At 39.2% G+C, this 288358-nt stretch overlaps 1 protein-coding gene across 1 annotated transcript; it reads left to right on the top strand.

Moving 5' to 3' along the window:
* Window positions 1-68307: 68307 nt before the first annotated feature.
* On the top strand, window positions 68308-245969 carry CCDC66 (coiled-coil domain containing 66). Its single transcript, XM_053720735.1, has 19 exons — window positions 68308-68465; window positions 78147-78211; window positions 78349-78374; window positions 78485-78920; window positions 94939-95077; window positions 113792-113895; window positions 118014-118141; window positions 122331-122507; window positions 124708-124839; window positions 150417-150643; window positions 159785-159869; window positions 171648-171809; window positions 180382-180526; window positions 180832-180975; window positions 182429-182934; window positions 183749-183786; window positions 184009-184292; window positions 200378-200505; window positions 245599-245969. Exons 1-19 carry the CDS (start codon window positions 68428-68430, stop codon window positions 245650-245652), a joined length of 3018 nt encoding a protein of 1005 aa, XP_053576710.1. The 5' UTR covers window positions 68308-68427; the 3' UTR covers window positions 245653-245969.
* Window positions 245970-288358: the final 42389 nt, after the last annotated feature.

Genomic DNA, 288358 nt, shown 5'->3' with positions numbered 1-288358 from the left:
CTATCTCTCCTACCCTCAAAGCCCCAAAGAAAGCAACCACAAACGCCGCCCTAAACAAAGCAACCTCATACTCATCCGCGCACACCTCCGGAAGCACTGTCAATAACGCCCCTAGCCGCTGTATTGTAATGGGCTCACGCCATTCTGCTGACTTAGCCTCAATCCTACCCCAACCTTTCATTACCTGCCTAACCAGGAAGGCATTCGTCCCGTCCTGGATACCCTTCCACTTAGCAAAGAAGGACAAAGCAGCTAACCTCCCTTGCATGGATCCTTTCCTGCAGCCACCCTCCTTCAAGCACACCATCCACTCAAGCAACAAAGTTGGCAATCCGGATTCCACTGGAACACCCTTACCCCTGAGGAAGACTTCCCATTCTGCCCGCCTGAACCATCGAAGTCAGCACGTCCCACCTTCCGCCACCTGCCAAAGAAAGGAAGGACAAGGAGTACCAACCTTCGCCGCCCCTGGTGCCAATTACCTGAATGCATCCCATTGGCTCCACGACAACACGTCTGCCAATACATTATTGACCCCAGGCACATGCCTCACCGTAAAGTCAATGTTGTGCTGCAGGCACCGCAGCACTAACCAACGAAGGTAGCGTACCACAATAGGGGAAGAGGCTGAAAGATTGTTGATAGCAAACACGACGCTCATATTATCGCACCAGAATATTACATTCTGGTTTGCCAATTGCCGCCCCCATAACTTGATGGCAACAACAATAGGGAACAACTCCAGGAGCGTAAGGTTCCTGGTCCATCCCCTCTCAATCCAGGCCCCAGGCCACTCCTCAGCACTCCAGGCGCCGTTGAAGTAAGCCCCGTAACCCCCTGCTCCTGCCGCATCCATGAACAGATGCAGAGCCTGGCTGGAAGTCCTTACTTGTCTCCACAACAGGACCCCATTGAAATCCTCCAGGAACAACTCCCAGATTCTCAGGTCCTCCTTCATATCTGGAGACACCGCACACGACTTGCGACTCCCGCTGCCTCCCTTTAGTGGGCCCTCCAACCTCCTGTTGAACACCCTGCCCATCGGGATATCTTTGCAAGCGAAATTAAGCAGACCCAGTAATGACTGCAACTCCTTTATCGAGAGCCGGTCAGCCGCCGCGGCCGAAGAAACCGCGGCTAGCATACGCACCACCTTATCCTCTGGCAACCTGCACTGCCTTGCTAAAGTATCGATCTCGATACCCAGGAATGTCAGGCAAGTGCATGGCCTCTGGGTCTTGTCTTCTGCCAATGGGACCCCAAAATGCGCAAATAGAGCTCTCATCACCGACATGAGCCGCGCACATTCCGCCGACCCAGCTCTGCCGATCAGCAGAAAAGCATCCAAATAATGGGCTATAAGCCCACCCCGCGTTCCGAAAAAACAGCCCAGTGCAGGAATGTACTGAACATCTCGAAAAACGTGCATGAGACCGAGCAACCCATTGGGAGACAATGATCTACATAGTAAGCACCCTCGAACCAACACCCCATCAACCGAAAGGATGCCGGATGAATAGGCAACAAGCGCAAAGCTGACTCAATGTCGAGCTTTGCCAAGAGTGCTCTGACCCCAGCCTGTTGGACCAAAACCATAGCTTGGTCAAACGACTGATATAAAACTGAGCTAACCTCCAGGTTGATAGCATCATTAACCGAATTACCTTTCGGGTATGATAAGTGCTAGATCAACCGGAATTTCCCTGCTTCCTTCTTCGGCCCCACCCCCAGCGGGGAAACCACCAAACCCTCAATGGGGGGCTCCAGAAAGGGGCCCACCATTCGCCCCAAACTCAGTTCTTTGCCCAGTTTATCCCTCACTATGTCAGGGTAGTCATATGCCGACTTGAGGTTCCGATTCTGACGTGCCCCGATCACCGGTCCCACCACCGGAATAAGGAAACCCTCGCGAAGCCCAGACAGGAGCAGCTCCCCCGCACGCCTGTCCGGGTAGGCCCTGAGCCATGGCTCAAGGGCAGCCAGCTTCAACGGCGTTGGTGCCCTTCGCCCCAGCAGCCCCTCTGCCGGCCCCGTGGCCCCCCATCTCTTTCCGTCTCGCGCATTTGGTCCCCGGGTGACCCGCTCCGCAGTATAGGCAAGAGTGTCAAAAGGAGCAGTTCGCTCCTCGGTCACACTTCCCATCGTTGAACTTCCAACATTCCCGTCCTTTTCTCTTGACTCCTCCCATCTGCCTACTCCCCCCCGCCCTTACGCCTAAAGGGGGGGAAGGGGAGCACTCCGAACCCAAGCGCTGCCATAAATGCACATCCGTGGTGCCAAATGTCAGCAAAGGGTTCCCCACCATCTTCCTCCTATAGTCCGCGTCATAAGACCGCCACTCCCCTTCCTTATACGTTTTATGAACAAACTTAATCGTTTCCATGTATTTCAACACGTCGACCCTCAATTCTGGCTTCGCCTCCACCAGGCAGGACGCCAAAACCCTAAAGCACGTGCGCCACTCATCCATTGTCTCCGGTCTCTTAACCTTTTTAGGGCCCGAGCCGTCCTCGCTTCGCTCCTTGGCCTTATGGGCCTCGAGCGACAAATCGAAAATGTGCACATATTTGCCATCCCTAATTTTCTTGATCGTCTTAGCCTTAAGGTGCGAATGCAATGAGTGCACATTGCAGGGGTAAGCATCCCCTTGCAGTGCCACTTTCCTGTCTGCCACCGCCAAGCTCACAGCCCCTGACCCTACCTACTGACCATCACCCCCTGAGGCCCCAATCTGCACTCCCCCACCCGGAGCTAGCCTTGATTCCTGCCTCTGTTGCCCAGCTACCAACCTACGAAGATACTTCAACACCCATTTTTTGAGGTTTAGATACTGGCCCTAAGGAGTCGTCGCTCTCAGAGCCAGTATCACTAGATGACCCACCCGCACCCTCCCCCAGCTCCCCACACAATGCAATCTCACCTGCTCCTGACGCTGTAGGGGGAAGAGCCTCCTGGCCTGCTCTGGTCCTCTGAGGCACCTCTCGTCTAGCCTCCTGGCATACTGCCACTACCGCATCCCCGCTCACCTGTGGAAACAAAACAAAGCCGGGAGTACCGGGGATCGCAGAACGGGCACCACCCCCACCCCCCCTGCTACAGAACTAACTTGCTGACTACCCCCCGTGATCCCAACACTCAACTGCCCCCTCCTGCCACCCCCTTCGCTCCCACATGCTGCCCCTTGTCCAACTACCCTCCCGCTACCTACCATACCCGCATGACCTGGCTCCAAACCCCCTGCACCAACCGGTGCTGGATGCTGTGGCTGCCCTGCGTTAGAGGATGCCGATTGCCCCCCTTGGGCCAAAATCGAGGCCAACCTAAAAATCTCCCCCATGACGTCTTGCTGTCCTCTCCCCAGAGGCTCATGCCCATCTTGCAGCCCCTCCCCAAAGGCTCATGCCCCCCGACCACCAGATTACCTCCCCCCGCCGGACGTGTCCCCGGTCCGACACTTCCCCTCATACTCAGCACCTCTGTGAGTGCCCGGCCTCCCCCACCTCATTGCCCCGCACTAACAAACCCCCCATTGTCAAAACCAACAGGGCCAACAGAAGCCCCAGCATGTGGCTCCAACCACCCAGTGCCTGCGCCCAATTGTCTGCCCCCATGCGCCCCAACAAGGGTCTCCATTTGCCAAGTGCCTGCCCTTCCATGTCCGCCTACCGCCGCAGCCTGCCCGGTGATGCCCCTCCCGGATCCCCGGCCCCCCGACTCACCTCCAGCGCCGCCATGAGTCGACTGCTCTCCGCCGTGCCCAAATCCGGAAATGACATCACACGCGTGACGCCTGGAAGTGACGTCACGACCGCGACTACCGGAAGTGACGTCACCCCTGCCCACCACCGACCGGAAGACTCCGCCCGACAAGGAAGCGCCGCCCGCCACTCCTGCCAGGAACACCCGCCGGGCCCCCGCGAACGATGCTGGACTGCTCCCCGCCCGACGCGATGCTTGGGCCCGCTCCCGCCGAAAGGGCCTGCCGCCCGCGCCGCCTCTGGGACAGGTAAGTTAGGTAAGTACCCGTCCAAGGAGGAGGCCGCAGACCCACCGGTACCACCAACGAATGAGGGGGCACCATGTGGGCCGCGATCCACGCCGCCCAAAGAAACCGGGGTAGGGGAGGGACCCACTAGGCCACCAGGCGCGTCCACACGGTGTAGGCCCAAAGGCCCCCCGCTCAATTCTAAGCCCTCCCGCTCCCGGGCGACTAGCGCCCCCGCAGGCCCCAAAACGGGCCCGCCGGACTGCCCACGGCCCTGCATCACGCACCCCTGATCCGAGACTTCCTGCCCCGACGCCACTACAGGCCCTAAACTAGGCCCGCCGGCCCGCCCCCCACCCTGGGTAACATGCCCAGCCCTAAACACCTCCGGGAGGCCGATTGAGCCATCCGGGGCCCCCTCCTCCCCCCCCCCCATCGACTCCAACACCCCCAGAAACCAGCCCTGAATCTGACAGACCCTCCCCTTGGGACATAGGGAAGAGGGAGGGGGAGGAGGACGTACCAGAGGGCTCCCCTGAATCCCGGGAAAGGTTGAGGCCTACCCCCTGGGAAGGACTAGGGCCTACCTCCTCACTGCCTAAACTACCACCTCTCCCCCTAACAGATACTCGCCGTGACACTGGCGAAGACTCCCTCATCCGCTTTGGAGGAACCGACTGACGCCTAGGCCGCACCATCTTGCACCCAGAAAAAAACCTTTCTCCAGCAGTTGCAGACAAGAAAGAGGAAGTGTTCCAGCATCCATGCACTTTTATAACAGGTAAGAGTCCCCACCCCGCACATTGCAACAATTGTTGCAAACTCACACACTGCACAGCTTCACATTCCAGTCAGGCAGCATAACCCTTAAGACGTTACATGCACAAATATGCCTTCCACTACCATTACTGAGATATGCAAAATGTACATTTCTCTGTTTGTGCTATTGGCAAAACTTTAAAACTATTCCAGTATGTGAGTAGGAGGACACTGCACAGAAAGTGTTAACTCAGAGCACATTGCCATTAATGAGATACCTTATTATTTGCTGCTCTTAAATAGGGAGTGGAATTATATATATATATATATATATATATATATATATATATATATATATATATATATATATATATATATATATATATATATATATATATATACAGTATGTAACATGGAAGTCATGGTGCAGTTTATGTGTGTAAAACCCAACAGGAGTACACTGGCATGATTTATATTAAGATCCATTGTGTATTTATTAATCATAAAATATTCAGAAATATTAATAATTAATGTAAATAGTTATTATAGCTGTTCTTAAAAATAAAAAAAATTGAATATGTATATTTTCCATTAACTATAATAAACATTAATATGTTTTAAATTTTTTATATTTAATATATACAAAGCACCTTAAGATAACTAATTCTTCATGGGTGCGCTAACCTGACTGTGTGTTAGACCGACAGCGTGAAACCCAAAATGCGTTATGCATTTTTTACATAGCAATGTCCTTCACAGAGAACATGTTTATTTTTTATTTTGAAATAGATATTTCTCTAAACAGATGATGATGTTAATGTAAAATGTATATATTTAAAATCTATACATCTATATGAATGTATATACAGGTATAGGTATATATAAAAGAATAACATTCCCTGTATGTGAAGAACATTGGAATGTGAAATATTAATAACTCCTCTCGAGTATAGCGCTGTGGGTTTAATATGGTGTCGGGTTAGCGTGCAATGATAAGAGTTAGTTTTGTTTTTTTTCTTCTGCGCTCTTCATTAAAGTTTATGGGAAAGGGCAAATTTGCCCCTTTACAAGTACACATTAAAATAACTCTCCACTTGTAATCTAGCCCTATGTGATTAATGTGGTTGCAATATCCCAAGTCCTTAATTTATAGCACGTCAGGTTTCGCTCGTTTGCAAAATATGTACTTTCGACTTGTAATATGAGTGCTAACCCACATGCGCAAAAACGTTATTTCTAGTGCAGTTATCGCTCGTGCGAAAGTGCTAAATAGCACACCACTTGTAATATAGCCTATTGTCTTTTCATGTATATTTGAGACAGTTTTGTGATCTTGCCCATGTTGCTAATGCTGTATAACATCGGGGTTCAAAATTTCAAGTCCTAAACTACTAGCCAGGACAAAATGTCACTCGCCACATCTAATCCCACCCACACCCACTACTTCACCTCCTCTTTGCATATGTTTAGCCATTGTGAAACATTTTGTAATACTGTTTTTATTTTTTACCATAGCAAAATAAATAATGCTACATACAGTAATAAATGAACAAAAATAAGTTCATAGCAGTAAGAAATATCAACTAGAGGTTCTGGGGAAGACAACAGCTGGATATAAAAAGTACGTTGTTGAGAATGCGGAGAGTGCTAACAGTCATGGAAGGTCATAGCAGACCTGGAGAATTTTTAAATATAATTATCATCCCTCCCTTCTTGCTCTTAACTATCTTTCTCGACTCCCTCCTCTCTTCAATCTCTCTTTTAACCCTCTCCCTTCTCTCTCAGGCCATATCTTCTCTTTACCCACTTTCTTTCCCCTCTGTCATATCTTTTCACTCTTTTCTTCTCCATTCTCTCTTAACTCTACCTTCTTTTCCACTTTCACTTTTCTCTCCACTTTCTCTCTCTCTCTGCCCCGTTTACACTCCCAGGGCTTGATTTATCAAGCTAGGGCGGACAGGGGTGCACATATTCGCCCCTGTCTGCCCCAGCTCGCCTGGGGCAGGTAGCAATCCGCTGCCAGAATTCAGCATTGCACACGAGCGCTATTTTGCGCTCGCATGCAACACCGCACTCTGCCCGCTCACAGCCAATCACACGCAGGCAGGAGCTTTCAATCTCCCCGGTCGGTGGAGAGCTAGAGAAGAGTCTAGAGAGCAGCGGTCTGATGACTGCTGCTTGATAAATACTGACTGCAGGTTCTGTTACCAGAACCTGCAGTCGTAGGGGGGGGGGGGCCATTGGCTTGATAAATTGAGCCCTATAGGAGAATATAAATGATGCTATAGGAGAATATAAATGATGCTATAGGAGAATATAAATGATGCTATAGGAGACTATAAATGATGCATTTGTTTCTAGGAGAATTAATGAGGAGAACTATATGAAATACAACTTAAAAAAAAAAAGGATCTAATTTAACCCTATTTTTGGAGAACATGTTCTCCAAAGGGAATGGGAACAGAGTAGGAGAATTTTACAGTCAAATTTGTCCAGTTTTAGGCGCATTATTTTTCATGTGAACTGTTAGAAGAAAATATAGGAGAATATCAATGATAAATTGAGCCCTTAGAAGTATCAGTATAAGCACTAATTCGTTTACAGCCCTAGACGAATAACATACGCTTGTACTTTCATAGATATATAATATCCCTTTAGATAATAATTTTAGCAGATAGCACAAAATGTGTGTTTGTCAGTGCTGCAATAGGAATGTACGTTGTGCAAATAAAGTGTGCCAACTACAGTGTGCCAACTTTGCTACTAACAACATGCCACCAAACTTAAGACTCAACATTCACTAACTTTCAATAGCCAATGGCTAGTGGGCTAGAGGAAATTTTGAGCCCAGATAACATTATTTTTTTAAATTCTTATATAGTATAATATTTGTTCATACTTCAAGGCAATCTGATATTTTATGCACCTCCCTCTAATTATGCCTGCTTCCGTTTTGGAAACTCGGTTATACTGCTCATTGTAAATATTTTAAGTTGAAAACTATGATAAAGTGTTATTAGTCACTGCAAGAGCTAGAATGAAAACTGCATACAATATAATATAAATTATTTTTGTTGTAGGTCAAAGGTTCTTTCTTTAAACCTTTTATATTTTATGAAATAAAGAGACAAGCTGCCTGTCATAATAATAATAGATTAATATTTAGGGCTTTTATGCAAAAAGAGAAGACCAAACATTGGCATATCCCAGCTGTCATTTGTCTATTCATCTGCTTGTTTCTACTGGTTTTTCTGTCCGTTACATGTCACCACTCAAAGTACTGAAATACATTCTCCAAATTGTTTTCAATTATAGTTTGCTTTTCAAAGAAATGTTTCAACAACAAAGAATACGTTGAGAAAATTAGACATTACTTACAGTTATGTTAAATGAGTACAGAAAAAGAAAACTATAGATAGTAGCAGAATGTAGTGAAATTATTAGTTAGACCATGAATGGTTTTAGAACAATGCAGATTAGCAGATATATACATGGGAAATCTGTTTAAATGGAATGACAGTGGGCCAGATTATATGTGGTGCACTAATTTTTTTATCACTTATGAGAGCTAACTCCTCTCAAGGTAAAAAATTAACACTGTCGGGTTAGCGCTGGTATCATAAGTTGTAAGTAAAAAATTAGCATGACAGCACGATATGATGCTGGCTACCTGGAACCCCACTCCTCAGCGACCCTTATAACATGTAAATCTCACAAACAGACCTAACACCTATGTAATTAAGATCATTTACCTGCTAAGAGACACGTGTTTTTTTTTTCTCTACCCCTCCCCCTCCTCCCCCTCTCTTACTCTCTCCTTACTACTCTTTCTTCTCCTTATAAACATACTACTACTCTCTTCTTCTCCCGGTGCATGCAAAAAGTATATATTTGAATTTTTTCTTTGTTTACAAACAAACAATGAGGTTTGTATAGATGTTTGTTAAAAAATATGTTGAAAAACCAAGCTTTGCCCAATAGAGATCACTGAACTAGTATCCAGGCTACTCACCCAATATGTACCCAGGCATGCCCCGGGACCCCAAAGACCTCTTAGAGGGGAATATCTTCACGTCAAGCTTAAGATATGGACATTATCATTTCGTACAAAGAAGGACTTTATCAATATCCTATACGGGTACTAGCTTCCCTTAAATTGTATGTAACGCATATTGCTCTATTTTTGATCTGTATGTTTGAAATCGCAAAAAAGCTTGTTGAGAAAAAATAAATAAAAAAAATTAGCATGAGAGCGAAAGCCTCGCTAGCTTCAGGGCGCCGGATATCGCAACCACTCTAACTCTCTCCGTAGACTTCTATGGGGCGTGCTAAAAAAAGCCTTTTCAATTTATCTCTTGGGTGCTATCCCGAAACAGTGCTAGATCAACTGCACTAAAGCTAAAGGTGCATGAGGAGTACTGTACTTGAAATGAATATGTTCTTCACTTTGAAGAAAATGTTCCTTTTATATATATATATATATATATATATATATATATATATGCATATGTGTGTGTATGTTTAAAATATATCTCCATAGCTATATACATATATACGTAGATATATATATTTACATATATTTACATAAATTAAATGTAGGGAAATATATATTTTAAAATAAAAACATTTGTAGTATGTAAGTGTAGAACATAGCTCTAGGTGGGGAGGTTGGAGGGTAAGGGGGAATCCTTCACTGCAGAAAAAAAATAATATTGAATGTATGAATGAATGAATGAATTAATTAATTAAAAAAACTAAATGGCATTAAAACTTAAAGGGATACTAAACCCACATTTTGTCTTTTATGATTCAGATAGAGCATTCAATTTTAAGCAGGTTTCTAATTTACTCCTATTATCATTTTTTCTTCATTCTCTTGCTATCGTTATTTGAAAAAGGAGGAATCTAAGCTTAGGAGCCGGACCATTTTTGGTCCAGCACCCTAGGTAGTGCTTGCTGATTGGTGGCTACATTTAGTAATTTAAACAGTTGCTTAAAATTGCATGCTCTATCTGAATTATCAAAGAAAGAAAATGGGTTTAGTATGGCCTTAAGTTTTAATGCCATTTAGTTTTTTAAATTAATTAATTAATTAATTCATTCATTATAAAAAAAACAAAAACTGCAGTGAAGGTTCCCCCTTAACCTCCAACCTTTCTACCTAGAGCTATGTTCTACACTTACATACTACAAATGTTCTTATTTTAAAATATATATTCATATATATGCAATTTTTTCATTAATTATTATTTCTGCAGTGTAGGATCTTAGATACTTGCAGCTGTCTGTCAGTACCTATAAAATGTATTTATTATTTTTTTCTGTAGTGTAGTAGTTCCTCCACCTCCTCCCCTCCTGCGATCATTAGTTAGGGACCCCCACACCCGCACCCCAACTTTATTTCTGTAGCGTAGTGCCCCTTACCTCCCTTTCCCTTTATTTTTTATTTTCCGCAGTGTAGGGCCCTCCCTCTCGCACCTCCCTCCCCCTCTGCTACTGGACTGCCCACTCGCCTCCCGGATTCCCTCCCACACCTCCCACCAGCAGATGATAGTTACAGATGGTGACAAACACAGTGTCACCATCTATACCAATCTGGCATCTGCCTTCAAATGGAACCAGAGCACCGATCGCGATATCATTGCTGTATTTTAGTAATTGTCTTATGTAATTGAAAAGAGTTTGTGTGATAAGTTTGCTTCATACATTAAATACTAAACTAATAAAAAATATTGGTTCTAATGGTTAGTTGTACCTAGTAGCACTGACAGTTATAGTAAATGCTGGGGTAACCCCTGGGCACTAAATAAAACCTTTATATGGTACATTTAAGGTAAGATTACATGTATTTATGTGTAATTGTTGTGGTACAGAAGGGTAAGATTACATGTATTTACGTGTAATTGTTGTGGTACAGAAGGGTAAGATTACATGTATTTATGTGTAATTGTTGTGGTACATTTAGTGTAAGATTACATGTATTTATGTGTTATTGTTGTGGTACAGAAGGGTAAGATTACATCATGTATTTATGTGTTATTGTTGTGGTACATTTAGGGTAAGATTACATGTATTTATGTGTATTGTTGTGGTACAGAAGGGTAAGATTACATGTATTTATGTGTATTGTTGTGGTACAGAAGGGTAAGATTACATGTATTTATGTGTTATTGTTGTGGTACATTTAGGGTAAGTTTACATGTATTTATGTGTATTGTTGTGGTACAGAAGGGTAAGATTACATGTATTTATGTGTATTGTTGTGGTACAGAAGGGTAAGATTGCATGTATTTATGTGTAATTGTGTAAAAGAAGGGTAAGATTACATGTATTCATGTGTTACTGTTGTGGTACAGAAGGATAAGATTACATGTATTTATGTGTTACTGTTGTGGTACAGAAGGATAAGATTACATGTATTTATGTGTAATGGTGTGGCACAGACGGGTAAGATTACATGTATTTATGTGTAATTGTTCTGGTACAGAAGAGTAAGATTACATGTATTTATGTGTTATTGTTGTGGTACAGAAGGGTAAGATTACATGTATTTATGTGTAATTGTTGTGGTATGGAAGGGTAAGATTACATGTATTTATGTGTTATTGTTGTGGTACGGAAGGGTAAGATTACATGTATTTATGTGTTATTGTTGTGGTACAGAAGGGTAAGATTATATGTATTTATGTGTACTTGTTGTGGTACAGAAGGGTAAGATTACATGTATTTATGTGTAATTGTTCTGGTACAAAAGAGTAAGATTACATGTATTTATGTGTTATTGTTGTGGTACAGAAGGGTAAGATTACATGTATTTATGTGTTATTGTTGTGCTACAGAAGGGTAAGATTACATGTATTTATGTGTTATTGTTGTGGTACAGAAGGGTAAGATTACATGTATTTATATGTAATTGTTGTGGCACAGAAGGGTAAGATTACATTTATTTATGTGTAATTGTTGTGGTACATTTAGGCTAAGGTTACATGTATTTATGAGTTATTGTTGTGGTACAGAAGGGTAAGATTACATGTATTTATGTGTAATTGTTGTGGTACATTTAGGCTAAGGTTACATGTATTTATGAGTTATTGTTGTGGTACAGAAGGGTAAGATTACATGTATTTATGTGTAATTGTTGTGGTACAGAAGGGTAAGATTACATATATTTATGTGTAATTGTTGTGGTACAGAAGGGTAAGATTACATGTATTTATGTTTTATTGTTGTGGTAAAGAAGGGTAAGATTACATGTATTTATGTGTAATTGTTGTGGTACATTTAGGGTAAGAGTACATGTATTTATGTACAGTGGGGCAAAAAAGTATTTAGTCAGCCACCAATTGTGCAAGTTCTCCCACTTAAGAAGATGAGAGACGCCTGTAATTTTCATCATAGGTATACCTCAACTATGAGAGACAAAATGTGGAAACAAATCCAGACAATCACATTGTCTGATTTGGAAAGAATTTATTTGTAGATTATGGTGGAAAATAAGTATTTGGTCAATATCAAAAGTTCATCTCAATACTTTGTTATATATCCTTTGTTGGCAATGACAGAGGTCAAACGTTTTCCGTAAGTCTTCACAAGGTTGTCACACACTGTTGCTGGTATGTTGGCCCATTCCTGCATGCAGATCTCCCCTAGAGCAGTGATGTTTTGGGGCTGTCGCTGGGCAACACAGACTTTCAACTCCCTCCAAAGGTTTTCTATGGGGTTGAGATCTGGAGACTGGCTAGGCCACTCCAAGACCTTGAAATGCTTCTTACGAGGCCCTTCTTTTGTTGCCCGGGTGGTGTGTTTGGGATCATTGTCATGCTGAAAGACCCAGCCATGTTTCATCTTCAATGCCCTTGCTGATGGAAGGAGGTTTGCACTTAAAATCTCACAATACATGGCCCCATTCATTCATGTACACGGATCAGTCGTCCTGTTCCCTTTGCAAAGAAACAGCCCCAAAGCATGATGTTGCCACCCCCATGCTTCACAGTAGGTATGGTGTTCTTTGGTTGCAACTCAGCATTCTCTCTCCTCCAAACAAAACGAGTTGTGTTTCTACCAAACAGTTCTACTTTGGTTTCATCTGACCATATGACATTCTCCCAATCCGCTTCTGGATCATCCAAATGCTCTCTAGCATACTTCAGACGGGCCTGGACATGTACTTGCTTAAGCAGGGGGACACGTCTGGCACTGCAGGATCTAAGTCCCTGGTGGCGTAGTGTGTTACTGATGGTAGCCTTTGTTAGGTTGGTCCCAGTTCTCTGCAGGTCATTCGCTAGGTCCCCCCCTGTGGTTCTGGGATGTTTGCTCACCGTTCTTGTGATCATTTTGACCCCACGGGGTGAGATCTTGCGTGGAGCCCCAGATCGAGGGAGATTATCAGTGGTCTTGTATGTCTTCCATTTTCTAATTATTGCTCCCACAGCTGATTTCTTCACACCAAGCTGCTTGCCTATTGAAGATTCAGTCTTCCCAGCCTGGTGCAGGTCTACAATTTTGTTTCTGGTGTCCTTCGACAGCTCTTTGGTCTTCACCATAGTGGAGTTTGGAGTGTGACTGTTTTAGGTTGTGGACAGGTGTCTTTTATACTGATAACAAGTTCAAACAGGTAAGTAAACAGGTAATGAGTGGAGGACAGAGGAGCCTCTTAAAGAAGAAGATACAGGTCTGTGAGAGCCAGAAATCTTGCTTGTTTGTAGGTGACCAAATACTTATTTTCCACCATAATATGCAATTATGGTTATTGTTGTGGTACAGAAGGGCCAGATTACATGTATTTATGTGTTATTGTTGTGGTACAGAAGGGTAAGATTACATGTATTTATGTGTAATTGTTGTGGTACATTTAGGGTAAGATTACATGTATTTATGTGTATTGTTGTAGTACAGAAGGGTAAGATTACATGTATTTATGTGTATTGTTGTGGTACAGAAGGGTAAAATTACATGTATTTATATGTAATTGTGGTACAGAAGGGTAAGATTACATGTATTTATGTGTTACTGTTGTTGTACAGAAGGATAAGATTACATGTATTTCTGTGTAATGTTGTGGCACAGAAGGGTAAGATTACATGTATTTATGTGTAATGGTGTGGCACAGAAGGGTAAGATTACATATGTTTATGTGTAATTGTTGTGGTACGGAAGGGTAAGATTACATTTATTTATGTGTTATTGTTGTGGTACAGAAGGGTAAGATTACATGTATTTATGTGTAATTGTTGTGGTACGGAAGGGTAAGATTACATGTATTTATGTGTAATTGTTGTGGTACAGAAGGGTAAGATTATATGTATTTATGTGTAATTATTGTGGTACAAAAGGGTAAGATTACATGTATTTATGTGTAATTGTGGTACAGAAGGGTAAGATTACATGTATTTATGTGTTATTGTTGTGGTACAGAAAGGTAAGATTATATGTATTTATGTGTAATTGTTGTGGTACGGAAGGGTAAGATTACATGTATTTATGTGTAATTGTTGTGGTACAGAAGGGTAAGATTATATGTATTTATGTGTTATTGTTGTGGTACAGAAGGGTAAGATTATATGTATTTATGTGTAATTATTGTTGTACAAAAGGGTAAGATTACATGTATTTATGTGTAATTGTGGTACAGAAGGGTAAGATTACATGTATTTATGTGTAATTGTTTTGGTACGGAAGGGTAAGATTACATTTATTTATGTGTTATTGTTGTGGTACAGAAGGGTAAGATTACATGTATTTATGTGTAATTGTTGTGGTACGGAAGGGTAAGATTACATGTATTTATGTGTAATTGTTGTGGTACAGAAGGGTAAGATTATATGTATTTATGTGTAATTATTGTGGTACAAAAGGGTAAGATTACATGTATTTATGTGTAATTGTGGTACAGAAGGGTAAGATTACATGTATTTATGTGTTACTGTTGTGGTACAGAAGGGTAAGATTACATGTATTTATGTGTTACTGTTGTGGTACAGAAGGGTAAGATTATATGTATTTATGTGTTACTGTTGTGGTACAGAAGGGTAAGATTATATGTATTTATGTGTTATTGTTGTGGTACAGAAAGGTAAGATTATATGTATTTATGTGTAATTGTTGTGGTACAGAAGGGTAAGATTACATGTATTTATGTGTAATTGTTCTGGTACAGAAGGGTAAGATTACATGTATTTATGTGTTATTGTTGTGGTACAGAAGGGTAAGATTACATGTATTTATGTGTTATTGTTGTGGTACAGAAGTGTAAGATTACATGTATTTATGTGTAATTGTTGTGGTACAGAAGGGTAAGATTTTAAGTATTTATGTGTTATTGTTGTGGTACAGAAGGGTCAGATTACATGTATTTATGTGTTATTGTTGTGGTACAGAAGGGTAAGATTACATGTATTTATGTGTAATGTTATGGTACAGAAGGGTAAGATTACATGTATTTATGTGTAATTGTTGTGGTACAGAAGGGTCAGATTACATGTATTTATGTGTTATTTTTGTCGTACAGAAGGGTAAGATTACATGTATTTATGTGTAATTGTTGTGGTACAGAAGGGTAAGATTACATGTATTTATGTGTAATTGTTGTGGTACAGAAGGGTAAGATTACATGTATTTATGTGTAATTGTTGTGGTACAGAAGGGTAAGATTACATGTATTTATGTGTTATTGTTGTGGTACAGAAGGGTAAGATTACATGTATTTATGTGTAATGTTGTGGTACAGAAGGGTAAGATTACATGTATTTATGTGTTATTGTTGTGGTACAGAAGGGTAATAATATGATTATGTTCAACAGAAAAGTTTTAAATGACCTTTTTGGGCTTTTTAGATTGCAAAGAAATGGTACTTTATAGTATTCCAATCTAAGTTACCAGGGACAGATTTAAAGCTTCATAATCCTTTCCAAATTACTGTGCTCCCAAAATTAGGAATTATATCAAATAGAGGCTGGGGGATTAGCTTTCTGCATCTGGTTCTGACAACTAGAATTGCTCTCAGACCACAAACATCCTAAAAATGATTTTTCTTCTGCTTATATTTAGGACCTTCCATTACATTATAGTTAAAGGAATAGTCTAGTCAAGTTTAAACTTTTATGATTCAGATAGAGCATGCAATTTTAAGCAACTTTCAAATCTACTCCTATTATCAATTTTTCTTTGTTCTCTTGGTATCTTTATTTGAAAAGGCAGGAATGTAAGCTTGTTTATTTCATCCTATGCCTGCAACTCTCTTTTAAAGGATTACTTTCTGTTATAATTTTTAAGCTAAACAACTAACATATTAAAGTTAATAAACATTAATTAAAACCTACTGACCTATATTTTCTCCAAAACGAAGTTTCATAACGTTCTAAAAGTTATATCTTTTATTCGCCGATGATGTCACGTTATCCTGCCCACTAGTTGCAGCACCTAGGTATTGTAAACGGATTGGTACAGAGCAAAGGATACCCACGGAGTGGGTTTGGAAAATAATTAAATTTGCAGACAAGATTTCTGATATACGGTAGAGATATGTTAATGAAATGCTATTGATAAAAAGCGTATTTGGGGTAGTTAGTTAGTAACAGGCATAGAAAATATTTACTTACAGTGGCCCTTTAAGCTATTTGCTTATTTTAACCCATCAAAAGTGCTAATTAGTTGAGTTCTGCATCTTTACACTGGTTGCTTCCATCTTGGAATTTAAAGGGGCAGGAAACTCAAAATGTTTCAGATGATTCAGATCAAGAATACAATTTTAAACATTCCAATTTACGTCTATTATCTAATTTGCTTCATTTTTTAGATGTCCTTTGTTTAAGAAATAGCAATGCACATGGGTGAGCCAATCACATGAGGCATATATGGGCAGCCACCAATCAGCAGCTACTAGCCTATTTAAGTATGCTTTTATACATAGGATATCAATAGAATGAAGCAAATTAGATCATAGAAGTAAATTGGAAAGTTGTTTAAAATGGCATGTTCTTTCTACATTATGAAAATAAAACTTTAAGTATTCTTGTGTCCAGTGACAGTAGTGGTGCACATTCACAGACCAGTGATATTGTCTTTTTAACAAACCATATAAATTATGCACTTCAGTTTATGGTGCACAATACAGAACTGTACATTTTAGCAGTGGCTACATTCCTTCATATTATTTCTGAGCGCTTGTTTATATTTGTCATGTGACTTTTAAACTGTATAAAAAAACTGCAAAAAGTATTTATGTTACGTCCTGATTGCAAAAGGGTAAGTGTATTCCTGAGTCATTATTTTCCATATGTCTCTCTTAAAGGGACAGTCAAAAAAAATTAAACTTTCATGATTCAGATAGAGCACACAATTTTAAACAACATTCCAATTCCCTTCCATTATTTAAATGTGCACAATCATTTTATATGTACAGTTTTTGAGTCATCAGCTCCTACTGAGCATGTGCAAGATTCGCAGTATATAAGTATAAGCATTTTTTGATTGGCTAATGGCTGTCATATGAGGCATTAAGAAGAAAAATGTAACTAACTTTCACCTAGATTCTGAGTTTTGCGCTAAACAGGGTGCGAAACGAATGCAACAAAAGTTGCGTTATTTTACCCCCCATAGCGCTGCCATTACGAGTTTCTGAAAGCCTCCTTGTGCGTGCTATATGGTGGCATTAAGCTCCATACCGCACAAAATCCAAGGGCTGCTTTGACGTGCTCGTGCACGCTTTCCCCCATAGACATCAATGGGGAGAGAGTGTTAGAAAAAACACCTGCGGTCACGGAATGAAAATTCTCCGTAACGCAACCCCATTGATGTCTATGGGGAAAAAAAAGTTATGTTTAAACCTAACATAAACCCCAAGTCTAAACACCCCTAATCCGCCGCCCCCGACATCGCCGCCACCTAAATAAAGTTATTAACCCCTAATCTGCTGCTCCCTACATCACCGACAATAATAAAAGTTATTAACCCCTATTCCGCCGCTCCCCGACATCGCAGTCACTATAATAAAATTATTAACCCCTAAACCCACATCTCTGCCATTAAATAAAACTATTAACCCCTAAACCTCTGGCCTCCCACATCTCCACCACTAAATAAACCTATAAATGCCTAAACTGCCAGCCCCCCACATCGCAAAACACTAAATTAAACTATTAACCCCTAAACCTAACACCCCCCTAACTTTAAATTAAAATTACAATATAACTATATTTAAATAAATAAAACCTTACCTGTGAAATAAAAATAAACCTAACATTAAACTATTGTCACGGTTTTTTCCCTGTTTTGTTTGCCATGTGCTGCTGGCAGCCATTTTACTCACCTCTCTTCCTGACTATGGTGCATTGTGGGGGCTGCTGCTCATTTCCTGCACTTCCTTTTATGGCTAAACTGGTGTGCATCATCCATGTGAGACAACTAACACTAACCCCAGAAGATCTACTCACGGTTTCTGAAGTCCAGACATCCATCTTCATCCAGGCGGCGAGGTCTTGATCCAGGCGGCGAGGTCTTCATCCATCCCGGGGGCGTCTTCTATCTTCATCCCGGCGGCACATAGCTGAGCCATCCTGGAAGCCGATCCCATCCTGCGTGGAGCGTCCTCTTCATATGGTCGCCACCGTACACTGAAGTTGAATGCAAGGTAGCCGTTTCAAAATGGCGTACCTTGCATTCCTATTGGCTGATTTGATTCTTCAAATTCAAATCAACCAATAGGATGAAAGCTTATGAAATCCTATTAACTATTATGCTGAAATTGCCATTTTTTTCAGCCTTAAAAGTCGCAATGCAAAACTTGTAATCTAGGTGATTGGCATTTGTCAGAAAAAAAATCTACTACTCATTTGAAAATCAAACTAAGTGCTTTTTGCATTGTCTCTTTATTATGCATTTATTGATAATGCAATTCTATTGTGTGGTCCTTTAAACAAGTACAGGTAGCCCTCAGTTTACGCTGGGGTTAGGTTCCAGAAGGAATGGTTGTAAATCAAAACCGTTGTAAATTGAAACTCAGTTTATAATGTAAGTCAATGGGAATTGAGGGAGATAGGTTCCAGCCCCCTCTCAAAATTGTCATAAGTAACACCTAATACATTATTTTTAAAGCTTTGAAATGAAGACTTTAAATGCTAAACAGCATTATAAACCTAATAAAATAATCACACAACACAGAATATATAATTAAACTAAGTTAAATGAATAAAAACATTTGCTAAACAGCATTATAAACCTAATAAAAAAAATCACACAACACAGACTTCACTTGCATTTTTCTGCAAACAGTTCTTTCTATGCATTCCAATCTGGACTGATTTATAGACAGGAAGATTTTGTTCCTTTGAAATCTACTCAATAGCTCAGGTCTAGTTAAACTGATTAATTTCAGCTTGCTTGGCTTTGCAGCAACACAAGCGGACAGCTCCACCTACTGGTTATTTTAATAAATGCACTGCTTCTCAATGCTTTTCAATAGCAGTCACATGACTGGAAAAAATGGTTGTTATTCTGAAACGGTGTAAATTGAACCGTTGTAAAACGAGGGCCACCTGTATTCCTAAATATTATTAATCCTTTATAGCTTTGATAATAATAGTAATACAAATTAAACTTAAAAAGACATAAAAACGCAAAGAGAAAATATCTTCATGTGTTAAAGTATTTTATTATTGTACTGCAAAGGGGATAAACACAAAAAATTATCTCCAGAGCAGAAATTTACTACTGGGATCTAGCTGGACACATCTGGTGAGCCCATGACAAGGATAATATAATATGTGTGTAGCCACTAATCATCAGCTAGCTCCCACCAATGCATTGGTGCTCCTTAGCCTACCGGCTGATAACTACCAGTCCTCTATGACCAAACTAAAATATCTGCCTATCCCCTTAAAATAAACAGATGCTTCAGGTCATTTTATATGTGTGTAATATATCAGCAATTGCACAGCACTGCAGAAGCTTTGCATGCAAAGTGAATGTTTTGAAAGCGAACGTTTATTTCTTTATTGCTTTTTGCATTGTTTTGCAGATCAGTTAAATACCAATTGAAAAGCCTTTTTAGTTTGCTTATATTCTATCTTTATTTTCCTCTCTCTTTTTCTCTCTCTCTTTCTTCCTCTCTCTCTCTCTATTTCTTTCTCTCTCTCTCTCTCTCTCTCTCTCTATTTCGTTCTCTCCTCTTTCTCTCTCTCTCTCTCTCTCTCTCTCTCTCTCTCTCTCTCTCTTTCTTTCTGTCTCTCTATTTCACTCTCTCTCTCTCTTTATTTCTTTCTCTCTCTCTTTCTCTCTCTTTCTATTTCTTTATCTTTCTCTCTCTCTCTTTCTCTCTCTCTCTCCCTCTCTCTCTCTCTTTTTCTTTCTCTCTTTTTCCTTCTCCTCTCTCTCTCTCTCTCTCTCTCTCTATATATATATATATATATATATATTTCTCTTTTTCTTTCTCTCTCTCTCTCTCTCTCTTTCTCTCTCTCTCTATTTCTTTCTCTCTCTCTCAATCTCTCCTTCTCCTTCTCTCTCTCTTTTTCTCTCTGTCTCTCTCTTCCTCACTCTCTTTCTTCCTCTGTCTCTTTCTTTCTCTATTCATCACTCTCTCTCCTCTCTCCTTATATATCTTTCTATCACCATATAATTTAATCTTACTTTTTTATGATCATGTTTTATTCCACTATATATCTGTTTTTGTTGTTAAAGAACCAGTCAACACAGTAGATTTGCATAATCAACAAGTGCAAGATAACAAGACAATGCAATAGCACTTAGTCTGAACTTCAAATGAGTAGTACTAGTAGAAGTTTTTTTTACTGACAATTTTAAGTTATGTCTATTTCCACTCCCCCTGTACCATGTGACAGCCATCAGCCAAATACAAATGCATACACGTACCATATGACAGCCATTAGCCTATCACAAATGCATACACACTTATTCTTGCACATGCTCAGTAGGAGCTGGTGACTCAAAAAGTTTAAATATAAAAAAGACTGTGCACATTTAGTTAATGGAAGTAAATTGGAAAGCTGTTTAAAATGGCATGTTCTATCTGTATAATGAAAGTTTAATTTTGTTTTAGTGTCTCTTTAAGTTTATGTTTATAAATTTAGAATTAACGGAAACCCAAATTTTTTCTTTCATAATACAAATAGAGCATACCATTTTAAACAACTTTCCTATTTACTTCTGTTATCTAAATTGTTTTGTTCTTTTGGTATCCTTTGTTGAAAAGCATATCTAGGTAGGCTAGTTTTAAAATCGTATGTTCTGTATGAATCATGAGTTTTTTTTTCAGTTTAATGTCCCTTTAAAGGGATATTACACACACATGTTTTCTTTAATGATTCAGCTAGAGCAGGTTATTTTAAGCAACTTTCTAATGTACTCCTATTATCAATTTTTCTTCTATCTCTTGCTATCTTTATTTGAAAAAGCAGGAATATAAGCTTAGGAGCGGCCCTTTTTGTTCCAAATGTATCCACCAATCAGCAAGCGCTACCCAGGGTGCTGATTTAAAAAATGGTCCGGCTCCTAAGCTTACAGCCCTGCTTTTTCAAATAAAGATAACAAGAGAATGAATGTTTTATGCTTGTCATACTTTTTTGATCCCTTAGGAATTACCTGCTCCCAACCTGACCTAGGCTAATAAAGTGAAATACTAGAGAAATAAATAGCATATTTCTCTGTTCTTACTATTCAGTGACACTATATCCTTATCAAATTAAAGGGACAGTATACACCATTTTTATTTTTTAATTGCATGTAAAAGACAATACTATAAAGAATAATATGCACAGATGCTGATCTAAAAATCCAGTATAAAACCGTTTAAAAACTTACTTAGAAGCTCCCAGTTTAACACTGTTTATGAGGTTAGCTGGAACACCCACAGAAAGTGGTTCTAAAGCACAAAAAGCAGACACTCCCCCACTCCCCCTTCCTCTGCATATGAAAATACTCTTTACACAAACAGGAGCAAGCTGGAGTAGGTATACATCAGTATTCTCCTAAAACTTTGGGGCTTGGTTAGGAGTCTGAAAATCAGCGCAATGTTATTTAAAAATAAGCAAAACTATACATTTAGAAAAAAAGCTGTATAGGCTATATAAATGGATCATCTACAAAACATTTATGCAAAGAAAAATCTAGTGTATAATGTGCCTTTAACAATATCTAAGATGCTAGAATCAATGTTACATGCAATAAATCATGTGTCTGCTTACAATAGATGACACTTAGCTTTAAACACTAATACATGTCATAAGTAACACAAATGAGAATTCTGCTGCCATCTACTGGTGGACTTGTTAAATATTTTGTAAAACAGAACACTGAATGAACATACACTGCAATTACAAGATGTTCTGTCTGCAGTCTTGCAATAAATGAACAACCTAGGCGAGTGTAAATATTTTAATTCATTAAAACATTGCTTGCTGCAGTTGTTTTTCAAAAACCAAACTTCCTCATTTGGCCTATTTATAGGAGCTTATCCAGACTTGTTACTGGATACGACACAGCTACCCACTGTCATTTTGTTAGCAAAAGATCTCTGGTTTTGGTGTCCCTTACCTAACCCTAACCTGAAGCTAAGTAGGGACAGGTAGACAGCAGGGTTTAATTTGTCAAGTCTGCCTTAATCAAGAAATCACTGTGTAGAATGTTTTAAGGTGAGGGCTTGGGAATATGCCTCCTTTCTGTCTTAGATAAAGCTGATAATGAAAAAAACGAGAGTAGGAAGCGCAAAAGGAACTAATTAAAACAATCAATATAAAATATAAAAAATGTATATTTATTATACATATAAATATCTTAAAGACACGGGTTTCTCATAATAAAAGAATATAATAACAGCAAATATATTAAAATATAGTGTATATCGCCTATATGGTGAATAGTAACCACTTGAAATATTAATGATCTAATTTGTAGCAATTTTCAAATAGTTGCAGAAATGTGTATCGCATCAATCAATTGTAATCCAATATGAGGTTTGAAAAGTTTACCTAGGTTTTGACTTTAATAAAAGTGTAGCAAGTGACAAAATGAGAATTACATCAGTTGAGGATTACTGTGCCAACTTATATCTGGCTTTTTCTCTTATTTATGAAATTGAAGTATAAAGTACCTACGATTAGCTCTTCGCTTGAGCGCAATTGACGTTAAAAGGACAGTCTACTCAATAATTTGTATTGTTTAAAAAGATAGTTATTCCCTTTATTACCCATTCCCCAGTTTGCATAACCAACACGATTATATAAATACACTTTTTACCTCTGTGATTACCTTGTATCTAACCTCTGCAGACTGTCCCCTTAGTTTAGTTCTTTTGACAGACTTGATTTTTAGCCAATCAGTGCTTACTCATAAATAGTTCCACAGGAGTGAGCACAGTTTTTATCAATAGTATCTATATAGCTGTGAAAATCTGTCAAAATGCATTGAGATAAGAGGCGGCCTTCAAGGGTTTAGACGTTAGCATATGAACCTACCTAGGTTTAGCTTTCAACAAAGAATACCAAAAGAACAAAGCAAATTTGCTGATAAAAGTAAATTGGAAAGTTGTTTAAAGTTGCATGCCCTATCTGAATCACAAAAGTTTGATTTTGAATAGACTGTCTCTTTAACGCTAGTTGGGATAGCATTTCCTCAGAGCTCTGATTAACTTTTTCGCAAAACAAAAAAGTGTCACAAAACACATCAAAAATACATTTAAAAGTACAGTTACACTCATAATAATACTATCTGATAAAAAAACAAAATTTATGCTTACCTGATACATTTGTTTCTTTCCGGATATGGTGAGTCCATGGCTTGAGGAATTACTATTGGGAATATCACTCCTGGCCAGCAGGAGGAGTCAAAGACACAGTTAAACTGCTAAGTATCACTTCCTTAGACCACAGCCCCCAGTTATTCGACCAAAGGGAAATGGAGAAAAAGGATTAACACAAGGTGTAGAGGTACCTGAGGTTATAGTCAAAAGAACAACTGTCTTAAAATAAAGGGTGGGGCCGTGGACTCACCATATCCGGAAAGAAATACATTTATCAGGTAAGCATGAATTTTGTTTTTCTTTCCTAAGATATGGTGAGTCCACGGCTTGAGTAATTACTGTTGTGAACCAATACCCAAGCTAGAGGACACAGATAAATAGGGAGGGACAACACAGGCAGTCATAAACAGAAGGCACCACCACTTGAAGAACTTTTCTCCCAAAAGAAGCCTCAACTGAGACAAAAGTATCTAATTTGTAAAATTTGTAAAAAGTATGTAGAGAAGACCAAGTTGCAGCCTTGCAAATTTCTTCCACAGAAGCTTCATTTTTGAAAGCCCAAGAAGAGGCAACAGCTCTTGTGGAATGAGCCGTAATTCTCTCTCATTCTGTCCAGCAGTCTCATAAGCCAAACGAATTATACTTTGTAACCAAAAAGAAAGAGTAGCAGCAGTAGCTTTCTGACCTTTACGTTTCCCAGAGAAACAGACAGGGCAGAGGACTGGTGAAAATCCTTAGTCGCCTGTAAGCACGTACAACATCCAAATACTGTAACAAACGTTCTTTGGAAGAAGAAGGATTAGGACACAGAGAGGGAACAACAATTTCCTGATTGATATTTCTATTAGAAACAACCTTAGGAAGTCAACCTAACTTACGCCTAGATTTAGAGTTCTGCGTTAGCCGTCCAAACCAGCGTTAGGGGGTCCTAACGCTGGTTTTGGCCACCCGCTGGTATTTAGAGTCAGTCAGGAAAGGGTCTAACGCTCACTTTCCAGCCGCGACTTTTCCATACCGCAGATCCCCTTACGTCAATTGCGTATCCTAGCTTTTCAATGGGATCTTTCTAACACTGGTATTTAGAGTCTTGGCTGAAGTGAGCGTTAGAACTCTAACAACAAAACTCCAGCCGCAGAAAAAAGTCAGGAGTTAAGAGCTTTATGGGCTAACGCCGGTTTATAAAGCTCCTAACTACTGTGCTCTAAAGTACACTAACACCCACAAACTACCTATTTACCCCTAAACCGAGGTCCCCCCACATCGCCGCCACTATAATAAAAATTTAACCCCTAATCTGCCGAACGCACACCGCCTCAACCTACATTATCCCTATGTACCCTTAATCTGGTGCCCCTAACATCGCCGACCCCTATATTATATTTATTACCCCCTAATCTGCCCCCCCAACGTCGCCGCTACCTACCTACACTTCTTAACCCCTAATCTGCCGACCGGACCTCGCCGCCACTATAATAAATGTATTAACCCCTAAACCGCCTCACTCCTGCCTCAAAAACCCTATAATAAATAGTATTAACCCCTAATCTGCCCTCCCTAACATCGCCGACACCTAACTTCAAGTATTAACCCCTAATCTGCCGACCGGACTTCACCGCTACTCTAATAAATGTATTAACCCCTAAAGCTAAGTCTAACCCTAACCCTAACACCCCCCTAAGTTAAATATAATTTTTATCTAACAAAATAAATTAACTCTTATTAAATAAATTAATCCTATTTAAAGCTAAATACTTACCTGTAAAATAAACCCTAGTATAGCTACAATATAACGAATAATTATATTGTAGCTATTTTAGGATTTATATTTATTTTACAGGCAACTTTGTATTTATTTTAACTAGGTACAATAGCTATTAAATAGTTAATAACTATTTAATAGCTACCTAGTTAAAATAATTACAAAATTATCTGTAAAATAAATCCTAACCTAAGTTACAATTAAACCTAACACTACACTATCAATAAATAAATTAACTAAACTATCTACAATTATCTATAATTAAATCAACTAAACTAAATTACAAAAAAAACAAACACTAAATTACAAAAAATAAAAAAAGATTACAAGAATTTTAAACTAATTACACCTACTCTAAGCCCCCTAAAAAAATAACAAAGCCCCCCAAAATAAAAAAAATGCCCTACCCTATTCTAAAATAAAAAGTTAACAGCTCTTTTACCTTACCAGCCCTTAAAAGGGCCTTTTGCGGGGCATGCCCCAAAGAAAACAGCTCTTTTGCATTTAAATAAACATACAATACCCCCCCAACATTACAACCCACCACCCACATACCCCTAATCTAACCCAAACACCTCTTAAAAAACCTAACACTAAGCCCCTGAAGATCTCCCTACCTTATCTTCACCACGCCGGGTATCACCGATCCGTCCAGAAGAGGGTCCGAAGTCTTCATCCTATCCGGCAAGAAGAGGTCCAGAAGAGGGTCCGAAGTCTTCATCCTATCCGGCAAGAAGAGGACATCCGGACCGGTAGACATGTTCATCCAGGCGGTGTCTTCTATCTTCATCCATCCGGCGCGGAGCGGGACCATCTTGAAGCAGCCGACGCGGATCCATCCTCTTCTTCCGGCGACTCCCGACGAATGACGGTTCCTTTAAGTGACGTCATCCAAGATGGCGTCCCTCAAATTCCGATTGGCTGATAGGATTCTATCAGCCAATCGGAATTAAGGTTGGAAAAATCTGATTGGCTGATTGAATCAGCCAATCAGATTCAAGTTCAATCCGATTGGCTGATCCAATAAGCCAATCAGATTGAGCTCGCATTCTTTTGGCTGATCGGAACAGCCAATAGAATGCGAGCTCAATCTGATTGGCTGATTGGATCAGCCAATCGGATTGAACTTGAATCTGATTAGCTGATTCAATCAGCCAATCAGATTTTTCCAACCTTAATTCCGATTGGCTGATTGAATCCTATCAGCCAATCGGAATTTGAGGGACGCCATCTTGGATGACGTCACTTAAAGGAACCTTCATTCGTCGGGAGTCGCCGGAAGAAGAGGATGGATCCGCGTCGGCTGCTTCAAGATGGTCCAGCTCCGCGCCGGATGGATGAAGATAGAAGACGCCGCCTGGATGAACATGTCTACCGGTCCGGATGTCCTCTTCTTGCCGGATAGGATGAAGACTTCGGACCCTCTTCTGGACCTCTTCTTGCCGGATAGGATGAAGACTTTGGACCCTCTTCTGGACGGATCGGTGATACCCGGCGTGGTGAAGATAAGGTAGGGAGATCTTCAGGGGCTTAGTGTTAGGTTATTTAAGGGGTGTTTGGGTTAGATTAGGGGTATGTGGGTGGTGGGTTGTAATGTTGGGGGGGTATTGTATGTTTATTTAAATGCAAAAGAGCTGTTTTCTTTGGGGCATGCCCCGCAAAAGGCCCTTTTAAGGGCTGGTAAGGTAAAAGAGCTGTTAACTTTTTATTTTAGAATAGGGTAGGGCATTTTTTTATTTTGGGGGGGCTTATTTATTTTTTTAGGTGGCTTAGAGTAGGTGTAATTAGTTTAAAATTCTTGTAATCTTTTTTTATTTTTTGTAATTTAGTGGGTTTTTTTTTGTAATTTAGTTTAGTTGATTTAATTGTAGATAATTGTAGATAGTTTAGTTAATTAATTTATTGATAGTGTAGTGTTAGGTTTAATTGTAACTTAGGTTAGGATTTATCTTACAGGTAATTTTGTAATTATTTTAACTAGGTAGCTATTAAATAGTTATTAACTATTTAATAGCTATTGTACCTAGTTAAAATAAATACAAAGTTGCCTGTAAAATAAATAGAAATCCTAAAATAGCTACAATATAATTATTCGTTATATTGTAGCTATATTAGGGTTTATTTTACAGATTAGGGGTTAATACTATTTATTATAGGGTTTTTGAGGCGGGAGTGAGGCGGTTTAGGGGTTAATACATTTATTATAGTGGCGGCGAGGTCCGGTCGGCAGATTAGGGGTTAAGAAGTGTAGTTAGGTAGCGGCGACGTTGGGGGGCAGATTAGGGGGTAATAAATATAATATAGGGGTCGGCGATGTTAGGGGCAGCAGATTAGGGGTACATAGGGATAATGTAGGTTGCGGCGGTGTACGGAGCGGCAGATTAGGGGTTAATAATAAAATGCAGGGGTCAGCGATAGCGGGGGCGGCAGATTAGAGGTTAATAAGTGTAAGGTTAGGGGTGTTTAGACTCGGGGTACATGTTAGGGTGTTAGGTGCAGACTTAGGAAGTGTTTCCCCATAGGAAACAATGGGGCTGCGTTAGGAGCTGAACGCTGCTTTTTTGCAGGTGTTAGGTTTTTTTTCAGCTCAAACTGCCCCATTGTTTCCTATGGGGATATCGTGCATGAGCACGTTTTTGAAGCTGGCCGCGTCCGTAAGCAACGCTGGTATTTAGAGTTGCAGTGGCGGTAAATTATGCTCTACGCTCCCTTTTTGGAGCCTAACGCAGCCCTTCAGAGAACTCTAAATACCAGCGTTATTTAAAAGGTGCGGGGGAAAAAAGACACGCGTAGCTAACGCACCCCTTCTAACGCAAAACTCTAAATCTAGGTGAGAGTACGAAGAACCGCCTTATCAGCATAAAAAATAAGATAGGGGGAATCACACTGCAGAGCTGAGAGTTCCAAGACTCTTTGACCAGAAGAGATAGCAACAAGAAACAAAACCTTCCAAGATAACAACTTAATGTCTATGGAATGCAATGGCTCAAACAGAGCCAGCTGTAAAACTTGAAAAACAAGGTTAAGGCTCCAAGGAGGAGCAACAGACTTAAAGACAGGCCTGATTTTGACCAAGGCCTGACAAAAAGATTGCACATCTGGCACATCCACCAAACGTTTATGTAGTAAAACTGATAAAGCAGAAATCTGACCCTTCAAGGTACTGATTGACAATCCCTTCTCCAGGCCTTCCTGAAGGAAAGATACAATTCTAGGAATTCTAATTCTACTCCAAGACTAGCCCTTGGATTCACACCAATAAAGATATTTATGCCATATCTTATGGTAAATCTTTCTAGTAACAGGCTAGCGAGCCTGAATCATGGTCTCAATGACCGACTAAGAAAAACCACGCTTAGACAGAATTAAGCATTCAATCTCCAAGCAGTCAGCTTCAGAGAAACAAGATTTGGATAAAGGAAGGGACCCTGAATCAGGAGGTCCTTCCTCAGAGGTAGTCTCCAAGGTGGTAGAGATGACATCTCTACTAGGTCTGCAAACCAGATCCTGCGAGGCCATGCACGGGCTATTAAAATCACCAACACCCTCTCCTGTTTGATATGAGCAATGACTTGTGGAAGGAGAGCAAACGGAGGAAACAGGTATGCCAACCTGAAAACCCAAGGAACCGCCAGAGCATCTATCAGAATGGCCTGTGGATCTCTTGACCTTGAACCGTACCTTGGAAGCTTGGCGTTCTAAAGGGACACCATCAGCTCTAACTCTGGCACCCCCCATTTGAGGACTAAGCTGGAAAACACCTCCGGATGGAGTTCCCACTCCCCGGGATGAAAAGTCTGTCTGCTCAGAAAATCCGCTTCTCAGTTGTCTATTCCTGGAATGTGGATGGCAGATAGACAGCAGTTGTGGGTCTCTGCCCACTGAAGAATCTGAGCAACCTCCTTCATGGCTAAGGAACTCCGAGTTCCTCCCTGGTGATTGATGTAAGCCACAGAGTTGATGTTGTCTGACTGGAACCTGATCAACTGGGCTGAGGACAACTGAGGCCAAGCCAATAGAGTATTGTAAATCACCCTCAACTCCAAGATGTTCATGGGAAGAGCAGACTCCTCCAGAGTCCAAAGGCCCTAAGCTTTTAAAGAGTTCCAGACTGTTCCCCAGCCCAGCAGGCTGGCGTCCGTGGTCACTATCACCCAGGAAGGTCTCCCAAAGCATGTGCCCTGAGACAGATGTTCCTGATAAATCCACCACGGGTGTCATGCACTGTCTCTTTAAGTCTTGTTGATTACTAGAAGCCTCTGCCTTAAAAAGAGGCAGGGTTTCCTTTCCAAATTGCTTGGAAATTTGTTCCTGACAGATCCTGGCCGTTGCTTGTGAATTGTAAAGCGTTTCTCAAGCTACTTCTTCTGCCTACTATAACTTAAGATTTTTTGACCTATTCTTCTTTTTTTAAGAAGATTTTGCCTTCTTAAGTTTTTTCAGCATAACCCCTTTTCAGCAGGAATTATCGCTGTACATTGAACTCAAATCTCAGCTGGGTGAATCGTACAAGAAGCTGATGTCAGAGCCTCGTTCCTATACCGGAGCCGCTCTTCCCTGTGATCCTTCTACAAACTCAGTCAAGATTTTCTCAGCTCCACGCTCCCTTCCTCCGCAACTACATTAGTTCCTGTCAGCCTCAGGAATCGTTATGCAAGTCGGTTCATCTCCGATACTTTGAATCTCATCAAACCAATTAAGCGCTATCTCCTTGCAGGTAACAGCTGTTAACCTATTCCTGGAAGTATGTAAGTGTCATTACTTGTGACTGCATGTTAAACAACCTTTGATTGACTGTTCATTATTTGCCTCATCAAATATATGACTCCAATTCTTAAGATATTCAGCATAAGCTTTCGATACTAATAATCATATCATCATGTAATAATGGATGTTTGGTATTAATTACTTGGAATCCTTGATAACAATTTTTACTCTCTCTGAATCATCCTGGGTTAACCTAATATATACCTTAAATTACCGGTATATTTTGTATGAGTTACTAATAATGTATACATTTTCAGAATAAACTAGATCCTAAGGAATATTTAGTTTCACTCTTTGGGTTAGTTGTCTGAATATTGAATTGCAACCTGTAGTTAGTAACAATTAAAGTAATGAATCTGTGGTTCGAAAGTGGCCCCATTTACTGTTGGGAAGGCTCGTAACTGCATTGGCAAATAGTATGTTTATTGTTTGTTTTAATTAATGTTCTATAATTTTGATATGTACAATTGACACTGTCTTATTAATTCTTTCTATATTGACTGCATTGACAAATGTTGTTTGTATGCCGTAAATTGAACTTCAATAAAAAGTAAATAAAAAAAAAAAGTAATGAATCTGTTGCGCTACAAATGCTACAAATCATCAGAATTGTATTAAACCTGCTGGTAATCTTTCTACATATAGATTCTATTCACAGAATCCTGACAACGGGAGAGAATCCCTTGATGACTGATCTAACTCTATTCTCTGAGATAGATCTGCATGGTCGCCATTCCATTGTCTGAGCATGCACAACTGGAGAGCTCTCAAATGGAATCGAGCAAAAGGAATGATGTCCATGGAAGCCACCATCAGACAGATTACCTCCATACATTGAGCCACTGAAGGATGAGCAGTAGCCTGAAGAGAGAGGCAAGAGTAAATTATTTTGTTTTTCCTGACCTCTGTCAGAAAAATCTTCATCAATAGAGAATCTATTATGGTCCCCAAGAACACTACTCTTGTAGCAGGGGAAAGGGAGCTTTTTTCCAGATTCACATTACATCCTTGGGAACGAAGAAAAGACAACAATATTTCTGTGGGAGATTTTGCTTGTTGAAAAGATGGAGCCTGAACCAATATGTCATCCAGGTAGGGTGCCACAGCAATTCCACGAGTATAGATCATTGCCAAAAGAGCCCCCAGAACCTTTGAAATAATTCTGGGAGCTGTGGCTAGACCAAATGGAAGGGCCACGAACTGGAAATGTTTGTCCAGAAAGGCATATCTCAGGAATCTGCGATTGTCCCTGTGAATAGGAACATGAAGGTACGCATCCTTTAGGTTGTCATGAACTGACCGTCTTGTACTAAAGGAAGAATGGAGCGTACAGTCTCCAACTTGTGGGGTGGAACTTTGAGAAACTTGTTTAGACACGTCAAGTCTAGAATGGGACGGAAAGTTCCCTCTTTTTTGGGAACCACAAATAGGTTGTAGTAGAACCCGAGACCCTGTTTCTGCATTGGAACTGGAACTATCATTTCCAAGGAGGAAAGATGTTGTATATATTTCAAGAACGCCTCTCTCTTTATCTGGTCTGCAGATAATCTTGAGAGAAGGAATCTGCCTTTGGGAGGAAAAGACTTGAATTCCAATTTGTAACCCTGGGATATTATGTCCACAGTCCAGGGATCTGGGATATCTTGTATTCAGGCTTGAGAAAACTGAGAAAGTCTGCCCCCCACCTGATACGATCCCGGATTTGGGGCAAACCCTTCATGCTGATTTGGAATCAGCCGCAGGTTTCTTTGATTGTTTCCCCTTGTTCCAAGACTGATTTGGTTTCCAAGAGGACTTGGATTGTTCCTGCTTGGAAGAAGAAGGGGAAGGCTTTCTTCTGAAGTTACGAAAGGAAGGAAAATTACTCTGACGTCCTTTATGCCTATTCGTCTTATCTTGAGGAAGAAAAGACCTTTTTTCCACACATAATATCAGAGATAATTTCTGCCAAGCTGGGTCCAAACAAGGTTTTGCCCTTGTAAGGAATCACCAGAAGCTTGACTTTAGAGGAAACGTCCGCAGACCAGGATTTCAACCATAACGACGTGTGTGCTAGGACAGCAAAACTAGATGTTTTAACTCCTAGTCTAATAACCTGTAAAATGGCATCTGCAATAAAGGAATTGGCCAATTTAAGAGCTTTAATCATATCTTGAATTTCATTCAAGGAAGTCTCTACTTAAAGAGAATCAGACAAGGCGTCGAACCAATAAGATGCCGCACTAGTCACGGTGGCAATACACACTGCAGGTTGCCATTGGAGACCTTGATGAACATATATCTTTTTCAAATAAGCCTCCAGCTTCTTGTCCTTTGGATCCTTAAAAGAGCAGCTATCCTCAATAGGAATAGTGGTTCTCTTAGCCAGAGTCAAAATGGCCGCTTCAACATTGGATACAGTATACCAAGGGTCTTTAATGGAGTCCTTGACAGGAAACATTTTTTTAAAAAGGGGTGATGGGGAAATAGACACCCCTAGTTTTTCCCATTCCTGTAAGATAATCTCCCTAGCACGGCCCGGCACAGGAAAACCTCCGAAGTGGAAGTGTCATCAAAGAAACTATAAAGTTTACTAGATGTCTTAGGAGTGACAACGACAGGGGTATCGGAGTCATCTCAAGTAGCTAAAACCTCCTTTAACAATACACAAAAGTGTTCAAGTTTAAATCTGAAGGATACGACCTCAGTCTTAGAAGAAGGAATTATACTGTACGTATCTGAGATTTCACCCTCAGAAAGTCCCGATGTATCTTCCTCATCAGATTTATGAGAAAGGGCAACTTGGGAAGCAGAACTGAGGACAGGCACCTTACTTTCTGAATTTCTAGATTTCCTGTTGTGTTTTGCCTGCAATCTGGGAATGGCAGCTAATGCCGCAGATACCGCTGAAGATACCTAGGCAGCAATTTCTGCTTTTAAATAAACTCCACTAGGAGTTATAGAGGAACCGCAGGGCACTGCATGTGATGCTATTGATGCTTGGGACATAGCAGGAGAAAGCTGAGGTATTATTTTAACAGCATCATCCTGAGAGACATTAGGCTCAAAAATGTTACCTTTATTTTGCAAGGTTTTCTTGACACATGAAGAACAAAATTGCATAGGAGTGGCAATTTGTACATCTAAACATAATAAGCATGAATTTATGAGAGCAGGCTCTTGCTCCATATCAGACATGTTGTGAAACAGTAAATAAGCTTGTACAGAGAAGTTTCAAAGATTTTAATATTCAATTAAAATAAGCCAAGGAAAAAATACACTTTACATTTTTTTTTTTTTTTATTTAAATCTTTTTATTGAGGGTTATGCATCACAACAAGGATTACAACATAAATGTTCAGCATTTTCACTTACATATAAACAATATTTCGTTACATCTGTATAGTGAAGATATACATTAGGGGTCACACAAGGTATCCAAGATGGGCATATCAGAGATAAATAAAATATCAGGTACATAAACCTCTTTTTCTGTTATTATGAACAAACCTAAATATAGGGACTAGGGTAATACTCTAGTCCCATGCATAGACTCAAGTTTTTAGTGACTATAACAAGTCAGCTCAGAAATGTTTGTCAATACACTTCTACTAGCAACCATAATGCGCATTCCCAGGCGGGGGAGGTCTCCTCTGAGGGGTCAGAGACTAGGAAGAAATACAGGCTAGGGCAAAGAGTAGGTGACATATTTTAGGAGGGGAGGGGGGGGGAGGGAAGAGTTAGCGAGAGGGGGAGAGATGGACATAATTTGGAATTAGGTACGTTACTGGGAGTGGTCAAGCACTTTAACATAACACCTTGTTTAGCTATGGTTTCCCTGGTAATTGAACCAAGGCTCCCAAATTTGCCAGTATAGGTCTTCTTTTTCCATATTGAAATAGAAGTTTTGTTCCATTTTGGCATACACCTGCATTATAGATGTAACCGCTGCGATATCTGGAGGTAGGACCTGTTTCCAGGCCCTTGCTATTGCCAGTTTCGTGGCTGCTAGAACAAAAATGATCAGTTTAGAAACATGGGTTGGGACGTTTCTTGGGAAGATGTGCAGGAGAGCTATTGCAGGAGTAATTGGAATAGAGAGCCCGAGACTGGCACAGAGGTCCGCTATCTGATTCCAGATAGGAGCAAGTTTTGGGCAGTCCCACCATATATGTATATCAGAACCTCTCTGCATGCAGTCTCTCCAGCATAAAGGAGACGTTGTAGGAAACATCTGTGACAGTCTCGAGGGAGTGTAGTACCATTTCAGAAATAGTTTCATGTAGGCTTCTAAGGTATTTGCACAATGAACCGTCTTTTTGGTCAGCGTCATAGCGGTACGGAGGTCCCTATCTGTAAGTGGTCTGGAAAGGTCTCCCTCCCATGCCCTTAGCTGCCAGGGTCTCTCTTTGTTAGTAGACATCTGTAGGAGGTCGTAGTGAAACGATATGAGTCTGGGAGTTTTGATAGGGAGCTGCCACAATTTTTCCCAATTAGTCAGGGGTCTAGTTAGGGTCTTGGTGAATCCCCATGATGTCATAAAAGCGTAAAGTCTCGAATATTCAAAGGAGACCCATGGGGGGGGGTTCTGGGATAATTGTTCCAATTTCATGGGGAGTGAGTAGGGTGCCTGAGGAGTATAGGTGGGAAACCAGTTTCGGGTCCCACTCACTCCATTGCAGGACATGTGTGTCAGGTAGGGTTGCCAATAAGGCTGGTAGGGAATGAATGGGGGATGGATGTGGAGCGATATCACGTAGATTTCTAAGGCTATGCCACACTTTCAGATTATCTCTGACGATGATGTTTTTTAGTCCTAAATTATCAAGGTAGTGGCCGGGAATCCAGGGTAGGTCTGCTAGCTTTAAGCCCGGAGGGAGGGCTAGTGCCTCTATGCTTTTCCATCCCTGTGGCTCTCCTTTGTTTGCCCATGCCGTGATGTGAGAAAGTCTGGCTGCTTCATAGTAACCACGTACGCTAGGCATTGCAACCCCTCCTTGTTCATATTTTTTTTGGAGTATCTTCGCCGCAATTCGAGGCTTAGATTTGCCCCAGATATAGTGTTGTCCCAGAGATTGGAGTTTGTCAATTAAAGCTCTGGGGACATTGAGTGGGATACAACGAAAGTAGTACAGGATTTTAGGCAGGATCGTCATTTTGAAAGCTGCAATGCGTCCCAGCCAGGAGATCTCTTTAAGGCTCCAAGAGGAGGTGAGGTCAGTGACGTCTCTGATAAGAGCTGTATAGTTAGTAGTAATCACTATTTTCGGATCTGGACCGAGTTGCACCCCCAAATGCCGAATAGTGGTTTGTGACCATCGGAATGAGTACGATGTGTGTAAGACATCCAATTCAAATGTTGGAATGCATACTGGTAACGCCTCAGTTTTGGAGACATTAATTTTGTAGTAGCTGTGAGCCCCAAACTCAGCAATAAGATCAAACAGAGCTGGCAGTGAGCCTATTGGGTTCGTTAGGAAAAGTGTAACATCGTCCGCATATAAAGCTATCTTCACAGCCTCTCTACCAAATTGGACACCTTGTATAGTACGTGTTTGTCTAATAGCCTGAGCCAGAGGTTCAATGGCCATAGAAAAAATCAAAGGCGACAAGGGACACCCTTGCCTTGTGCCATTAGTGATATGTATGGTCGGAGAAGCAAATCCTAGACCCTTAACTACTGCAGAGGGACAAGAGTATAGGGCTTGTATTGCCGTAATCACTACATCTGGGATGCCAAAGTGGGCGAGCGTGTGCCACAAGTATTCCCATCTGACCCTGTCAAACGCTTTCTCTGCGTCCAGTGACAGGGCCAGCATGGGTAACCTCAACCGGGATGCCTCCGTGAGTATGTTCAGCGTTTTCCGGGAGTTGTCCGGGCCCTCCCTACCAAACGTGAACCCGACCTGATCCGTGTGGATCACCTTTGGGAGTAGGCTATTAAGGCGGTTAGCCCATAGTTTTGCATATAGCTTTACATCACCATTTATTAGTGAGATAGGTCTGCAACTCGTACATAACGAGGGGTCTTTGTCCGGTTTAGGGATGGGTAGGATCACAGCTTGTAGAAATTCTTTATGGAATACGCCTGTCTCTCGGGCTTCACAGAAAACCCTGAGAAGGATCTTATTTAATTCCGTCTTGAACATTTTGTAGAAGGCTCCCGGATAGCCGTCAGGCCCTGGAGCTCTGTTATTATGTGTATGTTTAATGGCCAAGTTGAGCTCGGTTGAGGAGAATGGGGCTTTGAGTGTCTCTCTATCCTCCTCTGGGAGAGTTGGTAGACCCAAATTCTGCAGGAAATCCAGCATCTTCCGTGCAGAAGACTCTGTGTCAATCATCGAGGGCTTAAGATGATATAGGTCAGAGTAGTAGGACGCAAACGTCTCCCCAATTTCTTTGGGTGAGAAGACCGAGTTAGAACCACTTTTAAGTGTCAGAATTCTAGCTGCCGCTGTTCTGCCCTTTAATTTGTGAGCAAGTAGGGTCGAGGCCTTGTTGCTTTGGCAGTACATCAGCTTCCTAAATCGAACATAGGAGTCTTTTACTCTCTGTAGTTCCCTGTCTGCCAATTGTGCTCTCAGCTCCCCAATTTGGTCAGCAAGGCGTGTAGTTGGAGATTCTTTATTCTCCTGTTCTGCAGAGCGCAGCTTAGCCATAAGAAGACCTAAGGGCAAACCTGCTTGGCGTCTTAATATTGCCTTTCTTCTAATGCATATCCCCCTTATGTATGCTTTCAAAGCGGCCCACACTGTTTGGGAGGACACATCAGGGGTTTCATTTATTCTCAAGAATTCTATAATAGAGGTTTGAAGGGAGGTTCTGAAAGTTTTATCTTGGAGCATTTGTGTCGGGAATTTCCAACTAGGCCTAGATTCCATGGTTAAATCAGTAGAGAGAGTGAACGTAAGGATGTCATGATCTGACCATGAGCAGACCTTAATATGTGACGTTAAGACTCTATTCAGAGTCCACGAGTCAGTGAAGAAATGGTCAAGTCTCGAGTATGAATTATGGGGTCTAGAAAAATATGTGTAGTCCCTGTCTTTGTGGTGGAGTGCCCTCCATATATCGTATAGATTATGTTGGGAGATACATTGTTGAAATTTATTGGCAGTAGTTATAGAGTATGGGTCAATTTTTTTCCCCTTCTGGACTTTCTTATCTAATAGAGGGTCCCATATCATATTGAAGTCGCCCCCTAGGATTGTCGTTCCCGTCTTGTATTTCTCAATTTTAGATAATATCCCTTTCAGGAATTTAGGTTGTAGTTGGTTTGGGGCATATATGTTAACGAGAGTAAATAGGATACCATTCAGTTTACAGTTAAGCAGTAGAAACCGTCCATGGTTATCTTTTTCTGCATGGATGTGTTCAAAATGTAAGGACTTATGTATGGCAATTGCTACTCCCTTTGTTTTCTCAGTATGGGAAGCTAGGACCACTATAGGATAATCAGGGGTTCTGTATGGATTCTGAGTTGACGCTAACCAGTGGGTCTCTTGAAGGAACACAACTTGTATCCTCAAAGACCTCATGGTATTGGTGAGCATGCTTCTTTTCTCTTGGGAATTTAGTCCTTTGACATTTAATGTAGCAAAAGAAATGTGATTAGTGGCTGCCGCCATCTTAAGCCTAGGAGGGGGGGGGGGGAAGCAGTAGGGGAGAAGAAAGAGGGAAGGAATCAGGTATGTAACTCACCCCGCCTGGGTCTGCGCACCCGGATGTGGTACTTGATGAGCACAAATCTCAGTATACGTATCTTTGTTACACCTGAAATATATTGAAAGAAGTAAAGAAAACCAGGAAACTTTGAACAGATGAACAGAAAACAAAACAATTAAGTATGGACAACACAATGTATTACTATAGGTTTGAACAGATCGTATTGGTATTGAGTAGGTGAGGTCTAGGTATGTTGACCAGTATGGTGAACCACTGGATCACCAAAAGGAGAAGTGTTACTAGGTAGAGAACTGACTTCTCCAGTCCCCGTAAAAGGGGATAGCACAAATAAATTTGCGTAAATGGGGGGGGGGGGTAGTGCAAGTAGACAACTTGTAAATGTGGATTGACTGTCATTGGGGGAGTATGAACAAAAAGAACAAACCAGTGTCCTTACAACAGATTAAATAACATATATCATTTCTACAAGCATAGTTACATATATTGTTAGTGCTATCAAATACACATTAGTCTCTGTTATACCCAGAGACCACTGCAAAACAACAGCAGGGAAGTACCTTAGGGAGATCGAGCAGCCTGGATAAGTTAACGGAGTGGGGAGGTCCCGTGAGTCCCAACCGAGAGGAGATGACTTAGCAAACAGAATGGGTATCTCTGGGCAAACATCCCTGTCCCCTCGAGGAGTCCTGGGTCCTCCCACTCCCTTTAAACAATGAACATCTAACCTATGATAAATATACTCAACAATATATACATTTTCATTACTTTCGGAAGTAGAAACATCAAGGTAATAGGAGCAATTTGGTGTAAAGACCAGAGCTATTTATTTCTCATTTAGCGGGCTTATGAAGCCTTGGAGTGAAATCTTGAGCACTAGCTCGGATTCTTGTGACGTGTGGGGTAACAGTATCACTGGTTTTCTGTAGTGATTGAGTTGTGTTTGTGGTGTCGGAGCGGTCTCTAGAAGCCAAGGAATCTGCTTCTGAGCGGGGTTTAGCTGAATTTAGGCCCCAGTCCTGTAACAGGTCAAACCCTTCTTTGGGGGTAAAAATTGTGTGAGTCTCACCATTCTTAGAAACTATGAGCCTTGTAGGGTATCCCCATCTATACCTGATATTCTCCGTTCTCAGAATTTGAGTAATATTTCTGAAGGATCTTCTTTTTTGTAAGGTGTAACTGGAAATGTCCGGGAATACAGAAATATGTAGGAATTTATCTGGGAGTTGAGGTTTGTTAGCCAGCTCTCTCAGTATCTTCTCTTTGTGGGTGAAGAAATGGATCCTAGCTAGGACATCCCTGGGCTTGTCTTGAGAAACAGATCTAGGTCTTGCCACTCTGTGAACCCTGTCTAATAGGAGACCAGGCGGATCTGAAGAAGGTAGTAAAATATTGCAGAACTCCAAGACATAAGACTCCAGCTCTTGGGGGCCAATTTCCTCAGATATTCCACGGAATCTTAAGTTATTCCGTCTGGAGCGATCTTCCATGTCGGCTAGTTTTAATTCCAGATCGGATATCTGTATCGCCAGGTTTTGAGAGTAAGCTTGTAGGTGGGCGTGATCCACAGCTAGGTCTTCTTGTTTACGCTCTAAAGTTTCAGTACGTTCTCCTAGTGCTCCAATTTCTCTGCGGAGCTCAGCTGTAGAACCTTTGATTTCTTTAGTCAGCGTGTCTTGAAGAAGGTTCATGCGCCTGGTTAGGACATCAACAATGTTAGCAGAGAGAGCATCTGGCATAGGGGATTGGGAGTCTATACTGCCTTCAGATTCACTACCCTCTAGTGCAGAGGTGGATTCCCTATACATTTGGGACTTCCCAGTATGATGATTCTTGAAATGATCCGCCACTGTTTTCCCAGGTGGGTGGGGCGGTTTTGGTTTTCTCTTAGAATTTTGGGACATGGTTCCAGGCCTGTTTTCTCTGTCAGACCAATGAATTTGGATCTTCGCTCCGCAGTAGAGAATATAGTAAGTAGGACAATGGTAAGAGGTACTGTACTAAAGTCCCCCTGACGTCAATCTTGGTTTAGGTGGACATTTTCAGCGAATTACTTGTTGCCAGAGTGAGAGTTGGGAACAAATCCCTGGTGAGGAGCAGCTCTTGGACAGACCTCTGCTTAGATTGACTGAGCGAGATTTTCAGTGTACACCCTCTCCGGGGGAGAATGCCCTCACTGGGCCAAGTTGGAAAAAGGAGTGGGGGTATGACCTGCTGTGTTGCGCACAGCAGGAAAGGGGTGGAGAGAGTGACAAAAAGAAAAATTGTTATAGTAGTAAGCTTCTGGTCTGTAGCTCCTAGTGGAAAGTAATGTCTCTAGGACTTTGCAATAGTGCTATATTCTATAAGCTGGGGTGCTCCGTTACACTATGAATTTGTATATAGATAAACCTTTATTTTAGTGGATCTGTATAAGCCTGTCAGGCAACACCTGTGTACAGTATTATAAAGATTATTAGCGCTGGAGGGAAATAGCTGTTAGTAAGCAGGCAATATATATATATAAGTGTAATGTCACTCAGTCTAATACAGTTAAATAAACTCTTTTCCTGTAAGAGAAAATATGGGTTAAGACACTCCACTCTGAGCCTAGGCTGCAGAGACACACAGGCTGACACAGCAGCTAGAAAACCTTGTAGTACTATTTTTATCAAAGTTCTGAATTAAGGTCAGTCTCTGAGAATATAGATTAGGTCTCCTTGTAGAGAGGTTTCACTGTAACACAGAAAATTGCAAGCTTAGAGAAGGACATAAATACCATGCAGACCTATTAATGAGCACTGTGGTCACTAAGGCAGATTAGGTAGCCCTTTAAGTATGTAATTCTAGAAAGTAAAGCTGTAGCTTATTAGGGCTCTGCTAGTATTATTCCTCTATCTTTTCCTGCTGCGGTGTTGTGGTCTGTGAATTCACAAGTAGTACAGACTAGCAGGACTTAAGCTTGGGCCTATCCTCCAGGCACCTTTATCCTAAAGCTAGTGGGATAGTGGAGTTCCTTGTGAAGGGGAAATCGTTATGCCTGTGAAAGGTTCTCACACTTTATATTAGGTGGATTTGTCTTGCAAGCTTTCTCCTATGACTCTCGGCAGGGACGAGGTAAGGCCCCAAGATGGCGCGAGTTTGCGCCCAAAAATGTCAGCGTGGCACAATTCAGATCCCAAGTCTCTTCCCGATCCTCCCGTAGTGAATTTAAGCCCCTAATGCAAGTAAGTCTGGTGATCGGGAGGGGAGTCAGGTCATGGGGGTATTTTCTTACCGCATGCGGGTACGTGAAGTCCTTCACCTGAGAGCACCGTTGTCTGCTGCTCGATCCGGAGCGGAGCCCCGACCCTCCGGATCGCAGGGTGCTAGTAGAAAGGGTGGCTGCAAGTTAGTTGATGTGAGCGGTAGTGGACTTCGGCTCCGCCTCAGCTGTTCTGGATGGCAAATATGCTCCTGTGTCCGGCTGATAAATTCACAGGTAATCCGCCGCGTCCGCGGCCTTTCTTTAAATGTGCGGTAGGGACTCAGGCTGTCCTGCTGCGCAAGAGGACCAGGTTCAGAAGGTTCACAGGGTGTCTTTGTGAGGTGCCCCGGAGCGGAGCCCCGACCCTCCGGGGACTTAAGAGCTGGAAGCACTAGTCCTCTATGGGGGCTCTGCTGCAAGCGGTCAGCGGTGTTACAGGAGTGAAGGCAGCAGGGTCCCGTATCCAATGGATTAGGTTGGTACTTTTCTAAGGTAGTCACAGCTGTAGCACAGACCCCAGCTATGTATAAGTCGATGAGGGTTTTTATGCACAATTAGCAGTCTTTTTTTCCAAGAAATAAACTATTTTATTAAGCAAAGGCCTAGGAGCTCTTGAAACATGCGTCTGTCTGCCTCAGCTGCTGGCTCAGCCCCCTACACTTTAAATTTTATCCTAAATTAGGATTGATCCCCAGCTAAAATTATGTGAGAAAAGTTAAGAAAAAACATTTAATAAACATCAAATAAACTTCTAAAATACCCCTCAGGCAACCCCACACCTCAATTACTGAGGTGCCTTACCGCTACCAATTAAGAACAGATCACCCAGAAATGGAGAAAAACAACTTTTTCCTCAGAAACGTTATGAAGTAAAGCCAGTCATGTGACAGCCCTTCGCAGTTAAGTAGCTGAAAACATGAAAAATCATATTCATGTAATATTCATATTTCAGTGTCATACTGTGTATTTACTGTAAATATTTCACATTCCAATATTCTGCACATAGCAGAATATGTTCTATGTATTTTTAAATAGATATTCCTTTATATATATATATGTATATATCTATACCTATATATAATCATATATAACATATTCTGCTATGGTGCTATGGGAAGGACATTGGAACGTGAAATATTCATATTTTCATGTTCGGTTAGCGCACCTGAGAATATGTGATCAGGTTTCCGCGCAAGTAAGGTATTTTCTTCCACTTTTTTTTCCTCCTTTGACTATGGGGAATACATTAAAGGACCAGTCAACACTGCCAGATATCACCATACACATGTGCACAAAGTTATAATAAATCTTTTGAGAGGTACCTGTGTAAAATCCACATAATAGTCTTAGAGAATGATTGTTTTAAAATTTTTCATGTTTTCCTCCTAGGTAACATGGGTGATGTTTGCAAATGAAAACTGCATATACGTATATATACAGTTTTCCTTCACTACGCATGCCCAAGTGATGTCACCTGTAAACGGGACTGCGCTTCTGTGATGGAGAAGTGCACATAAAAAGATTGTGCACTGCCTACATAGTGAGAAAAGCACATGAGTGCCTGAATACTGACTGACAACCTGCTGGTGAAGTAGTGACGCTTGAGTGTGAGGGATACTATATCCCTTTAAGCCCCCCGGTAGCCAGTAACACATACAGACCAGTTGTGTATCTCTCTCACACTGAGAAACACACACAGAGTGAGGATTTTATGGGGGTCTATCCTCCATATTTTCAGTGCCCCAGAAAGTACAGTGATGTAATCTGTAGACAGACATTATACCACTCAGTACAATTATTTAACCTCACTATAGCCTGTCAGTGTCTGACATAATTCAGTGAATTAACTCCCTTGCAGTCAGTAACATACAGAGAAGAGAGAGCGGTTTCATTTTATGCAGAGCTGGTTGCTGTTATTTAGCTCGTGTGCGTGCGGGGGGGGGGTGTTTAAAGTGTGCGCGGAAGTGTAAACAAGTGAGCGTACACACATGCGAACAATAAGAAAAACAAGCACTCATCTGATTGGCTGTAAAAGCTTGTCCATCACGATGAGAAAAAGCCTCCTCAGGACAGGGGCTGTATTGTTGCGGTGCAATAGTGGAATGCGGGGCAAATTAAAACTAAGTTTTATCAACACTTTCCATTGAAATAGTTTCATAGTATGCTTCAGGTACATTGTTTCTTAACTGTACTATGCACAGGTTCATTATTTTCCTTTTACTTTTTGCAATTATTAATTGGTCCTTTAATGCATGCACAATATTCTAAGTTCAACTTTTTGCGTGCATGGGGTTAGTACTGGTGTGAAACTTGTAACACGAGCGCTACTCAACGCATGCAAAAAGCAGAGTTAGCGTGCAAGCGGGATCATTAAATACCACTCCACTTTTAATCTGGCCCTTTAAGGGACATAAAGCAACCAATTTCACTTGGTTGTCCGAAAATCATATGAACCACGATTCTTCATCAGTTAAACGTGACTCCATCAAATATTTCTGATGTCATGCAGATGCACTTTTATCATCTGTAGATATGATTATGAAGACAAGATTTATTATTGCAATTATTTTTGTTCAGAGATGCCCCTAGGAATAAATGTTATATCAACTATACCAACACACAAGCCCATGTTTGAAAATCAGTCTGCAGTGCAAACCACAGTCTTTGGAAACATCCCTAGAATCTTTTTTTAATAACATCTATGAACCATAAAGAGGAAACATTCAAACTCTTTTTGAGTTCAAGGCAAACCTAAGCCTAGCAACACCATACATTCACTTTTAAATACACAAAAGAATGTATTGTATTTTAAGCTGTGGTGACAAATAGGATGCTTTGAAGCACATTAAATCTACTAATGCATCAGCCTAAGCAATGCATTAAAATACCTCCCACATAGTCTGCTTGTTGTCACAGAAAGATAGTAAGTAAGGACATTATAGCCTCACTGAAGAGATTGGTTATATATTAAAGGGATATGAAACTCACATTTTTTCTTTTATGATTCAGATAGAGCATTACATTTTAAGCAACTTTCTAATTATCAATTCCTCCTATTATCAATTTTTCTTTGTTCTCTTGCTATCTTTATTTGAAAAAGCAGGAATGTAAAGCTTAGGAGCCGGCCCATTTTAGGTTCAGAACTTGGATAGTGCTTGCTGATTGGTGGCTACATTTAGCCACCAATCAGCAAGCTATACCCAGGTGCTGAACCAAATATGTAGTCAAAATACATAGTCAAAGTAATCTCCAGAGCAACAATGGGACACTGTGAGCTAGCTGAACACATCTACAGAGCCAATGACAAGAGGCATATGTATGTAGCCACCAATCAGCAGCTAGCTCCCAATAGTATATTGCAGCTCCTGAGCATACCTAGGTATTATTTTCAACAAAGGATACCAAGAGAACAAAGCACATTTAATTACATTAACATACTGAAAAGTCTCATAAAATTGCATGCTCTCTTTGAACCATGAAACCCCAATTTTTTCTTTCACGATTCAGATACAGTTTTCAATTTTAAATAACTTTCTAATGCACTTCTATTTTCTTCATTCTCTTATCTTTTGTTGAACAGCAGGAATGTAAACTCAGGAGTGTGCACTTGTCAGGGGCACTATATAGCAGCAGTTTTGCAAGAATGTTATCCATTTACAAGAGCACTAGATGGCAGCACTATTTCCTGCCATATAGTGCTCCAGGTGCCTACCTAGGTATCTCTTCAACAAAGAATATCATGGGAATAAAGTAAATTTGATAATCAAAGTAAATTGGAATGCTCTGTCTGATTCACAAAAGGACATTTTGGGGTTTCATATCCCTTTAGCAAACTTAAAGGGACAGTCTACACCAGCATTGTTAATGTTTAAAAAGATAGATAATCCCTTTATTACCCATTCCCCAGTTTTGCATAACTAACACTGTTATATTAATACACTTTTTACCTCTGTGATTATCTTGTATCTTGTATCTTGTAACCACTGCAAACTGCCCCCTTATTTCAGTTCTTTTGCCAGATTTGCATTTTAGCCAATCAGTGCTGACTCCTAGGTAACTCCACGGCGTGAGCACAATGTTATCTATATGGCACACATGAAATAAAGCCCTCTAGTTGTAAAAAACCCCACAAAATCCATTCAGTTAAGAGGCGGCCTTCAAGGGCTAAGAAATTTGCATATGAGCCTCCTGTGTTTAGCTTTCAATCAAGAATACCAACGGCTAGATTTGGAGTTTTGTCGGTAACGACCCGAAAAACTAACGCCGGCTTTTTTCTGGCCGCACCATAAAAATAACTCTGGTATTGAGAGTCCACAAAAAGGCTGCGTTAGGCTCCAAAAAAGGAGCGTAGAGCATTTTTAACGCAGCTTCAACTCTCGATACCAGAGTTGCTTACGCAAGCGGCCAGCCTCAAAAACGTGCTCGTGCACGATTCCCCCATAGGAAACAATGGGGCTGTTTGAGCTGAAAAAAAACCTAACACCTGCAAAAAAGCCGCGTTCAGCTCTTAACGCAGCCCCATTGTTTGCTATGGGGAAACACTTCTACGTCTGCACCTAACACCCTAACATGTACCCCGAGTCTAAACACCCCTAGCCTTACACTTATTAACCCCTAATCTGCTGCCCCAGCTATCGCTGACCCCTGCATATTATTATTAACCCCTAATCTGCCGCTCCGTAAACCGCCGCTACTTACATTATCCCTATGTACCCCTAATCTGCTGCCCTAACATCGCCGACCCCTATATTATATTTATTAACCCCTAATCTGCCCCCCTCAACGTCGCCTCCACCTGCCTACACTTATTAACCCCTAATCTGCCGAGCGGACCTGAGCGCTACTATAATAAAGTTATTAACCCCTAATCCGCCTCACTAACCCTATAATAAATAGTATTAACCCCTAATCTGCCCTCCCTAACATCGCCGACACCTAACTTCAATAATTAACCCCTAATCTGCCGACCGGAGCTCACCGCTATTCTAATAAATGTATTAACCCCTAAAGCTAAGTCTAACCCTAACACTAACACCCCCCTAAATTAAATATAATTTAAATCTAACCAAATTAATTATCTCTTATTAAATAAATTATTCCTATGTAAAGCTAAATACTTACCTGTAAAATAAATCCTAATATAGCTACAATATAAATTATAATTATATTATAGCTATTTTAGGATTAATATTTATTTTACAGGTAACTTTGTATTTATTTTAACCAGGTACAATAGCTATTAAATAGTTAAGAACTATTTAATAGCTAAAATAGTTAAAATAATTACAAATTTACCTGTAAAAGAAATCCTAACCTAAGTTACAATTAAACCTAACACTATACTATCAATAAATTAATTAAATAAACTACCTACAATTACCTACAATTAACCTAACACTACACTATCAATAAATTAATTAAATACAATTCCTACAAATAAATACAATTAAATAAACTTGCTAAAGTACAAAAAATAAAAAAGAACTAAGTTACAAAAAATAAAAAAATATTTACAAACATAAGAAAAATATTACAACAATTTTAAACTAATTACACCTACTCTAAGCCCCCTAATAAAATAACAAAGCCCCCCAAAATAAAAAAATGCCCTACCCTATTCTAAATAACTAAAGTTCAAAGCTCTTTTACCTTACCAGCCCTGAACAGGGCCCTTTGCGGGGCATGCCCCAAGAAGTTCAGCTCTTTTGCCTGTAAAAGAAAAAATACAATACCCAAGCCCCCCAACATTACAACCCACCACCCACATACCCCTAATCTAACCCAAACCCCCCTTAAATAAACCTAACACTAAGCCCCTGAAGATCTTCCTACCTTATCTTCACCTCACCGGGTTCAACGATCTGTCCAGAAGAGCTCCTCCGATGTCCTGATCCAAGCCCAAACGAGGGGCTGAAGAGGTCCATGATCCGGATGAAGTCTTCATCCAAGCGGGAGCTGAAGAGGTCCATGATCCGGATGAAGTCTTCTATCAACGGCATCTTCAATCTTCTTTCTTCCGGATCCATCTTGCAGACCTCCGACGCGGAACATCCTGCTGGCCCGACGGACTAACGACGAATGACGGTTCCTTTAAGGGACGTCATCCGATCAGCCAATAGAATGCGAACTCAATCTGATTGGCTGATTGGATCAGCCAATCGGATTGAACTTGATTCTGATTGGCTGATTCCATCAGCCAATCAGAATATTCCTACCTTAATTCCGAATGGCTGATAGAATCCTATCAGCCAATCGGAATTCGAGGGACGCCATCTTGGATGACGTCCCTTAAAGGAACCATCATTCGTCGTTAGTCCGTCGGGCCAGCAGGATGTTCCGCGTCGGAGGTCTGCAAGATGGATCCGGAAGAAAGAAGATTGAAGATGCCGTTGATAGAAGACTTCATCCGGATCATGGACCTCTTCAGCTCCCGCTTGGATGAAGACTTCATCCGGATCATGGACCTCTTCAGCCCCCCGCTTGGGCTTGGATCAGGACATCGGAGGAGCTCTTCTGGACAGATCGTTGAACCCGGTGAGGTGAAGATAAGGTAGGAAGATCTTCAGGGGCTTAGTGTTAGGTTTATTTAAGGGGGGTTTGGGTTAGATTAGGGGTATGTGGGTGATGGGTTGTAATGTTGGGGGGCTTGGGTATTGTATTTCTTCTTTTACAGGCAAAAGAGCTGAACTTCTTGGGGCATGCCCCGCAAAGGGCCCTGTTCAGGGCTGGTAAGGTAAAAGAGCTTTGAACTTTAGTTATTTAGAATAGGGTAGGGCATTTTTTTATTTTGGGGGGCTTTGTTATTTTATTAGGGGGCTTAGAGTAGGTGTAATTAGTTTAAAATTGTTGTAATATTTTTCTTATGTTTGTAAATATTTCTTCTGTTAAGTGTGATCAGTCCACGGGTCATCATTACTTCTGGGATATTACTCCTCCCCAACAGGAAGTGCAAGAGGATTCACCCAGCAGAGCTGCATATAGCTCCTCCCCTCTACGTCACTCCCAGTCATTCTCTTGCACCCAACGACTAGATAGGATGTGTGAGAGGACTATGGTGATTATACTTAGTTTTATATCTTCAATCAAAAGTTTGTTATTTTAAAATAGCACCGGAGTGTGTTATTATCTCTCTGGCAGAGTTTGAAGAAGAATCTACCAGAGTTTTTGTTATGATTTTAGCCGGAGTAGTTCAGATCATATTGCTGTTTCTCGGCCATCTGAGGAGAGGTAAACTTCAGATCAGGGGACAGCGGGCAGATGAATCTGCATAGAGGTATGTAGCAGTTTTTATTTTCTGACAATGGAATTGATGAGAAAATCCTGCCATACCGATATAATGTCATGTATGTATACTTTACACTTCAGTATTCTGGGGAATGGTACTTCACTAGAATTACACTGTAAGAAATACATAAAGCTGTTTAATAACTAGAGATTATGTTTAACGTTTTTGCTGGAATGTAAAATCGTTTTCATTTACTGAGGTACTGAGTGAATAAATGTTTGGGCACTATTTTTCCACTTGGCAGTTGCTTAATCTGTTTTTCTGACAGTTTCTGTTCTCCCTCACTGCTGTGTGTGAGGGGGAGGGGCCGTTTTTTTGGCGCTTTTACTGCATCAAATATTTCAGTCAGCAACTCATTGTATTCCCTGCATGATCCGGTTCATCTCTACAGAGCTCAGGGGTCTTCAAACTTATTTTGAGGGAGGTAATTTCTCTCAGCAGAGCTGTGAGAATTATAGTTTGACTGAGGTAAAAAACGTTTATTCTGTAATTTGTTTCCTGCTTTCAGAATTTGTTATCTTTGCTAATGGGATTAAACCTTTGCTAAAGTTGTGTTGTTTACAAGGATTGAGGCTATAACTGTTTCAATTTATTAATTTTCAACTGTCATAGATCTTCTGTGCTTCTTAAAGGCACAGTACGTTTTAATATTATTCTAATTGAATTGTATTTCCAAGTTGCAAGTTTATTTGCTAGTGTGTTAAACATGTCTGATTCAGAGGATGATACCTGTGTCATTTGTTGCAATGCCAAAGTGGAGCCCAATAGAAATTTATGTACTAACTGTATTGATGCTACTTTAAATAAAAGTCAATCTGTACAAATTGAACAAATTTCACCAAACAACGAGGGGAGAGTTATGCCGACTAACTCGCCTCACGTGTCAGTACCTACATCTCCCGCTCAGAGGGAGGTGCGTGATATTGTAGCGCCGAGTACATCTGGGCGGCCATTACAAATCACATTACAGGATATGGCTACTGTTATGACTGAGGTTTTGGCTAAATTACCAGAACTAAGAGGTAAGCGTGATCACTCTGGGGTGAGAACAGAGTGCGCTGATAATATTAGGGCCATGTCAGACACTGCGTCACAGGTGGCAGAACATGAGGACGGAGAACTTCATTCTGTGGGTGACGGTTCTGATCCAAACAGACTGGATTCAGATATTTCAAATTTTAAATTTAAACTGGAAAACCTCCGTGTATTACTAGGGGAGGTGTTAGCGGCTCTGAATGATTGTAACACAGTTGCAATACCAGAGAAAATGTGTAGGTTGGATAAATATTTTGCGGTACCGACGAGTACTGAGGTTTTTCCTATACCTAAGAGACTTACTGAAATTGTTACTAAGGAGTGGGATAGACCCGGTGTGCCGTTCTCACCCCCTCCGATATTTAGAAAAATGTTTCCAATAGACGCCACCACAAGGGACTTATGGCAAACGGTCCCTAAGGTGGAGGGAGCAGTTTCTACCTTAGCTAAGCGTACCACTATCCCGGTGGAGGATAGCTGTGCTTTTTCAGATCCAATGGATAAAAAGTTAGAGGGTTACCTTAAGAAAATGTTTGTTCAACAAGGTTTTATATTGCAACCCCTTGCATGCATTGCGCCGATCACGGCTGCAGCGGCATTCTGGATTGAGTCTCTGGAAGAGAACATTGGTTCAGCTACTCTGGACGACATTACGGACAGGCTTAGAGTCCTTAAACTAGCTAATTCATTCATTTCGGAGGCCGTAGTACATCTTACTAAACTTACGGCGAAGAATTCAGGATTCGCCATTCAGGCACGCAGGGCGCTGTGGCTAAAATCCTGGTCAGCTGATGTTACTTCTAAGTCTAAATTGCTTAATATACCTTTCAAAGGGCAGACCTTATTCGGGCCCGGGTTGAAAGAGATTATCGCTGACATTACAGGAGGTAAAGGCCATGCCCTGCCTCAGGACAAAGCCAAAGCCAAGACTAGACAGTCTAATTTTCGTTCCTTTCGTAATTTCAAAGCTGGAGCAGCATCAACTTCCTCTGCACCAAAACAGGAGGAGCTGTTGCTCGCTACAGACAAGGCTGGAAACCTAACCAGTCCTGGAACAAGGGCAAGCAGACTAGGAAACCTGCTGCTGCCCCTAAGACAGCATGAATTGAGGGCCCCCGATCCGGGATCGGATCTAGTGGGGGGCAGACTTTCTCTCTTTGCCCAGGCTTGGGCAAGAGATGTTCAGGATCCCTGGGCGCTAGAGATAATATCTCAGGGATACCTTCTGGACTTCAAATACTCTCCTCCAAGAGAGAGATTTCATCTGTCAAGATTGTCAACAATCCAGACAAAGAAAGAGGCGTTTCTACGCTGCGTACAAGAGCTCTTGTTAATGGGAGTAATCCATCCAGTTCCACGATCGGAACAGGGACAGGGGTTTTACTCAAATCTGTTTGTGGTTCCCAAAAAAGAGGGAACTTTCAGACCAATCCTGGACTTAAAGATCCTAAACAAATTCCTAAGAGTTCCATCGTTCAAGATGGAGACTATTCGGACAATTTTACCTATGATCCAAGAGGGTCAGTACATGACCACTGTAGATTTAAAAGATACTTACCTTCACATACCGATTCACAAAGATCATTATCGGTACCTAAGGTTTGCCTTCCTAGACAGGCATTACCAGTTTGTGGCTCTTCCATTCGGATTGGCCACAGCTCCAAGAATCTTCACAAAGGTTCTGGGTGCTCTTCTGGCGGTACTAAGACCGCGGGGAATCTCGGTAGCTCCATACCTAGACGACATTCTGATACAAGCTTCAAGCTTTCAAACTGCCAAGTCTCATACAGAGTTAGTGCTGGCATTTCTAAGTTCACATGGATGGAAGGTGAACGAAAAGAAAAGTTCACTCGTTCCACTCACAAGAGTTCCCTTCCTGGGGACTCTTATAGATTCTGTAGAAATGAAGATTTACCTGACAGAGGACAGGCTAACAAGACTTCAAAGTGCTTGCCGCACCCTTCATTCCATTCAACACCCGTCAGTGGCTCAATGCATGGAGGGAATCGGCTTAATGGTAGCGGCAATGGACATAGTACCCTTTGCACGCTTACACCTCAGACCACTGCAACTGTGCATGCTAAGTCAGTGGAATGGGGATTACTCAGACTTATCCCCTTCTCTGAATCTGGATCAAGAGACCAGAAAGTCTCTTCTATGGTGGCTTTCTCGGCCACATCTGTCCAGGGGGATGCCATTCAGCAGACCAGACTGGACAATTGTAACAACAGACGCCAGCCTTCTAGGTTGGGGTGCCGTCTGGAATTCTCTGAAGGCTCAGGGACAATGGAGTCAGGAGGAGAGTCTCCTGCCAATAAACATTCTGGAATTGAGAGCAGTTCTCAATGCCCTCCTGGCTTGGCCCCAGTTGACAACTCGGGGGTTCATCAGGTTTCAGTCGGACAACATCACGACTGTAGCTTACATCAACCATCAGGGAGGGACAAGAAGCTCCCTAGCTATGATGGAAGTATCAAAGATAATTCTCTGGGCAGAGTCTCACTCTTGCCACCTGTCAGCAATCCACATCCCGGGAGTGGAGAACTGGGAGGCGGATTTCTTAAGTCGTCAGACTTTTCATCCGGGGGAGTGGGAACTTCATCCGGAGGTCTTTGCCCAAATACTTCGACGTTGGGGCAAACCAGAGATAGATCTCATGGCGTCTCGACAGAACGCCAAGCTTCCTCGTTACGGGTCCAGATCCAGGGATCCAGGAGCAGTCCTGATAGATGCTCTGACAGCACCTTGGGACTTCAGGATGGCTTACGTGTTTCCACCCTTCCCGTTGCTTCCGCGATTGATTGCCAGAATCAAACAAGAGAGAGCATCAGTGATTCTAATAGCACCTGCGTGGCCACGCAGGACTTGGTATGCAGACCTGGTGGACATGTCATCCTGTCCACCTTGGTCTCTACCTCTGAAACAGGACCTTCTGATACAGGGTCCCTTCAAACATCAAAATCTAACTTCTCTGAAGCTGACTGCTTGGAAATTGAACGCTTGATTTTGTCAAGACGTGGGTTTTCTGAGTCAGTTATTGATACCTTAATACAGGCTAGGAAACCTGTTACCAGAAAGATTTACCATAAGATATGGCGTAAATACCTATATTGGTGTGAATCCAAAGGTTACTCTTGGAGTAAGGTTAGGATTCCTAGGATATTGTCTTTTCTACAAGAAGGTTTAGAAAAGGGTTTATCTGCTAGTTCATTAAAGGGACAGATCTCAGCTCTGTCCATTCTGTTACACAAACGTCTGTCAGAAGTTCCTGACGTCCAGGCTTTTTGTCAGGCTTTGACCAGGATTAAGCCTGTGTTTAAAACTGTTGCTCCACCATGGAGTTTAAACCTTGTTCTTAATGTTTTTCAGGGCGTTCCGTTTGAACCCCTTCATTCCATTGATATAAAGTTGTTATCTTGGAAAGTTCTATTTTTAATGGCTATTTCCTCGGCTCGAAGAGTCTCTGAATTATCAGCCTTACATTGTGATTCTCCTTATTTGATTTTTCATTTGGATAAGGTAGTCCTGCGTACTAAACCTGGGTTCTTACCTAAGGTAGTTACTAACAGGAATATCAATCAAGAGATTGTTGTTCCTTCTTTATGCCCAAATCCTTCTTCAAAGAAGGAACGTCTACTGCACAACCTGGATGTAGTCCGTGCTCTAAAATTTTACTTACAGGCAACTAAGGAATTTCGACAAACGTCTTCTCTGTTTGTCATTTACTCTGGGCAGAGGAGAGGTCAAAAAGCTTCCGCTACCTCTCTTTCTTTTTGGCTTCGTAGCATAATTCGTTTAGCTTATGAGACTGCTGGACAGCAGCCTCCTGAAAGAATTACAGCTCATTCTACTAGAGCTGTGGCTTCCACTTGGGCCTTCAAGAATGAGGCCTCTGTTGAACAGATTTGCAAGGCTGCAACTTGGTCTTCGCTTCATACTTTTTCCAAATTTTACAAATTTGACACTTTTGCTTCATCGGAGGCTATTTTTGGGAGAAAGGTTCTTCAGGCAGTGGTTCCTTCTGTATAAAGAGCCTGCCTATCCCTCCCGTCATCCGTGTACTTTTGCTTTGGTATTGGTATCCCAGAAGTAATGATGACCCGTGGACTGATCACACTTAACAGAAGAAAACATAATTTATGCTTACCTGATAAATTCCTTTCTTCTGTAGTGTGATCAGTCCACGGCCCGCCCTGTTTTTAAGGCAGGTAAATATTTTTTAATTTATACTCCAGTCACCACTTCACCCTTGGCTTTTCCTTTCTCGTTGGTCCTTGGTCGAATGACTGGGAGTGACGTAGAGGGGAGGAGCTATATGCAGCTCTGCTGGGTGAATCCTCTTGCACTTCCTGTTGGGGAGTAGTAATATCCCAGAAGTAATGATGACCCGTGGACTGATCACACTACAGAAGATAGGAATTTATCAGGTAAGCATAAATTATGTTTTTTTTATTTTTTGTACTTTAGCAAGTTTATTTAATTGTATTTATTTGTAGGAATTGTATTTAATTAATTTATTGATAGTGTAGTGTTAGGTTAATTGTAGGTAATTGTAGGTAGTTTATTTAATTAATTTATTGATAGTATAGTGTTAGGTTTAATTGTAACTTAGGTTAGGATTTCTTTTACAGGTAAATTTGTAATTATTTTAACTATTTTAGCTATTAAATAGTTCTTAACTATTTAATAGCTATTGTACCTGGTTAAAATAAATACAAAGTTACCTGTAAAATAAATATTAATCCTAAAATAGCTATAATATAATTATAATTTATATTGTAGCTATATTAGGATTTATTTTACAGGTAAGTATTTAGCTTTAAATAGGAATAATTTATTTAATAAGAGATAATTAATTTTGTTAGATTTAAGTTATATTTAACTTAGGGGGGTGTTAGTGTTAGGGTTAGACTTAGCTTTAGGGGTTAATACATTTATTAGAATAGCGGTGAGCTCCGGTCGGCAGATTAGGGGTTAATAATTGAAGTTTGGTGTTGGCGATGTTAGGGAGGGCAGATTAGGGGTTAATACTATTTATTATAGGGTTAGTGAGGCGGATTAGGGGTTAATAACTTTATTATAGTAGCGCTCAGGTCCGCTCGGCAGATTAGGGGTTAATAAGTGTAGGCAGGTGGAGGCGACATTGAGGGGGGCAGATTAGGGGTTAATAAATATAATACAGAGGTCGGCGGTGTTAGGGGCAGCAGATTAGGGGTACATAAGGATAACATAGGTGGCGGTCGGCAGATTAGGGGTTAAAAAAATTTATTTGAGTGTCGGCGATGTTGGGGGGGTCTCGGTTTAGGGGTACATAGGTAGTTTATGGGTGTTAGTGTACTTTAGAGTACAGTAGTTAAGAGCTTTATGAACCGGCGTTAGCCCAGAAAGCTCTTAACTACTGACTTTTTTCCTGCAGCTGGAGTTTTGTCGTTAGATGTCTAACGCTCACTTCAGAAACTACTCTAAATACCGGAGTTAGAAAGCTCCCATTGAAAAGATAGGATACGCAATTTACGTAAGGGGATCTGCGGTATGGAAAAGTCGCGGCTGAAAAGTGAGCGTTAGACCCTATTTTGAGTGACTCCAAATACCGGCGGTAGCCTAAAACCAGCGTTAGGAGCCTCTAACGCTGGTTTTCACGGCTAACGCCAAACTCCAAATCTAGGTCCAAGAGAACAAAGCAAATTTGATGATAAAAGTAAATTGGAAAGTTATCTAAAATTACATGCCCTATCTAAATCATGGAAGTTTATTTTTTACTAGACTGTCCCTTTAACTACTAATACTAGTGTGTAATAGGAATTGTTAAATGTATGTTTGAAGGGACGGAGTACACTAATATTTTCTCCCCTTTAATGTGTTCCCAAATATCCATTTTACCAACTGGAGTGAATTAAATCGTTTACAAACAGCGAGCTGAACATGGTTACACAAAAAAGTTTAGATAAAATAAATCTCCCAGTTGGTGTCTGTGACCGAGAGGTACTAAGATGTTAATTTTCCATTGTTCTCTTTAAGGGCCTGATTATCTAAACCTCTCTACTGTGGCGATTATCTAATACGTCTTGTCGGTACCGCAAGGTCTCTCAAAAACTTTTAAAAAGGCAATATTTTTTTTTTCTTGAGAGTTGTTTTCTCACTATGTGGAGTTCTGGATGTAAAGGACAGAAACCTACATTGCAAAATAATTCTTAAAAAAGCTTCCAAAGATTTGGCTGATTGTTTCAAATTAAACCGCATTAAAGGGACATTAAACACTAAACAAATGCTAGATAGAATGATGCATTTAAAAGAAAAGATTAGTCTGAGAGTAACATGTAGATGTATTTTTTTAAAGCTTCATTAACTGTTTAAATATTGACAAATTAAGTGTAAAGTTTTAGTGTCTATAAAACAATGGGAGCCGCCATGTTGTAACTTACATCTGAAGCAATATAGAAACAAAAAAGGCGCCTCAGTGCAATATATTTCCACAATGTGAATACATTGTATAAGTGATACAATTATACTCACAAGCGGAGCAGCACCAAATGTGCTTATTGCTATGCATTTTTAGGAAACAGCCAGAACGGCTGAGAAACGCGTAGCAAATCTGTTTTTAAAAGCTGTACACAGTATTGATGCTCTACTGATTTTAAGTATTTTAATAAATTGGGTTTTATTGAAAACACTGTGTCAACCTCACACGTATGATTTGGATCGTTGGACAGCAGGTCAGCAGGGAGTAGCTGACTCCACACCTGGTGTCAGTGAGCTGTGACACTGTGTCACTGAGAGATCCCAGCAGGCTTCAATAAGCAAATTTAGTGCTGCTCCGCTTGTGAGTATAATTGTATCATTTATACACTGTATTCAACTTGTGGAAATATATTGCACTAGGAGGCGTTTTCTTTGTTTTTTTATTGCTTCAGATGTTTGTTGAAATTGTGTAAGAAGAACTGCCGTCAAGATTAGAGACATTTGTATACACATTATGATCTGATTTCATCTTGAATCAAGCAGGATTCTTTTGCTTGGACTGTGCGCCCCCTACGGAAACCCTAGTAGTAACACTTTGGGAATATCTATTACCATGTTATAACTTAGGTTACCTTCTCTGGTGTGGCGAATTAGAGACAGTTATAAATAGATCACTAGAGTGTGCAGCCAATGACTGTGTAGAATATAACAGTGTTCTGCACTTCCATTTCTAACAGGAAGTGAAAAGCTCACAATTTCAGAATGGAATTACAGGAAAAGGGGACAAAATAAATAATGAAAGTATATAGCAATTTTTTTTATATATATATATATACGACTTATATAATTTTATATTACAGTCTCAAAGTGTTTAATGTCCCTTTAAACTAACCTCTTTATGATATACACATATGTACACACAGCTAGGTTCAAAGGAAAAATGAAGAGTTAGTCACAGCATTTGGCCAAATTGCGATAGGCCACATCAAGGTCTCTTCTTTCTAAACGTGATGCAGTACCTACCTAGGCCTATCTATCATTGACAAATGCTGTAACTAAATCTGGACAGTTCATGACACGAGCAGAGCTCAGATTTATGAGCGTTAAATCCCTTGGAATCTGGGAGTGCATACATCATTGTGACTTATTGTTCTTCCAATATATTCAAGCTAGTGGATTAATTACATTTGTGTATCTTTAACCCTATGCAAGTGTCCTTGTTTTTGTGTATTTTACTACTTTCTAACATGGTTTTTACATATTATGGGTCAGATTACAAGTGGCTTACTGTTAAGCGTTTTTGCTCGCGCGCAAACACTGCGAAAAGTATTTTAACGTGCATGGGTTAGCGTGTGTATTACAAGTGGAAAGTAAAATGCTTGCGTGCGTTAGCAAACGTGCACTAACTGTAGGACTTTGGATATTGCAACAGCGCTACTTTTTTCTCCCCATAGACTTCAATGGAGAGTGCAAATAAAAAAAAACAACCTAGCACCTATTACTCCCGTGCTAACCCTAGTATTTTATACTTCATGACTGAAAGTCCCCTTTATTTGTTGCACTGGTAAATCCTAGCATTTCAAAAACACTGGGATTTACCATCACTTTAATAAAAAAAAGATTTTTCATGTTTTCAGGCATTTTGTAATGTTTGTGGGATATTTCTTTATCAGACCAATCCTGGCCAGTAGTCTTCTTATCCAGTCTTCAAAAGGAAAGATAAAGAAAAATCCCTGAACTATATTTAACAGTTTAAAAGGAATGAGGTAGAACACACAGTAGCAAATAGATAGCTCAGAGCTCCAAGAGATAAGAGGCAATGGAGTAAGCCCCACGGCAAAGCAGGAGACAGCAGCAAAAAGCCAAACCAAGACTTCAGAGCACCAGGGGGTTAAGTAATATAGGAGGTCTCTAGGCTGAGCAGGGGTCAGGAACAGATAGTCAGTCCAATCTTTCTGCATACAAAAGGGTTAAGCAAAAGTGTAGTCACTTAGACAGAGCAGGGTTCAGCAGCAGGTAGTCAGTCCAATCCTTCAGAGTGCCAAAGGGTTAAGCAAAAGAGTTGTCACTTAGACAGAGCAGGGTTCAGCAGCAGGTAGTCAGTCCAATCCTTCAGAGTGCCAAAGGGTTAAGCAAAAGAGTTGTCAGTTAGGCAGAGCAGGGTTAAGCAGCAGGTAGTCAGTTCAATCTTTCAGAGTGCCAAAGGGTTAAACAGTAGAGTAGTCAGTTAGGCAGAGCAGAGTTCAGCAGCAGGTAAACAGTCAAGTTTTTATACAGTATCCCACAAAAGTGAGTACACCCCTCACATTTTTGTAAATATTTTATTATATCTTTTCATGTAACAGCACTGAAGAAATGACACTTTGCTACAATGTAAAATAGTGAGTGTATAGCCTGCATAACAGTGTGAATTTGCTGCTCCCTCAAAATAACTCAACACACAGCCATTAATGTCTAAACCGTGAGTACTCCCCTAACTGGAAATGTCAAAATTGGGCCCAATTAGCCATTTTCCCTCCCCGGTGTCATGTGACTCATTAGTGTTAAAAGGTCTCAGGTGTGAATGGGAAACAGGTGTGTTAGATTTGGGGTTATCGCTCTCACACTCCCTCATACTGGTCACTGGAAGTTCAACATGCCACCTCATGGCAAAGAACTCTCTGAGTGCACATGCTCAGCACCATATCCAGAGGTTGTCTTTGGAAAATAGATGTATGAGTGCTATCTTGCCTAAAGTCAAGCATGGTGGTGGGAATGTCATAGTCTGGGCCTCCATGAGTGCTCCCGGCACTGGGGAAATACAGTTTATTGAGGGAACCATGAATGCCAACATGTAATGTGACATACTGAAGCAGAGGATGATCCCTTCCTTTCGGAGACTGGGTCACAGGGCAGTATTCCAACATGATAACGACCCCAAACACACCTCCAAGACGACCACTGCCTTGCTAAAGAAGTTGAGGGTAAAGGTGATGGACTGGCCAAGCATGTCCCCAGACCTAAACCCTGTTGAGCATCTGTGGGACATTCTCAAACAGAAGGTGGGGGAGCGCAAGGTCTCTAACATCCACCAGCTCCGTGATGTCGTCATGGAGAGTGGAAAAGGACTCCAGTGGCAACCTGTGAAGCTCTGGTGAACTCCATGCCCAAGCGGGTTAAGGCAGTGCTGGAAATAATGATGGCCACACAAAATATAGACACTTTGGCCCAATTTGGGCATTTCCACTTAGGAGTGTGCTTTTGAAGCCAACGGTTTAGACATTAATGGTTGTGTGTTGAGTTATTTTGAGTGGACATCAAATTTACACTGTTATACAGGCTGTACACTTACTACTTTAAATTGCAGCAAAGTGTCATTTCTTCAGTGTTGTCATATGAAAGGATATAATAAAATATTTACAAAAATGTGAGGTGCATACTCACTTTTGTGGGAAACTGTATATATATTGTGACAGAAAGCAAGGCCTGGTCATAAATGGAAGATATTTAAGACCAAGCATTGTACATGCTATTTCTCCTTTCAGTTAAAACCCCAGGGAGAAAGAGTGTGTATTTGATTATGCAGTTGATAAACTGTGTTCTGGGTCCCTGGGGTTTGGGATAATTGGAGAGAGGGTGGGCCATTATCCCAGACAGCTGTGAAGCTGTCCAGCAGCTAATCACAGGTGTGGCTAATTATAAGTTGTGAGGGTTTAAATAGCAGCCTCACTTAGGCCTTGGGAGAGAGTTACACAGCTACAGAAGCTGGTGTGTGTGTTTGTTACACTGTGTAAAAGACCTTTGTTCCTGTGAACTGTAAAAGGACATTATTTTTACAAAGCACTTGTTGAATGCTGTGAAGTGCTGGGACACATTTAAAAGTACTTAACTTTGCTGCAGAGGAAGGATTTCCCTCTTTTGAAAATGAACTGCCTGTTTGTTATTGCTGTAAAAAATAAAGCCTTTTAAACTACAGTGGTCTGTCCTGTGCTGCATTTGTGCCCTAGAAGACCGTGGTTAAAAGTGGTTCCTGTAACAATATTTATTTATCATCCGATTTATGATACAATTCAGAGGCATTGTAATGTAGTACAGAAAAAAAGACAAACATTTGAAATCACAAATCACAATATCTCAAGATAATCAAAAAATGAAGAGTAAATTGCTCTTTGTTAACCTTGATCAGAAATTGGATAATTTTCTTAAACGTGAAATAGAGAACATAAAAATACAAGACAACATAAAAAATAAGAAAAAAAAGACGTAAGAAAAAAAAAAACCCCTAGGATAAAATTTTCCTCTAATGTGAAGGATAGTTGTTGGATTGAATGAGTTGGAGGAAGAGAGGGGAGGCAAGCAAAGTATGCAGAATCTGTGCTTTGAAAGAGACAATATAACATTCTGAGCTTGTTATCTGTATATAGCATTGGATCTAGCTGATCTATTGCTAGTTGAAATAGCATATTTTTTTATCTTTTATCTTTCCAGGTTCTTGGAATCATTTGTCTCCCAGTTTTAAATTGCAGTATATATTAATTGTTTGTTGTGGATATGTCTCTGAGTAGCGAGAAAGAAAATATGCTTAAAGTGAATGTAAATTTAAGGTTATTACCTAAAGTCAAAAGATAGAAGTTAAAAAATGAATGAGACTTTCATTCATGAAAGCTTTAGTATATACTTATCTTCAGAGATATTTCACTAGAAACGCTATACGGAAAAGAGCTGAACCTACGGTTGTCATATTTAGCAATTCATTGACAGATGACTCATCTGCAATCAACTAATCGTTGAGTCATCTGTCAATCAATTGCTGAATATGGCGACCGGAGGTTCTTCTCTTTCCATATAACGTTTCTAATGAAATATCTCTGAAGATAAGTTTATACTAAAGATTTAATGAATGAAAGGCTCATTCATTTTTTTAACTTCTATGGTTTGACTTTAGGTAATAACGTTAAATTTACATTCACTTTAATCTCAAATTTTATTTTAGTGGGGAGAAATCTATTGAGCCAATAGGCAATTTGTAGCCAAGTTTTCTATAATTTAGGACACAGATAAAAGCTATGTAATGGGTCTGCCCCCGCGGAGCTACATCTAGGACATAGATTGTTCCCTTGAGGATTCCACTTAGTCATTTTACTCAGCATAATATATGATATATTTATTAATCTTTTGTAAGATTCTCTGAATGACACAGCTGGGGTTAATTTGAAAAAATAGCTAAACTATTTTTAAAAAGATCAAAATTTCAATCCACCACTGATGAAAAAAGATTATTCAGTTTCCCTTTAGCATCCTGAGATATAAAAAGATTATACAGTACATCATTAAGATAGAATGACTCCCTGTACGATAGTTATTAATAATTGCATCCAAGTCCCCCAGAGACCATGGATCTAACAATTTATGACAAAGAATGAAATGTCTAACTTGTAGATTGGCAAAGAATTGTTTTCTTTCCAAATTAAATTCTGATGCTAAAGTGTCAAATGTTTTCATCATCTTAGTCTGAGGATCAATTAATTGAGTGATATACTTAAGACCTTTTTGAGACCATGTTTTAAACACACGTGCTTTAAGTCCAATCTCAAAATCAGGGTTGCCCTTTATTGGGAGGTGTGTTGACACATGTTTTTTCTATATGCAGAAATTTAGAGGCTTTATTCCAAGACAGCACAACCTATACTACACTTACAGATTGAAGGAATTTAACTTAAATAGGCACAGGCTTGCGCCAAGATGGAGGCACAGGTGCGCATTGGAACATGCAGAGTGGCACTGGCGGCACAACAATCAGATGTGCCATGGCAATGGCTGGAGGAGCGGAGGTGGCAGAGTTAGGGAGCAGAGGTGGTGGTATGACACATTTGAGTGGAAAGGGCTACAAAGTATATATATATATATATATATATATATATATATATATATATATATATATATATGTGTGTATTTATGTGTTTATATATGTATATACATACATATATAAACATACTGTATAAGCACATATATATACACATACAGTATCTCACAAAAGTGAGTACACCCCTCCCATTTTTGTAAATATTTTATTATATCTTTTCATGTGACAACACTGAAGAAATTACACTTTGATACAATGTAAAGTAGTGAGTGTACAGCCTGTATAACAGTGTAAATTTGCTTTCCCCTCAAAATAACTCAACACACAGCCATTAATGTCTAAACTGTTGGCAACAAAAGTGAGTACACCCCTAAGTGGAAATGTCAAAATTGGGCCCAAAGTGTCAATATTTTGTGTGACCACCATTATTTTCCAGCACTGCCTTAACCCTCATGGACATGGAGTTCACCAGAGCTTCACAAGTTGTCGCTGGAGTCCTCTTCCACTCCTCCATGATGACATCACCGAGCTGGTGGATGTTAGAGACCTTGTGCTCCCCCACCTTCCGTTTGAGGATGCCCCACAGATGCTCAATAGGGTTTAGGTCTGGAGACATGCTTGGCCAGTCCATCACTGTTATGGTATAGCCCGGATATTGAGGGTTAATACCAGATGAAAGATGCCCTTAATACGGGAATAGCAACACACGAACCCAGTTAATACACCCGAATGGGGAAAATACACTAAATCCTTCTCTCCTGGAACATGCAAAAGAATAATCCAAAGTCGCAATTCCCCCCAAACATGAGACCAAGCTCCATCTTGAGGGTAAAACAGGAATCAGCCAGAGCTATGGGTTTATTGTTCTTAAATACACATTTTTACACATTAGTACCACCCACAGGGTTTTGTAAAACAACCAATAAACACAATACTCTCAGACACTCCCACACAAAATCCTCCCCTCTGCCTGTGATGCAGTTACCTTACACAATGGTTGATGCAGTTACCTTACCCAATGGTTGATACAATTACCTTACACAATGGTTGATGCAGTTACCTTACACAATGGTTGATACAATTACCTTACACAATGGTTGATGCAGTTACCTTACACAATGGTTGATACAATTACCTTACACAATGGTTGATGTAATTATCACAGACAGAGAAATACAGTTCAATTGCCATTGAGCCAAAGTCTTTCGTTATACAAATGGGCTACATGGCATAGCTATCTGGAGTATCACTGTTCAAATAGGGCAAGTACTGAATGACCTGGCTTTCGTGTCTTTGCAGGGGAAAAGTAAGCATTTCAACATGGGGCCATAGTCTAAAGGCAGCAGGCGGGCAACCAGGCTCCTCCAATGCACAGTGGCGAGATTGGTCTTGTCACAATCACCTTTACCCTCAGCTTCATTAGCAAGGCAGTGGTTGTCTTGGAAGTGTGTTTGGGGTCGTTATCATGTTGGAATACTGCCCTGCGGCCCAGTATCCAAATGGAGGGGATCATGCTCTGCTTCAGTATGTTACAGTACATGTTGGCATTTATAGTTCCCTCAATGAACTGTAGCTCCCAAGTGACGGCAGCACTCATGCAGGCCCAGACCATGACACTCCCACCACCATGCTTGACTGTAGGCAAGACACACTTGTCTGTGTACTCCTCACCTGGTTGCCGCCACACACACTTGACACGATCTGAACCAAATAAGTTTATCTTGGTCTCATCGGACCAGAAGACATGGTTCCAGTAATCCATGTCCTTAGTCTGCTTGTCTTCAGCAAACTGTTTGTGGGCTTTCTTGTGCATCATGTTTAGAAGAGGCTTCCTTCTGGGATGACAGCCATGCACACCAATTTGATGCAGTGTGCGGTGTATGGTCTGAGCACTGACAGGCTGACCCTCCGCCCCTTCAACCTCTGCAGCAATGCTGGCAGCACTCATACATCTATTTCCCAAAGACAACCTCTGGATATGATGCTGAGCACGTGCACTCAACTTCTTTGGTTGACCATGGCGAGACCTGTTATGACTGGAACCTGTCCTGTGAAACCCCTGTATGGTCTTGCCCACCGTGCTGCAGCTCAGTTTCTGGGTCTTGGCAATCTTCTTATAGCCTAGGCCATCTTTATGTAGAGCAACAATTATTTTTTTTAGACCCTCAGAGAGTTCTTTGCCATGAGGTGCCAGGTTCAACTTCCAGTGACCAGTATAAGTGAGCGTGAGAGCGATAACACCAAATTTAACACACCTGCTCCCCATTCACACCTGAGACCTTGTAACACTAACGAGTCACATGACACCGGGGAGGGAAAATGGCTAATTGGGCCTGTACTTACTTTTGTTGCCAACGGTTTAGACATTAATGGCTGTGTTTTGAGTTATTTTGAGGGGACAGCAAATTTACGTTGTTATACAGGCTGTACCCTCACTACTTTACATTGTAGCAAAGTGTCATCTCTTCACATGTCGTCACATGAAAAGATAAAATAAAATATTTACAAAAATGTGAGGGGTGTACTCACTTTTGTGGGATAGTGTATATACAAACATACATACACATATTTAGACATGTGTATGTATGTATGTATGTATGTATATATCCATTATATCCCTTTCCATTCAAACACCTTGTCATATACCGTATACCTTTTAACCCTTATAACTTTTTTTTAATATTTATATGATTATTTTTTTTATCAGATAGTGTATATATGAGTTTAACACTTGTTTTTAATGTATTTATGTTGTGTTTAGTGCAACTTAGAGATGTGCACTGGAATAAAAAATTGTTTTGTCTGAAATTTTCTTTTAATTAAATTTAACATTTTTATTTTAGTTGATTTATGTTCATGGTTGTATTCGTTTCAAACAAATTTAGTTTGAAATTTTTGTTTCCAAATAAAATTTTCGTTTTGAGTTACAATGCAGATTCTTGCCATTTTTATTTATCTGAAGCTGTAATCAGCTGTTAGCTTTAATTTTGTCATTGTATGTAATTCTTAAAGGAACAGGAAATGCCAAAAATGTAATTCATGATTAGCATAAAGCATACAATTTGAAACAACTTTCAAATGTACTTTTATCACATATGCTTCATTCTCTTGTTATCTTTTGCTGAAGGAACAACATTGCACTACTTAGAGCTAGCTGAAAACATCTAGTTAGCCAATCAGAAGAGACAAATGTGTGCATGCACCAATCACCAGCGTGTTCCCATTAGTGTAGGATATGTGCATATTCATTTTCAACAATGGATACCAAAAGAACAAGGCACATTTGAAAATAGCAGTGATTTTAAGTGTCTTAAAACGGCATGCTCTGTATGATTCTTGCAAGTTTAATTTTGACTTTCCTATCCCTATAAACGTATTCTTTTATTTATTCATTACATTTTTGTGCACTGCATTTTTTGTAAAACTATATAATTACTTAAAGGTACAGTAACTACTAGTATACTTATTGTACTGAATATGTCCATTCTTAAAGGGACAAGTTTTCCATTAATGATTCAGATAGAGCATGCACTTTTAAACCACTTTCCATTTTAATTATTTTATCTAATTTGCTTTTTCTTGGAGAAAATATTTGGGTTTTATAGTGAAATCTATTTTTTGTGGTGTTACTCACGCAGTGTCAGTAACACCATTTTACTGTGTCAACCATTTTACTGCGTCCTACTTTATTATTTTTATATCTCCACTTGTAATCTATGCCTTTATGTGAAATATTGTGGTTAGCCTCATATGATCTTACATTTTTTATATTTATTACCCCTATACTCACACACACTTTCAACCTCTCCTTCAGCACCGGTATATTTCCCTCATTGCTGAAATATGCACTGGTCACACCTATCCTCAAAAAACCTTCCCTTGATCCTACCTCCCCATCCAACTACCGCCCTATTTCCCTCCTCCCTCTTGCATCAAAGCTTCTCGAAAAACTAGCTTATGCACGCCTATCCCATTTCCTTACAATAAACTCCCTCCTTGACCCATTGTCAATCTGGATTTCGTCCCCATCACTCCACAGAAACAGCAATTGTTAAGGTTACCAACGACCTACTTACAGCAAAATCACAAGGCCACGTCTCTCTGCTTATGCTCCTTGATCTGTCCGCAGCCTTTGACACTGTTGACCACCCTCTCTTGCTCCAAACCCTCCAATCCTTTGGCATATGTGACACAGCCCTCTCGTGGCTCTCTTCCTACCTGTCAAACCGTACCTTTAGTGTAGCCTTCTCTGGGGCCTCCTCTGCCCCGTTACCACTTTCTGTTGGAGTACCGCAAGGCTCTGTCCTCGGTCCCCTTCTCTTCTCAATCTACACGTCATCACTAGGTTCCCTAATAAAGTCCCATGGTTTACAATATAATTTGCATGCCGATGACACCCAAATCTACTTCTCTGCACCAGACCTTTCTCCTTCCTTGCTAACCCGTGTCACTAACTGTCTTTCTCACATGTCCAACTGGATGTCCTCTCACTACCTCAAGCTAAATCTCCCCAAAACTGAGCTCCTTATTTTCCCCCCTTCTTCTAAACTCTCCACCCCAATCTCTCTATAACTGTCGACAACTCCATCATTACCCCTACCCCGCATGCCCGATGTCTCGGGTCACATTTGACTCAGATCTTTCTTTCACTCCTCACATTCAGTCTTTGGCTAAAGCCTGCCGCTTCCACCTTAAAAACATCTCTAAAATTAGACACTTCCTTACACAAGACACAACTAAGATTTTAATCCACTCTCTCATCCTCTCCCGCCTCAATTACTGCAACTCTGTCCTCTCTGAACTCCCCACCTACAGCCTAGCTCCTTTACAATCCTTAATGAATGCCTCTGCCAGACTCATCTTCCTTACAAGTCGCTCTTCATCTGCTGCACCTCTCTGCCAATCCCTTCACTGGCTTCCTCTTGCCTCTAGGATCAAACACAAAATTCTCACTCTGACATACAAAGCCCTCAACTGCACTGCTCCCCCCTATATCTCGGACCTTGTCTCCAGATACTCTCCCTCCCGTCCCCTTCGCTCTTCTCACAACCTCCTACTCTCCTCCTCTCTTGTCACCTCATCACACTCCCGTTTACAGGACTTCTCCAGACTGGCTCCCATCTTGTGGAACTCTCTGCCTCGCTCCACAAGACTCTCTTCTAGTTTTAAAAGCTTCAAGTGCTCCCTAAAGACTCTACTGTTCAGGGATGCATACAACCTACGCTAACCTTTCTTTATACCAGTTCCTCTCCTCCATTGCTATCCCCTGAACCCCCATAGCATGTAAGCTTAAGAGTCCAGCTGTTTGTTGATCACCTTCTCAAGAGCTGACTACAACAGTGCAACTCTTGGCAGGGCCCTCTACCCATTTGATCCCTATAACTGGTTTTTTGTACTCCGCCTTTGTTAATAGCGCTGCGGAATCTGTTGGTGCTCTACAAATAACCGATAATAATAATAATAATTTATTAGTGTGCATCCACATATTAACAAAAAAACCTACTGAAATATTGCCTGAATAAAATCACCATAGTATGGCCATACGATAATGATTATCGGCTAAGCAGAGTATTGACATACTATTTGACTAAGATATTATCTACCTATCGTATAACTATGTCTCGCTCTCTATCATCTTTCTACCAATTAATCAATCACCTAACTATTGCTCTCTATCATCTATCTATCATCAATATATCTATCTTTAGCTGTCTATTTATATGACTGTCTATCTATATCTCTATCAATCTATCTATTCATCTAATATTTAATCTATCTATCATCAATCTATTTATCTCTGTCTATCTGTCTATTTATCTATATCTTTCTATCTCTAGCCATATATCTCTCTATCTGTCTCTGTTTGTATATATCATCTATCATCTATCTATCTATCTATCTATCATCTATCTATCTATCTATCTATCTATCTATCTATCTATCTATCTATCTATCTATCATCTATTGCACTTTCTATTATCTATATATCATCTATCTATATCTCTATTTATCAATCTATATATCTATTGATCCAATATATATAATCTATATATCAATATATTTATCTGTCTGTCTATTTACCTATATATATCTATCTCTAGCTATAAAATATCTCTGTCCCTAGCTATATAACTTACTATTATCTATCTATCTATGATCTATCTATCTATCAATCAATCATCTATCTTACTATTATCTACATATTATTATAATTTGTCTACCCCTCATCTATCATCATCTATCATCTATCTATCTATCTATCTATCTATCTATCTATCAATCAATATTATTATCTATCATCATCCATTTAATATAATCTATCAATCTGTCTATTTTATCTAATCTATCAATCTATTTTATCTAATCTATTTAATCTATTTATTTATCTATTCTAATCTATATATATATCTATCTATCTATCTATCCTAATCTATCTATCTATATCATCTATCAATATCTATCATCTATCTATCATCTATCTATCTATCTATCTATCTATCTATCTATCTATCTATCTATCTATCTATCAATCTATCTATCTATCTATCTATCTATCTATCTATCATCTATCTATCCTAATCTAAATCTATCTAGATTCTAGGATCATCTTTTTGCAATAAGGTAAGGAAGTGATTTCCCCCCCTGCCCATAGAAAATATGGCCGCTAAAACATCACCACAGGCGATCCTCCAACTGTAATTCTTACACTCAAGTATAACGCGCCCTGATTGGTTACTGTTTTGAACACTATTGTCCTATGATCTTGCGGGTGTTTGAGCTGTGGCAGCAACCACTGTACACAGTGGGAGTCCGGGAAGCAGGATGCCTGTGGGTGACAGACGGTATATGGCACGGATAGCTTTATCCCCTCTGGTTAACAGTTCGTCTCGGTACTAAATGTCAGCGACCCTCGCAGTAGGTGCCATGAACCTGGGGTGAGTGCACGTCTCTCAGACTGCTATTTAAGTACACCCCTCTGATACTATACCAGAAATAAACATTGTATCATAGTGCGTGTTATGGTGGAACCTTGTAGCATCCCAAGGCATTAACCCATTCATACATTATTTTACTATAGAACTGGTCAGTGGCTAAATATACTCATTCCACAGTATTTTATCAGTAGGGTGGCATTGTTATGGCTTTTGTTACTGTCTCCTGTGTAATTTTACCCACGCATGAATGGTTAGAATGGATAACAGTGTTGCTAAAACAACTAATGTTTAATCATTGTTAAGATTTATATTTAGATATCTGTGTAGCAAGGTTATTATGATCTAAAGTGTATGTGATGAAGTATTTCTCAGCTCTGACCCTGAAATACCCCTAACAGGTGTTACCTGACAAGTGGGTCAGTCACAAGAACAGCCTACACAAGCATTAGTTATAGGTGGTTTCAGGGAACAGTTACACCTGGGAGTACAAGGGGCATTAAAATCTTGCCTATTACAGGTATTTTGAGGACTAGAGTTAAAGGGACACTGAACCCACATTTTTTCTTTCGTGATTCACATAGAGCATGCAACTTTCTAATTTACTCCTTTTATCATTTTTACTTAGTTCTCTTGCTATCTTTATTTGAAAAAGAAAGCATATAAGCTCTGTTTTGGTTCAGGACCCTGGACAGCCCTTGTTTATTGGTGGGTGAATTTATCCACCAATCAACAAGAACGACCCAGGTTGTTCACCAAAAATGGGCCGGCATCTAAACTTACATTCTTGCTTTTCAAATAAAGATACCAAGAGAATGAAGAAAATTTGATAATAGGCGTAAATTAGAAAGTTGCTTAAAATTGCACGCTCTATCTGAACCAGGAAAGAAAAAAAATTGGGTTCAGTGTCCCTTTTAAAGGGATATAGTTATGCAATAATATGTTTTCATTTAGTGGAGCATTTTATTATTGCACTAATGTCCCTTGATAAGTATGTTTGTTTAACCCCTGCAGAGGACTTCTGCTGTCATAACTGTGCTGGGCTTTAGCGCCGTTAGGGCGACATAGAACATCCTAGGCTTTTGGCTGTACTGAAGACGAGAATGCACATGAAAGGTAGTAAAGCAATGTGACCTTTTTCTTGCAGAGTATTTTAACCTGTTTCAATAGTGCTCCTATGCATAATATACATTGTTAAAGTTTCCTGTCCATTTAAATATTTATTCTTTAAATAGTCAAATGTTTGTAAAGGAACCTAAATATTAATATGAAATTAATTGTAGTTAATTTAATTTCAGATGTCATATGTAACATAAATGCCCTATTTGTTTTTGGAAGTATTTTAATCTGGAGCCAGCTTTTTTGAAATATTTTTATATATAAAAAACAGGGCATGGCAATGTTTTTTCAATCGTTGGAGCCGTTAAGAACTTGCTTAGGAGCCAGTAAATTGTTAATAGGAATGTTAGTAGAATTTAGGAAGTGCTGGATCAGTCTTAAAATTACAGGAACCAGGGAGCTCTTGTTACTGAGATTTGTTAAACTTTGCTGTAAACACATATAAGGAAAACTTTATAGTGCAGTATCCATCCATGGTACCTTTAAAGAGACAGTCTCCTCCAGAATTGTTATTGTTTAAAAAGATAGATAATCCCTTTTATTACCCATTCCCCAGTTTTGCACAGCCAACATTATTATATTAATACACTTTTACCTCCTGTAATTACTTTGTATCTAATCCTCTGCAGACAGCCCCCTTATTTAATTTTATTTTGACAGAGTTGCATTTAAGCCAATCGGTGCTGACTCCTAGGTAACTCCACGTGTGTAAGCACAATGTTATCTATATGACACACATGAACTAATGCCCTCTAGCTGTGAAAACTGTCAAAATGCCCTGAGATAAGAGGTGGCCTTCAAGGGCTTAGAAATTAGCATATGAGCCTAACTAGGTTTAGCTTTCAACAAAGAATACCAAGAGAACCAAGAAAATTTCATGATAAAAGTAAATTGGAAAGTTGCTTAAAATTGCATGCTTGAAAGTTTCATTTTTACTAGACTGTCCCTTTAATATTTCAGACATAGGTCTGGACATCTTTGGGATGATCATTAATAAAAACAAATTAAGGGAAAAGCGTTGTCAAAATTAATAAGCACACAAGTAAACTTCCATTTTAAATGGAAATGTTTTTACCATACCTTTTGTATTAGCAAAAACACTTATAGTAAAAGTTATCACGGCTTCTGTATCTTTTACTCTGCACAATCTACTCCACTGCCAGATCTCTAACCAGATGCTGCATTTTGTGTGGGGCATTTAGCTTCTGTAGCCATGTGCCATGGGCATCCGTGTGGCATATAAGCTAACACAGCAACAGTTACAGCTTTTACAAGAAGCAAGTTTGTTAATGCAAGTATATTGCAAAAATACTAATGTTCAAAATGTCAGATTTGACGTCCATGCCCCTTTTTTAACCTGGCCCTTCTAGTGTAGATGGATGTGGGGCTGCTCACTAGAAAGATGATAAACTGGTACTCTCTCTCCTACACCTATAATCCTATAACTGTCAGGTGATTACCAAGGACTCAATAGAAAGATGATAAACTGGTACTCTCTCTCCTACACCTATAATCCTATAACTGTCAGGTGATTACCAAGGACTCAATAGAAAGATGATAAACTGGTACTCGCTCTCCTACACCTATAATCCTATAACTGTCAGATGATTACCAATGACTCAATAGAAAGATGATAAACTGGTACTCTCTCTCCTACACCTATAATCCTATAACTGTCAGGTGATTACCAAGGACTCAATAGAAAGATGATAAACTGGTACTCTCTCTCCTACACCTATAATCCTATAACTGTCAGGTGATTACCAAGGACTCAATAGAAAGATGATAAACTGGTACTCTCTCTCCTACACCTATAATCCTATAACTGTCAGGTGATTACCAAGGACTCAATAGAAAGATGATAAACTGGTACTCTCTCTCCTACACCTATAATCCTATAACTGTCAGATGATTACCAAGGACTCAATAGAAAGATGATAAACTGGTACTCTCTCTCCTACACCTATAATCCTATAACTGTCAGGTGATTACCAAGGACTCAATAGAAAGATGATAAACTGGTACTCTCTCTCCTCACCTATAATCCTATAACTGTCAGGTGATTACCAATGACTCAATAGAAAGATGATAAACTGGTACTCTCTCTCCTACACCTATAATCCTATAACTGTCAGGTGATTACCAAGGACTCAATAGAAAGATGATAAACTGGTACTCTCTCTCCTACACCTATAATCCTATAACTGTCAGATGATTACCAAGGACTCAATAGAAAGATGATAAACTGGTACTCTCTCTCCTACACCTATAATCCTATAACTGTAAGATGATTACCAATGACTCAATAGAAAGATGATAAACTGGTACTCTCTCTCCTACACCTATAATCCTATAACTGTCAGATGATTACCAATGACTCAATAGAAAGATGATAAACTGGTACTCTCTCTCCTACACCTATAATCCTATAACTGTCAGATGATTACCAAGGACTCAATAGAAAGATGATAAACTGGTACTCTCTCTCCTACACCTATAATCCTTTAACAGGGCATATGAATAGACCGGTCCGGTCGCCAATGGCGACCTAAATTTCTTGCGGGCAAGTAAAATTTTGAAGTTACCAGCCCGAGCGGCAACCTGACATTTTAAGTGGGATATAAGAAGCAATAATAAAAAATCTCAAATTGCCTTTCAAATATGCGCATACACGGGAAAGGAGGGTAGAAAGGGGAGGTTCTTTCTGTTAAATGCATTCAAAGACCTCCCCTTATCTTCATGGCTCTTGGTCTCTTCCTTGTCAGTTGCTACTTCCCACCCCTAAGGTTGTCTGCGCGGGAAGACATCCTGCTAGAGCGGTGAGTGTTTCTTCTCTGTGTGTGTATTAATGAAGTATGGGTTAAAGTGACTATATAGTTATAGTAGGCAGCTTGCTCACGTACATTATGCCGACGTACTCCAGGGTCCTCTGCAGAACTTCAGCACAATGTACACGAGCAAGCTGCCTACTATAACAATATAGAGCACTGCACAATTTTTCTGGACGCTACTGATGCTTCAAAAACTGACTTTAGCAATTTGTAGAGAATATACCATCTCTATGCACCCAGTCAAATCTGCTAGTGCGGCACTGAGTCGTGCTAGTAGTTGAAAGGCAGTCGGGCAGAAAGGGGGGAAAAAAGTGTTTTTAACATGCTCGTTATGTCAAAGCGCTATAGGTTGAAGGGTGACAGCATTAAATATACTTAGTCAATCGTGACCCCACATATGCTGAAGTAAAAAAAAAACAGCTCAATTATCTCTTTTTTTTTACCCTTAGTAGAAAATAAGTCATGACGGTACATACAGTATTACAAAGATAGTATCCCTGTTTTTTTTGTAGCTGGTGATAGAAAAATATTTTCTAAAGTTAAAGCCTTTTTATTAATACTCAAATCCAAAGTAGTAAGCAGCTTGCAAAACATTCAAATTGGAACCTCTGTCTGCAATGCTTTGTGAGATTACAATAACACTATTTATATTGCCTTTTTAAATAATACTGTATATATACACACACTACATGCAGATACGACGCACGGGCGACTAAAGTTTCTTGCGGGCTGGTAAATTTTGTGATTTACTCGCCCGGTGGGCGAGGGAAGTTTTTGGGTATTCATAGGCCCTGCTTTAACTGTCAGATGATTACCAAGGACTCACTAGAAAGATGATAAACTGGTACTCTCTCTCCTACACCTATAATCCTATAACTGTCAGGTGATTACCAAGGACTCACTAGAAAGATGATAAACTGGTACTCTCTCTCCTACACCTATAATCCTATAACTGTCAGATGATTACCAAGGACTCACTAGAAAGATGATAAACTGGTACTCTCTCTCCTACACCTATAATCCTATAACTGTCAGGTGATTACCAAGGACTCACTAGAAAGATGATAAACTGGTACTCTCTCTCCTACACCTATAATCCTATAACTGTCAGATGATTACCAAGGACTCACTAGAAAGATGATAAACTGGTACTCTCTCTCCTACACCTATAATCCTATAACTGTAAGATGATTACCAAGGACTCAATAGAAAGATGATAAACTGGTACTCTCTCTCCTACACCTATAATCCTATAACTGTCAGATGATTACCAAGGACTCACTAGAAAGATGATAAACTGGTACTCTCTCTCCTACACCTATAATCCTATAACTGTAAAATGATTACCAAGGACTCAATAGAAAGATGATAAACTGGTACTCTCTCTCCTACACCTATAATCCTATAACTGTAAGATGATTACCAAGGACTCAATAGAAAGATGATAAACTGATACTCTCTCTCCTACACCTATAATCCTATAACTGTAAAATGATTACCAAGGACTCAATAGAAAGATGATAAACTGGTACTCTCTCTCCTACACCTATAATCCTTTAACTGTCAGGTGATTACCAAGGACTCAATAGAAAGATGATAAACTGGTACTCTCTCTCCTACACCTATAATCCTATAACTGTCAGATGATTACCAATGACTCAATAGAAAGATGATAAACTGGTACTCTCTCTCCTACACCTATAATCCTATAACTGTAAGATGATTACCAAGGACTCAATAGAAAGATGATAAACTGGTACTCTCTCTCCTACACCTATAATCCTATAACTGTCAGATGATTACCAAGGACTCAATAGAAAGATGATAAACTGGTACTCTCTCTCCTACACCTACAATCCTATAACTGTCAGATGATTACCAAGGACTCAATAGAAAGATGATAAACTGGTACTCTCTCTCCTACACCTATAATCCTATAACTGTCAGATGATTACCAAGGACTCAATAGAAAGATGATAAACTGGTACTCTCTCTCCTACACCTATAATCCTTTAACTGTCAGGTGATTACCAAGGACTCAATAGAAAGATGATAAACTGGTACTCTCTCTCCTACACCTACAATCCTATAACTGTCAGATGATTACCAAGGACTCAATAGAAAGATGATAAACTGGTACTCTCTCTCCTACACCTATAATCCTGTAACTGTAAGATGATTACCAAGGACTCAATAGAAAGATGATAAACTGGTACTCTCTCTCCTACACCTATAATCCTGTAACTGTAAGATGATTACCAAGGACTCAATAGAAAGATGATAAACTGGTACTCTCTCTCCTACACCTATAATCCTGTAACTGTAAGATGATTACCAAGGACTCAATAGAAAGATGATAAACTGGTACTCTCTCTCCTACACCTATAATCCTATAACTGTAAGATGATTACCAAGGACTCAATAGAAAGATGATAAACCGATACTCTCTCTCCTACACCTATAATCATATAACTGTCAGATGATTACCAAGGACTCAATTATCACAGGCACCTGAGTGCCCATGGCGCCCTTGACAACTACCATAATGCACTGCTCAATTTGTTGCAAAGCAACAAGCGGTTTTTAATCTCAATTTAACTCTAAATACTTAAAGGGATGGGAAACCCAAAATGTTTCTTTTATGATTCGGATAGAGCATACATTTGTAAACAAATTTCCAATTTACTTGTTAGCTGAACACATCAGTAAGCGAATGACAAGAGGCATATATGTGCAGCCACCAATCAGCAGCTAGCTCTCAGCTCATGAGCCTACCTAGGTATGCTTTTCAACAGCAAGATAACAAGACAAATTAGATCAAATCAGTAAATTGGAAAGTTGTTATTTAAAATTGTGTGCTCTATCTGAATCATGAAAGAAAACATTCACGTTACATGTCCCTTTAAGTAATCCCCATTAAAGTTTTATCTATTGGCAAATACTGGTCATAAGCATCATTCTATAATATACAGACTAATCAAAATGCACGCTTCACTTAGAGTTCATGTTTTTTTTATAGAAACCTACAACCATAGTTGTTAGATATGGTAGATAATTAAAGGGATATGAAATCCATTTTTTTTCTTTCATGATTTAGATAGAGCATGCAGTTTTAAGCAACTTTCTAATTTACTCCTATTATCAATTTTCTTTGTATCTTTATTTGAAAAGCAGGAATGAAAATTTAAGACAGACCATTTTTGGTTCAGAACCTGAGTAGTGCTTGCTGATTGCTAGCTAAATATAGCCACAAATCAGCAAGCGCTACCCAGGTGCTGAACCAAAAATGGGCCGGCTCCTAAGCTTAAATGTTTGCTTTGTCAAATAAAGATAGCAAGAGAATGAAGAAAAATTGATAATTGGAGTAAATTAAACAGCTGCTTTGTTTGTTTTTGTTTTTTTCTCTTCCAAAATGGAATGGCTTATAGTTGACCCTTTTGTGCCGGGGTTAACGTGTCTACATCGGAACAACTGTAACGATGGTAAACAAATTGAAATCTCGATATTGTGCACGTGATCACGAGATTTCAATGATGGGATCGCGTCGGGGGTGTCCTTATGATGCTAGGCACGCCCCCCAAACCGTGATACCATCAGGGAAGTGCCAGTGGCTTCAGGAAAGCCAAGCAGTTAGGACATTGTATTCTGTCCTTCGCCGCTAAAGCCCAGCAAAATTTGGATGGAATACAACACCCTAACGGCGTTAAAAGGTTAAAGTGGGAAATAAATCACAATGTAGCACATAGCCTGACATAGCACATTGTGTGGTGAATGCTTTATGCAACTGAATATGAACCAAACACTGACAAATCTTTGGCACAGAGTATGAATGATTCAGTGCTGAACGTTTTGTTTGCTCTCTTTTGTCATCTATGTGAAATGGCATTAATGGCAGTTAACGTTTCTCATTGTTTAGCAAGTAAATGAGGAAGAGTTCAGATGATGAATTGGTGACTGTGTTTATGATTCTTTTATACATCCCCATTTACAAATGCACTTAAAGGGATTGTACACCCCCAAAAAATGATTCAGATAGAACATACAATTTTAAACAACTTTCCAATTTAATTCTATTATCACATTTTCTTCATTCTCTTGTTATCCATTGCTGAAGGGACAACATTGCACTACTGACAGGAAGCTGACAATATCTATTTAGCCAATCACAAGAGACAAATGTGTGCAGGCACCAATTAGCAGCAGCTCCCACTGGTTGAACAAGGGATACTAAGAGAATGAAGCACATTTGAAAATAGAAGTGAATTTAAAAGTGTTTTAAAATTACATGCTCTATCTGAATCATGCAAGTTTAATTTTGACTTTCCTATCCCTTTAAAGGGATATGAAACTCAAAAATGTTCTTTTGTGATTCGTACAGAGCAAACAATTTTTTAAAAAGATTCCAATGTACTTCTATTATCAAATTTTGTTTGTTCTCTTGCTATTCTTTGTTGAAGAGATACCTATGTCCATATCTGGAGCACTACATGACAGGAAATAGTGCTGCTATATAGTGCTCTAGAGCTTACATGCCTTCCTTTCAACAAAAGATACCAAGAGAACGAATACATTTGACAATAGAAATCTATTAAAAAGTTGTTTAAAATAGCATGCTCCCTCTGAATCATTAAGAAAATTCTTATACTGTATAATATAGTATTACAATTATTCATTGCCTTACAAACATTCTGCATAAAACAAAAAATTTGTATTAACATATAAACATACATTTTCATTTGTTTCCCCCAAAATTTTAGATATTAAAGTCCAGGGTAGTTCTGGGACACAATTGGATAAGTTGTGTGTATATTCACCGGTTTTGCTTTTTTTGTGGTCTATCAGAGGGCAGATGTAAATGACCTACTGCAGTGATCTAGCCAATCACGTTGTAGCATGTAACTGAGTCAAACTGCAGCATACCTATGTATGCAGTATGCTCTAAATCTGGAAGGTACAATTGTTGGTAAATTGGTATGAATATTAGTGTGGTTCACTAACCCATGGTGTGCATGAGAAACTTTAAATGTTTATTATATGTCTATGTGATGTTATGTCTCATGGTGGGTGTTTGTCATAATGCTGGGGAAATGGCAAACTTGGTCTCGAAAAAGGGAAATTTTACACATGAGAATGCAGTAGAATTATGAACTTATTGCAGTGACATAAATCAGTAATCGGCTTATAAAGCAAGACAGTGATTAAATTATAAACTCATTACTTTCTTTGGGTTTAGAATAAAGCATTAATATCAACGACAAGAGTACAGGCAGTTACAGGCAGTTTCATCATTCAGTAGGACACACGCAGCAGATTTCACAGGTGCTAATGTCTGAGAATTCTCTCTAAGATGTCACCCCCCAGCAATTCTAATAATTAAAGTACAGTTTAGCAGGCTTGTCTAAATTTTTGCCAATCATAATATTTTGTAACAAACGTGTTTGTAAAAAAAGAGTTTCTCATAACAAGAAAGATTCTCACACTAGTGCCCTTCATTGGAATGCAACACCCTCCCTCTTTCTAGATAAGAACACTACCTGAGAACATAACAGCAGAGTGAAATACCAGTGTAACATTTCTTAAAGGCATATATGTATTTTTATATATGTATACATACTGTATATATGTTGTCTAAAAACAAAGTTGTATTATAAACTGCTAATACATTGCATGGAATCATGAAAAGTTTCCAATCCCTTACAGTGGGTATATACAAATATCTGCATTTATTTTTCAGAGATGGCTTAAAGCTTGAAACTCAGATTTTGGATGGAAAAACCAAACTAATTTTGGCTCCCTATGGTACGTTGTGATTATAACATGATTTTAACTTTTGTTCTTTTTTTTTTTCTTATATTTTTCAGTTGCCAATATAATTAAAGAAAACATTTTAGTTTAAGTGAATTTACATTTTTTTTTTTTTGTGTGTGCTCATACAGGAGCTCAAGCAAAAGGCATCAGACAGGTGAGCTCTTTTAATATACCTTAATTTCCTAGAAAAAGATTATTTCATTATAATCTCTCCTTATGTTATTTTTCTTTGTTTTATTTGTAATTGCATTTTTTTTTAAACAGGTTGGTAACAAAGTAAGACCCCAAAATGTTGGTTTGAAAATAAAGCAGTCAGGTCAGATTCTTCGACCAGTAGAAAGCAATACTACAAAATCCGAACAGCCAACAGCAAAACCGAGGTCTGCGAAAGAACTTGGAAATGTGCCATCTGAGAAACCAACGTCAAACGTACTTAAAGAGTTAGAAAACAAACATCATGCGCCAGTTAGCCAACAAAAAGTTCAGCCCGCAAAGCAAGATTCTGGAAAGGCCAAACCTCTTGCCAAAAAGACAACAGTGTCTTATGTTGTAAAGCAGAAGCCTACGCGGAAACATAACCTCTCTGCTGAAGAACTTCGAGAAAGCTTGGTTTGTCTGACACAAGAGCAGTTCCAGCAAATTTTGATGACCATCAACCAGGGAAACAAGCATAGCTTACAAGATCAGAAAGGTGAAAAAGGTATGAAACATTACTTGTTATTTCTTATGATGCAAATGATGTGTATATTTTTGGGATAAAAAAAAAATTCAAACATCTTGGAAGAGGAGTTATCCTTGAAACGCGTAGTTGTGTTGTGAGGAGTTGCTGTCCAATAATCCTTTCTGTGGTTTGCAGTTTGAGTCTTCACACTTCCAACTGCTGCCAAGCTGAACCTCGCCATTATACACAGTGCAAGTATTTTTTTTAATGTGTATTTCATTTGTATGTGGTTCCACGTTGGTGAAGTTTACTATTATACCAAATTAACATTGTTATTATTTTAATAAAAATTGATAGATATTTGTTTATCTGTTGTAGCGTGAAAGTTGTTGTTTTTTTTTGTTTTGTTTTTTTTAGTGCTGTTCCATCTTTCGTTGTTTTTTTTTAAAATAATTTGTCTATAGGTGTGTGTTTGTGTGTGTGTGTATATGTGTGTATATGTGTATATATATATATATATATATATATATATATATATATATATATATATATATAGTATCTTCCATAGTCCTGTTGATTGGAGTAGCCGTGTTAGTCCAGAGATTTAGATATCAAAATAACAAGAGTATTGCATTGAGCAATGATACTTTTTTTTATTGGACTAACTATACATTTATAAGTTGACAAGCTTTCGGAAGAGTTCCTTCCTTTATCAAGTCTAAGTATTGCTTTAGACTTGATAAAGGAAGGAACTCTTCCGAAAGCTTGTCAACTTATAAATGTATAGTTAGTCCAATAAAAAAAAGTATCATTGCTCAATGCAATACTCTTGTTATTTTGATATATATATATATATATATATATATAACGCACGCACACACACACACATAATGTGTGTATTTACAATAAAAAAAAAAAATCATCTATGTGAAGAACATTGGAATGTTAAATATTTTCAGTAAATACGCAGTAAAACTTGTTGTTATTATAATTATTATAATGTAGACACATACAGTATGATGTGTTTTACAGATATATGTGCCCTCACCAATCTAGAGGATCTATCTATACAAGGAGAAACTTCCAATACTCAGACATGTGGCAAAATACAACATACACTGAAGTCTCGCTCAAACTTTTATCCTTTACAAACAAGGGGTAAAAGCTTAGAGGTTTTTCATAAAAGAGTAGTGGAAGACCTTACCCTTCTTTCAAAATCTCAGACTGGTAAGGCTTCAAACTTGTCAATGAGAGAAAGAGAGGCTATTGTCACTCTCCAAAACAACCCGCACATAGTTATCCGCCAGTCGGATAAGGGTGGTAGTTTGGTTGTTCTGGATAAGAGTACATATATTGATGAAGCACTCAGACAGTTGAGCGATTCTGAAGCATATCAACTACTTCCCAAAAATCCCACTGCAAACTATAAAGATCTTCTTGTGGATCTTTTGGATGATGGTCTGGAGATGGGCATCATTGATCAGCAGACATTTGATTGCCTCACAGTAGACAGTCCAGTGATGCCCATCTTCCACCATTTTCCAAAGGTCCATAAAAGCCTGACAAATGTACAAGGTAGGCCCATAGTGGCCGGAATAGGTTCCCTTTTGGAACCACTGTCCAAATGGGTAGATGACTATCTCCAGCCTTTAGTCTCTTGTCTACCTAGTTATATACGTGACACTGCACATGCGCTATCAAAATTTGAGACCACACAGTGGGAACCACAATTTAGCTGGCTCACCATAGATGTGGTCTCACTATATTCAACAATACCCCACGAGTTTGGGATTAAGGCGGTTTCTTTCTTTTTGGAACAACATACCAATATTTCGCAGGAACACAGAAATTTTTTGATTCGAGCAATTGAATTTCTGTTGCATCATAATTTTTTCATGTTCAATGACGACTGTTATCTCCAGAGGCGTGGAACCGCGATGGGGGCTAAATTTGCCCCCTCCTATGCCAACCTCTTTATGGGGTGGTGGGAGCGGTTCCACGTCTATGGAGATAACAATATCTTTTCATCTTCAATAGTGAAATACATGCGTTTCATTGATGACCTGTTGATTATCTGGTCTTCAGGCCATTCTCAGGCACAGGCATTTGTTGAACATCTTAACACGAATAGGATAGGACTAAAGTTTACGTTTGAATGGAACAAGAAATCCATTAACTACCTTGATGTCACATTGACATTTGATAAATGTTCCAAAAAGATAAACTCTACTCTTTTTAGAAAACCGATCTCGGGCAATACCCTGTTACACGCTCGCAGCAGTCATCCTGGGCATGTGTTTAAGGGTATTGCCAAAGGTCAATTTATGCGAGCTAGACGAAACTGTACTCGTTTTGAAGATTTTCAGGGAGAGAGTCAAAGCCTTAGTGAAAGGTTTGCAGACAGACAGTATTCGAAAAAATTGGTCAAAAGATCCTATATTGAAGTTAGCCAAACGAACAGAGAGGATTTGTTTACACACAAGACAAAGACACTGACTAACAGCACTGACACTAAGACAAAACCAACATTGGTTACTACATACTCTAACCAATATTACCAAGTGTGTAACATAATAAGAAAGAATTTGCCGATTCTAAGAGGGGACACTAGACTGCGCGGCGTCATTAAAGATGGATGTAACTTTGTTTACAAAAAGAATCTGACGCTGGGCAACCTTTTAGCCCCTAGTATGCTTAAGAAGGAAAAAAGAAATCACTCTTGGCTACACTTCAATGGTACCTACAAATGTGGAAAAAGGTCGTGCAAATCTTGTGACCACATATATGTATCTAACACCTTTACTTCAGCCACAACTATGGAAGTTTTTGAAACAAAAGGATGTGTTAAGTGTGGTAACAAATATGTGGTATACTTGATAGAATGCACCCAGTGTGTCCGCCAATATGTAGGTAGAACCACCAGGGAAGTGGGGACTAGGATAAAAGAGCACCTTTCATACGTTAATCAAGAGAGAGCGGTCTCAGCTCTATCTAAACATTTTTTGGAGGTACATCATGGAAATTTGAGCACCTTTAGGTGGCAGGCTATCAAGCAGATTGTAAGTCCCCCTAGAGGTGGTAACAAATTTCATATCTTATCCAGACAGGAGATCTACTGGATTCATAAACTCGGTAGCCTGCTACCTACAGGGTTTAACTCAGAGTTTGACATCATTAATTACTGGCATAGGTAGTATATCATCTTAGCTATTCTTTGGAAGTTCAAAAGATGAAAGGGAATTGAGACTTAAGGTTTAAACTTGTACTATTTACTAAATAGGCTTGCATCAGCAATACGGCTGTAAACTATAGGAGATTTATGATTTTTATCATACTGGCACTAAATACTATATATAATAAAAAAAATAAAAAAAATTAAAAAAAAAAGGTTTGACATATGTTCCATCAAGTGTAAAGCCAGAAATTATATGTGTTGAATTATAGCTAATTATCACATTTGGTTATTTTAATACCTATATTCTAAGAGATAGGCATGTCAATTCAAGTTTCATACTGTATTGTGCCTTTATTTCTATCTAACCCAAATTTATTAATATCTAATGTTATCATCATAATCTTTTGTAGCAGTTAAGTTTAAATGTATATTATTGCTATCCATTGTTATTATTAATATGCCCTATCTATATTGAATAATATGTAACAGGGTTAGCCTTTGTTTGAGTTACTACATTTTTATCCCTTTCATTTAAGATTAACAAATCTTCAGATACACTTTTTCAATAATTGACTTTACTATGCATGTATTAACTATAAAGTATCAAGTCTTTCTTGCTATTACTAGTATCATCATCTCATGTAAAATTGTATATGCACTTAATGCATTTAAGTTATATAAACACTTTTTAGTTTTCTAATAATATATTGTGACCTTAATTTAAAATATGCTGTCACTTAAAGGGTTAAAGCACGTATGTGCAGTGTACAAACTACACCAATTGCAGATGGGTTGTGGCTTTAAATAGCATACACCTGTTGTCTGCATTTTATGTCTAAGACTACGGTCTGAGTGACCGAAACCGGTCAGACTTTCTTTTTACTGCTTTTCACCCTTTATTTGTTTTGTTAGGAGTCTGCCTTTTTAATAGTTATTAATAAAATTACTATTTTATATATACCTTACATCTGAGAGACTTTGGACTTTTTTCTAAATACTTCTAACAGTCGTGGATGCTTGGAACTTCTTGGGAGATTTTTTTTTTTACATACAGTATATATTATAGCCTCTTGCAGTCAAAAACATATTATTGTTATTATAATTATTATTATGTAGACACATATAATAGCCTCTTGCAGTCAAAAACATGGCCTTTTAAACCCTTGTAAATATTTTTTATTAATATTATATACCAAATTTTTATAAGATAGTGTTTATATGAGTCTAGCCGTATATATTAATGTATTTATGTTGTGTTTGGTGCAACTTTAATTTTATCCCTAACCCTTTACCCTAGGTCTTCAGTTGCGCTAACCCGATGGGCATTAAATTTAATTGCGCTCAAGTGAATGGGTTTACTTTCAACACACAAATTAGTGAGCCCGCCATATTGTTATACTGTGGGTGTGCTAACGTTAGCGTGCCGCTTTTAATCTCTACCCTTTGTGTTTTAGTGTGCCAGCTTGCACAGCTGTTCTGTGTTCACTTTGTATAAAGATGTCAGGTATCAAAAATGGCGTACTCCACCCTCTTTATGTTCAGTATCATTGTGTTATGATAAATGTTATACAATCATGGCACCATTTCCACGTAGCTCTACAGAAAATGTAGCCCCTTTTTAAAGGGACTTGAATGGGGAAAAAACCCCCATTATTGGTTCAGGTAGAACATGCATTTTTAAAGGGACAGTCAATTTGAAAATTTGTATAGTTTAAAAAGATAGTCCCTTTATTACCTATTCCCAAGTTTTTCACAACCAGCACTTTTATATCAAAGGATCATTAAATACAGTAGATATGCATGATAAAAAGATAATTTAAAAGCTATGTCTATGTCCGCGTCCCCTGTATCATGTGACAACCATCAGCCAATCACAAATGCATATATGTATATACTGTGAATTCTTGCACATGCTCAATAGGAAAAGTGTAAATATAAAACAACACATTTTAGTAATGGAAGTAATTTGTAAAGTTGTTTTAAAATTACATGCTCTATCTGAATCATGAAAGTTTAATTTTGTCGAGTGTCCCTTTTCTTCTGTTATGTGTGATCAGTCCACGGGTCATCATTACTTCTGGGATATAACTCCTCCCCAACAGGAAATGCAAGAGGATTCACCCAGCAGAGCTGCATATAGCTCCTCCCCTCTACGTCAGTCCAAGTCATTCTCTTGCACCCAACGACTAGATAGGATGTGTGAGAGGACTGTGGTGATTAAACTTAGTTTTTATGACTTCAATCAAAAGTTTGTTATTTTACAATAGCACCGGAGCGTGTTATTACTTCTCTGGCAGAGTTTGAGGAAGAATCTGCCAGAGTTTTTTACTATGATTTTAACCGGAGTAGTTAAGATCATATTGCTGTTCTCGGCCATCTGAGGGAGGTAAAAGCTTCAGATCAGGGGACAGCGGGCAGATGAATCTGCATTGAGGTATGTAGCAGTTTTTATTTTCTGAATGGAATTGATGAGAAAATCCTGCCATACCGTTATAATGACATGTATGTATACACTTCAGTATTCTGGGGATGGTATTTCACCGGAACTACTCTGTTAAAAGTCACTAATCCTTTTAATAAATATTATCATGTTAAACGTTTTTGCTGGAATGTAGAATCGTTTACATTGCTGAGGTACTGAGTGAATAAATATTTGGGCATTATTTTCCACTTGGCAGTTGTTTGCTTTTAATTGTGACAGTTTCGTTTCTCTTCACTGCTGTGTGTGAGAGGGAGGGGCCGTTTTTGGCGCTCTTTGCTACGCATCAAAAATTTCCAGTCAGCTACTCTTATATTTCCTGCATGATCCGGTTCATCTCTGACAGGTCTCAGGGGTCTTCAAACTTCTTTGGAGGGAGGTATATTCTCTCAGCAGAGCTGTGAGAATTTTATATTGACTGTGAATAAAAACGTTGCTCTGTAATTTTTATGTCAAATTTAATTATTGTTATTTTACTAATGGGAACAAACCTTTGCTAAAAGTTGTGTTGTTTTAAAGTTTGATGCTATAACTGTTTTTCAGTTCATTATTTCAACTGTCATTTAATCGTTTAGTACCTCTTTGAGGCACAGTACGTTTTTGCTAAAAAAGATTATAACCAAGTTGCAAGTTTATTGCTAGTGTGTTAAACATGTCTGACTCAGAGGAAGATATCTGTGTCATTTGTTCCAATGCCAAGGTGGAGCCCAATAGAAATTTATGTACTAACTGTATTGATGCTACTTTAAATAAAAGTCAATCTGTACAATGTGAACAAATTTCACCAAACAGCGAGGGGAGAGTTATGCCGACTAACTCGCCTCACGCGGCAGTACCTGCATCTCCCGCCCGGGAGGTGCGTGATATTATGGCGCCTAGTACATCTGGGCGGCCATTACAGATAACATTACAAGATATGGCTACTGTTATGACTGAAGTTTTGTCTAAATTACCAGAACTAAGAGGCAAGCGTGATCACTCTGGGGTGAGAACAGAGTGCGCTGACAATACTAGGGCCATGTCTGATACTGCGTCACAGCTTGCAGAGCATGAGGACGGAGAGCTTCATTCTGTGGGTGACGGTTCTGATCCAAACAGATTGGATTCAGATATTTCAAATTTTAAATTTAAATTGGAGAACCTCCGTGTATTACTAGGGGAGGTCTTAGCAGCTCTCAATGATTGTAACACCGTTGCAATACCAGAGAAACTGTGTAGGTTGGATAAATACTTTGCGGTACCGGCGAGTACTGACGTTTTTCCTATACCTAAGAGACTAACTGAAATTGTTACTAAGGAGTGGGATAGACCCGGTGTGCCGTTCTCACCCCCTCCAATATTTAGAAAGATGTTTCCAATAGACGCCACCACTCGGGACTTATGGCAAACGGTCCCTAAGGTGGAGGGAGCAGTTTCTACTTTAGCTAAGCGTACCACTATCCCGGTGGAGGATAGCTGTGCTTTTTCAGATCCAATGGATAAAAAATTAGAGGGTTACCTTAAGAAAATGTTGTTCAACAAGGTTTTATATTGCAACCCCTTGCATGTATCGCGCCGATTACGGCTGCGGCAGCATTTTGGATTGAGTCTCTGGAAGAGAACCTTAGTTCATCTACGCTAGACGACATTACGGACAGGCTTAGAGTCCTTAAACTAGCTAATTCATTCATTTCGGAGGCCGTAGTACATTTAACCAAACTTACGGCTAAGAACTCAGGATTCGCCATACAGGCACGTAGGGCGCTGTGGCTAAAATCCTGGTCAGCTGATGTTACTTCTAAGTCCAAATTACTTAATATACCTTTCAAGGGGCAGTCTTTATTTGGGCCCGGTTTGAAAGAAATTATCGCTGACATTACAGGAGGTAAGGGCCACGCCCTACCTCAAGACAAAGCCAAAGCTAAGGCTAGACAGTCTAATTTTCGTCCCTTTCGGAATTTCAAAACAGGAGCAGCATCAACCTCCACTGCACCAAAACAGGAAGGAGCTGTTGCTCGTTACAGGCAAGGCTGGAAGCCTAACCAGTCCTGGAACAAGAGCAAGCAGGCCAGGAAACCTGCTGCTGCCCCAAAGACAGCATGAACCGAAAGCCCCCGATCCGGGACCGGATCTAGTGGGGGGCAGACTTTCTCTCTTCGCCCAGGCCTGGGCAAGAGATGTTCAGGATCCCTGGGCACTAGAGATCATATCTCAGGGATACCTTCTAGACTTCAAATTATCTCCCCCAAGAGGGAGATTTCATCTGTCAAGGTTGTCAACAAACCAGATAAAGAAAGAAGCGTTTCTACGCTGTGTACAAGATCTGTTATTAATGGGAGTGATCCATCCGGTTCCGCGGTCGGAACAAGGACAGGGGTTCTACTCAAACCTGTTTGTGGTTCCCAAAAAAGAGGGAACTTTCAGGCCAATCTTAGATTTAAAGATTCTAAACAAATTCCTAAGAGTTCCATCGTTCAAAATGGAAACTATTCGGACAATCTTACCCATGATCCAAAAGGGTCAGTACATGACCACAGTGGATTTAAAAGATGCTTACCTTCACATACCGATCCACAAAGATCATCACCGGTATCTAAGGTTTGCCTTCTTAGACAGGCACTACCAGTTTGTAGCTCTTCCATTCGGATTGGCTACGGCTCCAAGAATCTTCACAAAGGTTCTGGGTGCCCTTCTGGCGGTACTAAGACCGCGAGGGATTTCGGTAGCTCCGTACCTAGACGACATTCTAATACAAGCTTCAAGCTTTCAAACTGCCAAGTCTCATACAGAGCTAGTTCTGGCATTTCTAAGGGCGCATGGATGGAAAGTGAACGAAAAGAAGAGTTCTCTTTTTCCTCTCACAAGAGTTCCATTCTTGGGGACTCTTATAGATTCTGTAGAAATGAAGATTTACCTGACAGAAGACAGGTTAACAAAGCTTCAAAATGCATGCCGTGTCCTTCATTCCATTCAACACCCGTCAGTAGCTCAATGCATGGAGGTGATCGGCTTAATGGTAGCGGCAATGGACATAGTACCTTTTGCACGCCTACACCTCAGACCGCTGCAATTGTGCATGCTAAGTCAGTGGAATGGGGATTACTCAGATTTGTCCCCTACTCTGAATCTGAATCAAGAGACCAGAAATTCTCTTCTATGGTGGCTTTATCGGCCACACCTGTCCAGGGGGATGCCATTCAGCAGGCCAGACTGGACAATTGTAACAACAGACGCCAGCCTACTAGGTTGGGGCGCTGTCTGGAATTCTCTGAAGGCTCAGGGACTATGGAATCAGGAGGAGAGTCTCCTTCCCATAAACATTCTGGAATTGAGAGCAGTTCTCAATGCCCTTCTGGCTTGGCCCCAATTAACAACTCGGGGGTTCATCAGGTTTCAGTCGGACAACATCACGACTGTAGCTTACATCAACCATCAGGGAGGGACAAGAAGCTCCCTAGCAATGATGGAAGTATCAAGGATAATTCGCTGGGCAGAGTCTCACTCTTGCCACCTGTCAGCAATCCACATCCCGGGAGTGGAGAACTGGGAGGCGGATTTCTTGAGTCGCCAGACTTTTCATCCGGGGGAGTGGGAACTTCATCCGGAGGTCTTTGCCCAAATACTTCGAAGTTGGGGCAAACCAGAGATAGATCTCATGGCGTCTCGCCAGAACGCCAAACTTCCTCGCTACGGGTCCAGATCCAGGGATCCGGGAGCGGTTCTGATAGATGCTTTGACAGCACCTTGGAACTTCGGGATGGCTTATGTGTTTCCACCCTTCCCGCTGCTTCCTCGATTGATTGCCAAAATCAAACAGGAGAGAGCATCAGTGATTCTAATAGCGCCTGCATGGCCACGCAGGACTTGGTATGCAGATCTAGTGGACATGTCATCCTGTCCGCCTTGGTCTCTACCTCTAAGACAGGACCTTCTGATACAGGGTCCGTTCAAACATCAAAATCTAACTTCTCTGAAGCTGACTGCTTGGAAATTGAACGCTTGATTTTATCAAAACGTGGTTTTTCTGAGTCGGTTATTGATACCCTGATACAGGCTAGGAAGCCTGTTACCAGAAGGATTTACCATAAAATATGGCGTAAATACCTATACTGGTGCGAATCCAAAGGTTACTCCTGGAGTAAGGTTAGGATCGCTAGGATATTGTCTTTTCTACAAGAAGGTTTAGAAAAGGGTTTATCAGCTAGTTCATTAAAGGGACAGATTTCAGCTCTGTCCATCTTGTTACACAGGCGTCTGTCAGAAGATCCAGACGTCCAGGCCTTTTGTCAGGCTTTAGCTAGGATCAAGCCTGTGTTTAAAGCTGTTGCTCCGCCATGGAGTTTAAATTTAGTTCTTAACGTTTTACAGGGTGTTCCGTTTGAACCCCTTCATTCCATTGATATAAAATTGTTGTCTTGGAAAGTTCTGTTTTTAATGGCTATTTCCTCGGCTCGAAGAGTCTCTGAGTTATCAGCCTTACATTGTGATTCTCCTTATCTGATTTTTCACTCAGACAAGGTAGTTCTGCGTACTAAACCTGGGTTCTTACCTAAGGTAGTCACTAACAGGAACATCAATCAAGAGATTGTTGTTCCATCCTTGTGCCCAAATCCTTCTTCAAAGAAGGAACGTCTTCTACACAATCTGGATGTAGTTCGTGCCCTCAAGTTCTACTTGCAGGCAACTAAAGATTTTCGCCAAACTTCTTCCCTGTTTGTCGTTTATTCTGGACAGAGGAGAGGTCAAAAAGCTTCTGCTACCTCTCTCTCTTTTTGGCTTCGTAGCATAATACGTTTAGCCTATGAGACTGCTGGACAGCAGCCTCCTGAAAGAATTACAGCTCACTCCACTAGAGCTGTGGCTTCCACTTGGGCCTTTAAGAATGAGGCCTCTGTTGAACAGATTTGCAAGGCTGCAACTTGGTCTTCGCTTCATACTTTTTCCAAATTTTACAAATTTGACACTTTTGCTTCTTCGGAGGCTATTTTTGGGAGAAAGGTTCTTCAGGCAGTGGTTCCTTCTGTATAATGAGCCTGCCTATCCCTCCCGTCATCCGTGTACTTTTGCTTTGGTATTGGTATCCCAGAAGTAATGATGACCCGTGGACTGATCACACATAACAGAAGAAAACATAATTTATGCTTACCTGATAAATTCCTTTCTTCTGTTGTGTGATCAGTCCACGGCCCGCCCTGTTTTAAGGCAGGTAAATATCTTTTAAATTATACTCCAGTCACCACTTCACCCTTGGTTACTCCTTTCTCGTTGATTCTTGGTCGAATGACTGGGACTGACGTAGAGGGGAGGAGCTATATGCAGCTCTGCTGGGTGAATCCTCTTGCATTTCCTGTTGGGGAGGAGTTATATCCCAGAAGTAATGATGACCCGTGGACTGATCACACAACAGAAGAAAGGAATTTATCAGGTAAGCATAAATTATGTTTTTTATACACTTTTTACCTCTACGATTAACTGTATCTAAGTCCCTTCAGTAAGCAATAAGCAAGCGCTATCCAGGGAAGTGAACTAAAAATGGGCTGACATCTAAGCTTTCATTCCTTCCTTTTCAAATAAAGATACTAAGAGAACGAAGAAAAATTGATAATAGGCGTAAATTATTAAGTTGCTTAAAATTGCATGCTCTATCTATCTGAATCATGCGAAAAAAATTGGGTTTAGTATCCCTTTAACCCCTTAACGACCAACGACGTATGGGGTACGTCCTGCAAAAAAATGCAGTTAACGACCAAGGACGTACCCCGTACGTCGTTGGTCTTTGAAAGCCCTGGAAGCGATCCTGATCGCTTCCAGCCGCTTTCATGTTATTGCAGTGATGCCTCGATATTGAGGCATTCTGCAATAACAGTTTTGAGCAGTCCGATTTAGAGAGAGCCACTCTGTGGCCCTCTCTGCATCGGCCATTGATTGCAGTGTTCGTTGGTGGGTGGGAGCTTATCCAGGGAGGCAGGTGGGCGGCGATCAATGGAGGAGGGGGGCAGGATCGCGTGTGGGGTGCGTGCCAGAATGCCGCGCGTGCACGGGAGTGCGTGTGCGGGTGGGAACCCTACACTATGAAACAAGTATAAGGACTCAGTGGGAGAGACTCAGTGGGAGAGAGGGTATAAATAAATAAAATTAGTAATCTGGGAGAGGATTGGGGGTTGGGGGTTGTGGGGGGGGCAGCTACACTACAGAAAATAGTTGTTTTTTTTTAATAAAAAATAAACAAAAACGTTTTTAATTTCAAACTGGGTAGTACCCAGTACCCAATATGGCGCACAATAAGGCAGGGGGGGATCAGGGAGGTTGGGGGCTAAGGGGGGATCCTACATAGCAGCATATGTAAATATGCTCAAAAAAATAATAAAAAAATAAAAGAGAGCTTTTATTTTAGTACTGACAGACTTTCTGCCAGTACTTAAGATGGCGGGGACAATTGTGGGGTTGGGGATGGAAGAGAGCTGTTTGGGAGGGATCAGGGGGTGTGATGTGTCAGGTGGGAGGCTGATCTCTACACTAAAGCTAAAATTAACCCTGCAAGCTCCCTACAAGCTACCTAATTAACCCCTTCACTGCTAGCCATAATACTCGTGTGATGCGCAGCGGCATTTAGCGGCCTTCTAATTACCAAAAAGCAACGCCAAAGTCATATATGTCTGCTATTTCTGAACAAAGGGGATCCCAGAGAAGCATTTACAACCATTTGTGCCATAATTGCACAAGCTGTTTGTAAATGATTTCAATGAGAAACCTAAAATTGTGAAAAATTTAACGTTTTTTTTAATTTGATCGCATTTGGCGGTGAAATGGTGGCATGAAATATACCAAAATGGGCCTAGATGAATACTTTGGGATGTCTACTAAAAAAAAATATATACATGTCAATGGATATTCAGAGATTCCTGAAAGATATTAGTGTTCTAATGTAACTAGCGCTAATTTTGAAAAATAATGGTTTGGAAATAGCAAAGTGCTACTTGTACTTATTGCCCTATAACTTACAAAAAAAGCAAAGAACATGTAAACATTGGGTATTTCTAAACTCAGGACAAAATTTAGAAACTATTTAGCATGGGTGTTTTTTAGTGGTTGTAGATGTGTAACAGATTTTGGGGGTCATAGTTAGAAAAAGTGTGTTTTTTTTTCAATTTTTTTCCTCATATTTTATATTTTTTTTTATAGTAAATTATAAGATATGATGAAAATAATGTATCTTTAGAAAGTCCATTTAATGGCGAGAAAAACGGTATATAATATGTGTGGGTACAGTAAATGAGTAAGAGGAAAATTACAGCTAAACACAAACACCGCAGAAATGTAAAAATAGCCTTGGTCCCAAACGGACAGAAAATGGAAAAGTGCTGTGGTCATTAAGGGGTTAATATTACAGCGCTGCATAGTATGTTGGTGCTTTTATAAATAAACAATAATAATAGCTGGCTGCGCAAAACAAATCTTCATTAAAAATAATAATAATAATAATAAGCTTAATAGATTAAAATGAGTTATGGTTTCATTTTAATTCACACAAATAATAATAGTAATAACTAGAGAGGATTCTTAAAGGGATAGTTTGTTTAATTGTTGTAATAGAAAAGCTCAATGCAGTGGGTTATATTTAATAGAAATCATTGCAATATGTATTCATAATTTTAAAAGTATTTTACCTAATTTTTTTTATTTTTTTATCTTCATTTGTCCAGTGTCCATTACTTACTTTTGCAGCCCTACAAGGAGGCTGTAGTCTCTACAGGAAGGCTTTTCAGGTTTACTTTGTTTTAACATATTTGTTTTTATTAAAAGAGCACTGTTTAATATCCCTTTAATAATTTTACTTTAGATACTTCAGTACCGTTTCAATTATCTCTGTTTTTCACGGGGGTTATAGATAGGTCCGATCAGCAATACAAAAAAAACAAGATTATATGATTTTAAAAAAAAATGTATTATAATCTCTAATCAAATTTATTTTTATTTAGCTATCAAAGTAAAGTCAACTACATTGTAAAAATATCCATCTCTTAGTACTGATATTTGTTATACAAAAAATGCTGTATGCTGAATATTTCACTTATTTAATTATTTTCTTATATAGTAATGTGATGACTTAAATGTTTTATATATATATATATATATATATATATATATATATATATATATATATATATATATATATATATATATATATATATATATATTCCTATATCTTTCTCATACTTTTTTTTTTTTTTTTTTTTCTTTTCATCTACAAAACATAATTGAAAATACATATTTTATAAGTTAACGTTTATCTTTTCTTTCCATCAAAATTTCATGTGTAATTAAGCAGAAAATATACATTGCTGAGTCTTCTACCACACAGGACAGTAGCAATATGTAAACACATTTGCAGTATTTATAGCCTCATAAACCAGCATCTGGCTTTACTTGGGCTAATAAGCCGCTGCTTTTTTTATAAGGGCTTCCAATGATTCTGCTGACTAAATGGAATATTGAAACTACCACCTCCATTTGTTTACCAAGGTCTGATTCCCTGACTAGTAACTGAGCTAGTATGCTAAAACATTTACTGCTGAGAATAGGAAATTGAAATATATATATATATATATATATATATATACATATATATATATACACATACAGGTAGCCCTCAGTTTACGCCGGGGTTAGGTTCCAGAAGGAATGGTTGTAAATCGAAACTGTTGTAAATTGAAACCCAGTTTTAATGTAAGTCAATGGAAAGTGAGGGGATTAGGTTCCAGGCCCCTCTCAAAATTGTCATAAGTAACACCTAATACATTATTTTTAAAGCTTTGAAATGAAGACTTTAAATGCTAAACAGCATTATAAACCTAATAAAATAATCACACAACACAGAATATATAATTAAACTAAGTTAAATGAACAAAAACATTTGCTAAACAGCATTATAAACCTAATAAAATAATCACACAACACAGACTTCACTTGCATTTTTCTGCAAACAGTTCTTTCTATGCATTCCAATCTATATAACCTATATATAATTTATATTTGTTCCTTTTAAATCTGCTCGATAGCTCAGGTCTGTTTAAACTGATTAATTTCAGCTTACTTGGTTTTGCTGCAACACAAGCGGACAGCTCCACCTACTGGCTATTTAAATAAATGCACTGCTTCTCAATGCTTTTCAATAGCAGTCACATGACTGGAAAAAAAGGTTGTTATTCTGAAACGGTGTAAATTGAACCGTTGTAAAACGAGGGCCACCTGTACACATATACACACACACACACAAACAACCAAGATGTTTCTGGGTAAGATATGCAAATTAGACATGCAACATCTCAGACTTTTTGCTTCAAATAATGTTGACACACGTGGTCCCCTAATGGGGGGCTGCACTCACCACTGCAAAATTATCAGTTTCTCTGGTTTTATTATGTATAGGTAGGTGTTTGAGTAAAATATAATTTTTTGCTTTATTCTGTAAACTACTGACAACATTTCTCCTGCATTCAAATAAAAATATTTGTGATTTAGAGCATTTATTTGAAGAAAATGACAACTGGTCAAAATAATAAAGATGATACAGTATTTTCAGACCTCAAATAATGCAAAGAAAACAAGTTCATATTCATTTTTAAACCACACAATACTAGTGTTTTAATTTAGGAAGAGTTCAGAAATCAATATAACCCTGGTTTTCAGTCACAGCTTTAATGCATCTTGGCTGTTCTCCACCAGTCTTTTTTACATTTCCATTGAGTGACTTTATGCCACTCCTTGCACAAAGAGTCAAGCAACTTGGCTTTATTTTATAGCCATCCATCTTCCTGTTGATCACATTCCAGAGGTTTTCAATGGTGTTCAGGTCTGGATATTGGGCTGGCCATGACAGGGTCTTGATCTGGGGGTCCTATGTCTACACCTTGATTGACCTGGCTGTGAGGCATGGAGCATTGTCCTGCTGGAAAACCAATCCTCAGAGTTGGAGAACATTATCAGAGCAGAAGGAAACAAGTTTTATTCCAGGATAACCTTGTACATGACTCGATCCATGCTTCCTTCACAAAGATGAATCTGCCCAATTCCAGCATTACTAAAGCTAGGGCAAGGCTGGAATCGGGCAGATTTAGCTTTGTGAAGGAAGCATGGATCGAGTCACGTACAAGGTTATCCTGGAATAAAACTTGCTTCCTTCTGCTAGATTAAAAAGTGAAATTACAGTGCATTTTCAATAGAAGTGGTCAATTAAAGTCCCTGTAAAATATTGCTTGATATTATTGACCTGATTTCAAATTTACCATCACTTTAAGGTATTGACTGTCGCAAAGTACATTTAAATAAGAAAAAAATGTATGTTTGTACAATTGTTTTAGCATTGTCAGATTTGTATCTATACTTAATTTGCTACGCCAACTGATTTAATGTCTGCATTCTAGACCAAGATGATCATACAGAGGAGTCAGTAGAAGAAAACATTACAGGACTTCTAAAGACTGTAAATGAAACAACTGTCCGAGATGAGAAATCATCACCCTCTGAGAATCAAGATCTTCTGATAATTGAACAGTCAAATATGTATGTATTATAGTTCATTTTAATTTTTTATGACTGCTTTTTCCTAAATCTCGGGTACAGGTTCGCTTATGCGAAGCTGCAGCCGGCGGCGCTCCGACCCCTTGATAAATGGGGCTCTAAGTGGTCTAGTTACTCCCCCCCCCCTTTCCCCGACTTTAGTGACATTTTTCCACTTATGTATACATACTACACTACACAATAGATATGTGCAAAATGTTTTTTTCGTCATTAATTTGCAAAATACAAAAGAGCAAATTTGAACACATTTTGTTAAAGCTAAAGAACAAATTCAAAATATTTTTTTATTTCTTTTGTTTAGTTTCCTCTACCTATAACATGGAGAGATTTAACTGAATGAACAAACATATTTTGTATTTGTTCGTTTAGTCCATGAATACATTTTGGATAAAGTTAGTTGAAATTCTTTAATTTGTTTTACCAACAAATAATGATTTTGCCGGTCTAGTACCCTACACTACACTGCTCTTTACATAAAAAATGTACAAAACTATTTAACTTTTTCAGTTGATTCATTTTTATTGTTGAACATATTTGCTGTCCATATACCCTATGGATATTGTGCTCTACTATAACCAATAGATTCTCATTTAGTACATCCTCTGTGCTATAATTGTATAAAAATTTATTAAAGGGACATAAAACCCAATTTGTTTTTCTTTCATGATTCAGCATGCGATTGTAAGCAACTTACTAATTTACTCTTATCAAATTTTCTTCACTCTCTTGCTATCTTTATTTGAAAAAGCAGGAATGTAAGCATAGGAGGGGGACGATTTTTGCTTCAGACCTGGGTAGCACCTGCTGATTGGTGGGTATACATTTAGCATTAGCAGGCACTACCCAGGGGCTGAACCAAAAATGTGCCGGCTCCTATGCTTATATACCTGCTTTTTCAAATAAAGATAGCAAGAGAACTAAAGAAAATTGATAATAGGAGTAAATTAGAAAGTTTTATAAAATTGCCTGCTATATCTGAATCATGAAAGAAAAAAAATTGGGTTTTGTGTCTCTTTAACCCCTTAACGACTGAGGACGTGCAGGGTACGTCCTCAGAAAAAAGGCAGTTAATGCCTGAGAACGTACCCTGCACGTCCTCAGTGTGGAAAGCAGCTGGAAGCGATCCTGCTCGCTTCCAGCTGCTTTCCGGTTATTGCAGTGATGCCTCGATATGGAGGCATCCTGCAATAACCTTTTTAAGTCATCCGGTGCAGAGAGAGCCACTCTGTGGCCCTCTCTGCACCGGAGATCGGTTGCTCCCTGTGTTGGTGGGTGGGAGCCGGACCGGGAGGCGGGTGGCGGCCATCGATGGCCCTGTGGATGTGAAGGGGGGCGGGATCGTGGGCGGGGGTGGCTGGGGGCGCGCACGGGGAGGGAGCGGGTGGGAACCGCTACACTGCAGAAAATGTGGAAATAAAAAATATAAAAAAATGGAAAATTAAAACAATCAGCAAGGTGGTGGGGGTTTGTCTGTGGGGGGTGGGGGGGGGGGGGAAGCTACACTACAGAAAAAAACAAAAAAAACAAAAAAAAAGCACTTTTTATTGTAAACTGGGTACTGGCAGACAGCTGCCAGTACCCAAGATGGCCCCCAATAAGGCAGAGGGGAGAGTTAGAGAGCGGTTTTGGGGGGGATCAGGGAGGTTGGGGGCTAAGGGGGGGATCCTACACAGTAGCATATGTAAATATGCTAAAAAAAAAATTTTCATTTTTTTTTAAAACCCTTTTATTTTAGTACTGGCAGACTTTCTGCCAGTACTTAAGATGGCGGGGACAATTGTGGGGTGGGGGAGGGAAGGGAGCTGTTTGGGAGGGATCAGGGGGTGGGATGTGTCAGATGGGAGGCTGATCTCTACACTAAAGCTAAAATTAACCCTGCAAGCTCATTACAAACTCCCTAATTAACCCTTTCACTGCTAGCCATAATACACGTGTGAGGCGCAACAGGATTTAGTGGCCTTCTAATTACCAGAAAGCAACGCCAAAGTCATATATGTCTGCTATTTCTGAACAAAGGGGATCCCAGACAAGCATTTACAACCATTTGTGCCATAATTGCACAAGCTGTTTGTAAATGATTTCAGTGAGAAACCTAAAATTGTGAAAAATTTTACGTTTTTTTTTAATTTGATCGCATTTGGCGGTGAAATGGTGGCATGAAATATACCAAAATGGGCCTAGATCAATACTTGGGGTTGTCTACTACACTACACTAAAGCTAAAATTAACCCTACAAGCTCCCTAAAAGCTCCCTAATTAACCCCTTAACTGCTGGGCATGATACACTTGTGGTGCGCAGTGGCATTTAGCGGCCTTCTAATTACCAAAAAGCAACGCCAAAGCCATATATGTGTGCTATTTCTGAACAAAGGGGATCCCAGAGAAGAATTTACAACCATTTATGCCATAATTGCACAAGTTGTTTGTAAATAATTTCAGTGAGAAATCGAAAGTTTGTGAAAAAATTTGTGAAAAAGTGAACAATTTTTTGTATTTGATCGCATTTGGCGGTGAAATGGTGGTATGAAATATACCAAAATTGGCCTAGATCAATACTTTGGGATGTCTACTAAAAAAAAATATATACATGTCAAGGGATATTCAGGGATTCCTGAAAGATATCAGTGTTCTAATGTAACTAGCGCTAATTTTGGAAAAAAATGGTTTGGAAATAGCAAAGTGCTACTTGTATTTATGGCCCTATAACTTGCAAAAAAAGCAAAGAACATGTAAAAATTGGGTATTTCTAAACTCAGGACAAAATTTAGAAACTATTTAGCATGGGTGTTTTTTGGTGGTTTTAGATATGTAACAGATTTTGGGGGTCAAAGTTAGAAAAAGTGTGTTTTTTTCCATTTTTCCTCATATTTTATCATTTTTTTTATAGTAAATTATAAGATATGATGAAAATAATGGTATCTTTAGAAAGTCCATTTAATGGCGAGAAAAACGGTATATAATATGTGTGGGTACAGTAAATGAGTAAGAAGAAAATTACAGCTAAACACAAACACCGCAAAAATGTAAAAATAGCCTTGGTCCCAAACGGACAGAAAATGGAAAAGTGCTCTGGTCACTAAGGGGTTAAAGGGACATTGCTTACAAGATTTTTCTCTTGTAAGGTGTATCCAGTCCACGGGTTCATCCATTACTTGTGGAATATTCTCCTTCCCAACAGGAAGCTGTAAGAGGACACCCACAGCAGAGCTGTCTATATAGCTCCTCCCCTAACTGCCACCCTCAGTCATTCTCTTGCAGCTCTCGACAAGATAGGAAGTATCAAGAGATATGTGGTGACTTAGTGTAGTTTTTACCTTCAATCAAAAGTTTGTTGTTTGTTTTAAACGGTACCAGCGTTGTACTGTTTTACTCTCAGGCAGAAATTAGAAGAAGAGTTCTGCCTGGAGGTTGATGATCTTAGCGGTTTGTAACTAAGGTACATTGCTGTTCTCACACATAAAGAGTATGAGACAACTTCAGTTGGGGGAACGGTCTGCAGATTACCTGCTTTGAGGTATGTTCAGTATATTTATTTCTAGAGAGATGAATGAGTTCTAGAAAATGCTGACAGAGCCTTGTGTATTTGAGGTAAGCCTGATGCAGTGATTTAACAGCGACTGGGATCATGCTTACAAAACAGGGTAATACTCTTATTACTTAGTGACAGTTAAACGTTTACATGAATTCAAAAATAGGACATTTTTTCTCTGAGGGAGATAACTCTTTATTTGGGGCCTAGTTTCCATATGGCTAATCAGATACTCCTAGGAGTATTTTCTTAAGGCCCCTCTGGCATCCAGTACATGGTGGGAGGGGCCTATTTTAGCGCTCTAAATGCGCAGTTTTAATTCAGACTGAGACATCCAGCTTCCCTAGAGCAGTCCTCTGGCACCTGAGACCATTACAAAGGGTTTATTTCTGCACAAAATCGTACTTGAGGGCAGGTAGGAGCCTCAGCAGAGCTGTGGCAGGGTGCTTAACTGTCTTGTAACGTTTTTAAATCCGGTTTGGGGCCTAAGGGGTTAATCATCCATTTGCAAGTGGGTGCAATGTTGTTTTAGTCCCTTACACACACTGTAAAAATTTCAAAGACTTTACTATATTTTTACACTGTTTTGCAGTTTAAGTGTTAGTTTTTTTTTCTCTCTTAAAGGCACAGTAACATTTTTGTTTAATTGTTGTTTCACCTTCATTAAAGTGTTTTCCGAGCTTGCTTGTCTCATTGCTAGTCTGTTAAAATGTCTGACATAGAGGAAACTCCTTGTTCAATATGTTTGGAAGCCATTGTGGAACCCCCTCTTAGAATGTGTACCAAATGTACTGATATTTCTATAAACTATAAAGACCATATTATTGCGCTTAAAGATTTATCTCCAGGGGATTCTCTGACTGAAAAGAGGGAGATTATGCCATCTAACTCTCCCCATGTGTCAGAACCTATAACTCCCGCTCAAGTGACGCCAAGTACATCAAGCGTGTCTAATTCTTTTACCTTACAGGACATGGCGGCAGTTATGAATGCTACCCTCACAGAGGTATTTTCCAAACTGCCAGGGTTACAAGGAAAGCGAGACAGCTCTGGGGCTAGAACTAATACAGAGCTTTCTGACGCTTTAATGCCTGTATCCGATATACCCTCACAATACTCAGAAGCCGAGGCAGGTGAGCTTCTATCTGTGGGTGACATTTCAGACTCAGGGAAGGAGTTGCTTCAGTCTGATTCTGAAATGACAGCGTTTAAATTTAAGCTTGAACACCTCCGCTTATTGCTTAGGGAGGTTTTAGCGACTCTGGATGATTGGGACCCCATTGTGGTTCCAGAGAAATTGTGTAAAATGGACAAATACTTTGCAGTGCCTGTTTACACTGATGTTTTTCCAGTCCCTAAGAGGTTTTCGGAAATTATTACTAAGGAATGGGATAGACCAGGTGTGCCGTTCTCTCCCCCTCCTGCTTTCAAAAAGATGTTTCCCATAGATGCCGCCGTACGGGACTCGTGGCAGACGGTCCCTAAGGTGGAGGGAGCAGTCTCCACCCTAGCTAAGCGTACAACTATCCCCGTCGAGGACAGTTGTGCTTTCCTAGATCCTATGGATAAAAAATTGGAGGGTCTCCTTAAGAAAAATTTTATTCTCCAGCCTCTTGCATTCATAGCCCCAGTTACTGCTGCAGCAGCTTTTTGGTTCGAGTCTCTTGAGGAGGCTCTGCAGGTGGAGACTTCTTAACATCCCCTTCAAGGGACAGACCCTATTCGGGCCCGGTCTGAAGGAGATCATTTTTGATATTACTGGAGGAAAAGGTCACGCCCTTCCTCAGGATAGGTCCAATAAGAGGACCAAACAGAATAATTTTCGTTCCTTTCAAAACTTCAAGAGTGGCGCAGCCTCAGTTTCCTCTAATGCAAAACAAGAGGGAAATTTTGCCCAGTCCAAACCAGTCTGGAGACCTAACCAGGCTTGGAACAAGGGGCAGCAGGCCAAGAAACGTGCGGCTGCCTCTATGACAGCATGAAGGAGTAGCCCCCGACCGGATCTAGTAGGGGGCAGACTTTCTCTCTTCGCCGAGGCTTGGGCAAGAGACGTCCAGGATCCCTGGGCACTAGAGATTGTTTCCACGGGGTAATATCTTCTGGAATTCAAAGGTTCATCTCCAAAGGGGAGATTTCATCTCTCACAACTATCTGTAAACCAGATAAAAAGAGAGGCATTCTTACTTTGCGTTCAAGACCTACTGGTTATGGGAGTGATCCACCCAGTTCCAAGAGAGGAACAGGGGCTGGGTTTTTATTCAAACCTGTTTATAGTTCCCAAAATGAGGGAACTTTCAGACCAATCTTGGATCTCAAGATCCTAAACAAATTTCTCAGGGTCCCATCCTTCAAGATGGAGACAATCCGAACCATCCTCCCTATGATCCAGGAGGGTCAATATATGACTACCGTGGATTTAAAGGATGCTTATCTCCACATTCCGATTCACAGAGATCATCGTCGGTTCCTCAGGTTTGCCTTCCTAGACGGGCATTACCAGTTTGTGGCTCTTCCCTTTGGGTTAGCCACGGCACCAAGAATCTTTACGAAGGTTCTAGGGTCCCTTCTGGCGGCTCTAAGGCCGCGGGTCATAGCGGTAGCCCCTTACCTAGACGACATTCTGATTCAGGCGTCGACTTTTCAAATCGCCAAGTTCTCTCTCTCCTCTCACAAGAGTTTCCTTCCTAGGAACTCTGATAGATTCAGTAGAAATGAAAATTTTTCTGACAGAAGTCAGGATATCAAAACTTCTAACTTCTTGCCGTGCTCTTCATTTCACTTCTCGGCCATCAGTGGCTCAGTGTATGGAAATGATCGGCCTAATGGTTGCGGCAATGGACATAGTTCCGTTTGCCCGCCTACATTTCAGACCACTGCAACTTGGCATGCTCTACCAGTGGAATGGGGACTACACAGATTTGTCTCCTCTGTTAAATCTGGATCAAGACATTGTTCCGTTTGCCCGCCTACATTTCAGACCACTGCAACTTTGCATGCTCTACCAGTGGAATGGGGACTACACAGATTTGTCTCCTCTGTTAAATCTGGATCAAGAGACCAGGGATTCTATTCTCTGGTGGTTATCTCGGGTCCATCTGTCCAGGGGAATGAGTTTCCGCAGGCCAGAGTGGACTATAGTGACGACAGATGCCAGCCTTCTGGGCTGGGGCACAGTCTGGAACTCCCTGAAGGCTCAGGGTTCGTGGACTCAGGAGGAAGCCCTCCTTCCGATAAACATTCTGGAACTAAGAGCGATATTCAATGCTCTTCAGGCTTGGCCTCAACTAGCTGCGGCCAAGTTCATCAGATTTCAGTCGGACAATATCACGACTGTAGCCTATATCAACCATCAGGGGGGAACAAGGAGTCCCCTGGCAATGATGGAGGTTTCCAAGATAATTCTATGGGCAGAGGTTCACTCTTGCCATCTCTCAGCTATCCATATCCCAGGAGTAGAGAACTGGGAGGCGGATTTTCTAAGTCGGCAGACTTTTCATCCGGGGGAAAGGGAGCTCCATCCGGAGGTATTTGCCCAGCTGATTCAACTTTGGGGCAAACCAGAACTGGATCTGATGGCGTCTCGTCAGAACGCCAATCTTCCTTGTTACGGGTCCAGGTCAAGGTATCCACAGGCAGCGCTGATAGATGCTCTAGCAGTGCCCTGGTCCTTCAACCTGGCTTATGTGTTTCCACCATTTCCTCTCCTCCCTCGTCTGATTGCCAAGATCAAGCAGGAGAGAGCTTCTGTGATTTTGATAGCGTCTGCGTGGCCACGCAGGACTTGGTATGCGGATCTGGTGGACATGTTATCCTCTCCACCATGGACTCTGCCGCTGAGGCAGGACCTTCTACTCCAAGGTCCATTCAAACATCCAAATCTAATTTCTCTGCGTCTGACTGCTTGGAGATTGAATGCTTGATTTTATCAAAACGTGGTTTCTCTGAGTCGGTCATTGATACCTTGATTCAGGCTCGAAAGCCTGTCACCAGGAAAATCTATCATAAGATATGGTGTAAATATCTTCATTGGTGTGAATCCAAGGGTTACTCGTGGAGTAAGGTCAGGATTCCTAGGATACTATCTTTTCTCCAAGAAGGATTGGAAAAGGGATTATCGGCTAGTTCCTTAAAGGGACAGATTTCTGCTCTGTCTATTCTTTTGCACAAGCGCCTGGCTGATGTTCCAGACGTTCAGGCGTTTTATCAGACTTTGGTTAGAATCGGGCCTGTGTTTAAATCTGTTGCTCCGCCATGGAGTTTAAATTTAGTTCTTCAAGGTTTTGAAAAGTTTGAACCCTTGCATTCCATAGATATCAAGCTTTTATCTTGGAAAGTTCTGTTTTTAGTAGCTATCTCTTCGGCTCGAAGAGTTTCAGAGTTAACTGCCTTGCAGTGTGATTCCCCTTATCTGATCTTCCATGCAGATAAGGTAGTTTTGCGTACCAAACCTGGGTTTCTTCCTAAGGTAGTATCTAATAGGAATATCAATCAGGAAATTGTTGCTCCGTCACTGTGTCCTAATCCTTCTTTAAAGAAGGAACGTCTGTTACACAATCTTGACGTGGTTCGTGCTTTATATCTGCATTGTTTGTTGTCTACTCTGGAAAGAGGAGAGGCCAAAAGGCTTCGGCAACTTCTCTTTCTTTTTGGCTGAGAAGCATAATCCATTTAGCTTTTAAGACTGCTGGCCAGCAGCCTCCTCAAAGAATTACAGCTCATTCTACTAGAGTGGTAGCTTCCACATGGGCTTTTAAACATGAGGCCTCTGTTGAACAGATTTGTAAGGCGGCAACTTGGTCTTTGCTTCATACTTTTTCTAAATTCTACAAATTTGATACTTTTGCTTCTTCGGAGGCTTTTTTTGGGAGAAAGGTCTTGCAGGCAGTGGTGCCTTCCGTTTAAGTTCCTGCCTTGTCCCTCCCTTCATCCGTGTCCTAAAGCTTTGGTATTGGTATCCCACAAGTAATGGATGAACCCGTGGACTGGATACACCTTACAAGAGAAAACAAAATTTATGCTTACCTGATAAATTTCTTTCTCTTGTGGTGTATCCAGTCCCCGGCCCGCCCTGTCACTTTAAGGCAGGTGTTTTTTATTTCTAAACTACAGTCACCACTGCACCCTATAGTTTCTCCTTTTTCTTGCTTGTCTTCGGTCGAATGACTGGGGGTGGCAGTTAGGGGAGGAGCTATATAGACAGCTCTGCTGTGGGTGTCTTCTTGCAGCTTCCTGTTGGGAAGGAGAATATCCCACAAGTAATGGATGAACCCGTGGACTGGATACACCACAAGAGAAAGAAATTTATCAGGTAAGCATAAATTTTGTTTTCTTTGCATGAATGTTTTGTAGAGGATCCATTTATATAGTCTATCTGGGAGTGTTTTTGTGTTTTGGTTTTGCTTATTTTTTATTGAAAGTATTTTTATTGTCATTTTTTAGATATGTAGAAAACAATACAAACAGGATATGTCAAATTATCGGTCACATTGAGTTATATGAATGATAACATTATATATCAGCAAAGCATTATAATTGTGGGTACATTCAAATTTGCATCAATAACTGGCTCTTTGATTTAATTCTTTCTGGCATCAAAATCATCCAATATTTACATAGAATATATATGACAAGATAAGAGAACAGTACCTCAAAAGTAGTGGTTTTAGTTCCTGTTAAATATAATAGGTCTAATGAATTGCCTCATTTTAATGAAGCATGATATAAGGCTCCCATTGAGCTATAAAATCTTTCCCTATTATCCTCTTATTCAGCTATTAAGCTGGCCATGTCATAGTGATATTCAATTTTCTTTTTAATGTAAGTGAAACTAGGGGGAGTTGTTTTCCAGAGCCTAGCTATTGCAATTCTGACTATCGTGAAGATGATCATGATGAGTTTTCTGTGTCTCTTATGTACCTGTGTAACTGGGAAATGTAAAAGAGCTTGTTCAGGCGTCAATTTTAAAAATGTATTTTTTTTTTTTTTTATTTTTTTTTTTTTTTCTCCAAACAAGCTTTATTAAGAATTTTAAGCAATGATACAGTAGTAAGATCCATCATTACACAATACAATTCTTTGTACAGGGGAAGGATTAAACATAAGAAGAAAAGCACATTGTCAGTCCCTTGATATCATAGATCGACACATATACAGAAATTAAGGGCCCAGTAAAGTTCCACCTGGCAAAGAAGGTAGATGTTCTCGTTTCAGAATAATAACGTACAAGAATGTCTGTATCAGTCCTTGATTCTAGACAAGTTGATAAAGCTTGATAATTTTACAATTTTAATAGGTTTATAATATATAGTGATTTCGAAATATTTAAATCAGTAATGAACTTATAAAGTAGATTGTGTGCTCAGAAGAGTTCAGAAATAAGAGAGTAAAGAGAGAAGTGAAAGGGAATAGAAGGTATATCCTACAAGGGAGAGAGAAAAAAAAAAAAGGTGGGGGGGGGGCAGCCAGGGAAAAGGGATAAGGGGGGTTGTCTACTATTCTGGTTCACGGCAGGCAGGTATTTGCGAAGTGAGTGCTACCCTGCTCATCAGAGGACACTAAAGTGTGGTGCCCTTCCAAATTGCTAACATCATCTCATGAGCTTCTAGTTTTTTAATTTTCATGTAATGTAGTTTTTCCAGATTCAGCAAGTCCTCTACTGAGGAGCACCATTCGTCAAGGGTGGGAATCCGTGAAGACTTCCACCCTCGAGGAACAAGCCTTTTGGCGCCAGTGAGCATGATCAGCATAAGGGCCTTAGTGGGGTCATCCCTGGTTTTAGGTAATCTTAGAAGTAGCAATGTCTCAGGTGTATGTGGAATAGAAGTCTGTAACTTGTGTGACATAGTCTCAAATACGGCCGTCCAGTAACCTTGTAGTCTGGGACATGCCCACCAAATGTGAAGAAGCGTACCATGGCCATCGCAACCTCTCCAACACAAAGGGCTCGCCGCTGGGAAGAGCCTGTGTAATTTCGCCGGAGTGTAGTACCACCTAGTCAATAACTTAAGGTGGATTTCCTGGACAACTGCCGAGACAGAAGACCGTTTTGTTAAAATAAATGCTCTAATCCAATCCTCTTCATCTATTGTATTGTTAAGATCTCCACGCCAAGCCAAAGTGTAAGTAGGTAGTTGGGCATCTGGTGGTAAGAGCAAAAGTTTATATACTTTAGATATCAGCCGCCTAGGTGGGGTATTATCCACACAGAGAGCCTCAAACGGTGTGAGCTCTCTACTAAAGTTCCCCCTGCTTTTGTGGTGTAGTAGGAAGTGCGATAACTGGTAATATCTGAGCCAGGATTGAAAAAGTTCCCCGTGACGTTCCGCTAGTTCACTTTGTGACCGAAGCTTCCCCGCTTCAAGTGCAAAATGCAAGATTCCGTCGCGTAGACTATAACCAGAGCCCAGCCGAGTGCCCAAAACGTGATACGGGAGCTCAGGGTTCTCTATAATCGGGATCATTGGGGAGTAGGTCGATGAAATATGGTTGCTAGTGGCCAGCAATCTATCCCATTCCTGAAGGGTAGTGAGAGTTAAGTGGTATTTAAGTATTAGCCTAGGGCGACTTAGCGCAGGAATCCACGCCATAGCGCCTATGTTGTGTCGCTTGAAAATTTGACCATCAAGTCTGACCCATTGTTTATGTGGTGTGTTTCGTGACCACTCAATTAGTCTTTGCAATAGTATGGCTCGTCTATATTTGGACAAATCAGGGAACCCCAAACCGCCCCTCTCGCGCGGGAGGTACAGAGTCCTCCTAGAGACCCTGGGTTTTGTGCCGTGCCATATGAACTGCTCTAGAGAGCGCTGTAGTTGTGCTAGGAAGTCACTGGGCAATGAAATAGGGACTGTCTGCAATATATACAATATGTGTGGCAAGATATTCATTTTAATTAAACCGATCTTTCCCAACCACGATAACACTTTATTTTTCCACGATGACAGATCATTGGTTATTTCCCTTTTCAATGTTAAATAATTGTTTTTGAAGAGGTCAGCAGGGTTAGCAGACAAGTATATCGCCAGGTATTTTAGTTTGGAAGAAGCCATAGTAATGTTATGATTTAATGCTAGGGTCTGGATGTGTTCCATGGGGGTATTAATGTTCAGTATCTCTGACTTAGTTAAATTTAGGTGAAAATTTGAGAGCTTTCCGTATTGCTCTAACTCACATAGGAGCTCTGGAACAGAAGTCTCCGTGTTAGTGAGGGTATAAAGGATATCGTCCGCATAGAGTGCTTGTTTAACTTCGATATCGCCTGCCCTAATTCCCGTGATCCTTGGGTTCGCTCTAATTTTATGCGCTAGCGCTTCAATAGAGAGCGCGAAAAGAAGCGGAGACAGAGGACACCCCTGTCTGGTCCCATTCGTAATATTAAAAGCGTCCAACAACGTGCCATTAACCCGAATTCGGGCATTTGGTGCCGAGTATAGTGTGAAGGTCATGTTTATGAAAGATTCGCCAAAATTCATCACCCTCATGACTCGACGCAGAAAAAGCCTTCTCCGCATCAGTCGAAAATAGGACCAGAGGGATACCCTCGTTTTGAGCATGGCTGATCAGCTGAATCACTTTGTTAGTGTTATCTCGCGCTTCCCGACCAGGTGTAAAGCCTACCTAAGGCAGGGAGAAATTTAAGTCTTCTTGCCAATATCTTGGCGAAGACTTTCACGTCTGAATTAAGCAACGAGATAGGGCGGAAATTGGCAGGGGAAGTAGGGGGCTTACACGGCTTGGGTATAACCGCGACATGAGCCTCCAGCATCGAGCTAGTAAGCATAGGGTTGTACATGAGTGAGTTGAATAGTGTCAGCATAGAGGGACCCAAAGTCTCCAGGAAAGTCCCGTAGTACTTGGGGGTAAATCCATCCGGGCCAGGGCTCTTCCCACCAGGGAAATCCCTTATAGCCTGGGAGAGTTCCTCAACGGTAATAGGGGCATCAAGAGAGTCCCTGTCTTTATCGTCCAGGTGGGGGAGGTCTATGGAGGCCAGGTAGTCATCTATTAACACTTGTCTGTGCAATGTGATATTAGCTTGGCGCGAGACATCTTGCGTGTGTGAGATGTTGTATAACTTAGTGTAATAGTCATGAAAGGAGTTTGCTATTTGTTTACTGCCTTTCAGTATTGTGCCGTCTGTGTCCTGTATGTGGTGAATGTATGACTTTAGTTGCTGCCTACGTATGTTTCTAGCTAATAGTTTGCCTGGCTTGTTGCCCCCTTCGTAGTAGTGTTGTTTTGTTACTAGCATCTTGCGGTGCAGAACCTCGAGTTGGTGTTTACTGAGTTGTTTTTTGGCATTCTCTAGGGACTTGTAGACCACCTTGTTATTAGGGTCACGTTTGTGAGTAGTTTCTAGTTGTGTAATATTATCTAGGATCTGTTTATGTTTCTGGTTTTGCATTCTAACCAGGCGGGCCTTATGTTTGAGAAATATTCCACGAATGACACATTTGTGAGCCTCCCAAAAGGACGTGATTGATGTATGTGAAGGGTCGTTATGTGATAAATAATCTAAGAGAGACTTCTGTATATCCGTCTTTACCTCTAGGTTCTCCAGAAGAGACTCGTCTAGCTTCCAAATGTAAGCTGTGGGGGGTATGTCGGGCCATTGTATATTACAGGTTAGAGGGGCATGATCCGACCATGTTATTGGGCCTATTGAGCAATTACTAACCATATCCATTCCGATTGAGTCAAATAGGAAGTAATCAATACGTGAATATTTGTTGTGTGGAGGTGAGAAATATGTGTAATCTTTATCTGTCGGGTGGATTGTTCTCCAAACGTCATGTAATTGTAAGTCTGCTATGGTTGTCTTAACTGATTTAATAGTTTTACTGGGTCAGGCGTCAATTTTATCTTAATTTGAAATATAGTGCTAACTAATGTGGATGTTTGGTCCCATATGACCTTAGTCTGCTCACAATACCACCACATGTGTATATATGTGCCTCTCTCAGTGCAACCCCTATAACATAATTGTGTATTTGTTGACTCAGATCTGTTAGATCTAGTGGGGTAAAGGTATCACTTAAATGCCACCTTCAAAAAGTTTTCCCTAAGGGAAGCATTTGGCGAAAACGAAAGACCCTGGGGCAAATTGGAATTCAATGTTGTAACCGGCCAAGAATTGCCCAAGTCTTGTTCCCACTTCAATAAAGAGGGAGGTTTAATCTCTTCAACTGGCGTGTTGAAGATCTGATATAATAATGAGATTTGGCCTTTAATGCGGTTTCTAGTTAGGCAGAGAGACTCAAAAGCTATGTTAGTGGTAGGTTTCTTATTACCCAGTACTTCCATTGTTCTTGATTTCAACTGTAAATAATGATACCAAATATTCTTGTCTGTTATATCTAGTGTCGCGTATTGATCAAAAGTCAGTATGTCACCGTTAACAAGAGTGTCTGCAATACGGTAAAGTCCCTTATTAGCCCATTTTTGTTGTGTTTATTTACTAATTGGGGAATGTGATAATATTATTAGAGGAGTAATTCTCAATTTTTCTTGGACTAGGGGAAATCTATTTGTTAGGAGATTCCAGACTTGGATCGTATGTCTTATAGCTATGTAAATATTTTTTTTAGGATGTCTGGAAGCTCTGGGTTCCCATAATAACCGAGGGAGGCATTCCACATTCATCATGTTAGATTCAATTTGGACCCACTTGGTGCCTTCGCCTAGTTTATGGCATTGTAAGGTTTGGGACATTCTTGCCGAATAATAATATGCTATCAAATCTGGAACACCCAATCCTCCTTTATTTCTGAGCTTACACTTAATCCTAGCTTTTTTTCCCCTGCCAAATACATTTTAGAATATCATTTTGTATTTTGTGCAGCTCTGAGATAGGTACTGGAATAGGAAGAGATCGAACAAGTATAATAGCTTTGGTAATAGGGTCATTTTAGTAGATACGATTCTTCCATAGAATGATAATTTGAGTTTCAGCCATTTTGCCATTAAGCTTCTAAGAAGCGAGAACATGGGAATGTAGTTAACCTGATACAAGGAGGAGACATTACTCAGGATGTTAATCCCCAAATATTTAAGTGACCGTTTGGCCCATGAGAAGGAAAAGTTAATTTCTAATAGCTTTTTAGTGTGTTGAGGAAGTTTTACCCCTATAGCCTCACATTTATCCTCCATTTATTTTATAACTAGAGAGTTTTCCAAAGTTAGTTAGCACTGCATATAGTGGGAGAAGGGATAATAGAGGTTTGGTCACAGACAATATGATATCATCGGCGAACAGGAACACTTTATATTCAGAATCTCCTATAGGGACTCCTGCTATATCCGGATCATCTCTAATTTTAATTGCCAAAGGCTCAATACAAAGGGCGAAGAGAAGGGGCGATAACGGACATCCCTGTCGAGTGCCATTACCAATAGTTATCAATTTAGATTGGTATCCTGACAATTTAATAAATGCGGTTGGTTTGTGGAATAATTTAGTTAATGCAGTATGAAAAGCTCACTTTATACCCACCCTGTCTAATATGGCATGCATATATCCCCAGTTAACTCTGTGGATGTAATATTGAGAGTCTATTAGTCTAATAGACCTAGCCACCTCCTTGTTCAATAGTTTATCTAGAACTTCATTTTTGTTTTTTAATTGTGTAATGATACTTCTCCTGGGATTGGTAATAGATTGTTTCCTTAGGGATTCTATATCTGCTTTTAGTTTTTCTATTTCAATTCTAAGTTTTTTTTTATTGATTATGCTAGATTCTGTTATCAATAATCCTCTGGTATATGCCTTAAGGGCCCCCCATGTGTATATTGGGTTAGACGTGGAACCCTCGTTAGTAGTAATGAAATCAGAAATTTGTCGTTGGAGATTTTGTACAAAAATCTTATCTTGGAGAATATTTGGATTTGGATTCTGTTTGGATTAATTAATCCTGACATGATGATTTCCACCATCGAGTGGTCTGACCACGAACAATTTATAATCGTGGCTCTCATCACTAGGGGTATCATTATTTGACTCATTAAAACGTAGTCAATCCTGGAGTGTGTATTATGCATAGGCGAGTAATATGTATAATCTATCATGCCTTTGTTCAAAGCTTTCCAACTATCAATCAGGTTATGGTCAGATGCAAAATCTTTTAAGATTGAGTTGGAACCTGTGTGACTAAGTTTCTTAACCGCTCCAGGTGTTGTCCTATCTAGTCTGTTATCTAGTGTAGTGTTAAAATCCCCTCCTATTATAGTCTTGTATTTTTTCCAAGTGGTCAGTTGTTTACTTATTTGCGCCATGAAAGTGGCTTGTTGTTCACTAGGTGCATATATATTTACTAACACTATTGGAGTATTTTGTATGAAACCCCTAACCATCAAAAAGGAGGGAGGGAAGGGAAAAGTCAAGGGATATCACAAGCAATGAAATTTCCTGGTAAACTTAAGACATTCAACCAGAAAACAGCTTTAGAAACTTTCTTAACTAGGTGAACAATCAACCATTTATAAAAACAAAAGTTGATAGCATTAAATTGGCTACCGTCCTGAACAGGGTGAGAGTCCAGGAACCTCAAAGTTGGGGTCTGCAAGAAAGGCATTATATATCTTACTGCCCTTGGGCATCAATGAGGGTCTTCTTCTTTTTCATCCAGGGATCCATCAGCATCCTGAGTGTCTGGATTAGATTTTGTTTTTTTGGTTTCCCCACTGGTGTCCATTCTCTTTGAAAAGATTTTTTGTTTGGATTACTGGTCGCTGCTGGTGTTAGGACCTCTATTGGTATTTGAAGCCTCAGAAGGATTGAACTCCCCTCCTCCTTTGAAGTGCAGGAATAAACCTTATTCAGATGATTGAAGATCAACTTGAAGGGAAAGCTCCATCTGTATTTTATTTGCTCCTTATTAAGCGCTGAAGTAATTGGTCTCATGTCCCTTCTTCTTTTAAGGGTTATTGGCGCTAAATCCGTGTAGATTTGTATTTGATATCCTTTAAACTCCACTTTTTGCTGGCCTCTGGCAGTTTTCAGTATTGCCTCCTTTACATGGTAGTAGTGTAATTTTACAACAATATCTCTTGCAGCAATATGTTGGGGTTTAGTTAAAGCTCTATGTACTCTGTCCATTAAGAGCATGGTAATCTCAATCTCAGGGGTTAGTTGATGGAAAATCTTTGTCACTGTGTCCTGTAGATCTTTATAAGACTCTGGTAGGTTTCTGATTCTCAGATTTGAGCGTCTAGATCTATTTTCCAGATCTTCTATTTGGGATTCTAGTTTAGCTATTTATTCTGAGTACTCTTGGAGTGAATTGTGCATTATAGGGATTTCCTCCACTACATTGTCAAGACGCTCCTCTATTTCAGCTGTGGGAGTGCCAATTTCTTTAATGTCTTGCCTGAGTTCTGTTAGAGCTGATTTCAACTCCTCTTGAAATAAAACTTTAATCTCGGACAAGAGTTCAATATTTGATGTGTCTAGTGCTTGAATGGTAGGCCTGTCACAGGAGCTCACCGTGGGGCTATCTTCTATATTATGGGTGCTCTAATCAATAGCTTTTTGCTTAGCCTGCGACCGGGATAGACAGTCCTTAATTGTTTGAGTTTTATTTTTCATGGTGTCTTTCAACTTATTCTCTGTTGTAGACTGGGCAACAGCTGGAGATGTGCAGTGTAATAGGCACTACCGTGTAATCAGCGCTCCTCTCTCAGGATACTAAGTGGGTATATGGGAAGGGGTATCATAGAAATTCAGATGTACATTTGAAATTTACTGTAGTTATGGCTTCTTATTTCACATTTTCATAAGACCCTGTCACTCCGGACCACCCCTTAGTTATGTAACATGTGTGAGTGAGCACATTGATAATTTAGAGTAAAGTAGCTGATCATATGATTGAGGCACAATAGTGATCTCACGTCAAGAGACTAATTAACTTTTCCAATAACTTCCCTATATCTTTTCTATGTAGAAGCCAATTTAGCTGCACTACCAGGATAGGATGTATATATCGTTGTAGATTGTGGAGGTTCTGTGAGTAACTATCCCTATTCAAGCTTCTACTGTAGGTATCACATGATCAATATCCAGTATACATTAAGTGTCACTCCATAATTTGACAGGGCTCTATATTTTATATATCAGTTCTATTGGGCTTCTTAAAGCTGTATAGAGTTACGGCGTAGCTTTCAGTTCCAGAGTGCTAAATAAAAATGGCGTCTTTTCCCGCCTTCTATTTATGAGCTGCGTCAGTTTTTTACTGCAACTATTTAATTAGGGCTGACTGTGACTTTCTGCAGATCCAGCACAAGTATAATGATCCCCCTTAGATCAAAAGTCCCAAGTGTACTTACAGTTGTGTAGCTTATTATTATTTCTCGGTAAGGCTGTCAGTTGCTTGATAAATATTCTTCTACTCCTGATCTTGTTTGGAGGGGGCTGTGGGCAGAATCTCAGAAGTTTTTGTCCCCTTTAGAACGGCCTCTCGGTCCGGAGTAGGCCGCAGCCGCAGACTTTCCTGGATTTGTCCTGGTTCTGAAATTCCGGACCAAGCTGCGCTCATCAGAAACTTTCTCTACTTATTTCTGCTAATTACCCCCTAGTTGTAGACACACACAGGGGTTGAATTCTGTCCTCTGTGGCTTCAAAAAACCTCTTTTTAGTAGTTTAATAACTTTTTGTACACAGAGCTCTTAGAAACTGCTGTTCCAGTTGCTGGTTAGCTCCGCCCCTTGGTTTTGCTTATTTTTAAGTAACATTGTGCTGATTTTCAGACTCCTAACAAAGCCCCAAAGTTTTAGATGTATACAGACTCCAGCTTGCTCCTGTTTGTATAATGAGTCTTTTCATATGCAGGGGAAGGGGGCGGTTCTGCTATCAGCCTCTTACAATGGGTGTCCCAGTCTTATCTCATCAACAGTGCTATATTTTGATCTTTTAAGTAAGTTTTTAAAAGGTTTTATACTGGATTTTTAGATCAGTATCTGTGCATATTCTTCTTTAAATAAGTATCAATAACATGCAGTTATATGAAAATGTGTGTATACTATCCCTTTTAAGGATCTAAGAAAATCTCAAACATTGTGTTGTATGTTTGTTGTGTAAAGACTGGTCTAGACATGTTATGCAAAATAGATAATGAATAGGATATGCCCTGTTTTAATCCAACATCTGCTTTTAAAATACTTTTTTCACCATTTAGGCAAAATGCAAGACCCCAAACTAATTTGTTTAGTACTTTTGGAGAACGAGAGATTGATAAAAGTCTACAGGAAGCAAAGAAAGCTCAGTGGAGAAAAGAACTTGGTAAGATATTTGTTTGTTATCTTTCTGTACCTCCTCGTACAGTTCATGGGGGTTTACTTTAAAGGGCAGAGTACTGTAAACGTTTCTCTCCCTTGTAGGGATATTAAACCGTAATTACATACTAGATATAATGATGTTTTCAAAGCAAAGATGCCCCAAGGCAGAACATGCTGTGATCTAAAATGGCATCACGGAAACTGTAGAAAGAACGGGACATATGAAGGAACGGTTAGCACTTTTGATTAGCAGCGCTGCCCCACATCAGGCTGTTCTCTTTAAATATCACTGTGCTCTGGCTACACTGTGTAAGGTTTTCTTAGCATAGTGCAGCCAGAGCGAATCACTGTTTAAAGAGAACAGTTAAATACATAGTAGCACTGCAAAGCTTCAGCCCACTGATAACTGTCTCTAAGAGATTTTTTTAACACAGCCCCTTATTACATTTTTTGCCTTACAATTATGTGATGTTGTACCAAGAGCAAAGAAAAAATATATTCAAGAGACATTTTAAAAACTTAGCAGCTAATTTGCAATGCAATTTTCAAAAGCTGCAATATATAATAAAACTTATTTGTTTTACTCTAGAGTTAATCAGCACATTGCAGTTGAGCTGGTGCTTTAGTGTTAGTGTCTAATTTAAAATTTAATTTCAAAATGACCTGCAGAAACCTTTTCACAAAAAAAATAATATATATTTTATTATAGAAAGTGTGTGTGGGGGGGGGGAGGGGGGAATCTACCTCTGGGCGAAGATGATTTAGTTTCTATAAAGTAATAGGCACTGCCATGTTTCATTTTGTTTTCTATGTACCTCTTTCTTCTGCTGAGGACAGTTAGGTACAGATATAAATCAGACAATTAGAGAGACTGTGCATGTGCAAACTGTGTCCAATCCCTTTTAGATAATTACTTTAACAATCCTATGTTAATCACATCCTTGTCTGCTCTGTCTTGTATTGCCTGTTTTATACCTCTCCCTAGCTGTCCTCAGCAGAAGAGAGAGAGAGGGGAAATAGAGAACTTAAGTTCAAGCATTATGGCGGCCATTCCTTTATAGCGACTCAATGGAATTTAGAAAAATAAGTTCACAGTCAAATTACGGGAAAAGTAGACAAAATAAATAATGAAAGAATATTGCAAAGGTTTTTTTATCTACTCACAATAAAACATTACATAAATAAGAGTCAGCAACAGAAATTGTTCACCCAGTAGGGGTTGAGAGAGAGAGACCAGCCCCTTTGAAAGGTTATTCCTGCAGCTGCTTTGAATACAGTGAATCCTTATCAACTTACCTGCCTTAGAACATCGCCCCTTTAATGCATAACTTTTATTTTCTTGGGTACAAGCTAAAACTGTTTTTATCTGTAATTTTTGCATAGCTCTTTATTTACATTGTACATATGTTGCAAATCCATAAAGCTCTAACCATTTGAACTGATTTATAGTCTGATTGAAAAGCTTCTTATTTGATTCTACATTAGTCTTGTTTAGAGGAATAGTGCATGTTCTTTTCATTTATTCTGCTTCCCCAGAGGTCTGAATAAATCTCTTTTTGTCACAAAGCAGTGACAAGTAAATGGTTTAGCATCAAATTGATTGACGTTAAGAGGTATTACAACGTACGCCTGTAACTTTGCAGCAAATGTATTCCTAGTGCAAATTGTTCTATGAGCAGGAGACGATTTTATCTTACTGTAGGAATTTTTATGTGTAATTACCTCTTTCATCCAAGCAGCCTTTGTACATGGATTACTAGTACAAAGGAGTTTTAAAATCCTGAGACAAAGACAACATTAACAAAATGCATATTCAAAATATTTTTCTTATTAAAGGGATAGTAAACACCAAAAATGTTATTTGTTTAAAAAGATAGATAATCCCTTTATTTACCATTCCCCAGTTTTGCATAACCAACACTGTTATAATAATATAATTGTTACCTCTATAATTACCTTGTATCTAAGCTTCTGCAGATTGCCTCCTTATCTCAGATCTTTTGACAGACTTGCATTTCAGGCAATTAGTGCTGAATCTTAAAGTGAAGGTAATTTTGGATGAATTAGTGCCCGGTTTTTAATAAACCTATTAAAAACAAGGGCACTTTAATTCATCAAAATTGACATTTCACTCCTTTTTCTTCAAAAACTTACCTTTTAATCCTGAAAGCCACTCCAGCGATTTCCACCGGCCGTCGGAAGCCTCTTCTTACATCAGACATGATGAATCTGGCTTCCTCCAATCACGGCTTTCCCCGCGACGGGGATCATTACCTGATGCAATGTTGTGATTGGAGGAAGCCGGATTCGTCATTTTGGACCCGCGAAGAGGGCTTGCGCCGGAGCGGAGGAAGCGCTGCAGCGGCTGTCAGGATTAAAAGGTAAGTTTTGAAGAAAAGGAGTGAAATGTCAATTTTGATGAATTAAAGTGCCCTTGTTTTTAATAGGATTATTAAAAACCGGGCACTAATTGATCCAAATTGACCTTCACTTTAAATAAATCCACGTGCGTGAGCACAATGTCATTTATATGAAAAACATGAACTAGCGCCCTCTAGCTGTGAAAAACTGTCAAATGCATTCAGATAAGAGGCGGCCTTCATAGAAATTGGCATATGAACCTACCTGTTTAGTTTTCAACTAAGACTACCAAGAGAACAAAGCAAATTTGATGATAAAAGTAAATTAGAAAGTTGTTTAAAATTACATGCTCTATCTGAATCATGAAAGTTTAATTTGGACTTTACTATCCCTTTTTTAAAGATATTTTTTTTTCTTCTTTGTTGCTTCAAAAAAGCAATCTTAAAATGTATTGCAGTTTTCATTTTTATATTTAAATATTTGTCTTATCAGCCAGTAAGCAATCTCCCTTTCCCACGGGTTGTGCACAAACATGTACTTCCTGTTGTAAAATCTATTTAAATCGCTCAACACTTTTATTTTTTTTCCCCCAAGCAAAAAAAATATTTTAACATGTTTTTAATACTGCTGTTTTTATACACAGTTTTTCTTTTAATGGAAGATTTAATTCTTTAGAAATATTCTTGGTATTAATTACAAAAGCCGTGATTATTACTTTAACTGGACCTTTTTTGCGCACAATTTTTTCTCGTAATTTTATGTAATATAGAGAGAAAACTAATATTGCATTTTATTTATTTTTTGTTACGCATTACGTTCATTCGGTGATACACTCCTTGTGTGATAACGTGCTTGTGTGCAGATAGAGTAAATAAATGTCTGCTTTTGCAATTTTTCTGACCTCTGCAACCATTGAGTACACACATCTGTCATGTAGCTACAGAGGCATTAAAGCGATAGGAAAGTCAAAATTAAACTTGAATGATTCAGATAGATCATGTTATTTTGAGACACTTTTAAATTAACTTCTATTTTTAAATGTGCTTCGTTCTCTTTGTATCCCTTGTTGAAAATGAATACGCACATATCCTACACTAGTGGGAGCTAACTGCTGATTGGTGTCTGCACACATTTGTCTCTTGTGACTGGCTACCTAGATGTGTTCAGCTAGCTGCCAGTAGTGCAATGTCGTTCCTTCAGCAAAGGATAACAAGGGAATGAAGTAAAGTTGGTAATAGAAGTAAATTGAAAAGATGTTTAAAATTATATGTTCTATCAAAATCATGAAAGAAAGTTTTGGGGTTTCCTGTCCCTTTTAAACTATAACATTTTCTACGCTTTTGATGTGTTCCCAGTAATCCATTTTACCTGCTGGAGTTTATTAAATTGTTTGATAGCTCATTTACCTTTATTTTCTCATTTGAAATAGCTAATGTTGCTTGTTGAAGCTGCCATGTACACTGAACATATCAATACTGCAGAATTGGCTGTAGAAAAGCTATGTTATCAAGAATCAGCAACATAAATCAGCCTCCCAATAGGAGGTGTGAGAGGAGGAGATAAACTAGTGCATTTAAAGCAACGTTGTTATAGCTGCTTTGAATACAATGAACTCTCATCAGCTGCTTGCCGAAGTACCGTGTCCCTTTAAGAATGGCTGACTTTTTACCTGCCCTTTCTTATGCCAGATTTGCATTTTTTTTTTCTAATGTTTCTCAGCATTGAATAACCATGTGTGTTTTTCTTGTGATAATTGTGAAGATGAGCAAGTTGCTTTAAAGAAGAAATTGAATGAGTCTTCTCAGGACTGGACAAAGTCTAAGTTCCATGAACAACACGAAACCGAATTTAATGGTACAAAAAGAGTGCACGTAACAGACCAGTTAACTGTAAGTAAACAATTCTTAAACGGATACTTTAACAGCAAACCCCAACTAGATTTAAAGGGACAGTCAACACCAGAATTTTGTTGTTGTTTAAAAAGATAGATAATCCCTTTTATTACCCATTCCCCAGTTTACATAACCAACACAGTTATATTAATACACGTTTTACCTCTGTGATTACCTTGTATCTAAGCCTCTGCAGACTGCCCCCTTATTTCAGTTCTTTTGACAGACTTGCATTTGAGCCAATCAGTGCTGACTCCTAGGTAACTTCATGTGCGTGAGCTCAATGTTATCTATATGAAACACATGAACTAACGCCTTCTAGTGGTGAAAAACTGTCAAAATTCATTCAGATTAGAGGAGGCCTTTAATGTCTAAGAAATTAGCATATGAGCCTACCTAGGTTTAGCTTTTAACTAAAAATACCAAGAGACCAAAGCAAAATTGGTGATAAAAGTAAATTGGAAAGTTGTTTAAAATTATATGCCCTATCTGAATCTTGAAAGTTTATTTTGGACTTAAAGGGACATTGAACCCAAATTTTTTCTTTCATGATTCAGATAGAGCATTAGATTTTAAGCAACTTTCTAATTTACTCCTATTATCAAATTTTCTTTTTTCTCTTGGTATCTTTATTTGAAATGCAAGAATGTAAGCTTAGATGCCGGCCCATTTTTGGTGAACAACCTGGGTTGTTCTTGCTGATTGGTGTATAAATACATCCAACAATAAACAAGTGCTTTCCAGAGTACTGAACAAATAAAAAAGTTTAAATGTCTTATTTTTCAAATAAAGATAGCAAGAGAACGAAGAAAAAATGCTAATAGGAGTGAATTAGAAAGTTGCTTACAATTGCATGCTCTATTTGAATCAGGAAAGAAAAAATGTGGGTTCAGTGTCCCTTTAACTGTCCCTTTTTAAATGCATTTTTTTCTAGAAATGAAATTGTAACTCTGATCAACAAAATGTTTTCCCTAAGCAGTTAATTATTAGATTTCAGTATAGAGCCCATATAGAAATACAAATCCATTTAAAGAAGTGTTGTTATGGCAACATTATTAGCATTGCTGTTATTGTTAGATGCATTATTTAGATAACTTTTTTTAGAATCTGAATTTCCTCTTTGTATACTTTTCATGGGAGCTATTATTCATTTGGGAAATGTTTAGAGAATAATACATTGTATGCACTTTTGTTGGCAGTCATCTTAAAGGACCACTCAATGCAGTAAAATTGCATAATTAACAAGTACATAATAAAAAGGCAATGCTTTAACACCTACTCTGAATTTCAAATAAACAGTAGATTTTTTCTGGCAATTTTTTTTTTTTTCTCCCTCTTTTTTTTTCCTCCCTTTTTTTTTTTTTTCTCACATTTTTTTTTTCCTCCCATTTTCTGGCCACCTGTATCATGTGACCGATAGCAGCCAATCACAGACTAGTGTACACATACCTTGTGGGCTTGTTCCCCAGAAAGTGTGAATATAAAAATACTGTGCAACATTTAATAATGGAATTAATTTGGAAAATGTATTAAAACTGCATGCTCTGTCTAAATCATAAAAAAAAAAATTTGGACTTGAGAATCCCTTTTTAATTAGTAAATTCGGTGTAGTGATCTATTCTTCTTAGTGTCAGATGTTCATCTTAAAAATGAGGAATGCATGAACATTCATATAACATACTAGAGACTGTTTGACAGCAGAAATAGACAGTATGTGAGAGAGAAGAGAGTGGCTGCAAATATATGCCTCTTGTCGTTGGCTCACCTGATGTGTTCAGCTAGCTCCCGGTAGCACATTGCTGCTTTTTGAACAAAGATCAGGGATTGAAGCACATTTAAAAAAAGACATAAATTAAAAAGTTGTTTAAAATTGCATGGTCTATCTGAATCATGAAAGAAAAAGATTTACTGTCCCTTTTAATAGTATTAACTAGCATGTTTCTCCAGCACACAGGAGCACCCAATTCAGTCCAATCCGTCATAATTCTTGTGACACATTTTAAAAGTCAAAATCATTCTAGTGAATTATAAAAGGTTGCAATAACACTGTTTAGATAATATACCAGACATTGGGGAGAAATTTTAGCTACCCCCATGGAGCGCCCCTTCTCAGCCCACTAGCAGAGGCAAAGAAGCTCATTTAACAAAAAAGGAAAACAATATGTTTTAATTTTCATATTTTAAAGGGACAGTAAAGTCAAAATGAAACTTTCATGATTCAGACAGAGCATGCAATTTTAAACAACTTTCCAATTTACTTTTATCATTAAATTTGCTTTGTTCTCTTCGTATTCCTTGCTGAAAGCTAAACCTAGGTAGGCTCAAACTGATTTCTAAACTGTTAAAAACCACCTCTTAACTCAGTGCATTTTGACAGTTTTTCACAGTTAGACAGCACTGCATCATGTGTGCCATATAGATAACATTGTGCTCACTTCCGTGGAGTTAGCACTGATTGGCTAAAATGCCAAAGTCTGTCAAAAGAACTGAGATAAGGGGCAGTCTGCAGAAGCTTAGATACAGGGTATTCACAGAGGTAAAAAGTGTATTAATATAATCATGTTGGTTATGCAAAACTGCGGGATTAGCAATAAAGGAGTAATCTATCTTTTTAAACAATAAAAATTTTAGTCATTCAGTAGACTGTCCCTTTAAATATAAATTTCACAGCATTTTTTGCATGTGCAGTGTAGTTTTTTGTGAATTGCTTTTCCTGGGCCTACCTAGGTATGCTTTTCAACAAAGGATACCAAGAGAATTACGTAAATTTGATAGAAGTAAAATAAAAAGCTTCTTAAAATAGCACATGCTCTATAAACCATGAAAGTTTAATTTAGATTTGTATGTCCCTTTAAATGTTAAACATTTATTTTAAAATTAAATTATTTTCAATTCAGTACCTAATTGCTGATATATGCTATACATATACACAAACATTTTGATTTTAAGTAGGTTATGGCTTGAGAAATCAAGGGAGTCATTACTAATATTAAAGGGATAGTAAACAGCAAAAATTTTATTGTTTAGAAAGATAGATAATCCCTTTATTTTCCATTCCCCAGTTTTGCATAACCAACACTGTTATGGAAATATACTTTTTACCTCTGTAATTACCTTGTATCTAAGCTTCTGCCGACTGCCTCCTTATCTCAGATCTTTTGACAAACTCGCATTTCAGGCAATTGGTGCTGAATCTTAAATAACTTCACGTGCATGAGCACAATGTTATGTGTATGAAACACATGAACGAATGCCCTCTAGCTGTGAAAAGAAATGTCAAATGCTTAATTTAAAGGATTACTAACTTGTTTTTCCTATGCAAAATGGAACAAACATTTATCATTACAATTATCTCAACAATGTAATGTACCTTTTTATTTTCAAAAACGAAGCTCCTTTTAGCAGTAAAATAAAGTTTTATTTTATCCCCATGACATCACGTCATCCAATCCTCAATTGTGGGCCGTCTAAGGTCTAACATACTTGCCAATCGGATGGCGAGTATTTGCATCAAATTATAATACATTTGCGTCATTCAGCGCATGCGCAATATGATTTGCTTAGTCTCGCATGCGCATATTGCGGCACAGAAGCCGACATGACCGACACCAGAATAAAAAAAACATATCCGATGACGTTGCGCTTACTCGTCTAGGAGTTGCCATCTTCCAACTGGAGTTATCAGCCCGGATTGGAAATCCGTAACGGCGAACAACTCAGTGGGTTTGGAAAAAAATATTTCAAATAGTAATATATAAAAAAACGATAAGTATTTCATACATGATCAACATTGAAAAAAGCTTTATTTACAGCTATACTAGTGTAATATCACGATTCTATTTTTGACTACAGTGTCCCTTTTTAAGAGACGGCCTTCAAGGGCTTGGAAATTAGGTTTAGCTTTCAACTAAGATTAACAAGATAACAAAGCAAATTTGATGATACAAGTACATTAGAAAGTTGTTTAACATTACATGCCCTGTCTGAATCATGAAAGTTTAATTTGGACTTTACTATCCCTTTAAAGCGTTGGCCTAAAACTTATTTTACATATAATATACAAAACCCTTCCAGTTCTCCTAACAAATAATCTTGGGGCTGATTCCTCAATTCTATACAAAATTTGTCTTTCCATGTGATTGAGAAAACTCTCTATGATTTTACTGTTGTTTGATGTTTTTTTTAGGAGAGAACCCCTAATGATACTAACACTCCAGTCCAAGAAGATGGCTTACTTAAGAGCTCCCTAGGTACCGAGACAGACAACTACTCGCCCAGTGTATCCTGTGCACCTAGTGGGCGGGCTACAAGTTTTAGCTCACCTGAGCTTCCTGCTGCTATTCGCTCAGCTTTTGTTTTAGGGGTAAGTTCAAAAAAGCATCCCTGTATGGTAAATGCTAGAGACATTTTAGAGGGACAGTAAACACCTTGTAATTACAAGACATTTCTGTTGTGTTGCTATAGAATAACATTATCAACCAATTCTTAATGTTTTTAGATCAAATTAGCATCCTTTATACTGCAATTATTTCGTAATAACCTAACTTCACCCACCTGATTTAGAGGAGCCAATCGGGGCTCTAGCCCTCAGGCAACAAGGCTATGACAAGGGCTGTAAAAAAAGCATTGTTTTGCAGTTGTTATCTGGTAAATCCAATTAGGGACAGATATATTGCAGTGACCAAGTGCGCATGTGCACGAAACTCATCTGCTCTATGCACCTGCTCATCAACCTGTCCTTGTATGGACACTCTTTATTTATTTCTGTTTTTAAAGTCCCAATAAACTTTTTAGAATTTTACCTATGGACTTTGAGCGCTTTTTCTTCTTTGGATTGCTATATTGCAGAGTTAGCCTTGCGACGTCCGCACTGTGCATTACGGTGCTTAGAATCAGAAATTGCTTAATTTTCAGAGCTAAATTACATGAAAAGGGGGCAAAATAAATCATTAAATATATTGCAACATTGTTTCATTAAGCATAACTAAACATTTTATATGATAATTTCAAGGAGTTTACTTTGCCTATTAAAGTAACTTAACATGAAGTTTCCATAATCCAAAACTATGTTTTTTATGAAATGGCCAATATAACTGAAAATATTACTTTATATGTAATTCAAGCAGGGCTCGATAAACCCAAGAGCCAGATGGCTCCTACCTTTTTTGGTTATTCTCCATAGATCTATTTACAAACACCTCTGTCTGGCTCCTAGAATTATGTCTGGCTCCTAAATATTCTTACTGGCTCCTTCATTGTAAACAGATTTGTCAACCCCTGAATTAAAGGGATAGGAAAGTCAAAATGATTCTTGCATGATTCAGATAGATCATGTAATTTGAAGACAATTTTAAAGTAACATCTATTCATTAAATTGAATGTGTTCTCTTGGTATCCTTTGTTGAGAGAAAATATGTACATGTCCTACACTACAGGAAGCTAGCTAGTGATTGGTGGCTATACAGCATTGTCTCTTGTCATTGGCTGACTAGATACTTTCAGCTAGCTCCCAATAGTGCTGCTTCTTCAGCTAAGGATACCAAATGAATGAAGCAGATTTAATAGAAGTAAATTGGAAAGTTGTTTAACATTGTATAGTCTATCTGAATCATAAAAGATTCAGATAGACGTTTTCTTTTTTCTTTGTTCTCTTTGTATCTTTATTTGAAAAAGCTGAAATGTAAGCTTAGGAGCCTGCCATTTTTTGGTTCAACAAAGACAAATTGATAATAGGAGTAAATTAGAAAATTGCTTAACATTGGCTGCTCTATCTGAATTGTGAAAGAAAACATTTATATTTTAATGCAACTTCTTTTTTTTTTTTTTTTTTTTTTTAGGGATATGAAACCCCAGTTTAGTTCTTTGTTACATAAATGGATTTGAAACTAAATTTAAAGTGAATGTCAATTTTGATGCTAAAGTGCCCGGTTTTTAAAAATTCGATTATAAACAGGGGCACTTTAATTCATCAAAATTTACATTTCAGTCCTGTTGAGAAAAAAAACAACTTACCTTTTACTCTTCACAGCAGCTCCAGCTTCCTCCGGTCGTTTGAAAGCCATTTCTGACGTCAGAAATGATGGATAGGTCATCCTCCAATCACGGCTTCCCCCCTGGGGAATCAGTGTCTGATTAAACGCTGTGATTGGAGGAAGACGGATTCCTCATTTTAGACCCAGGAAAAGGCTTTGCGGCAGGCGGAGGAAGCTGGAGCTGCTGTGAAGATTTAAAGGTAAGTTTTTTTTTTGTTTTTTTTTTCACAACAGGAGTGAAATGTAAATTTTGATGAATTAAAGTGCCCCTGTTTTTAATTGAATTTTTAAAAACCAGGCACTTTAGCATCAAAATTGACATTCACTTTAAATATAGAATCATCATATTCTTAAATATTTATTTCATAACAAAAAGCATTTGTTTTGTTCAATTTATTTTCTTTGTCATCTTTTGAAAGTTCCATTTTAAATCTGTAGTTTACAATATGGTCAAAATGTGTTTTTTTTTTCTATCTATAGTATGTTATAATTAATTTTGAAGATGGAACTTTAAAATAACTGTCATTTTAGGAAGTTGCTCCAATGGATCACCCGTTCAGCGCTGTTAAGCGTCAGCAGCAAAAAATGTGGCTTGAAGAACTCAATAAGCAGAGAGACGAAGTCATCCTTCGTAAGAAACAAGAAAAACAAAAGTTCCTGGAGGTAGATGATGCTGCCATTTAAAATATTTATATTTCTGGTTTTGTTTATATTGGTACAATTTGTTAAAGGGAATTCCACTTAAAGGGCCATTAAATACGGTAGAATTGCATAATCAACAAGTGTATAATAAAAGACAATGCATTTAAAATGTGCATTCAAATTTTTTTTTTCCTGACAAATTTTAAAAATTGCATTTTATTAACTGGCCTACTGAATCATGTGACAGCCATCAGCCAATCAGACTAGTATCTGTGTGCACATGCTCAGCAGTAGCTGGTGCCTCATAAAGTGTTTGTATAAAAAGACTGCACAATTTGATAATGGAAGTAAATTTTAGAGTCTCTTAAAACTGCATGCGCTATCTAAAAGTTTATAATTTTGACTTCAGTGTCCCTGCAGTGTTTATATAAGGCTGTAATGTCCTCTTGATAATTGTTTTGTTTGTTCTGAGGTAAATGATTTCCCTTGTAGTGAAGGCAAATAAGAAAGTAAAATATGTTGCAGATTATTTGACTGAATTAAAGGGACACTCGAGTAAAAATAAACTTTCTCCAACATAGGTGTGTCCGGTCCACGGCGTCATCCTTACTTGTGGGATATTCTCTTCCCCAACAGGAAATGGCAAAGAGCCCAGCAAAGCTGGTCACATGATCCCTCCTAGGCTCCGCCTACCCCAGTCATTCTCTTTGCCGTTGTACAGGCAACATCTCCACGGAGATGGCTTAGAGTTTTTTAGTGTTTAACTGTAGTTTTTTATTATTCAATCAAGAGTTTGTTATTTTGAAATAGTGCTGGTATGTACTATTTACTCAGAAACAGAAAAGAGATGAAGATTTCTGTTTGTATGAGGAAAATGATTTTAGCAACCGTAACTAAAATCCATGGCTGTTCCACACAGGACTGTTGAGAGCAATTAACTTCAGTTGGGGGAACAGTGTGCAGTCTCTTGCTGCTTGAGGTATGACACATTCTAACAAGACGATGTAATGCTGGAAGCTGTCATTTTCCCTATGGGATCCGGTAAGCCATATTTATTACGATCGTAAATAAGGGCTTCACAAGGGCTTATTTAGACTGTAGACTTTTCTGGGCTAAATCGATTCATTATTAACACATATTTAGCCTTGAGGAATCATTTTATCTGGGTATTTTGATATAATAATATCGGCAGGCACTGTATTAGACACCTTATTTCTTAGGGGCTTTCCCAAAGCATAAGCAGAGTCTCATTTTCGCGCCGGTGTGGCGCACTTGTTTTTGAGAGGCATGGCATGCAGTCGCATGTGAGAGGAGCTCTGATACTTAGAAAAGACTTTCTGAAGGCGTCATTTGGTATCGTATTCCCCTTTGGGTTTGGTTGGGTCTCAGCAAAGCAGATACCAGGGACTGTAAAGGGGTTAAAGCTTAAAACGGCTCCGGTTCCGTTATTTTAAGGGTTAAAGCTTCCAAATTTGGTGTGCAATATTTTTAAGGCTTTAAGACACTGTGGTGAAAATTTGGTGATTTTTGAACAATTCCTTCATGTTTTTTCGCAATTGCAGTAATAAAGTGTGTTCAGTTTAAAATTTAAAGTGACAGTAACGGTTTTATTTTAAAACGTTTTTTGTACTTTCTTATCAAGTTTATGCCTGTTTAACATGTCTGAACTACCAGATAGACTGTGTTCTGAATGTGGGGAAGCCAGAATTCCTATTCATTTAAATAAATGTGATTTATGTGATAATGACAATGATGCCCAAGATGATTCCTCAAGTGAGGGGAGTAAGCATGGTACTGCATCATTCCCTCCTTCGTCTACACGAGTCTTGCCCACTCAGGAGGCCCCTAGTACATCTAGCGCGCCAATACTCCTTACTATGCAACAATTAACGGCTGTAATGGATAATTCTGTCAAAAACATTTTAGCCAAAATGAACCCTTGTCAGCGTAAGCGTGGCTGCTCTGTTTTAGTTACTGAAGAGCATGACGACGCTGATATTAATATCTCTGAAGGGCCCCTAACCCAATCTGAGGGGGCCAGGGAGGTTTTGTCTGAGGGAGAAATTACTGATTCAGGGAACATTTCTCATCAGGCTGAATCTGATGTGATTACATTTAAATTTAAGTTGGAACATCTCCGCATTTTGCTTAAGGAGGTATTATCCACTCTGGATGATTGTGAAAAGTTGGTCATCCCAGAGAAACTATGTAAAATGGACAAGTTCCTAGAGGTGCCGGGGCTCCCAGAAGCTTTTCCTATACCCAAGCGGGTGGCGGACATTGTTAATAAAGAATGGGAAAGGCCCGGTATTCCTTTCGTCCCTCCCCCCATATTTAAAAAATTGTTTCCTATGGTCGACCCCAGAAAGGACTTATGGCAGTCAGTCCCCAAGGTCGAGGGAGCGGTTTCTACTTTAAACAAACGCACCACTATACCCATAGAGGATAGTTGTGCTTTCAAAGATCCTATGGATAAAAAATTAGAAGGTTTGCTTAAAAAGATGTTTGTTCAGCAGGGTTACCTTCTACAACCCATTTCATGCATTGTCCCTGTCACTACAGCTGCATATTTCTGGTTTGATGAACTGATAAAGGTGCTCGATAGTGATTCTCCTCCTTATGAGGAGATTATGGACAGAATCAATGCTCTCAAATTGGCTAATTCTTTCACTCTAGACGCCACTTTGCAATTGGCTAGGTTAGCGGCTAAGAATTCTGGGTTTGCTATTGTGGCGCGCAGAGCGCTTTGGTTGAAATCTTGGTCGGCTGATGCGTCTTCCAAGAACAAGCTACTAAACATTCCTTTCAAGGGGAAAACGCTGTTTGGCCCTGACTTGAAAGAGATTATCTCTGATATCACTGGGGGTAAGGGCCACGCCCTTCCTCAGGATAGGCCTTTCAAGGCAAAAAATAGACCTAATTTTCGTCCCTTTCGTAAAAACGGACCAGCCCAAAGTGCTACGTCCTCTAAGCAAGAGGGTAATACTTCTCAAGCCAAGCCAGCTTGGAGACCAATGCAAGGCTGGAACAAGGGAAAGCAGGCCAAGAAACCTGTCACTGCTACCAAGACAGCATGAAATATTGGCCCCCGATCCGGGACCGGATCTGGTGGGGGGCAGACTCTCTCTCTTCGCTCAGGCTTGGGCAAGAGATGTTCTGGATCCTTGGGCGCTAGAAATAGTCTCCCAGGGTTATCTTCTGGAATTCAAGGGACTTCCCCCAAGGGGGAGGTTCCACAGGTCTCAGTTGTCTTCAGACCACATAAAAAGACAGGCGTTCTTACATTGTGTAGAAGACCTGTTAAAAATGGGAGTGATTCATCCTGTTCCATTAAGAGAACAAGGGATGGGGTTCTACTCCAATCTGTTCATAGTTCCCAAAAAAGAGGGAACGTTCAGACCAATCTTAGATCTCAAGATCTTAAACAAATTTCTCAAGGTCCCATCGTTCAAGATGGAAACCATTCGAACTATCCTTCCTTCCATCCAGGAAGGTCAATTTATGACCACGGTGGATTTAAAGGATGCGTATCTACATATTCCTATCCACAAGGAACATCATCGGTTCCTAAGGTTTGCATTCCTGGACAAACATTACCAGTTTGTGGCGCTTCCTTTCGGATTAGCCACTGCTCCAAGGATTTTCACAAAGGTACTAGGGTCCCTTCTAGCGGTGCTAAGACCAAGGGGCATTGCAGTAGTACCTTACCTGGACGACATTCTGATTCAAGCGTCGTCCCTCCCTCGAGCAAAGGCTCACACGGACATCGTCCTGGCCTTTCTCAGATCTCACGGCTGGAAAGTGAACGTGGAAAAGAGTTCTCTATCCCCGTCAACAAGGGTTCCCTTCTTGGGAACAATTATAGACTCCTCAGAAATGAGGATTTTTCTAACAGAGGCCAGAAAGACAAAACTTCTGGACTCTTGTCGGATACTTCATTCCGTTCCTCTTCCTTCCGTAGCTCAGTGCATGGAAGTGATCGGGTTGATGGTAGCGGCAATGGACATAGTTCCTTTTGCGCGCATTCATCTAAGACCATTACAACTGTGCATGCTCAGTCAGTGGAATGGGGACTATACAGACTTGTCTCCAAAGATACAAGTAAATCAGAGGACCAGAGACTCACTCCGTTGGTGGCTGTCCCTGGACAACCTGTCACGAGGGATGACATTCCGCAGACCAGAGTGGGTCATTGTCACGACCGACGCCAGTCTGATGGGCTGGGGCGCGGTCTGGGGATCCCTGAAAGCTAAGGGTCTTTGGTCTCGGGAAGAATCTCTTCTACCGATAAATATTCTGGAACTGAGAGCGATATTCAATGCTCTCAAGGCTTGGCCTCAGCTAGCGAGGACCAAGTTCATACGGTTTCAATCAGACAACATGACGACTGTTGCGTACATCAACCATCAGGGGGGAACAAGGAGTTCCCTAGCGATGGAAGAAGTGACCAAGATTATTCTATGGGCGGAGTCTCACTCCTGCCACCTGTCTGCTATCCACATCCCGGGAGTGGAAAATTGGGAAGCGGATTTTCTGAGTCGTCAGACATTGCATCCGGGGGAGTGGGAACTCCATCCGGAAGTCTTTGCCCAAGTCACTCAACTATGGGGCATTCCAGACATGGATCTGATGGCCTCTCGTCAGAACTTCAAAGTTCCTTGCTACGGGTCCAGATCCAGGGATCCCAAGGCGGCTCTAGTGGATGCACTAGTAGCACCTTGGACCTTCAAACTAGCTTATGTGTTCCCGCCGTTTCCTCTCATCCCCAGGCTGGTAGCCAGGATCAATCAGGAGAGGGCGTCGGTGATCTTGATAGCTCCTGCGTGGCCACGCAGGACTTGGTATGCAGATCTGGTGAATATGTCATCGGCTCCACCTTGGAAGCTACCTTTGAGACGAGACCTTCTTGTTCAGGGTCCGTTCGAACATCCGAATCTGGTTTCACTCCAGCTGACTGCTTGGAGATTGAACGCTTGATTTTATCGAAGCGAGGTTTCTCAGATTCTGTTATCGATACTCTTGTTCAGGCCAGAAAGCCTGTAACTAGAAAGATTTACCACAAAATTTGGAAAAAATATATCTGTTGGTGTGAATCTAAAGGATTCCCTTGGGACAAGGTTAAGATTCCTAGGATTCTATCCTTCCTTCAAGAAGGATTGGAAAAAGGATTATCGGCAAGTTCCCTGAAGGGACAGATTTCTGCCTTGTCGGTGTTACTTCACAAAAAACTGGCAGCTGTGCCAGATGTTCAAGCCTTTGTTCAGGCTCTGGTTAGAATCAAGCCTGTTTACAAACCTTTGACTCCTCCTTGGAGTCTCAATTTAGTTCTTTCAGTTCTTCAGGGGGTTCCGTTTGAACCCTTACATTCCGTTGATATTAAGTTATTATCTTGGAAAGTTTTGTTTTTAGTTGCAATTTCTTCTGCTAGAAGAGTTTCAGAATTATCTGCTCTGCAGTGTTCTCCTCCTTATCTGGTGTTCCATGCAGATAAGGTGGTTTTACGTACTAAACCTGGTTTTCTTCCAAAAGTTGTTTCTAACAAAAACATTAACCAGGAGATTACCTTCTCTGTGTCCGAAACCAGTTTCAAAGAAGGAACGCTTGTTGCACAATTTGGATGTTGTTCGCGCTCTAAAATTCTATTTAGATGCTACAAAGGATTTTAGACAAACATCTTCCTTGTTTGTTGTTTATTCAGGTAAAAGGAGAGGTCAAAAAGCAACTTCTACCTCTCTCTCTTTTTGGATTAAAAGCATCATCAGATTGGCTTACGAGACTGCCGGACGGCAGCCTCCCGAAAGAATCACAGCTCATTCCACTAGGGCTGTGGCTTCCACATGGGCCTTCAAGAACGAGGCTTCTGTTGATCAGATATGTAGGGCAGCGACTTGGTCTTCACTGCACACTTTTACCAAATTTTACAAGTTTGATACTTTTGCTTCTTCTGAGGCTATATTTGGGAGAAAGGTTTTGCAAGCCGTGGTGCCTTCCATTTAGGTGACCTGATTTGCTCCCTCCCTTCATCCGTGTCCTAAAGCTTTGGTATTGGTTCCCACAAGTAAGGATGACGCCGTGGACCGGACACACCTATGTTGGAGAAAACAGAATTTATGTTTACCTGATAAATTTCTTTCTCCAACGGTGTGTCCGGTCCACGGCCCGCCCTGGTTTTTTAATCAGGTCTGATAATTTATTTTCTTTAACTACAGTCACCACGGTACCATATGGTTTCTCCTATGCTATTATTCCTCCTTAACGTCGGTCGAATGACTGGGGTAGGCGGAGCCTAGGAGGGATCATGTGACCAGCTTTGCTGGGCTCTTTGCCATTTCCTGTTGGGGAAGAGAATATCCCACAAGTAAGGATGACGCCGTGGACCGGACACACCGTTGGAGAAAGAAATTTATCAGGTAAACATAAATTCTGTTTTTATGATTCAGACAGAGCAGCAGTTTTAAGACACTTTCCAATTTACTTCCATTATCAAATTTTGCACAGTATTTTTATATTCACACATTCTGGGGAACAAGATCATACTGAGCATGTGCACAAGCTCACAGGGTATACGTATACTAGTCTGTGATTGGCTGATGTCTGTCACATGATAAAGAGGGCTGGAAAATGGGAGAAAAAATAAATTTGTCAGAAAAAAATCTACTGTTTATTTGAAATTCAGAGTAAGTGCTATTGCATTGTGTTTTTATTATGCACGTGATAATTATGCAATTTTACTGCAGTAAATTGTCTTGCTATCATTATATATATATATATATATATATATATATATATATATATATATATATATATATATATATCCAAGTGTAAACATTATAAACAAAAAACACCTTGTTTGTTTGCAGTTATTTTCCAATAAACAAACACTACCCACCATTTGCCTTGTTTTGAGGAGACAATATTGCCTTGAGTCTGTAGACAACAAAGCTAGCCACTGTCAGTATGTTAGTATAAAGTGTATTGTTTTGCTGTTATCTGAAAAAAAACTATTGGGGATATATATGTAGCAGGGTTAGCCTTGAGAAGTCTGAAGTGTGTTTTCACAGCTACGAGAATTAATACATCCACAATTTTCAGAGCTAAATTGCATGAAAAACAAACAATGAACAATGTTTTTAATAATCGGTTTTACTGTGTACAAGTAAACATTTTATATAAAAAATAACAAGGTTTTTACTGTCCCTTTAAGTAACAACTGCTTACATTTTAATTTAAATTTTAGCAGTGTCAGTTGTGGTCCTCCGACTTATGCTCATTGGCTAATAAGGTAAAGAGCCGCAGCTTAATTGGTAGGAAGAAACACGCCTCACCGAGCATGACAAGAAAGCATTGTTTTATATACACACATGCACCCAGCCACTTATATATATTTAACCCTTTCATGGCGGGGTCAGTTTGTCTACATCGGAACAATGCGATCGAGATTTCAGTTATGGGAGTGGGTCAGCGGGCATCCCTATGATGCTAGGCACGCCCTCCAGACCGCAATCGCATCCAGGAAGCGGCGTTGGCTTCAGGACAGCCAAACTGCTAGGGCATTCTATTCCGTCCTAACGGCGCTAAAGCCCAGCATGGTTAGGACGGAATAGAAAGCCATAACGGCAATAAAAGGTTAACAAGTATAGTGAGGTGGATGTTATGATCTCAGAATAGTGACCAGATTTTGCAACTGAAGAAATTGGGGACATTCAAACAGCATGAAAACCTTAAAGGGACGTGGAAGGAGGCCACATTTATACACCTGACTGATTATCACCTTCCTGTTACCGCCACACCACTGCTAAGTGGCTGCAATTTTGTTTTCATTACCAGCCGGCTACAAAGCTGCACAGTTTGCAAATTGCACCTTTTCTCTCTTCTCTACCTAATCATACAGTGCTCTCTCCTACCGCATTGGTGCATGCAGGGAAATGTAGTTCTGAGATGTGGGGCTAATGAAAGGCTAAAGCATGAGGTCAATTGCAATAGGATTACACTGCGACACCGGCCAAGAGTCAGACCCTGCAAGCATAAAAAGCTAAAACATAAACAGGACATTTTAGTGTTCCAATCCTATTAAAAAGAGATGTGTGGTCCATATCTTGGAAAACACAGCAACTGCTTATTTATATAGTATATATAAATTCTAAAAATTGTTTAATAAATAATAACTTTTAAAGGGACATAAAGTGCACTGTAAAATGCAATAACAAACACTTTCACATTCAGAGCATTTTCTTACTGCACTATATTTTTCAGATAATGATTCCTTTAACTTTAGCAAAGAGGTTAAACAAATATCTAAGGTCTGCTTGGGCCAGTCAGCCAAACACACGTGGTATTAAAGGGACAGTCTAGTCAAAAATAAACTTTCATGATTCAGATAGGGCATGTAATTTTAAACAACTTTCCAATTTACTTTTGTAATCAATTTTGCTTTGCTCTCTTGGTATTCTTATTTGAAAGCTAAACCTAGGTAGGCTCATGCTAATTTCTTAGCCCTTATCTGAATGCATGTTGACAGTTTTTCACAACTAGCGGGCGTTAGTGCATGTGTGCCATATAGATAACATTGTGCTCACGCATGTGAAGATACCTAGGAATCAGCACTGATTGGCTAAATGCAAGTCTGTCAAAAGAACGGAGATAAGGGGGGAGTCTGCAGAGGCTTAGATACAAGGTAATCACAGAGGTAAATAGTGTATTAAAGGACCAGTCAACACAGTAGATTTGCATAATCAACAAATGCAAGATAATGAGACAATGCAATAGCACTTAATCTGAATTTCAAATAAGTAGTAGATTTTTTTTCTGACAATTTTAAAAGTTATGTCTATTTCTACTCCCACTGTACCATGTGACAGCCATCAGCCAATCCCAAATGCATACACGTACCATGTGACAGCCATCAGCCGTTCACAAATGAATACACACTTATTCTTGCACATGCTCAGTAGGAGCTGATGACTCAAAAAGTTTAAATATGAAAAGACTGCACATTTAGTTAATGGAATTAAATTGGAAAGTTGTTTAAAATGGCATGCTCTATCTGAATAATGAAAGTTTAATTTTGATTGAGTGTCCCTTTAATATAACAGTGTTGATTATGCAAAACTAGGGAATAGGTAATAAAGGGATTTTCTCTTGTTAAGTGTATCCAGTCCACGGATCATCCATTACTTATGGGATATTAACTCCTCCCCAACAGGAAGTGCAAGAGGATTCACCCAGCAGAGCTGCTATATAGCTCCTCCCCTAACTGCCATTACCAGTCATTCTCTTGCACCCAACGAATAGATAGGATGTGTGAGAGGACTGTGGTGATTATACTTAGTTTCATACCTTCAATCAAAAGTTTGTTATTTTATAATAGCACCGGAGTGTGTTATTCCTTCTCTGGTAGAATTTGAAGAAGAATCTACCTGAGTTTTTCTATGATTTTAGCCGGAGTAGTTAAGATCATATTGCTGTTTCTCGGCCATCTGAGGAGAGGTAAACTTCAGATTAATCTGCAAAGAGGTATGTAGCAGCATTTTCTGACAATGGAATTGATGAGAAAATTCTGCCATACCGATATAATGTAAACTCAGCCTTAAATGCAGTAGCAGCAACTGGTATCAGGCTGTCATGTATGTATATTTTACACTTCAGTATTCTGGGGAATGGCACTTCACTGGAATTATACTGTATGCATAAAACTTTAGCCTAATTTGCAGGGACTAGCAACAGGCTTTTTAATAACACTCAATTTATTAATGTTAAACGTTTTTTGCTGGCATGTAAAATCGTTTAATTTTCTGAGGTACTGGGTGAAAAAATGTTTTGGGCACTATTTTTTTTCCACTTGGCAGTCGTTTTATTTAATTTATGACAGTTTACTGATCTCTCTCACTGTTATGTGTGAGGGGGAGAGGCCTTTTTTGGCGCTTTTGCTACGCATCAAAAAATTCAGTCAGAAGTTTATTGTCTTCCCTGCATGATCCGGTTCATCTCTACAGAACTCAGGGGTCTTCAAAACTTGTTTTGAGGGAGGTAATCACTCACAGCAGAGCTGTGAGATTGTAGTTGACTGTGATAAAAAAACGTTTATTTCTGTATTTTTTTTTTTTTTCTGCTATCAGGGTTAGTTATCCTTTGCTAATGGGAGCAATCCTTTGCTAAAATTGTGTTTTTTACAAAGATTTGATGCTATAACTTTTCAGTTTATTAATTTTCAACTGTCATAACTTTTTCTGTGCTTCTTATAGGCACAGTACGTTTTCATATTATAGTAAATTACTTGAAAAGTATTTCCAAGTTGCTAGTTTATTTGCTAGTGTGTTAAACATGTCTGATTCAGAGGAAGATATCTGTGCTATATGTGCTAAAGCCAAAGTGGAGCCCAATAGAAATTTATGTACTAACTGTATTGATGCTACTTTAAATAAAAGTCAATCTGTACAAATTGAACATATTTCACCAAACAACGAGGGGAGAGTTATGCCGACTAACTCGCCTCACGTGTCAGTACCTGCATCTCCCGCTCGGGAGGTGCGTAATATTGTAGCGCAGAGTACATCTGGGCGGCCATTACAAATCACATTACAGGATATGGCTACTGTTATGACTGAAGTTTTGGCTAAATTACCAGAACTAAGAGGTAAGCGTGATCACTCTGGGGTGAGAACAGAGTGCGCTGATAATATTAGGGCCATGTCAGACACTGCGTCACAATTTGCAGAACATGAGGACGGAGAGCTTCATTCTGCGGGTGACGGTTCTGATCCAAACAAACTGGATTCAGATATTTCAAATTTTAAATTTAAGCTGGAAAACCTCCGTGTATTACTAGGGGAGGTGTTAGCGGCTCTGAATGATTGTAACACAGTTGCAATACCAGAGAAAATGTGTAGGTTGGATAAATATTTTGCGGTACCGGCGAGTACTGACGTACCTAAGAGACTTACTGAAATTGTTACTAAGGAGTGGGATAGACCCGGTGTGCCGTTCTCACCCCTCCGATATTTAGAAAGATGTTTCCAATAGACGCCACCACACGGGACTTATGGCAAACGGTCCCTAAGGTGGAGGGAGCAGTTTCTACTTTAGCTAAGCGTACCACTATCCCGGTGGAGGATAGCTGTGCCTTTTCAGATCCAATGGATAAAAAGTTAGAGGGTTACCTTAAGAAAATGTTTGTTCAACAAGGTTTTATATTGCAACCTCTTGCATGCATTGCGCCTGTCACGGCTGCAGCAGCATTTTGGTTTGAGTCTCTGGAAGAGACACTTGAATCAGCTCCATTAGATGAGATTACACACAAGCTTAAAGCCCTTAAGTTAGCTAACTCATTTATTTCAGATGCCGTAGTACATTTAACTAAACTTACGGCTAAGAATTCCGGATTCGCCATTCAGGCACGCAGAGCACTGTGGCTAAAATCCTGGTCAGCTGACGTTACTTCTAAATCTAAATTGCTTAATATACCTTTCAAAGGGCAGACCTTATTCGGGCCCGGATTGAAAGAAATTATCGCTGACATTACAGGAGGTAAAGGCCATGCCCTGCCTCAAGACAGAGCCAAACCTAAGGCTAGACAGTCTAATTTTCGTTCCTTTCGTAATTTCAAAGCAGGAGCAGCATCAACTTCCTCTGCACCAAAACAGGAAGGAGCTGTTGCTCGCTACAGACAAGGCTGGAGACCTAACCAGTCCTGGAACAAGGGCAAGCAGGCCAGGAAACCTGCTGCTGCCCCTAAGACAGCATGAATCGAGGGCCCCCGATCCGGGAACGGATCTAGTGGGGGGCAGACTTTCTCTCTTCGCCCAGGCTTGGGCAAGAGATGTCCAGGATCCCTGGGCGTTAGAGATCATATCTCAGGGATACCTTCTAGACTTCAAATTCTCTCCCCCAAGAGGGAGATTTCATCTGTCAAGGTTGTCAACAAACCAAATAAAGAAAGAGGCGTTTCTACGCTGCGTACAAGATCTTTTATTAATGGGAGTGATCCATCCGGTTCCGCGGTCGGAACAAGGACAAGGGTTTTACTCAAATCTGTTTGTGGTTCCCAAAAAAGAGAGAACTTTCAGGCCAATCTTGGATTTAAAGATCCTAAACAAATTCCTAAGAGTTCCATCGTTCAAAATGGAAACTATTCGGACAATTTTACCCATGATCCAAAAGGGTCAGTACATGACCACAGTGGATTTAAAGGATGCTTACCTTCACATACCGATTCACAAAGATCATTACCGGTATCTAAGGTTTGCCTTTCTAGACAGGCATTACCAGTTTGTAGCTCTTCCATTCGGATTGGCTACGGCTCCGAGAATCTTCACAAAGGTTCTGGGTGCTCTTCAGGCGGTACTAAGACCGCGAGGAATTGCGGTAGCTCCGTACCTAGACGACATTCTGATACAAGCTTCAAGCTTTCAAACTGCCAAGTCTCATACAGAGTTAGTACTGGCATTTCTAAGGTCGCATGGATGGAAGGTGAACGAAAAGAAGAGTTCTCTCTTTCCACTCACAAGAGTTCCCTTCTTGGGGACTCTTATAGATTCTGTAGAAATGAAGATTTACCTGACAGAAGACAGGTTAACAAAGCTTCAAAATGCATGCCGTGTCCTTCATTCCATTCAACACCCGTCAGTAGCTCAATGCATGGAGGTGATCGGCTTAATGGTAGCAGCAATGGACATAGTACCCTTTGCACGCCTACATCTCAGACCGCTGCAATTGTGCATGCTAAGTCAGTGGAATGGGGATTACTCAGACTTGTCCCCTACTCTGAATCTGGATCAAGAGACCAGAAATTCTCTTCTATGGTGGCTTTCTCGGCCACATCTGTCCAGGGGGATGCCATTCAGCAGGCCGGACTGGACAATTGTAACAACAGACGCCAGCCTACTAGGTTGGGGCGCTGTCTGGAATTCTCTGAAGGCTCAGGGACAATGGATTCAGGAGGAGAGTCTCCTACCAATAAACATTCTGGAATTGAGAGCAGTTCTCAATGCCCTTCTGGCTTGGCCCCAGTTAACAACTCGGGGGTTCATCAGGTTTCAGTCGGACAACATCACGACTGTAGCTTACATCAACCATCAGGGAGGGACAAGAAGCTCCCTAGCAATGATGGAAGTATCAAAGATAATTCGCTGGGCAGAGTCTCACTCTTGCCACCTGTCAGCAATCCACATCCCGGGAGTGGAGAACTGGGAGGCGGATTTCTTAAGTCGTCAGACCTTTCATCCGGGGGAGTGGGAACTTCATCCGGAGGTCTTTGCCCAAATACTTCGACGTTGGGGCAAACCAGAGATAGATCTCATGGCGTCTCGACAGAACGCCAAGCTTCCTCGTTACGGGTCCAGATCCAGGGATCCGGGAGCGGTTCTGATAGATGCTTTGACAGCACCTTGGACCTTCGGGATGGCTTATGTGTTTCCACCCTTCCCGATGCTTCCTCGATTGATTGCCAGAATCAAACAGGAGAGAGCATCAGTGATTCTAATAGCGCCTGCATGGCCACGCAGGACTTGGTATGCAGATCTAGTGGACATGTCATCCTGTCCACCTTGGTCGCTACCTCTGAAACAGGACCTTCTGATCCAGGGTCCCTTCAAACATCAAAATCTAATTTCTCTGAATCTGACTGCTTGGAAATTGAACGCTTGAAACGTGGTTTTTCTGAGTCAGTTATTGATACCTTAATACAGGCTAGGAAGCCTGTTACCAGAAAGATTTACCATAAGATATGGCACAAATACTTATATTGGTGCGAATCCAAGAGTTACTCATGGAGTAAGGTTAGGATTCCGAGGATATTGTCTTTTCTACAAGAAGGTTTAGAAAAGGGTTTATCCGCTAGTTCCTTAAAGGGACAGATTTCAGCTCTGTCCATTCTTTTACACAAACGTCTGTCAGAAGTTCCGGACGTTCAAGCTTTTTGTCAGGCTTTAGCTAGGATCAAGCCTGTGTTTAAAACTGTTGCTCCACCATGGAGTTTGAACTTAGTTCTTAATGTTTTACAGGGGGTTCCGTTTGAACCCCTTCATTCCATTGATATCAAGTTGTTATCTTGGAAAGTTCTGTTTTTAATGGCGATTTCCTCGGCTCGAAGAGTCTCTGAGTTATCTGCCTTACATTGTGATTCTCCTTATCTGATTTTTCATTCAGACAAGGTAGTTCTGCGCACTAAACCTGGGTTCCTACCTAAGGTGGTCACTAACAGGAATATCAATCAAGAGATTGTGGTTCCATCTTTGTGTCCTAATCCTTCTTCGAAAAAGGAACGTCTGCTACACAATCTAGATGTAGTCCGTGCCCTGAAATTTTATCTACAGGCAACTAAGGATTTTCGACAAACGTCTTCCCTGTTTGTCGTTTATTCTGGTCAGAGGAGAGGTCAAAAAGCTTCGGCTACCTCTCTCTCCTTTTGGCTTTGTAGCATAATACGGTTAGCCTATGAGACTGCTGGACAGCAGCCTCCTGAAAGAATTACAGCACATTCTACTAGAGCTGTGGCTTCCACTTGGGCCTTTAAGAATGAGGCTTCTGTTGAACAGATTTGCAAGGCTGCAACTTGGTCTTCTCTTCATACTTTTTCCAAATTTTACAAATTTGACACTTTTGCTTCTTCGGAGGCTGTTTTTGGGAGAAAGGTTCTTCAGGCAGTGGTTCCTTCCGTATAAAGAGCCTGCCTGTCCCTCCCGTCATCCGTGTACTTTAGCTTTGGTATTGGTATCCCATAAGTAATGGATGATCCGTGGACTGGATACACTTAACAAGAGAAAACATAATTTATGCTTACCTGATAAATTTATTTCTCTTGTAGTGTATCCAGTCCACGGCCCGCCCTGTCACTTTAAGGCAGGTAATTTTTCCATTAAACTACAGTCACCACTGCACCCTATGGTTTTCCTTTCTCTGTATGTTTTCGGTCGAATGACTGGTAATGGCAGTTAGGGGAGGAGCTATATAGCAGCTCTGCTGGGTGAATCCTCTTGCACTTCCTGTTGGGGAGGAGTTAATATCCCATAAGTAATGGATGATCCGTGGACTGGATACACTACAAGAGAAATAAATGTATCAGGTAAGCATAAATTATGTTATCTATCTTTTTAAACAATAGAAAGTCTGGTGGCTACACATTAAATGGGACAGTCTACACCAATCACATTTCTTATTGCAATTTTTTTTTTTTTTTTTTTTTTTTTTTTTTTTTAAACTTTTATTTTATAGTAAAGATAATATATTACAATAATCAATGTAAAAAATACATCACAATGGGTAAAATATTCCATATACAGTTTAAACATTAACAGTCCGTGTCAAGGTAAGGGTCACCAAATCCCCTTACTATAGTGATTTACATAATAAAGATAATCCAAAATTTAGACAATCAACCAGAGTTTACCAGAGTTTATCCTATGTGTATAAAAATCTGAAAAAAACATACTACACTTGTGCAAATTTGTGATCATTTTTCATCTTTACTTCTTTTAATAATTAATATCACTCCCAGGCATTCACACATCACACATACCAAACAAAAAAAAAAAAAAAAAAAAAAAAAAAAAAAAAAAAAAAAAGAGGAAATCTGCAGCTCTCTCGTCTCCCGTCCCATCTAATCCCCTGACCCAGAATCTGACGCCCAATCTCCAGGGAAATGGCCAGCTAAAATGTTTACCATAACATACTCCGAGTCTCTGAGAGGTTTAATTAACTTTTTCTGAAGTGCGAGAGGACAAGATCTCACAAGTGTTTCCCATTTTTTGAAGAATGTAGGCAGATATTTATCTTGTGGATAGGGAATATTGAATTGCTCTGTTGTGAAATGGTTAACCATAGCACTTTTAAATTGTTTCATAGTAGGTGCAGAAGAAGCTTTCCACTGTTTAAAAATAAGATTCCGAGCTGTTAGGATTATCGTATTTATCAAGTTGTAATTCTTGGTTATTCCCTGAAATTTCACCAAAAAGAAAACATCCATTGGAGATACTTTATGATCTAATTTCAAAATTGCTGTCATCCAGTAGGATATTTTCTTCCAGTATTGATGGATTTTGGGGCAACTCCAGAGACAGTGGAATAGATCTGCACTTAATGAGGAACATCTAGGACAGAGGACTCTTGATTTATACCATTTGGAGAGAACAGCAGGAGTAAGATATCTTTTAAGAGCAATTTTTATCTGCGACTCTCTCCACGAAGTCGGTACCCAGCTTTGCTGAATTATTTGGAAACTCCCTATAATGGTCTGTTCATCTATATCTGGGAAATATGTGTCCCACATTGCCACCATCTCAGTTACCTGTGTCTTTGACGTTTTCTGGTTTGTGAGAAGATATAGTGGAGAAATTGTATAGATTCCTGCCGCATACAGGGAGATCCTGGCCTGTAGCTCGCCCCGTGACCAATTATTCCCGTATTTTGAGCTTAGCTCCTGCAGATAATGTCTAACTTGGAGATAAGCATAGAATTCGCGTGGCTGTAGCTCGTATTGTGTTGCAATATCCTCAAACAGTCGTGGGTATCCATCTGTACCTAGTAGTTGCCAAATATTTTGAAGACCCTTTGACGCCCAAGCTTTGAATATCTGGTTGTTTAAGCCCGGCCCGAACTCAGGATTACCACATATAGTTAAATATTGTGATATATGGGGGGAGCAATCGTTTTCCACACAAAGCCTCTGCCAGGCCACCAGGACGTTCTTAAAGGTGGTCATATAGAATATATTGGAGGGCAAGGAGGTGAGGGGACAGTGTAAAAGTGCCTTCAAATTGAACGGGGCCACCACTTGGTTTTCCCAGGTAACCAAGGAAATTTGGTCTTTCCCAGTTAGCCAGTCTAGAGCAAATCTGGCTAAGGTAGCCAGATTATATGATTGAATATTAGGGAGAGCGAGGCCGGCTGAAAGCTTAGAATTCATAAGTCTATGGGGCGCAAGGCGTGGTCTCTTACCATTCCATAAGAATTGAGAACATGCCCTATTATATATGATAATATCTTTCTTATGTAGAAAACACGGGATATTCTGCATAATATAAAAAAGTTTTGGAAAGAGGACAGATTTAATTAAGGTTACGCGCGCCGTTAATGATATAGGTAACGGGGTCCACTCCACTAACTTCTTTCTGCAGAAATCTAGACATGGTCTATAATTTATTTTGTACCACTCTTCTGGATTTCTGGATAGACAAAGACCAAGATAAGTAATCTGGGAGACCTCAAGGAAGGGATGATTACAATAATAAGGAGGGTTTCTATATACCCACATTAATTCTGACTTTGAGATATTTATCTTAAATCCAGAGATCTCCCCAAATTCTTGGATAATCATTTGGAAGATGGGTATAGTGACCTTAAGATTAGAAAGAAATATTAAGAGATCATCCGCATACAGGAGCAACACTAGCTTTTCATCTGCCATGAGAATCCCATCTAGTTCTTGTCTTAATCTAATAGCAAGAGGTTCTATACTCAGATTGAATAAAAAAGGGGAAAGAGGGCATCCTTGTCTAGTCCCTCTGGAAAGCTCAAAGCGTTGGGTAGATGTATTATTTATGATGATCGCCGAGGAAGGGGTACTATAGATTAGTTGAATATAATTAATAAAATATTCAGGAAATCCGAACCGATCCAACGCGGAGAACAGATGGACCCAATCAACGCGATCGAATGCTTTCTCCGCGTCGATCGTTAAGATAGCCTTATCTTCCGTTTCCCTTACTCGTAAAGACTTATATTTGATCCAGAAGGATTCGATCAGGATTAATAGTTTCCTTGTGTTTCTTACAGGATTCCGGCCCGACATAAAACCCGATTGGTTCTCGTGGATTAAGTCACCCATGTATGGTTTTAATCGGGAGGCTATTATAGATGCCAGCAACTTATAGTCGGTGTTTAGGACTGAGATCGGTCTATAGGAGCTAGGTAATTCCGGATCTTTACCTTTTTTTAGAATTAATGAGATATTTGCGGTTGTAAAAGATGGAGAACAATTAGTGTTTTCTGAAAAATAAAAATTAAATAGCTTATTCAGTATTGGGGTCACCTGTATCTGTAAAATCCTATAGTACTCGATGGGGAGGGCATCAGGTCCAGCCGCTTTATTAGTTTTCGCGTTCTTAATTGCTATTGTGATTTCCTCCTCAGTAATAGAGGCATTAATCGTGTCTCTGGCATCGGAAGATAACCTTGGAATCTCGATCTTTTCCCAGAATGCCAATCTCTTATCGGGGTTAGTAGGCTCTCTTTTGTATAGATCTTGAAAAAAGTCAAAGAATACTTTTTCAATATCAGTATGTTTGGTATATCTCATATCTCCCTGTTTAATAGCCGATATTGGATGTCTGGGAGAAGATTTAGTGGTTCTAGCCAGAAATTTCGCCGATCTGCCCGTAAAGCCACCGTATATTGCTCTCATTCTCATTTCTTCCTGAACGCTACTTTGCTTAATATGCGTATCCCGGAGCATTTTAGCAGTCACATATGCATCCCAGTAAGCTTTAGTGTGGTTTATAATATAAGCCCTATATGCGTTCTTAACCCGATTAGCAAGTTGTCTAGTTATTAGGGTCCAATTTTTTTTCAGATGTAGGGAGTAAGATTTAATTTCCCCTCGTAACACGGCCTTGGAGGCCTCCCAGAACACTTCGATCTTATCTATATAGCTGTGATTGTTATTATAGTATTCGTCCCATTTTAAACGTAATTGGTTCTGAAACTTGATATTGTTGCTCAGGTATTTAGGGAAATATATGTGGTTCTTATCTCGATGTCCGCCATTTGTATCACATCTCAACCCTATCACAGCGTGATCGGAAATGACGATGTCTCCAATACTGGACACCCAATTCCAGTTAAGCAGGGATTCAGAAATTAAAAAATAATCGATCCTTGAGAAAGACTGTTGGACTTGAGATACACAAGAGTAATCTCGAGCGTCCGGGTTCTGGACCCGCCATATGTCCACCAGTCCCAGCTGACTGCAGAATTTCTGAAAGGTCCGAGCTTTCCGGTCCCTATTTTTTAGGGCCTTTTTATTTGAGCTATCTAGCAGAGGGTCTGCCATTAAATTTAGGTCTCCCCCGATAATTAGATTTGACCCAATATAGTTATGTAGTTTGACTGAGAGTGTAGACCAAAATTTATGGTCACTTTGATTGGGACCATATATATTGCACAGTATGTATTTTATACGTTTAATTTCCAGTTCCGCGATTAAAAATCTGCCCTCAGGATCGATTATAGTATTAATTACCTGATATTCCAGCTTCCGATTTACTAAAATGGCCACTCCCCTCTTCCTAGATGTGAAAGGGGCCGCCAGAACTTCTCCCACCCACTTTGCTTTCAATTTAGGTATTTCAAGAGCCTTAAGATGGAGCTCCTGTAGGAAAACTATATCAGGGTTAAATTTGCCCAGGTGTTTTATTATAGTTTTCCTTTTAATTGGGGAGTTAATACCACCAATATTCCATGATAGTAAATTAAACTTATTAATCAGGGAAATTATTTGTCTCTAATCCGTAGATGCATAACCAAATGAACTCATTATATATACAATCTCGGTAGTCAGGAAATGCGCCCGAAGGAGAGGGTGGCAGACCCTTAGATGTAAAAAGGGGAAAGGGGACTGGAGAGACAATGAGAGAGACGGGAGAAGATAAAAAAGAAAAAGCGGAGGAAGGGGAGAAAAAAAGAAAAAGCGGAGGAAGGGGAGAAAAAAAAAAAAAAAAAAAAAAAAAAGAAAAAAAAATTACCTAAACAACAATACATAGGCTAAGGTACCCCTGATTCTCTACAGAAAGCTTCAGCTTCCATAACATTGTTCGGAGTGTATGTAGTGCCATCTTTTAAAAAACACAAAAGAAGAAAAAAAAAAAAAAAAAAAACACACACACACCACAGAACCCCACAAGACCCACCAAAACACCAAAAAGAACACCATTTCTAGCATTATCATAGTCCTCAATTCAAAGACCATACTACTCATTTCTATTTATCTAAGTAACAACCTATTCTGAATCTGTGATCAAGGAACCTCTTCCTGATACCCTAAAAACATATTCATGGTACCCCTACCTCTCTGCAAAAAGCCTCCGCCTCCATAACATTATTGAGTGTGTGTGTACTTCCATCTTTCTGTACAATTAGCTTAGCTGGATAGATCAGCCTGATGTTGTAGTTCTCTTTCTGCAATCTCCCATAAAAAAAAGACATATCTCTTCGCTTGGTTAATGTTTCCGAAGAGAAGTCTTGAAACAGTAATAGTTTATGTGAGCCTACAGAGAGAGGACTATATTTCCTATAATGTTTAAGATATAAAAGTTTGTCCTGGAAGTTGACAAATTTAAAGATTACTGGCCTTGGTCTAGATGTCTCACTGTGTTCACGTCGTTGCCCTATCCTATGTACCCTTTCAACAAGAAAGGGAGCAGCAGGAGCTGGGATCTGTAGGGCCTGTGGTAACGTAATGGTAACAAAATTCATTAAGTCTTGAAATTCAGTAGACTCAGGCAAGCCAATCACTTTAAGGTTATTGCGCCTCGATCGATCCTCAAGGTCCTCGATCTTGGCTTGCAATGAAGTGATAGTTTTGCTGTGAGTATCTATTACAGGATCCATAATATTAAATCTATCTTCTAGATCTGAGATCCGATTCTCCATTTCGTCTAGTCTAGTTGAAAACTGTCTAACCTCCAAAGTGAGGTTTGATATCTCATTTCTGATCTCCTGTTTGATCATGTCAAATTGGGGTGTCAGGATTTTGGCTACTTCAGCAGCAAATTCTAACAAGTTGTTAGGAGACGGATTAGAGACACTTTTTTCCGATGGGGAAACCGAGCCAGAATCCAAGTTCCTGCTGCTCCCCTTCTTATCTCTGGATTTGGGGGGCATATTGGAAGGAGAACTTCTTTGCTGCATAAATTTATCCATGGACAAAGCCTCACTAAAATTTGTCTGTATAGTACTGTCTATTAACTAGGGGGCTTAACAGAGTGAGAAGTACACACAAAAAAAAAAAAAAAAAAAAAAAAAAAAAAAAAAAAAAAAAAAAAAAAGGGGGGGAGAGTACTAATTTTTTGATGTGTTTGAGACAGAGTATTCTTCTAAAAGTGATAGAATGTTTTTTATTCAAGTGTCAATTCTATTTCTCAAAATCTCTAGTTTTTATTTCTATCTAAAGTGTGCAAGAATTATTCCTTCTAAACCATTTCTAGTGTATGCCACTATATAGGAGAATCTACAAATATTAGCGTAAGTGAATAGGTGTCGGTGTAAGTAATCAGCTTCTTAACATAAAGCACCATAAAGGCAGTGAAAATTAACCAGGGAGATTTGTGTATATATTCCTACCCTAATATATTTTTATAAACTTAAATCAAAAATTACAATTCGATATCCTAATAATTAGTACTATTAATTCCAGAAAAGCATACCTTGGGGGGACTAAATATTTAAGTTTGCCAAGGCAAATTTTAATATCATTCCTACTCTATGTTTATCTGTCTCCAAGGTATAAATCTCAACTCAGACAAGCTTTTTCAGATACTGCTCATCCAAAAATACTTTCTAGCTGTTAAAGTCACTTATGTTTTAGTATCTAGTGACCTGCTGTAACCATATCTCTATGCATATATTATGTCCCACCATCTTACATTCAGGAATAGAGCAGCCACAAGCAGCAGGGCGTTCTATAATAATAATACAGGGTATACATAGATAGATTATCAGCACAAGAAGAATAATGAAACTCTCACAGTAAATCTCAACATTAACCTTATTTAGCTCAATACCCCACCTACCGAGATACAGCAGGCTAAGAACTAAAGAGATTTCTATGCTAATACAGGATGTACATAAATGAGCTCTCCATGTATAGTAAATAGTATTTCTCTCAAAATATGGATCAGCCTTGAGCTTGTTTCATTCAAATGCTATTTCATATCAATGTCTTTGCTGCGTTCACATTAAGTTTACCCAGTCAGCTTGAGTTAATAATTGGCTCAATGGGTTCGGCAGAGAAAGTCCAGAACGCTGTGTACAAAATAGGGAGGTTAAGTGCACTAGAACCAACTGAACAAGTGCGGTAAAGGAAGTTTTTAGATATCCGGACCAGCGTACATAATGAGACCAGAGTATGGAGCCTTACTGACGATACCCACAGCCTCAACAAAAGTACCTTATCAGCTTGTTCGATCCTCCCAAGCTGTGGCGTACTGTGGCCGGAGGGCTCCAAGCTGCAACCAAGGTGGAGGAACTGCTATACAGCATAACAATGCGCCTACAGCGCAGAAAGCAGTCATCCGATCAGCCACCGTAGACACTTCTTCTCTGTGCGAGTACCTCAAGAGTACACGTCGTCGACGCTGGATGACCTGTGCAAGCCACAGTCAGGAGCAATGTGTAACTTCGTCCGCGATACTTCGCGCTGGGGGGGGGGGCGGGATCACTTCAGCTGTTTGCTGTCCGAGGCGCCCAAACTTCCTTGCGGTAAGAACCGCGGAGCCTCCACTCCACTCACGGCCCAACAAAGAGAGACTGACTCCTCCAGAACCAGGACCACCGGGCACGGCAATGCCGCGCAAGCCCCCCGAAACTCCAATCACAGACCGTGCAGGGGCAGAAAGGGCTGCCGCTAGGTATATCAACACTTCAACCAGGTAAGTGTCAGAGTCACTACTCTGTAACTTATATACCAGCGTGTATTTATCTTGTCTGTGGTATAGTTCTCGTGCAAGTACATCTCAGAGCCTCTTTCTTAAATACCACTTTAATGCCGGGTATAGTGAGTAGAGCAACTGACGGTCATTGCTATACACTCATGTGTATCAGAGGGCTTGTCCAGGAAGGAACTGAGTCGGTACTTAGGAGTCCCTGTAGAAATGGCGTGCACCAGCCACCGTGCACCTCTAGGCTGCAATTTTAACTTCCCATGCTGGAACGGAGTCCATGTTCCCAAGCCTGAGTGTGGCCAAGGGAAACCAATGCATGTGTTGGTGTTAGATTTAGGCCTCTCTCAGAGGCACGGAGCGTCCTCAGCACCTGCAGCTACCTGCAGTTACCTGCATGCCCCGCCTCCAACAGGAAGCCACTGCCTCTTATTGCAATTTTATGTCCCTTTAACTGGCAATAACGGCCTTTTTTGGTGATCCAGCAATAGCTTACACTAGGGGGACACACACTACATCCTGTGTCACTAAATTACTAAAGCTCCAAGCAGCAGTTGAGGTAGTCCAATATCATAATTGAATACAGCACAACTGTTAGTGCACGGTGCTCAGGTTAAACTGCAAACCCTCTGGTCAATTCAAAACATATGAGGTTCACCAGCACTGTATGATAAAAAATTTCTTTTATTGAAGATCCTTTAAAAATAGCAACGTTTCGTGACCATATGTCACTTAATCATGCCTTGTGTTACACATTGATAAGTTGTTCCTTTTAAACTTTCAATTTCTCGCGCCAAATATTTCCAGAGTAGGCTCTCAGCGCCATCTACTGGTATACTACGCAAATAACATCTTATAATGCTTATTTTAAACAACACATGTAACATTAAAAACAAAGTATCACTGTGGATGTGTTTTACAGTAGCAACAAATATTACATATCATAATGAATTCCTTAGTGCAAGGTAGACCACCTAATATCCCCATAATTTTGAAACATATCAACAAAGACTAATAAAGTCTAATACAACTTAGGAGCAGATTACAAGAAACATGGCGCGAGAAATTGAAAGTTTAAAAGGAACAACTTATCAATGTGTAACACAAGGCATGATTAAGTGACATATGGTCACGAAACGTTGCTATTTTTAAAGGATCTTCAATAAAATAAATTTTTTATCATACAGTGCTGATGAACCTCATATGTTTTGAAGCAGCAGTTGAGGAGCAGAGAGCAGTGAGCATACGGAGATCCTGGTATATAGTTACATAGGAAGAATTCCCTCCTTTGCACCGGTATTTGGGAAAAATACATTTTCACTGAGACAGACAGGTGATCTTATAGGGCTTCATATCACAAATGTATTAAACAAAACTCTCTGTGCACAGATTAGTGTACTGTGGCATACGCTAAAAGCATAGTAATAAAAAGCGTGTTTGCATAGGTACAGCTCTAATATGTTTTACCTCCATTTAGCTGCAACTAAAATAAATCATTTTAAAGGGACGTAAAACCCAATTTTTTTCCATTCACGATTTAAAAATTGTATTCTCTATCTGAATAATGAGACATTTTTTGGGTTTAATGTCCCTTTTTAAAGGGATATAAAACTCCCAATTATTCTTTCATAATTCAGACCGAACATACAATTTTAAACAACTTTCCAGTTCACTACTGTTATCAAATTTGTTTCATTCTCTTGGTATCCTTTGTTGAAGGAGCATCAGTGCACTACTGGGAGCTAGCTGAACACATCTGGTGAGCCGATAACAATATACATAAATGAGCAGCCACAAATTGGCTGCTATCTCCCATTAGTACACTGCTGCTCCTGAGCCTACCTAAGTATGCTTTTCCTACAAAGGATACCAAGAGAAAAAAGTGATATTTGATAATAGGAGTAACATAGTAGATGAGGTTGAAAAAAGACAGAAATCCATCAACTGCACACTTTGGGGTAGATTTTAACGAAGGTTGAGCGGACATGATTCGTTGTAGCGAATCATGTCTGCTCGACCTTGCTAAATGCCGACAGGATACACTTTTGGCATTTAAAATTGCACAACCATTTCTAGTGAAGTGCTTGTGCAATGCTGCCCCTGCTCACTCGCGGCCAATCAGCCGCTAGCAGGGGCCGTCAATCATCCCGATTGTATTAGATCGGGATGATTTCAGTCCGCCACAAAAAGTTAAGGAGCAGTTTCAGGCGGACCTGAAACAATGGGGCTCTGAAGCAGCATCCACTGCTTAATAAATGGACCCTTTTATCTGAATAATTAAAGTTTTAATTCTGACTCGCCCAGACTGGTGGTTGGATTTCTTCCCCAGTCACTTGTTTACATAGCTTTTCTGTACCCAATAATGCAGTATTGCAACTGTCAGTCAGTGGTAGTTTCAACTGGCAAAATCAGCTATTTGAAATGACAAAAAAGGTAAATTATTTATTTGTAACAATTTAATACACACCAGCAGGTAAAATGGATCAAATTAAAATGGAGAAAAGTTAACAGCAAACTATCAATTTTTTTAAAGGGATAGGAAAGTAAAAAATAAACTTGCATGTATTTTTATTTTAAAATTCACTTTTAGTTTGAAATGTACTTTGTTCTCTTGTTGTTGAAAAATAATATGGACATATCCTACACTATTTGGAGCTACCTGCTGATTGGTGCCTGTGCATATCTGTCTCTTGTGATTGGTTCACTAGATGTGTTCATCTAGCTCTCAGTTGCCTTCAGCAAATTATACCAAGAGAATAAAGCAAATTTGATAATAGAAGTAAATTAGAAAGTCGTTTTAAAGTCTATGCTCTATCTGAATCACAATTTGGGGGTTCATGTCCCTTTAAGTGTAATGTCCTTTTAAGGTGTCCACTAAACTTTTATGCTTGTTTCATTTTATATATATATCTCTGAATTTGTTCAGTAATTTCATTTTCTTATGTTTTATAGGCTGAAGAACCTGACAGATGGGCAATGCATTTTGATTCATTTAAAAAACAGAACACCCACCCACCAATTCACAATCAAATACAACAATATGAAAACCAGTTGCCATCTCGAGACGTGGCTCATTCAGAGGAACCATCAGTATCGCCAGCTACAAGCTACCTGCACCGCTCAGGGTCCGTAATGCAAAAATCACTTGACGAAGATAATGTTCAAGGCCAGAAAACAGGGTAAGTTTTTAGTTTGTTTCTTAAAACAAAAGAAAACTGCACAACCTTTTTTTCTTTCTCTTTTTACAAAAATATTGAGAATAAAAAAATCGTAATTATGCAATTAACAAATGGTGTATTGGACTCTACTAATCTTGTATTCTTGTCTGGGTTGATGAGACTTTTCAGGGATAGTAAATACCTTGAGATTTTTTTATATAAAATGTTTAGTTATACATAGTAAAACAGCTTTTTTAAATATGTTTAATTCTTTATTTTGTTCCCCTTTTATGTCATTTAGCTCTGGAAATTGAGCAATTTCTAATACTCAGAACTTGAAATGCACCCTGCTGACTCTTTCATGGCTAATATCTGTCCCTACTTGGCTTTAAAGTGAATGTAAAGTTAACGCGCTATCTTAACGGCATTCTATAGACTTTTAAAAATTTAGCATAAGTTTAACCCTTTAAGGACACAGCTTTCAGTTTGCTCAATTGTTTTATGACGGAAAAATTCCGTCATATGTCCTTAAGAGGCTAATTCATGAAATTGTTTTAAATTTGATTTATTTTCTTACATTTGTGTCTTTTAACTGCACCGCCGATAAGCACAGCTCTCCCATCCGCCATACTGTCTATTTGATTGACAGATGACGATTCTTCAAACAACTAATCATGGTTTCCCATGATTAGTTGTTTGAAGAATCATCATCTGTCAATCAGATTAATGTTTTTAATGATGGTGTTATGATGTGTAACTGTACTTTTGTATGTATTTTTGATGTGTTTCGTACGGTTAACCAGAGCTCTGATGTTGCAGTAATCATTCTAGCGTAAATCATGATTGCTCTCACACACTCGCATTTACTTTCAACTTGTAATACGAGCACTCCTTCTGATGCGTTCAAACAGCCACAATAAACTTAATATCTCTCTTGTGAAACAGTTAACGTACCACTCCTATTCTGGCCCATATCTGGCTGTAACAAGCCTTTTGGAACTAGATAATTATATACCTGTATATTCTTAAACTCTCTATATGAATAGAGGGGCAGTCTGTTGTAATAGTTTTTCCATACTTTATTCTTGAAATGGTTTCTATTTTTTTTTTAATTATTATTTATTTTGTGTGTATTTGACAATGTTAAATGGTCAATATTTCATGTGTCAACATAACACTAAAAAGGTTGTCATGGTTCTATAAAAAATTGAAAACTTAAAGGGACATGAAACCTTTCATTTTTCAGATAGAGCATGCATTTTTAAACACGTTTCTAATTTACTTCATTCTCTTGGTATCTTTTGTTGAAAAGCAGGCATGTAAGCTCAGGAGCATGCATGTGTCTAGAACTCTATGGTAGTAGTATTTTTGCAAGAATGTTATCCATTTGCAAGAGCACTAGGTGGCAGCACTATTTCCTGCCATATAGTGCTCCGGCCCCATTCCTAGGTTTCTCTTCAGTACAGAATATCATGTTGAATGAATCAAATTTGATAATAGAAGTAAATTGGAAACTTTTTTTCTTTTAATTGTATGTTCTGTCGTTTGGGTTTCATATCCCTTTAATAAAAATGAATCAATAAAAATATTTACAGCCTATTTAAAAGAAAAAAACAAACAAACAAAACACTTACATTATTTAGCCTGCTTTTCCTGTAATTTAAAGGACCAGTCAACACAGTAGATTTGCATAATCAACAAATGCAAGATAACAAGACAGTGCAATAGCACTTAGTCTGAACTTTAAATGAGTAGTAGATTTTTTTTTTTCTGACAATTTTAAAAGTTATGTCTATTTCCACTCCCCCTGTACCATGTGACAGCCATCAGCCAATCCCAAATGCATACACGTACCATGTGAGAGCCATCAGCCAATCACAAATGCATACACGTTTATCCTGTGAATTCTTGCACATGCTCAGTAGGAGCTGGTGACTCAAAAAGTTTAAATATATGAAAAGACTCAGCACATTTTGTTAATGGAAGTAAATTGGAAAGTTGTTAGTTCATTCATATCTGTCCCTTTATTACCTGGTTACAGCAAAAGGACATCAACAACAGCAAAAACATAATCTGAGAGACTTTTCAGGGGGGGTGTATCCTGGGGCCGCAAAATAGTTAAAAAATAAATAAATGATACAGTGTGTATGTATGTGTATACAGTGTATATGTGTGTGTGTGTGTGTGTGTGTGTATATATGTATATACTGTATACACATACATACACACTGTATCATTTATTTATTTTTTAACTATTTTCCATGGTGGAGGTTTTCCCTGTACCTGATTGGGCTACAGAGATTATTGTGAGGGAATGGGAGAGACCTGGTATCCCTTTTTCTCCGTCCCCTATTTTAAGAAGGTGTTGCCTAATGCTCACTCTATCAAGGAGTCTTGGCAGACAGTTCCCAAGGTGGAAGGGGCAATTTCCACTTTGGCTAAGAGAACCACTATTCCCATAGAGGATAGTTGTTCCTTTAAGGATCCTATGGATAAGAAGTTGGAGGGGATGCTCAAAAAGATGTATGTTCACTAGGGTTTACAATGGCAACCTGCGGTGTGTATTGCTACCGTCATTAATGCGGCTGCATATTGGTTTGATGCGTTGTCTGATTCTATTCAGACAGACACTCCCCTGGAAGAGATCCAGGATAGGCTCAAGGCCCTTAAGTTGGCCAATTCTTTTATTACGGATGCTTCCCTACAGGTTATTAAGCTGGGAGCAAAGATTTCTGGTTTTGCCGTACTGGCCCGCAGAGCCTTATGGTTGAAATCCTGGTCTGCAGATGTTTCGTGTAAGTCTAAGCTTTTTTTAATTTTCAATCCTTTCGAAACTTCAAAGGTAAGCCTTCCTCTGCCAAGCAAGATCAGTCCAAACCTTCCTGGTGGACAAACCAGTCTTGGAACAAGGGGAAGTAAGCTAAGAAGCCCGTTGCTGACTCAAAGTCTGCATGAAGGGTCTACCCCCGATCCGGGACTGGATCTTGTGGGGGGTAGACTTTCCTTCTATGCTCAGACTTGGGTTCGGGATGTTCAGGATCCCTGGGCGTTGGACATTATGTCCCAGGGATACAAACTAGAGTTCAAGACCTTTCCTCCCAGGGGCAGGTTTCGGCTCTCAAGAGTATCTGTAGACCAGATAAAAAGAGAGGCGTTCTTACACTGTGTTCAAGACCTTTCCGACCTGGGAGTGATAGTTCCCGTTCCAATGCAGGAGCAGGGTCTGGGATTTTACTCCAATCTGTTTGTGGTTCCCTAAAAAGAAATTTTAAACCTCAAAAGTCTAAACAAGTTCCTTAGAGTACCGTCCTTCAAGATGGAAACTATTTGTTCCATTCTTCCCTTGGTTCAAGGTTTGCATTTCTAGACGAGCACTTCCAGTTTGTGGCTCTTCCATTTGGCCTTGCCACAGCTTCCAGATTTTTTTCAAAGGTCCTGGGATCCCTGTTGGCGGTGCTCCGGTTGCAGGGCATTACAGTGGCGCCTTATCTGGATGACATTCTGGTTCAGGCTCCATCCTTTCAACAAGAGAATTCTCACATGGAGATGTTGTTATCCTTCCTGCGTTCTCACGGTTGGAAGGTGAATTTGGGAAAGAGTTCCTTAATTCCAGCTACAAGGATAGTGTTCTTGGGAACAATAATAGATTCCCTGTAGGGCCCTTCAGTCCTCTCCTCGGCCGTCAGTGGCTCAATGTATGGAGGTGAGCGGTCTGATGGTAGCTGCCATGGACATCATTCCGTTTGCCCCTTTTCACCTCAGAACTCTGCAGTTATGCATGCTCAGACCGTGGAACGGGGATTACGCAGATTTGTCCCCACGATTACATCTGGATCAGGCAACAAGAGATTCTCTTCCTTGGTGGTTGTCTCAGGAGCATCTCTCCCAGGGAACCTGCTTTTTGCAGACCCACCTGGGTGAATGTGACAACGGACGCAAGCCTGCTGGGTTGGGGAGCAGTCTGGGGTTCTCCAAGGGCTCAGGGGACATAGATGAGTCTGTTCTCCCCATAAACATTCTAGAGTTGAGGGCAATCTTCAATGCTCTTCTGGTCTGGCCTCAGTTAGCTTCAGCCTGGTTTATCAGGTTTTAGTCAGACAAGATAACCTCAGTGGCTTACATTAACCATCAGGGAGGAACTCTGAGTTCCTTGGCCATGTCAGAGGTAGCCAAGATCATTCAGTGTGCGGAGACCCACAACTGCTGTCTATCTGCGATCCACATTCCAGGAGTGGACAATTGGGAAGCTGATTTTCTGAGCAGACAGACCTTTCACTCGGGGGAGTGGGAACTTCATCCAGAGGTGTTTGCCAGCTTGGTTCTCAAATGGAGACAGCCGGAGCTGGATCTCATGGCATCTCAACAGAATGCCAAGCTTTCGAGGTACGGGTCGAGGTCAAGGGATCCTCAGGCTGTACTGATAGATGCTCTGGCAGTTCCTTGCTCGAATCAAGCAGGAGAATGCGTCGATCATCCTCATTGCACCGGCGTGGCCTCGCAGCATCTGGTATACAGACCTAGTGGAGATGTCAACTCTCCCACCTTGGACACTCCCACTGCGGAAAGACCTACTTCAAGGGCCCTTCCTTCATCCAAATCTCGTTTCTCTGAAGCTGACTGCTTGGAGATTGAACACTTAACTTTATCTAAGCGTGGTTTTTCTGAGTCTGTCATTGAGACCATGATCCAGGCTCGTAAACCTGTGACAATTTTTTTTTTACCATAAGATATGGCATAAATATCTATCTGCATTGGTGTGAATCCAGAGGCTACTCTTGAAATAGAGTTCGGATTCCTTCAGGAGGGTCTTGAGAGGGTCTGGCCTTGCCTAGTTTGTTGCATAAACGTCTGGTGGATGTCCCAGATGTGCAATCATTCTGTCAGGCCTTGGTCAGAATCAGGCCTGTGTTCAAACCTGTTACTCCTCCCTGGAGTCTTAAAGTGAAGGTAAAGTGAATCAGTCTGCTATGAAAAAATCAATTTAGCATTCAAAATTAATAGGATGTTCATTCATCATTTCTTATATTTTTGTATTGTACCTTAGTTATGTTGCTTAATGTGCTGCGATTTCGCTTAGAACAAAACAACCCGTCTTTTTTTTTTCTTCTTCTAAACAACGATCACGTTGTTTATACAGCCAATTGATTTTCTGTCCGTTAGGCGGCCGTCAATTGACGTCAGAAGGTGATGCTTAATGGTGCGCATGCGCGAATATTTATACTTCCTCCTTGAAAGCGAGCGCGTCCTCGTGTAAATCTCCACCGCATAGGATCGCATACTGCAACATTTTTGTTACATTTTGTGCGCATGCGCGGTTAAGAGGATCGATGTGCACGAGCGTAGTTCTGACGTATAGAGCGGGTGGGACCGCTCTATACGTCTATGTATAGCAAACACGGAAATGCTGGATGGGAGGAGATTAGGATAGCAAGCAATAGTAACATAAAGGTTGGTAAATACGGTCAAATTAAAGTTTAATTAAAAAATAAACGTAGCGACTACGTTGTACGTTAGAAAAGCAAAATACAGATCAATTTGTATGTGAAAAAGTTTACCTTCACTTTAACCTTGTTCTTAAAGTTCTTCAGCAGGCTCCGTTTGAGCCTATGCATTCCTTAGATATTAAGTTGTTATCTTGGAAAGTTTTTTTTCTTGTTGCAATGTCTTCTTCTCGCAGAGTCTCTGAACTCTCGACGTGGCACTGTAAATCTCCTTACCTTATTTTTCATTCTGATAAGGTAGTTCTGCATACTAAGTTGGGGTTCCTTCCTAAGGTGGTTTCGGATAGGAACATTAATCAAGAAATTGTTGTTCCTTCTTTGTGTCCTAACCCTTCTTCTCATAAGAAGCGTCTTCTGCACAACCTAGATGTGGTGCGTGCGTTGAAATACTATTTACAGGCGACTAAGGATTTTTGACAGTCTTCGGCCATGTTTGTTGTTTTTCTCTGGGAAACGTAAGGGTCAGAAAGCTACGGTTACTTCTCTTTCTTTGTGGCTGAAGAGTATAATTCGCTTGGCCTATGAAACTGCTGGACAGCAGCCTCCTGAGAGAGTCACGGCTCATTCTACAAGGGCTGTTTCCTCTTTCTGGGCATTCAAAAATGAAGCTTCTGTTGAACAGATTTGTAAGGCTGCAACTTGGTCCTCTATACACACTTTTTCCAAGTTCTATAAGTTTGATACTTTTGCCTCGGTTGAGGCTTTTGGGAGACAGGTTCTTCAAGCAGTAGTGCCTTTCCGTTTAGGTTCCCTGTCTTGTCCCTCCCTTATCATCTGTGTCCTCTAGCTTGGGTATTTATTCCCAATAGTAATTAGAGATGATCCGTAGACTAACCGTGTCATTAGAAAGAAAACAAAATTTATGCTTACCTGATAAATTTATTTATTTCTTGACATGGCCTGCCCTGTTTCTTTAGACAGTTATATGTGAAATAAACCTCAGGCACCTCTGCACCTTGTTACTTCCTTTCTCTCCTTTTACTTCGGTCAATGACTGAGGTTGGAGGGAATGGAGGTAATATTTAACAGCTTTGCTGTAGTGCTCTTTGCCGCCTCCTGCTGGGATGGAGTGATATTCCCAATAGTAATTATGAGATGATCCGTGGACTCAGTGTCAAGAAATAAATAAATTTATCAGGTAAGCATAATTTTTTTTTTTTTTTTTGCACGTTAATGTCACTTTAACCCTTTGAGTGCTAAGCACTTTCCCACCAGGGTGCTAAGATATATATATTTTTTTTAAGACCCCCCCCCCCCCCTTTCCAATGGTGGGTCTTGGGGGTCTGTAGCTGCTTAGATGCCTGAGATACAGGCTTCTAAGCAGCATGCCCCCTGCTCCTATACTTAACATTGTTAAGTTTAAAGTTGCACAGTGACGTCATCACGTTATTGCCCGTGATGTCACTGCGCAAAACGGGAAGCCCCGGCGATGCCTGTCACTCTACAGGCACGATCGCCGGGGTAGGAGCGTGTGGGAGCCCGCAGATCTCACTCAAGGTGGTGAGAGAGTGCTAGTGAAGGCTCTGAGCCGTCATTAGCACCAGAGTGGGAAACTGTGACGGCTCAGAGCTGTCATTAGCACTCAAAGAAGGGATAGTAAACGCCAAAAATGTTATTGTTTAAAAAGATAGATAATACCTTTTTATTTACCATTTGCCAGTTTTGCTTAACCAACATTGTTATAGAAATATACTTGTTACATCTGCGATTGCCTTGTATCTACAATGCCTTGCAAAAGTATTCACCCCCCTTGGCATTTTTCTTGTTTTGTTGCCTCACAACCTGGAGTTAACATGGATTGTTTGAGGATTTGCATCATTTAATTTACAGAACATGCCCACAACTTTTAAGATTTGTTTTTTGTTTTTTTTTTTATTGTGAAGCAAACAACAAATAGGACGAAATAACAGAAAAAGTCAATGTGCATAACTATTCACCCCCCTAAAGTCAATACTTTGTAGAGCCACCTTTTGCGGCAATCACACCTCCAAGTCGCTTAAATCACGCACAGAGTGGTACAGGTTTTGCTCAAGAATATCCCTGTATTTAGAACCATCCATCTTTCCCTCAACTCTGACCAGTTTCCCAGTCCCGGCTGCTGGTGTTCTTTGGGTGATTTGATGTGTTGGGTTTGCGCCAGACATAACGTTTTCTTTGATGGCCGAAAAGTTCAATTTTAGTTTCTGCAGACCAGAGCACCTCCATACATTTTGGGAGTCCCCCACTTGCCTTTTCGCAAATTCAAAACGTGCCATTTTGTTTTTTGCTGAAAGTAATGGCTTTCTTCTGGCCACTCTGCCATAAAGCCCAACTCTATGGAGCGTACGGCTTATTGTCGTCCTATGTACAGATACTCCAGTCTCTGCTGTGGAACTCTGCAGCTCCTCCAGGGTTACCCTAGGTCTCTGTGCTGCCTCTCTGATTAATGCCCTCCTTGCCCGGTCCGTGAGTTTTGGTGGGCGGCCGTCTTTAGGCAGGCTTGCTGTTGTGCCATGTTCTTTCCATTTTGCTATGATAGATTTGATGGTGCTCCTGGGGATCATCAAAGATTTGGATATTTTTTTATAACCTAACCCTGACTTGTACTTCTCAAATACATTGTCCCTTACTTGTTTGTAGAGTTCCTTGGTCTTCATGGCAGTGTTTGGTTAGTGGTGCCTCTTGCTTAGGTGTTGCAGCCTCTGGGGCCTTTCAAAAAAGGTGTGTATATGTAATCACACATCATGTGACACTTAGATTGCACACAGGTGGACATCATTTCACTAATTATGTGACTTCTGAAGGTAATTGGTTGCACCAGAGCTTTTTATGGGCTTCATAACAAAGGGGGTAAATACATACGCACATGCCAATTTTCTGTTTTTAATTTTCTAAAAAATAGTTTTATGTATTCTGATCCATTACATAAAATTCAGATTAATAAAACATTGAACTTAAGGCTGTAATGTAACAAAATAGGTAAAAAGTCAAGGGGGGGTGAATACTTTTGCAAGGCATTGTAAGTTTCTGCAGACTGCCCCCTTATCTCAGATCTTTTGACAGACTTGCATTTCAGGCAATTAGTGCTGACTTACGTGCGTCAGCACAACGTTATTTATATGAAACACATGAACTAACGTCCGCTATCTGTGAAAAACTGTCACATGCATTCAGAGAAGAGGCGGCCTTCAAAGGCATAGAAATTAGCATATGAGCCTATCTAGGTTTAGCTTTCAGCAAAGAATCAGAGAACAAAGCAAATTTGATGATAAAAATAAATTAGAAAGTTGTTTAAAATTACATGCCCTATCTGAATCATGAAAGTTTAATTTGGACTTTACTATCCCTTTAAGTATAAAATCACAATTTATTATTCCATAATTTTATTTTTATGAAAACGCCAGAACCCACCAAAAATGTGAAGTTTTCAAGATAAACAATAACACCTGTTTCCTGAAAGTTGTTCTGTTTCCCCTCGTACAATATAATTTACAGCGTGAGATATCAAATCAGCCGAGACACAAGTTATTTTTTTAATAATTCTGCTTTTACAAAACCATTAAAATGCTATTGCTAACTTCTTCGCTGTATTCCTTCTCATTGTTCTTTATGTCTGTGCCAACTGTTTTTAGAATACTAAACAATACAGAATTTCTTACTGACTTATTTTCTATTCCTTCAGATTTCTCCGTACAATGACTTCTCTGTTGGATCCAGTGCAGATTGAAGAAAGAGATAAGAAAAGGCTAAAACGGATGGAACATGAGGTATATATTTTATTTCTTTAAAGAATTAGATTTATATCACAATGCAAGGAACAATTCAGTGCACTGCCTCTAATGTAAGACATGGTCAGCATAAAAGTTATATGACTGCATAATACTGAGCATAAACAATAAGGTAAAAAATAAACATGCACTTGAATTGGATCAAGTGAAGGGCATTGAATCTATTTATCTGCTGCATTATTTATATGACTGTCATGCTTAGAGTAATTGACTTGCAGCACAACGTATTTTACCTTAAACAAACTCTTCAAGAAACTACAAAGACAATGAAAGCAAAAAGGGCACAAACTTCTGAGGGTCGTAGCTTCATAACAAACCAGCCCCGATGAGACTGCATTGGCTTTATGTTGCCTAAACCATATATACAAAGCTGGCATAATGTCCATTTTGTTTGTGTATTTTGTCATTTACAAGAAGGTTTCAAGAATTGGTTGTGGATATAGTGTATTATTTTGTCTTTTTTTAAAAATTATTTTTGTAATACAGTGTTCTCCCCGGACCTATTTAATGGGCACCCCACCGGGCTAATTTTACTGACCACCCAGCTAAAATTAGCTAATAAATTATTTCAATGCTTGTTGCACAAAGTATCATGAAATATTTTTTTTATGTGTCAGGTGGGAGGGTAACCTATACACTAAAGCTAAAATTAACCCTTAAAGCTACATAATTAACCCTTTCACCGCTGGACATAATACAAGTGTGGTGCGCAGCGGCATTTAGCGGCCTTCTAATTACCAAAAAGCAATGCCAAAGCCATATATGTCTGCTATTTCTGAACAAAGGGGATCCCAGAGAATCATTTACAACCATTTTGACATGATTGCACAAGCTGTTTGTAAATAATTTCAGTGAGAAACCTAAAATTGTGAAAAAGTTAACATTTTTTTATTTGATCGCATTTGGCGGTGAAATGGTGGCATTAAATATACCAAAATATGCCTAGATCAACATTTTGGGTTGTTTTCTAAAAAAATATATAGTTTTAATAGGTAAATAAAAAAAGACTATCTGTTAAAATGTAGTGATGGCAAAAATACTAAAAATGCTCTGGTCTTTTGGAGAAGTTTTTGTCTGAAATGCCCGGTCCTTAAGGGGTAAAGCCTGGAAATTAATTTAACCCTTCTGCAAGGTTTAAGAAAGTATATCCTTTGCCAGTTCTTAATATTGAGTTATGGGTAACAGTTCCTAAGTTTGATGGGGCTATTTCTACTTTGCCAAAGCATACTACTATTCCTTTGGAAGATAGTACTTCTTTTAAAGATCCTCTAGACAGGAAATTAGTCTTTTTCACAGAAGGGCATTTTTACAAGCATGTTACTTACTTAGGCCAGCCATTTCTATAGCTGATGTGGCTGCTGCTTCTACTTATTGTTTATCCAGTCTTTCTGAACAGTGTTTTGAGGATCATGACAATCTTTTAAGTTTACTAAAAAATGCTGATTCTTTTATTTGTGATGCTGTTATTCATATTATGAAAATTCATGTAAAAAGTATGTCATTATGGATTAACTCCTGGTCTGCTGATATGGTGTCTAAATCTAGATTATTTTCTTTTCAGGGTAAGAAATTGTTTGGTTCACATTTAGATTATATTATTTCTGTTTTATACAGGATGAAAAATCTAAGGGAAAATGTATGGTCTTTAATTATTTCTGTTCCTTTTGCCAGAATAAGGAACAAATGAGTGAAGTTTCTTCTGTTAAAAAAACAGAGTACTTCTGGGTCAATGCTAACTGGAATAAGTCTAAGCGGACTAAGAAGACTACTCCTGCTACTACAAATGCATGAAGGTGTGGCCCCTGATCTAGTGTTTCTGGTAGGGGGTAGTTTAAAGGGATCATCAACTACAAATCTTTTATTACCCATTCCCCAGTTTTGCACAGCCAGCACGATTATATTAATATACTTTTTACCTCTGTGATTACCTTGTATCCAAGCCTCCTCCTGACAGCCCTCTGATCACATGGCTATTTATTTATTATCTATTGACTTGCATTTTAGCCTATTAGTACTGGTTCATGCACAACTCCACAGGAGAGAGCACAATGTTATATATAAGGCACACGTGAATTACCAGTCCTCATTGTGAAAAGCTAATAAAGAAGCATGTGATAAGAGGCTGTCTGTAGTGGCTTAGAAACAGGCAGAAATTTAGAGGTTTAAATGTTAAAGTATATTAATTTAACAATGTTGGTTGTGCAAAGCTGGGAAATGGGTAGTAAAGGCGTTGCCTAGCTTTTCAAACGGTAACCATTTTGGTGTATACTGTCCCTTTTAAGTTTCTTAAGAGGCTTAGTTTCAGATATAATTCAGAATAGAGACTCTCGGAGAGAAGTTCTGTCTGTTCTATGTACTAACCTTTCTTTTAAAAGTTCAAGTTTGTTCCAGTCTCTCCTGAAACTGGGAATCAAAATTTTGCCTCTAAATATCCTGTCTATTGTATGGGATTTTCTAAGAGTACATAGGGTCTAGTTTCCTTGTGAGGCAAGGTTTAGTCTCTGTTGAAAGGAAAGTTTATTTTCCTCTTGCAGTTAGACAGGGTTACAGTAGTGACTTCTGAAATCCATATGAGAGGGACTGTTTCCTGGTGATAATTGTGATGTTTTGAATTCTCTCTAAGCTAATGAACAGTTGTTGTCTAGCTTTGATAGTTCTCATTGTAGGAATGATCATCTGGGAAATTAATTTTCTTTTACAAGATATACCGAGTCCATGGGTTTCATCCTTTACTTGTGGGATATATTCCTCCTGCTAACAGGAAGTGGTAAAGAGCACCACAGCAGAGCTGCTATATAGCTCCCCCCCTAACTCCTCCCCCCAGTCATTCTCTTTGCCTATGCTAGCAATAGGAAGGGTAAAGTTTATGTGGTGATAAAAAGATAGTTTAGTTTTTCTTCAATCAAGAATATTTTATTTTAAATGATTCCGGTGAGTACTGTTTTTACTCTGGCATGACATAGAAGAAGAATCATGCCTTCAGTCTGATGATCTTAGCAGTAGTAACTAAGATCCATGTTCGTTCTCTCAAGTTTTACTGAGGAAGTACAGGAGAAATCTTCAGTATGGGGGAACGTTTTCTTGCTGCAAGCAGTATCAAGGTATGTGCAGTCATTTACATTCTGAGGAGACCTGATATATCAGAATTTGGCTGACATATTTCCCATGCGGGGAAAGGGTAAGCAGTATTCCTTATATAAAAAAGGGGTGGTACTGTAGTAACCTGTGTATTATTATCCCATTCAAGATAACATGGGATACTTAAAGGGACACTGTACCCAAAAATTTTCTTTCGTGATTCAGATTGAGGATGACATTTTAAGCAACTTTCTAATTTACTCCTATTATCACATTTTCTTCATTCTCCTAGTATCTTTATTTGAAATGCAAAAATGGTAGTTTAGATGCCGGCCCATTTTTGGTGAACAACCTGGGTTGTCCTTGCTGATTGGTGGATAAATTCATCCACCAATAAAAAAGTGCTGTCCAGAGTACTGAAACCAAAAAAAGCTTAGATACCTTCTTTTTCAAATAATGATAGCAAGAGAACGAAGAAAAATTGATAATAGGAGTAAATTAGAAAGTTGCTTAAAATTGCATGCTCTTTCTGAATTACAAAAGAAAAAAATTGGGTTCAGTGTCCCTTTAAGGGCTGGTTTTAGACACTGGGGCAGCCTAGCAAACACCTAATATTATGATTATGGGGTTTATTGAGGCTGAGTTTAATTTTTCTGTGGGTTCACATGTCATGTTCATTACAAAAAAGCAGTGTGTGCATATTTTTATTGTTGAAACGCTTCCCATGCGGCTTTCTCAAGTTTTCGGTTCATCAGACATGATGGGCGGGGCCTAATTTTGCGCTTCAGTGCGCAGTTAGTTTCTGGAGAGGTAGCAGCCATTAGCACCGGTTGGAACCAGACTGTGAGGCTGTATTTTAAAGTGGGACCGGATCGTTTTGACAGGTTTTGGGGGCAGGTAGGCACCACAGTAGAGCTGTGACGAGGTGCAAAATCTATTAAAGGACCAGTCAACACAGTAGATTTGTATAATCAACAAATGCAAGATAACAAGACAATAGCAAAAGCACTTAGTCTGAACTTCAAATGAGTAGTAGATTTTTTTTCTGACAATTTTAAAAGTTATGTCTTTTTCCACTCCCCCTGTACCATGTGACAGCCATCAGCCAATCACAAATGCATACACGTACCATGTGACAGCCATCAGCCATTCACAAATGCATACACACTTATTCTTGCACATGCTCAGTAGAAGCTGGTGACTCAAAAAGTTTAAATATAAAAAAACTGTGCACATTTAGTTAATGGAAGTAAATTGGAAAGCTGTTTAAAATGGCAGGCTCTATCTGAATAATGAAAGTTTAATTTTGATTGAGTGTCCCTTTAAGTGAAAATTGTCTGCAGATCGTTTTTTACTGCCTAATTTACTAAAAATAAGATTTAACTCTCCTATTACTTGTGGTGCAATATCCGATGGCAAATTAGGCTCTCGTATCAACAAAATTATTCATTTTGAATATCGTTTTAACGACTTTGCAAAAAAGCAGAATTAAGGCTTTTAAACTAGCAAATTCTTGTATGACTGATGCTGCTTTTCAACTTGCAAAATTAGCAGCGAAAAACGCAGTTTTTGCCATTGTAGCGCGTAGAGCGGTATGGCTAAAGTCATGGTCGGCTGATGTATTGTCTAAATCTAAGCTTTTATCTATTCCCTTCAAAGGTAAGACCCTATTCGGGCCGGAGTTGAAGGAAATAATCTCTGACATTACTGGAGGTAAGGGTCACACCCTACCTCAGGACAAGCCCCCTCAAAATGAGGAGTAAACAAAATAATTGTCGTTCCTTTCGAAATTTTAAAGGAACATCCTCTGCTTCCTCTTCCTCCACTAAGCAGGAAGGGAACGTTGCTCAATCCAAGGCGGTCTGGAGACCTAGCCAGGCCTGGAATAAAGGTAAACAAGTAAAAAAGCCCGCTGCTGCTACCAAGACAGCATGAAGGGGCAGCCCCCGATCCAGGACCGGATCTAGTAGGGGGCAGACTCTTTCTTTGCTCAGACTTGGGCAAGGGATGTACAGGATCCCTGGGCATTGGAAATTGTGACCCAGGGGTGGGGTATCAATTGGAATTCAAGGACTTCCCCCCAAGGGGAAGATTTCATCTTTCACGATTGTCTGTAGACCTGACAAAAAGAGAGGCGTTCTTACGCTGTGTTAAAGACCTCTACACCATGGGTGTAATTTGCCCAGTTCCAGATCGGGAACAGGGGCAGGGGTTCTATTCAAATCTATTCGTGGTTCCCAAAAAAGAGGGAACCTTCAGACCGATTTTAGATCTCAAATGTCTAAACAAGTTTCTCAGAGTCCCATCGTTCAAGATGGAGACTATTCGTACAATTTTGCCAATGATCCCGGAGGGTCAATACATGACCACGGTGTACCTGAAGGATGCGTACCTTCACATTCCTATCCACAAGGATCATCATCCGTTCCTGCGATTTGCATTTCAGGACAAACATTATCAGTTTGTGGCCCTTCCCTTCGGGTTGGCCAGGCTCACAGGATCTTCACAAAGGTTCTAGGGTCTCTTCTAGCGGTTCTCAGGCCGCGAGGCATAGCGGTGGCGCCCTATATGGACGATATCTTGATCCAGGCGTTAACCTATCATCTGTCCAAATCTCACACGGACATCGTGTTGTCATTTCTGAGAACTCACGGTTGGAAAGTGAATGTAGGAAAGAGTTCACTAGTTCCACAGACAAGAGTTCCATTCCTGGGAACTCTGATCGACTCGGTAGACATGAAAATATTTCTGACAGAAGTCAGAAAATCAAAGATTCTAAATACTTGCCGGGCTCTGCAGTCCATTCATCGGCCATCAGTGGCTCAGTGTATGGAAGTCATCGGATTAATGGTAGCAGCAATGGATATCATCCCGTTTGCTCGCTTTCATCTCAGACCACTACAACTGTGCATGCTCAGTCAGTGGAATGGGGATTATGCGAATTTATCTCCTCAGATAAATCTGGACCAAGAGACCAGAGACTCTCTTCGGTGGTGGTTGTCGCAGGACAATCTGTCTCAAGGGATGTGCTTCCGCAGGCCATCTTGGGTAATAGTTACGACGGACGCCAGTCTTCTGGGCTGGGGTGCAGTCTGGAATTCCCTGAAGGCTCAGGGTGTGTGGACTCAGGCGGAGTCTCAATTGCCAACCAATATTCTGGAACTGAGAGCGATATCCAACACGCTGCTAGCGTGGCCTCAGTTGGCTTTAGCCAAATTCATAAGATTCCAGTCGGACAATATCACGACTGTGGCATATATCAATCATCAGGGGGAACAAGGAGTTCTCTAGCGATGATAGAAGTATCAAAGATAATTTGATGGGCGGAGGCTTACTCTTGCCATCTGTCTGCGATCTATATCCCAGGAGTAGAAAACTGGGAAGCAGATTTTCTAAGTTATCAGACTTTTCATCTGGGGGAGTGGGAACTCCATCCAGAGGTGTTTGCAGACTTGACTCATCAATGGGGCACACCGGAATTGGATCTGATGGCATCTCAACAGAATGCCAAACTTCCACGCTATGGGTCCAGGTCAAGGGATCCCCAGGCTGTACTGATAGATGCTCTAGCAGTACCTTGGTCGTTCAACCTGGCTTATGTGTTTCCACCGTTTCCTCCTCTCCCTCGTCTGATTGCCAGAATCAAACAGGTGAGGGCTTCAGTAATCTAATAGCGTCTGCGTGACCACGCAGGACCTAGTATGCAGATCTAGTAGATATGTCGTCTCTGCCACCGTGGAGACTGCCATTGAGAAAGGACCTTCTCATTCAAGACCCTTTCCAGCATCCAAATCTCACTTCTCTGCAGCTGACTGCTTGGAGATTGAACGCTTGATTTTATCTAAGCGGGGTTTCTCTGAGCCGGTCATTGGTACCTTGATTCAGGCTCGCAAGCCATTTACCATCAGATATGGCGTAAATATCTTTCTTGGTGCGAATCCAAGGGTTACTCATGGAGTAAGATTAGGATTCCTAGGTTTTTGTCTTTTCTCTAAGAAGGATTGGAGAAGGGATGATCAGCTAGTTCCTTGAAGGGACAAATTTCTGCTTTGTCAATTTTTCTTCACAAGCGTCTGGCAGATGTCCCAGATGTTCAGGCATTTTTTCAGGCTTTAATCAGAATCAAGCCTGTGTTTAAACCAATTGCTCCGCCATGGAGTTTGAATTTAGTTCTTAATGTTCTTCAATGTGTTCCGTTTGAACCCATGCATTCCATAGATATTAAACTGCTAGCTTGGAAAGTTTTTTTTTTTGTAGCTATTTCTTCGGCTCGAAGAGTTTCTGAGCTTTCTGCGTTGCAATGTGATTCCCCTTATCTTATATTCCATTCTGATAAGGGGGTTTTGCGGACTAAACCTGGATTCCTTCCTAAGGTTGTTTCACATAAGAATATTAATCAGGAAATTGTGTTTTTTTCCTTGTGTCTTAATCTTTCCTCTAAGAAGGAACGTTTGTTACATAATTTGGATGTGGTTCGCTCTTTAAAATTTTATTTACAAGCGACCAAGGATTTCCGTCAAACATCTTCCCTGTTTGTTGTTTATTCTGGGAAGCGTAGGGGTCAAAAAGCTATGGCTACCTCTCTCTCTTTTTGGCTGAGAAGCATCATCCGCTTGGCATATGAGACTGCTGGATAGCAGCCCCCTGAAAGGATTATGGCTTATTCCACTAGAGCTGTGGTTTCCACTTGGGCTTTTAAGAATGATGCTTATGTTGAACAGATTTATAAGGCTACGACTTGGTCCTCCCTTCATACTTTTTCCAAATTTTCCAAATTTGATACTTTTGCTTCTTCTGAGGCTATCTTTGGGAGAAAGGTGTTTCAAGCAGTGGTGCCTTCCGTTTAGGTTCCTGTCTTGTCCCTCCCTTTCATCCGTGTCCTAAAGCTTTGGTATTGGTATCCCACAAGTAAAGGATGAAACCCGTGGACTCGGTATATCTTGTAAAAGAAAAGGAAATTTATGCTTACCCGATAAATTAATTTTTTTTACGATATACCGAGTTCACGGCCGCCCTGTCATTTTGGGACAGGATTAATTTTTTTTATAAACTTCAGTCACCTCTGCACCTTGTTTTGTTCTTTCCCTTTCTCTTCCTATACCTTCAGTCGAATGACTGGAGGGAGGAGTTAGGGGAGGAGCTATATAGCAGCTCTGCTGTGGTGCTCTTTGCCACTTCTGTTAGCAGGAGGAATATATCCCACAAGTAAAGGATGAAACCCGTGGACTTTAATTTATCAGGTAAGCATAAATTTCCTTTTTTCAGTACTCAGTTTTGTCTCCTAGAGGAGTGGTTTCTTCTTCAGCATGTGTTCAAACGGATATTAAACACACTTCTCAGGCACTTGGTAAGGTTTAGGGTCCCTTACATAGTATTAGTAGTTGTACTACTTCTCTTGTTGTTTCAGCCTGTGTATCTGTTGGTATTTCTACTCAGAATGGGTTTCAAGTTGAGCCTAATAAGGTTTGTGGTCTTGGTAATCATACTGTGATTTTTACAGGATTTGTTATCCAAATCAAGTACAGATGTCCAGTTACCTTCTTTTTTCCTCTGTCTCCTGGGCAAGGCCTCTTATTCCAAAAGTTGCTTTTCCATCTGGTTCTCAAGTATCTGAGCTTGATGGTATGGAAATTGAACGTTTAGTTCTAAGACATAGGGATTTCTCCGATTTTGTGATTGAGACTTTAATTCAGGCTTGGAAGATGTGACTAGGAAAATTTACCATAAGGTCTAGAAAGCCTTTATTTCTTGGTGTATAGACTGTGTGCTTTTTCTTGGCATTCTTTTAAAATTCCTAGGATTCTACAGTTTCTACAGGATGGCTTAGATAAGGTTTTATCTGCCAGGTCAGATTTCAGCTCTTTCAGTTTTGTTTCATAGGAAAATTACAAATCTTCCAGATTTTCATGGTTTTGTCCAAGCTTTGTTTTGTACCAAACCTGTAATTAAGCCAATTTCTCCTCCTTGGAATTAAGTGGAGTTAAAGGGACACTCATGTCAAAATAAACTGATTCAAAAAGAGCATGCAGTTTTAAGACACTTTCCAATTTACTTCCATTACCAAATGTTGCACAGCATTTTTATATACACACTTTCTGGGGAACAAGATCCTACTGAGCATGTGCACAAGCTCACCGGGTAAACGTATACTAGTCTGTGATTGGCTGATATCTGTCACATGATACAGTGGGCCGGAAAATAGGAAAAAAATTAATCTGGCAGAAATTTTTTTTACTGCTTTTGTGAAATTCAGAGTAGCTGTTATTGCATTGTCTTTTTATTATACATTTGTTAATTATGCAATTCTACTGCATTGAGTGGCCCTTTAAGAGTTTTGCAAGCTCCTCCTTTTGAACCTATGCATAAGACTGACATTAAGCTACTTTTTTGGAAAGTGGTGTTTCTTTTAGCTATTTCATTTGCTAGAAGATTTTCTGAATTATTTGATCTTTCGTGTGAACCTCCCTATCAGATTTTTCATCCGGATAAGGCAGTCTTATGATCACTTTTGATTTCTTGCCAAAGGTTGTTTCTTCTGATAACTTCAGCATAGAAATTGTTGTTCCTTCTTTGTGTCCTAATCTCTCTTCAGAAAGATCTTTGAATGTTGTAGGGTATTCAAGAATTACATTAATGCTACTACGGCCATTAGACAAACTTCTAGTTTGTTTCTTATTTTTTTCTGGCTATAAGAAAGAACCAAAGACTTCTGCCATTTATTTAGTGTCTTGGTTGAAACTTTTGATTCACAAGGATTATTTGGAGGCAGGTCAGCCTCCACCGCAACAGAATACTGCTCATTCTGGTCAGTTGCCACTTCATGGTCTTTTAAGAATGAGGCCTCGGTTGATCAAATTTGTAAAGCAGCAACTTGGTCTTCTTTGCATACTTTTACTAGATTCTACTATTTTCATATTTTTTTCAGCTTTTGGTAGAAAGGTGCTTCAGACAGTTGTTTCAGTTTGATTCTGTTTCATGGTTTTAAGCACATTTAAAATAAAAATTCTTGGAGTTATAGATTGAATTTCTCAGTGAAAAATTTGTTTTTAAATCCCTCCCTTTATGCCATTACTCGTGGACTCCACAGCTTGGGTATCAGTTCCCATGAGTAATGGATTGTGGACTCTCACCACTTGTATGAAAGAAAACATAATTTATGCTTACTTGATCAATTATTTCTTTCATGGTGATGAGAGTCCACTAGAAACCACCCTTTCAAATACAAAACATTTTTTGGTCCCAGACAGTTTGCATAAAGGGGTTTAAACTTGTCTTTTAGAGCTTCGGGTATTTTATGACAACAAAGTTGAAAAATAAGATACCTTTACTCAAAAGAATACTCATTCTGTACTAATATTAGTGTATATTTAAAGGCATGGTAAATGCTTTGATTGCAATATAACTTAACAACATGTGGTAAAAAAACAAAAACTTTTGCAATATAATTTTTTTTATATTATTATTTTGTCCCCTTTTTCTTATAAATTTGCTGATTGGTTATTAGATTAAAAGACACAAAGGGCAAGATTTATCAATTTGTAGTGAACCTGTCCGCATCTTATCGCAAATTGTGGGGTAAATGTGTTCCCCATATTTATCATTGCACGAGGGAACACTTGCTGCAATACCGCCACCTACCCTAACGCATTCGAAGGCAGGGCTTGTCAATCACTCTGGTTGAATGAATCTGGGGGTTATTTTAATCTATCCAACTACAGTTTGGTGGAGAGAGTTTATGAAGCAGCAGTTTAAACCGCTATATCAGTTGCAGACTCAAATGAGCGAGCCTGTAACTGATCGGAACATTCACCTCGTAATCAATTTTGCCCAAAGCAATTATTCTTATTAAGGGTTTTGTACTGGGGAAATGTACTCACTACTAATGAACTTGTAGGGTAGCATAATAATCTCATGAAGTGAGCAATTTAATATAAGTAATTTAAAATTTACATAGTGTATATATGGTCACTTAAAATGAAGCTTTAATATTTTCTGACATCCATATGAAAGAGAAACATCTGAACACAAAACTTTTACACAGAATAATAATATGACGTTAAAACAAAACAAAACTAAACTAATATACCAGTATTAATAAGGTGCTTCCTGTTAATGCTCATTGGGTAATATGTACTTCCTGCTAATGCTCATTGGGTAACGGGTACTTCCTGCTAATGTTTATTGAGTAACGGGTACTTTCTGCTAATGCTCATTACTTAATGGGTACTTCCTGCTAATGTTCATTGGCTAGTAGATAATTCCTGCTAATGTTCATTGGCTAGTAGGTAATTCCTACTAAACTAATGAGCATTAGTAGGAAGCACCCAATAAGTGTCTATTAGTTTCAAATTCAATTTAGAAAGATTTTAGTTCACATTTTTTCATGTTCAAAATTAAATAAATAAAACGGTAGGATTCCTTTGTTACTGAAATTTGACCTTTTGATGTGCAAAAACATATATATATATATATATATATATATATATATATATATATATATATATATATATATATATATTAGCATACAAAATATTACACATGCAATATGTGTTGTCGTTCATGTCTAAATGTGTGCTCGTGTTTTGTAAATGTATACAGTACTCATTTGCACATGTGCATACGTGTGTTTATGTATTAACAGGTCTCAATTTTTTTTTCACCCCCTAAAACTTGCTACAGAAAGCTTTAGCAGCACAAGTTGAAGAAAGGCGCAAGAAAAAACAGCAGGAAGAAGAACGAAGACTACGTGAGGAACAGGAGGAGGAACAAAAGTTGTTAAAAGAACGAGAGCAGATACGTAAGCAGTTTGAAGAAGATGCATTTCGTCAGAAACAGAAAGAGGTATGAGCAATACTAGAATTCAAAATATATATATATATATATATATATATATATACACCTAGATTACGAGTTTTGCGTTAGGAGGGGTGCGGTGCTAACGAGCAGTTTAAGCTTACCGCTCACTTACAGACAGCGCTGGTATTACAGGTTTTTAGAGACCCGGCATTAACCGCAAAAAAGTGAGTGAAGAGCAAAATTTTGCTCCACATCTCACCTCAATACCAGCACTGCTTACGTTTGCGGTGAGCTGGTAAAACGTGCTGGTGCACGATTTCCCCATAGGAGTCAATGGGGGAGAGCAGACTGGAAAAAAAAACTAACACCTGCAAAAAAGCAGCGTAAAGCTCCTAACGCAGCCCCATTGATTCCTATGGGGAAATACTTTTTATGTCTACACCTAACACCCTCACATGAACCCCGAGTCTAAACACCCCTAATATTACACTTATTAACCCCTAATCTGAAGCCCCCGACACATGCATTATATTATTAACCCCTAATCTGCCGCTCCGGGCACCGCCGCCACCTACATTATAGTTATGAACCCCCTAATCTGCTGCCCCCAACGTCGCCGAACCCTACATTATATTTATTAACCCCTAATCTGCTGCCCCCAATGTCGCCGCAACCTAACTACATTTATTAACCCCTAATCTGCCGCCCACAACATCGCCACCACTATAATAAAGTTATTAACTCCTAAACCTAACCCTAACCCCCCTAACTTAAGTATAATTACAATAAATCTAAATAAAATTACTACAATTAACTAAATAAGTCCTTTTCTCCAACATTGGTGTGTCCGGTCCATGGCGTCATCCTTACTTGTGGGAAATATCTCTTCCCCAACAGGAAATGGCAAAGAGTCCCAGCAAAGCTGGCCATATAGTCCCTCCTAGGCTCCGCCCACCCCAGTCATTCTCTTTGCCGTTGCACAGGCAACATCTCCACGGAGATGGTTAAGAGTATGTGGTGTTTAGTTGTAGTTTTTTATTCTACTATCAAGAGTTTGTTATTTTAAAATAGTGCTGGTATGTACTATTTACTCTGAAACAGAAAAAGATGAAGAATTCTGTTTGTGAGAGGAAGATGATTTTAGCAGACAGTAACTAAAATCGTTTGCTGTTTCCACATAGGACTGTTGAGATGAAGTAACTTCAGTTGGGGGAAACAGTTAGCAGACTTTTCTGCTTAAGGTATGACTAGCCATATTTCTAACAAGACTGTGTAATGCTGGAAGGCTGTCATTTCCCCTCATGGGGACCGGTAAGCCATTTTCTTAGTCTCAAACAGAATAAAGGGCTTAATATGGGCTATAAAACTGGTAGACACTTTTATGGGCAAAATAGATTGCTTTATTTGGGCATTTTATACATGTTTATGCTGGTAATTCACACTTATAAACTTGGGGAACGTTTTTTAACGTCAGGCACTGTGTTAGACACCTTTTCCAGTCAGGAAGGGCCTTCCCAGTTGTAGGCTGAGCCACATTTCGCGCCATTACTGCGCAGTTACTTTTGAGAGCAAGACATGCAGATGCATGTGTGAGGATCTGAAAGTAGTTGGAAAAGTTCCTACAAGGCTTCATTTGGTATCGTATTCCCCCCTGGGTTTGGTAAAGTCGCAGCAAAGACTGTAGCTGGGACTGTAGAGGGGTTAAAACTGTAACCGGCTCCGGTTTCGTTATTTTAAGGGTTAAAGCTCTGAAAATTGGTGTGCAATACTTTGAATGCTTTAAGACACAATCAGACAACATGACGACTGTTGCTTATATCAATTATCAGGGGGGAACAAGGAGTTCCCTGGTGATGAAAGAAGTGACCAAAATAATACAATGGGCGGAGGATCACTCCTGCCACCTATCTGCGATCCACATCCCAGGTGTGGAAAACTGGGAAGCGGATTACTTGAGTCGTCAGACATTCCATCCGGGGGAGTGGGAACTCCACCCGGAGATCTTTGCCCAATTGACGCAATTATGGGGCACTCCAGATATGGATCTGATGGCGTCTCGTCAGAACTTCAAGGTTCCTTGCTACGGGTCCAGATCCAGGGATCCCAAGGCGACTCTAGTGGATGCACTAGTAGCGCCTTGGACCTTCAACCTAGCTTATGTGTTTCCACCGTTTCCTCTCATTCCCAGGCTGGTAGCCAGGATCAAGCAGGAGAGGGCCTCTGTGATCTTGATAGCTCCTGCGTGGCCACGCAGGACTTGGTATGCAGACCTGGTGAATATGTCATCGGCTCCACCATGGAAGCTACCTTTGAGACAGGACCTTCTTGTACAGGGTCCATTCGAACATCCAAATCTGGTCTCCCTCCAGCTGACAGCTTGGAGATTGAACGCTTGATTCTATCAAAGCGTGGGTTTTCAGATTCTGTGATAGATACTCTGGTTCAAGCCAGAAAACCGGTAACTAGAAAAATTTACCATAAAATATGGAAAAGATATATCTGCTGGTGTGAATCCAAGGGATTCCCATGGAATAAGATAAAAATTCCTAAGATCCTTTCCTTTCTACAAGAAGGTTTGGATAAAGGATTATCTGCGAGTTCTCTAAAGGGACAGATTTCTGCTTTATCTGTCTTACTACACAAACGACTGGCAGATGTGCCAGATGTTCAAGCATTTGTTCAGGCTCTGGTTAGGATCAAGCCTGTTTACAGACCTTTGACTCCTCCCTTGAGTTTAAATCTAGTTCTTTCAGTTCTTCAAGGGGTTCCGTTTGAACCTTTACATTCCATAGATATTAAGTTGTTATCTTGGAAAGTTTTGTTTTTGGTTGCTATTTCTTCTGCTAGAAGAGTTTCTGAGTTATCTGCTCTGCAGTGTACGCCGCCCTATCTGGTGTTCCATTCAGATTCAGATAAGGTTGTTTTGCGTACTCTACCCGGAATTTTTTAATTTTTTTTTTTTTTTCACATGTAAACACATTTACACATTTAGACTATTTTTCAGTAAGTCTAGTTACATTTATTAGCACTGAATCTCACACATTACAAATCACAGTTCTATAAGTTGCAAATCTACTCTGTTATTTGCACACATTATAGTTTATTGCCCTGTACTATTATCACATTTCTTTCACTTTTTGGTCTTATTTTTAGAACATGTATATTAGAGTCTAATAGTATCTCACTAGCAGCCGCATATTTGTATAAATAAGAACATAGTATAATCAATTTTTTATTAATTAACATTTTTTTTGTAGGCTCTGGTTGTGGACTCTTCCCATATTAGGCTGTCACCTTCTAAACATAACAACTATGCTATGCATGTGGGCTGTATTAGCCTAGCCCTGATTGGCTTTGTGGTCATCCCTTAACAATTGATGATAGGTCCTCAGTGGCCCTGTGACTTATGATGTATAAGGAAGTAAACCATGTGTCAGGAAGTAAATCACTCTTAGGATCCGACAAACTTAGAGCAAATTGTACATTGCTGATCTGAATGAAAAAAGGTATTTTTAAAAACATATGTCAAAAGTCATAATTAGAGGCAATAATGGAAATAAGATTATTATAATGCACACATTGCTTAATATCTTTCTATTTATATACATATATGTAATTAAGCATAGAATGCACATAGGTTCCGTTTTGACAAATATATTGTATTTTAACATTTTATTTTGACTTTTGTTTTTACAGTTTTAATACAGAGGTAATGTGGGTCAAGTTTTAGTAATTTTATTTTAAAGGAATATATATGTCTATGATAAGACCTTGTTCACAAGATTGGATAGACTAATTATGTTAACCCTTATGTGTATATATGTATGTGTATGTGTGTATATATATATGTGTATGTATATGTGTATGTGCATGTGTGTGTGTGTATATATACTCATTCTCATGATTAATTTTTTAAAATGTTTTTAGATGTATAGAGATTGTTATTCTATTTTGTTTATTATGTCAGTGGTTATATTGAGACCAATTAGGTCTTAGTACACCTGGTTGGGTGTGTCAGGTGTTAATGAACTGGGATTGGTCATATGTTTTTATTTAAGCCAGTACTCTCATTGTATCAATAGAAGCCTGATGAAACAGACAGCAGTCTGAGAAACGCGTTGCTTGTTCTTTTAATATCTAGTGTCATGAGACACTGAGATTTTTATTTTATTAATAAAATTTGGTTTTATGTAAACCTCTTTGTGAGAGTCTGAGCTCTGTCAGTCCGGCAAGACATTGGAGAAACCAGTTTCCTTGCAGTGTCAGTGAGCTGGGACACTGTGAGATCCCAGTCTGTTTGATTTAGCACAATTGGGTGCTGCTCCACTTGTGAGTACCTTTTTGATTACCTAACAAATCTCTTTCACCAACTGTATTACACTAGGAGGCGCCTTTGTCTTTTTGTGATTTTTTTCACAGAGAAAACTTGTTTTGCGTACTAAACCTGGTTTTCTTCCAAAGGTTGTTTCCAACAAAAATATTAACCAGGAGATAGTTGTACCTTCTTTGTGTCCGAATCCAGTTTCAAAGAAGGAACGTTTGCTACACAATTTAGATGTAGTCCGTGCTCTAAAATTCTACTTAGAAGCTACAAAAGAGTTCAGACAAACATCTTCTCTGTTTGTCGTCTATTCTGGTAAAAGGAGAGGTCAAAAAGCAACTTCTACCTCTCTTTCCTTTTGGCTTAAAAGCATCATCCGATTGGCTTATGAGACTGCCGGACGGCAGCCTCCTGAAAGAATCACAGCTCACTCCACTAGGGCTGTGGCTTCCACATGGGCCTTCAAGAACGAGGCTTCTGTTGATCAGATATGTAAGGCAGCGACTTGGTCTTCACTGCACACTTTTGCCAAATTTTACAAATTTGATACTTTTGCTTCTTCGGAGGCTATTTTTGGGAGAAAGGTTTTGCAAGCCGTGGTGCCTTCCGTTTAGGTAACCTGATTTGCTTCATCCGTGTCCTAAAGCTTTGGTATTGGTTCCCACAAGTAAGGATGACGCCGTGGACCGGACACACCAATGTTGGAGAAAACAGAATTTATGCTTACCTGATAAATTACTTTCTCCAACGGTGTGTCCGGTCCACGGCCCGCCCTGGTTTTTTAATCAGGTTTGATGAATTATTTTCTCTAACTACAGTCACCACGGCACCCTATGGTTTCTCCTATTTTTTCCTCCTGTCCGTCGGTCGAATGACTGGGGTGGGCGGAGCCTAGGAGGGACTATATGGCCAGCTTTGCTGGGACTCTTTGCCATTTCCTGTTGGGGAAGAGATATTTCCCACTAGTAAGGATGACGCCGTGGACTGGACACACCGTTGGAGAAAGTAATTTATCAGGTAAGCATAAATTCTGTTTTTAAAACTAAATACTTCCCTATAAAATAAACCCTAAGCTAGCTACAATATAACTAATAGTTACATTGTATCTAGCTTAGGGTTTATTTTTATTTTACAGGCAGCTTTGTATTTATTTTAACTAGGTAGAATAGTTATTAAATAGTTATTAACTATTTAATAACTACCTAGTTAAAATAAAGACAAATTTACCTGTAAAATAAAACCTAACCTAGGTTACACTAACACCTAACACTACACTATAATTAAATAAATAAATTAAATACAATTAATTACAATTAAATAAAATTATCTAAAGTACGGAAACCCCCCCCCCCCCACTAAATTACAGAAAATAATAAAATAATTACAATATTTTTTAACTAATTACACCTACTCTAATCCCCCTAACAAAATAAAAAAGCCCCCTAAAATAAAAAAGCCCTACCCTACACTAAATTACAAATAGCCCTTAAAAGGGCCTTTTGCGGGGCATTGCCCCAAAGTAATCAGCTCTCTTACCTGTAAAAAAAAAAAAAAAAAGTACAAATACCCCCCCAACATTAAAACCCACCACCCACACAACCAACCCTACTCTAAAACCCACCCAATCCCCCCTTAAAAAAACCTAACACTAACCCTTTGAAGATCACCCTACCGTGAGACGTCTTCACCCAACTGGACAGAAGTGGTCCTCCAGACGGGCAGAAGTCTTCATCCATCCGGCGCAGAGCGGGTCCATCTTCAAGATATCCGATGCAGAGCATCCTCTTTATCCGGAGTCTTCTTACTAAATGACGGTAGCTTTAAGTGATGTCGTCCAAGATGGCGTCCCTTCAATTGCGATTGGCTGATAGAATTCTATCAGCCAATCGGAATTAAGGTAGAAAAAATCCTGTTGGCTGATGCAATCAGCCAATAAGATTGAGCTGGCATTCTATTGGCTGTTCCAATCAGCCAATAGAATGCAAGCTCAATCCTATTGGCTGATTGCATCAGCCAATAGGATTTTTTCTACCTTAATTCCGATTGGCTGATAGAATTCTATCAGCCAATCGCAATTGAAGGGACGCCATCTTGATGACGTCACTTAAAGGTACCGTCATTTAGTAAGAAGACTCCGGATGAAGAGGATGCTCCACGTCGGATGTCGTAAAGATGGACCCGCGCCGGATGGATGAAGATAGAAGATGCCGTCTGGATGAAGACTTCTGCCCGTCTGGAGGACCTCTTCTGCCCGGCTTGGATAAAGACTTCTGCCCGTCTGGAGGACCACTTCTGCCCGGTTGGGTGAATCTTCAAGGGCTTAGTGTTAGTTTTTTTTTAAGGGGGGATTGGGTGGGTTTTAGACTAGGGTTGGTTGTGTGGGTGGTGGGTTTTAATGTTGGGGAGGTATTTGTCCTTTTTTTTTTTTTTGAGGTAAAAGAGCTGATTACTTTGGGGCAATGCCCCGCAAAAGGCCCCTTTAAGGGCTATTTGTAATTTAGTGTAGGGTAGGGCTTTTTTTTTTTTTTTGAGGGGCTTTTTATTTTGTTAGGGGGATTACAGTAGGTGTAATTAGTTTAAAAATCTTGTAATTTATTTTATTATTTTCTGTAATTTAGTGTTTTTTTTTTTTTCGTACTTTAGATAATTTTATTTAATTGTATTTAATTTAGCTAATTTATTTAATTATAGTGTAGTGTTAGGTGTTAGTGTAACTTAGGTTAGGTTTTATTTTACAGGTAAATTTGTCTTTATTTTAACTAGGTAGTTATTAAATAGGTAATAACAATTTAATAACTGTTGTACCTAGTTAAAATAAATACAAAGTTGCCTGTAAAATAAAAATAAACCCTAAAATAGCTACAATGTAACTATTAGTTATATTGTAGCTAGTTTAGAGTTTATTTTATAGGTAAGTATTTAGTTTTAAATAGGAATCATTTAGTTAATTGTAGTAATTTTATTTAGATTTATTGTAATTATATTTAAGTTAGGGGGTGTTAGGGTTAGACTTAGGTTTAGGGGTTAATACATTTAATATAGTGGCAGCGACGTTGGGGGCGGCAGATTAGGGGTTAAAAAATGTAGATAGGTGGCGGCGATATTAGGGACGGCAGATTAGGGGTTAATAATTAACTAATGTTTGCGAGGCGGGAGTGCGGCGGTTTAGGGGTTAATATGTTTATTATAGTGGCGGCGATGTCCGGTTCGGCAGATTAGGGGTTAAAAAATGTATTTGTTTGCTCGGTTTAGGGGTTAATAGGTAGTTTATGGGTGTTAGTGTACTTTTTACCACTTAAGTTAAGAGTTTTATGCTATGGCGTTGTAGTGTAAAACTCTTAACTGCTGACTTTAAAATGCGGTACCAGGCTTGACAGGAGAGGGTCTACCGCTCACTTTTGGTCAGACTCGTAATACCAGCGCTATGCAAGTCCCATTGAAAATATAGGATACGCAATTGATGTAAGTGGATTTGCGGTATTTCCGAGTCTGGCCAAAAAAGTGAGCGGTGAACCTGTCATTTCAAGACTCGTAATACCAGCGGGCGTTAAAAAGCAGCGTTGGGACCGGCCAACGCTGCTTTTTAATCCTAACGCACAACTCGTAATCTAGGTGATCTAGTTTGTTAATTTAACTGAAATATTTGATGTAAGCAAGCAGTTGTTTAATTTGAGCAATAGAAACCAGGTTAAAATGAAAGACATGCACTACTCATTATGTGGGGTGTATTAATGAGACAGCAACACAAAAGCTACAGCCAATTGTAAATTAAATTTGTAAAATTTGAGGGGGCATTAAACTCAACATTTAATTCCCCATAAAAGTTTAATTATGCGTTTGTTATGCATTGTAAAACAGCTTTGCACTCTCAGAGTTTATTTTGCCTGCTTTCACTGTAATTTAATTTTGATAATTGTTAGGTGGTGTTTTTTTTGTTTTTTTTTCTGCTGACCCAGAGCGGCTGTATCAGTTATGAAGACTTCAGAACACTTAATCTGCAACATTATACACAGTGATTGTATGATGCATATTGATTTATTTAGTGTTCTATTTGCCCCTAGTACTGGGTATAATAATATTTTTTTAATAATACGAGGACATTTTAAAGAACATAGGGATTTTATTCTGATATCAAATATCTGAGTCATTTGCAGCAACCATAATAAATATTTATACAGGTTTAAGTGGCAAATTATATAATCTTTTCCACAGTGACTTTTGTCTTGTGTGTTTGTTTGTTTTTTTGTTTTAAATAAATATTACTCTGCCAATGTATTATATATATTCTCTTTAAAGGAAATCGTAAGCCTCAAAACGAAGGAACTGTACCAGAGTATGCAGAGGGCTCAGGAGGAGGCGCAACGTATAAAACAGGAACAAAGAATGCGCCATTTAGCCCAGAAAGGACATGACATTTCTAAATTGCAGAGAAACCTAAATGGTACAGCAATGCTTGTAACTATGTTGTTGTAGTTCATTTTACAATTCTTTTTGAAGAAACAGAGTTAGCTGCTTGGAAATAAAGAATACATACAATCCTATGAATATACTTTTGGATAAAATATACTGCAAATCTTTTAGATTTTGCAAAATGCCAAAAAATATTTAAACAATGATATAATTATCTAAAGACTTCATAATTAATTTAAATTATTATTGTTACAACTAATAATTTGAAACCTCCATATTTACAAATTATAATCAACAACAGATTGACATTTTAATACAAAATTAACACTTTTCTAGGTGAAGTAGAACAACTAGACCAAAGAAGTTCTAGCCGTTTCACAGATGTTACTCCAGTGGACCTTCGTAGTGGAACAAACAGTGCTATGAAACAGACACATACAACATTGGTCTCCCCTAGAAAAGACACTGCGGTACAAACCGGTAAGAGGGTTTGATGGTGTAATTTTATTTTAAGTTAAATCAGAAAGTTCTATAAAACAGACATGGAATCCAGTTTGTAGTATGAGCGGTTGAAAGTCGTACTGTATGTATTAAAATAGTTGTGTGTTCAAGCAAAGTGTTTTCCAATAACCATAAAGAATTGTCTATAATTCAACACTACGCCGTTAGATTATTTTAATACAATATTTGCAACTACCTAGCGACGGAGCCTCTTCCTGGCATGTCCAGTGATTAACCTTTTAAACATACTCCTTATCTCACTTTCAATCTCCTGTAATCTGTCCCATACAGCCAAGTATGAAATGTAGCATTGTATATTTTTGGGCTGTCACCACCATATGTATGTTGTTGGTGGCATAATTAGGCAAGAAAGAGTTGAAAGGCCTGAAACATTTGTAAAGACGATGTACTCCAAAAAAATCTTTCATCCATACGAAAGCATCTAGATTTTTTATTTTTTGTGTGAAGTAAATTGGAGCTTGTTTAAAATTAAATAGAAACTAATATAGCAGTATCAGTTATTTAGTTTGTATTAAGGCTTATTTACTTGTAGGGGCTTTCTTTTAATACTGATTGGCTGATGGGGACTTCCTAATAATGCTCATGCATTAGCATTTTGTTCGAAATAACTATAAACCAGGAAGTTCACAGTTAGGATGCCACCTTATTTCTCAAACGTTTGCATTAATAATTATGCTACATAATTCAGAAGCTAAAGCTGATGAGACTGATTTTAAATGTTAATTAATTTCCAATTTGACTCTCACAACCTCAAACAAATTTATTTCTACTTGTATTCTTTTTTTTAACAAAATTGATATGAGACTTAAAGGGATACTCAACCCAAATGTTATTCTTTTAATGATTCAGATAGAACATGCAATTTTAAGCAGCTTTCTAATTTACTCCTATTATCAAATTGTATTTGTTCTTTTGCTATCTTTATTTGAAAAAGCAGGAATCGAAGCTTAAGGAGCTGGCCTATTTTTGGTTCAGAACCTGGGTAACGCTTGCTGATTGGTGGCTAAATGTACCCACCAATTAGCAAGCGCTATCCAGAGTGCTGAAACAAAAATGGGCTGGCTCCTAAGCATAGATTCCCCCTTTTTCAAATAAAGATAGCAAGAGAACAAAGAAAAATTGATAATAGGAGTAAAATAGAAAGTTGCTTCAAATCGCATGCTCTATCTGGATCATGAAAAAAAAATGGGTTTAGTATCCCTTTAATGTAACCAGCATGGACGATACCTGCTGGTGGTAACGCTATGCACAACTGATGCTGTTGTGGTGTATTCATTGAACTTTTCAGGCAAAAATCCATAATGAGTATAGTAAACATTTATAGATTTTTAATAACTTGTATTCTGGGTTCTGCGTATTAGAGGCATGAGTGTACCGTATCTGAAAGCTTTTTATTTTCTGCGGTTTTTAGATGATGTAAATAGTTTGATGAATGCAGGCGATGGAAAAAATAAACATAGAGAAGAGAGGTTATGGAGAGATTTGCAAAATTATTCACCAGATATTCCAATAGAATTCAAAGACAAAGGAAATTCAGATGTGCACATGAGAACACTGGCAATAAAGGAAAAAAGCAAGTCCAGCAAGGAAAATAAAAACACTTTAACTAATGAAAATGACCATTTAGCAAGAACTGAAAATCAAGTGAAAGAAAGTGTTAAAAGACCAGACTGGAACAAGAATAAACCTAACAAAAGATTTCTGCCAGCTTCTGAAAGATATCCGAAGGGACTTCAGAAACAACGAGAGGAGAGTAAGATCCGGCGACAAAAGGAGTTGCTTAATTTGGTAGAGCGAAACAATGTAAATAACCTGCAGCAAAGAAAACGGACTTCTCCAGAAAGGACGACCTCTCCTGATAATATCATGGTTGCAGTAATGAATGAAGAGTCACAAGGAAAGCAGACGACCAGAAAGGTAATGAAAATGTAAAATTCTGTTTTGTTTAATAATAAAGCTATTCAAATTTCATAAATAGTAAACTTATCATAGAATATCCTTAAAGGGACATTGTTCTCTGGAATGATGGTTCACACGTCACTATCTGGAAGTCTGATGGAAGTATCTGGGTGTGGCAGATGCCAGGAGAACCCTAACTACTGGAATTCATAGTGCCTACTGTAAAGTTGAGGGAGGAGGCATAATGGTCTGTGGATGTTTTTAATAGATTGGGCTAAGCCCCTTAGCTCCATTGAAGGGCCATCTTAATGTTACAGGATACAGGGACAATTTAGACAATGTGGGTGCTTCCAACATTATTAAAACAGTTTGGGGAAACCCCTATTCTTTGCCCCTGTGCACAAAGTGAGGTCCATCAATACAAGGTTTGACAGGGTTTGGTGTGGAGGAACTCAAGTGGCCTGCACAGATCCCTGACGACATCTCCACTGAATAACTTTGAAATGACTTGCAAGCCAGACCTTCCTGTCCAATATCAGTGCCTAACCTTATAAATGCTCATTTGGCAGAATGAGCACAAATTCCTACAGACACATTCCAAAATCTTGTGGAAAGCCTTCCCAAAAGAGTGGAGGGTGTTATAGCCACAAAGAGGGGGCGGTCAAATCCATATAAATGCTCACAGTTTTGGAATGAGATATCCAAAAAGCTTTATTTAGATGTGCACATACTTTTGGCCATATTGTGTGTGTGTGTGCATTTAACTTATGCTTTAAATAACCAGATTTGTCAACTATTTAGAAAATATTTTAACTGTTTTATTCTGTTTTAGGAGGAGCAGCTCCAAAAAGTTGATTCAAATTTCAAAAGGCAAGTAAGCTTCATGCTGTCTGAATTCCTCTATCGAATTTAGTTCCAGTTTTGTATTGAATCTCTGAAAGGCTTATGATTTTTAGAATTATTGATACAACACTTCTTTTAAGTGTGTTTCTTTTTAAAGTCCATTTCTCTTAAAGCACAGATACCATAGGCCTGACAAGTATATACTGTTTAGTTGATACAAAATAAATAATATACTTTTTTCTTTTGCAGACCAGTTTCTCCACCAGTTCCTGCTGTCAAAAATAGGTTGCATCAAATGGAGAAAAGGCCATCTGGGATCAGTAGTCACTTTGTGTATAATGGGAATGCTGTCCAAGGGCATACCTACACCTCTAAACAAATTGAGGTATTTCCTGAAAGCAGTGAACAGGCATCTGAAAGACCCCCTTCTTCACACTTCATCCCTTATGTGCGTACAAAAGAAATATATTATCTGGATCCTGATGCACCTATGTCCAGGCCTTCTACACATGATCCACAGTATAGATATGAAGGTGTGTATCGTTGATAGTAGAGCAAAGCTTGATTATTTTTGTATCAGTAGATTTATAAGTAAATGTACTGCAGGCAAAAGCATGCCATGATAAATCCATATTCCACCAGTATAGCATAATGTAGTAGACAAGCTCCTGGGTAAGTCCAATCTAATGGTGTAAGTCCACCAGTCATCACGTGTGGCAGTTCCCCTCTTAACCACTAGGTGGAAGCAAAAGATGACATACCCAAGCTTTAAATCCTTCCCACTTCTCGTGATCCTCAGTCATTTATATAGCCAAGGACTTGAGTATGTGATAAGATTAGGGAATATCTGTAAGCATTCAGATTTTCTTGATGGGTACGACTCTCTAGTGGTGTTTTTCTGCAGTTTCTCCTAAAAACAATGTTAATCGAGCAATAACCGCTCTAGATTTTTATTCGATTAGGGAATATCTATAAGCATTAAAATTTTCTTGATGGGTACGATCCTCTAGTGGTGTTTTTCTGCAGTTTCTCCTAAAAACAATGTTAATCGAGCAATAACAGCTCTAGGTTTTTATTAGGTCTTAGATTATACTTCTAAAAATTAATGATCCAGGACATCCTGGAAAAGTTATATATGTTGCTCATTCCCGATTCAAAGCCTTTGGGGTACACCAAACTCTGTTGGGCCCCTAAGTCAGCAAGATTTGTCTCTAAGGAGACAATATGGCTGCCAGATTTTAAGTGTAGTAGACTAAGCACTGTCCACTATTAAATCTTCCAGTTTCCTTTTAACAGTATTGGTATGTACTTCAATGGATGTAATGTCCTTTTTAAGCTCAGAACAAGATCTGTCAAATAATTTTGTTTGAGATGGGTGGTGGCTGCCGACAACTTATAGTATCAAGCATATTATTTGAACATTTATTTAAATATAGTAGACTGGAGAAAATTAAGCTTCAGTTTGGAGCAAGGACCAGCCTTCAAAGATCTCTGGGAGTCTGAAACTTCATCCTCAAATGGCTCACAGACTTCCATATTGTGGAACATGAAACTGATCTATAACTGTGTGCTTAAGAGTGGTTAAAACCCTGGAAATACTCACAAGAAGCCAAAATGAGCAGCTAACCAATCAGAATCTAGCTCCGAGTAGTGCATTGCTGCTCATGAGCAACAAAGAGAACAAAACAGATTAGAAAATAGAAGTAAATTGTATAACTGTTTATAATTGCATGCTCTATCTGAATCATGTAAGTTTAATGTCCTTCCATAAAGCAGGGGAGAGTCCACAACTTAATTCCTTACTGTTGTGAAATATAACACCTGGCCATCAGGAGGAGGCAGACACACCCCAGCCAAAGGCTTAAATATCCCTCTCACTTCCCCTATCCCCCAGTCATTCTTTGCCTTTCGTCACTATAGTAGGTGGCAGAGAAGTGTCAGAAGATTTGGATAGTCCTGTAATGGGTATGTTCCTTCAAGAAAGGACTAGAGTTTTGAGTAATCATGTCAACCTCTCAGTGAGAGTATTGATGCAGTGAAAGTTTTTCTGCGAACCCATCCAGACTGCCGCCTAACAGCTCCTGAGCAATCAGTGTTGACAAGTTTCACTGCTTGCTGTTACACACAAGTCCATGTCAGAAGTGTTGCTGCAAGACTTTCACACTTGAGAGCCTGTGCCTGTTCCACAGCATGGAACCTGGAGGTACGATCATTTTATATATACACTTTTGCTATACAGGGTCACAGTGTGGCTCCTTTATGGATCGATAGGATCAAGGGTTAATATCTCCTTCAGGGAGATTATTTGAAAAGTGAGAGTTTTTGGGCTCATAGACTGTGTGTGTTTTTGGCTTGGAACAAACAGGTTTCATTTTCCTTTTTATTATAGCGTTGCGCCTTTTTCATAGCAGGGGAAGTCCTGTACTACCCACCACGTGACCGGGTGTGGTCTTTTCATTTTCTTACGATCTTGCTGCGGACATCACTCCTAAGGAGAGAGTTTTCACTGTTAGCTGTCTAGGAGGTGGTGAGTGCCCCAGCCATTGGGATTATAAAGGTGCCATTTTATGTTTTTTAATAAAAGTGTTTACTTTTTGTCTGTCCTTCTATGAATATATCCTAGCTATGGAGGACTCTGATATTACATTAGAAAGCTCTGCTCCTTCTGTACTGATTAATAATTCCTGTTTATATTGTGAGGAGGCCGTGGTTTGCCCGCCTGCTCAATTTTGTTCAATTTGCCTAAGCACTGTTCTAAAGTTTAAGAAGGGAGACAAGCCTGCTAATACTCATAGCGCTATTAGCCCCTCTGGGCCGTATACCTCTCAGGAATCTGTGTCCCGAGAGATTACTACCCTTTCTACACTACCCGCTCCACATGCAGTTCCCCACGGCTCAACTAATCATCAATCTGGAGGTGGCTTTTTTCCGGCAGACTTTACTGCGCAGTTACAATCGGCGGTATCTGCGGCCCTGAGTGCCTTACCGCACTCTAGCAAACGTAAGAGAAAGGTTAAACATAGTTCTGACCTAGAGTAATCTAAATATTTGTCGTATTTAGCTACTATGTCCCAACTATCCAAGGATGAGTTAACCTCTGTAGTTTCAGAGGGGTAAACTTTCTGTGACAGAGACTTCAGTTTCTAAACCTCCTTCAGCAGAGGAACCCTCCTTTTTAGATTTAAAATTTAGCATCTGCATTTTTTATTAAAGGAACATAATACTTATATGCTAAATCACTTGAAACTGATGCAGTATAACTGTAAAAAGCTGACCGGAAAATATCACCTGAGCATCTCTATGTAAAAAAGGAAGATATTTTACCTCACAATTTCCTCAGCTCACCAGAGTAAGTCCTGTGTAAAAAGTTATACTTCAGCTGCTGTGCAGCTGCAGGTAAAATTAAATAAAATAAGAAATGAACTGCAGCCAATCAGCATCAACAGTGCTGAGGTCATGAACTCTTTTACTGTAATCTCATGAGATTTCACATAACTCTCATGAGATTTCATAGTAAACTTCCTTAAACTGAATAGGAAAATAACATAAGTGTGCACGAAGCTCACTCCCTTGCCTGTCTCGGGACAGGCATACTGATTTGCTGCTTAAAGTCCTTTGCAATGGGGTTTGAATAATTAGGATATTTTGAGGTAAAATATCTTCCTTTTTTACATAGAGATGTTCAGGTGATATTTTCTAGTCTGCTTTTTACAGCTATGCTGCATCACTTTCAAGTGTTTCAACATTTGGGTATCATGGCCCTTTTTAAGGAGATTCTGTCTACGCTAGAGGTTCCAGAGGCTACACTCCCTGAGGAACCTAAGATCCCTAAACTGGACAGGAAGGTCTCTCTGACTTTTCCTGTGCCATTTAAGGTGGTGACCATTATTGGTAACAAATGGAAAAGAAAAAGATCTTCTTTTTCCCCCTCGTCTACTTTTAAAAAGTGGATGGTGCTATTTCTACACTGGCTTTAGCGTACAACTATCCCTCTAGAGGATAGTTCTTCTTTTAGAGAGCATATGGATAAGAAAATGGAAACCTCTCTGAGGAAGATGTTTCAACATTCAGGGTTTTTATTTCAACCGGCGGAGGCTGTAGCCACGGTTGCTGGAGAAGCTACCTACTGGTGCGACTCTGTCGGAGCTCTTTGAGGTAGTGACTCCCCTCGAGGATATTCAGGAGAGAATTAAGGCTCTGAGAATTGGTAACTGTAAAGCGAATATGTAGATTATTCGCCTAAATGCAAAGGCTTCGGGCTTTGCGGTCCTAGCCCGCTGGGCTCTCTGGTTGAAGTCTTGGCCTGCAGATATGACTTCTAAATCCAGACTCCTTTCTCTTCCCTTCAAGGGGAAAATTTCATTCGGTCCAGGACTGGACTCCATTATTTCTATGGTTACCGGAGGGAAAGGTGCCTTTCTACCGCAGGATAAGAAAAATAGGCCTAAGGGACGGCAATTGTCTAATTTTCTTTCTGACAAATCACAAAGTCAGCAATCCTCATCCAAGTCTGAGCAGCCCAAGAGTACTTGGAAGCTGCCTTAGTCCTGGAGTAAGTCCTAACAGACTAAGAAGCCCGCCGAGAACAAAACGGCATGAAGGGGCGGCCCCCGATCCGGGATCGAATCGAATAGGGGTTAGACTGTCTCTTTTTTCAGATGCTTAGTTCCAAGATATACAGGATCCTTGGGTCCTGGAGGTTTGTATCTCAAGAATACAGGATAGGATTCAAGTCTCATCCGCCCAGGGGGTAGATTCCTACTTTCCAGTCTGTCTACAAGACCAGAAAAGAGGGCTGCCTTCTTAGCTTGTGTACGGGATCTCTCCTCTCTAGGAGTAATTGTCCCGGTACCTACAGCAGAAAGTGGTTTTTGGTGTTTTATTCAAACCTTTTTGTGGTTCCAAAGAAGGAGGGAACTTTTCGTCAAATTCTGGACCTAAAGTGCCTAAACAAGTTTCTGAGTGTTCCCTCTTTCAAGATGGAGACAATTACCATAGACCTGAAGGATGCATACTTTCATGTTCCGATACACAGGGAACATTTTCAGTTCCTGAGGTTTGCCTTTCCGGACCAGCACTTCCAGTTCATAATTCTTCCGTTTGGCCTAGCTACTGCTCCAAGGATTTTTTCGAAGGTTCTGGGGGATCTTCTAGCCGTTGCCAGAACACAAGGTATTTCAGTAGCGCCTTACCTGGACGATATCTTGGTGCAGGCACCATCTTTTTATCTAGCGGTAGAACATTTAGAGTCCCTTCTCTGTCTTCTTCGATCATGTGGATGGAAGATAAACTTGGTAAATAGTTCTTACTCCAAGTACAAGGGTGAATTTCCTGGGGACAATAATAGATTCCATATCCATTAGAATATTCCTAACAGTTCAGAGACGTTGCAAGCCAACTACTGCGCGTCTTGCCCCCACGACCCTCAGTGGCTCAGTGTATGGAGGTGATCGGACTCGTGGACTCGGACTCGTTTTGCCAGATTCAATCTCAGACCCTTTTAACTATGCATGCTGAGACAATGGAACGGCGAACATTCAGATCTGTCTCAACAGATTGTGCTGGACAACCTGTCGAGAGATTCGCTCTCGGTGGCTCTGTCCAGATCATCTGTCCCAAGGCACGTGCTTCTTGAGACTGGACACAAGCCCTTCCGGCTGGGGAGCCGTTTGGGGTGCCAAGAAGGCCTAAAGGCTGTGGACTCAGGAGGAGTCCTCCCTTCTGATCAATATATTGGAACTTCGGGCAATCTTCAATGCCTTGAAGGCTTGGCCCCTTATGGGTTCGTCCCAGTTTATCAGATTCCAATCAGACAATATAACCTTGGTTGCCTTCCTCAACCATGAGGGGGAATGAGAAGTTCCTTGACGATGAGAGAAGTATTTCAGATTCTAGAGTGTGCGGAGATTCACAGATGTACACTGTCAGCGATCCACATTCCGGATGTGGACAACTGGGAAGCGGACTTCCTCAGCAAGCAATCCTTTCACACGGGGGAATGGTCTCTCCACCCAAGGTGTTTGCAGAGATATGCAGCGAGTGGGAGGCACCGGAGATAGATCTCATGGCATCCCACCTCTTTACCAAGCTACCCAGATACGGGTCGAGGGATCCTCAGGCGGAATTGATAGATGTCCTATCAGTACCGTGGAGGTTGAGACTCATATATCTTTTTCCTCCATTACCGCTTCTCCCTCATGTGGTGGCTCACATCAAGCAGGAGCGAGCATCAGTGATTCTGATTGCTCCATCGTGGCAGTGAAGGACGTGCTTTGTGGATCTGGTGGGGATGTCCTCATCTCCTCAGTGGAGGTTACCTTGTTTCAGAGATCTGCTGATATGTTTATCAAATTCTAGATTCTCTGAGGCTGACTGTGTGGAGATTGAACGCTTAATGTTAGCCAAGAGAGGGTTCTCTGAGAGTGTTATCGACACTGGTTCAAGCTCGTAAGCCAGTTATTCATCGTATCTACCATAAAGTGTGGAGGACTTACTTGTACTGGTGTGAAGAGTGTGACTTTTCCGGGCATAAGGTTAAGGTTGCCAGAATTTTATCTTTTCTCCAGGATGGACTGGAGAAGGGTTTATCTGCTAGTTCCCTGAAGAGACAGATATTGGCCATGTTGGTGTTTCTGCACAAGAGATTGGCTGTGCTTCTGGATGTGCAGTCCTTTAAGGCTCTGACTAGGATCAGACCTGTGTTTAGATCTTGGGCTCCACCTTGGAGCCTAAATGGCTCCGTTTGAGACTATGCATACTGTTGACATTAAATTGTTATCTTGGAAGGTTCTTTTTTTGCTGGCTATTGCCTCTGGGCGCAGAGTTTCTGAGATTTCTCCTTTGCATTGTGACTCCCCTTATCTTGTTTTCCATGTTAAATTAAGGTTCCTCCCTAAGGTGGTGTCGGATCGTAACATTAATCAAGAAATTGTTGTTCCTTCCTTGTGTCCTAATCCTCCTTCAGGGAAGGAACGCTTGCTTCACAATTTAGATGTGGTTTGTGCCTTGAAGTTCTATTTTCAAGCTACTAAGGAATTTAGACAATCTTCCTCTTTGTCATCTATACAGGGAAGTGTAAGGGGCAGAAGGCTACTACGACTTCTCTATATTTCTGGTTGAGGAATGTCATCCGCTTAAATTATGAGACAGAGGGGCGACAGCCTCCTGAGAGAATTTTGGCTCATTCCACTAGAGCAGTGGCTTCCTCCTCTGCATTTAAGACCGAAGCCTCTATGGATCAGATTTGTAAGGCGCCTACCTGGTCTTCCTTACACACTTTTTCTTAATTTTACAAGTTTGATGTGTTTGATTCGGCTGAAGCAGCTTCCGGGAGAAAAGTTTTGCAGGCTGTGGTGCTCTCAGAATAGGGTCCGCCTCCTTTTTTGTTTCCTCCCGTTATTCATCCAGTGTCCTCTGGAGCTTAGGTATAGTTTTCCCAACAGTAAGGAATTAAGTCATGGACTCTCTCTGCCTTATGGAAGGAAAACATAATTTATGCTTACCAGATAAATTCCTTTCCTTCCTGGCAGGGAGAGTCCACGACCCTGCCCGTAATTTAATTTTTTAAGCGGCTTATATTTCTTCTGGCACCTTTTATACCCTGATGTTTCTCCTACTTTACCTTGTTCCCTTGGCAGAATGGCTGGGGGATAGGGGATGTAGGAGGGATATTTAAGCCTTTGGCTGGGGTGCCTCCTCCTGGTGACCAGGTGTTGTATTTCCCAACAGTTAGGAATGAAGTTGTGGACTCTCCCTGCCAGGAAGGAAAGGAATTTATCTGGTAAGCATAAATTATGGGTGAGATTACATATGCGGCACAAGCTTCAGCACAACTGCTGATACCCAAGCCGCCTGTAATTTCACCTCGCACATCGGGGTATCACACAGCACCGGCAGTTTATAAAGTGCCGTAAATCGGATAAACTAGCAATGTCCAGAAATTATCATAAATATACATTTCTGGAGTCAGCGCCTAAGAAGAAAAAAAAAAAAAGTTTAAAATCTTCCGTTAAAGTCTAACACGCCTCCCAAAAATAAACCTGACACATAAAAAAAACCTATATCCGCCATCAAACCCACATCGGAACTAATAATAAAAGTATTAACCCCTAAACCAACAACCCCCCACAACGCAATATGCCTAATTAAACTATTAACCCCTGATCCGCCATTCACCCACATTGCGATCTCCCTAACATATGTATTAACCCCTAAATTCGCCAACCCCGACATCACAAACGACCTAATAAATATATTAACCCCTAATTCGCCATTCACCCACATCGCAAAACTATAAACCCCTAATCCGCCATTAACCCACATCACAACAAACCTTATAAATCTATTATCCCCTAATCCGCCAAACCCCCACAATGTAAGTACCCTAATTAACCTATTAACCCCTAATCCTCCAAACCCCCACAACGCAAATAACTAATTTAATTACTAAGACCCCTAACCTAACACCCACTAAATTAACCCCAAATTACATAAAATAATAAAATACTAAATTATAATTAAAATAAAAAATCCTAACATTAAATTAATCTAAAAAGTCTAACATTACAGAAAAACAAAATGTATGCTTACCTGATAAATTTCTTTCTTTCTGGTCATGGAGAGTCCACAACGTCATTCCAATTACTAGTGGAGGAGGCAAAAAGCACCCCAGCAAAGCTGTTAAGTATAACTTCCCTTACCCATAATCCCCATGACCCCAGCCAAAGGAAAATGGAAAAAGAAGAAAACCAAGGGTGAAAAGGTGCCTGAGATTTACTAAAAAAAACAAACTGCTGAGGACGGGGTCGTGGACTCTCCATGTCTGGAAAGAAAGAAATTTATCAGGTCCACAACGTCATTCCAATTACTAGTGGGAACCAATACTCAAACTAGAGGACACTGAATGAACAGGGAGGGAGAAAAGGCAGGAGGACCTAAACAGAAGGCACCACCGATTGAAGAAAATTTCTCCCAAAAAAGCCTCAGCCGAAGCAAAAGTATCAAATTTTTAATATTTTTAAAAAGTATGCAGAGAGGACCAAGTAGCCGCCTTGTAAATCTGTTTCACAGAAGCTTAATTTTGAAAGCCCAAGAAGAGGAGAAAGCCCTAGTGGAATGAGCCGTAATTCTCTCATGAGGCTGCTGTCCAGCAGTCTCATAAGCCAACCGAATCAGACTTCTCAACCAAAGAGATAGATTAGAAGAAGTGGCCTTCTGACCTTTACGCTTTCCAGAGAAAACAACAAAAAGGGCAGGTTTGTCTAAAATCCTTAGTAGCTTGTAAGTACAATTTTAGAGCCTGCACAACATCTAAGTTATGCAAAATACGTTCTTTATGAGAAGGATTAGGACAAAAAGAAGGAACTACAATTTCCTGATTAATGTTTCGATCCGACACTACCTTAGGGAGAAAACCCAATTTAGTACGAAGGACCGCCTTATCGGCATGAATGATAAGGTACGGGGAATCGCACTGCAGAACTGAAAGCTCAAACTCTGCGAGTGGAAGAAATAGCAAGGAGAAACAAAACCTTCCAAGATAACAATTTGATATCAACAACATACATCGGTTCAAACGGAGCCTGTTGCAAAAGAACTAGGTTAAGGCTCTATGGAGGAGCAACAGGTTTAAACAGAGGCCCAATCCTAACCAGAGCCTGAACAAAAGCTTTAACATCTGGTAAGTCCGCCATTTATGCAAAAGAATAGACAAAGCAGAGATCCAACCCTTTAAAGTACTGACCGACAAACCCTTCTCCAGGCCATCCTGAAAAAAAGACAAAATCCTGGAATCCTCACCGGCTCCAGGAGAACCCTTTAGATTTGCACCAAAAAAGATATGTATGCCATATCTTGTGGTAAATCTTACGAGTAACTGGTTTACGAGCCTAAAGCATAGTCTCAATGACCGCTTCATAAAAACCATGTCTAGACAGAACTAGGCATTCAGTCTCCACAAAGTCAGCTTCAGAGAATCTAGACTTGAATTGGTGAAAGGACCCTGAATTAGAAGGTCCTTCCTCAGAGGTAACCAAGGAGGTAGAGATGACATACGTACCAGATCTGTGAACCAGATCCTGCAAGGCCATTCAGGAGCTATCAAGATCACTGATGCTCTCTCCTGTTTGATACAAGCAATGACTCATGGAAGGAGAGCAAAGGAGGAAACAGATATGCTAGAGCATCTATCAGAACGGCCTGAGGATCTCTTGACCTTGAAACCGTACTTTGGAACCTTGGTGTTTTGGCGGGACGCCATCAGATCCAACTGGAACTCCCCATCTGAGGTTTATCTGAGAGAACACTAACGGATAAAGAGCCCACTCCCCGGCATGAAAAGTCTGTCTGCTCAGAAAATCCACATCCCAGTTGTTTACACCTGTGATATGGATGGCAGATAGAAGGCAGTTGTAAGCTTCCGCCCATAGTAGAATGCGAGTCCCCTCCTTTATGGCTAAGGATCTCTGAGTTCCTCCCTGGTGGTTGATGTAAGCCACTGAGGTGGTGATTTCCGACTAAAATCTGCTAAACGGGACAAAAGACAATTGAGGCCACACTGTCAAAGCATTGAAGATTGCTCTCAACTCCAAGATGTTTATGGGGAGATAGGACTCTTCCCAAAACCACAGGCCCTGAGCCTTCAGAGGACCCCAAACTGCTCCCCAGCCTGGCAGGCTGGCGTCTGTAGTCACAATCTCCCAAGAAGGTCTCAGGAAGCAAGTGCCCTGAGACAGATGTTCCCGAGACGTCCACCATGAGAGAGAGTCTCTTGTGAAGGAGTCCAGACTTATCCTTTCTGACAAATCTGAATGGTCTCCGTTCCATTGATGGAGCATGCAGAGCTGCAGCAGTCTTAGGTGGAACCAAGCAAAAGGGATGATGCTTCCATAAGACCAATCGCCGCCATGGATGGGGGAAAGGCAAGAAGTTTGGATTTTCTGACCTTCGTCAGGAAAATCTTCATGGACATTGAATCTATTATTGTCCCTAGGAAACACACAGTTGTAGAAGGAATTGGAGAACTTTTTTCTAAAATCACCTTCCACCCATGGGAACGTGGAAAAGAGAACAGCATCTCTGTATAAGATTGAGCTAGTTAAAATGATGATGCCTGAACCAAGATGTCGTCTAGATAAGGCGCCACAGCAATTCCCTGGGATCTGATCACTGCCAATAGTGCTCCCAGAACCTTTGTGAATATTCTGGGAGCTGTGGCCAGACCAAACAGAAGCGCAACAAACTGGAAATGTTTGTCCAGAAAGGAAAACCTCAAGAATTAGTGATGTTCCCTGTGAATGGGAACATGAAGATATGTGTCCTTCAGGTCTATAGTCATCATAAATTGACCTTCCTGTAGCAAAGGAAAAATGGAACAAATAGTTTCCATCTTGAATGATGGGACCTTGAGGAGCTTGTTGAGGCACTTGAGATCTAGGATTTGATAAAAAGTTCCCTCCTTTTTGGGAACCACAAATAGATTTGAATAGAATCCTAGACCCTGTTCCTGTAGATGGACTGGTACAGTAACTCCCAGGGAGGATAGATCCTTCATGGAATTTAAAAAGGCCTCCTTCTTAACTTGGTTTAAGGATAGTCTCGACAGGAGAAATCTGCCCTTTGGAGGGCAAGACTGGAAACCCATTCTGTAACCCTGTGATACTATGTCCACCGCCCAAGGTTCCGGAACATTGCGTATCCAGGCTTGACAAAAAAGAGCCTGCCTACCACCAGATCCACACTGGAATCAGGGGTGGCATCTTCATGCTGGTTTTGAGTCAGCAGAAGGCTTCTTGTTTTGTTTTCCCTTGTTCCAGGGTTGGTTGGATTTCCAAGAAGATCTGGGTTGATCTGGTTTAGAAGAGGATGACTTTTGGAGATCTGGCGACCTCTATGTCTATTTTTCTTGTCCTGAGGTAGGAAAGATCCCTTTTCCACCTATAATCTCTAAAATTATCTCTGCCAGACCAGGTCCAAATAGAGTCTTCCCCTGTTAAGGTAAAGCCAAAAGCTTGGCCTTAGAAGAGACATCGGCCGAACCCATAAAAGGATTAAAATCTTCAGACACCAACTTCGGGCAACCTCCATTGATAGAGACAAAGAGAATGACTGGGGATTATGGTTAAGGGAAGTTATACTTAACAGCTTTGCTGAGGTTATCTTTGCCTCCTCCTGCTGGCCAGGAGTTGAATATCCCACTAGTAATTGGAATGACGTAGTGGACTCTCCATGTCATAGGAAAGAAATAATAATTAACAAAATTATCCAAAATAAAAAAATTAAACTTAATCCCTATGAAAATAAAAAAGCCCCCCAAAATTAAAACACCCCCTAATCTAATGCTAAACTACCAATAGCCCTTAAAAGGGCTTTTTGTAGGGCATTGACCTAACAGCTCTTTTGCATTTAAAAAATACTAAGTCCCCCCTCTAACCGTAAAACCCGCTACCCAACAAACCCCCCAAAATAAAAAAAAACGCTGAAAAATCCTAAACTATCCATTGCCCCTAAAGGGGTATTTGTATGGGCATTGCCCTTAAAAGAGCATTCAGTTCTTTTTAATAGTGCCCAATAAATCCCTAATCTAAAATTTTTTTTTTTAAAAAAAGCCTAAGTCTAACCCCCAAATAGGTACTCACCGTTCCTGTTCCAGGCGGTGAAGTCTTCTTCCAAGCGGGGCCCACTTCCTTTCTCATCCAGGACCAACAACCATGGAACATGGAGGATCCTCTTCGTATGATCGCCTTCGTACACTGAATAGTGAATTCAAGGTATGTGTTTAAATATGGCGTCCCTTACATTCCTATTAGCTGATTTTAATTCAAATTCAAATCAGCCAATAGGATGAGAGCTACTGAAATCCTTTTGGCTGTTCAAATCAGCCGATAGGATTTCAGTAGCTCTCATCCTATTGGCTGATTTCAATTTGAAGACTCAAATCAGCCAATAGGAATGCAAGGCACGCCATATTTAAACGCGTACATTGAATTCACTATTTAGTGTACGGCGGTGTTCATACAAAGAGGATCCTCCATGCTCCTTGGCTCCGTGGTTGCTGGTCCTGTTCCGCACTCATCTCCGCGCTGGCTTGGTCCTGGATGAAGAAGGAAGTGGTCCCTGCTTGGAAGAAGATGTCGGCCGCTTGGAAGACTTCACTGCCTGGAACAGGACCTTCTCCGCCAGACCTTTAGGAGCAATGGGTAGTTTAGGATTTTTTTAGTGTTAGTTTTTTGGAGGTTTTTTTGAGGTGTTTGTTGGGTGGGGGGATTTACTGTTAGAGGGGGGATTTAGTATTTTTTAAGGTAAAAGCTGTTTAACTTAGGGCAATGCCCTACGAAAGGCCCTTTTAAGGGCTATTGGCAGTTAAAGGGACACTGTACCCAAAAATTTTCTTTCGTGATTCAGATTGAGCATGAAATTTTAAGCAACATTCTAATTTACTCCTATTATCAAATTTTCTTCATTCTCTTGGTATCTTTATTTGAAATGCAAGAATGTAAGTTTAGATGCCGGACCATTTTTGGTGAACAACCTGGGTTGTCCTTGCTGATTGGTGGATAAATTCATCCACCAATAAAAAAGTGCTCTCCAGAGTACTGAAACCAAAAAAAGCTTAGATGCCTTCTTTTTCAAATAATGATAGCAAGAGAACGAAGAAAAATTGATAATAGGAATAAATTAGAAAGGTGTTTAAAATTGCATGCTCTTTCTGAATTACAAAAGAAAAAATTTGGGTTCAGTATCCCTTTAAGTATTAGATTAGGGGGTGTTTTCATTTTGGGGGAGGTTCATAGGGATTAGGTTTAATTTTTTTATTTTGGATAATTTGGTTTATTTTTTATGTAATGTTAGACTTTTTTTTATTTTTTGTAATCTTAGATTAATTTAATCTTCGTTTATTTATTTTTAAGTAATAGCTTTTTTTATTTTAATTGTAATTTAGTATTTTTTAATTTAGGTAATTGGGGTTAATTTTAGGGGGTGTTAGGTTAGGGGGGGTTAGTAATTTAATTAGTTATTTGCGTTGTGGGGGTTTGGCAGATTAGGGTTTAATAGATTTATTAGGATTATTGCATTGTGTGGGTTTGGCGGATTAGCGGTTAATAGTTTTATTAGGTTTATTGCAATGTGGGTTAATGGCGGATTAGGGGTTAATACTTTAGGTTTATTGCGATGTGGGGTAATGGCGGATTAGGGGTTAATACATTTATTAGGTTTATTGTGATATTGGTTAAAGGTGGATTAGGGGTTAATACATTTATTAGGTTTATTGTGATATTGGTTGGTTAAAGGCGGATTAGGGGTTAATATATTTTATTAGTTATTGCGGTTGGGGATTGCGGTTGACAGGTAGATAGATATTGTGCATGCGTTGGGGGGTTGTTAATATTTTTAGGGAGTTAAGGTGCTCACATTTTCAGCGTACGGCTTTCTGCACCTGCCTATGTGTGGCGAGGTGAAAATGGAGTATAATTTCTCAATTTTCGCCGCATAAGTCCTTGTACTGAATATGTGATACCGATTTGCGACATGGTTCTATGTTGGCTTATGGGAGTAACAATTGTGGGGGACGGGGGAAATATACACGCCGCATTTATATGCGGCGCTGTATATGTGATACAAAAATCGGCGTCGCTGCATATGTAATCTTGCCCTATGTTTTTTTTTTTTTAAATAATTTTTATTGAGGTTTACAAGCATATATGACATCAGGTTTGCACAATACAAGTAATCATCTAATAAGCACAACAAAAAAAGGTCAGATGAGTTTACAACATATTTAAATATCAACTCACAATCCAAACCCTCAACTGAAGGCACACCAAGCCTTCCTATAGCGAAGGAACACTATAATTAACTCATTTATAATTTTAATAAGCCGTGCCTCATAAAACATACCTAAAATTGAAGGTTCCAACTACATATGAACCTCATTTTTCTTTTAAATATTATAATAGGGGACCCCCCAAAATATGACAAACAGACTGAACATAAGACACACCCCAGCTAGGAAATAGTGGCCACTCTCAGACCACGGATATACAATGCACGGAGGGGGTGGGGAGTGGGGGGGATGTTAACCTGGCCACTCTTGGGCCTGCTATACACCCATGGAACTAATGACAAACAAGAAATCCCCCTAAATACCTAAAAAGTAAGATATACCCCATTTAAACAGTAATGGCCCCATGTGGACCATAGGCGGGAAATGCTGGGGGATACCATAATATGGTGTAATGGTACACTTCTCAATATACCCTTTGAATTACTATAGGCCTTTATAGGCCTCAAATTTCACAGAGAACAAATATGCTAACATCAGCACTTAGGATAGGGCAGAGACTCCCTACCTCTGCCTGGAACTGCAGAGAGTATTAAATACCCTTATCTGCACTAATTCCAAATGCAGGGGCGGAGCTCAGCGAAGCAATAGTCAACCAATGCCAAAATGGGGGAAATAACTAGTTATCTGTTAGTGGGGTCATGTGAGGGCGCCATAACTGTTCACCAAGGGGGAGAGACACAAAATCAACTAGAGGGACACTCTTTTCTTGTAGGCAGTACAAATATGTGGTGGCAAATACAGCACATGGCATCTGCAATATATTATCAAAAGGGTTGGACTAGCTGGCCTATACGACTCCATCATCCCGGCCGCCGATGACAGAGAGGCAATTATATATACAAAATATTATAAGAAAATATTTGCTACTGGATACCCCAGCCCTATAAGATTAACTAATAAAAAACTATAACACGCTCTGCCCTCCACCACTAACCAGGCAATGCTATCTCCCCCTTGGCATACAAGTCAGAAATATGTATAATATACCAATATGAACAGTGTTAGAGAACCTGAAATGGCGTGGAAATAGTATTTACTTAAACTAAACTATTAACCCTATGAGCAACTCACCTTGCTGTACACTTGTATATCACCACCAGGGTTTAATATATAAAAAAGGAAAGGGAAAGAAATACTCCAGACAATGTTTTACAGTACAAACTCACATCCTGGCCAGTAATAATGCACTCAAACTATGACATATTTATAGTAGGAGTTACCCACTCATGTAAGAACAGGTAATTGCTGTTAGGAAAAGGCCATAATAGAGCAAGAACAAATAGCAATGTGATAAAAAAAAATTAGAGAACTTATGAAGGAACACAGCTATGGTTAGTTAACCAAGCACTCAACCCAAGAACTGTTACTGATAAGTCCCATAGTTTTGTCAATCTTTGTGAGTAAATCATCAAATCTATTTAGGATCCGTTTCTCATATTCGGCAAATAGGGTCTGTAGCGTGGCGCAGATGGTTTCCCCCATAGTCAAAGGAAAATTTGCGGCCTGCTGTTTCTCCAAAAATAGCGATACATCAGTGTAATCGCCTTATTCGTTCAGCCAGATGTTTTACATGAGCCCCCTGAGGTTCCTAATATTAGCTCAATATCCCAATACTGTTCCACAAAGGAAAAACTAGATAAAATTAAAGTAAATTCAGGAGCCTCCTAGATACACGTCTTATTGCTTTGGCTGCTGGCTCCGCCCCTGCACAATTTTTTTTTTACTTGACTGTCCCTTTAAGATATCAAGATGTATCAAATGGTTTTTCTCTTTCAGGTGATCACAATGGAACAAGACAGATATTCAGCTCTGATCATGCAAAAGATCCTTTACTGAATCCTAATGTTCTAAAAAATAAGGACCGTCAGCAAGCAATTTTGAAAGGATTGTCAGAACTGAGGAAGGTATGTACCGTTCTCTTTATACGTAACACCACCTTTTTCCAAATACATTACTGCATTCTGATAAACAAAGCATTTTTGTACAAGAAAAATAGAAATGATTGCAAAAATCACAGAACTGAAGGAAATAAATATGTACAGATGTTATGTGTGTTTATTTATTCTTGAATCGCGTTTTAGACTCTTAACACTATGTTGCTTCAGAGATTTCCTCTAGAGCAGAGATGAGTATCTCATTTTTACCCACAAAAATATATAGTTAATTCACTGCTCCTCCAAACACACATACACGTGGATATAAACGCTTTTGCTCTAGTATAAAGGGTAAACGTATAAAACTGCTATGCAGGCTGTTTAAGAGCTTAGGGGTCGTGCCGAGAATAATATTGAGTGTTTAAGGTTCCTGTTATTGAAAGAAATTAGCATCTGTTCTGATTGAAAAGCCAACGTTTTCAGTTACTGCTATTGTGAGCAACAGGCCAAATCAGTAATGACTCTCAATGTAAAAAAAGGAATAATTATTTAAATACCATACAGAATTTACAATGTCCATAAGTGTTCTAAGTTTTATATTGCCACAAAGCTTTTATGTATGAGTATATGAATACTATTTGCCAAGTTAATCCTGGTGTATGGTATTCGCAAGATAAGTATTAGTTGGTGTTCAAAGGGACCATGATACCCAAATGTTGAAACACTTGAAAGTGATGCAGCATAGTTGTAAAAAGCTGACTAGAAAATATCACCTGAATATCTCTATGTAAAAAAAGAAAGAGATTTTACCTCAAAAGTATTCACGTTTTTTCCGGGATCTGCAAGGTGATATTTTCCTGTCAGTTTTTTACAATTATGCTGCATCACTTTCAAGTGATTAAGCACATAAGTATTATATCCCTTTAAGGGCCAATTCAAAATGTTGGTTATTGAGTCTATTTAATCTCAGAATTATATAAAACAAAATAAAAAATGCAAAAGGGGTTTAAGGTCATTTATGAAAAGGGAAAGTAAAGAAATGGTAAATGATGCATGAAATAGCCTTTCAGACAAGATGGGGCTTAGTAGTACTCTACAGCATCATTTGGAATCAAATTAAACCAGTCTTTCCATCTTAATGGGAGGAGAGTCTGCTGCTTTATTCATTACTTGTGGGAATTAAGAACCTGGCCACCAGGAGGAGGTAAAAACACCCCAGCCAAAGGCTTAAATACAGCCCCCACTACCCTCACCCCCCAGTCATTCTTTGCCTTTCGTCACAGGAGGTTGGCAGAGAAGTGTCAGAAGATTCGGAGTAGTCTCTTATGAAGGATAGTACTCTTTGAAATGGGACTGGAGTTTTAGGTAGTCCTGTCAGCCTCTGTGAGAGCATTGGTGAATGTTAGAGTCCGGAGATGCAGGGAGAGTCTTTCTGCGAAATCATCCCGACTCAGTTTAACGGCTCCATTAGCATTCGGCTTTTCTTCTCTCAAGTCCATGTCCGGAGCGATGCTACTACCCTGTCACACTTGAAGGGCCGTGTTCCTGTTCCACGGCATTGATTCTGGTAAGATCGTTTCATATATATATATATATATATATATATATATATATATATATATATATATATATATATATATATATATATATATATGCAAGAAGACAGGGTCACAGTGTGGTTCCTTTTATCTTTATAGAATCTAGGGTAATACCCTCGATAGGGGGTTGTTTAACGGGGGGATATCATTATGCATCATATTGTTTATTGTGTTTTTCTACTGCATTTGTATGAGATGAGGCTCAGTCAGTGTGGAACACAGTTCATTAGCGAGAGATTGAGGCGGGGTTTTTTGGTGCGTCCTCTCGAGTGCAGGGGCAGTCCTGCATGACACTCCATGTGACAGGGTGTGGCCTCTGCAACTTCCTCCTTCTCGACCTCTGAAGGAGATGAAAGCTGTTTCTTGTAGTCCGGGTCATAGGAGGTGGTGAGTGGCCCCGGTCATTGGGATATAAAGAGACCATTTATTTTTGTTAAAGTCCCTAATAAAGGCGCAAGCTATGGAGGAGTCTGATATGTTAGAGGATACTCCATCTTTATCCAAACCCATTAACTGTGTATATTGTGAGGAGGTTCCAGTTGAACCACCTACGCAATTCTGTTCCACATGCTTTGACAATATTGCTATTTCCAAAAAAAATAAGGTATTTAGTACAACTGAGCCGTCCACCTCTGAGGGCTCCCCGCCCCACGAGGTGCGTTCCCTGCAATCATCTCCGATTACAAAAGCAGTTCCCCAGGGCCTTACTAATCCTCCTGCGGGAGGAGTCCTTTGGCCTTCAGACTTCGCCGATCAATTACAGACGGCAGTTTCTGCGCCCATTAATGCGTTGCCTCACCCTACTAAGCGCAAGTGAAAGGTACGGCTGCTATCCGTCTCAGGGGTCTTCGACTCCGCTGGATGTCTCGGACAGATTATCCGCTGAGGAGGACAACTCCGACTTATCGGAGGATGTCGCTTCTGGGTCAGAATCGGCTATGTCTAGGCCTCCATCTGCGGAGGAGCTAGATTTTAAATTTAAGATGGAGCATTTGTGCTTACTGCTGAAAGAGGTGCTTGCTACGTTGGAGGTTCTGGAACCAAAACTACCGGAGGAACTTTCGATCCCTAAACTGGATAGGGTTGAGGACAGGGTAGTGCCCCAAGCCTTCCCGGTTCCAGTTAAAATGGCTAACATTATTAAGAATGAATGGGAGAAACTTGGTTCGTCCTTTTCCCCCTCTTCTTCTTTTAAAAAGCTTTTCCCCATTCCGGACGCGCAGCTTGAACTGTCCCTAAGGTGGATGGTGCTATTTCCACGCTTGCTAAGAGAATGACTATTCCGCTAGAGGAAGATATTCCTGCGGAAGATATTCCAACTCAAGGGTTAGTTTTTTTCAATCAGCGGGGTGGGGGTCGCTGTGGGGGCTGGTGCGGCTACCTACTGGTGCGACGCTCTATTAGCTATGGTCGAGGTGGAGACTCCTCTCGATTAAATTCTAGAATGAATCAAGGCCTTAAGAGTGGCGCATTCGTTCATTTGTGATGCTAACATGCAGATTATTCGCCTGAATGCTAAGACGTCAGGTTTTTCTGTTTTAGCCTGCAGGGCTCTGTGGCTAAAGTTGTGGTTTGCAGACATGACTTCTAAGTCTCGCTTGCTTTCCCTCCCATTCAAGTGGAAGGTTTTGTTTGGCCCGGGCCTGGATTCTATCATATCTACGGTCATGGGTGGCAAGGGTGCCTTCTTGCCTCGGGATAAGAAGGCTAAACCTAAGGGATCTACTTTTTCTTTCTTTTTGTGCAGACAAGTCTCAGCGGAAGTCGGAGCAATCCAAGGGATCTTGGAAGCCAGCTAACTCTTGAAAAAAGTCCAAGCAGAATAAGAAGCCCGCTGAATCAAAGTCGGCATGAAGGGGCGGTTTCAGATTCGTTTCGGATCATGTAGGGAGCAGACTATCGCTTTTTGCAGAGGCATGGAGAAGAGACGTTTTAGACCTTTGGGTTCTGGAGGTCGTATCCCAGGGTTACAGGATAGGTTTGAAGTCTTATCCGCCCAGAGGCAGATTCCTCCTGTCAAACATATCGTCAAGACCAGAAAAGAGAGACGCCTTCCTGGGGTGTGTGAGGGATCTCTCATCTCTCTGAGTAATCGTCCCAGTCCCTCCAGCAGAAAGAGACCTGGGGTGGTATTCAAACCTTTTTGTGATCCCAAAGGAGGAGGGCACGTTCCGTCCAATTCTGGACCTAAAGGCCCTAAACAAATTTTTGTCAGTTCCGTCGTTCAAGATGGAGACAATCAGGTCAATTTTGCCCCTGGTTCAAGAGGAACAATTCATAACGACTATAAACCTGAAGGACGCTTACCTTCATATTCCAATCCACAAGGATCACTTCAGGTTTCTAAGATTCGCCTTCCTGGACCAGCAATTCCAGTTTTTGGCCCTTCCGTTTGGTCTGGCGACTGCCCCAATAGTCTTCACAAAGGTTATGGGAGCTCCTCTCACAGTAGCGAGAGCCAGAGGAATCGCAGTGGATCCTTATCTGGACGATATCCTGGTCCAGGCTCCGTCCTACAGTCTTGCGGAGGATCACTCGAGAGCTCTTCTCCTTTGGTCCCACGGGTGGAAGATACATGAAGGAAAGAGTTCATTGGTCCCCCCCAACAGATATCTCTAAACAGACCGGTGAGGGAGTCCCTATCTTGGTGGACCCAACTGGGGCAGTTGTTTCAGGGGACATCCTTTTTGAGACCATCCTGGGAGATTGTGACCACGGGTGCAAGTCTATCAGGATGGGGAGCTGTTTGGGGTGCCAGAAGGGCACAGGGTAGATGGACTTGAGAAGAATAGAGTCTACCGATTTAAATATTTTGGAACTTCGAGCAATATTTAACTCTCTGAGGGCTTGGCCCCTTCTGGGATTGTCCCAATTCATCCGATTCCAGTCGGACAACATTACCTCGGTGGCTTACATTGTCAGGGTACCTGTGAAATAACATTGGATAAACTACAGATGTTTCCCAGAATCTAATATTTCATTTTTGGCTAATATCTAATTTAAGATGAATTGGTCTCACTATAGCCCCAACTCCCTCTTGTTTTGAAACACAGATGTGTAGAACAAAATAGACACTTGTGAAACTCAAGATGTCACTTTAACAGAAGATCCTTCTTCTGTGTAATAAAAATTATTATGTAATGACCTCATGTGGAGATATGCAGACGTAATGCCTGGGACTGGCATAGAGAATCTGAACTCAAGTTACCTACAGACATATGGGAATGCTGTGACTTAATCTTCATATAAGATTATATTAACAACGTGTGTGTGTATATATATATATATATATATATATATGTGTGTGTGTGTATATATATATATATATATATATATATATATGTATGTATGTGTGTATATATATATATATATATATATATATATATATATATATATATATGTATGTGTGTATGTATATATGTATTGATCTCAAACTTACTGTATTGGATAGCTGTCTGCTGTATTGAAGGACTGCATTGGTGAATTTGAAATACGTTATAGAGTCTCAGAATAATAACATCTGTCTCTTTATTTTTCAGACATGTAATATCAAGATGTCCTATGAATATTGGGCACAAACAAAATCCATGCACTCAAAAATTCTTTGGCACATGAAATATACTGTATTCACATTAAGATACAATATAATGACATGATATTGAATGCAATTATTCTGTGGAGAGCCAAATAATTTACAGCATAGTTGCTTACTAGTATGATATTGGAAGTATATTCATATTTGGTTTCTATAAATACATGCTTATATTAAATGGGATATATATATGTTGACCAGATAAGTTTATTAATACTGAAAATAATAGTATATTAAATAAACATTTTAAAGGTTAGATAGTAAGCTGTTAGCAGTATTGATGGTGAAACTGCATTTCTGGTTATCTGCTACCCCCTAGTGGATTAAAACTTGTATGGCAGCCAAACAAATTGACTGTTTAAAATAGCCATATGTTCCCAGCAAGCCAATCAAATGTTTCAGCTCAAAGGACCTATCAAAAGGACAAGCTTCGAGGGCCAATGTAAAGACAAGCATCCCTTAAGGGCGTATCCAACATTCACCAATTATTACAAAAAAGGGAGGGGCCTATCACTTGAAAAGCTCATGCATAGGAGAAAGAAGAGGTCTTTGTTTGCTAAAATTTTGACTGATAACTTTGCTGCCATTTTGGGACACAGTCACTATAAGCTAAATTGGGCTACCTTTTCTTATCCATATTGCAAAATATCTCTTTTTTTCTCTTGTTAACTGTATCCAGTCCACGGATCATCCATTACTTATGGGATATTCTCCTTCCCAACAGGAAGTTGCAAGAGGATCACCCACAGCAGAGCTGCTATATAGCTCCTCCCCTAACTGTCATATCCAGTCATTCTCTTGCAAGCCTCAACCAAGATGGAGGTCGTAAGAGGAGTGTGGTGTTTTATACTTAGTTTTTCTTCAATCAAAAGTTTGTTATTTTTAAATGGTGCCGGAGTGTACTGTTTATCTCAGGCAGTATTTAGAAGAAGAATCTGCCTGCGTTTTCTATGATCTTAGCAGAAGTAACTAAGATCCTTTGCTGTTCTCACATATTCTGAGGAGTGAGGTAACTTCAGAGAGGGAATGGCGTGCAGGTTTTCCTGCAATAAGGTATGTGCAGTTAATATTTTTCTAGGGATGGAATTTGCTAGAAAATGCTGCTGATACCAAACTAATGTAAGTAAAGCCTTTAAATGCATACTCTTATAAAAATGTAATATAAAACGTTTGCTGGCATGTTTAATCGTTTTTATATGTATTTGGTGATCAAACTTATTGGGGCCTAGTTTTTTTCCACATGGCTGGCTTGAATTTGGCCTAGAAACAGTTTCCTTAGGCTTTCCACTGTTGTAATATGAGTGGGAGGGGCCTATTTTGCCGTTTTTTTTGCACAGCAAAAATTACAGACACAGACATCCAGCTTCTTCCTGCATGATCCAGGACATCTCTGGAGGGCTCAAAAGGCTTCAAAGTCGTTTTTGAGGGAGGTAAAAAAAAGCCACAGTAGAGCTGTGGCAGTTGTTGTGACTGTTTGAAAAAAAAAAAACGTTTTTGTCTTTTATTATTTTTTGGGTATTAAGGGGTTAATCATCCATTTGCAAGTGGGTGCAATGCTCTGCTAACTTGTTACATACACTGTAAAAATTTCGTTCGTGTAACTGCCTTTTTTCACTGTTATTTCAAATTTTGACAAAATTTGTGTTTCTTAAAGGTGCAGTAACGTTTTTTTTATATTGCTTGTAAACTTGTTTAAAGTGTTTTCCAAGCTTGCTAGTCTCATTGCTAGTCTGTTTAAACATGTCTGACACAGAGGAAACTACTTGTTCATTATGTTTGAAAGCCATGGTGGAGCCCCATAGGAGAATGTGTACTAAATGTATTGATTTCACCTTAAACAGTAAAGATCAGTCTTTAACTATAAAAGAAATATCACCAGAAGATTCTGACGAGGGGGAAGTTATGCTGACTAACTCTCCCCACGTGTCAGACCCTTCGCCTCCCGCTCAGGGGATGCACGCTAATATGGCGCCAATTACATCAGGGACGCCCATAGCGATTACCTTGCAGGACATGGCTGCAATCATGAATAATACACTGTCAGAGGTATTATCCAGGTTGCCTGAATTAAGAGGCAAGTGCGATTGCTCTGGGGTTAGGAGAAATACAGAGCGCGCAGATGCTGTAAGGGCCATGTCTGATACTGCGTCACAATATGCAGATCATGAGGACGGAGAGCTTCAGTCTGTGGTTGACATCTCTGATTCGGGGAATCCTGATTCAGAGATTTCTCATTTTAAATTTAAGCTTGAGAACCTCCGTGTGTTGCTTGGGGAGGTATTAGCTGCTCTGAATGACTGTAACACAGTTGCAGTACCAGAGAAATTGTGTAGGCTGGATAAATACTATGCGGTACCGGTGTGTACTGATGTTTTGCCTATACCTAAAAGGCTTACAGAAATTATTAGCAAGGAGTGGGATAGACTGGGTGTGCCTTTTTCCCCACCTCCTATATTTAGAAAAATGTTTCCAATAGACGCTACTACACGGGACTTATGGCAGTCGGTCCCTAAGGTGGAGGGAGCAGTTTCTACTTTAGCAAAGCGTACTACTATCCCGGTTGAGGACAGTTGTGCTTTTTCAGATCCAATGGATAAAAAATTGGAGGGTTACCTTAAGAAAATGTTTATTCAACAAGGTTTTATTTTACAGCCCCTTGCATGCATTGCGTCTGTCACGGCCGCGGCGGCATTCTGGTTTGAGGCCCTGGAAGAGGCCATCCATACAGCTCCATTGACTGAAATTATTGACAAGCTTAGAACACTTAAGCTAGCTAACTCATTTGTTTCTGATGCCATTGTTCATTCGACTAAACTAACGGCTAAGAATTCCGGATTCACCATCCAAGCGCGTAGGGCGCTATGGCTTAAATCCTGGTCAGCTGACGTGACTTCGAAGTCTAAATTACTCAACATTCCTTTCAAGGGGCAGACCTTATTCGGGCCTGGTTTGAAGGAAATTATTGCTGATATTACTGGAGGTAAGGGTCACACCCTTCCTCAGGACAGGGCTAAAGCAAAGGCCAAACAGTCTAATTTTCGTGCCTTTCGAAATTTCAAGGCAGGTGCAGCATCAACTTCCTCCGCTTCAAAACAAGAGGGAACTTTTGCTCAATCTAAGCAGGCCTGGAAACCTAACCAGTCCTGGAACAAAGGCAAGCAGGCCAGAAAGCCTGCTGCTGCCTCTAAGACAGCATGAAGGAAAGGCCCCCTATCCAGCGACGGATCTAGTAGGGGGCAGACTTTCTCTCTTCGCCCAGGCGTGGGCAAGAGATGTTCAGGATCCCTGGGCGTTGGAGATCATATCTCAGGGATATCTTCTGGACTTCAAAGCTTCCCCTCCACAAGGGAGATTTCATCTTTCAAGGCTATCTGCAAATCAGATAAAGAAAGAGGCATTCCTACGCTGTGTGCAAGACCTCCTAGTTATGGGAGTGATCCATCCAGTTCCGCGGACGGAACAAGGACAGGGTTTTTATTTGAATCTGTTTGTGGTTCCCAAAAAAGAGGGAACCTTCAGACCAATTTTGGATCTAAAGATCTTAAACAAATTCCTCAGAGTTCCATCTTTCAAAATGGAAACTATTCGGACCATCCTACCCATGATCCAAGAAGGTCAGTACATGACCACAGTGGACTTAAAGGATGCCTACCTTCACATACCGATTCACAAAGATCATCATCGGTTTCTAAGGTTTGCCTTTCTAGACAGGCATTACCAATTTGTAGCTCTTCCCTTCGGGTTGGCTACAGCCCCGAGAATCTTTACAAAGGTTCTGGGCTCACTTCTGGCGGTTCTAAGACCGCGAGGCATAGCGGTGGCTCCGTGTCTAGACGACATCCTGATACAGGCGTCAAGCTTTCAAGTTGCCAAGTCTCATACAGAGATAGTTCTGGTATTTCTGAGGTCGCACGGGTGGAAAGTGAACGAGGAAAAGAGTTCTCTATCCCCACTCACAAGAGTCTCCTTCTTAGGGACTTTTATAGATTCTGTAGAAATGAAAATTTACCTGACGGAGTCCAGGTTATCAAAACTTCTAAATGCTTGCCGTGTTCTTCACTCCATTCCGCGCCCTTCTGGTAGCTCAGTGTATGGAGGTAATCGGCTTAATGGTAGCGGCAATGGACATAGTGCCATTTGCGCGCCTTCATCTCAGACCGCTGCAATTATGCATGCTGAGTCAGTGGAATGGGGATTACACAGATTTGTCCCCTCTACTAAATCTAAATCAAGAGACCAGAGATTCTCTTCTCTGGTGGTTGTCTCGGGTACACCTGTCCAAGGGTATGACCTTTCGCAGGCCAGATTGGACAATTGTAACAACAGATGCCAGCCTTCTAGGTTGGGGTGCAGTCTGGAATTCCCTGAAGGCACAGGGATTGTGGACTCAGGAGGAGAAACTCCTTCCAATAAATATTCTGGAGTTAAGAGCGATATTCAATGCTCTTCTGGCTTGGCCTCAGTTAGCAACACTGAGGTTCATCAGATTTCAGTCGGACAACATCACAACTGTGGCTTACATCAACCATCAAGGGGGAACCAGGAGTTCCCTAGCGATGTTAGAAGTCTCAAATATAATTCGCTGGGCAGAGTACCACTCTTGCCACCTGTCAGCAATCCATATCCCAGGCGTGGAGAACTGGGAGGCGGATTTTCTAAATCGTCAGACTTTCCATCCGGGGGAGTGGGAACTCCATCCGGAGGTGTTTGCTCAGTTGATTCATCGTTGGGGCAAACCAGAGTTGGATCTCATGACGTCTCGCCAGAACACCAAGCTTCCTTGTTACGGATCCAGGTCCAGGGACCCAGAAGCGACGCTGATAGATGCTCTAGCAGTGCCTTGGTTCTTCAACCTGGCTTATGTGTTTCCACCGTTTCCTCTGCTCCCTCAACTGATTGCCAAAATCAAACAGGAGAGAGCATCGGTGATTCTGATAGCACCTGGCCACGCAGGACTTGGTATGCAGACCTAGTGGACATGTCATCCTTTCCACCATGGACTCTGCCTCTAAGACAGGACTTTCTGATACAAGGTCCTTTCAATCATCCAAATCTAATTTCTCTGAGACTGACTGCATGGAGATTGAACGCTTGATTCTATCAAGTCATTGATACTTTAATACAGGCACGAAAGCCTGTTACCAGGAAAATCTACCACAAGATATGGAGTAAATATCTTTATTGGTGTGAATCCAAGAATTACTCATGGAGTAAGGTTAGGATTCCTAGAATATTGTCTTTTCTCCAAGAGGGCTTGGACAAAGGATTATCAGCTAGTTCCTTAAAGGGACAGATTTCTGCTCTGTCTATTCTTTTGCACAAGCGTCTGGCAGAGGTTCCAGACGTCCAGGCACTTTGCCAGGTTTTGGTTAGAATTAAGCCTGTGTTTAAACCTTTTGCTCCCCCGTGGAGCTTAAACTTGGTTCTTAAAGTTCTTCAAGGAGTTCCGTTGGAACCCCTTCATTCCATTGATATTAAACTTTTATCTTGGAAAGTTCTGCTTTTGATGGCTATTTCCTCGGCTCGGAGAGTCCCTGAGCTATGTGCCTTACAATGTGATTCTCCTTATCTGATTTTTCATGCAGATAAGGTAGTCCTGCGTACCAAACCTGGGTTTTTACCTAAGGTGGTTTCTAACAAGAATATCAATCAAGAGATTGTTGTTCCATCATTGTGTCCTAATCCTTCTTCAAAGAAGGAACGTCTTTTACATAATCTGGACGTAGTCCGTGCCTTGAAGTTTTACTTACAAGCTACTAAAGATTTTCGTCAAACATCTACCCTGTTTGACGTTTACTCTGGACAGAGGAGAGGTCAAAAAGCTTCGGCAACCTCTCTTTCTTTTTGGCTTCGGAGCATAATACGCCTAGCCTATGAGACTGCTGGACAGCAGCCCGCTGAAAGGATTACAGCTCATTCTACTAGAGCTGTGGCTTCCACCTGGGCCTTTAAAAATGAGGCCTCTGTTGAACAGATTTGCAAGGCCGCGACTTGGTCTTCGCTTCACACTTTTTCCAAATTTTACAAATTTGATACTTTTGCTTCTTCGGAGGCTGTTTTTGGGAGAAAGGTTCTTCAGGCAGTGGTTCCTTCCGCTTAATCCTGCCTTGTCCCTCCCATCATCCGTGTACTTTAGCTTTGGTATTGGTATCCCATAAGTAATGGATGATCCGTGGACTGGATACACTTAACAAGAGAAAACAATTTATGCTTACCTGATAAATTTATTTCTCTTGTAGTGTATCCAGTCCACGGCCCGCCCTGTCCTTTTAAGGCAGGTCTAAATTTTAATTAAACTACAGTCACCACTGCACCCTATGGTTTCTCCTTTCTCTGTTTGTTTTCGGTCGAATGACTGGATATGACAGTTAGGGGAGGAGCTATATAGCAGCTCTGCTGTGGGTGATCCTCTTGCAACTTCCTGTTGGGAAGGAGAATATCCCATAAGTAATGGATGATCCGTGAACTGGATACACTACAAGAGAAATAAATTTATCAGGTAAGCATAAATTATGTTTTTATGATGTGAAATTGGACTTATCGGAGAAAACTGAGATACGCAATTGGTTCATGTGGTGACGTATGACTGTTCTATATATTTAATTAAACAAAGGTATTCTAAGGCTAAAGTTAAGTTGCAGCTAGTAATTTAAAGAGCATATTTTATATTTTAAGTTATATCCATAGCCCTGTGTAAATTTGAACCAGTCATATTCAGCGCTAAATAATTTATTTGCTAGACAGGGTTTTGCACTCCAGATTTATAAGTCCGTTATTATAGTGAACTCTTTCAGAACTGTACATAAACTGGTTATTGTGATTAAATCCCTGGTAGTTATTAATTAAACATAGTAAGTTGGTAATCCATATTGGACATTGAACTAGAGTTATTGGCTAATAACAGAAGATTCTGGTATTTTATTGTGGTATTTTAATGCGATTCATTCTGAGTAAGGTTAATTTTAAAGGTATATTTTATTATGATCTGTTGTATATAATATTGTAATGGAATAAGCGTGCGTCCCTGGGACTTCAACCTAATTTACATATTTCCACAGTTACCTCTTCTACCTCGGTTAGTGGCCCGCATCAAGCAGGAGCAAGCTTAGTCTATTCTGATTGCTCCATCTTGGCCGTGAAGGATGTGGTTTGCGGATCTGGTTGTCGATGTCGTCATCTCTGCCGTGGAAGTTACCTTGTTGCAGGGATCTGCTGGTTCAAGGTCCCTTTCTGCATCAAAATCTAGATTCTCTGAGGCTGACTGCATGGAGATTGAATGACTTAGCCAAGAGAGGATTTTCGGAAAAAGTGATTGACACTCGTTCACAAGGTGTGGAGGACCTACTTGTCCTGATGTGAGGAACGAGGATATCCCTGGCATAAGGTCAGGGTATCCAGGATTTTGGCCTTTTTCCAGGACGGTCTGGATAAGGGTCTTGCCGCTAGTTCCCTAAGGGGACAGATCTCGGCTTTATCTGTACTGTTGCATAAAAAACTTGTGAAGCTTCCTGACATTTAGTCCTTTGTTCAGGCTCTGGTTAGTATCAGGCCTGTTTTTAGGAATCTGGCTCCTCCTTGGAGCTTAAACTTGGTTCTTAAGGTCTTGCAGAGGGCTCCGTTTGAGCTTATGCATGCACTTGACATTAAGGTTCTTTCATGGAAAGTCCTATTATTACTGGCTATTGCATCGGTGCGCAGAGTCTCTGAGTTGGCGGCCTTGCAATGTGAGCCTTCCTACATGGTTTTTCATGCCGATACAGCTGTTCTTCACACTGGATTAAGATTCCTTCCCAAGGTGGTGTTGAGTTGTAACATCAATCAGGAAATAGTAGTTCCTCCTTTGTGTCCTAGCCCTTCTTCTTCTTCAAAGGAGAGGTTACTTAATTATCTGGACGTGGTTCAGACGTGGAAGTTTTATCTTAAGGACAAAGTCTGACTGAACTCTCAAAGTCTGACTTTGTGGCCTGATTTGTTGTGTATTCAGGGAAGTGCAGGGGACAAAGGGCCTCTGACACTTTTCTATCTTTTTGGTTAAGGAGTTTGATCCGTCTGGCATATGAGACAGCAGGACACAAGCCTCCTTAGAGGATTACGGCTCACTCGACTAGAGCTATGGCCTCTTCTTGGGCCTTTAAGAATGAGGCTTCTATGGAACAGATTTGTAAGGCGGCTACTTGGTCTTCCTTACATACTTTTGCAAAATTTTATAAATTTTATGCTTTTGCTTCGGCGGAAGCAGCTTTTGGAAGGAAGGTTCTGTGGTGCCCTCATTATAGAGTCTGCCTCCTTTTACCCTCCCGTTTTTTCCATTCAGTGTCCTCTAGAGCTTGGGTATTTGTTCCTACAAGTAATGAATGAAATCCATCAACAAGTAGTGGTAAGCACTCCGAGAGTCCTCCTCACTCCTCTGTGTGTCTTCTGACGTCACACGTCACTTCCGCTGCCCTGTCCTTCAGTAAAAATTTCCTCTAGGGGACCCGAAACCTGCACATTCGGTCCGGTCCGGTGCTGTAAGGGGAAAAGGTAGTGAAGCCTCACCCACGCCTCCCAAGTCAAAGTAAGTCCGGCAACATGTAGTCCCCAGCACTCTGAGGTATATATGTATGATGGAGTACACACTAACACTATGCGAATATTCACATAGTGTTGGTGTGTACTCCATCATACTTGTAATCCCCAGCACTCTGAGGTATATATGTATGATGGAGTACAAACTAACACTATGCGAATATTCACATAGTGTTGGTGTGTACTCCATCATACTTGTAATCCCCAGCACTCTGAGGTATATAAGTAATGAATGAAGCAGTGGACTCTCCTCCCATTAAGATGGAAAACATAAATTATGCTTACCTGATAATTTCATTTCCATATGTGGGAGGAGATTCCACTGCACCTGCCCGTTTCTCCTGGGGGCGGACCTAAATTTATTAATAATCTTCTGGCACCATTTATACCCTGATATTTCTCCTACTGTTCCTTGTTCCCTTGGCAGAATGACTGGGGGATGAGGGGAGTGGGGGAGGCATTTAAGCCTTTGGCTGGGGTGTCTTTGCCTCCTCCTGGTGGCCAGGTTCTTAATTCCCTCAAGTAATGAATGAAGCAGTAGACTCTCCTCCCACAGATGGAAATTAAATTATCAGGTAAGCATAATTTATGTTTTTGGAAGCTAAATCGGAGACCTCTTTTACATATTTCAATGGACACAGAGGCCAAAATAATAGAACATTTTTCTCTTATAGACAATATTATCCTTCACCACTGTAGTAAAGTGCTTCAGATGCCATATGTGACTGGTCTGTTTTTTTTTCCTGTAAAGCTATAACATCCATTTCTACAGTTCATCCATTAAGGCCAAAGACTGTAGAACCTACAAGATTCACTTTTCAGCATCTATTTCTCAGAAATTATAGGAAGAAAGTATTCATCCCTTTGTTAAAGGACATGGAATTCAGCAGAGCTAGAGGAAAACAATAACAATTCTCACCACAAATGTGAAAAATAGAGCTGACACAAGACAGGAATTTTATAGTAATAGCTGTAATTTGCTCAGCACACACCATTATTGGGTGAGTTCTCCTGATCACAAGAGTGTATTGTTGCCACAGTAGGTACAGTTGTGCTCAGAAGTACATACCCTGGCAGAATTTGATTTCTTGGCTATTTTTCAGGGAATATGAATAATAACACATAAACATTTCTTTCACTCACCGTTACTGTTTGGCTGAAGCCATTTATTATAAATCAACTGTGTTTACACTCTTTAATTCATAATGACAACAGAAACTACTACAACTGTATATATAGATTTATACCATCAGGCTGAGACAAATATACAAATAACTTTATTTTTTTTTATAACCGTAAATGGCATCTGCGCAACCCTTTTAAATATATCCCCATTCATTGTGTTTATTATTCATATGACTTATGAAAACAGCATAGACCATAACAAGATATATTTACTTTACATTCAATCACATAATTTAGTACAGTGTTGTATTGTCCGTTACTGTGGGAATTGTAAGATGTTAAAAGCACCCAGCTGCTTACTTATTAGTTATTACAATGGCATAGTTATTATCTTGCCGTTACGACACTAGCTATATCCTTACAAGTATTGGTATTTCCCCTTTAGCATATGCCAGATAGAGATTCTTTAACTGGGAATTGCTATATAAGGTGTTCTTCTTAATATGTTGAGTGAGCAGCTAAAAGTCTTTGTAGGCCATGTTTTTAGGGTTTTTATATGCAGGGCATTTCAGTGGCTCTTTAGCTGGACGATATTCTGGTGCAGGTTCCTACACACAGATGCCGTACTATCTCTGTTACATAGACAAGGCTTGTGCATAAATGTACCAAAGGGCTCTCTAGTCCCAATTACTCAAACCTTCTTCATGGGGGCTGTCTCAGTGTTAAAGGGACACTCAAGTCAAAATAAACTTTTATGATTCAGATAGAGCAGCCATTTTAAGACGCTTTCCAATTTACTTCCATTATCAAATTTTGCACAGTCTTTTTATATTCACTTTTTTTTTTGGGGGGGGGCAAGCTCACAGGGTATTCATATACTAGTCTGTAATTGGTTGATGTCTGTCACATGACACATGGGGCTGGTAAATGGGAGAAAAAATAAATTTGTCAGGGAAAAAAAAATAGACTGCTTATTTGAAATTCAGAGTAGGTGTTAAATCATTGTGTTTTTATTATGTACTTGCTAATTATGCAATTCTACTTCATTGAGTGGGCAATTTAATGACATAATTTCTGATGTAAGAGCGAAGACACAAGCTTGAATATGAGCATGATCAATTTTTATCACCATTGTAAAACATCTGAGGGCCCAAGTTTGCTGACCCCCGCTATAGGCCCTTTATGTTTTTATAGCCAACCTGCGACACCCATTACCCTCTAAGGTCACATTTAGTGGCATTGATTTTTTTTTTATTGATTTTTTTTAAAATATGTTTAATAACATAATTATTTATTTATGTAAGAACTTACCTGATAAATTCATTTATTTCATGTTGGCAAGAGTCCATGAGCTAGTTATGTATGGGAAATACAATCCTACCAGGAGGGGCAAAGTTTCCCAAACCTCAAAATGCCTATAAATACACCCCTCACCACACCCGCAATTCAGTTTAACGGATAGCCAAGTAGTGGGGTGATAAAGAAAATAGTAAAAAGCATCAAGAAAGGAACTGGAAATAAAATTGTCCTTTATACAAAAACTCATAACCACCATAAAAAGGTGGGTCTCATGGACTCTTGCCAATATGAAAGAAATTAATTTATCAGGTAAATTCTTACATAAATTGTTTTCTTTCATGTAATTGGCAAGAGTCCATGAGCTAGTGACGTATGGGATAGTAATACCCAAGATGTGGAACTACACAGAAGAGTCACTAGAGAGGGAGGGATAAAAAAAGCAATTTTCTGCTGAAAAAATTAATCGACAACCAAAAAGTTTCTTTTTCAAGATACGATGAGTCCACGGATTTCATCCTTACTTGTGGGATATCGCCTCCTGGTCAGCAGGAGGAGGCAAAGAGCACCACAGCAGAGCTGTATAAATAGCTCCTCCCTTCCCTCCCAACCAGTCATTATCTTTGCCTGTGTTAGTGATAGGAAGAGGTAAAGTGAGGTGTTAGTTTAGATTCTTGAATCAAGAGTTTATTATTTTTAAAGTAGTGCCAGAGAGTGCTACTTTGTTCTAGGATGTAGCCTGGACCTTTTTCAGTCTCTACAGTAGAGCATTTGGTGGCTTTAAAGCAATAGGAACTGGTGGGACATAATTATTACTGCGCCTCCTATACATATTTGCTGCCCTAATCCAGATAGCCTAAGCACTTTTAACTCCGGCTGATCTTAGTCCACAGGGCCATGGGAGGGAGAGAACCTCTGAAAACCTGCTGGACTGCCATGCTGTCATACAGCGTTCAAGGTAAGTGCTAACTTTATTATTTCTGGGGACACATTATCTCAGAAGAAAGTGAGCACTACATTACATACATTCTCACATGTCAAGGGCTGATACAAGGATGGGCTCTTATTGTGATGGGATTTACATACACTGAAGAGCAAGCAGTGTTATTTTACTCCCGGCAACTGTGTCATACAAACAGGCAGACCGAGAGACGGCTAGCTTTTGTTTTTCTGACAAAAAACAGTAAGAGACTCGGGCAGTGGGGCAATCATTATTCCTTGAATCTGGGTCGTGTTTACTCTCCACTCCCGATAACTGTTTGTACCCGATTACTGTATTTACTTCAGTAACTATGGTGGTGACTTTATGTCCGATGGCTCCATCTTTATGTTTAGCCGCCCGGGAGTTACTATTTGATACGCCCACGAGGGATGGAGCTATGGAGGGTAATGCTATGCCGACGGCTTCATTTTTTGTCCTAATTTTGCCGCTCGGGAGTTCCGACCTGATACGCCCACGATGGGCGGAGCTAGGCTACACTAAGTCTCTCTGAAGACAGTTGCGCGCCCTTTTTCTCTTGTAAGATGTATCGAGTCCACGGATTCATCCTTTACTTGTGGAATATTCTCCTTCCCAACAGGAAGTGGCAAAGAGAGCACACAGCAGAGCTGTCCATATAGCTCCCCCTCCAGCTCCACCCCCCAGTCATTCTCTTTGCCGGCTCTGAGCAATTGGAAGGGTAAAGTGAATGTGGTAGAAAATTGTAGTTTTTATTTTCAACAAGCAAGATTTTGTTATTTTAAATGGTACCGGTGTGTACTATTTACTCTCTAGCAGAAAGAAGATGAAGATTTCTGCAGGGAGGAAGATGATTTTAGCATGTTGTAACTAAAATTCACTGCTGTTCCCACACAGGACTGAGGAGTGCAAGAAAACTTCAGTTGGGGGGAACGGTTTGCAGGTTAGGCTGCAATAAGGTATGTTCAGTCTTTTTTCTTCTAGACAAGACTGTGATAATGCTAGAGAAGACTGATGATATCCCCATGAGGGAAGGGTAAGCTGTATTCAGAGACTAAGTATGGAATTTCAAGCTTACATAACAGGGCTAGTTTATGCTGGTTGACACTACTTTCAAGGCAAACGTTTTTTTATTGAAAATATCGTTTTTTTGAGACACTTTGAAGGTTCCTTTGGGTTTCTTTCAGTGGTTGTTACCCACATGGCTAATATTAAAACACTTCAGAGTGTTTCTTGAGGGCTCACAAGCACCGTAGTGAGGTGGGAGGGGCCTAATTTTGCGCCTCTGTTGCGCAGTTATATTTGACTAGAAGTACAGGCTGTTTCGCATGGAGGGTCCTGCTGCAGTTTGAGGGCCTATAAGAAGCTTTTTCCCCACAAATGTAAGGTGCTGAACGTTTTTTAACCGTTTTTTTTGGCTTACTGTCGATCTGGTTTGGGCATTAAGGGGTTAATCGTTTTTATTGCTAGTGGTGCAATCTTACTAATGCTTTAGGTACATAATGGAAAAATTTCGAAAAGTTTGCTGCATTTTTTCACTGATTTGCAAAATTGTGTGCCTTTTTTATCTCTTAAAGGCACAGTAACGTTTTTTTCAAAGTGTGTTTTTACTTGATTAAAGTGATTTCCAAGCCTGCTTGTTTTACTACTAGTCTGTTAAACATGTCTGACACCAAGGAAAATTCTTGTTCAATGTGTTTAGAAGCCATGGTGGAACCCTCTCTAAGAATGTGTCCCACTTGTACTGATATGTCTATACATTTTAAAGAACATATTGTTACACTTAAAAATGTGGCCCAAGATGATTCTCAGACAGAAGGTAACGAGGTTAGCCCGTCAACCTCTCCCCAAGTGTCACAACCAGTTACGCCCGCTCAAACGACGCCTAGCACCTCTAGTGCGTCTATCTCTTTTACCTTGCAAGACTTGGCGGCAGTTATGAATAATACCCTCTCAGAGTTCTTATCTAAACTGCCCGTGTTACCTGCAAAGCGTGATAGCTCTGTTTTAAGAACAGATAATGAGCATTCTGACGCTTTAGTAGCCGTATCCGATATACACTCGCAACGCTCTGAAGTTGGGGCGAGGGATGTGTTGTCTGAGGGAGAAATTTCTGATTCAGGAAAGGTTTCTCCTCAGACAGATTCAGATATATTGACTTTTAAATTTAAACTAGAACACCTCCGCTTATTTCTCAGGGAGGTATTAGTTACTCTGGATGACTGCGACCCTATGGTGGTTCCAGAGAAATTGTGTAAAATGGACAAGTACTTGGAAGTGCCTGTTTACACTGATGTGTTTCCGGTCCCTAAGAGGATTGCAGATATCGTTACTAGGGAGTGGGATAGACCAGGTATTCCCTTCGTTCCCCCTCCTGTTTTTAAGAAAATGTTCCCCATATCTGACCCCATGCGGGACTCGTGGCAGACGGTCCCTAAGGTGGAGGGGGCTATTTCTTCACTTGCTAAAAGCACAACCATACCAATTGAGGACAGTTGTGCTTTCAAAGACCCTATGGATAAAAAATTAGAGGGTTTACTTAAGACAATTTTTGTTCAACAAGGTTGTCTAATCCAACCTATTGCGTGCATTGTTCCTGTAACTACTGCAGCTGCTTTCTGGCTCGAGGTGCTGGAAGATGCGCTCCAGACGGAGACCTCATATGAGGACATTATGGACAGAATTAAGGCTCTTAAGCTAGCTAATTCTTTTATCACAGATGCCGCTTTCCAACTAGCTAAGTTAGCGGCAAAAAATTCAGGTTTCGCCATTTTAGCGCGCAGGGCGCTATGGCTAAAGTCCTGGTCGGCCGATGTGTCGTCAAAATCCAAACTCTTGAACATCCCTTTCAAAGGAAAGACCCTCTTCGGGCCTGAATTGAAAGAGATTATTTCAGAAATCACTGGGGGAAAAGTCCATGCTCTCCCTCAGGACAAGTCCTTCAAGACAAAGAACAAACAAAATAATTTTCGTTCCTTTCGGAATTTCAGGAGCGGTCTCGCTTCATCCTCCCCTGCTGCAAAGCAAGAGGGTAACGCTTCACAACCCAGGTCAGCCTGGAAACCTTACCAGGGCTGGAACAAGGGTAAACAGGCCAAGAAGCCTGCAGCTGCTTCCAAGACAGCATGAAGGGGTAGCCCCAGATCCGGGACCGGATCTAGTAGGGGCAGACTCTCTCTCTTCGCTCAGGCCTGGGTAAGAGATGTACTCGATCCCTGGGCCTTAGAGATTGTATCCCAGGGATATCTTCTAGAATTGAAGGACTCTCCCCTCCAAGGGGAAGGTTCCACATTTCTCGTCTGTCTACAGACATGACAAAGAAAGAGGCGTTCTTACGCTGTGTAGAAGACCTACATACAATGGGAGTGATCCACCCAGTTCCATTTGCGGAACAAGGGCTGGGATTTTACTCAAACCATTCAAGATGGAGACTATTCAGACAATCTTACCAATGATCCAGGAGGGTCAATATATGACCACCGTGGATTTAAAGGATGCGTATCTGCACATTCCTATCCACAAAGATCATCACCAGTTTCTCAGGTTCGCCTTTCTGGACAAGCATTACCAGTTTGTGGCTCTTCCTTTCGGGTTGGCCACTGCTCCCAGAATTTTCACAAAGGTGCTAGGGTCCTTCCTGGCGGTGCGAAGACTGCGGGGCATACCAGTGGCGCCTTATCTAGACGACATCTTAATTCAGGCGTCGACTTTCCAAAGAGCCAAGTCTCACACGGAAATTGTATTGGCCTTTCTGAGGTCTCACGGGTGGAAGGTGAACATCAAAAGGAGTTCTCTCTCCCCCCTCACAAGAGTTTCCTTCCTAGGAACTCTGATAGACTCGGTAGAAATGAAAATATTTCTGACGGAGGTCAGAAAGTTAAAACTCTTAACCACTTGCCGAGCCCTTCATTCCATTCCTCGGCCATCTGTAGCTCAGTGCATGGAGACAATCGGATTAATGGTAGCGGCAATGGACATAGTCCCTTTTGCACGGATACACCTCAGACCACTGCAACTATGCATGCTCAAACAGTGGAATGGGGATTATGCAGATTTGTCTCCTCAAATACAGCTGGACCAGGGGACCAGAGATTCTCTTCTCTGGTGGTTGTCTCAGGATCACCTGTCTCAGGGAATGTGTTTCCGCAGACCAGAGTGGATCATCGTAACGACCGGCGCCAGTCTGTTGGGCTGGGGTGCAGTCTGGGACTCCCTGAAAGCTCAGGGCTTATGGTCTTGGGAAGAAGCTCTTCTCCCTATAAACATTCTGGAACTGAGGGCGATATTCAACGCGCTTCAGGCATGGCCTCAGCTACCCGCGGCAAAATTCATCAGATTTCAGTCGGACAACATCACGACTGTAGCTTACGTTAATCATCAAGGAGGAACAAGGAGTTCCCTAGCAATTACGGAAGTAACCAAAATAACCAAAATAATCAGGTGGGCGGAGGATCACTCCTGCCATCTCTCAGCAATTCACATCCCAGGAGTAGACAACTCGGAGGCGGATTTTCTAAGTCGTCAGACTTTTCACCCGGGGGGAGTGGGAACTCCACCCGGAGGTATTTGCCCAGCTGACTCAGCTATGGGGCACTCCAGAATTGGATCTGATGGCGTCCCGTCAGAACACCAAACTTCCTCTTTACGGGTCCAGGTCCCGGGATCCCCAGGCGGTGCTGATAGATGCTCTAGCAGCGCCTTGGTCCTTCTATCTGGCCTATGTTTTTCCACCGTTTCCTCTCCTCCCTCGTCTGGTTGCCAGAATCAAGCAGGAGAGGGCTTCGGTGATTCTGATAGCGCCTGCGTGGCCACGCAGGACCTGGTATGCAGACCTAGTGGAAATGTCATCTGTTCCACCATGGGCACTACCAATGAGGCAGGACCTTCTAATACAAGGTCCTTTCAAGCATCCAAATCTAATTTCTCTGCGTCTGACTGCTTGGAGATTGAACGCCTAATTCTATCAAAGCGTGGTTTCTATGAGTCGGTTATTGATACCCTGATTCAGGCTAGAAAGCCTGTCACCAGGAAAATCTACCATAAGATTTGACGAAAATATCTTTTTTGGTGTGAATCCAAGGGTTACTCATGGAGTAAGATTAGGATTCCCAGGATATTGTCCTTTCTCCAAGAAGGATTGGAGAAAGGATTATCAGCTAGTTCCTTAAAAGGACAGATATCTGCTTTGTCTATTCTTTTACTCAAACGTCTGGCAGAGGTACCAGACGTTCAAGCGTTTAGTCAGACTTTAGTCAGAATCAAGCCTGTTTATAGACCTGTGGCTCCGCCATGGAGTCTGAATTTAGTTCTTTCAGTTCTGCAAGGGGTTCCGTTTGAACCTTTACATTCAATAGATATTAAGCTTTTATCTTGGAAAGTTTTGTTTTTGGTAGCTATCTCTTCTGTTCGAAGAGTTTCAGAGTTATCTGCTTTACAATGTGACTCACCTTACCTGATTTTCCATGCAGATAAGGTAGTTTTGCGTACCAAACCCAAGGTTGTGTCTAATAAGAATATTAACCAGGAAATTGTTGTTCCTTCTCTGTGTCCTAATCCTTCTTCGAAGAAGGAACGTCTGTTACACAATCTTGATGTGGTTCGTGCTTTAAAGTTCTATTTACAAGCAACTAAGGATTCCAGACAAACACCTTCACTGTTTGTTATCTATTCTGGTAAGAGGAGTGGTCAGAAGGCGACTGCTACCTCTCTTTCTTTTTGGCTAAAAAGCATCATCCGTTTGGCCTATGAGACTGCTGGCCAGCAGCCTCCCGAAACAATTACTGCTCATTCTACCAGAGCAGTGGCTTCCACATGGGCTTTTAAAAATGAGGCTTCTGTTGAACAGATTTGTAAGGCAGCGACTTGGTCTTCGCTGCATACTTTTTCTAAATTTTACAAATTCGATACTTTTGCTTCTTCGGAGGCTATTTTTGGGAGAAAGGTTTTACAAGCAGTGGTGCCTTACGTTTAGGGTACCTGTCTTGTTCCCTCCCTTCATCCGTGTCCTAAAGCTTTGGTATTGGTATCCCACAAGTAAAGGATGAATCCGTGGTCTCGATACATCTTACAAGAGAAAACAGAATTTATGCTTACCTGATAAATTACTTTCTCTTGTGATGTATCGAGTCCACAGCCCGCCCTGGCTATTAAGTCAGGTAGCTTTTTTGTTTAAACTACAGTCACCACTGCACCCTATGGTTTCTCCTTTTTCTTCCTAACCTTCGGTCGAATGACTGGGGGGTGGAGCTGGAGGGGGAGCTATATGGACAGCTCTGCTGTGTGCTCTCTTTGCCACTTCCTGTTGGGAAGGAGAATATCCCACAAATAAAGGATGAATCCGTGGACTCGATACATCACAAGAGAAAATAATTTATCAGGTAAGCATAAATTCTGTTTTTTTGTTTAGTTTCGGCAAATTTTATGATTCCCATGGGCTCTCTGGGAAGTGTCTATTCATGTTAAGACACATTTGAATAAAAGTTTGAGTGGTGCGTTGCCTGCTGTTTGTTGGTCAGTCTTACGTTAACTGACACAACTATTGCATTCATGTTGTAACGATAAAACATGGTTTAATATTTATAGGCACAGTACCACCCGGTCTTTATTAAACAATAGGTGTTATAAGAGACCCTACTCCATCTGTGGCCCTATCTACTGTCAATAGTACAAATGTGAGGTATCTCTACACATTTAAAGTGACAGTAGTGTTTTTATTTGATAATATGGTTTAGGGTGTTTCAGAAGTCTATGTGTTGCTTTATCCATTATGAATTTGAATGGAGCAGAGGTGCATAAAAATACTGTTCTTTTTGTATTTAAAGAGACAGTATCGTTGTTTGTGGTGTTCCTTTTTTTGATACATTTCAGCTGTTTGTTATATAAAATGCAGCTTTGTACTTAAGATGGAACAAATGCACACATAAAAAAAATTAATAATCCCACATGCGGTTCTTTGCAATTTGCATAGGGACTGTGTATCCAAGACAGGGTTGCTTTAATGTATAGGGCAACGTCTTTAATGTATAGGGAAATGTCTATTATCAGCAAGGTTAACTTGATACTTGGATGATTTCTGAGAGGATTTAAAGTGACAGTAACGTTTTCGTTTTTGTGTTAATTTTTTATTAAAACATTACACTCCTTTTTTCTGAACTCCTCCTTTTATGGCGTTTGCTGTTTGGGAGTATGTCGACAATGATCACTTTATGCACAATCCTATAGTGTTCACAAAATGTTTGGGCACAGATGCTATGCCCCGGGCTCCCGTTTTTACTCCGTCCGGAGTTTTGCTTTGCATATCATATCCATGTGGAAACTAACCTTGCTAGAGGAATTATTTTCACCTTAGCGCAGGTGTAATTTATCCTAATATGTCCTGTGAATTATACGGAATGGAAAGTCCGTATTCCCTATAATGAAGTGATGCTTTCCATAACAGATTTAAGTAAAGGAACACATTACTTAGGGTGTATGGAGTAGTCCCTATCTAGAATAAGAAAACTTCTGTCCTTTGTTTGAGACTAGTTAGAGCTCAAGGGTTCTCATACAGATGGGAAAGGGATGTATACCGAGGTTTACAGTGGCATACTACTGTGTATTTTCCTCCGTCCTTAGCAGGCGGCATTTTGTTTTGATGCGTTGTCTATAACTTTTAAGTCAGACACTCTCCTGTATAAAATCCAGGATGGGATTGAGGCTGCCAACTGACAAGTTCTTTTCTTTCAAATTCTTACCTGGAAGTTCTTACACTGGAAGTGTAGGTTTCAGGTTTTTCTGTTTCAGCTCTCTGAGCCTTTTGGTTAAGGACTTTAGATTCTAAGTGAAGAATTTTTTAAACGCTTCTTTGCAAGGAGGCATTGTCTTAACCTGGCTTATTGGAGATGCTATCTTTTTTTTTTTTTTTTAAAAACAGAGAATGTCCCCGATCTGAGAAATCGGAATTTCAAGGGGTCAGTCTTTTAGTTAGCCTTGGATTTGTGATGCTCAGAATCCCTGGAGAATGGAAAATAATGTTTCACGGATTCTCAGTGGACTGATTCTACTTTCAGATTTTATGCAAGATCAAATCCAGCTGTGGCTATGTGTTACACACAGCGAGTCCACTTTCTCTGGTGGGTTACAAATAACCTCACCTAAACCATGAGTTGCAGGCTACCCAATTTGCCTTAAAATGGTGTCCCACAATGAACTAGTGATAAACTTTGCTGCCCTTAAGAAGCTGAAGGTTGAGAGTTCAGTTAAAGAGAGAGGCGTTCTTACATTGTGTAAGAGACCTTTCCCCCATTGGTGTAGTTGGCCTGTTCTGATACAGGAACAGGGGCAGGATTCTTCTTCACTTCTGTTTGGAATTCCCCAAAAAGGAGGGAACCTTTGGTCCTATTCTTGACCTCGGCACTCTAAACAAGTTTCTCAGAGTTTCGTCTTTCAGGATGGAGACTATTCGTACCATTCTTCCATTGATCTAGAAGGTCAATTTATGTCGAAGGTGGATCTACAGTAGTAGATCTTTTTTGTTTCTGTAAACAGAGTTCATCTCAAGTTCCCGAGTTTGTGCCTTTCTGGGCAAACAATTCCGGCCGTGACCTTTTCCTTCGGTCTGGCCACGGCACTCAAATTCCAAAGGTACTGGGGTCTTTGCTGGTGGTTCTGAGACCACGGGGCATTGCGGCAGTGCCTTATATGCGATATCTATTCTAGTCGTCATTTTGTCTGCAATCTCCATACCGCGTGTACGCCCATAATCCTAGGAGAAGGGACTGTTATACACGCTGTATTCTGAGCAATAGCCGGCTAACATTGCACAGATAATTACAGCTGTATTTTCACGATCTCCTTTATCACGCAAAAATTTAGCTTACCCCGAAGCGTGGTAGTACACCTTTTCTTCCCCTGCTAGAGCCATACACTTATATAGGCGTCAGCAACACAGTGGGATACTGGAAAAAGAGACTGCAGTATCGCTGGAGGGGTATGAAGCTTTGTATCTGCTAAATGTATCAACATACCTCATATGTTTGAGGGCTCGTTTGTGAGTGTGCAATTGTTATTTTATATATATCTGAATAAACTGTGACTTTTACCACTACACTTAGATCGTGGATGCGCTCTGTTTTTACTTCTCTCCTAGAGAACTAACCCTGTCTACATCATGTTTTGAAGCCTGGGAACAGACACCACCGGGCATATAAGGAGAAGCAACCCTAGACTGGATTTTGGATTAAGTACAAGAGTCCTTTTATTCACATAGGGATAGTACATTACAATATCTTTTTTATATTTGCGGACATTTGATTACCTATATTTTTCGCACTTTACTTATGTTATATATTTTTATTTCTGAATGGGTCATTTGAATTTTGGGCTTCGCATTTTTTACTCTCTCACTATATGAGCAGTGCATTTATAGACCAATAGCCCTATATATAGTTATTTCTGTATATCTATACATTACTATATCTTATTCATATAAGAGTATTTGTTTAGCTGGGGTTTTCTCTCTTAGCTATCACATTATTACTAATACTTGTGGCGCTGTCCATTTTTTGGATTTGTACGTAAGCCTGTTGCTAGGATATTTTACCATAAGATATGGAGTAAATATCTTTATTGGTGTGAATCCAGGGGCTACTCATGGAGTAGGGTTCGGATTCCTAGGATTTTGCCTTTCTCCAAGAAGGCTTGGAGAAGGGATTATCAGAAGATTTCTGCTTTATCTTTTTTGTTTCACAAACGTCTGGCAGATGTGCCAGAGGTTCAATCTTTTTGTTAGGCTCTGACTAGAATCAGGACTGTATTTAGTCCAATTGCTCCTCCTTGGAGTTTAAATTTAGTCTTAGAGTGCTTACAGGGGTTCCGTTTGAACCTATGCATTCCATAGATATTAGGTTTCTTATCTTGGAAAGTTTTATTTCTTCTGTTCGCAGAATATCAGAGCTTCAGCGTTGCCATATAATTCCCCTTATCTTATTTTCAATGCTGATAAGGTGGTCTTGCATTCGAACCTGGTTTTCTTCCTAAGGTTGTTTCAGACAAGAACATTAATCAGGAAATTGTTGTTCCATCCTTGTGTCCTAATCCTTCTTTTCTGAAGGAGCGCCGGCTACATAATTTGGATGTAGTCCGTGCTTTGCAGTTCTACTTGCAAGCTTTTAAGGATTTTCGTCAATCATCTTCTTTGAAGTATCTTCCATTTTGCATATGTGACTGCTGGACCTCAACCTCCTAAAGGTCTTACGGCTCATTCCACTATGGCCTTTGTTTCCTCATGGGCTTTAAAAAGATGATGCTTCTGTTGGACAGATTTGCAAAGCTGCAACTTGGACTTCTCTTTTTCAAAATTTGATTCTTTTGCCTCAGCTGAGGCTGCTTTTGGGAGAAAGGTTCTTCAAGCAGTGGTGACTTCCGTTTAGGTTCCCTGTCTTGTCCCTCAAGTTTCATCCGTGTACTCTAGCTTTGGTATTGTATCCCACAAGTAAGGATGAAATCCGTGGACTCATCGTATCTTGAAAAAGAAAATTTATCAGGTAAATGATTACCTGATAAATGTATTTCTTTTTCGATACGAGTCCACAGCCCGCCCTGTTCTACTGAGATAGGTTATTAACTTTTTGTTAAACTTCAGATGCCTCTGCACCTTGGCTTTTCCTTTCTCTTCCTAACTTTGGTCGAATGACTGGGTTGGGAGGGAAGGGAGGAGCTATTTATACAACTCTGCTGTGGTGCTCTTTGCCTCCTCCTGCTGACCAGGAGGCGATATCCCACAAGTAAGGATGAAATCCGTGGACTCATCGTATCGAAAAATAAATTTATCAGGTAAGCATAAATTTCCTTTTTTTCCCTCATAGTTGAAAAGAAAAAACGTAAACATAAGCAGAGGAATCAAACTGAAGCAGCTGCCTGATTAACTTTTCTACCAAAAACTGCTTCTGAAGAAGCAAATACATCAAAACGGTAGAATTTAGTAAATGTATGCAAAGAAGACCAAGTTGCTGCTTTGCAAATCTGATCAACTGAAGCTTCATTCTTAAAGGGGCAGTCTAGTCAAAATTAAACTTTCATGATTCAGATAGGGCATGTAATTTGAATCAACTTTCCAATTTACTTCTATTATCTAATTTGCTCAGTTCTTTAGATATCCTTTGTTGAAGAAATAGCAATGCACATGTGTGAGCCAATCACACAAGGCCTCTATGTGCAGCAACCAATCAGAAGCTACTGAGCATATCTAGATATGCTTTTCAGCAAGTGATATCAAGAGAATGAAGCAAATGAGATAATAGAAGTAAATTAAAAATTGGTTAAAATGACATGTTCTTTCTAAATCACAAAAGAAAAAATGTGGGTTTCATGTCCCTTTAAAAGCCCACGAAGTGGAGACTGATCTAGTAGAATGAGCTGTGATTCTCTGAGGCGGGGCCTGACCCAACTCCAAATAAGCCTGATGAATCAAAAGCTTTAACCAAGATGCCAAGGAAATGGCAGAAGCTGTCTGACCTTTCTTAGAACCAGAAAAGACAACAAATAGGCTAGAAGTCTTCCTGAAATCTTTAGTAGCTTCCATATAATATTTCATAGCTCTTACAACATCCAAAGAATGTAAGGATCTCTCCAAAGAATTTTTATGATTAGGACACAGAGGGAACAACAATTTCTCTATTAATGTTGGTAGAATTCACAACCTTGGGTAGAAATGTAAATGAAGTCCGCAAAGCTGCCTTATCCTGATGTAAAATCAGAAAAGGAGATTCACAAGAAAGAGCAGATAATTTGGAAACTCTTCCAGCAGAAGAGATGGCCAAAAGGAAAAACACTTTCCAAGAAAGTAGTTTAATGTCCAAAGAATGCATAGGCTCAAAAGGAGCAGCCTGTAAAGCCTTCAAAACCAAATTAAGACTCCAAGGAGGAGAGATTGATTTAATGACAGGCTTGATACGGACCAAAGCCTGTACAAAACGGTGAATTTCAGGAAGCTTAGCAATCTTTCTGTGAAATAAAACAGAAAGAGCAGAGATGTGTCCCTTTAAGGAACTTGCAGACAAACCTTTATCCAAACCATCCTGAAGAAACTGAAAAATTCTAGGAATTCTAAAAGAATGTCAGGAGAATTTATGAGAAGAACACCATGAAATATAAGTCTTCTAAACTTGATAATTTATCTTCCTAGAAACATATTTACGAGCCTGTAACATAGTATTAATCACTGAGTCAGAGAAACCTCTATGACTAAGCACTAGGCGTTCATTTTCCATACCTTCAAATTTAATGATTTGAGATCCTGATGGAAAAACGGGCCTTGAGACAGAAGGTCTGGTCTTAAAGGGAGTGGCCAAGGTTGGCAACTGGACATCGGACAAGATATGCATACCAAAACCTGTGAGGCTACGCTGGAGCTACCAGAAACACAAACGATTGTTCCATGATGATCTTGGAAATCCCTCTTGGAAGAAGAACTAGAGGCGGGAAGATATAAGCAGGTTGGTAATGCCAAGGAACTGCTATCGCATCCATTGCCTCTGTCTGAGGATCCCTGGACAGGTACCTGGGGCGTTTTTTGTTTCGATGGGAAGCCATCAGATCTATCTCTGGAAGACCCCACATCTGAACAATCTGAGAAAACACATCTGGATGGAGCGACCACTCCCCCGGATGTAAAGTCTGACGGCTGAGATAATCCACTTCCCAATTGTCTATACTTGGGATATGTACCGCAGAAATTAGACAGGAGCTGGATTCCGCCCAAGAAAGTATCCGAGATACTTCTTTTATAGCTAGTGGACTGTGAATCCCACCCTGATGATTGACATATGCCACAGTTGTAATATTGTCTGTTTGAAAACAAATGAGCAGTTCTCTCTTCAACAGAGGCCAAACCTGAAGAGCCCTGAAAATAGCACAGAGTTCTAAAATATTGATTGGTAACCTCGCCTCTTGAGTTTTCCAAACCCCTTGTGCTGTCAGAAATCCCCAGACAGCTCCCCAACCTGAAAGACTTGCATCTGTTGTGATCACAGTCCAGGTTGGATGAACAAAAGAAGCCCCTTGAACTATACAATGGTGATCTAACCACCAAGTCAGAGTCGAACATTGGGATTTAAGGATATTAATTGTGATATATATTTGTATAATCCCTGCACCACTGATTCAGCATACAAAGCTGGAGAGGTCTCATATGAAAATGAGCAAAGGGGATTGCGTCCGATGCTGCAGTCATGAGACCCAAAACTTTCATGCACAAAGCTACTGAAGGGAATGATTTCGACTGAAGGCTCAGACAAGCTGAAACCAATTTTAATCATCTCTTGTCTGTTTAGAGACAGAGTCATGGACACTGAATCTATCTGGAAACCTAAAAAGGTGACCCTTGTCTGAGGAATCAAGGAACTTTTTGGTAAATTGATTCTCCAACCATGTCTTTGAAGAAACAACACTAGTTGATTCGTGTGATATTCGGCAGAATGTGAAGACATGAGCTAGTACCAAGATATTGTCCAAATAAGGAAACACCGCAATACCCCGTTCTCTGATTACAGAGAGTAGGGCACCAAGAACCTTTGAAAAGATTCTTGGAGCTGTCGCTAGGCCAAAAGGAAGAGCGACAAATTGGTAATGCTGGTCTAGAAAAGAGAATCTCAGAAACCGATAGTGATCTGGATGAATCGGAATATGAAGATATGCATCCTGTAAGTCTATCGTGGACATATAATGCCCTTGCTGAACAAAAGGCAGAATAGTCCTTATAGTCACCATTTTGAAAGTTGGCACTCTTACAAAGCAATTCAAATTTTTCAGATCCAGAATTGGACTGAAACGGAACTAGTATGATTACCCCTGAAAGCTCCAGATCTGAAACACACTTCAGAAAAGCCTGAGCCTTTACTGGATTTGCTGGGATGCATGAGAGAAAAAATCTTCTCACAGGAGGTCTTACTCTGAATCCTATTCGATACCCTTGAGAGACAATACTCTGAATCCATTGATTTTGGACAGAATCTGCCCAAATGCTTTGGAAAAATCTTAATCTGCCCCCACCAGCTGAACTGGAATGAGGGCCGCACCTTCATACAGACTTGGGGGCTGACTTTGGTTTCTTAAACGGCTTGGATTTATTCCAACTCGAAGAAGGTTTCCAATTGGAACCAGATTCTTTGGGGGAAGGATTGGGTTTCTGTTCCTTATTTTGTTGAAAGGAACGAAAACCATTAGAAGCTTTAGACTTACCCTTAGGTCTTTTATCCCGAGGTAAAAAAACTCCCTTCCCCCCAGTGACAGTTGAAATAATCGAATCCAACTGAGAACCAAATAAATTATTACCTTGGAAAGAAAGAGAATAGTAATCTAGACTTAGATACCATGTAAGCATTCCAATATTTGAGCCACAAAGCTCTTCTAGCTAAAATAGCTAAAGACCTAAATCTAACATCAATTTTTATGCTATCAAAAATGGCATCACAGATAAAATGATTAGTATGTTGAAGCAAGCGAACAATGCTAGACAAATCAGGATCCATTTCCTGTTGTGCTAAACTTTCCAATCAAAAAGTTGATGCAGCTACAACATCAGCCATTGTAAGGTGTATAATCCCACGGGGGGGTGTCAGCGCAGGCCAAAGCCTGGGGCCTAGTGTACCACCTGAGGCATATGTAGATTATCTGATAAGGGCCCCTTAGAATGACTCAGACCACGCAGCATTATGATCGAAAGCCAATTCTGTTTATTGCACAGTGCAAGCCTTTCTTATAGTGACATACAGGGTTAAGGGGATGACACGTTAGGACCGCGTCATCTTACACAGTTATACAGAGCAATTTACAAGGAAAAACTGGAACATGAGTTTCTCATAACAATATTTACAGAGTCATAACAAACTACCATCTGCAGAGACAACCGAGTGTCTAAAGCCTCTTGTCTACATTATCTTATTCTATCTTACTTCTAGGCATTAGGCCAGGGTACATTGGCAAGGCCGAATAGCTAAAGAAACTCATAACATGCATATAATTCTCACTGCATAATACCCCAGTATAATAAAGTCTATTCATTACAAAATGGCTGCGAGGAACAAGATGGCTGCGAAGAACAAGATGGCTGCCATCAGGTTCATATTACCCCTAACATACCATCCTTTTATTCTAACAGAATAACATAAAAATAGACAGGCATAGAAAATAAGTAAAGCCTTATATTATGGTAACAGAACTCTATAAGAATACTAAAGAGAAAAATATTTGCATGTCGTGATATACTTTTATAGGCTAATTGTCACTGCATATAGGTACAGTCCCTCCAATACCTTCCATCTATCCTCCAGCCCTCCCAAAACTACTGGTCTACCAGCACAGAGACCCAACCAGCCCCCATCTACCCCCAAACAACGCTGCATCTTCTATCTCTCCACCTGCATTGCTAGCACCCCCCAATATGTCCAACAGTTCCTTTTCCACAGTAAAGCATGACATAGCAACAGCACAACTGTCTCTAGGTGGCCTCTGATCACTTTAAGAACAGTCTTTGTCCATTTGAGAGCGCTGCACCTTGACACTTTGCTATAATACACTTCTCCAACAGTTCATTTGCAGTAGGGGTGCTTATCCACGGTTCTTCCGCAGGGAGATACTGGAAATCTGATGGTTTGTTCATGGGGTAGACAAGGCAACCAGTGGATACCCATGGCAAGCAGACACTCGAGTCACAGGGAGTCTAGGAAGCAAACAGAAACAGTACAGGATGAGTACACACCGCAATACAATCACAATTATGTCCAAATAAAACGTCACTTTCATCCTATGTCATTTAAAATCAAACAAAACATTGTTGATATATAATACAAACTAAATACATTGACATTTCTCAGAGAATAATTTACAACTTCTCTATACACTTTTAAATGATACTTCATGAATACTACGCAAGTGAAATCCTGTCAGACTTCATCAAGGGCCTGAAGGGTTATACCAAAACTTATGCTAAGGCCTGCCCTGTAGTAAGAATGGAAAAAAAGAAAAACAGTCAATGAAAATAAATGAATTTCTTTACACTGTCACTTTGAACTTCTAAAAAAAAATAAAAGAACCTTGTGTTGCTTTATTCTGGATGGCTGCTATCTATAATGCTTATAATTCTCCAACCTAAATTCTCTCACACTCCTATATGAGGAAAGCATACAAACAGAACATCATTTAAAACTACAAGCTCTTTTAAAGGTAAACACATCTTTATGGTAAGAATTACTCTCTTTGACAAACATCAGGAATGACCAAATTCACTTTGTAGATACCATACTAATTAATAAAAGGGAAAAAAACCTTTGCTTTCATAAACTATAATTATGCTATTCCCTGAAACATTTCTCTGTATATTTACTATAAACTTCTAGCTTAGACGTGTCCTCCTTATGTTCTAAAGGGTGAAGGGTCTAAAATATTATTCTATGTTGCAGCATTTTCCTTAAACATATTTTCTTATACTCAGTGGGCCATTCAATAGGGTACAATACTGCGAAGTTCACAGTTACACTTATCTAAAGGGTTACTTTGTTAAGCACATAAACTACCATGTGCACTAATACCAATGAAGCATATGATTTCTTAGACCAAATATGATCAATAAAAATAAAACAAATACAAGAGAATACAAAACAAGCAATATAAGGAATAGGGTTAAAACAATACTCCCCTAATTTAATTGGTTGACCCTGTAACAGCATAACAGGACTTCCATATCGAGCGGTAAGGCACAGTCCAGAGAAGGATAGTCTTTATGTCCTGAAGACACACATCAGAGAAAACAGTCATGGATTACCCAGAGTCCAGTTCTGGGGCTGGTACCAGCATGCAAAGCAAAGAATGGATCCAAAGATAGTTCAGTAACTTTTTTTTTACTGCAGTATGATGGTTAAAACAAGCTTGACAAAAGGTCTTTCATCTTTATCTTTTCTTTCTTTAAATGTTTACTTGCTTTCAATCTTTAATCTTTTGAAGAGTGCACTTATGGAATTTTGCCTGTACAGATTTTACCTAAATATGGAAACTCAAAAATAATTCAGTTAGTGTGTTTCAATCTCTGAAGACAGCATACTCTCATCCTGCAAATACAAATATAGTGTTAAGAACCACATAGAAAAATAAAACATTTTAGGCATCTGAAATTAACACAATAACATTGTACGAGGAGATTCAAAACGTTTAAGGTTCACCTCCTAAAAATAATCACCTCCATTACATAAAGATATTCATCAATACTCATCAATACTTCCCCCATGTTTGCGTAAAACATCTCATGTGACACGCAAACACAAGATAACAAGAAACTAAACGATAAATCATGCACTCCACTCATGCAGAGACAATTCTCAATAGCAAGCAAAATGAAATACACTTCACAATTCAATATGCTGTCCACAAAAGAGAAAAACATAACAAACAATGAAAACCAATCGTTCTTGTCTTACACAAAACGAAACATTAGCTGCTGACACAAATTTCAAACAACCACAATTAACTTAGAATGCAACACATATTCTGACATTCGCTGAAATGCAACACACTCAGAACATGACAAACAATTAAAAACATCCACTATGTACAAAACTTTAATATCACACAAAGAAAGCAATCACAGCAGATGCCCAAGAAACTTAAGTTGCAGATTGCACAAATAAAATTGCGCTTATTTGGGAAAGATCAGATAACCACAGTAGCCACTGTTAAAGGGACATTCTAGGATAAATGAAAATTCATTATTCAGATAGGACTTTTAATTCTAACCAACCTTCCTAGATTAAACCAAACATAGGTAGGCTTATATGCTAATTTTTTAAACCTTTGAGGACTGCCTCTTATCACAGGCTGTATAAATCTCATTACAACACCAAGAGACAGAATACACGTAAGCCATATAAATAAAACCAAAACTGTGAACAGATAAATTAGCTAGTTATATAAATGCAGTAGAATCAGATAAACTGTGCATCATTTGTTTTAGGGGTGTTTATTTCTAGACACCTTATAGACCACGGCTTAACTGTTAAGCAGCAATCAAAGTCATTGCAATAATAGTGGTAGACTAGTTAATAACCAAATAACTATATATTTTAAAGTGTCACTGAAATCACTTCATTAAATAATATCTCATTTATTTATTGAACGCAGTGGGGGTTATTTTAAATAACAAAGAGTTATATCTGTGAGATACAGTTTGACAGCCACAGAAATAAAATTATCATTTTTTAAGCTATATTCTATGACAGAATATAATATAAATACTTGTTTCTTTGTAGTGAGCAATTTATAGTTATCATTTTTTATAACATAGAACACCAGTACTGCCGCTTTAAATGTACAGTGCAAATTGTTCTCTCTGTAACAAAGCCAAACACAAGAGAGAAACTTCTTTTCTTTTTTTTTTTTTTTTTAAAGAAAACCAAAACATGCACAGTGTTATCAGTCTTTCTCAAGGATAGTGAGGCAAGCTCAAAGTTTCATTTCTACTTAAAGGAGAAACACTGTTTACTGCTTAAAAATATAAAATTCACACTAAAACTTGATAAATGCTAATTAGTTTAACCACAACAAAATTATTGGATTTAACGTTGTATATAATTGATATTCACCATTCTGCAGTTGTCCAGCCAAATATAACAACCGTATATAACACAAAAATAAGCTTTCTACAAAAGAATACTAATACAATTTCCCCTTTAAATTAATCCCAATGATCCTTATAATAAAAATGTATACTGACGTTCATTAAATAGCCTAAACAAGCATAAGCAGCATAAGAACGCACTCACAGTGGGATGCAGGCTAATTAAAGGGACATTTTAACCAAACTAAAAATAATCTTTAATTGAAACTGCTAACACAGTGAAATATACTAGTGTTAGGCTTACAGTAAACCTCATCGTCTTTTATGTAAATATTCCCTTAAATTCTCAGATGTTATACCAGTTTTCCTGTATCCCTTTAAATATTTTCTCTCCTGTTTTTTTTTTTTTTGTTTTTTTTTTTTTTTTTTCTTTTCTGTCCTCTAGTCTCACGGATCCCTACACTAAAATTGTAGACAACTTATCACTTCAGTTTGCATTACAGAGAGAATTAAGTTATGCTGCAAAAAAAATATCTGCTATCTGAACAGCAAATTTAAAATAAATATATACAAAGAAAGGTCTCTAAAAATATATTTAGCAAACTACTAATACAGGGTTATTGCACTGGTTCTTTAAATAAGAAAATGACAATTTTCTATTGCTCCGTCTACGCACTGAGCTCTGATTTTCCAGACAAATATAAGATAATATGCCGCTTGTATAACAAGTCATGGACAATACATTAATAGCAACACCTTGTTACAGTGAACTGTCCCTTTAAGGACTAACCATTCATCACGCAAATTACATATGTATATCCTAACCATAATTTAGGCTGCTTGTATGATTTACCACACCAATTTCACCTCTGTACTGTAGCATGACCTGCAGATTAATTTACTTGCAACAAAAACGGACGCCCTTTTAGAAAAACTTTCAATTACAGCCTATAAATATATTTCATTGTGTGCACCCACGCCGTGCACAGACCTTACAAATACAACATACGTTAACCCATTAATCATACCAGAAACAGTTTCATATTTACCAGAGCGTGACAAAAAATCACACACCATCGCACTTTCAAAGCCGTTACTTCACTTGCAAAAACAATATCATATCTTTACATGCCGAACAACAATTATCACTTAAAACTAAAACTGCATATGAATACCACATACTTAAAACATGCTGGTGACTTTAAAATACAGGTATATAAAATAACATGACCAAATATCTTCTAAAAACGTCTGATTTCCCAGCAGAGAAACAGAAGGAAACATTATTACGATACAGACACACAAGTTCATTTCATCTCGCATACCAAAGATTCACTCCCTTTTTTCCTTTCTCAGAAAAGCATCTAATTTCTAGCGTACGACATACATATATATATATATATATATATATATATATATATATATATATATATAAAAAACACTAGATTAACTTTTCACCATGTCCACAATGTATTTTTTTCTTCTTTCCGATTCCACGCAAAATGGCCATTTCTCCAACATAGGTGTGTCCGGTCCACGGCGTCATCCTTACTTGTGGGATATTCTCTTCCCCAACAGGAAATGGCAAAGAGCCCAGCAAAGCTGGTCACATGATCCCTCCTAGGCTCCGCCTACCCCAGTCATTCTCTTTGCCGTTGTACAGGCAACATCTCCACGGAGATGGCTTAGAGTTTTTTAGTGTTTAACTGTAGTTTTTATTATTCAATCAAGAGTTTGTTATTTTGAAATAGTGCTGGTATGTACTATTTACTCAGAAACAGAAAAGAGATGAAGATTTCTGTTTGTATGAGGAAAATGATTTTAGCAACCGTCACTAAAATCCATGGCTGTTCCACACAGGACTGTTGAGAGCAATTAACTTCAGTTGGGGGAACAGTGAGCAGTCTCTTGCTGCTTGAGGTATGACACATTCTAACAAGACGATGTAATGCTGGAAGCTGTCATTTTCCCTCTGGGATCCGGTAAGCCATGTTTATTACGATTGTAAATAAGGGCTTCAAAAAGGGCTTATTAAGACTGTAGACTTTTTTTGGGCTAAATCGATTGATTATTAACACATATTTAGCCTTGAGGAATCATTTTATCTGGGTATTTTGATATAATAATATCGGCAGGCACTGTTTTAGACACCTTATTCTTTAGGGGCTTTCCCAAAGCATAGGCAGAGCCTCATTTTCGCGCCGGTGTTGCGCACTTGTTTTTGAGAGGCATGGCATGCAGTCGCATGTGAGAGGAGCTCTGATACTTAGAAAAGACTTTCTGAAGGCGTCATTTGGTATCGTATTCCCCTTGGGGCTTGGTTGGGTCTCAGCAAAGCAGATACCAGGGACTGTAAAGGGGTTAAAGTTCAAAACGGCTCCGGTTCCGTTATTTTAAGGGTTAAAGCTTCCAAATTTGGTGTGCAATACTTTTAAGGCTTTAAGACACTGTGGTGAAAATTTGGTAAATTTTGAACAATTCCTTCATGTTTTTTCGCATTTGCAGTAATAAAGTGTGTTCAGTTTAAAATTTAAAGTGACAGTAACGGTTTTATTTTAAAACGTTTTTTGTACTTGTTATCAAGTTTATGCCTGTTTAACATGTCTGAACTACCAGATAGACTGTGTTCTGAATGTGGGGAAGCCAGAATTCCTATTCATTTAAAATAATGTGATTTATGTGACAATGACAATGATGCCCAAGATGATTCCTCAAGTGAGGGGAGTAAGCATGGTACTGCATCATTCCCTCCTTCGTCTACACGAGTCTTGCCCACTCAGGAGGCCCCTAGTACATCTAGCGCGCCAATACTCCTTACTATGCAACAATTAACGGCTGTAATGGATAATTCTGTCAAAAACATTTTAGCCAAAATGAACACTTATCAGCGTAAGCGCGACTGCTCTGTTTTAGATACTGAAGAGCATGACGACGCTGATATTAATATTTCTGAAGGGCCCCTAACTCAGTCTGATGGGGCCAGGGAGGTTTTGTCTGAGGGAGAAATTACTGATTCAGGGAACATTTCTCAACAAGCTGAACCTGATGTGATTGCATTTAAATTTAAGTTGGAACATCTCCGCATTCTGCTTAAGGAGGTATTATCCACTCTGGATGATTGTGACAAGTTGGTCATCCCAGAGAAACTATGTAAAATGGACAAGTTCCTAGAGGTGCCGGGGCTCCCAGAAGCTTTTCCTATACCCAAGCGGGTGGCGGACATTGTTAATAAAGAATGGGAAAGGCCCGGTATTCCTTTCGTCCCTCCCCCCATATTTAAAAAATTGTTTCCTATGGTCGACCCCAGAAAGGACTTATGGCAGACAGTCCCCAAGGTCGAGGGAGCGGTTTCCACTTTAAACAAACGCACCACTATACCCATAGAGGATAGTTGTGCTTTCAAAGATCCTATGGATAAAAAATTAGAAGGTTTGCTTAAAAAGATGTTTGTTCAGCAGGGTTACCTTCTACAACCAATTTCATGCATTGTCCCTGTCGCTACAGCCGCATGTTTCTGGTTCGATGAGCTGATAAAGGCGGTCGACAGTGATTCTCCTCCTTATGAGGAGATTAAGGACAGAATCAATGCTCTCAAATTGGCTAATTCTTTCACCCTAGACGCCACTTTGCAATTGGCTAGGTTAGCGGCTAAGAATTCTGGGTTTGCTATTGTGGCGCGCAGAGCGCTTTGGTTGAAATCTTGGTCGGCTGATGCGTCTTCCAAGAACAAGCTACTTAACATTCCTTTCAAGGGGAAAACGCTGTTTGGCCCTGACTTGAAAGAGATTATCTCGGATATCACTGGGGGTAAGGGCCACGCCCTTCCTCAGGATCGGCCTTTCAAGGCAAAAAATAAACCTAATTTTCGTCCCTTTCGTAGAAACGGACCAGCCCAAAGTGCTACGTCCTCTAAGCAAGAGGGTAATACTTCTCAAGCCAAGCCAGCTTGGAGACCAATGCAAGGCTGGAACAAGGGAAAGCAGGCCAAGAAACCTGCCACTGCTACCAAGACAGCATGAAATGTTGGCCCCCGATCCGGGACCGGATCTGGTGGGGGGCAGACTCTCTCTCTTCGCTCGGGCTTGGGCAAGAGATGTTCTGGATCCTTGGGCGCTAGAAATAGTCTCCCAAGGTTATCTTCTGGAATTCAAGGGACTTCCCCCAAGGGGGAGGTTCCACAGGTCTCAGTTGTCTTCAGACCACATAAAAAGACAGGCATTCTTACATTGTGTAGAAGACCTGTTAAAAATGGGAGTGTTTCATCCCGTTCCATTAAGAGAACAAGGGATGGGGTTCTACTCCAATCTGTTTATAGTTCCCAAAAAAGAGGGAACGTTCAGACCAATCTTAGATCTCAAGATCTTAAACAAGTTTCTCAAGGTTCCATCGTTCAAGATGGAAACCATTCGAACTATTCTTCCTTCCATCCAGGAAGGTCAATTCATGACCACGGTGGATTTAAAGGATGCGTATCTACATATTCCTATCCACAAGGAACATCATCGGTTCTTGAGGTTCGCATTCCTGGACAAACATTACCAGTTCGTGGCGCTTCCTTTCGGATTAGCCACTGCTCCAAGGATTTTCACAAAGGTACTAGGGTCCCTTCTAGCTGTGCTAAGACCAAGGGGCATTGCTGTAGTACCTTACTTGGACGACATTCTGATTCAAGCGTCGTCCCTTCCTCAAGCAAAGGCTCACACGGACATTGTCCTGGCCTTTCTCAGATCTCACGGATGGAAAGTGAACGTGGAAAAGAGTTCTCTATCTCCGTCAACAAGGGTTCCCTTCTTGGGAACAATAATAGACTCCTTAGAAATGAGGATTTTTCTGACAGAGGCCAGAAAAACAAAACTTCTAGACTCTTGTCGGATACTCCATTCCGTTCCTCTTCCTTCCATAGCTCAGTGCATGGAAGTGATCGGGTTGATGGTAGCGGCAATGGACATAGTTCCTTTTGCACGCATTCATCTAAGACCATTACAACTGTGCATGCTCAGTCAGTGGAATGGGGACTATACAGACTTGTCTCCGAAGATACAAGTAAATCAGAGGACCAGAGACTCACTCCGTTGGTGGCTGTCCCTGGACAACCTGTCACGAGGGATGACATTCCGCAGACCAGAGTGGGTCATTGTCACGACCGACGCCAGTCTGATGGGCTGGGGCACGGTCTGGGGATCCCTGAAAGCTCAGGGTCTTTGGTCTCGGGAAGAATCTCTTCTACCGATAAATATTCTGGAACTGAGAGCGATATTCAATGCTCTCAAGGCTTGGCCTCAGCTAGCGAGGGCCAAGTTCATACGGTTTCAATCAGACAACATGACAACTGTTGCGTACATCAACCATCAGGGGGGAACAAGGAGTTCCCTGGCGATGGAAGAAGTGACCAAAATCATTCTATGGGCGGAGTCTCACTCCTGCCACCTGTCTGCTATCCACATCCCAGGAGTGGAAAATTGGGAAGCGGATTTTCTGAGTCGTCAGACATTGCATCCGGGGGAGTGAGAACTCCATCCGGAAATCTTTGCCCAAGTCACTCAGCTGTGGGGCATTCCAGACATGGATCTGATGGCCTCTCGTCAGAACTTCAAAGTTCCTTGCTACGGGTCCAGATCCAGGGATCCCAAGGCGGCTCTAGTGGATGCACTAGTAGCACCTTGGACCTTCAAACTAGCTTATGTGTTCCCGCCGTTTCCTCTCATCCCCAGGCTGGTAGCCAGGATCAATCAGGAGAGGGCGTCGGTGATCTTGATAGCTCCTGCGTGGCCACGCAGGACTTGGTACGCAGATCTGGTGAATATGTCATCGGCTCCTCCTTGGAAGCTACCTTTGAGACGAGACCTTCTTGTTCAGGGTCCGTTCGAACATCCGAATCTGGTTTCACTCCAGCTGACTGCTTGGAGATTGAACGCTTGATCTTATCGAAGCGAGGATTCTCAGATTCTGTTATCGATACTCTTGTTCAGGCCAGAAAGCCTGTAACTAGAAAGATTTACCACAAAATTTGGAAAAAATATATCTGTTGGTGTGAATCTAAAGGATTCCCTGGGGACAAGGTTAAGATTCCTAGGATTCTATCCTTCCTTCAAGAAGGATTGGAAAAAGGATTATCTGCAAGTTCCCTGAAGGGACAGATTTCTGCCTTGTCTGTGTTACTTCACAAAAAGCTGGCCGCTGTGCCAGATGTTCAAGCCTTTGTTCAGGCTCTGGTTAGAATTAAGCCTGTTTACAAACCTTTGACTCCTCCTTGGAGTCTCAATTTAGTTCTTTCAGTTCTTCAGGGGGTTCCGTTTGAACCCTTGCATTCCGTTGATATTAAGTTGTTATCTTGGAAAGTTTTGTTTTTAGTTGCAATTTCTTCTGCTAGAAGAGTTTCAGAATTATCTGCTCTGCAGTGTTCTCCTCCTTATCTGGTGTTCCATGCAGATAAGGTGGTTTTACGTACTAAACCTGGTTTTCTTCCAAAAGTTGTTTCTAACAAAAACATTAACCAGGAGATTATCGTACCTTCTCTGTGTCCGAAACCAGTTTCAAAGAAGGAACGTTTGTTGCACAATTTGGATGTTGTTCGCGCTCTAAAATTCTATTTAGATGCTACAAAGGATTTTAGACAAACATCTTCCTTGTTTGTTGTTTATTCTGGTAAAAGGAGAGGTCAAAAAGCAACTTCTACCTCTCTCTCTTTTTGGATTAAAAGCATCATCAGATTGGCTTACGAGACTGCCGGACGGCAGCCTCCCGAAAGAATCACAGCTCATTCCACTAGGGCTGTGGCTTCCACATGGGCCTTCAAGAACGAGGCTTCTGTTGATCAGATATGTAGGGCAGCGACTTGGTCTTCACTGCACACTTTTACCAAATTTTACAAGTTTGATACTTTTGCTTCTTCTGAGGCTATTTTTGGGAGAAAGGTTTTGCAAGCCGTGGTGCCTTCCATTTAGGTGACCTGATTTGCTCCCTCCCTTCATCCGTGTCCTAAAGCTTTGGTATTGGTTCCCACAAGTAAGGATGACGCCGTGGACCGGACACACCTATGTTGGAGAAAACAGAATTTATGTTTACCTGATAAATTACTTTCTCCAACGGTGTGTCCGGTCCACGGCCCGCCCTGGTTTTTTTAATCAGGTCTGATAATTTATTTTCTTTAACTACAGTCACCACGGTACCATATGGTTTCTCCTATGCAAATATTCCTCCTTAACGTCGGTCGAATGACTGGGGTAGGCGGAGCCTAGGAGGGATCATGTGACCAGCTTTGCTGGGCTCTTTGCCATTTCCTGTTGGGGAAGAGAATATCCCACAAGTAAGGATGACGCCGTGGACCGGACACACCGTTGGAGAAAGTAATTTATCAGGTAAACATAAATTCTGTTTTTTTTTTTGCCTGGAATGGGATAATCCTTTTCAAACAATACATTCTGTTTTTGGTTTAAAGCAAATCTGTTACACTCATACCACAGTGAGAACCTACAGACCATCACACATTATGCATCTCAATATACAAAATTTCATTTTTGTTACTGCAAGCAAACAAAAAAAATCTTACAAACGGAGACAGGATTTCTTTTCTCTCTTTTTTTTTTTTTTTTCTTCTGAGCTATGTGCGCGCTCAGTGGTGGCCCCCCTTCTTTGCCTGCTACATTCTTTAACACAGAGATTTCTCTATTTATCAAACAGCAGTACTTACTGACAGTGTTTTAAAAAAATATTTCTGTCTTTTGCAGAAACTATTAACTCTTCTTTTCTTTTACCTTATACATGTAATTTTCTCTGTGCATTCTTATCAATGAGCAGTTCCCAATTCTCAACACAATAATAGCCACAATAATAACATGCACAGCCACTTAATATTTTCTATGCACAGCATCATTTTATATAGCAGCAAAAGCAAGCATCAGATATCAACATGAGCTTCAGGTGGGTAACAAAACTCTATTATGGGAATGAATATGGGAAACTTCAACACACGTGAGACTCACTCACTCTACTGCCACGTTCGCCCGGAGTAGCTTATCTTAAAAGCTCCCCGTCAACTGGCATACATATATTACTTGCGCGCTTATCACCGACAGGACTCACAATACCTGTCGTGTCCCAGCACAGGACTGATTACCTGTCTGGAGGGGTATCACAACTGCTGGCAGGACTATAACCTCCGCAAACCTGTGCTTCAACCACAGGAACCCCTTTAACCTTATATCATTATCATATATTACACCTTTTTTTTTTTTCTTTTTTTTTTTAAAAACACAAACAACTAAATTTAGGTTCAGATTCACAGAAGGAAAGCATGGTAAAAGCACTCATACTTACGCACTGCGAATCCCACAAACTGTCACCAAGAATTGTAAGGTGTATAATCCCACGGGGGGGTGTCAGCGCAGGCCAAAGCCTGGGGCCTAGTGTACCACCTGAGGCATATGTAGATTATCTGATAAGGGCCCCTTAGAATGACTCAGACCACGCAGCATTATGATCGAAAGCCAATTCTGTTTATTGCACAGTGCAAGCCTTTCTTATAGTGACATACAGGGTTAAGGGGATGACACGTTAGGACCGCGTCATCTTACACAGTTATACAGAGCAATTTACAAGGAAAAACTGGAACATGAGTTTCTCATAACAATATTTACAGAGTCATAACAAACTACCATCTGCAGAGACAACCGAGTGTCTAAAGCCTCTTGTTTACATTATCTTATTCTATCTTACTTCTAGGCATTAGGCCAGGGTACATTGGCAAGGCCGAATAGCTAAAGAAACTCATAACATGCATATAATTCTCACTGCATAATACCCCAGTATAATAAAGTCTATTCATTACAAAATGGCTGCGAGGAACAAGATGGCTGCGAAGAACAAGATGGCTGCCATCAGGTTCATATTACCCCTAACAGCCATAGAAATGGCAGGCCTGAGAAGATAGCCAGAATATAAATAAGCTTTCCTTAGATAAGATTCAAGTTTCCTATCTAAAGGGTCCTTAAAGGAAGTACTATCTTCCATAGGAATAGTAGTAAGTTTGGCAAGCGTAGAAATAGCCCCCATCAACTTTGAGGATCTTTTCCCAAAACTCCATTATAACTGCTGGCAAAGGATACAATTTTTTAAACCTTGAAGAAGGGATAAAAGAAGTATCAGGCCTATGCCATGGCACAAACTTACTTCTCCACCTCCATAGGGAGGCAAAGTTTGTAAAACTGAATTGTGGGTGTGGTGAGGGGTGTATTTATAGGCATTTTGAGGTTTGGGAAACTTTGCCCCTCCTGGTAGGATTGTATATCCCATACGTCATTAGCTCATGGACTCTTGCCAATTACATGAAATAAATTTTGTTTTTATTTCCTGGTTTCTTTCTATTATCATTGTTTTTCACACTTTTTTTATTTTTTACTTTTAGGGTTTGCTTCAGAAACAGAAAGAGTTGGAAACCGGTTTGATACCAGATATTTAAATCTAGATGGCACCTACGTTGGGAACTCTCCTTTTTTTTTGCACCAAGCTCCCTACAGTGCATATAGGAGTGTGTATCTATGTGTATATATGTATATTTATTAGAAGATATTCATGTATTCTAATGTTTGTATTATGAATGTAAATATCATACTAGATTGTAAGCACTAGAACAGTGTTGTGTGATATTCATGTTTTTGCTGCTGTGGAATGTGTTTACAGTATTTATATTGAACTTCTCATATGAGTGTGATGTGCAACTTTTTATAGAATGTCTGTTAATTCTTTTTTGATAAATAAATATTTTTTTAAAATTAATGTTGTGTATTCTAAAGCATGGTTATTAGTACAAACCAGGAAGAAACTTCAATCATGTGCAGTTTTACTTAAAGGGACAGTCAAGTCATACTTTCCAAATTACTTTTATCTTCAAATTTGCTTTGTTCCTTTGGTATTCTTTGTTGAAAGCTAAACTTAGGTAGGCTCATATGCTAATTTTTAATATCTTGAAGGCCGCCTTTAATCTCTGCATTTTGACATTTTTTTACAGCTAGACAATGCTAGTACATGTGTGCCATATACATAACATTGTGCTCACTCCTGTGGAGTTACCTAGGAGTCAGCACTGGCTAAAATGCTAGTCTGTCAAAAGAACTGAGATAAGGGGGCAGTCTGCAGAGACTTGGATACATGGTAATCATAGAGGATAAAAGTATATTAATATAACCGTGTTGGTTATGCAAAACTAGGGAACGGATAATAAAGGGATTATCTATCTTTTTAACAATCTACATTCTGGAGTAGACTGTCCCTTTAAGAAAAATACCTTAAGTTATTGGTAGCTGTAATGAAAGATATGAGCAAGACTTTTGGAATTACTGCTCAGTATTGACGTATTATGTAGCACTATGGGCTAGATTTATTAAAGCTGAGGTGTACAGGTTATAGATTATAATTATACAGTTCATATTCATGAAAAGTTTCTTCTACCTCATGACTGGTATACAACCTGTTTCTAAACAAAGATCTATATTTTCTGACCAGTTACTGAATATATGGATCATTCCCTTATTTTTTACTTCTGAAGAAAATGACAATGGTTTATTCTATATGGAAGATGTGATGCATTTTGTGATTCAACACACAAAAAATTGAGACAAATCTTGAGAAATGTGTGTTATACCCCACCATGGTGGAAAATTGACCAAGGGAAAGACCTCCATGAATTTTTACAAGCACAGGCATAAATGGGCACTACTACACATAGACATTGTGTTCTTTTTCAGTTAAAGCTACAGTAGCGGTTGACAGATGTTGCTCAGACAGTTCCTATCAGCTAATTAAAATTAACCAATCTACTTAAAATAGTTATTCAAGAAGAAACTACATGTGTGCCCAAATATTTATGAAATATCCCTAGAATTAAGTGATATCTAACTATGTCATTGGTTATAGAGGATGTGAGCAGGCAGCGCATGCATGCTTTGAGAAAGGTGACCTTGTGTTGCCTAGCACTTAAAGGGACATGATACCCAAATGTTGAAGCACTTAAGTGATGCATCATAGCTGTAATAAGCTGACTAGAAAATTTCACCTGAATACAAAAGGAAGATATTTACTTCAAACTTAAAGTGAAGGTAAACTTTGGTGAATGAAAGCCCCTTTTAAAAAAATACTATTAAAAATGGGCACTTTCATTCATCAAAGTTTACAAAGCAGCTGTTTTTATTAAAAACTTACCTTTGTTCTTCTCACAGCCAGATCAGCTTCCCCCTCCTGGAAATCCTCTCTTCACACGTCAGCAATGACTAATCTGGCTTCATCCAAACACGGCTTTCCCCCCCAGGGTGGTCATTGCCTGTGATTGGAGGAAGCCGGATTAGTCATTGCTGACGTGTAGAGAGGATTTCCAGGAGGAGGAAGCTGTTCTGGCTGTGAAAAGAAGAGAGGTAAGTTTTTAATCAAAACGGCTGCTTTGTAAACTTTGAATGTAAGTGCCCATGTTTTTTTTTTTTTTTTTTTAAATATTTTTTTTTATTAAGGTTCAAAATAAGGCATACAAACATAAAATATATGTGAACAGTTTGAATCAAAATATTTTCCAGTTACATATCTAGCAAAGATCAGAATGAATGTCCAGTACATGTTATATGACATATCTGATCTTAGAATACAAATTGTTAGCCAATTACATTTTATGCCTACTATAGAAATCATGAGGCCACTTTTGGACCCATCAGAGACACGAAAATAAACAACATCAGTAGGCAATTCTCAAACATAAGGAGACCACTCTTGGGTCTCAACTAAAGAACCTCATTTTACTATAAGTTTGTGGTAACGACTATCTGTGTTCAATATTTGCTGTATTAATCCTCCATTATTCATTTAGTCCTCTTTTGGACCTTTAGCACTAACATTACTGAGCAATGGAGGATATCAAAGTTTAATGTAGCTGAACTATATACATTCAAATAGGTAGGGAATAAACTTGGAAATAATTATCAAGCAAGAAAGATGTTAGCTTACATGTTGTAGCTATCTTTAAAGTGCTTTGAGTAGTTTAGATTTCAAGACATGCTAACTTATTTGACCGTTAAACTATACTAGCTTGCCTAAAGTGAAATATGAATTTCAGAATACAAGGAACAGATGTAAAAAATACACAGTTGTTAGTAATAGTTTTGTCCAAAATTACACCAACATTAGCAGATTATCAATGGTACTAGACATGTTAACACACAAAATATAAGCACACATGATCTCAGCAAAGAAAATGGCTAATAGGTAGCTGGCTACTTCAATGAATCTCTGACCTAGGCTTCTTATATTCTAGCCCACTCCTAATCTTCAAATAACCCCCCTCCCCACATATTTTGGGGTGCTAGGAGTGAAAATGGGTAAGGGACACATTTATAGCCTTAACTACACCTCAGAGCCAGTCAGACTTTCCAAGAATATGTGAGCTGTTTAGTTTGTAACCCTCCATAGCAGTAAGCCCAATAGTAGGTATCCCTCACAATTAGTCGTTTAAGAAATGTGAGGAGAGTATAGACCTAATGGAATAGCAACTACTCTTCTTAAACACTTCCACTGGTATCTATAGTGTACTAGCTTGTCTGATCTCTAAGCCTAAAAATTAAGATATATGTTTTTGTGGCTTGTAGCTATTAAACAAGAACTGACATTTAAGATGTATGGAAGGACTGCACCATGGGAGCATAAGTGTCCACTATAAGTAAGAATATACCTCTAAAGACTAAAGAAAAAAAAAACGTGAGATTATCATGGCTCCATCTGCTAAATCGTTATGGCCATCTAGTGGTCAAAATATGAATTACCCTGATGTGTGATAAACTAAGGTAATATTATCATTACGTAAATGGGAGAGAAAAACAGTTATATGAATAGGTCAATATCGAATAGGATAAGCTGCAGAGCACTTAGTCAAACTTATAAACCCTTTGACAAATATGGTAGTTGCTAATATTATGATCTCCTATGTATTGTCATATTGTGATACTGTAAGTATATAACACTTTTACTCTTACTACAGTTCCAGCGCTAGCTGTAATGCAAGATCGCACAGGAAAAAAGTCAAATGGAGATGTGGGAATAGAGCAGTGGCATATGAGCAGATCATCTTAAGGGATAAAACATAACGTAGAGAAACAGTGCAAAGATATTTTTAAATGAAACTCTCAATCAACAACTGTAGTCTAGATCTGCCCTGCCGCAAAAGCTTGTAAGATCAAAACTGCTCCCCACACTGATCACATATAGACTCCCAGATGAAACCAGCAAATCCAGTGTTAAAAGATGTAGTTGTATATAATAAAGTGTAATCCGATTGCATAGTCAATCATTCTAGGCTAACACTGAGGATAGTGCCTTATCTTTGACATCTCACAAGACTCAGGAACATCATCCGTCATATAGAAATGGATTTCAAAGAGTCAGATCAATAGGCAGAGTACATACTCACAACTTCGCTAATGCGACAGTCTCAAACTGCTAATGTGAAGCAGACTGATTTGTGCAGGATCTTCTATCCAGTGCCGGCTCTAACGTGGGTTGCCATTAGACAGAGCAACCTCTCCTTGCAGCTCTATCCCACGCCAGCCCTTCTAATCGCTTGTCCCAAAAAGATGACAAAGGGTGTCATCCAGTCTTGTCTACCAATGTTATCAGCTGTCTGGGTACAGGATTCAAGAGATGAGGCTGCTGTACTGTATCTATCTGCTTCAAATAAACACTGAGCAGTCTCTTGCATGTCTGTCTGCCAAACTAACATTGTGCCCAGTGCAATCGGATACTTAGCACTTTTCGCCACCTGTTTCTCCAAGTTAGAAAAGTGTAGTATTTGGCTCTGTAGATTTTCTTGTTTGTCAGGCAAGGCAACGGATTGGTGGATGAAATAAGTAGAGATCAGTTCCTGGGGATCGGCTGCATCCCCTGAGGTCCGATCCTCCCAAGCAGGTTTAATGCGCTCCTCATCTTGCCTCTGGCCGCTCTTAATTAGCGGTACTTCTGTGTAGGATGATAGAGGGTTATTGGTTTGCATGCTCACATACTGCGTTGGCGGTAATAGGTTGTCAAAGCTTCTGAGTATTACCATCTCCAAGTCTAGCAAGAAGGCTTGTATATGTTGCGTGATGTCTCCCATGACAGGTAAGAAATAGAGAGATAGCTCGAGTGAAGTTACCTTTAGTCCCAGTTAAGTGGGTAGGTAATGGGAAATGTTCAGCTTATACAGCTGCTTGTCCTGTGTCTGCAGGATAATGGGGAGGGCTAGATGAAGGCTGAGGCCGTTAGCAGGCCTCCGCTACGCACCACATCTGTTAGGTCTTCCGGGCTGAAATCTAGGTGAATAAATATATGTTTCTGAGCAGTAGCTTCTGGACTGTAGAATAATATTGAAAAATAGCTCAGATTGTAAGATTTCAGAGCAGTAAATAGCGGTTTTATCTGCTCCTGTATTCAGCCTTTAAGAAAAGCAGCCATCTTGGTTGCTGTTTCGACACGCCCCCCCGTGCCCCTGTTTTTTAATAGTATTTTTTTAAAAATTGTCTTTCATTCACCAAAGTTTACCTTCACTTTAAGTATTCACACCCAACTGTAAACAGTCAATCAGTATGCTAGTCCCAGGACTTGCAAGGGAGTGTACATCAGGCATGTGCAGGCACAGTCATGTTATTTTCCTATTTGGTTACTATGTAATCTCAGTGAAATCTTATGCGATCATGGCTCAGCAATGCCGATTGGCTATTTGTTTTTTCCAACTTGGAGCTGGACAGTAGCTGAAGTATAACTGTTTACACAACACTTTGCTCTGGTGAGCTGAAGAAATTGTGAGGTAAACTATCTTCCTTTTTTTACCTAGAGATGTTAAGATGATATTTACATATCAGCGTTTTACAGTTATGCTCTATCACTTTCAAGGAATTTAGCATATGAGTTCTATGACCCTTTAAGGACAGGAAAGAGGCTGTGGGCGGAGCCTGGTCTGTGTGTGTGTGTGTGTGTGTGGTGAAGTAGCTCAGCCTAACGGGTTCTACTGTGCATTTACATGATGGGTAGAAATAAGGACAGCCGTCCCTTAAATTTTTACTTATCTAGGCCCACCCTAGCTAATACCAGTTAGATGAATACAAAACAATGTTAAAAAAAGGATGGTAAAAAGACAAAAGAGAGAAATATACTGCACAATGCATTGTAATATTCAGGTTGAAATAGTGGGGTAAATTCCTAAATAAAGAGTGTTCATGTAGAATAACAAATGACATAATTTATGTAAGAACTTACCTGATAAATTTAATTTATTTCATTTTGGCAAGAGTCCATGAGCTAGTGACATATGGAATATACAATCCTACCAGGAGGGGCAAAGTTTCCCAAACCTCAAATTCCCTATAAATACACCCCTCACCACATCCACAATTCAGTTTAACGAATAGCCAAGTAGTGGGGTGATAAAATAAGGAGTAAAAAAATAATATATTAAAATAAAATAATATTATATTAAAATATTATATTAAAATAAAATATTATATTAAAATAAAATAAATTCAAAAATCAAATATATTATATTAAAATAAAATCTTATATTAAAATAAAATCTATTATATTAAAATTAAAATAAAATATATTAAATTAAAATCTTATATTAAAATAAAATATATTAAAATAAAAAATAAATATATTAAAATATATTAAAATAAAATATATATTAAAATAAAATATAATAAAATATTAAATTAAAATAAAATATATTAAAATAAAATAATATATTAAATTAAAATAAATTAAAATAAAATAATATTGTTATAGTAAAATGAAATAAAATATATTAAAATGAAATAAAATATTATATTAAAATGAAATAATATATTACATTATATTAAAATAAAATAATATTTTATATTAAAATAATATATTATATTATATTAAAATATTATATTAAAATAAAATATATTAAAATAAAATTATATTAAAATAAAATAATCTATTAAAATAAAATATATTATATTAAAATAAAATATATTACAATAAAATAATATATTATATTAAAATAAAATAAATAATATATTAAAATAAAATAATATATTAAAATAAAATAAAATTATATTAAATTAAAATAAAATAATATTATATTAAAATAAAATAATATTATATTATATTAAAATAAAATAAATAATATATTAAAATAAAACAAAATAAAATTAAATAATATATTATATTAAAATAAAATATTAAATTATATTAAAATAAAATATAATAATATATTATATTAAAATAATATAATATATTATATTAAAATAAAATTATATTATATTAAAATAAAATAAGATTATATTATATTAAAATAAAATAAGATATTTTATTATATTAAAATAAAATATTATATTATATTAAAATAAAATTATATTATATTAAAATAAAATAATATATTAAAATAATATTATATTATATTAAAATAAAATATAATAAAATAATATATTAACATAATATAATATTATATTAAAATAAAATATATTAAAATAAAATATATAAAAATTAAATAATATTATATTAAAATATAATAAAATATATTAAAATAAAATACAATAATATTATATTAAAATAAAATATAATAAAATATGTTAAAATAAAATAATATATTAAAATAAAATATAATAAAATATTATATTATGTTAAAATAAAATATATTATATTAAAATAAAATTATATTATATTATATTAAAATAAAATATAATAAAATATTATATTATGTTAAAATAAAATAAAATATATTATGATAAAATATATTATATTAAAATAAAATAATATATTAAAATAAAATAATATATTATATTAAATTAAAATAATATATTAAATTAAATAAAAAATAATAATATTATATTATCTTAAAATAAAATAATATTATATTATATTAAAATAAAATATTATATTATATTAAATAAAATAATATATTAAATTAAAATAAAATAATATTATATTAAATTAAAATAAAATTATATTATATTAAAATAAAATAATATTATATTAAAATAAAATAAATAATATTATATTAAAATAAAACAAAATAAAATAATATATTATATTAAAATAAATTAAAATAATATTATATTAAAATAAAATAATATATTATTTTAAAATAAATTAAAATAATTTTATATTAAAATAAAATAATATTATATTATATTAAAATAAATTAAAATAATATTATATTAAAATAAAATTAAATTAAAATAAAATTAAATATATTATATTAAAATAAATTAAAATTATATTATATTAAAATAAAATAATATATTATGTTAAAATAAAATTATATTATATTATATTAAAATAAAATAAAAAAAATATATTATATTACAAGAAAATAAAATATTACATTAAAATAAAATAATATATTAAAATAAAATTAAATAATATTATATTAAAATAAAATAATATATTAAAATAAAATAATATTATATTATATTAAAATAAAATAATATATTAAAATAAAATAATATATTATATTAAAATAAAATAATATATTATTTTAAAATAAAATATATTTTAAAATAAAATAAAATAATATTATATTAATATAAAATTATATTAAAATAAAATAATATATTATATTAAAATAAAATATTACATTAAAATAAAATATATTAAAATAAAATAATATTATTTTATATTAAAATACAATAAAATAATATTATATTATATTAAAATAAAATAATATATTAAAATAATATATTATGGTAAAATAAAATAATATAGTAAAATAAAATATTATATTAAAATAAAATTATATTAAAATAAAATAAAAAAATAAAATAAAATTATATTAAAATAAAATAAAATAATAATATATTATATTAAAATAAAATAATATTATATTATATTAAAATAAAATATATTAAAATGCAATAAAATAAAATTATATTAATATAAAATAATATTATATTAAAATAAAATAATATATTAAATTAAAATAAAATAAAAAAATAAAATTATATTAAAATAAAATAAAAAAATAATATATTATATTAAAATAAAATAATATATTATATTATATTAAAATAAAATAATATTATATTATATTGTATTAAAATAAAATAATATATTATATTAAAATAAAATAATATTATATTAAAATAAAATTATATTATATTAAAATAAAATATATTATATTAAAATAATATATTAAAAAAATAAAGAAAAATACTATTTATATTTTATTAAAATAAAATAATATATTATAGTATATTAAAATAATATTTTATTAAAATAAAATAATATATAATATTAAAATAAAATATATTATATTATAATAAAATAATATAATAATAAAATATTATATTAAAATAAAATATTATATTAAAATAAAATACAATTGTATTATATTATATTAAAATAAAATAAAAAATATTATATTATATTAAAATAAAATTCTATTATATTATATAATATTAAAATAACATAAAATAATATTATATTGTATTAAAATAAAATATATTATATTAAAATAAAATAATTTATTTTAAATAAAATAATATATTATATTAAAATAAAAAAATATTATTTTATGTTATATTAAAATAAAATAATATACTATATTAAAATAAAATAATATTATATTAAAATAAAATATTATATTATATTAAAATATTATAATAAAATTATATATTATATTAAAATAAAATAATATATTATATTAATATAATATAAAATAATATATTAAAATCAAATATTATAATAAAAAATAAAATATTATATTAAAATAAAATAATATATTATATTAAAATAAAATAATATTATATTATATTAAAATAAAATATTATTAAAATAAAATAATATATTATATTATATTAAAATAAAATAATATATTATATTAAAATAAAATAATATTATATTATATTAAAATAAAATAATATTATAGTAAAATAAAATAATATTATAGTAAAATAAAATATTATATTATATTAAAATAAAATAATATATTAAAAAATAATATTCTATTATATTAAAATATAATATAATAAAATAATATTCTATTAAATTAAAATAAAATAAAATAATATATTAAAATAAAATAATGTTATATAATATTAAAATAAAATATTTATTATAATAAAATAAAATATATTAAAATAAAATATTATATTAAAATAATAAAATATAATAAAATAAAATATATTATATTAAAATATAATAAAATAAAATAATATTTTATTAAAATAAAATAAATTAATATAATCTAATATTATATTAAAATTAAATTATATTATATTAAAAAAATACAATAACATAATATTATATTAAAATATAATAAAATAATATATTATATTAAACTATAATAAAATAATATATTATATTAAAATAATATAATATTATATTAAAATAAAATAAAATATATTAAAATAAAATAAATTAATATAATATATTATATTACAATTAAATTATATTAAAATAAAATACAATAACATAATATTATATTATATTAATATAAAATAATATATTATATTAAAATAAAATATTATATTAAAATAAAATAATATTATCTTATATTAAAATAAAATAAAATACAATTTTATTAAAATAAAATAATATATTAAAATAATATATTATATTATAATAAAATAAAATAATATTTTAGTAAAATAAAATATTATATTATATTATATTAAAATAAAATAATATATTAAAAATAATATTCTATTATATTAAAATATAATATAATAAAATAATATTCTATTAATTTAAAATAAAATAAAATATATTAAAATAAAATAATATTATATAATATTAAAATAAAATAATATATTTATCATAATAAAATAAAATAATATTCTATTAAAATAAAATATTATATTAAAATAAATTAAAATAATAAAATATAATAAAATAAAATATATTATATTAAAATATAATATAGTAAAATATTATATTATATTAAAATAATATAATATTATATTAAAATAAAATATTATATTAAAATTAAATTATATTATATTAAAAAAATACAATAACATAATATTATATTAAAATAAATTAAAATAATATTATATTAAAATATAATAAAATAATATATTATATTAAACTATAATAAAATAATATATTAAAATAAAATAAATTAATATAATCTAATATTATATTAAAATTAAATTATATTATATTAAAATAAAATACAATAACATAATATTATATTATATTAATATAAAATAAAATAATATTATATTATATTAAAATAAAATATATTATAATATATTAAAATAAAATAATATTATCTTATATTAAAATAAAATAATATTATATTAAAATAAAATAATATATTAAAATAAAATATTATATTAAAATATTAAAATATAATATATTATATTTAAATAAAATAATATATTAAAATAAAATAATAATGAGGGGGTGAAGCTAACTGCCTACAGAAGCAGACATGCGTGAGAGAGCTCCCTGCTTCTGAGCAATAATAGTGACCTTTAAATCCTTTATTTAGGGCCATCTGAGGCAAACTTGCTGTGATATTCTGTGTTTACTCTGTTACAATTATGAATATAGTTTTGTATCTCAATTGCAGTGTTGCATAAAATGAGTTTGTTCCACCTGAGTCTCTGTATTCAATATGGATGAATACAGATTAACTATCAGTAAAAAGTTATTAAAGGTTAAAGTTCAGCTGGGCACAATGTAACAACACAAAGGCTCTGGTGTTATAGTAAACAAAGTTTCTGTTTGTTAGTTCAGGCAAGATGTTACCTTGTATCAGATAGTGTAGAGATAGAAACAATCCTATTCAGACTTGCTGACAGGTTGCTGACACACTGAATCGGAGTAGGCTGCACTGAAGCTGAATGAACAGAGAGTGATGTTACAAAAGGGTGTGTGGCTAAGTTCCGTTTTTACAATCTGGTTATCCTCATTGTAATTGCTTTGGTTTTCTTCTGGTTAGTTGACTTGTACTCAGGAAACAACCACTAAGTGCCAGTGGAGTTGTGGCAAGAAGGAAGCGCAAGATTTTGTAATAGGAAGGTGTGCTGTGAAATATGTTGCAGTCCAATGTAGCTTCAGAAACTGCAGGAACAATAAATGCTGCAGTAGTAGAGAGGAGTTTTAATCCTTAGTTCAGACGTCCAAGTGTCTTAGAGAAAGGAGATTATGTTAGGTTTGTATCCTAAGAAACAACTGCACATACACCTTTTCAATACTAAGCACCTGTTTACAGGAAACAGGATACTCTTAAAGACAAAGTGGGCAGGGCTATGAAATGACTGACAGGAGACCTGACACTTGCTGGACATAGCCTGAGGAAAGTAGCCCCACACTCCTAAAGAAATAAATCAGAGCTTTGCAGCTGTATTTGGATCTCAGCTTAGACTCGGCATCAACCCAGCTGTGCAGAAGTTGCCTACACTTGCTCCAGAGGGTCGGGGATCCGCTCTGGAGCAGAAGATTGACAATACGCACTGGACTATAGGCCAGGAGGACAAGCAGCCATCCACACCTTAGATTGGGGACCCTGAGACAATATCGAGCCCTGCGCAGTCCGAGAAAAGCCTCCATCCAGATAGCCCCACAGGTCTGTACAGACAAATATAGTCCACGTCCCTAGAGTGCCACAGGAACAGACTTACCCTGCTTCTGACAAGCCCTGCGTGTTGGCCCAACACATAGCGGTCCTTAATACCTCTGAAGATTTTGGCATGAATCTCCGCCATCTTGCCAGGGGCCTTCCTCTCTCCCGGAGTACCGCGGCTAATTAGTGGAGGGGTTGAAGGGACAGCCTACCGGTCCACTGATTGCTTCACTCTTAGAGAGGACCTGCACAAACCAGCTCACTGCTCCCAAGTCTCAGCCCATGCTTGCCAGAGGCCACAGAAATCCAACCCACGTGGCTGCATCCGGAGCGGAGGTCTCCACACCAAGCTGGAGGTAAGGTGGGCCCAGGGAGGAGGGTGTTTAAATGGATAGGCGCATAGCCCGAAGACTGCTTGTGAGGGACACATATATTACTTGGGCCCTCTATGTTCCAACCGGAGCCTTACAGTCCCTAGGCATAAACATACAATAAGACTGCCTATGAAACATACTGAGGCCAAAACTGCTGAGATCCCGGAAGGCCTCTCCTTGGGATTATTGAGCCCACACAACCTAGACCCTTCTCATATAGCCTTAGGGGTCATTCAGTCCTCCCTTAAAGACCTCAACCATTACCATCTGGGACACTTGCATCAAATAGGCTGGTATTAAATCTTGAGGGAAGGCCAACAACCTAGTAAAAGCACTCACAGAGATACACCTCCCTTTTAATTTCCCGGGGGCAGCAGTCAGCACAACCTTTTTGGGATCAAAAGACTTTTACAACTAATGGATCCATCCGCCCACAGGCCTGAACAGGCCAAACGAGCACCCATGCACTTTACCTGAGGTGCACTCTTTTCACCACTGGGTTGGCCATCTCCCCCCCAATGGGACATACATGATACTTATAATTGCATAGTCTGCGGACATTTTACTGCTCTATTTACTGGCCCTGGGCTGAACTTCTTGACCTTGTGGGGGTATCTCACCAGGGGGGGTGCTATTGCCAGGAACTAATTGCTGACTCCCACCTGTCTAGATCAGTGGTTTGCTGTAACCCCCCTCATGGATAAGCTCCATACATAGTCTGTCAGTGACACAACCTTTTGAGTCTTAGGGTGGCTTTGCTAGGGCTTCTGCATGCTGTGTCAGCTTCCATGAACTTTAACCTGGTCCTTTGAAGCCACACTGACTGATTATTTCTATATGCCCCCAACATTGGGCTCCGCTCCAGTGGTGGATGTGTCCCATCTCAGAAGATAATTACAGGAGACCCCTAATAGCTGAGATTCTGGTTACCCCTAGCTACAATTGCAAGGCAGTCTTATCCATCGGCCAGCTGGGACAGGAGAGATTTATGCCCTAGTTGCTTCACCCCTTCTACAAAGCTCACAGGATTTAGTTTGAGAGTATACCTGGGCTTCCTGCCTTATCCCGTTCACTGTATTGTAATGCTAGTCTCTCCTCTCTCTTTCCTGTTGGCCCTGATTGCCTGCGGGTCATAACCTCATCCCTGCTCCCACATCACCCTTAGGGGGCAACTCCCTAGAGGAGAGACCCAGCCATTGAGAAAGGGATCTACTAACTGCAAGAGCCAAGATACAACTTCTTCACCTACCCAGTTTCTATGTAGATGGCTCAAGATAAGATGGATATGTGAATAATACCATAGTGTCACAGCCCCAGCCAGCCAAATAAGAGTTTTTCTTCATAGTGCTATATCCTATTTACTGTATGTCGCTGCTTATGCCGAAACACAAAATGCCCCAAACAAAAACCACATGCTACTCTGAAAAGAACAGTAGTTGACCACTTCAGCCAACCTACTTCCAGGCAACAAACTTGCTCAGAAGATGAGGCCTCAGATACAAGCAGCCTTAACGACACACATATTAGAGCTGCGCTAACTCAATCTATGGGACGTCTTTCACATAAAGACACAGCCTCTGACAATAATTTGATGGACTCTATCAAGGAACTCCTAGCTACACACCATGACTCCCTTTCAAAGAAATTTGAGAAGAGCCATGCAGACTTGAAGAGAGATATAGCATCAATTGGTGAGAGGACTGATGCTATTGAACGTAAGCAAGAGGATTTGATTGTAGATCACTCCAACTTACTCAGCTATTCGCAAGGGCTTGCTGAACAAATTACAGACCTGGAAGTTAAACTTGCAGATCTGGAAGATAGAACCCGCCGCAACAATATCAGAATAAAAGGTATTCCAGAAACTGTTCTTTCTCAAGAACTTGAAAAATTCCTACAGGAAATGTTTGTTGCTGTTCTGGGCCCTGGAATTGAGAAAGAAATGCTAATAGATAGGGCACACCGAGCCCTGAGGCCACGGGGGGCAGAAGGAGATACACCCAGAGATGTCATAGCCTAACTTCACTACTATACCTTCCGTGAAAAATTGCTAAAGTCCTTGGTGGGTGACAAGACACTCCCAGAGCAATATGTTGAAATTCAGGTTTATCAAGATCTCTCCCCACACACCCCCCAGTTGAGACATCACTATCAGCCCTTCACCAAAGTCCTAAGAGACAAGGCTATTAAATACAGGTGGGTATTTCCCGTCAAGCTATACATCAACAAAGAAGGACAACAATTTGTAGCCTCTTCCCCACAGCAAGCAAGAGAATTACTCCAGAGATGGGGACTCTTACCACAAGATCCTATCGAGCCTAGACAAACGACTGAGCCTGAAAGAGGTCTGAGACCTTCGGCCCCTGAGTGGGGCTCCCTTCCACAGAGATCCAGAAGTAACCAGAGGGCAAACCCAGGACTCAAAGATGGGGTCCCTTCTATACGAGACTCTAGAAATTTAAATATTGAACTGCGACCTAAGAGTTGTCCCTCCCTGATTTGGACCTCAGGTTGAGAGATAACGCTAACTTTGAAAGACTGGCTCTTAAGTACCACATGTACATGAGGATGGGTGAAATTGTTCTAAATTAAGAAATGTAATTTATCTACATGTACTTGCCTGTCCCTCATTTTTCCTTTCACTTCTCCTCTTTGCTCTTTCTTTCATTACTACGTTTCCTCCTTTAACTTACTATATAAGTGTTGTTGCCTAGCTTAAGATGTCAATCTTGATAGAAAGGGATTATGTTATTCAGATATACTCAGGTTACTATGTTGAAATCAGAGGGTCACTCCCGGCAGTTCTATATACCATCTTAAGCTAATTGAGGTTTAGTGGATGTGTAAAACAAACATAAACTAAAATTTGTAGAGACCAGACCCATAGAGAATGTTATAAGAGAGATGACCTGCTCAGTATACTTTAGGCTACATGTTCTTACTCTGAGCAAAGTGTCTTAGCTGACAAGAACCATATGAGCCTGCGGTTTCCTGCAGCCCCCCTTCTTCTTTCACCTCTCATGGCCTTCCTCATAATAGGAGTAAAAGTGGCGGTATCTGGCCATTAGTAATCTACAGCCATCTTGATTCCTATTATTAAAAACTCCTTGAGGAGTGCCATCACTGAATCGCCCAGAAAAGACCTGCTTAGGGAGTGGCGTTGCTGTTGCTGTTATATTCATTTGAACTGTTTGATGATATCTGCTTGTTGTTTTGACTGTTTTAAATAAGCTTTTATTAAAATGTTAGATTTCCCAGATATAAAAAAAAAAATATCTAATTGACCAATCCCCTTAGGGGAAGCCATAGATTGAAACAACCTCTATAGATACCCTATTGGGAATAGACAGTACTAGGTATTCATATTCATCTCTCCTTGAGTTGGGAGACTACTAAGCTATTGATGTAGATGACTATTATCTCTCCTTAGCTGGTGACCTATGAATGGAGAGTTACCTTTTACTAATAGACATTAATGTAGAATTAAAGTAAAAGATGTGAACTTGTTAATTGAGATCAAACTAAGAGCTTAGAAACCTCTTTTATAAAGTGGTCAGTTATAGCGCATTTTAAATTGTCTGACTGGGGTTGGGCTATTTATGCCAGCCTCTCCCCCCACACACTTATATAGTTGTGTTCTCTCTACAGTTGTAGAGAGACCACTCATTGAGATAGTGTTTAGAATACACTTCATCATACATCAGACAGCTCTAGAACGATTTGTATTTTTCAGCTAAAACGGACAGGTAGGCCTGGTTGGAAAATACACCCCAACGCGAAATTGTAATATATACTTGCATCCCTTTCCTTCCTTTTCGCTGCTCCTCCCAACTGAACCTCCCTGCTCTGTTCTCCCTGGTGCCCCAGCTCCCCTCCTGGAAGAGGTGTTCATCCTGATACTGTGGTTTCCTAAGGTATGGCTCCTATCAAAGTAGCCACCCTGAATGCCCAGGGGCTTAACTCCCCTACAAAACAAAGTCTCCTATACAATTATTTGCTCACACATAGCCTACACCTGATATTCTTGCAGGAGACCCATTCGGAGAGAGACTTTAAACAACCCCGAAGCCTGCTTCTCTTCCCAATCTGTGAAACGGACTCCTTTACAAAAAAGAAGAGAGGAGTAGCCATATTGATACATAGAGACATTAGCTGCAAAATAGACCATGTGGAGCGGGACCCAGAGGGTAGGTACCTCATTATGATTTGCACACTAAATGGGATTCTTTGCACACTAGCCTCCGTTTATACCCCGAACACGAAACAAATTCCCTTCCTTCGGAAATTTCTAGATAGACTGGAGGTCCTTAAGAGAGGTCATGTCATAGTGAGGGGAGATTTAAATCTAGTGTGGGACCCAGTGCTAGACAAAAAAACTATGGGCACTCATTCTGTTGATCGTAACCTAGCCACACAATCTAATGCGTTACGTAAGCTTATGTACCAATTTCGACTATTCGATATTTGGAGATGCTTAGCCCCGACTGAACGAGACTATACACATCACTCAAAACCACACAACTCTTATGCAAGGATAGATTATCTGCTCTGTGACTCTTGGGCACTTGATAAATTTGGCATTCCAAGAATTAGACCGTGCCCCTGGTCTGACCATGACCTGGTTAGTGCACACTTCTCGCTATTACAACCTCCTGATTGCAGGCCGCTCTGGAGGCTCCCGGACCAGTACCTCACTGAAATGGAGGTTCCCCAATTGACTGAAATAATTCTTGACTTTTTGAGACTTAATGATACGGGGGACACGAGTCTTGAAACTTTGTGGGCCGCCCTCAAAGCATACCTAAGGGGCTATTTCTTAAAGAAGAGTGCCCAATGGAAAGCGAATAATAAGGTCTCCCTAGCAAAACTATATGCGGAACTTAGATGTCTTGAACAAGTTAATAAAAGAACTCCTGATCCTGCCCTTGCTTCTCAGGTTAGCACCATCAGATCCGAAATCAATAAGCGAGAGCTCCTAAAAGTACAGGCTAACCTATTTAGACTTAAACAGATCTATTATTGCAAGGGCAATAAGGCCGATAGACTTTTAGCTCGCAAGCTTAGAAATCGAGCTGCGCAAAACAGAATTTCAGCTATTAAGTCAAGACAGCCAGGGAATGGTACGCTTGCCCAAGGAGATAGGCAGGGCGTTCTCGGATTATTATACCTCTCTCAACCATAGTTCAGACCATAGCTCTACTAGGCCGAAAACAGGGAGAAAGTGAGGGGGTTCCTCACCAATTTACAGCTACCAACCTTAAGCAAGGACTCTGTTGATGATTTAGAGCACCCCTTTACTCTTGAGGAAATCAAAACTGCTATTCTGACCCTAAAACCTCATAAGGCTCCGGGCCCGGATGGCTACACAGCACTATTCTATCAAACTCTTGCCCCTCTCCTTTCCCTGTTACTTCTCCGGTTATACAGTGGAATAGCCAAGGAAGGTAACCTTCTCCAAGAATTTTTAGAAGCTAGTATTTTGACCATCCCAAAGGACGGGAAGGATCCGACGGAGTGTGGGAACTATCGGCCCATCTCTCTAATAAATGTAGACATTAAGATCTATGCAAAACTTCTTGTGACCAGACTGGGACGACATCTGCCTTCCATAATTAACCTAGATCAGGTGGGGTTTGTGCAGGGCAGGCAAGGTACTGATAATACCCGCAGATTACTGAATGTTTTTTCGGAAGCGCATGATATGGGACTTCCCCTTCTCACCCTGTCACTGGATGCTGAAAAAGTGTTTGACAGGGTGAGATGGGAATATATGTTTGAAACCATGAAGGTATTTGGGATCCCGCATTCCTTTAGTAAAGCTGTTGGGGCATTATATACCTCCCCTACAGCGCTGGTAAGAGGACTTGGTTTTTGTTCCCATAGAATCCAAAATACGTAATGGAACCAAACAAGGGTGCCCCCTGTCCCCGCTCCTCTTCGCTATGGTAATAGAACCACTTGCAGAGGCAATTAGGAGGGATAACGAGATTCAGGGACTTTTGATACACAACTCACTCCAAAAGTTGGCACTGTTCACTGATGATCTCACCTTATTTATTGTTGATCCAACTCTTTCACTTCCATATTTAATGGCTCTAATTGACTCCTTTGGGGAGATCTTGAACTACAAAATTAACGTAGCTAAAACAGAAGCCTATATGATACACGTCGATCAATCGGAACAGCGGGCATTGAGGAAACAATATTCCTTTAAGTGGTCGGTTAAAGGAATACGCCATCTTGGGGTATTCCTGTCCCATAACAGGGACACTGTCCTTTAGGAGAACTACCAAGTTCTGCTAAAAGAAGTAGACAGAACCTTGAAATCTAAAAAGTATGATGAAATCTCCTGGATGGGTAGAATTGCGGCCCTGAAGATGATGATTCTGCCCAAATTGACGTATATTATGAGATGTATTCCCATTCCTGTCCCAGCGAGGTTACTGAGGGGCTTTCAGGCCCTCTTTAACGCTTACGTTTGTAATAATAAGAAACCTAGAGTTGCAGCGGCTATTTTGCAATCCCCTTTGGAATGAGGAGGCTTGAGCCTACCGAGTATTGCCGTCTACCATGAGGCTGCAATGATCTCTCATGTTTCAGCATGGGGGCGAGATCTTCCACCCACAAGATGGAGAATGCTAGAACAAGCTTCTCTCCCGGTGTATATTGACCTTTCTGACCTATTATGGTACCCCCCGCAAATTATCTCACGGCTTACCATCTCCAACCGGTTGGTTAAGGGATGTCCGATGCTTTGGTATAAGTTATGACATAACATGCAGATTGCTCCTCATCCCTCTCCTATCCATCCCACAGTTCCCCTCCTTCAGGGCCTCCCCAATGTGAGAATAAGCTTATGGAGGCAATCAGAGATATCCTCTATAGATGATTTCTATGTAGATGACCGCTTTCTTTCACACCATGAGATGGTGGCTAGATATGACCTGCCGCGTTACCTTGAGTTTGAACTCTTAAGACTGAGATCTCTGATGAGAGCATGGGGTTTTCTGGTGGATAAGGTTTGTAAACCCCACGATTTGAGAGTCTAGGTGGAAAGCGGGCCTCCAACTTTATAAACCCCTCACTACACACTATAGATGCCTTTTAGGAGATTCGACACTCACAAAAATAAGACATATGACCTCATGGGAGGCTGAATTGAAGATGTCATACACAGAAGGGGAGTGGGCCAAAGCTATCACAATGACTAAGGCGACACTACACTGCACCACGATGTACAAACTTTATTTTAAAATTCTCACTAGGTGGCACCTTATCCCGACCAAACTTCAGACCCTATACCCTGATCACTCTCCCTCCTGTTGGAGGGAATGTGGAGAAGTGGGTACCCCGCTCCACACGTGGTGGTCTTGCCCCAGACTAAAACCGCTCTGGACAAAACTTCAGGTCGTCTGTGCTAAACTAGATTTACCTGAGATCTCTAGTCCAAGTTTGGCCCCCTTGCACTTGGGCTTAAAGAAAATGCCTACTCATAAGAGAGCCCTCCTTATGTATATACTTACCTCAGTTAAAATGCTAATTGCCAGGAATTGGAAAAAAGTCTTACCCCCGAGGTGGCAGGGTGTAGTAGAGTATTTGAACTATGTTAAATCTATGGAAGACTATGTATATAGAGTAAGAAACCAGTCTGCAACCTTCAGTCTCATTTGGGAACCTTGGGAGAACTACCTCTCACAATGTAAGCGTCAGTCAGAATAAAGATCACTAAGGTATCAGTAAATGACCCTGACAAAAGATACTAGATGCCCTCATCGGGCGGCCCTACTGGCTCCTGGAGGGGAGCTCCGGGACAGTCAGGAATCCCCCCTCTACTTCCTTTTTAATGATCCCCTTCCTCCCTACCTCTCTGCCCTCTTCCCTCCCCTTCTCTCCTCCCCCTTATCCTACTGCTTGTCTTACCTTCACCACATATTCCCTTACCCGCAAGTGTACTTTGCTAATCTTTACAAAATAACATGAACATAATGTCTATTTGTCTCCTAAACTGTATTGGTTTGCACTTGATCTAGAGCCCTGTTCTTCTGGCTCTGTTTGGGTGCAACAGACCTTGAGCTACTGATGTAATTGAAAATAGGCAATTTTCGCCATAACCATCTTTTTTCTGAAAAGTTTATGATCTTGCTTTTCTAGGTGCATAGCAGTACATCTTGAAGATAGTTTTGTAGCTAGCCTATGACAGGCATCCTTGAGTTATATCTGCCATATTGAAAACTGATGTACCTGTCTTTTTTTTTCTTTTCTTTCTTATATTCTATTACTCTACTTCATAAATGTACGTTGATTTTTGAAAAAGTTTGAAATTATTGTCACCGCGCCTTTTGTTGAAAATAAAAAATGTTTAAAAATAAAATAAAAATAAAATAATAATATATTATAATAAAATAAAATTATATTAAAATAAAATATTATATTAAAATAAAATAAAATAATATTATAATATCATATATTAAAATAATATAAAATAATATTATATTAAAATAAAAAAATATTATATTATATTAAAATAAAATAAAAATAAAATAATAATATATTATAATAAAATAAAATTATATTAAAATAAAATATTATATTAAAATAAAATAAAATAATATTATAATATCATATATTAAAATAATATAAAATATAATATATTAAAATAAAATAAAATAATATATTAAAATAAAATAAAATTATATATTATATTAAAATAAAATAATATTATATTATATTAAAATAAAATAAAATAAAATATCTTAAAATAAAATATTATATTAAAATAAAATAATATTATATTATATTAAAATAAAATAATATTATATTAAAATAAAATAATATTATATTATATTAAAATAAATAAAATAACATATTATATTATATTACATTAAAATAAAATAATATATTATATTAAAATAAAATAATATATTATATTAAAATAAAATAATATTATATTATATTAAAATAAAATAATATTATATATATTATATTCAAATAAAATTAAATATTATATTATATTAAAATAAAATAAAATAATATTATATTAAAATAAATAAAATAACATATATTATATTACATTAAAATAAAATAATATATTATATAATATTAAAATAAAACAATATATTATATTAAAATAAAATAAGATGATATTATATTAAAATAAAATAATATATTAAAATAAAGTAAAATTATATTATATCATGTTAAAATAAAATAATACTATATTATATTAAACAAAATAATAATATATTATATTAAAATAAAATAAATTAATATTATATTATATTAAAATAAAATGAAATAATATTATATTATATTAAAATAATATTAAAATAAAATAATATTATATTATATTAAAATAAAATAAAATAATATATTAAAATAAAATAATATTATATAATATTAAAATAAAATAATATTTTATTAATATTATATTAAAATAATATTATATAATTAAAATAAAATAATATTATATTAAAATAAAATAAAATAGTATTGTATTATATTAAAATAATTCTATCAGTCAATCGGAATTAAGGTTGAAAAAATCCTATTGGCTGATCCAATCAGCCAATTGGATTGTACTTGCATTCTATTGGCTGATTGGAACAGCCAATAGAATGCAAGCTCAATGCTAATGGCTGATTGGATCAGCAATATGATTGAAGTTCAATCCTATTGGCTGATTGCAACAGCCAATAGGATTTTTTCAACCTTAATTCTGATTGGCTGATTCTATCGTAATCTAAGGGATGCCATCTTGGATGAAGTAATTTAAAGGTACCTTCATTCAGAAAGAAGACGTCGATTGTAGAAGATTTTCCACGCCGGATGTCTTGAAGATGGAGCCGCTCCACGTTGGAAGGATGAAGATAGAAGATGCCGTCTTGGTGAAGACTTCTGCCCGTCTGGAGGACCACTTCTGTCAGCTTCATTGAGGACATCTTGCTGCTTGGATGAAGACTTCTCCTGGTAAGTGGATCTTCGGGTGTTAATGTTAGGATTTTTTAAGGGTGTATTGGGTGGGTTTTATTTTTAGGTTAGGGCTTTGGGCAGAAATAGAGCTAAATGCCCTTTTAAGGGCAATGCCCATCCAAATGCCCTTTTCAGGGCAATGGGGAGCTTAGGTTTTTTTAGTTAGGGTTTTATTTGGGGGTTGGTTGTGTGGGTGGGGGGTTTTACTGTTGGGGGGTTTTTGTATTTTTTTTACAGGTAAAAGAGCTGATTGTTTTTTGGCAATGCCCCGCAAAAGGCCCTTTTAAGGGCTATTGATAGTTTAGTTTAGGCTAGGGTTTTTTTTTATTTGGGGGGGGGGGGCTTTTTTATTTTGATAGGGCTCTTAGATTAGGTGTAATTAGTTTAAATATCTTGTAATTTGTTTTTTATTTTGTGTAATTTAGTGTTTGTTTTTTGTAATTTAGGTAATTGTATTTAATTTAGGTAATTTATTTAATTGTAGTGTAAGGTTAGGTGTCAGTGTAAGGCAGGTTAGGTTTTATTTTACAGGTAAATTTGTATTTATTTTAGCTAGGTAGTTAGTAAATAGTTAATAACTATTTAGTAACTATTCTACCTAGTTAAAATAAATACAAACTTGCCTATAAAATAAAATAAAAACCTAAGCTAGCTACAATGTAACTATTAGTTATATTGTAGCTAGCTTGGGGTTTATTTTATAGGTAAGTATTTAGTTTTGAATAGGAATTATTTAGTTATTAATAGTAGGTTTGATTTAGATTTATTTTAATTATATTTAAGTTAGGGGGTGTTAGGGTTAGACTTAGGGTTAGGTTTAGGGGTTAATAAATGTTGGTAGGTGGCGGGGATGTTAGGGATGGCAGATTAGGGGTTAATAATATTTAACTAGTGTTTGCGATGCAGGAGTACAGCACTTTAGGGGTTAATATGTTTATTCTAGTGGTGGTGATGTCGGGAGTGGCAGATTAGGGGTTAATAATTTTATTTTAGTGTTTTTGATGTGGGAGGGCCTCAGTTTAGGGGTTAATAGGTAGTTTATGGGTGTTAGTGTACTTTTTAACACTTTAGTTATAAGTTTTATGCTACAGCTTTGTAGCGTAAAACTCATAACTAATGACTTTAGAATCGGTTACGAATATTGGCGGTATAGGGTGTACCGCTCACTTTTTGGCCTCCCAGGACAATCTTGTAATACTGGTGCTATGGAAGTCCCATTGAAAAAAGACTTTACAAACTTTGTGTAAGTTGATTTGCGTTATGGCCAAAAAAGTGTGCTGTGCCCCTAATCCTGCAAGACTCGTAATAGAAGCGGTAGTGAAAAAGCAGCGATATAACCTGATAACGCTGCTTTTTCACCATAACACAAAACTCATAATCTATCCGTAAATTAAGCTATTAACCCCTAAACCTAACAACCCCTTAACTTTATATAAAAATTACAAGATCCCTATCTTAATATAAATTAAAACTTACCTGTAGAATTAAAATAAACTAATTTTAAACTATAAATTAACCTACCCTAACAATTATACTAAAATTAAATTAAACTACCAATTAAATAAACTAAATTACATATTAAAAAAAATAACATTACTAAAATTATTTAAATATACAATGAAACATTACATTACTAAATAACAAAAAACAAACACTATGTTACAAAAGATAACAAACACTAAATTACGAAAAATAACAAACGAAATTATCCAAAATTAAAAAATGTAAACCTAATCTAATAGCCCTATCAAAATAAAAAAAAGCCCCCCCCCAAAATAAAAAAACCCCTAGCCTACAATAAACTACCAATAGTCTAAAAAGTGTGTCACCAACATGAAAAGTTTGGTCAATAAGTGGGGCAGCAGTGTGTTTGCAGCACGGTAGTCATTCGGACTCATGGATCTCTGTAAAAGAAAAATACAAAGACCCTCCAACAGTAAAACCCACCACCCAACCAACCCCCCCAAATAAAAACCCCAAATCTAAAAAAAATTAATCTGAAAAGGGCATTTGGATGGGCATTGCCCTTAAAAGGGCATTTAGCTCTTTTAAAAGCCCAAACCCTAATCTAAAATAAAAACCCACCCAAAAAAAAAAATCCTAACACTAACCCCTGAAGATCCACTTAAAGTTCTGAAGTCCCGACATCAAGGCGGAGAAGTCTTCATCCAAGCGGCATCTTCTATCTTCATCCCTGCGGAGCGGGTCCATTCTGAAGCCATCCGACGTGGAGCTCCTCTTCTTACGGTCGCTGCCATAAACTGAAACTTCAATGCAAGGGACGCGATTCAAGATGGCGTCCCTTGCATTCCTATTGGCTGATTTGAGTGTTAAATTAAAATCAGCCAATAGGAGGCGAGCTTCTGAAATCCTATTGGCTGTTCAAATCAGCCAATAGGATGATTTTAAGGGCAATACTCATCCAAATGCCCTTTTCATGGCAATGGGTAGCTTAGTTTTATTTTAGAGTTAGGGTTTTTATTTAGGGGGTCTTTGAATTTTTTTTTACAGGTAAAAGAGCTGATATCTTTGGGGCAATGCCCCACAAAAAGCCTCTTTAAGGGCTATTGGTAGTTTATTATAGGCTAGGGTTTTTTATTTTTGGGGGGCTTTTTTATTTTTATAGGGCTATTAGATTAGGTGTAAAAAAAAATATTTTGGATAATTTCATTTGTTATTTTTCGTAATTTAGTGTTTAGTAGTGTAATCTAATTTTAGTATAATAAATAGGGTAGGTTAATTTATAGTTTAAAATTAGTTTATTTTAATTCTACGTAAAGGTAAGTTTTAATTTCTATTCAGATAGGGATCTTGTAATTTTAATTTAAAGTTAAGAGGTTGTTAGGTTTAGGGGTTAATAGCTTAATTTATTTTTTTGCGATGTGGGGGGCTGACGGTTTAGGGCAGTGCTTTCCAAACTGTGTATTGTGACACATTAGTGTGTTGGCGGCAGTATGTAGGTGTGTCCCTGCTTCAGCACAATTTTTTTTTAATTAACATTTTTTTTTTTTGGTTTTCCACTTTCTGCCTGCCTGCTATGCATATCACATCGTTGACACGTCATTGATACTAGTGGGTTACAGATAATCTTAACCTATTGGTGCAGCTCAGTGTGAACTGAAACTATTCCCATTGGCTGCCTTGGTCGGCACATTGGCTCCTGACTGCACGTGTAGTCTCTTCAATCAGCTTGTGACTGCATGTGTAGTCAATAAGTGGGGCAGCAGTGTGTTTGCAGCACGGTAGTCATTCAGACTCACGGATCTCTGAGGGCGGCAGCTTAAACGCTGAGCTGAAGTCAGAAGTCAAAGTGTCTTTTTTTTGCAGCTAGCTCCCAGTAGTGCATTGCTTGCTTCGATTTTTGCCCGGGAGGTCTTCCGTTTGCATGGGTTACCCAAGGAGATAGTGTCGGATGGGGTAGCCAGTTTGTCTCCAGATTTTGGCGTTCCTTTTGTGCTCAAATGGGGATCCAGCTTTCCTTCTCCTCGGCATATCACCCTCAATCCAATGGGGCTGCGGAACGGTCTAAACAAGCTCTGGAACAGTTCCTCCGTTGCTATGTCTCAGATCACCACAATAATTGGTCTGAACTGTTACCTTGGGGAGAGTTTGCTCGTAATAGTGCTATTAATGCTTCCTCCAAGTTATCCCCATTCATGGCGAATTATGGGTTTCAACCATCCTTGTTGCCCGATTAATTCATGTCTCAGGGTATTCCGGCTTAGGAGGAGCATCTCTGGCAACTCCGTTCCACATGGGTGCAGATTCAGGATTGCCTTCATCGTTCTATGCAGCGCCAAAAGTTCCAGGCTGATCGTAGGCGTCTGCCCGCACCTTCCTACCAGGTTGGTGAGAGAGTTTGGCTGTCCTCCCGCAACTTGAAAATTCATGTGCCTTCCTATAAATTGGCTCCCCGTTATGTTGGTCCTTTTCGAATACTCAGACGGGTTAATCCTGTGGCCTACGCTCTTGACCTTCCTCCTGCTATGCGCATCTCCAATGTTTTTCATATCTCCCTCTTGAAACCATTGGTTTGTAATCAGTTTACCACTGTGTTGCCTCATCCCCGTCCTATCTTTGTTGACAACCATGAGGAGTATGAGGTCAGCAGCATTATTGACTCTCGTATGTCCAGGGGCCGTGTACAGTATTTGGTTCACTGGAGGGGCTACGGGCCAGAGGAGCATTCTTGGGTTTCCTCCTCTGATGTTCATGCTCCCGCCCTCCTCCGTGCCTTCCATGCCCGTTTCCCCAATAAGCCTTTTGTCCTCCCACAGGGGAGGGGTCGTTGATGGGATGGTACTGTCAGGGTTTTTTCCCTGTTGTTTGCCATGTGCTGCTGGCAGCCATTTTACTCACCTCTCTTCCTGACTATGGTGCATTGTGGGGGATGCTGCTAATTTCCTACACTTCCTTTTATGGCCAGACTGGTGTGCATCATCTGTGTGGGACAGGATGCAGTCTCAGAATTGTGATGTCATCACTTATTATTTAAAGGGCCTCTGTTCAGTATGCTTTGCCTTTGCGTTGTCTCAGACCTGTTTGTGAGAGTTCCTGTGTATTACCTGGCTGCCTGATGTTCGTCCTGGTTCCTGATCCCTGGCTTGTTCCTGACTCTGCTGTTTTCCTTGTTCCTGATTCTGGCTCATCTGACTATTCACTTTGGCTCCTGACTCGGCTCGTCTGACTACCAGCTCTGGTTTTGACTCCTGGCTTGTTATTTGACTTGTGGACTTTTTATTATTTTTTGCTATTAATAAAGGTGTGATTATTTTTGCACTTCTCATCTCAGTCTGATTCCTGACACCCTGACACGTGCCCACATGGTCCCTTAGAAGAGAACTCATCTCTCTTTGAAAGATTTCAGGAGCAGAAGCAAAACCGACCTACTGGTGTAATGTAGGTAGTCAGTTTGCGGCACTTTGGATCTAGAGGTATCTGCCAGAAGCCACTGGAAGCATCCAGTGTAGAGAAGAACCTCGCTCCAGCCAATTTCGGAGCTATGTCTTCAAGTGTCGGCAGCACATATCTCTCTCTCTTTAGTGCCTCATTCAGCCTTTTCAAGTCTATGCAGATGCGTACCTTCCCATTTTTCTTTGCAACAGGCACAATGGGGGCACACCAGTCAGTTGCTTCAACAATCTCTTCAATAACTCCCATATTCTTCATATGCAGAAGTTCCTTCTCCACTTGAGGCATGAGCGAGAATTGAATTCTACGAGGAGTGGTAATGCTGTATGGGACTGCGTCACTTTTAAGTGATATTCGGACTGGGTTGCAATTCAGTAGGCCCAATTCACCAAACATATCTTCTGAAATCTCATTCACTCTGGCAACCAGGCCCAAACCACAGGCTGCTTTTCTGCTCAATAGGTTGTTAACACACTAACCTCTAATCACATGCACCCACATGGTGAATTTCCTCTGCTTGTACCCCCAGCTAGCAAGAAATTTCCCCGCACAATCAATGCAGCCACCAGGATTATGAACTTTTGTTATAACTTTCACCAGCTGAGGCTGTCGAGGCAGTTTTATGAATGCTGCAAGGGACATAACAGTCTGCTCCTGTGTCAATCTTAAAGGCAACTCTGGTTCCCATTACAGTAAGAGTAACTCTTCAATCTTCATCTGAACCAGGCCGTTCAACAACAGACCCTACAAAGGACACTTCTTGACCCTCCTGGTCGCTATCCACCTGCATCTCCTTAATATATTCAGTTTTACACACCACTTCAAAATGGCCCATTCGTTTACATTTTCTACATCTTTTGTCTTTAGCAGGGCATATGACACTCTGATCATGGGCACAGTTGTACCGTGTGCAGCGAGCATGCTGCGCCCATACGCTTCTGGGCCTACCTGTTGCCCTTGGTCTACCGCTCACACTGTGTCTTTCACTAGCAGCTCTCCTGAACTGCTGCACTTCATCCACAATACTCTCAGACCTTAAATCAGCACTTTGCTTTTTCACCAGTTCACTCTGGCGGGCCATCCTAATAGCCCCATCCAATGTTAAATCAGCCTCTAACTGTAACTTCAGGGAGACTTCAGCATTTGCAATTCCTATGACTATTCTGTCTCTGATTTGCTCTACTTTAGCAACACCAAACTCACAGAATTCAGCTAGTTCATACAGGCTGCGCACAAATGACTCCACAGATTCTCCCACATGCTGAGCACGTTTGTGAAAACAGGCCCTCTCATGAATCACATTTCTTTTGGGCACAAAGTGAGCACTGAGTTTGTTCATAACTATTTCAAAGTCAAATTCTTCCCCTTCTTGGAAAGTAAAAGCATTGAACACTGGCTGCACATCTTTCCCCATAGAGTATAAAAGAGAATTAACTTGTACATCACCACTCCAGTTTGGAAGCAATCCTGAAGTGTTGAAGCCGCTGATGCCATGTGGGCCAAGCTGCAGGCTGAGAGAAATCAAAAGGCTCAGGTGGGGTAAACTTTGACATCGTCATCACTCAGGAAACAGAAGCGCAGGCAAGAACTTCTGACACCATGTCTTGAGATGCAGGACACAGCATAGAAGGTACAATGCTATTTTATTGCAGGACATAAAAGTATAAGCGAAAAAAGGTAGATAGGTGCGCTGGGCCAAACTGATAACCATACACCCCCTTAAAAGACAAAAATCCCTGCAATTGTCTAAAATAAAGTGAAAAGATAAAATGGAAATAAGGGAGGCGCTCAAAGCTAAAGGTATCAACACTAAAATAAATTTAATAAAAACATATATATGATCACAGGTACAAATATAAAGGGACGTCTCCCCAAACTGAATTAAGCTAATATCCTAAAAAGTCTAAATGACTGCTAAAACTTACTCAGGTTTAAAAAACAAACAATGATAATCAGCAGTTCCTATGTAGTTATTGTGATTCAGGCAAAAATAAATGTTTTTTTCTTATAAAACCAAAACAATAGTCAGTGTTCCGTTATTGAAATACCACCAAGCTGCCTTATAGAGCAAAGCCGTAGCTGCCAAATATAGTGTATAGAGAAATGATTTCGATGTCCAAAGTTCTCTTACTTTGTAAGATATTGTGTGTCAACACCAAAAAGCCGTGTACTTTACCAGGTTGTATACTCGTCAGTTGCAGGTCTTACTCCCTCGCCCGGTCCTCACCTCGAGCGGGGCTGACTGCAGCTTTGGCGTCTGACGTCACAGAAAGGTGTTCCGGCTGAAGGTAGAGGCCGATTCTTGCGCTCCCCTCTATGCGCTGTAATCCCGGTCCTCTTTGGTAAGCCCTGCACTTAGTGCTAGTAGCACGCAGGGGGCTGTAAAACAGAATGGTGTAATGGATATCCAAAACAGTGTTCCCCAACACAGAGGCTCTGCTCCTTATGAGAAAATGTCCCAATAATGTAACCCGGGCTATTAAGTGAGACTCCAAATGAGATTCCAAAGATATGGTTAGTTGTTATAATGGTAATAACAACAACACTGCCAACACATACGACGCGTTTCGCCCTCCTATGGGCTTTATCAAGATCTTGATAAAGCCCATAGGAGGGCGAAACGCGTCGTATGTGTTGGCAGTGTTGTTGTTATTACCATTATAACAACTAACCATATCTTTGGAATCTCATTTGGAGTCTCACTTAATAACCCGGGTTACATTATTGGGACATTTTCTCATAAGGAGCAGAGCCTCTGTGTTGGGGAACACTGTTTTGGATATCCATTACACCATTCTGTTTTACAGCCCCCTGCGTGCTACTAGCACTAAGTGCAGGGCTTACCAAAGAGGACCGGGATTACAGCGCATAGAGGGGAGCGCAAGAATCGGCCTCTACCTTCAGCCGGAACACCTTTCTGTGACGTCAGACGCCAAAGCTGCAGTCAGCCCCGCTCGAGGTGAGGACCGGGCGAGGGAGTAAGACCTGCAACTGACGAGTATACAACCTGGTAAAGTACACGGCTTTTTGGTGTTGACACACAATATCTTACAAAGTAAGAGAACTTTGGACATCGAAATCATTTCTCTATACACTATATTTGGCAGCTACGGCTTTGCTCTATAAGGCAGCTTGGTGGTATTTCAATAACGGAACACTGACTATTGTTTTGGTTTTATAAGAAAAAAACATTTATTTTTGCCTGAATCACAATAACTACATAGGAACTGCTGATTATCATTGTTTGTTTTTTAAACCTGAGTAAGTTTTAGCAGTCATTTAGACTTTTTAGGATATTAGCTTAATTCAGTTTGGGGAGACGTCCCTTTATATTTGTACCTGTGATCATATATATGTTTTTATTAAATTTATTTTAGTGTTGATACCTTTAGCTTTGAGCGCCTCCCTTATTTCCATTTTATCTTTTCAGGACATAAAAGTATACAGCTTGTACAACACATCTCAATTAGTAACTGTGACATAGACAATAATGGCCCTAAGCCACGCCCCTATTCAGTGACGTCACTTCCCACTCTCATCACACCTCCCCCTAGGATTCCCCACCACCCAGGGCCAGAAACCACAGTACTTGGCCGGTGGCCCCTAGATCAACAGACCTCCTAGCCAGTCCCAGGGCACCCACTCTGTCCTCCTTTAACTGTTTAGTTACTGCTACCATGGCTGTCAGCACTGTGCAAGCTCCTGATCTGTGCTCCAGCTCACAAACACTAGCACAGCTGTCCTATAATAAAATTTGCCTACCTGCTGCCATGCGCTCCCTCTCAGTCACAATTGCTCAACTGTCACTGCTGTGCTAGCTTATTTAACAAACTGTGACTGTGAGCATAAACATCCCACCAGGAGCCCCCCTTTGGGCCCCCTTACTCACCAGACCAGCTACTGTACGACACAGATGGGCAATGTTAAGAGGCTTTTTGAGGTTAATTATTTTTGACCTTCTGCGAATTGTGGTTGGCGTTTTTCCTGTGCAAGGGAAGGTCTGATGTAGGCTCCATAATGTCACAGGATATGATGTCATCGGGTTCCCACATGAGTGTGTCCCCTTAGAGTGTGTGCATACTTTAACCAGCTTCAGGGTGGGCTTTCACATGTTGCATGTAAGATGTCTTTGCCTTGTGTTCGTAACTGCTTTGGTTTGAAGCATATAACCCACAGTGAGTTATATTGCACTCATGTGCTTTTCCTCTGACAAGCAGCAATATGTATGTCAGTGTAATCATTTTGTACCATTTACCTTGGAGACATTTGCTGCCCAGAAGACTCTGGATGTGTAAAATAAGGTATATGCATTTGGTTACATCTAATATTTGGCAAACCCCATGAAAGTGAAAGGCCATTATGGGTCTCACACAGGCAGGTTACTAGCCCATAGAGAATAGTGCCGTTGTGTGTGTGTTGGGGGGGGATAAAGAACAATCCACACAATAAATATCACAATGCACAAAAATTCCAGCACATGAAAAGAAATTATGGTTCTCCTAAAAGCAGGCTACTAGCCCTGTAGATGGAATGTGCTCTTCTGTGTGGACAGTAGTCCATCAAACTGAAAAGCCATTATGGGTCTCTTTCATGAAGACTACTACAAGAACTATTGTGTTTGGAAAATAAAACCATTCATACTGTGAACATAAGGTATGTGCCAGAAGTCCATTATATCCCCTTCCTAGTTTGTGAGCAATTAGGCTATCCCTCTCTTCTAGACAACAAACCATTAGAGAGGACAAGGTAACAAAAAAAATCAGGATTTACCCCGCACCTGTCCTTCCTGAGGAGACCCAGGTCTCATCTACTGTCCTTGACAATCTCGCAACAGTTCCAGGTCTGACAGTAGAATCTTCATCCTAACAAGGACCTGTGATACAAGGAATGTCAGCATAACTAACATTTAGGTAGATTACGAGTTGTGCGTTCGTGTTTTAACGCTGAAAAAATGGTAATTTCAGCATTAAAACAGCACCGAAGCCATTACAATTCTTGTAGGTATAGCTGTACCGCAAGCCTTTTATCCTCTAATGCAATGTCAGTCCCGCATTTGTAAAAATTACGTTTTTTTAATGGTATTCCCATACCGCAGCCATTACGAGTTTTGCAGTGAGGCTAAAAAGCTAGCGTTGCAGCCTAAACCGGCAAGATCCGTTTCACCATCTGAGAGCAATAGTTATGAGTTTTACGCAACAAAACTGTTACATAAAACTCATAACTAAAGTGTTAAAAAGTACACTAACACCCATAAACTACCTATTAACCCCTAAACCAAGGCCCTCCCGCATCACAAACACTATATTAAACTTATTAACGCCTAATCTGCCGCTCCCGACATCGCTGCCACTAATAAAATTTATTAACCCCTATTCTGCCACTCCCCGAAATCGTTGCCACTATAAAAAACGTATTAACCCCTAAACTGCCGCCCTCCCGCATCACAAACTCTATTTAAATATTATTAAAGGGACAGTATACCGTAAAATAGTTTTTCCCTTAATGGGTTTACGATTGCTTTTTTTACCAACTGCAGAGTAAAAAATTTATGAAAATTAGCTTTTTAAGGTTTATTTCTGTATATTAAAGCTCTGATTTTGTGTTTTGAAGCCACAGCCTAATAAAATAGGTTGAGCTTGTAGGTATAATCAGATCTCATTACTGTATCACATTGTGTACATATACCTGCTTCTTTATCTTATATCTGTCCTTAAAACAATCACCAATACTTTGAGAGAACAATGGAAAATCAACATTTTATTACCTTATCTCTGCTTTATCACACTGGGAGTGTAATTTCTTCTGCTGGCTGTGTTTACAAAGCTTATCTATAGCTGGTACGCGCGGCCACAAACTTTCAGAATAGGTGGGGATACCACATGCTAAATTAACAATTTCAAATGCCAATATAAGGGTAAAGGAGCTACTTGTAAACAATTTAATACACTCCAGCAGGTAAAGTGGATCATTGGGAACAAATTAAAGGGGAGAAAAATTTTGAGTAAACTGTCCCTTTAACCCCTAATCTGCCATCCGCCCACATCGCCACCACTATACTAAAGTTATTAAGCCCTACACTGCCACCACTATAACAAACCTATTAACCCCTAAACTGCAAGCCCCTCACAACGAAATATACTAAATTAAACTATTAACCCCTAAACCAAAAGCCCCCCACATCACAATAAACTAATTTAAACTAGTAACCCCTAAACCTAATGCCCCCCTAACTTTAGATTAAAATTACAATTTCCCTATCTTAAATTAAATTAAAATTTACCTGTCAAATTAAAAAATTAGGTTTAAACTAACAATTAAACTAATTTAACTATTAAACTAAAATTAAACTAACTACCAATTAAATTCAACTAAAATACACATTAAAAAAATCCTAACACTACTATCAAACAAACCCTTTTAAGGGTCTTTTGCTTTGCCCTGAAAAGGGCATTTAGCTCTTTTACGAAAAGCCCAAACCCTAAACTAAAAAAAAAAAAAGTTTAAAAAATCCTAACATTAACCCCCGAACATCCACTTACAGTTGTTGAAGTCCTGCTTGAAGGATCTTCATCCTGGCATCTCCATCTTCATTGAGGAAGCAGGCAGCTCCATCTTCATCCAGACGGCTTCATCTTCATCCAGGCGGCATCTTCTATCTTCATCCTGGCGGCGCGGAGCGGGTCCATCCTGAAGACATCCGCCTCGGAGCATCCTCTTCATACAGTCGCCAACGTACACTGAATCTTCAATGCAAGGTACGCGTTTCAAGATGGGTCCCTTGCATTCCTATTGTCTGATTTGATTTTGGAAATTCAAATCAGCCAATATGATGAGAGCTACTGAAATCATATTGGCTGTTCAAATCAGCCAATATGATGAGAGCTACTGAAATCATATTGGCTGTTCAAATCAGCCAATAGGATGACAGCTACTGAAATTCTATTGGCTGATTTGAACAGCCAATAGAATTTCAGAAGCTCTCATCCTTTTGGCTGTGCCCATACAAATGCCCTTTTCAGGGCAGTGGGTAGCTTAGGTTTTTTTAGATAGTTTTTTTTTATTTTGTGAGTTGGGGGGGGGGGTTGTAATATTACTGGGTCTTTGTATTATTTTTTTTCAGGTAAAAGAGCTGTTTAACTAAGTATCTTTGTATACATTTTAACACTTTCTTTTGTTAACTTTTTTTTTTGCAGGGGTAATGTTTTATATCACAGATTTAACCAACAGCACCTTCCTGCTTATAAACACCGGGTCATGGAAGGACGCTTCCTTATGTACATTACCCTAGCAGTGAAGTTTAAGGCCAGGCTCCCAGATACTCATGTGTTGCCCCTGGTGCTATGTAAATTAACTTAAATTTTTAGCATTGATTTGTTTGCTTTTCATGGTCACTGGCCCATATTGGAATGTCGCACATGTTTCATTAACTAGGACACCAGTGTTTTGCCTTGGTCTCTGTGATACTGGAATAAAGTGCAGGGGGAAGTGAGACCTTTGTGCCTCAGGACAGTGAAACTAATCCAAGGACAGAGCTGTGTAGCTTCATCTTTTCCTACTTTTTAAATAGAATGGTGCATTAATTTGAGAGTAGGTAACTAACTCTCAAATTCACTGTTACAGGATTCATTACAAATACAGTAGGTAGTACAAAGCCACTGCTTGAGCAAAGGCAAAGACTTAAAGGGACAGTAAAGTCAAAATTAAACTTTCATGATTCAGAGAGCACATGCAGCTTTAAACAACTTTCCAAATTACTTCTATGATCAAATTTGCTTTGTTCTGTTACTATCCTTTGTTGAAGGCAAAATCTAGGTAGGTGTGTCTATAGCAGTCTATGACAGCGGTGTTTGTAACTATGTATAGCATTGCTATAAACAATGTAGCAAACACTGGTACCAGATGGTTAAAGACATGTGCACTCTCCTGAGCTCACCTAGAATTACTCTTTAACAAAGGATACGAAGAGAACTAAGTAAAATTGATAATAGAAGTAAATTAGAAAGCTGTTTAAAATGTCATACTGTAGCCAGTCAATTTAAGTTTAATTTTGACTTTACTGTCCCTTTAAACACTCCTGCCCACTTCTATTGCGCTTTTTTTTTTTTTATATTGATGATTCTGTTTGGCAAAAGTTAAGTTGCCAAAGCTACATCCCCCTTCTATATCCTTTCTTATCCAGTACATACAAACCCTACTATCCTGCCTCATCTATACATCTCACCCCATCTCTCCCATGTAGGTGAATTGCAAGGGTCGTGCCAGACACATAACTTTCCCACTTAACCATTCCAGGGGTGTTTGGCAACGGGGGAATTGATTTAGGGCCAGATTACAGTGGCGCAGTATTTATCGCTCCCGATCACCCGTTAACTCAGAAAAAAAAAGCTTTTTGCACTCATCGGGTAGCGCTCCTATTACTACTATTATTTAAGTTAAAAGTAAAAAGTTTTCGCTCGCATGCTAAACCGATGCACAAAAAGACTAAGTTATAATATCACGACCGCGTTAACATATTCCCCCACAGTAGCAAGAAAAGTGGGGGGAAACAACCTACTTGCGCGCAAACCCGATCGCATATTCTTAAGTGCGCAAACCGGACATGAAAATATTAATATACAGTATATATATATGTTGAATTTTTGGTTAAATATATATCTATACCTATATACAGTCATGACCAAAAATATTGGCACACCTGCATTTATGTCAGATAATTTTGTCCAGTCCATTTTTGGAGTTTTGCGTGGAATGTGTCAGATTTGGCGTTTTTTTCTCCACTTTTTTGTGTCATACCAATACAAACAAAAGAAATTTACACGAGAATGCCTAAACATTTGTAATTGCAAAAATTTTCTGGCCGAAGTGGTGCATTATCTGACAGAAATGAAGGGGTGCCAATATTTTTGGCCATGACTGTGTGTATATATATATATATACATTTATATATGAGTATATATAGGTATATAACTATAGATATGTACAGATATATAGGAATATCTATTTATAAATACTTACAACTATGTGCATAACATTGGAATGTGAAATATTTACAGCAAATACACAATATAACACTTTAATAAATATGAATATTGCATAAATACAGTCGGCTAGATTATGAGTTTGGCGTTAGAGGCTGTGCGGTGCTAACGAGCAGTTTATGCTCGCTGCTCACTTACAGACAGCGCTGGTATTACGGATTTTTACAACCCAGACAAGAAGTGAGCATTGAGCAAAATTTTGCTCCTTACCGCACTCCAATACCAGCGCTGCTTACGTTAGCGGTGAGCTGGTGTAACGTGCTCGTGCACGATTTCCCCATAGGAATCAACGGGGAGAGCCGGCTGAAAAAAAGTCTAACACCTGCAAAAAAGCAGCGTAAAACTCCTTAACGCAACCCCATTGATTCCTATGGGGAAATACATTTTATGTCTACACCTAACACCCTAACATGAACCCCGAGTTTAAACACCCCTAATCTTACACTTATTAACCCCTAATCTGCCGCCCCCGACATCACTGCAACCTACATTATATTATTAACCCCTAATCTGCCGCTCTGGACACCACCGCCACCTACATTATACTTATGAACCCCTAATCTGCTGCCCCCAACATCGCAGACACCTTCATTATATTTATTAACCTTTAATCTGCCGCACCCTATGTCGCCACCACCTACCTACATTTATTAACCGTAATCTGCTGCCCCCAATGTCGCCGCCATTATAATAAACATATTAACCCCTAAACCACCGCACTCCCGCCTCGCAAACATTAGTTAAATATTATTAACCCCTAATCTGCCGGCCCTAACATTAACGCCACCTACCTACAGTTATTAACCCCTAATCTGCCGCCCCCAACGTCGCCGCCACTATATTAAAGTTATTAACCCCTAAAAAAAGTTTAACCCTAAACCTAATACCCCCTAACTTAAATATAATTAAATATAATATAATTAAAATGAATCTAAATAAAATTACTATAATTAACTAAATTATTCCTATTTAAAACTAAATACTTACCTGTAAAATAAACCCTAAGCTAGCTACAATATAACTAATAGTTACATTGCAGCTAGCTTAGGGTTTATTTTTTATTTTACAGGCAAGTTTGTATTTATTTTAACTAGGTAGAATAGTTACTAAATAGTTATTAAATAAAACCTAACCTAAGTTACAATTACACCTAACACTACACTATAATTAAATAAATTAACTAAATTAAATACAATTAAATAAAATTATCTAAAGTACAAAAAAAAACAACACAAAATTACAGAAAATAATAAACAAATTACAAGATTTTTAAACTAATTACACCTAATCTAATCCCCCTAACAAAATAAAAAAGCCCCCCCCAAAATTAAAAAAAGCCCTACCCTACACTAAATTACAAATAGCCCTTAAAATGGCCTTTTGCGGGGCATTGCCCCAAAGTAATCAGCTCTCTTACCTGTAAAAAAAAAATACAAATCCCCCCCAACATTAAAACCCACCACCCACACAACTAACCCTACTCTAAAACCCACCCAATACCCCCTTAAAAAACCTAACACTAACGCCTTGAAGATCACCTTACCGGGAGAAGTCTTCACCCAACCGGGCCGAAGTCCTCAGCGAAGCCGGGAGAAGTCTTCATCCAAGCCGGGCGAAGTGGTCCTCTAGACGGGCAGAAGTCTTCATCCAGACGGCATCTTCTATCTTCATCCATCTGGTGAGGAGCGGGTCCATCTTCAAGACATCCGACGCGGAGTATCCTCTTCAATCGACGGGCTAACACAGAATGAAGGTATTTTTAAGTGACGTCATCCAAGATGGCGTACCTTCAATTCCGATTGGCTGATAGAATTCTATCAGCCAATCGGAATTAAGGTAGAAAAAAACATAATTTATGTAAGAACTTACCTGATAAATTCATTTCTTTCATATTAGCAAGAGTCCATGAGCTAGTGACGTATGGGATATACATTCCTACCAGGAGGGGCAAAGTTTCCCAAACCTTAAAATGCCTATAAATACACCCCTCACCACACCCACAAATCAGTTTAACGAATAGCCAAGAAGTGGGGTGATAAGAAAAAAGTGCGAAAGCATAAAAAAATAAGGAATTGGAATAATTGTGCTTTATACAAAAAATCATAACCACCACAAAAAAGGGTGGGCCTCATGGACTCTTGCTAATATGAAAGAAATGAATTTATCAGGTAAGTTCTTACATAAATTATGTTTTCTTTCATGTAATTAGCAAGAGTCCATGAGCTAGTGACGTATGGGATAATGACTACCCAAGATGTGGATCTTTCCACGCAAGAGTCACTAGAGAGGGAGGGATAAAATAAAGACAGCCATTTCCTGCTGAAAATAATCCACACCCAAAATAAAGTTTATTGAAAAAAAGAGCAGAAGATTCAAACTGAAACCGCTGCCTGAAGTACTTTTCTACCAAAAACTGCTTCAGAAGAAGAAAACACATCAAAATGGTAGAATTTAGTAAAAGTATGCAAAGAAGACCAAGTTGCTGCTTTGCAAATCTGATCAACCGAAGCTTCATTCCTAAACGCCCAGGAAGTAGAAACTGACCTAGTAGAATGAGCTGTAATCCTTTGAGGCGGAGTTTTACCCGACTCGACATAAGCATGATGAATTAAAGATTTCAACCAAGATGCCAAAGAAATGGCAGAAGCTTTCTGGCCTTTTCTAGAACCGGAAAAGATAACAAATAGACTAGAAGTCTTTCGGAAAGACTTAGTAGCTTCAACATAATATTTCAAAGCTCTAACAACATCCAAAGAATGCAACGATTTCTCCTTAGAATTCTTAGGATTAGGACATAAGGAAGGAACCACAATTTCTCTACTAATGTTGTTGGAATTCACAACCTTAGGCAAAAATTCAAAAGAAGTTCGCAACACCGCCTTATCCTGATGAAAAATCAGAAATGGAGACTCACAAGAAAGAGCAGATAATTCAGAGACTCTTCTGGCAGAAGAGATGGCCAAAAGGAACAAAACTTTCCAAGAAAGTAATTTAATGTCCAAAGAATGCATAGGTTCAAACGGAGGAGCTTGAAGAGCCCCCAGAACCAAATTCAAACTCCAAGGAGGAGAAATTGACTTAATGACAGGTTTTATACGAACCAAGGCTTGTACAAAACAATGAATATCAGGAAGATTAGCAATCTTTCTGTGAAAAAGAACAGAAAGAGCAGAAATTTGACCTTTCAAGGAACTTGCGGACAAACCTTTATCTAAACCATCCTGAAGAAACTGTAAAATTCTCGGAATTCTAAAAGAATGCCAGGAAAAATTATGAGAAAGACACCAAGAAATATAAGTCTTCCAGACTCTATAATATATCTCTCTAGATACAAATTTACGAGCCTGTAACATAGTATTAATCACAGAGTCAGAGAAACCTCTGTGACCAAGAATCAAGCGTTCAATCTCCATACCTTTAAATTTAAGGATTTGAGATCCTGATGGAAAAAAGGACCTTGCGACAGAAGGTCTGGTCTTAACGGAAGAGTCCACGGTTGACAAGAGGCCATCCGGACAAGATCCGCATACCAAAACCTGTGAGGCCATGCCGGAGCTACCAGCAGAACAAACGAGCATTCCTTCAGAATCTTGGAGATTACTCTTGGAAGAAGAACTAGAGGCGGAAAGATATAGGCAGGATGATACTTCCAAGGAAGTGATAATGCATCCACTGCCTCCGCCTGAGGATCCCGGGATCTGGACAGATACCTGGGAAGTTTCTTGTTTAGATGAGAAGCCATCAGATCTATTTCTGGAAGTTCCCACATTTGAACAATCTGAAGAAATACCTCTGGGTGAAGACCAGATAATCCGCTTCCCAATTGTCTATTCCTGGAATATGAACCGCAGAGATTAGACAGGAGCTGGATTCCGCCCAAACCAGAATTCGAGATACTTCTTTCATAGCCAGAGGACTGTGAGTCCCTCCTTGATGATTGATGTATGCCACAGTTGTGACATTGTCTGTCTGAAAACAAATGAACGATTCTCTCTTCAGAAGAGGCCAAGACTGAAGAGCTCTGAAAATTGCACGGAGTTCCAAAATATTGATCGGTAATCTCACCTCCTGAGATTCCCAAACTCCTTGTGCCGTCAGAGACCCCCACACAGCTCCCCAACCTGTAAGACTTGCATCTGTTGAAATTACAGTCCAGGTCGGAAGAACAAAAGAAGCCCCCTGAATTAAACAATGGTGATCTGTCCACCACGTCAGAGAGTGTCGTACAATCGGTTTTAAAGATATTAATTGAGATATCTTTGTGTAATCCATTGATTCAGCATACAGAGCTGAAGAGGCCGCATGTGAAAACGAGCAAAGGGGATCGCGTCCGATGCAGCAGTCATAAGACCTAGAATTTCCATGCATAAGGCTACCGAAGGGAATGATTGTGACTGAAGGTTTCGACAAGCTGAAATCAATTTTAGACGTCTCTTTTCTGTCAAAGACAGAGTCATGGACACTGAATCTATTTGGAAACCCAAAAAGGTTACCCTTGTCTGAGGAATCAATGAACTTTTTAGTAAATTGATCCTCCAACCATGATCTTGAAGAAACAACACAAGTCGATTTGTATGAGATTCTGCAAAATGTAAAGACTGAGCAAGTACCAAGATATCGTCCAAATAAGGAAATACCACAATACCCTGTTCTCTGATTACAGACAGAAGGGCACCGAGAACCTTTGTAAAAATTCTTGGGGCTGTAGCTAGGCCAAACGGCAGAGCCACAAACTGGTAATGCTTGTCCAGGAAAGAGAATCTCAGGAACTGATAGTGATCTGGATGAATCGGAATATGCAGATATGCATCCTGTAAATCTATCGTGGACATATAATGCCCTTGCTGAACAAAAGGCAAGATAGTCCTTACAGTTACCATTTTGAATGTTGTTATCCTTACATAACGATTCAATATTTTTAGATCCAGAACTGGTCTGAAGGAATTCTCCTTCTTTGGTACAATGAAGAGATTCGAATAAAACCCCAGCCCCTGTTCCAGAACTGGAACTGGCATAATTACTCCAGCCAACTCTAGATCTGAAACGCATTTCAGAAATGCTTGAGCTTTCGCTGGGTTTACTGGGACACGGGAAAGAAAAAATCTCTTTGCAGGAGGTCTTATCTTGAAACCAATTCTGTACCCTTCTGAAACGATGTTCTGAATCCAAAGATTGTGAACAGAATTGATCCAAATTTCTTTGAAAAAACGTAACCTGCCCCCTACCAGCTGGGCTGGAATGAGGGCCGCACCTTCATGTGGACTTAGAAGCTGGCTTTGCTTTTCTAGAAGGCTTGGATTTATTCCAGACTGGAGATGGTTTCCAAACTGAAACTGCTCCTGAGGAAGAAGGATCAGGCTTTTGTTCTTTGTTGAAACGAAAGGAACGAAAACGATTATTAGCCCTGTTTTTACCCTTAGATCTTTTATCCTGTGGTAAAAAAGTTCCTTTCCCACCAGTAACAGTTGAGATAATAGAATCCAACTGAGAACCAAATAATTTGTTACCCTGGAAAGAAATGGAAAGTAGTCGATTTAGAAGACATATCAGCATTCCAAGTTTTAAGCCATAAAGCTCTTCTAGCTAAAATAGCTAGAGACATAAACCTGACATCAACTCTGATAATATCAAAAATGGCATCACAGATAAAATTATTAGCATGTTGCAGAAGAATAATAATATTATGAGAATCATGATCTGTTACTTGTTGCGCTAAAGTTTCCAACCAAAAAGTTGAAGCTGCAGCAACATCAGCCAATGATATAGCAGGTCTAAGAAGATTACCTGAACACAGATAAGCTTTTCTTAGAAAGGATTCAATTTTCCAATCTAAAGGATCCTTAAACGAAGTACCATCTGACGTAGGAATAGTAGTACGTTTAGCAAGGGTAGAAATAGCCCCATCAACTTTAGGGATTTTGTCCCAAAATTCTAATCTATCAGACGGCACAGGATATAATTGCTTAAAACGTTTAGAAGGAGTAAATGAATTACCCAAATTATTCCATTCTCTGGAAATTACTTCAGAAATAGCACCAGGAACAGGAAAAACTTCTGGAATAACCACAGGAGATTTAAAGACCTTATCTAAACGTTTAGATTTAGTATCAAGAGGACCAGAATCCTCAATTTCTAAAGCAATTAGTACTTCTTTAAGTAAAGAACGAATAAATTCCATTTTAAATAAATATGAAGATTTATCAGCATCAACCTCTGATACAGAATCCTCTGAACTAGAAGAGTCATTAGAATCAGAATGATGATGTTCATTTAAAAATTCATCTGTATAAAGAGAAGTTTTAAAAGATTTTTTATGTTTACTAGAAGGAG

Source organism: Bombina bombina, chromosome 7 (assembly GCF_027579735.1).
Source record: "Bombina bombina isolate aBomBom1 chromosome 7, aBomBom1.pri, whole genome shotgun sequence".
Lineage (NCBI taxonomy): Eukaryota > Metazoa > Chordata > Amphibia > Anura > Bombinatoridae > Bombina > Bombina bombina.
The sequence above is the reverse complement of the archived record's forward strand: the minus strand, read 5'-3'. Positions and strand labels throughout refer to the sequence as shown.

What these genes read in the sequence shown, in the direction of transcription:
- CCDC66 (XM_053720735.1), top strand. Translation starts at nt 68,428, where the DNA reads ATGTCAGCGACCCTCGCAGTAGGTGCCATGAACCTGGG. An exon ending in ATAATTGAACAGTCAAATAT is followed by an intron (nt 95,078 to 113,791) that starts GTATGTATTATA and finishes TTCACCATTTAG; the next exon opens with GCAAAATGCAAGACCCCAAA. An exon ending in TAAAACGGATGGAACATGAG is followed by an intron (nt 159,870 to 171,647) that starts GTATATATTTTA and finishes AACTTGCTACAG; the next exon opens with AAAGCTTTAGCAGCACAAGT.